Source organism: Schistocerca nitens, chromosome 6 (assembly GCF_023898315.1).
Source record: "Schistocerca nitens isolate TAMUIC-IGC-003100 chromosome 6, iqSchNite1.1, whole genome shotgun sequence".
In the NCBI taxonomy this organism is placed as follows: domain Eukaryota; kingdom Metazoa; phylum Arthropoda; class Insecta; order Orthoptera; family Acrididae; genus Schistocerca; species Schistocerca nitens.
Window position 1 is genome coordinate 684,110,617 of NC_064619.1, and position 288,358 is coordinate 684,398,974.

Below are 288,358 nucleotides of genomic sequence, written 5' to 3' on the forward strand. Positions count from 1 at the left end.
CCACGAGACGGTCACCAATATTACCCAACCACATATAGAGGCTGAATCGGTGCTGATGGTTCGCTTCCACCGTACCGTGGTGATTCTCCGTAGGCCACAGGTGAAGGTTGTGAATTTTGATCGTAAATGTAGCCTCATCTGGGTATATGATGGATTACAGGAATACTAGCACAGCTATGATATGTCCGACAAAAGGGCGACAAAAGAGTCGCCGTGGAGGCAGGTCCGCAGGTAATGGGACCTGCACAAGGGCTTAAGTGGGGCGGATAGTGGCAGTTGTCGCGGAGAATGATCCACACAGTCGTCCTGCTTACTCCGTGCCGACGGACCTGCTTTTCTCTTGTACCGAAGTCACTGTCAGAGATATTTTGTCTCCGTCTTTCTGGGAACGCATTTCAGGCTTTATGTCCATGAGATTTTTTCTGCTCCTTATCCTCTCAGGGTTTGCCTTCTCGTTTCCATAGAGAATTCATCTGAAATTTTATCGGGGTATGTCCTTGTTTTACAGTCCATTGTCTCAATATTTTCCTTTTCTTTACTGTAGCAAAAATTAGGATAAGATCCATGTTCGGAGACATCATCCAAAGACGCGACACGGCATCCAAGTTACATCCCCTGCGTCTGTGTATGTATATACAGGGTGATTCCGTGATTATGTTACAAATTTTCAAGGATGATGGAGAAGGTTGAATAACACTTAGGCGGTTTTTTGTTCTACAGATTTTTATTTGTATGAACTAGTTTTCGGCTTATTAGGCCATCTTCAGATAACTACTGGCTATTGTTTACAAGGAGCTTGTGTTCTTACGGACCAAACATTCTGGACTAAGATACAATGCACTTACATACGATCTTTAGTTGTGGTATTGTCTTTGAAACTTCCAACGGGTCTTTTGACTTTTTGTTCTGTGAAACTGGTCTTTAACATAATGAATCACATTTTATGGTTTGCCAGTACCATGTATGAGAACAATTAGAATTATTTAGAATACACATTAATACAATTTTTTGGTATTTGTTGTAAATAGTTGTGCTGGATATTAATTGTTGGTTGTACAGCAGTGATGTTTTCTTTGGGGGTCACATTTTGTTACTAGAAAATTGTGCATTAATATATATTACATTTTTGCAGTTGAGTTACAGTTAGGAATGTAAACACTAAAGGGATATTACATTATGCTGAGGTGTGAATTTGTTTACTATCGGGATACTTAGTGCTTAGTAGCAGGTTTACTTGATTGTGTAAAGTTTAAGAGTGGTGATGTGTTCAGTTCCAATTGGTCATTTAGGACCAGATGGGGATTTAGGGCTAAGTGTTTGGTAATTTCAAGTGTTTCTAGTAGGCTGAATTTTCTGCCTTATTTGGCTATATGTAGCACTTCTGTGTGTGTTAGATATATGTGTCCTTCTTTGAGCACATGTTCAGCAAAGGTGGAGTCTGATTTGTTTAATCTCCAGCTGCGTTCATGTTCAGTCAGCCTTGTTGATATGGCCCGCCCCGTTTGACTAATGTACAATTTATTGCAGTCAGTGCTGGTTATTCTGTAGACCCCACTGTTGCTTAGTTTGTCTGTTCTGTCCTTGCTGTTGAATAGGAGATTAGCTGTAGTACCTCTTACATAAAATGGTGTTTTATAGTTTTGGGATTTCAGTGTTTTGGCTAGTAAGTCTGATAGCTTACCTCGATATTGAATAGTTATTATTGCAGAGTTATTATCGTTTGTGTTATTTAAAAAGCTTTAAGAGTTTTCACATAAATAGTTCGGAGGCACCTCTTTTCAGAAAGCACTCGTATAACGTAATTTTCAGAAAGAAACGTAGTTTTTCTTATTATTGCAATAAATGTATTATACAAGTCCAGCCGGCCCTTATTGGTGATCTCCTACTTCTCCTTGCTCATTGATTAACCACTTCCTGATTACCAGTAATTTCTGAAACTGAAGACAAATAATCAAGCTTCCCAGGCGTATAGAGTGGGTGATAGATTAATTAAAAATTACTTCAGGTATAGGAAAAAGTCAAACTCTACGTAGATGGTCAAACGTAGTGCTCAAAGGCAACACAAAATGGGGGGAAACAAATTACAGCTGAAATCCGTTACTGGCCTCGTCGAGTGATTACTAGCAGAAGATTCCGTGCTTGCTTCCACGTTCCAGGTCTTGGCCATACTTTCATAACTAATATCAGTGGACCTTATTTAAGTACTGTGTCGTCTTTGGTACACCTCCGTTATGCATATGTAACTTTTTTCCTCGCACGTGATATTTATTGATCTCTACAAAAGAGTCTCCTAGTATTGGGTAAATGCTTGCGTGATGTCTAGATAAAGGTTTTGATATTAGAATGCCCCGATACCTAACCCACTTACAACGCATGCTGACGAAACATAATTCTTGAAAATTAATTCCCCCCGTAGCTTTCAAACTCTCATTTAATCTATGATGTGCACCATCATGACCACCCCCATCGTCTGTCAATAGCCGCCGAAAATGGCTCTGAGCACTATGGGACTCAACTGCTGTGGTCATAAGTCCCCTAGAACTCAGAACTACTTAAACCTAACTACCCTAAGGACAGCACACAACACCCAGCCATCACGAGGCAGAGAAAATCCCTGACCCCGCCGGAAATCGAACCCGGGAACCCGGGCGTGGGAAGCGAGAACGCTACCGAATAGCCGCCGAGTGTTGTATGAAGGAGTGGTCAGTCTTCATTAACGCCGTCCCTCCGGCATGTTTTTTAATCTCATCTACCCATCTTCCATTAGCTCGTATAGTCTGATTTCTTTCAACTCTTGAAATTTTTTTTCAGTTACTGGTCATATCGCTGGTTTGACACAGCTAACCATGAATTGCTCTATGTTAGCAACCTTATCGTCCCACACTAGCAAATTCATGCCTTTACTTGTTGGATGTATTCCAGTTTCTGTCCTCCCTTACAGTTATTACCTTCCACACATTCCTATAGAACCATGTGCCATAGAAGATATCCTCTTATGTCGTAACAAACCTGCATTCACGCTGTTCCTTCTGCTTGTCAGTGTTTTCCATATATTCCTTTCTTCACTGATTCTGCGGATAACCTCCCCAATCCTTACCTTATCAGCCCACCTAATTTTCAACAACTATCTATAGCACCACACCTCAGTCGCTTTGTTTCTCTCGTTTTCCGTTTTTTCCACAGCTCTCGTTTCACTCTCACGCCACGATGTGCTCCAAACGTACATTCTCAGAGCTTCAGAACTTTCTTCCTCCACGTAAGACGGATGAAGGATACTGTTAGACTTACTTAGGCCAGAAAAGTCCTCCTTGCTTCGTCCCTGATGTGTTGCTTTGCTTAGAAGCTTCGAGAATTTCCTCATGGTTTCCAGATTTGATGTTAAGTTTATCGCAAATCGGATATCTGCTACTCCTAATTACTTTCATCTTTCTCCGGCTTACTTCCAGTCTACGCTGTGTGCTCGTTAGGCCGCTTATTAGATCCACCAAGTCCCGCACGTGCACTGAGGATAGGGTTGCATACGTCGCGGGTTTCGCGGACAATCCGCGATTTTATCCTCGAAGACGGGTGTCCTGGATGAAGAGGAAATTGTCCGCGAAAAAAGTGGCTAGTAAGTAAAAAAAAATTTACGCAAGTTTTGCCACTGGTCACCGATCAAGTGTTTCATAACTTCTACAAAATTTACGATGGCCGTTGAAACCTGTGTTGATATTCCGTGTCACTTCAGAATTTGGAGATGATGCATCATAAAAAGTGGGTTACATTTTTTGAGGATTTTGTTTCTAAAGATCAGTATTCAGTACTGCTTGCTACTGTGCCGTACTATTTCTCCATTCCAGGGCATAATGCCAATGTGGAGAGAGTATTTTCCATAGTCAATACACAGTGGACAGAAGAAAGAAACAGGCTTGCTTTAACATCAGTCAATGCAATGCTCCAAATCCAACATAACATGAAAAACACAAATTGCACAGATTTTCATAGACTGATTCAGAATCGGTGCGAGTTTCTTTCTTCTGTCCAGTGCTCAGAGAAATATGAGTGGTTTACAGCATAAAGTAATAGATCCACATCAGTTGTAGCAGCATGATTGTGTACATGTTAATAATTTGTGTTCAGTGCTTTAATTAAAAAGTTATTTAATGTCAATTGCAATTAATTTTCTTCATCATTGACCACTCCTTTATAGACGCCATTAATGCTTGGATTAAATGGTTCAAATGGCTCTGAGCACTATGGGACTTAACATCTTAGGTCATCAGTCCCCTAGAACTTAGAACTACTTAAACCTAACTAACCTAAGATCACACACATCCATGCCCGAGGCAGGATTCGAACCTGCGACCGTAGCAGTCCCGCGGTTCGGGACTGCAGCGCCTAGAACCGCACGACCACCGCGGCCGGCAATGCTTGGATTAATTGTCCTTGTTAATTACTTCTTCGATGACAGAATTACTGTTTGAATTATGGTAATTATGAAGATTTGGCTGACGAGAAAGATGAAAGGACATTGTGTGATTCCAGGTTTCAACCACATCTTCATAATTATCACTGTAAAATAATGATGAAGATTCAACTTGAATGCAAACCAATGGTCACTTGCACAACATATCGGTCCGTATTTCAACCACATCTTTATAATCACCGAATTTTGTCCTTGATTTTCGTCCTGGGAGGACTGAGGACAACAATGTCATCATCGAACGATATTACTGATTTCTTGAAGCATGAATTTTAATCCCAATCCTGATCCTTTCTTTTAGGTATGCCATTGCTTCTTCGATAGATAAATTGGAGTGCATGTACGGAACTGCATCTCTGTACTATGCCCTTTACAATGAGAGCACTTCGTTGTTGGTCTTCCATTCTTGTTGTTCGCTTTTGGTTTTTGTACCTATTGAATATTACTCCTCATAATCTGTAGCTTATGTTCATCAAAAGTAATGAGGATTTCGAACACCTTTCACTATTTTACTTTCACATCATCGTGATTTCCTTTCTAGTTTCTTTTCATTTCCTAAAGCCGTAATAATAATCAGCTAATATATCCTCAACTTTCTTTTCCATCGGTCATACTGAGTATCAAACGAAATTTGTGACAGGACTGTAAGTTTCTTGATACGGAGAACGTGGGATTTTATCTTGGATGGGGAGGTGAACGGAAATTTAGAATGCAATACTATCACCTACGACAGACTGGCGTGATTTTCCTGGAAAGACAATTTTTCCTTGAAGAAGGAGCAGATTCGGAAAGCTTTACCTTTAAAGACAATGATGATGACGATGAGGATGATCGCGGTATGCCCGATTGTCCTGTACGCGTGTACGATTAATCGTGGCGTTACCACCTGCCACTGTACAACTTTCGAGAAAAACATTAGTACCCCGCTGGGGACCAGCGTTGTGCGTATACCTCTAAAGAATTCTCCGCGCGCGCTACGTGTCGGCCGGACGGAGCCTCTCCCGTGTGAGGTGAGTAGTGGGAAGCTCAAGAGGCTGGTGAGGGGGAGGGAAGTAGGTGGGGGGGGGGGCGGAAGTAGCGCGGTTCGCGTGCGGCGCCGGCAGAGCGCCCGCCGTGATTTACGAGTGCCGGGCAGGGCGCGGGCAAGTGCCGCCGCCGCAGCCGCCGCCTCGCACGCTATTCGCACGGGCGGCCGTGAGCAGCGTGCGTGCGTGCCGGCTGCGCTGTGCTGCGTCGCCGCCGATACCCGCAGGCCGAATGAGTGGACCAGAGCCGCTTGCAGCCGAGCCTCACGCTGGACGTGAAACGCCACGTGACCGTGGAGCTGGTCCAATCTTGTGACGTCACGGCGCGGACTCACAGGGGGAAGGCCTCAGACACGGCCCACCGATTCGGCTCAAATTTGGCAGGTCGCTTATGTACAGCCTAAAGATATTTTGGGTCAACACCACCACAATTTTGAGAAAAGCACCCCTAAAAGTTATGAAGAGCAGTCGACTAGAGGAATTGATAGATAATTATAAGTAGAGCATTTTCATCATCAGGTATGGGGTCCGCAAACGCAAACTTTTCCAAAAATCGAGGAAAGAAACTTTTACAACTGACGCTTCTGTACCCACATGGTACAGCGCTTGTCGAAGGGGGTACATCCTCCATTATTCAGATTATGCACCTGAAAGATGTGCCACAACAAACAATAACTAGTTACTACGGCATAAACAGGCGAACTAATTACTACAAACTACATACAGTACTCGCTATATGTTACTTACGGAAAAACACTGTATTCATTCACAAAACGTATTTCATGCGGCGCATTAACGATGGAAAAATCACTACATGTATCAGCGAGGTTCGCGGCAGCCTAATGACGGAAAACAACTCTTTCCGATTGACTTCTTTAAGGCTCGTGCTGAACACCTTCACTATTCCAGGTTCGCAACAATCATATGACGAAGAGGCAACCGGGACAACATAATTCTCCCCGCGTGAATTCTGTCCCGTGCCTCGCTGTAAACAAGCGACGCGCGGTTGGCTATCTGTTCAAATGGTTCAAATGGGTCTGAGCACTATGCGACTTAACTTCTGAGGTCATCAGTCGCCTAGAACTTAGAACTAATTAAACCTAACTAATCTAAGGACATCACACACATCCATGCCCGAGGCAGGATTCGAACCTGCGACCGTAGCGGTCACGCGGTTCCAGACTGAAGCGCCTTTAACCGCACGGCCACACCGGCCGGCTGGCTATCTGTGATCCCTCCTGAGGAATTCGCAGCACTCGGAGTTGTTTTCATGTGACAAGGCTTAAAAGTTTAATACTTTACTAATTCACGGCGTTTGGGAAATTAGTTTGCCTACCTTATTATTATCATTCCTTATTCATTTACTTACCTTATAACCCTCCTATCCCTATCAATTGAGATATGGAAAAACGCAAACGAAACGAACAACTCCCACTATGTTCCTTCGAGTTTCGAACCCAGGTTCTCCCATTCCCAGCCAGTTACCTTGGCCGTTGCGCTATCTCTGCTGTCGGCGAAAAGCTCTTACCATGTGAATACAGAAGCCGCAGTTGTAAAGTTTCTTACCTCGATTTCTGGAAAAGTATGCGTTTTCGGGCCCCATACCTGATGATGAAAAATGCTCTATTTACAATTATCTATCGATCCCGCCAATTTTGAGTCGATTTCTCGTCATAACCTTTAGGGGTGATTTTCTCAAAAACGCCGGGGTGTTGACCCAAAATATCTTAGATTCCTTCGTTTTAGGTTGTACACAAGCGACCTGCCAAATCTGAGCCGAATCGTTGGGCCGTGTCTGAGGCCTTCCCCTTGTCAAATGTTTCAAATGGCTCTGAGCACTATGGGACTCAACTTCTGAGGTCATTAGTCCCCTAGAACGGAGAACTAGTTAAACCTAACTAACCTAAGGACATCGCACACATCCATGCCAGAGGCAGGATTCGAACCTGCGGCCGTAGCGGTCTCGCGGTTCCAGACTGCAGCGCCTAGAACCGCTCGGCCACTCTTCCCCTTGTCATTGGCCTACGTTGTATACAGAGCTGACCGCATGTCTGTGTGACGTCAGCATTGTAGTGATACTACCGGCCGACACAAACACCTGAGGCCTGAAGCCTGTATTGCACTGTGAAAGATCTTTGTCAAAGATTTCGGAGAACTTTTTTGAGCAAAGTACTTCACTGGAGTTACTAGACGATCTTAGAATTTTTTGCTACAGTTGTTTGGAAATGGGAGCCGAACAGTAATTGCCTTTAGAGCAGCTATATGTTTGTGGCGAGCACATTACTTAATAAAAAAAAGAGAAACGGAAACAACTGTGGGTGAAACTGTGCCGTGCATATTGAGAAGAAAAGCTCAAAGTGTTCACCACAATTTGCTTCGTGAAATGTAGCGTGACGACATAAAGAACAACAAAAACTATTTGGGAATTGGCTATCAAACATTTCAATTTGCCTTCACGGAAGTGGTCCCCCATATTCGTATATAGGGTGGTCCATTGATAGTCACCGGGCCAAATATCTCACGAAATAAGCATCAAACGAAAAAACTACAAAGAACGAAACACGTCTAGCTTAAAGGGGGAAATCAGATGGTGCTATGGTTGGCCCGCTAGATGCCGCAGCCATGGGTCAAACGGATATCAACTGCTTTTTTTTAAAATAGGAACCACCATTTTTTATTACATATTCGTGTAGTACGTAAATAAATATGAATGTTTTGGTTGGACCACTTTTTTCGCTTTGTGATAGATGGCGCTGTAATAGTCACAAACATGTGGCTCACAATTTTAGACGAACAGTTGGTAACAGGTAGGTTTTTTTAAATTAAAATACAAAATTTAGGTACGTTTGAACATAGCTCGTCGTTTCTGTTCGGGAATCAAGGCGCGTGGAACAAAATTTGCGCCCATTTTTCTCTTCTTAAAAGCATTCTAAAGAAGGTCTTGAACTCCTTACCTAGAGGTGTTGCCCCATTGCGATTTTTGACGCAGCAACTTTAACACATTACGGCTACGCACCCATTACTTAAGAATTCCCGCTCACAACTCACCAGAAGAACGCACATCTGTTGTTTACAGTTTTTACTTCAAGCTGCCACAGTAGTTACTGAGGCTGACATTGCTTATACGCTAGGAATAAAATTAGTCTCGGATCTTTCTCGACGGACGGCTAGGTTTGATTAGAAATGTTGTTGATATCCCAGTTCTCACAGAGCAGTGTCTCTCTTGACATGGATGTGTGTGATGTCCTTAGGTTAGTTAGGTTTAAGTAGTTCTAAGTTCCAGGGGACTGATGACCACAGCAGTTGAGTCCCATAGTGCTCAGAGCCAACCATCTGTGGATTATTTCATTTGAGGCCTCATTGTCGCTAGAATGAATTCGCTTTCATCCCCACTCCGCTAGTATACATTCCTTACCGCATCAGATGGCCACAACGTGATGACGCGTCATTCAGCCTCATGGTCAAAATGTACTGACAAAGAAGAAACTCCCTTGCTATACAGTTATTATACGTCTAGTGTCTTGGGGATGAAGGAAAATCGATAACAGCAGACTAGGCCATGTCACGTTACCGATGTAGTTAACTTTCATCGCCCACCAATCTGAGTTTCTGTAGAGTGATAAATTTCTTCCTCGTTCACATGATATGCGTCGGAACGTCTCAGGTCCTAGCACGGTATCATAGAGACTGCTATTACACGTCATAATTAATCAAATAAGTATAATAAAACACTCCGAAGTGAACATACCGTATGTCGAGAAAACAATATTTCTTATTGAAAATAAAAGGGCCATAACGCTGAATTTGTGACAGTTACACGTGTCTACAATTCTGTTTAAGAAAACTGATCATTGCTAGTTCGTTCTCCTTGGAAGATTAGAAAAGGCGAAGTCGTAGTGAAAGGCGGTGAAGAGCAATTATAATGGTTCAATTTGCTAAAGATACAATTACAACGTTAGGTAGTCGACAGGTAGAACAGGAAGTCGAAGTTATCCTGATATAGCTGGGCAGCCTACAGCGAAGTTCGCAGTATAATAGTGGTTGCTTATGACCAATAAACTCTTGTATGTCCTCTGAGATGGGCCACGTAATGTTCAATAAACTGCAGGTACTTCAAGGTCCTGAACGGCCTCGCGCAGGTAACTTACGTAACATGGGGGTAGAGGTAGTCGCTCCATGTTCCCGGCAGTAAGACTGTGCTTACAATTGGATATAAAGCAACTAGAGAAATTTTAGTGACTTTAATGCGTCTTTTCCCGTTCAGTACTAACGTAATGTCGGAGGATTTCAATCAGGAGAGAAGCTTAAAGTTGGATAATTGCAGTGCGGAAGACTCTCTCTTCTGTAGTCAGCTATTTCTGAAGACATTACGAACCGCACAGAACATGGAATATTATTGCTGTTGCATAGATTCAGAGTTAGCAACATCCAAGCTATTAGCGCCTTCGTAAAAATCTTTGTGGCCGAGCAAATTAGGATTTGCAATAACTTTGCTTTGAGTGTGCCCCAATGACAGTAACAGTCCTGAGACAAAATTCTCAACAATCGAGACAGTAAAGCAGAAAAGTTCCTGAACTGTTTCTCAGTCAGACGGCTAGCTGGCCATAATATAAATAAATGGGTCCCAGCCAATCTGAAGACACACACACACACACACACATATATATATATATATATATATATATATAACCCTGTATATATATATATATATATATATATATATACAGGGTTATTACAAATGATTGAAGCGATTTCACAGCTCTACAATAACTTTATTATTTGAGATATTTTCACAATGTTTTGCACACACATACAAAAACTCAAAAAGTTTTTTTAGGCATTCACAAATGTTCGATATGTGCCCCTTTAGTGATTCGGCAGACATCAAGCCGATAATCAAGTTCCTCCCACACTCGGCGCAGCATGTCCCCGTCAATGAGTTGGAAAGCATCGTTGATGCGAGCTCGCAGTTCTGGCACGTTTCTTGGTAGAGGAGGTTTAAGCACTGAATCTTTCACATAACCCCACAGAAAGAAATCGCATGGGGTTAAGTCGGGAGAGCGTGGAGGCCATGACATGAATTGCTGATCATGATCTCCACCGCGCCGAAAATTCAAAGCGTTTGACTTTGTCATCGGATAACAGGGCTTGTAGCAATTGTAAACGGTAAGGCTTCTGCTTTAGCCTTTTCCGTAAGATTTTCCAAACCGTCGGCTGTCGTACGTTTAGCTCCCTGCTTGCTTTATTCGTCGACTTCCGCGGGCTACGCGTGAAACTTGCCCGCACGCGTTCAACCGTTTCTTCGCTCACTGCAGGCCGACCCGATGATTTCCCCTTACAGAGGCATCCAGAAGCTTTAAACTGCGCATTCCATCGCCGAATGGAGTTAGCAGTTGGTGGATCTTTGTTGAACTTCGTCCTGAAGTGTCGTTGCACTGTTATGACTGACTGATGTGACTGCATTTCAAGCACGACATACGCTTTCTCGGCTCCTGTTCCCATTTTGTCTCACTGCGCTCTCGAGCGCTCTGGCGGCAGAAACCTGAAGTGCGGCTTCAGCCGAACAAAACTTTATGAGTTTTTCTACGTATCTGTAGTGTGCCGTGACCATATGTCAATGAATGGAGCTACAGTGAATTTATGAAATAGCTTCAATCATTTGTAATAGCCCTATATATATATATATATATATATATATATATATATATATATATATATATATATATATATATATACAGTGATTAATTTTCAAAGAATATTCTTAAGAATTTATTTTATTTACTAGCGATTCATCAAGAACATTAACACATTTAATCACACTATTTAAGCATGAAAGTAGTTGCCAGGGAGTAACTAATGAAATCATAACCAAATTCCTTTTAAGAAATGAGAATTTTATTCACTTTAATAGTGGCTAAAAGTATTTTTTAAAGAAACAGATTTAAAATTATAATCAGAAAGCACCCTCCAAATATCAAGGTTACAATTTATTCAGAGGCAGAAAGAAACAATTTTTGACTGTATGAGCTTTCGGGCAGAGAACCTTGCCGCTCCCTTTTGACACGGCCATAGTTACGACTGCTCACAACAGCCTCTGAAAGACTACACTGGTGCAAATCTGCAACACACCAGATTACTTTAAACTAAGAGTTTTAACAATTTACACAAGCACACAAACTATGCACCCCATCTAGGAGGGATAGAAATAGTGCAAAACACTAGCAATTAAGCCGGCCGAAGTGGCCGTGCGGTTAAAGGCGCTGCAGTCTGAAACCGCGAGACCGCTACGGTCGCAGGTTCGAACCCTGCCTCGGGCATGGATGTTTGTGATGTCCTTAGGTTAGTTAGGTTTAACTAGTTCTAAGTTCTAGGGGACTAATGACATCAGCAGTTGAGTCCCATAGTGCTCAGAGCCATTTGAACCACTAGCAATTAAAATATTAACCTTGCCACCGAAGCTGCAACTTGATTTTAACATCTAAGAAAAGTCTTACGGTGAGAGGGTGGCAACTTTATATACTAAAATAGTCATTTAAATAAAAGCCCATGAAATGCAATCTTATATAAAATTCTACAAGGTTGGCCAAAGAATAGTTAAGATGCTCTACAGTACATAGATACCGCCTCTCAAGATCATAGGCAATAATATCAAAGTTTCCATAGATCAAAACATATTTCTGGTATTAGGTCGTTACACTCCAAGCAATAAATTCGTTAACACACCAAATCCGACAAACATGACAGAGGAAGGTACTAACGTACGGTAGATTGATAGGGAGATTACCGAACAACCCGAACCGCAGGTTGCTCTAACCCGCACCTACTCCACAAGGGAAAAACGGACCACCCAATTTATAAACAACCACCTTTCCGCGAGTGGGCAAACGGAGAAGAATGGTGGGACGACCCCAAAGTAAAACGGCTGGTGACCTCACCAAGAAAAAAGTAGAATTTAATAAGAGTAAATCAAACAACATATCACCAATCACTTAACTTCTAATAAACTGCGATTTCTCGAGAAGACCTGGCGCAGCACCCCCAAATCGCTTTCCCAAACCGTCCGGTGCCAGACGCTTCAATGGACGCAGGAAGGCGCGCCGATCTCCCGTGTCACGGCGTCGCAGCTCGTACTGGCCAGACTGATGTTGTGGGTTGACCCCTGTTGCTCTCGTGTCGACCGCGAAGCCGCTGATCCTCCCTATACGACGCAGCCCACTGGACTCACGTGGCGACCTCACATGCGCCGACGCTCAAGACGGACAAGTCATCTCGTGTCTCAGTGCGCGACCGACCAACCGATCGATCCAATGACCATTGCCTGAGCAAACTCGATCAGACTGGTGGCCTAACGCGCAGACTCAGATGCAGGAACTAAGCCCCGACCGGGCGACCACACGCTGAGTTCTCTTACTGGTGGAGTGGAGATACTCATTTTGCCAGCTCTAAAGGTTGATCCGAGCGACAGACATACTAGCACTGTGGACGACAGACAGACACTAACTGCCTAACAAATGCGGACGAGAGACAGACCAGCAAACTGGGGACGAGAGACTGACCCAGACTGACCCCCTGGCGAGCTCATAGCGCCCCATCAATGCACGTGAACAGGCAGCCTTTCCCCTTTCCCACAGACACCAAAGCTGCGATTGCCACAGCGGCGCCACCGCCAGAAACGGAGGGCGACTGCTTCACACAGCAATTTTTACCACAGCTCAATATATAATTATCTTGAACATCCCAAAAAATCCTAACTGATTAGGAACTCTCCTCTCCAGATCTTGTTAGAAATTGTCAAGAGTATTGGGGCTATAGTTGTAACAGCTTACCATAATGAATGCTCCCTAGGTCAAAAGCTATACTCAACGCTTATTTTAACACGCACATGGAACAGCGGCAATTACATTTTTGTATGTTGTTGAAATGAAAGTCTTATCTTCTTATTTCCGTGGCTTCTTGATTTTTGTCAGAATGTGGCATCCTTCCGTGCAGGATAAGTTATGTTATAAAAGTAATGGGGTTGGGTTGGGTTGTTTGGGGAAGGAGACCAGACAGCGAGGTCATCGGTCTCATCGGATTAGGGAACGACGGGGAAGGAAGTCGGCCGTGCCCTTTGAGAGGAACCATCCCGGCATTTGCCTGGAGTGATTTAGGGAAATCACGGAAAACCTAAATCAGGATGGCCGGACGCGGGATTGAACCGTCGTCCTCCCGAATGCGAGTCCAGTGTCTAACCACTGCGCCACCTCGCTCGGTATATAAAAGTAATGTGACGTCGCTTTTTCAATAGGAATTGTCATGTGGTGGGAACGCCTGTCTGCACAAAAAGTTCTGCACTTTTACTGTTTGATCTTGAAATCATACTCCTTGCCTCTCATACTCAGGTGGGGGATGTGGAACAGTTTGTGTAACTGAGCTATTCCCGCCTCGACGTCTTTCTATTTTCTTTATTTATTCGTCCTGCGTTTGCCCTCACCATCATTCCTTTGTCTCTCTTATGTTACTCCAAAGACACCATTTCTCGTCACCAGTAACGATACAGGTTGGGAATGGTCTGTGATGCTCACGAGCCAACTGCTTAGGAGCAACCTGAGACGCGCACATGGCCACTCGATGATGATTTTTGTGATTCTGGCTTAGAGAATACACCCCATTCTTGATCCTTCCCCATTGGATGCAAATGTCGCAAGGTGGTTGAACGATCACAGTTCGTCACATTTCCGAGTTCGCGAGTACACTGGCGTGTACCGTATTAATAGGTTTAAACGGCCTTCACAGAACCCCAAAGGCCTTCATGAACATGGAGAATCACTAATATTAAAACGAAAAAACCATTTTCTTGCCGTGCTCTGTCCAGTGGCATTACTTTCCTACACAGCGCAAATGTTTCTTGCTGCCTCCGCTGCTGTCATCCCTCTGCTCAAACACCGAACAGTATGTCGGAACCGACCCCACTTCTCCACTTGGCACTCGGTATTGTAGCGACCACAGCTCCACTCTTTATCTGCAAGTGACAAAATGACAATATGAAAACTCAGATAGCAACAAGCAACTACGAATAAACAATTACAATCGATAAATAAACCCATAGCAACCGGAATAACAACATGCAAAACAAAAACGCTACGAAGTTATATACCAAAATAATGCTTGTATACCGTAAGATTAAAGAGAAGAAAGTAATTGTAATAAATTTCTCATTTTTTAATGAAACGATACTTTGAACACTTCCACAGAATCTTAAATTCGGTAACTAACTTGGACTGAGAATTGTTTAATCCGCTTTAGTTCCAAGTCAGACGCCGATATCCGCTTATGGTACAAATTATGAATTACTACCCAAGAAGAAATTATGTAAAATAGCAGCAGAGTGCCTTCAGTGAGTCACTTTGATTTCCGAAATACAATATACACTCCTGGAAATTGAAATAAGAACACCGTGAATCCATTGTCCCAGGAAGGGGAAACTTTATTGACACATTCCTGGGGTCAGATACATCACATGATCACACAGAACCACAGGCACATAGACACAGGCAACAGAGCATGCACAATGTCGGCACTAGTACAGTGTATATCCACCTTTCGCAGCAATGCAGGCTGCTATTCTCCCATGGAGACGATCGTAGAGATGCTGGATGTAGTCCTGTGGAACGGCTTGCCATGCCATTTCCACCTGGCGCCTCAGTTGGACCAGCGTTCGTGCTGGACGTGCAGACCGCGTGAGACGACGCTTCATCCAGTCCCAAACATGCTCAATGGGGGACAGATCCGGAGATCTTGCTGGCCAGGGTAGTTGACTTACACTTTCTAGAGCACGTTGGGTGGCACGGGATACATGCGGACGTGCATTGTCCTGTTGGAACAGCAAGTTCCCTTGCCGGTCTAGGAATGGTAGAACGATGGGTTCGATGACGGTTTGGATGTACCGTGCACTATTCAGTGTCCCCTCGACGATCACCAGTGGTGTACGGCCAGTGTAGGAGATCGCTCCCCACACCATGATGCCGGGTGCTGGCCCTGTGTGCCTCGGTCGTATGCAGTCCTGATTGTGGCGCTCACCTGCACGGCGCCAAACACGCATACGACCATCATTGGCACCAAGGCAGAAGCGACTCTCATCGCTGAAGACGACACGTCTCCATTCGTCCCTCCATTCACGCCTGTCGCGACACCACTGGAGGCGGGCTGCACGATGTTGGGGCGTGAGCGGAAGACGGCCTAACGGTGTGCGGGACCGTAGCCCAGCTTCATGGAGACGGTTGCGAATGGTCCTCGCCGATACCCCAGGAGCAACAGTGTCCCTAATTTGCTGGGAAGTGGCGGTGCGGTCCCCTACGGCACTGCGTAGCATCCTACGGTCTTGGCGTGCATCCGTGCGTCGCTGCGGTCCGGTCCCAGGTCGACGGGCACGTGCACCTTCCGCCGACCACTGGCGACAACATCGATGTACTGTGGAGACCTCACGCCCCACGTGTTGAGCAATTCGGCGGTACGTCCACCCGGCCTCCCGCATGCCCACTATACGCCCTCGCTCAAAGTCCGTCAACTGCACACAGGGTTCACGTCCACGCTGTCGCGGCATGCTACCAGTGTTAAAGACTGCGATGGAGCTCCGTATGCCACGGCAAACTGGCTGACACTGACGGCGGCGGTGCACAAATGCTGCGCAGCTAGCGCCATTCGACGGCCAACACCGCGGTTCCTGGTGTGTCCGCTGTGCCGTGCGTGTGATCATTGCTTGTACAGCCCTCTCGCAGTGTCCGGAGCAAGTATGGTGGGTCTGACACACCGCTGTCAATGTGTTCTTTTATCCATTTCCAGGAGTGTAGATTGGTTTGGAGCCAGAACACGTCACAGCTAAGAAAAGTGTCAGTCAATGAAATAGCGAATGGATGATGTTTCTACAGGTCACAACAATGTGAAAGAAACATCTAGAGGACATCTAATAATGTGAAGAAAACTACGGTAATTTGTTTTCTATCCTATGACGCCTCACGCATAAAAACAGCACAGAATCATCGAAAGCTGTTGCTTTTTCTAGATAAAATAAAAAACACAACGCATTTATTTCAGGTCAAAGGAATCTTCCTTGTGGCCAAAGGGAATGGTGGGGCAAAGTGGGCAGGGGTCGCAGCCCGAGACATGGCCAATATGTCCCGTTCCCTCCCTCAGGAACCAGGGAAAGCATAGGGAACGTGGAACAGACATACAAAGCACATCAATGATTTACTTATTTTTTAAATTTTCTTTATGCCACCATCATAGCAGAAAACGGTCGTCGCGAGGCGGAGGGATCGGCAAATCGCTACACTTGGTTGGACGCATAGTTTTTCAGAGAACAACATTCTAATGAACAAATAATGACGAAAATGTCGATCAACTCCTCAGTGCAGTAACACCCCAAATCCAGGGTGGGTTAAGATAAGCACTACAAACAAAACTGGAGAAAAATTGTCTGTATTTGGAATTACTGATAAGTAAACAATGTCGTTCATTAAGGAAGTTCCAAAAATCGAGGACACTTTTCTCGCCATCGGCAAACAGAAAGTGAATTGCGTATCCACAAATCCACTTTACGGAGTCCGTCTTTGATTGTGAGAAGTATCCTATGTCTGGAAAGAGGAGCAGTTAAGTAGGTATCTGATGAGGAATCATACAGTTATTATGGGCCAGTGTCTGTCGCTTCAAGAACCAGACACCTATCGCCAATCCACACATCAGGCGATGTTCGTCTGTGTCCAGAATATCACAGGTGACACACAGCGGGGTGTCTGCAAGGTGAATCTGGGGAAGTCATGACCGGCGTACTTGCTCCCCATTGACAGTAATGTACCATGCAGACTGGAAATCAGTAGTGGGACAAAGCAAGCGTCAGACCGTTTTGTTGGTGCAGGTTGCCTACATCAGGGGCAGGTATGGACTCAGGACCAAACCTATTGTTCTCCTTTGATTGACAGGTACTTAACCTATTGTTCTGATAAAAGTATCCTTCCTTTTGATTGACAGGCACTTACCCTACTGTTCCCCTAGCTCCTCCCACTCCCCTTCCCTCCTCAGGAAACCTCCAACCCACCCCTCCCCCTCGCTGCAACAGGCACACTTCAGGTCTCAGTTACTGGAATAGCCCCTCCCACTCATATCACTTTGATTGAGTACCTAATTAATTTGATCAGTTAATTAACCTCTCCCCCTCTGGTAAACCACCCTCACCCCTCACCCTCCCTCCTGGAAGTTGGTGGGAAAAAGAGTTGATCGGTCTTTGGGAGGGAAATGGATTTTTGTGTAGGGAATATTGTTTAAACAATCTAGACAATGTTGGAATATTGTTTATTTCAACAATTTAGAGGATTCAAGGCAATGTATGGAATATATGGAAATTAGTGGCTCTTTGGTGGAGAGGAAGGATCTCATAACAGGAAATTCAAGAGTATATTATTTATTTATAAAAAAATTCAGTTTGTGGGGGTTGGATTTCTCTTGCTCACCATTCTCTGCTGTTTGGAAACATGTCGGTCTTGTAAGAAGTAATTACAAGGGGCGAACATTTTTCTTAACCTAATGTTTGGCAGTGTACCCTGGGTGTCTTCACCTGGGTGTCTTAAACTTTCATACCGCCTTTAATACCAAAATAAGTAATTAGTTATGTCCTCCCACCATTTTCTGGTACACTTTTCGAATTTCGCATGATGTGAACGCCATTTCTGGTGCATTCGTTTTTGTCACCCACCCCCTTAAACTATTGCACTGCATTTTACATAAAAATTATGCAAATTACCTATTGTTCAGCACTTAACCTACTGTTCTGCTCCATGTCACCGACTCATGCACACCCTCCCCTTGATTATTGTACCACTAACACCACACTGATATAAAAAATTGTAAGTAGGCTATTTAGGTTTTCTTATTGGTAACGCCACGTAGCACTCTGTATCAAAATCACTGGCTGTGCTGTGTGCAGTCTGTGGCTAGTTTGCATTGTTGTCTGCCATTGTAGTGTTGGGCAGCTGGATGTGAACAGCGCGTAGCGTTGCGCAGTTGGAGGCGAGCCGCCAGCAGTGGTGGATGTGCGGAAGTGAGATCGCGGATTTTTGAGAATGGATAATCTGGAGGTGTGACCAACAGAAACAGTACATTTGTAAGAACGGATGTCATGAACTGCTATAAATATTATGACCATTAAGGTAAATACATTGTTTGTTCTCTATTAAAATCTTTCATTTGCTAACTATGCCTATCAGTAGTTAGTGCCTTCCGTAGTTTTGAATCTTTTATTTAGCTGGCAGTAGTGGCGCTCGCTGTATTGCAGTAGTTCGAGTAACGAAGATTTTTGTGAGGTAAGTGATTTGTGAAACGTATAGGTTAATTTAGTCAGGGCCATTCTCTTGTAGGGATAACTGAAAGTCAGATTGCGTTGCGCTAAAAAATATATTGTGTGTCAGATTAAGCACAGTCATGTATCATTTTTCAGAGGGGACGTTTCAAAATTTATGCAAATTAATTATATCGATATTCTTTAGATATATGGGATAGGTTTTTTTAATTCACAGCATCCTATTTGTCAGGAGTGTAGTTTAAACAAAAGATCGCAAATAGAAAACATATCCCGCCACTCGATGCCCAACGTAAACGCACCCCGCACACATCCCAACGAGTTGGGATGCATTAGTGGTACCCACGAAGTGACGATGCAGTTGTCAGCTGCCAAGCGACGCGTAGGTGTCAGTTCTGGTCCCACAAGGATGAGGTGGCGGCATCTCCTTCATACTTGGCACCTGAAAAATTCCTGTTGAAATGTGTGTTCGCCTAGGCGCTGCTGCTAGCGCGATGACGCACAACTGCGGTGCTGGTTTAGGGCCGAGAGAGATGTTCCATTGCTTCCCAAAATAGCACAGGGTGCGTTGTTCCTAGTGATCCTAACGAGACAGCCTGTCCATCACTGAATTTACCTGTCAAACTGCTGCTGCTGCCAGTGTCCGGGAGCACCATAGACCATTTTTTTCTGCAGACAAGACTTTCAGTGGCAAAACTATTTTGTACAGATCGCTACATCGCACTGACACTTAAACCCCGTAAAAGTTGCCTAGAGATCATCAAATACACTACTATTAAATATTATGATGGCTGCTGCAGTCTGACGCTGATCGATGTACAGGTAATCTCTCCCCTTGATGGCAGTGGTTCTGGAACCAATCTCAGTACCTATAGCGCACATAATTTTCCACACAAAACTCTCTCTCATACTCTCATTGTTATCGATGCGCTAAATCTATATGTCCCTCATGATAGGACACACAGTCATTTTCTCTTGTCATGCCACAACATAAGCCACAGTAAAATTACACTGCAATATATACACATTTTACACGAACAGTGCACTTATCTTTTATATCTGTACAGCACCCGAAAAAATTATGGTATGCCTACATTCACACCTCAGTCCTACGAAATTATCTGACAAAGTCTTCGAATCAGCACTTCTGGAAGGTGCTGCATCCTGCCAAGATTATCTCAAAGAAGTTTTATGAAGGACAAGCGTCCAGTGCTGTGTGATAATGAATACCGCACCCGCAAACATAATGCTCGGTAAGGCACCACCGACGAGGGTTAGTCTACTATAATCAACATCACCATCGATAGAACAACAAGGAAAATCGAGGACAGGCTTAGGGGTGCCGATGAGGGGACGTATTGTTACATCTGATTTGCCCATCGACGGCCGCACCGACCGAGCGGTTCTAGGCGATTCAGTACGGGACCGCGCGACCGCTGCGGTTGCAGGTTCGAATCCTGCCTCGGACACTGATGTGAGTTAGGTTAGTTAGGTTTAAGTAGTTCTAAGTTCTAGGGGACTGATGACCTCAGATGTTAAGTCCCATAGTGCTCAGAGACATTTCAACCATTTATTTGATCGTGATATCTATAGGGCAATCGTAAAATGCGTTTTAGACAGGTACGTGCCGAGTAAAACTGTGAGGGACGGGAAAAACCCACCGTGGTACAACAACAAAGTTAGGAAACTACTGCGAAAGCAAAGAGAGCTTCACTCGAAGTTTAAATGCAGCCAAAACCTCTCAGACAAACAGAAGCTAAGCGATGTCAAAGTTAGCGTAAGGAGGGCTATGCGAGAAGCGTTCAGTGAATTCGAAAGTAAAATTCTATGTACAGACTTGACAGAAAATCCTAGGAAGTTCTGGTCTTACGTTAAATCAGTAAGTGGCTCGAAACAGCATATCCAGACACTCCGGGATGATGATGGCATTGAAACAGAGGATGACACGCGTAAAGCTGAAATACTAAACACCTTTTTCCAAAGCTGTTTCACAGAGGAAGACCGCACTGCAGTTCCTTCTCTAAATACTCGCACAAACGAAAAAATGGCTGACATCGAAATAAGTGTCCAAGGAATAGAAAAGCAACTGGAATCACTCAACAGAGGAAAGTCCACTGGACCTGACGGGATACCAATTCGATTCTACACAGAGTACGCGAAAGAACTTGCCCCCCTTCTAACAGCCGTGTACCGCAAGTCTCTAGAGGAACGGAGGGTTCCAAATGATTGGAAAAGAGCACAGGTAGTCCCAGTCTTCAAGAAGGGTCGTCGAGCAGATGCGCAAAACTATAGACCTATATCTCTGACGTCGATCTGTTGTAGAATTTTAGAACATGTTTTTTGCTCGAGTATCATGTCGTTTTTGGAGACCCAGAATCTACTATGTAGGAATCAACATGGATTCCGGAAACAGCGATCGTGTGAGACCCAACTCGCGTTATTTGTTCATGAGACCCAGAAAATATTAGATACAGGCTCCCAGGTAGATGCTATTTTTCTTGACTTCCGGAAGGCGTTCGATACAGTTCCGCACTGTCGCCTGATAAACAAAGTAAGAGCCTACGGAATATCAGACAAGCTGTGTGGCTGGATTGAAGATTTTTTAGCAAACAGAACACAGCATGTTGTTATCAATGGAGAGACGTCTACAGACGTTAAGGTAACCTCTGGCGTGCCACAGGGGAGTGTTATGGGACCATTGCTTTTCACAATATATATAAATGACCTAGTAGATAGTGTCGGAAGTTCCATGCGGCTTTTCGCGGATGATGCTGTAGTATACAGAGAAGTTGCAGCATTATAAAATTGTAGCGAAATGCAGGAAGATCTGCAGCGGATAGGCACTTGGTGCAGGGAGTGGCAACTGTCCCTTAACATAGACAAATGTAATGTATTGCGAATACATAGAAAGAAGGATCCTTTATTGTATGATTATATGATAGCGGAACAAACACTGGTAGCAGTTACTTCTGTAAAATATCTGGGAGTATGCGTGCGGAACGATTTGAAGTGGAATGATCATATAAAATTAATTGTTGGTAAGGCGGGTACCAGGTTGAGATTCATTGGGAGAGTGCTTAGAAAATGTAGTCCAGCAACAAAGGAGGTGGCTTACAAAACACTCGTTCGACCTATACTTGAGTATTGCTCATCAGTGTGGGATCCGTACCAGATCGGGTTGACGGAGGAGATAGAGAAGATCCAAAGAAGAGCGGCGCGTTTCGTCACAGGGTTATTTGGTAACCGTGATAGCGTTACGGAGATGTTTAATAAACTCAAGTGGCAGACTCTGCAAGAGAGGCGCTCTGCATCGCGGTGTAGCTTGCTCGCCAGGTTTCGAGAGGGTGCGTTTCTGGATGAGGTATCGAGTATATTGCTTCCCCCTACTTATACCTCCCGAGGAGATCACGAATGTAAAATTAGAGAGATTAGAGCGCGCACGGAGGCTTTCAGACAGTCGTTCTTCCCGCGAACCATACGCGACTGGAACAGGAAAGGGAGGTAATGACAGTGGCACGTAAAGTGCCCTTCGCCACACACCGTTGGGTGGCTTGCGGAGTATGAATGTAGATGTAGATGTAGAAACACAGTGCATCCACTGACGTGGTGCCGAAGGCTCTACATAGCCTATGTACGAGGTGCATTCAAGTTCTAAGGCCTCCGATTTTTTTTTCTAATTAACTACTCACCCGAAATCGATGAAACTGGCGTTACTTCTCGACGTCATCGCCCTGCAGACGTACACATTTTTCACAACGCTGACGACATGATTCCATGGCAGCGGCGAAGACTTCTTTAGGAGTCTGTTTTCACCACTGGAAAATCGCTGAGGCAATAGCAGCACGGCTGGTGAATGTGCGGCCACGGAGAGTGTCTTTCATTGTTGGAAAAAGCCAAAAGTCACTAGGAGCCAGGTCAGGTGAGTAGGGAGCATTAGGAATCACTTCAAAGTTGTTATCACGAAGAAACTGTTGCGTAACGTTACCTCGATGTGCGGGTGCGTTTTCTTGGTGAAACAGCACACGAGCAGCCCTTCCCGGACGTTTTTGTTGCAGTGCAGGAAGGAATTTGTTCTTCAAAACATTTTCGTAGGATGAACCTGTTACCGTAGTGACCTTTGGAACGCAATGGGTAAGGATTACGCCCTCGCTGTCCCAGAACATGGACACCATCATTTTCTCAGCACTGGTGGTTACCCGAAATTTTTTTGGTGGCGGTGAATCGGTGTTCTTCCATTGACCTGACTGGCGCTCTTTTTCTGGATTGAAAAATGGCATCCACGTCTCATACATTGTCAGAACCGACGAAAAGAAAGTCCCATTCATGCTGTCGTTGCGCGTCAACATTGCTCGGCAACATGCCACACGGGCAGCCATGTGGTCGTCCGTCAGCATTCGTGGCACCCACCTGGATGACACTTTTCGCATTTTCAGGTCGTCATGCGGGATTGTGTGCACAGAACCCACAGAAATGCCAACTCTGGAGGCGATCTGTTCAACAGTCATTCGGCGATCCCCCAAAACAATTCTCTCCACTTTCTCGATCATGTCGTCAGACCGGCTTGTGCGAGCCCGAGGTTGTTTCAGTTTGTTGTGACACGATGTCACACCCACGAACGCACTTTCGACACATACATAACTCCATCACCACATGTCTCCTTCAACTGTCGATGAATTTCAATTGGTTTCACAGCACGCAAATTCAGAAAACGAATGATTGCACGCTGTTCAAGCAATGAAAACGTCGCCATTTTAAGTATTTAAAACAGTTCTCATTCTTGCCACTGGCGGTAAAATTCCATCTGCCGTACGGTGCTGCCATCTCTGGGACGTATTGACAATGAACGCGGCCTCATTTTAAAACAATGCGCATGTTTCTATCTCTTTCCAGTCCGGAGAAAAAAAATCGGAGGCCTTAGAACTTGAATGCACCTCGTAGGACACTTTTCCTCCCTCGTCTGATTGATGTTTTCGTCGGTGGCCAGGTTCTGTCCACTACCGCAGTTGACGCCACAACAGACAACTCAGTCACCTCTGGTAATCAGAATGAGATTTTCACTCTGTAGCGGAGTGTGCGCTGATATGAAACTTCCTGGCAGATTGAAACTGTGTGCCCGACCGAGGCTCGAACTCGGGACCTTTGCCTTTCGCGGGCAAGTGCTCTACCATCTGAGCTACCGAAGCACGACTCACGCCCGCTCCTCACAGCTTTACTTCTGCCAGTATCTCGTCTCCTACCTTCCAAACTTTACAGAAGCTCTCCTGTGAACCTTGCAGAACTAGCACTCCTGAAGGAAAGGATACTGCGGAGACATGGCTTAGCCACAGCCCGGGGGATGTTTCCAGAGGAGACGAGATACTGGCAGAAGTAAAGCTGTGAGGACCGGGCGTGAGTCGTGCTTCGGTAGCTCAGTTGGTAGAGCACTTGCCCGCGAAAGGCAAAGGTCCCGAGTTCGAGTCTCGGTCGGGCACACAGTTTTAATCTGTCAGGAAGTTTCACCTCTGGTAATGTGCGAACAGAAGGTGGGGAGGAGCATCACGTGTTGGAGGACGGAGGAGGCCAGCAGACAGAACCGGTCCGCTCCCGCAGAGCGTCAGCAGGTGGCGACACCCGAGCCGGGGCAGCCCGCCTTGCGTGACCGGCGGCCGTGCCTCGTCTCCCAGCCAGGTTGCTGTCCGGCCTGTTCCTGAGAAGTCTCCCTGCCCACTCCTGCACCAGGCCGCCTGTCTTGCGGTCGCCTCGCCTCACCTTGCCACACATCACCTCGCCTCGCCTCACCTTGCTACATATCGCCTCACGCCGAGTGACGTGCGGCTGCGCCGCTAATGGCCTGTTCCGGCCCCGTGTCGGCAGAACACTTCCCTCTCCGGCGGCGCAGCTCCGTTCTACGCGCCTTCCGGCAGCGTCCGCGGCGCGATGTGTGGCCACACGTCCCGCCGGAGGAAGAGAGGCCCCACTGCCTCGGTGCAGTTCGACTGCGACTGACCCGGGATACACAGCGCTATCTCCTTCTCTTCCTTCCCTGCATCCTATGGTAGATGCTCGCTCCTACTGTTTTGAATATTTGATATATAACAACAATGTAGTTGGGCTATAGGCTGTGTGATCAAAAGAATCCGAACACCTGGCTGAAAATACCTTTCAAGTTCGCGGCGCCCTCCACCGGTAATACTGGAATTCAATATGGGGTTGGCCCACCCTTAGCTTTGACGACAGCTTCCACTCTCACAGGCATACGTTCAAACAGGTGCTGGAAGGTATTTTGGGGAATGGCAACCCATTCTGCACCGAATGCTGCACTGAGAAGAGGTATCGATGTTGGTCGGTGAGACCTGGCACGAAGTCAGTTTCAAAAACATCCCAAAGGTGTTCTATAGAAGTCAGGACTCTGTGCAGGCCAGGCCATTAGAGGGACGTTATTGTCGTGTAACAACTCCGCCATAGGCCGTACATTATGAACAGGTGCTCGATCGTGTTGATAGATGCAGTCGCCATCCCTGAATTGCTCTTCAACGGTGAGAAGCAAGGACGTGCCTACTGTGGTGTCACCGCCAGACACCACACTTGCTAGGTGGTAGCTTTAAATCGGCCGCGGTCCATTAGTACATGTCGGACCCGCGTGTCGCCACTGTCAGTGATCGCAGACCGAGCGCCACCACACGGCAGGTCTCGAGAGACGGACTAGCACTCGCCCCAGTTGTACGGACGACGTAGCTAGCGAAGCACACTGTCGAAGCCTCGCTCATTTGCAGAGCAGATAGTTAGAATAGCCTTCAGCTAAGTCAATGGCTACGACCTAGCAAGGCGCCATTAGCATTACATAGCTTGTATCTAAAGAGTCTCACTTGTATCATCAAGAGCGATGTACCACAAGGATGGATTAAAGTTAAGTGTTCCAGGAGCTACGTACTTTTCTTTATAGCATTCATTACGTATCCTGTTTCAGACCTATCTACTAGCCTGCGTGAGTTAACGCGTGCCTTTCGGCTACTTCCGAGTGGCGTGGCTGTATTGTTACGCCACAACACCTACAATATCAAAGTAAGTCTGTGCTGTGATAGTGCCACGCAAAACAACAAGGGGTGCAAGCCCACTCCATGAAAAACACGACACGCCATAACACCACCGTGTAACTGTTTGCGCCACACACGCTGGTAGATGGCATTCGCCAGACCCACACCCTGCCATCGGATAGCTGCATTGTGTGCCGTGATTCGTCACTATAGACAACGTTTTTCCACTGTTCAATCGTCCAATTTTTACGCTCCTTACACCAAGCGATGCGTCGTTTGGCATTTGCCAGCATGATGTGTGGCCGCTCGACCATGAAATCCAAGTTTTCTCACCTCCGGCCTAACTGTCATAGTACTTGCAGTGGATCCCGATGCAGACTGGAATTCCTATTTGATGGTCTGGATAGATGTCTGCCTATTACACATTACGACCCTCTTCAACTGTCGGTGGTCTCTGTCAGTCAACAGACGAGGTCGGCCTGTAAGCTTTTGTGCTGTACGTGTCCCTTCACGTTTCCACTTTACTATCACATCGGAAACAGTGGATCTAGGGATGTTTAGGAGTGTGTAAATCCCGCGTATAGACCTATGACACAAGTGACATCCAATCACGTGACCACGTTCAAAGTCCGTAGAGTTCCGCGGAGCGCCCCATTCTGCTCTTTGCACTGCACAGCTTCCTCTAGTACCATGGAAGACAGTCCCAGATGTCTTAACACATGCAGCAGCGCATCTCAAATCCTTCGATTCTCTTCTTTTCCAGGCTTCCTACAGTCCATATCTCACTACCATACAATGCTGTGATCCAAACGTACATTCCTAGAAATTTCTTCCTCAAGTTAAGGCTTATGTTTGATGCTGGTAGATTTCTCTTGGTCCAGGAGTGCTCTTTTTGCAAATGTTAGTCTGCTTTTGCAGCTCTCCTTGCTCCATCCGTCACTGATTATTTTGCTGCCTAGGTAGTAGAATTCCTTAACTTCAGCTACTTCGTGACAATCAATCCTGATGTTAAGTTTCTCGCTGTTCTCATTGTTGCTACTTCTCACTATTTTCGTATTTCTTTGATTTACTCTGAATCCTTAATTAGAATGTTCATTTCACTCAGCAGATCATATAATTCTTCTTCACTTTCACTCAGGATAGCAATGTCATCAGCGAATCGTTTCATTGATATCCTTTCACCTTGAATTTTAATTTCACTCCTGAACCTTTCTTTTATTTCCATCATTGCTTTTTCGATTGAACAGTGTGGGCGAAAGACTACATCCCTGTTTTACACCCTTTCTAATCCCAGCGTTGTGTTCTTGGTCTCCACTCTTATTATTCCCTCTTTATATGTTGTATATTACCCGTATCTCCCAAAAGCTTACCTCTGGGTTTTTCTTTTCAGAATTTCGAACATCATCTACCATTTTACACTGTCGAGCGCTTTTCCCAGGTCGACAAATCCTATGGGCGTGTCTTAATTTTCCTTTACACTTGCTTCCTTTATCAATCGCAACGTCGAAATTGCCTCTCTGGTGCCTTTACCTTTCCGAAAGCCAAACTCATCCAACACATTCACAATTATCTCTTCCATTCTTGTGTATATTATTCCTGTCAGCAACTTTGATACATCAGCTGTTAAGCTGATTATCTGATAATTCTTCAACTTGTCAGCTCCTGCAGTCTTCGGAATTGTGTGGGTGATATTTTTCCGAAAGTCAGATGGTACGTCGCCAGACTCATACACTCTACACACCAATGTGAATAGTCGTTTTGTTACCACTTCCACAAATGGTTTTAGAAATTCTAATGGAATGTTATCTGTCCCTTCTGCCTTATTTAATCTTCAGTGCTGCAATGGTCTTTTAAATTCTGATTCTAAGACTGGATCTGAATTCTCTTCTAAATCGACTCATGTTTCTTCTTCTATCACATCAAACATATCTTCCCCCTAATATAGACCTAAAAATGTACTCTGTCCACTTATCCGCTCTCTCCTCTGCATTTAAGAGTGGAATTCGCGTTGCACTCTTAACATTAACACCCTTATTTTTAATCTCAGCGAAGGTTGTTGCGACTTTCCTACAAGCTGAGTCAATCGTTCCGACAACCATTTCTTTTTCTATTTCTTCACATTTTTCATCCAGCCATTTCGTATTAGTTTCCTATTTATTTCATCCCTCAGCGACTTGAATTTATTTATTCCTGAACTTCCCTGAATATTTTTGTACTTTCTTCATTCATTGATCAACTGAAGTATTTATTCTGTTACCCACGGTTTCTTCGCAGTTACCATCTTTGTATCTATGCTTTGCTTTCCAACTTCTGTGATTTCTCTTTTTAGGGATGTCTATACCTCTTCAACTTTACTGCCCACTGAGCTATTCCCTACTGATGCATCTAAAACCTTAAAGAACTTCAAGCGTATCTCGTCATTCCTTAGTGGTTCCGTATCCCACTTCTTTGCGTATTGATTCTTTCTGACTAATCTCTTAAGCTTCAGACTCGTCTTCATCACTACTAAATTGTGATCTGAGTCTATATCTGCTCCTGGGTACGCCTTATAATCCGGTATCTGATTTCGGAATCTCTGCCTGATCATGATGTAATCTAAATTAAATCTTCCAGTATCACACGGCCTTTTCCAAGTATACCATCTCCTCTTATGATTCATCAAGACTCAGTATTACTAGCTTAAATTTATTACAGAACTTAATTACTCTTTCTCCTCTCTCATTACCAGTCCCAAGCCCATATTCACCTGTAACCTTTTCTTCTGCTCCTTTCTCTATAACTGCATTCCAGTCCCCCATGACTGTTAGATTTTCGTCTCCCTTTACGTACTCTTATTACCCTTTCAATATTCTCATATACTTCCTCTATCTCTCCGTCTTCAACTTGTGATATCGGCATGTGTACGTGGACTACCGTTGTCGGTGTTGGTTAGCTGTCGATTCTGATACGACCAACCCTATCACAGAATTGTTCACAGTAACACATCTCTGCCCCACCTACTTATCCATAACGAGTCCTGCTCCCGTTATACCATTTTCTGCTGCTACTGACATTACCCTACACTCATCTGACCAGAAATCCTTGTCCTCTTTGCCGGCCGAAGTGGCCGTGCGGTTAAAGGCGCTGCAGTCTGGAACCGCAAGACCGCTACGGTCGCAGGTTCGAATCCTGCCTCGGGCATGGATGTTTGTGATGTCCTTAGGTTAGTTAGGTTTAACTAGTTCTAAGTTCTAGGGGACTAATAACCTCAGCAGTTGAGTCCCATAGTGCTCAGAGCCATTTGAACCAACCTTGTCCTCTTTCCATTTCACTTCACTGACCCCTTCTTTATCTAGATTGAGCCTTTGCATTTTCTTTCTAAATTTTCTAGCTTCTCTGCCACGCTCAAGCTTCTGATATTACACGCCCCGACTCATAGAATGATGTCCTTTCGTTAGTTATTCAATCTTTTTTTTTCTCATTGTTACCTCCCTTTGTCAGTCCCCTCCTGGAGATCCGGAATGGGGGACTCTTCCGGAATAAGAGAGTGATCATCATGGCCCTTTTCTAACTACAGGCAACATGTCCTGTGAAAACACGTTGTGAGACTTTAATGCGGTCGTTTCCATTGCCTTGTGCATCCTTATGCTGTTGATTATTGATGATTCTTTCGTCTTCAGAGACAGTTTCCCAGCCTAAGGACAAGAGAGTGCCCTGAACCTCTGTCCGCTCCTCCGCCCTTTTTGACAAGGCCATTGGCAGAATAGGGTGACTTCTTATGCTGGAAGTCTTCGGGCGACAATGCTCATTATTAAATTATTAATCAAACTTTAATCTGTTTTGACCGGGACCGAATATATTTTAATTGCTAATCAAAGACGCTACCCCTGATTTTTCGTTCTATTTGTTCGCGGCGGACGTCTCATGACACAGGCCCACGTTCATCGTAGATCCATTTACTCAGTGTTTTATTACGGTGGGCAGGTAACCTTCTGACTGAACACGCTGCGTCACCGTGTAACTAACCCCTATACCACGGATGGCCCTGTTATTGGTGTGTTACATCGTCAAAATCCCGAGATAGCTATCGGGGCCCAGTTCGAAGTGTGACTCACCACTAAAGACAATTGTACGCCACTCAGTGATTTTCCAGGCGGAAGACGTGCCTGAAGACGTCCTGGACAGTGGTTGGATACCATCCTCACTGTTGCCAACCATACAACATGACAACCAGCACGGAGTGACATTTCGCTTAGTGGCAATACCCCTTTCGTTGTCGTCTGTGGCACCCTTACAACACAGAAGTATTTAGAATATGTTCTCCGCACTGTTTTGCTGCTCTTCATGGCACGACTTCCTGGACTTCACCAAGACAATGCTCGACCGCACTGAACCGTATTTTATTTTTAAAGAATATCCTTAAGAATTTATCTTATTTACTAGCGATTAATCAAGAACATTAACACATTTAATCACACTATGTAAGCATCTACGCAGTTGCCAGAGAGTAATTGATGAAATCACAACAAATCCCTTTTAACAAATGGGATTTGTATTCACTTTAATTGTGGCTAAAAGTATTTATTATAAGAAACAGATTTAAAATTATAATCAGAAAGCACCCTCTAAATATCAAAGATAAAATTTATTCAGAGGCAGAAAGAAACAAGTTTTGACTGTATGAGCTATCGGGCAGAGAACCTTGCCGCTCCCTTTTGACACAGCCGTAGTTACGACCGCTCACAACAGCCTCTGAAAGACAACATTGGTGCAAATCTGCAATACACCAGATTACTTTAAACTAAGGGTTTTAACAATTTGCACAAGCACACACACTACGCACCCCACGTAGGAGGGATGGAAATGGTACAAAACACTAACAATTAAAATATTAACCTTGCCACCGAAGCTGCAACTTGATTTTAACTTCTAAGAAAAGTCTTACGGTGAAAGGGTGGCAACTTTATATACTGAAATGATCATTTAAATAAAAGCCCATGAAATGCAATCTCATATAAAATTCGACAAGGTTGGCCAAACAATAGTTAAGATGCTCTACAGTACATAGATACCACCTCTCAAGATCATAGGCAATAATATCAGAGTTTTCAAAGATCAAAACATATTTCAGGTAGTAGGCCGTTACACTCCAAGCAATAAATTCGTTAACACACCAAATCCGACAAACATGACAGAGGCAGCTACTAACGTACGGTAGATTGATAGGGAGATTACCGAACAACCCGAACCGCAGGTTGCTCTAACCCGCCCCTACTCCACAAGGGTAAAACGAACCACCCAATTTATAAACAACCACCTTGCCGCGGGTGGGCAAACGGAGAAGAATGGTGGGACGACCACAAAGAAAAACGGCTGATGACCTCACCAAGAAAACAAGTAAAATTTAACAAGAGTAAATCAGACAAGATATCACCAATAACTTAACTTCTAATAAACTGTGATTTCTCGAGAAGACCTGGCGCAGCACCCCCAAATCGCTACCCAGAACCGTCCGCTGCCAGCCGCTTCAACGGACGCAGCAAGGCGCGCCGACCTCCCGTCTCACGGCGTCGCAGCTCGCACCGGCCAGACCGATGTTGTGGGTTGACTCATGTTGCTCTCATGTTGCTCTCATGTTGCTCACTACCCCTCGCTATACGCCGCGGCCGACCGGACTCACGTGGCGACCTCACATGCGCCGACGCTCAAGACGGACAAGTCATCTTGTATCCCAGTGCGCGACCGACCAACCGATCGATCCAATGACCATTGCCTGAGCGAACTCGAGCAGACTGGCGGCTTAAAGCGCAGACCCAGATGCAGGAACTAAGCCCCGACCGGGCGACCACACGCTGAGTTCTCTTACTGGTGGAGTGGAAAGACTCTCATTTCGCCGGCTTTAAAGGTTGATCCGAGCGACAGACACACTAGCACTGTGGACGACAGACAGACACTAACTGCCTAACAAATGCGGACGAGAGACAGACCAGCAAGCTGGGAACGAGGGACTGACCCAGACTGACCCCCCTGGCGAGCTCATAGCGCCCCTTAAATGCACGTGAACAGCAACATTTCTGCTTTCCCACAGACACCAAAACTGCGATTGCCACAGCGGCGCCACCGCCAGAAACGGAGGGCGACTGCTTCACACTACGCTTTTCGGTGCGCTCTTCAAAACAGCAATTTTTGCTACGGTTCACGCAAGTGGCAAGAGTATCTACTGCTTGGCTTCTTATTCACCATACCCTGCCTTTGCCAGAAAGGTCAGGTTATGAACAATCGCCGAATCACATTCTGCTGATTTTTTCCGGACCTTTTGGTTACGAAACGTATGACACCAAATATCTTCCAGGATTGTTGACTTTGAGATAAAAACCGTGGTAAATGCAAGTTTCTTAGGAGTCGTTAGATGAATTCAATAACAGTGTTAAATACTAAATGCGCGATGACAGGTGATTAAACATGACGTTACGTATATGACATCGAAACTCAAAGACCGTAAAAGAGTTCGACAAGTGCAGTGGGAATGTGGAACCTTCCGTTTTAACGGCATGGTTCTTGAGACAGTTCCGAACGATCAATAAGGCTTATGACCCACTAATTCAGCGGTGTTCGTGTGGGAAACGTTTCTTGCTTGTTCGTGAACTTATCACCAAAAACAATTATGAAATGATGCGCCCGCCTTCATATTTATCAGAGACTGCTCCACGTGACTTTTCTGTTCCCAGTAAGAGCGAAAACACTGGGCGATATACGTATTATGCGCAACCAGTGGGCTTTGTTGAATACTGACACAATTTATTGCAGCGTTAACACGTTTTCGTGCCACTGCAGCCTGACTTTCAGATGGGGGTGTTATAGGAACATTGCAGCTGGGCGGCAGAATAGTGGTTGGTGGTTGATATAACGGGAATGCAGTTAACGGAAAGTTTATGACACCAAAAGATCGTTATCTTTCAGGATATATACGCTGGATTGTATCCATGACAAATTCCTTGTGATAGAGTACATGTTGCCAGCTTACACACACACACACACACACACACACACACACACACACACACACACAAACAGAGAGAGAGAGAGAGAGATACAGCATTTAGCAGCTCTAAACATAAGGATCTTTTTGTTTCATACACCTTTCGGTAGCCAAATTTCCGTTATTTCTGCCAGTACCACGTCCTTATTGTCTTGTTGCACATATTTCCGATAATGTTCCTGCTGAGGATGAGCCTGCAGTGGCTTGAAAACTAGATATTGGTACAGAAAATAAATCGTATCAAAGTCTTAAAAAATTTGTTGCATATTATAGCTACATAAATCACCAATTTAAATCACACTTACAGTTCACCAACCACCATGGATAAAGAGTAAGGAAATCTAAACACGTTCTGTGCTACACTAAGTGATCGAAAGTATCCGGACAACTGGCTGGAAACGACTTACACGTTCGTGGCACCCTCCATCGGTAATGCTGGATTTCAGTATGGTGTTGGCCTAAGCCGTGATGACGGCTTCCACTCTCGCAGGTATACGTTCAATCAGGTGCTGGAAGGTTTCTTGGGGAATGGCATCCCGTTATTCACGGAGTGCTGCACCGAGGAGAGGTGTCGATGTCCGTCGGTAAGGCCTGGTGCGAAGTCGGCGTTCCAAAACATCTCAAACGTGTTCTGTAGGATTCAGGTCAGGACTCCGCACAGGCCAGTCCATTACGGGGATGTTATTGTGTAATCACTCCACCAGAGGCCATGCATTATGAGCAGGTGCTCGACCGTGTTGAAAGATGCAATCGCCATCCCCGAATTGCAGTTCAACAGTGGGGGTCAGGGATTTTCTCTGCCTCGTGATGACTGGGTGTTGTGTGATGTCCTTAGGTTAGTTAGGTTTAAGTAGTTCTAAGTTCTAGGGGAATGATGACCATTGATGTTAAGTCCCACAGTGCTCAGAGCCATTTGAACCATTTTTTTCAACAGTGGGAAGCAAGAAGGTGTTTAAAACATCAATGTAGGCTTGTGCTGTGATATGACACGCAATACAACAATGGATGCACGACCATACCATAACACCACCGCCTTCAAATTTTACTGTTGGCACTACACATGCTGGCAAATGACGTTCAACCGGCATTCTCCATACCCACAACCTGCCGTCGTATCGCCACATTGTGTACTGTTATTCGTCACTCCACACTACGTTTTTTCCACTGTTCAATCGTCCAATGTTTACGCTCCCTACACCAAACGGGCTGTCGTTTGGCTTTTACCGGCGTGATGTATGGCTTATGAGTAGCCGCTCGACCATCAAATCCAAGTTTTCTCACCTCCCGCCTAACTGTCATAGAACTTGCTGTGGACCCTGATGCATTTTGGAATTCCTGTGTGGTGGTCAGGATAGATGTTTGGCTATTACACATTACGACCCTCTTGAACTGTCGGCGGCCTCTGTCAGTCAACAGACGAGGTCGGCCTGTCCGCTTTGGTGCGGTGTCCCTTCACGTTTTCACTTCATTACCACATCGGAAATAGTGAACCCAGGGATGTTTAGGAGTGTGGAAATCTCGAATACAGACGTATGACACAAGTTAGCACCCACGTTCTAGGTCCGTGAGTACCACTGAGCGCCCCATTCTGCTCTCTCCCGATGTCTAATGGCTACTGAGGTCGCTGATATGGAGTATCTGGCAGTAGGTGGCAGCACAATGCATCTAATATGAAAAACGTAATTTTCTGGGGGCGTCCGGATACTTTTGATCACATAGTGCATGTCCGTACGCTGTACGGGCGTACGTGTATTGGGAGTGTGGACTGCGGCTGTATCCCGTATGGCTGCAACTTTTCCATGCGCGATAATGCACACTAGCTGTCGGAGATGCTATGAAAAACAGGAACACCCTACTGAAATGGTTCAAAACAAGGAAACTGAAACAAAACGAAATAACCTCCACAAAATCGCAGACAACCATCAAAGAGGTTACTGTATGCCCAAATGTAAGTTTCACAACGATAGTAAAGCCAACATCGTCACAGATAGTAACATGAACAAGAGTGATGTCGACCGTGTCACTCAGCTTTACAGCAACTACCTGTTCACGCTCACCGCAGCACTCCACGAACACCACAATGTTGTGCAGTTTTCGAAATGCTCGTGCCAAGCCTCCGAGCTATAACAGTGTGTTGTCGGTCAAACTGAGATAGATAGCACGCCTTCATCGTTCTACACACGGACACCAAGCTCACTGTTACTACACACATAAAGAAAAGTTTTTCATCACCCCGGTTTCCCGAACTCCTGGGGTAGACGTAGACTGTGGATATGTATCACAGACACAGTCCCTTTCAGTGTTCAGAGATGTCCCTAAACCCACCCAAAGGTGTAAACAACCATGCAAGGGCAGAACCTATTGGAGGAGGTCCGACAGCCGATCAGTTCCAGTCGTTCCGCCAGGAAGGAGGTACACGGCCCATGTTGTCTGTAGTTCAGCCACGCCTAGTTGGTCAATACCGCGGTTCGATCGCGTCCGGATTGTTACTTTGTGCCAAGAAGGGCTCTCAACAAGGGAAGCGTACAGGCATCTCGGAGTGAACCAAAGCGATGTTGTTCGGACATGGAGGAGATATAGAGAGTCAGCAACTGTCGACGAATTGCCTCGCTCAGGCCGCCCAACGGCTTTTATGTAGTGGATGACCGCTACCTACGGATTATGGCTCGGAGCAACCCTGACAGCAACGCCAACATGTTGAATAATGCTTTTCGTGCAACCACAGGACGTCGTGTTACGACTCAAACTATGCGCAATACGCAGCATGATGTGCAACTTCACTCCCGACGTCCACGGCGAAGTCCATCTTTGCAACCACGAAACCGTGAAGCACGGTGCAGATGGGCCCAACAACATGCCGAGTGGACCGCTCAGGACTGCCATCGCGTTCTCTTCACCGACGAGTGTCGCAGATGCCTTCAATCAGACAATCGTCGGAGACGTGTTTGGAGGCAGTCCGGTCAGGCTGAACGTCTTAGACACACTTCCCAGCGAGTGTAGCAAGGTGGAGGTTCCCTGCTGATTTGGGGTGGCATTATGTAGGGCAGACGTACGACGCTAGGGGTCATGAGAGGGACTGTAACGGCTTTACGATACGTGAAAGCCATCCTCCGTCCGATAGTGCAACCACATCGGCAGCATAATGGCGAGGCCTTAGAATTCATGGACGACAATTCGCGCACCCATCGAACTCATCTTGTAAGTGACTTCCTTCAGGATAATGACATCGCTCCATTAGAGTGGCCAGTATGTTCTTCAGTCAAGAACCCTATCTAACCTGCCTGGGATAGTTTGAAAAGGACTGTTTATGGACGACGTGAGCCACCAACCACTCCGAGGGATCTACGCCAAATCGCCGTTGAGGAGTGGGACAATCTGGACCAACAGTACCTTGATGAACTTGTGCATAGCATATCACGACGAATACAGGCATGCATCAATGCAGAAGGACGTGCTACTGGTTATTAGAGGTACCGGTGTGTAAAGTAATCTGGACCACCACATCTGAAGGCCTCCCTGTTTGGTGGTATAACATGCAATGAGTGATTTTCATGAGGAATAAAAAGGCCGGAAATGATGTTGATCTCTCTTCCAGTTTTCCGTACAGGTTCTAAAACTCTAGGAACCGAGGTGATGCAATGATGTGTGTACATGCACGTTGCTATCACCTATAGCGTTTTATGCCGACAGTAGGTTGCTGATCCTAATGTACTGGCTAATCATTGTGTATTAGGAAGTATATTTCTCAATCTAGCCAACGGCCTTGCCGCAGTGGCCACACCGGTTGGTATCAGATCGCCAAAGTTAAGGGCTGTCGGGTTTGACCAGCACTTGCATAGGTCACCGTCATGGGTTGCCGAGTGCTGTTGGCAAACGCGGGATGCTCTCAGGCCTTGTGAGGCAAACTGAGGAGCTACTTGACAGTGAAGTTGCAGCACTGGTCACGAAAACTGAAAACGGCCGGCAGAGCGGTGAGCTGACCACACGCCCCTCAGTCTTCGCAACCTGTGACGCCTGACGTCTGACAGTGACGCAGCGGCCGGTCAGTACCCTTGAGCGTTCATAGACTGTTCGGATGGTGTTTGTTTTATTTCATGTTTCTTAACTTATAAAGTATGGCGTTGAGAATGATGCTAGATGTGTCCCTCTAAGTTGCTTGACTAGCGGTTAATTATTCTTCCAATTTGCTAGAAAATCGCCTGCTCCATTATGAAACCGAAGAGGACAGATAGCAGAGTTCAATGTGTAAGAAGAACGTCGTTTTATAAGCATAGGAGGGATTAAGTACGCAATGCTGAGAGAGCTACAAGCTCCGAATATCGAGTTTCAAAAGTGATTCGGGATTGGGAAAAGCACAGCCGTAAGTAGATATCTAATGGGAACTGTTTCGAAAAGGATAATATTTATGTAAACGAGTAAGTAAAATTGTTTTTTTGTGGTGTCACCGCCAGACACCACACTTGCTAGGTGGTAGCCTTTAAATCGGCCGCGGACCGTTAGTATACGTCGGACCCGCGTGTCGCCACTATCAGTGATTGCAGACCGAGCGCCGCCACACGGCAGGTCTAGAGAGACTTCCTAGCACTCGTCCCAGTTGTACAGCCGACTTTGCTAGCGATGGTTCACTGACAAATTACGCTCTCATTTGCCGAGACGATAGTTAGCATAGCCTTCAGCTACGTCATTTGCTACGACCTAGCAAGGCGCCAATACCAGTTACTATTGATGCTGTAACACATGTACCGTCAAGAGCGATGTTCACCAATTATGGATTAAAGTTAAATATTCCAGCAGCTACGTACGTTTTTGGCTATTTTCATTTCCGTGTCCTGTTCCAGACCTCACGCCAGCCTGCGTGAGCTTAAACGCGTGCCTTTCGGCTTCCTCCTAGTGGATTGGCTGTCTTGCCAATCCACAACAGTTTTCAAAAAACAAAAGTTATCGATACGTTTTTAATACATCTCATAAACATGCTCGTGTATCAGATACAAAGAAACTTGTTAAGGCACTGTCGTATGCAACCGTGTTTGGCCGACATTGAAGAAGGAGGAGCACACATACTGTGCAGTTGTCCGTGTCCGGCGCCTTGCGGTGGTACAGTGACCTCCCCTCCCCCCCTCCCCCTCGCTTCACGCCTCGGGCCACGCACAAGACGACAGGAGTGGGGTAGCGGGGGCTGCAAGTTGCGGCGCATCGCTTGCGGCGGCACGCGCGCCCTGACTCACCGCCCCCGCTCCGCCCCCGCAGGCAGCCCCACCGCCACACACGCCGCGGGGCAGCGCCGTCTATTGGCAGCGGCACGGCCTGCAGGCCCAGATAAACGCCGCACCTTCATGTTCCCGACGCAGCGGCGGTACACAAATTCCTTCCCTCAACATCTCTACGAAATAGGTGCGCCGTCCACCGATGCAATACTTCATTACTATTCATGGCTCTGCTCGTGCCGGAAAAGGTGTAACCTCTGTCGCCTTAGCAGACTGGGCTCCGTGACGCCGGACCGGATGAGACAGATTTTTTTCTAGCTAAAGCCCTCGACGGCACCCCTATAGTTCAAAAGAAAGCCTTACTCATGTCTGATAACGGACACTGTTCCTCTCTCCGTCGCCCTCAACAGCACATTAGATATCTACCTTCTTACATCAGAGAGAATCACCTGCTTCACTTAACGCCTTGAAGCGATAAGAATTAATTACTGGTGGAGGTCGGGGGAGGTTAAAGATATTAACTGTTCACCGTATTTTACACATTGATTTTTGGGGACTGTTTGTTTTCCTTTGCCGTATTAAAAAGAATGGCTCTATCGTGTTTTACCACTTGTATAGATTTTTATTTTAATATTCCAATACTGGGGCAAGACGACTACGACTACGTGGTAATACACTGATAAATGCTGTACTGGAACAGTGGCTGCCGCATCGCGGTCGCGAAGTGGGGCCGATGCAGTTCCAGATAAGTTTTATAGTCTGACGCTAATTTATGGATTTGTAGTTTTAGCTTGACGATGACCACTATGGAAGGACGGTAGTTACTGTTATTCTGAAGAAGGTTGGGTTATCCCGACCGAAACCTAGGTAAATTCTAGGCAAACGGCACGACTGAGGCTGTTAATTATTACAATTAAAATTAAGTTCTGAGACTGGTTTTATTCCTGACGTAAAAGTGACCGCATGTCTGTAATTACGGTGGCAGCATGAATTAACAACTGCAGGCAACAGATGATAGTTCATGTAGTCAGTTGTAAGCAGGGAGCGTTAAGTATTGGGTCTGCAATCGCCGTACCGAGTGCTTATAATCAAACTGTTGCTACACACGGAGGTCCACGTAAGTTGTAATTCTCGTATGACAGTGAAACTTCATAAATATGCTAATGCGTTTAATGTGGAACCGATTTACACTGGAAAACAAAATTCAGTTTTGGTCATCGGGTGCAACTCTGGCACTGTACAGTATCTTGTCGATGTCTCTGGTGCATATATTGAACAAACTGTGTAAGCGATAGTTCATAATAAAATAAACATTTTACCTTTGTCATTTATTACCCCTTTCCTGCCCACATACCTTTTCTAATCCATTACATATGGAAACATCCCTGTATATTTTTCTTGCATTCACATCTCCAACCGAGCGAGGTGGCGCAGTGGTTAGACACTGGACTCGCATTCGGGAGGACGACGGTTCAATCCCGCGTCCGGCCATCCTGATTTAGGTTTTCCGTGATTTCCCTAACTCGCTCCAGGCAAATGCCGGGATGGTTCCTTTCAAAGGGCACGGCCGACTTCCTTCCCCGTCCTCCTCCAACCCGATGAGACCGATGACCTCGCTGTCTGGTCTCCTTCCCCAAAACAACCAACCAACCGTCACATCTCCAGATTTGCCCCTGGCGCTCAAAACTGGAACGAACTTTTTTTCCACCGTAAATCGGTTCTCCATTGATACATTAAAGTATGTACCAGGTTTTGCTACCAGACGATAATTACAGCCCGCGCTGGAACACTGTGGATAGCTGCACTTCAGTTACGACCACCCAGTATGTCAACATAATTATGTAACAAATAGCAATGGGACAACGAACGGAACATCCCCAAACGAAGTCCTCAGCCGGCCGGAGTGGTCGGGCGGTTCTAGGCGCTTCAGTCTGGAACCGCACTACCGCTACGGTCGCAGGTTCGAATCCTGCCTCGGGCATGGGTGTGTCTGATGTCCTTAGTTTAGTTAGGTTTAAGTAGTTCTACGTTCTAGGGGACTGATGACCTCAGAAGTTAAGTCCCATAGTGGTCAGAGACATTTGAACCATTTGAAGTCTTCAAGACATTCACCGGAATGTTTTGTAGAAGAGAAAAGTTTATGCAAAGTTGCCCCTCACCCTCGGACTCTCGAACGAAAACAGCGAGTCGTGGACGTGTGCTACGACTTGATTGGAATAACAAACGCGGACGATTCTTTTCTAGCAAAAAACAATCACGTGTGACCAGACTTGGTGTTATCAGTGCGGACCTACCACAAAACGACGAAATGCAGAGTGAGTTTCTGATGGTTCGCCACCACGGAAGTAGGTCGGAATATCATTCCAAATGAGGAGTTTTCTGACAGTTTCACATGGATGTATGAACGTTCTGTGCGCTGTACTCAAGTGTGGGGGGACAAGTAGAGCGCCCGAAGCATTACAACCACCATCTTAACGTTTCTCTACTTCATATTGACTTAATATCCAAACTTTATGAACACTGATATTTACTTATTACTGAACAGTGTTTAATGACGAGTTTATTGTGTTGAATATCAATATAACTCTAGATCAGCGTTTTCCATCGTCAAAAATCAGATACAAATTTCCATCCTTCAAAGTCTGAGCTATTCCGCAATTTATCCAGTCTTCTTGTCGAGGGCCAAAGTAGTTCTGATCAGACGCAGGATATTGCATTAAAATTTGTATGGAAATTTTTCTCTGTTGATTTATATATTATTGTTCGGCCTTGTGTGCCTTCTTATCGAGCAAGTTTCGGATTTTTAGCTGTGAAACACATACTGTCTATTTAGTCATCTTCAACAAAGAATAACCAAATGTCTAACCCGGTGCCGCGTGGGATTAGCCGAGCGCTGCATTCATGGACTGTGTGGTTGGTGTCGGCGGAGGTTCGAGTCCTCCTTCGGGCATGGGTGTGTGTGTTTGTCCTTAGGATAATTTAGGTTAAGTAGTGTGTAAGCTTAGGGACTGATGACCTTAGCAGTTAAGTCCCATAAGATTTCACACACTTTTTTTTTTCTAACCCGGTATTCCACAAGAGCTTCTGTAGAGTACTGTAAGCAAAGTACACGACAGTTAGGCACGCTGAACTGGCGACAATGGTTCCACTAAGCGAGTCTCTAGCGCTTCACTGCGTGTAGCATTACCAGAATCCGTAAGAGGGTGCTACATAGCAGCATGGACATACACTAAGTGACTAGCCAACTTAACTCGCTCGCCAGATTCGTCCGGTTCCCCCTGTCAGAATTGTCATCATAAACCAATGATTGCCTTCAGTCACTTTCTCTGGACGCTTAAACATTTCAACAAGAAAGATGTTACAGGAAAACAAACCCTACATAATTTATACCCTGAAATGTAACAAAATAAAAGTTGCAAAAAAGGAAAAAGTACAAAAGAGCTAGCTGACCGCTGTGGCCGAGCGGTTGTAGGCGCTTCAGTCCGGAACCGCGCTGCTGCTGCGGTCGCAGGTTCGAATCCTGCCTTTGGGCATGGACGTGTGTGATGACCGTAGGTTATTTAGGTTTAAGTAGATCTAAGTCTAGGGGACTGATGACCTCAGATGTTAAGTGCCATTGTGCTTAGAGCCCTTTGAACCAAAAGAGCTAAATATTCACGTTATTTACCTTACACGTAGATAATTTTGTTCCTATCAATACTAAATTGTGTATTTCTATATTGATTACTCCGAACTAAAACCCTAATCGCTTCCGAAAAACATTTATAAAAGTACTGTTGTAATCGTACAATGAAGGCTTTCACGACCGGATGGTACTGTTGTTGAAAATTCTTCTGGGTTATATGGCCGTGGTCCATGGAATACTTCTATTCCTAGCGTTTCGTCCAATGCTACGATGGGCATCCTCAGAGGTATTGCTGGTCCTGTTCAGTCCTGCCGACTGACGAGTCGGTCGTCGGAGAGCGGCCTAAATACTGAGGAAAGTGGACGTGGTCTAGCTTCCACATAGCAGCGGAGAGAAAACTAGTCAGAGATAAAATGTAACTATCGAAATGTAACTATTATCGATAGTTACATTTTATCTCTGACTAGTTTTCTCTCCGCTGCTATGTGGAAGCTAGACAACGTCCACTTTCCTCAGTATTTAGGCCGCTCTCCGACGCCCGACTCGTCACTCGGCAGGACTGAACAGGACCAGCCATACCTCTGAGGATGTCCAACGTAGTATTGGACGAAACGTTAGGAATAGAAGTATTCCATTGACCACGGCCATTTAACCCGGAAGAAATACTTTTTCAAACCTGAAATCAGCTACAAGTACCAAAAATTTATTGTTATCATGAAACACACAACCTCAGCTGAACAGATCATGCCTAATTCGATGCAGGAAACCAGATGGCATTCGAAACAGCTTCCAGTGGTCTCGTAATTGATAAATACAGTCCCTGTGTGGTTTTATACGGAATCTTATACCACTGTTCTTGCAAAACTGTGCCAACTTCAGGTAACAGTGATGGAGCTGGATAGCGATTACGCAAATTTCTCTCCAACGCAGATAACAGAGGCTCAACAATGATCTGGTGACCTTGGTGGCCGCGGAAAATTGCGCAATTCATCGTCGTGCTCACAAAAGCACAATGAATAATGGAACTGGGTGAAAAGGTGCCCTGTCGTCTCGGAACACACACTATCACTATTGCTGAACAAATATTGCACCATGGGATGAACTTGATCATCCAAAATTGCCACCTACTCCGTGGCAGTAATACAACCTTGCAGAGTAATCCTGGGCTTTGTGCAGTACCATAGGAAGGCCGCCCACATCATCATAAACCACCCCCATGTTTCACTGTTAGGACGCAATCTCGGCCAGAAATTGGAAATAGTGTGGGACAAGAGCCATCCATACAAACGATTTTCTCCCTCCGCTTCACAGCCCAGAGTTTTTGCCTCTGGGCCATGTTTTCCTCTTGTGGCCGTTTACAGCACTGATGCGTGATTTCGGAATACTAGCTCGCCCTCCTGTTCCCTACTTACGGAACTCCCTTAGCGTTGTTTTAGAGCTGATAGCATTCGCGAGCAAGGCATTCCGTTCTGCAGTGAGCTTTGCAGCTGTTCTCCTCTTACCTTTCGTCACAATCCGCTTCAAAGACTGTCCGTCACGATGTCAACAGCCGGCCGGAGTGGCCGTGCGATTCTAGGCGCTACAGTCTGGAGTCTGGCGACCGCTACGGTCGCAGGTTCGAATCCTACCTCGGGCATGGATGTGTGTGATGTCCTTAGGTTAGTTAGGTTTAATTAGTTCCAAGTTCTAGGCGACTGATGACCTCAGAAGTTAAGTCGCATAGTGCTCAGAGCCATTTGAGCCATCAATCAACACACAGGGCGAGTCGTCCTTGGACAACTTCATAAGTTGGAAGATTAAAGGGGAAATTGAAATGGGATGATGGGAAAATAGGTTTGATGTGGGGCCGAAACTTTTGGAGTGAATGTCATTCATGGCCGCCATCTTTAAATCCGCCGTTTTGGATTCAAGTCTTTTTTTTTTTAATGGGAAGGGGGTGTATGACACACCAAATAACACTCTCTTGAGCTCAGGAATTTAGTGGTGTACTTTGTTTTTGTCTCTCTTGTACAGTTTAGATGTTATTAATGTTCAAAGTTCTGAAATTACCTTCATACCGACTGCTACAACACATGTTCTACGTGTTGTCCATCCCGTGTAATGCACAACTGTAGTATCCGCAACCACTCTGACTCTACGCGGAGGAAAGTATCTGCTGCAATTTGATCACAGGCGTGTTGTATGCGTTCCTCCAGGGGACATATTAAGCAGATAGCGTATGCTGAGAGCATCCGTGATTTGAGACACCTGGAGGAACGCATACAACACGCCTGTGACCAAATTACAGAAGACACTCTCCTCCGTGAGCAGTCAGAGTGGTGGCGGCGACTGCAGTTGTGCATTACACAGGATGGACAACACGTAGAACATGTGTTGTAGCAGTCGGTATGAAGGTAATTTCCCAACTTTGAACATTAACAACCTCTAAACTGTACAAGATAGACAAAAACAAATTACACCACTAAATTCCAGAGCTCAAGCGAGTGTTATTTGATGTGTCAAACACCCTCCCCCCTCTTCCCATTAAAAAAAAAAAATGACTTGAATCCAAATTGGCAGTTTTCAAGATGGCGGCCATCAATGACATTCACTCCAAAAGTTGCGGCCCCACATCAAACCCTTGTTCCCATCATCACATTTCAATTTTCCCTTTAATCTTTCAACTTATGAAGGTGTCCAAGGACTTTTGACTCACCCTGTATATTTCGTACGCGTTGTGACCTAGCGTATGATGTTTTCCCGCTTTGCCAGTTCGTGGTGTAATCCTTAGACACGGTATCTCTTGAAAAACCAAATGCTTCGGCTCAGTTGGTTACGAGAGCACGCACCGTATGAGCGCCAACAATTTGCTCACACCTTACATTCACTTTGCTCCGTCATAATGCTCTGAAAACTACACAGAACACTGATCTGCCTACTATTGACATTCACGATGCATTGCCGTTCGTAGTCAAATACAACAGCGCAGTCTACTCGCTTGGCACTTGTCGCGGTGTTCCCATATTTTTGTCCGCCCCTGTACAAAGAAAGAAGCCGGTACTATTGTATTACAAAGTCATTTATAATCTTCTGGAATCCCTCATGTCCCATTAGTATTTACTTGTAATAATGCGAAATCATATGAAATGGAATGAATGCGACACTGGATCCGCAGTAAGGAAAGCGAGTATAAAATTTGCATATGTCGCGACGATTATGGGCAGTAAGGAAAGCGAGTATAAGATTTGCATATGTCACGAGGATTATGGGAAGGTGCGGCGCTCCATAGTCTACTGCGACCTATCGTAGAGAACTAAAGCGGCGTTTCGTCGCCTTATCGAGTAGCCATCGCAGCAGACAGCAAACGAATACTGAAACGCTATACCGAGTGCCTACATTCATTTATTTATTGCGAAATTATAGACCTGTTACCTGATGCTTCGAAACAGGTCGTACACCTTACAATTTTCGTTTTTTATCTTTTTGCAGTTTTCTTTCGTTTTATCTATATCATTTACAAAGAATAATACTCTTCAAAATAACAATAATTTAAGGTTGGAATATAAATAACACTTTGTTGTTTTTTAAGAATATTATTTGTTAGTACCATCACCGAATGTGACTGACGGTGAATACCTCGGAATGGTTTCTTCGAGCCGTTTGACCGTCAGTCTCACACACACACACACACACACACACACACACACACACACAAATGGTTATTAGTAGAGGAATAGTATTGCTTATCCTATTTATTACTAATCCTATGTATTAACTTTAGTATTCGTGTACAGCATTTAGTAATTTCTTGGCTAGATCACCAGCACCTCATGATTATTCACTGTCACATCTGGGCTTCCTCCTCCCGTTCCTCCTCATTGTCACTGTTTTCGCTGTCACTGTGGCTATCGCTGTCCACCCTCTGGATACTGTTGTTACGTTGCACATAGGTATTTCTGTTATGTTATGTATGCATGTACTCTTCATGTGTTGTTTTTGAAATACTGTTTGTCAACACGTTTAATTGTGCCCATTGTTCTTCGTCTCTTATTGCTGTGTATATGTCTGTATCTGCGTAGTCTAAGTGTAGTGTATGTCTGTTGTTCTCGTATTGCCCGCAGAAAAAGACAGTGTGTTCTGCCGAACCTCCTTCTCCGCATGTGCATGTAGGGGTCTGCCTCAGACTCACGCGGTTTAAGTACGTAGGATAAGGTCCGTGTCCGGCTAAGCAATGTATCATACCGCGGCTGGGATCAATATGTTTCATTCCCCACTCACCTTGGCATGTACCCAAACGCCATCTTTTAAGGTGACGTATGGTCTCTATGGGCACCCGAGTAATTATGTGTAACTTATCTAGTCTCTCCGCCTTTAACCAGTACCTTGTAGCTCTGTATTTGATGTGATATCTATGGGGCATATTCCGGGCACCACACGCAGTGCATCCGCTGAGGTGGTGCCGAAGGCTCCAGATAGCCTAAGTAGGACACTTCTCTGCCCTCGTCTGACCGATGCTTTGTTGGTGACCACGTACAGTCTATGAACCCACGTGCTAACTGCGAAGCTGAGTGCTGATTCGAAGAGCGCACTGTGCTATGTCCGTATGACTGGTATCGGTAATCTGTACTGTTTTGAATTTAGCCTCACCAGTTTGTGTAGTATTTTTTCTATTTGGTCTGTTGTTAGCCTTATGTGTTTGTGAAAATTCAACTTTTCATCTATGTGTACTCCTAGATAGCGTTTAACGTGCGCTCGTTTGATGTTTGTGTCCGCAATTTGAACCCAAGGATTCCTTTGGAGTGATCCTTTCAGCAATGTGTATGTTGTTTTGTTTTTGGCTATCCTGAGTTTATTGTTGTGACGTCATTGTGTTGGCAGTTTCCCACTGGCTTTCTCTTCTGACTGGGCTGTGTTGTTTGCAGGTCATCTGTGTAGGCGACAATTCCGTCTGACCTGTCATCTGCATCCCAGAAGATGGGGCCGCAGATCGACCCTTGAGGACAGCCCGTGGTGATTCTTTTCATTACTTTCGGGCTAACCATCTGCCATTCGACTACTCGGTCTTTACAGTAGTCTATGAAACTGTTGTACAGTGACTGCGGTACCTCCAGATGTCTTAACCTCTGAAACAGTGCGGGTCACCAGTGATTATCGGATGCTCCGGCAATGTCAATCATTATTGCCATTGCGTATTTCTGTGTTGTAGTATTAACTATGTGTAGCGCCTGATTGATGGCATCATCTATTTATCTGCCAGTTCTGAAGCCGAATTGGTGTGTTTGCAGGCGCTTACGCAGTAGCTTCTCCTGGATCTTTGCTATGGTGTTTATTAGGCATATTGGCTTGTAAATCTTTGGATCTGAAAGATTGCTGTCCGCAAATTTTTTTTAATAATGACTGCCTTGGAGGTTTTACGTACTGTAGGTAGCCTGCCGAGCCGTAAGGCATCGTTCAGTAATGTTGTTAGCAACGGGGTGATCTGCGGTGCTAGTTTTTTCAGTGTTTCCGAGTGGATACATCTGGTCCAGGTGCTTTCTTGTTATTGAGCTCTGAGATTTCTAGCGCAACCTGTTCTTGCACAAAAGAACAGGTGACAGTTGTAGTGTTGTATGGTGTGTGACGTTTTTTCTTGGTTGCTTGCTTGATTTGGGGCGGGGACGAAACAGTGATGTCATCGGTCCCTTCGGATTAGAGAAGAAACCATCCCGGCAATTGCCTGAAGTGATTTTGGGAAACCACGGAAAACCTAAATCAGGATGGCCGGACGCGGGTTCGAACCGTCATCCTCCCGAATGCGAATCCAGTGTGCTGACCACTGCGCAACCTCGCTCGGTCCCAGTCCCTATAGTTGATACAAAAACTGTCAACGACGGTGGCAGCGCTCTGGATAGGCAACGCAGGAGACACAACAAAGGACCTGGGCAGAGAGGGATATTATGGGCAAAGCTTAAATACGCTGTAAATCGTGCTCTGGACAACTGTATTCCTACTCAGTGAGTTAAGAGGTCTGACGCTTCCATGTTGTCACTATTGACCACTCTGACAGCAGAATAAAGCAAAACGAAAGCCGAAGTTTTAAATTTAGCGATTAACCCTCAAACGGAGTAGTGACTTCCTTGTGTACCATAAATGGACTGTGGCGTGTATGAGGTTACAATTTCGTTTTAGTGATGAAAATGAATTTATTTTAGTTTCATCACAAATATGTATTCATTAATTTCGTATTGCCTTTTATTACAACACAAAACATCAGTTTTAACACAAATAATCACAATAGGAAAACAAATTACGTAATTCTGCTTGACAGTCAAGTGAAATGGAACTGAAACATGTTTATTGTCTTAGAATTGTCGACGTCGGTTTACTGGGAGAATTTCAGGGAAGTGTGGTTCAGTAATGGAGACCGAGTACAGGACACTGGTGCGCCCTATTCTTGAGTACTGCTCGAGTGTCTGGAACACGCACCAGGTCGGATAATGGAAGACATCGAAGCAGTTCAGAGGCGGGCTCCTAGTTTTGTTACTGGTAGTTTCGGACAGCACGCAAGTATGGGAACCCCAGGAGGGAAGGCGACACTGTTTCCGAGGAACGCTATTGAGAAAATTTAGAGAACCGGTGTCTGAAGCTGACTACGGAACGATTCTACTGCAGCCAACGTACTTTAAGTGTAAGGACCTCGGAGATAAGATAGGGAAAGAAGGGCTCATGTAGAGCCATAGAGACAGTCAACTTCCCTCGCCATGTTTGCGAGTGGTACAGGGTAGCAAATGACTATTAATGGTACAAGGTATCCTCCACCACGCACTGGACTGGATTATGTATGTAGATATAGATGTAGAATGCGTTATTTAATTCTGTTAGTCCATTGTATACCAGGAGTAGATACAATGTAAAAAGCAAGACAAGAGCGCGTAGCGATGGCACGTCGTCATTTCTGCCGGGCTTCATATGCGAATGCAACAGGAAGCCCTTACGTGACTTACGTCGTACGAAAGGTGTTACAATGAAGTGTGTTAGCCAGCTCTGAGCAGATTATTTTGGACACATAAACATGAAAAGATACCCTGCTGCAGGAAGAAAATGGTTCAAATGGCTCTGAGCACTATGGGACTTAACTTCTCAGGTCATCAGTCCCCTAGAACTTTGAACTACTTAAACCTAACCAACCTAAGGACATCACACACATCCATGCCCGAGGCAGGATTCGAACCTGCAACCGTAACAGCAACGCAGTTCCGGACTGAAGCTTCTATAACCGCTCGGCCACAGCGGCCGACAAGAAACAAAATAAAACGTTATAAACAAAATTGTAGAAAAAAGTGAGATGGATAACAAATAAATAGAAGAACGAAACAAACAGAATTAGAGACGCGTAGTGCCGGTCATCTTTATACTGATACTGCGACGATATGTGTGCATCTGCACTATGCTGCCACCTACAGGCCATTCTGCACGCTGTTTGTAGCACGCTTGCCAACTTACAGGATAACGGCGCGAAATTTCGAATTGTTATTACAAATTTAAGGTTTTTATTTGACTCACCCTCGTATAATTAAATGCAGCCCTTCGTACCAAAACGACTATAATCTCCAACGCTCGTGCGAAATTAAAGGGAGACACCACGTCCTTAGTACTAAAATTTCGGACGCAACGGAAACTTTATGGTGACAGTGGCACAATTTCGCTTCAGTCACGTGAGATTCCGGCAACATCTCTACTGCCTCAAGATGATCTTCTTCATGTGAATATGACAGTTAGGAAGGCGTTAATCACATTTCCTTCAGCTACCACAGGAGATATCATGAAACTACGGAACTATTACAGTACGAGTATGTGATGATCTCTGGAAACGCTTTGCCTACAAACGTTAAAATACTGCTTGCAACAGAAGGCACAAAAATGTATAAGTTCTTATATGATTTTATAACAAAGTGTCAAATAAGAGCATAGGAACAGAGAACTTTTCATATGATAATGTAGTAAATATGTTAATTTCCTTAGATCATTTACTTGAACGTACAGGGTGTTTCAAAAATGACCGGTATATTTGAAACGGCAATAAAAACTAAACGAGCAGCGATAGAAATACACCGTTTGTTGCAATATGCTTGGGACAACAGTACATTTTCAGGCGGACAAACTTTCGAAATTACAGTAGTTACAATTTACAACAACAGATGGCGCTGCAAGTGATGTGAAAGATATAGAAGACAACGCAGTCTGTGGGTGCGCCATTCTGTACGTCGTCTTTCTGCTGTAAGCGTGTGCTGTTCACAACGTGCAAGTGTGCTGTAGACAACATGGTTTATTAGAACAGAGGATTTTTCTGGTGTTGGAATTCCACCGCCTTATTGCAACAAGACGAAGTTTTCAACGGAGGTTTAATGTAACCAAAGGACCGAAAAGCGATACAATAAATGTTTGAAAAATTTCAACGGACTTGGAACGTGACGGATGAACGTGCTGGAAAGGTAGGGCGACTGCGTACGGCAACCACAGAGGGCAACGCGCAGCTAGTGCAGCAGGTGATCCAACAGCGGCCTCGGGTTTCCGTTCGTCGTGTTGCAGCTGCGGTCCAAATGACGCCAACGTCCACGTATCGTCTCATGCGCCAGAGTTTACACCTCTATCCATACAAAATTCAAACGCGGCAACCTCTCAGCGCCGCTACCATTGCTGCACGAGAGACATTCGCTAACGATATAGTGCACAGGATTGATGACGGCGATATGCATGTGGGCAGCATTTGGTTTACTGACGAAGCTTATTTTTACCTGGACGGCTTCGTCAATAAACAGAACTGGCGCATATGGGGAACCGAAAATCCCCATGTTGCAGTCCCATCGTCCCTGCATCCTCAAAAAGTACTGGTCTGGGCCACCATTTCTTCCAAAGGAATCATTGGCCCATTTTTCAGATCCGAAACGATTACTGCATCACGCTATCTGGACATTCTTCGTGAATTTGTGGCGGTACAAACTGCCTTAGACGACACTGCGAACACCTCGTGATTTATGCAAGATGGTGCCCGGCCACATCTCACGGCCGACGTCTTTAATTTCCTGAATGAATATTTCGATGATCGTGTGATTGCTTTGGGCTATCCGAAACATACAGGAGGCGGCGTGAATTGGCCTCCCTATTCGCCAGACATGAACCCCTGTGACTTCTTTCTGTGGGGACACTTGAAAGACCAGGTGTACCGCCAGAATCGAGAAACAATTGAACAGCTGAAGCAGTACATCTCATCTGCATGTGAAGCCATTCCGCCAGACACGTTGTCAAAGGTTTCGGGTAATTTCATTCAGAGACTACGCCATATTATTGCTACGCATGGTGGATATGTGGAAAATATCGTACTATAGAGTTTCCCAGACCGCAGCGCCATCTGTTGTTGAAAATTGTAACTACTGTAATTTCGAAAGTTTGTCTGCCTGAAAATGTGCTGTTGTCCCAAGCATATTACAACAAACGGTGTATTTCTATCGCTGCTCCTTTAGTTTTTATTGCCGTTTCAAATATACCGGTCATTTTTGAAACACCCTGTATGTGGATATAACATCTGTGGTTTTTTATGGTCTGAAGCTGGCTGCATGAGTGACGCCCATAAGCATTAATAATAAAAGGAAACGTATCACATATATACAGCATAAAAGGAATGATACTTGATTCAATCATTGGGTATCCTGTGGGTCATGCTGCGCCACCTCTAGCAGCAACAGTGATTCTACACAAGATGGGCATCGATTCAGACTGAGCTTGGAGGAGATAAAGAGTACGTTGTTCCGTGCTGTGTCCAATCTCTGTTCATCAACTTCAGTGCCTGGTGGGTGATGGCGTGACATTCTCTCAGTAATCCGTGGACAGACCCTTTTACTGCGTGAAAGATGTGGAGAACGTGCCTGCCAGGGGAATACTCGAAAACCCGCTGTATCGAGGTAGGTCAGTACAGCACGGGCAACATGAGGTCTTGCGTTATCTTGTTGTAAAAGGGAGAACCAGAAGACAGCGCACAGCCACCGGCCTTAGCACGTCAGACATGTAACGCCTGCTGTACAAACCACCGGCTCTGCGAACGAGAGATGAAGGGGTCGTGAACCCGATAGCCCCCTCCCTCCCCCACCCGCCACCCACCACCCCTCGCCACCGTCACAGCACGTGATGGGCAGGTATGTCAATGACGAATGCAGTCTGGCAGCTGGGGTGTTCGTTCTCCACACTGACACATCCGTCGTGATGCACAACACAGAACCAGCACACGTCTGAGAAGTTGACGGGGGCCTCAGTCCTGTGTCGATTGTTGTCCTGTGCTGTGTAATTCCGTCACGCGCTGGAAGAACTCTCTCACAGGAAGCATAACATGGTCTTGTCGCAGGCAAACAACATTCAGACCCGATTTCTGAATGGGAAACTGGCTGTACAATCTTCTCTCACACATAAAATGAAGTCTCTCCTATCTACGGGGTGACACAAAAGACCGTTAACATTTGAAAATTGAATACTTCACGGAATAATGTAGGTGGGGAGGTAAAAATTGACACACATGCTTGAAATGACCTCGGATTTTATTGAACCCAAAAACGTAAAGTAACCAACAGAGGGCGCTTCGCATTGCATAAAAGCAATAATTATCATAGAAATTGATTTTTAGCATAGACGATGTTCTTCATAACAAATGCTCAACATGTAGACCGTGCCAGAATAAAAGTTTCACTCTGCAGTGGAGTGTGCGCTGACATGAAACTTTCTGGCACATTAAAACTGTGTGCCAGACCGAGACTCGAACTCGGGATCTTTGCCTTACACGGGCAAGTGCCTACCATGGTATAGCACATGCCCGCGAAACGCAAAGTTCCCGAGTTCGAGTCTCGGTCCGGCACGCAGTTTTACTCTGCCAGGGAGTTTCATGTAGGCCGTGATTCACCAACCCTGTAGCCGAGAGACAGTGTTGCGTACAGCACAGTACAGCACGTCATGAGGTATAGTGAAAAATAGTCGTCGAGTGTTGTCTTTTAGCATCCCTAGTGATGTCGGGTGATCGCTGTAGATTTGTGGCCTCGGATAACCCCACAACCAATGTGGTCTGGGGACCTTTAGGCTAAGCATGACGGAAGAGGCGTCTCAACATGCAACCCTCACGAAACGATGTGTTCCAGATATCTTTCACACGTGCAGCAGTATGGGATGGGGTGCAATCTTGTATTAAAAAAAAAAGTTCAAATACGTGTGAAATCTTATGGGACTTAACTGCTAAGGTCATCAGTCCCTGAGCTTACACATTACTTAACCTAAATTATCCTAAGCACATACACCAAAGCCCGAGGGAGGACTCTAGCCTCCGCCGGGACCAGCCGCACAGTCCATGACTGCAGCGCCCCAGACCGCTCGGCTAATCCCGCGCCGCCATCTTGCATAAAAGTCGTCCCTTCAAGCAAGTGTTTATCAGCCGGGCTAGGGACTATGCGATTCTATATCGGCGTATCTCGCTGAAAATTAGCACACCGCAATACCTTCAGGCAAATGTTTACCACCCAGGGAAGGGACGATGGGATTCTGTAACACATCGGGGTACCTCGCTGAAAAGCAGCACCCCGCATTTTATCGATGAAAAAGGCTGCGATCACGACTGATGTGATGAATCCAAACCACAGCGTACCTTTGTCATTGTGCAGTCAGTGTTTCCACGACAGTTCTAGAATTTTCGGTTTCGCAAATTCTGCAGCTGTCGATGATGACAGACGCTCCTAGTGTGGAATGTGCTTCGTCGGTCCACAACACGTCGAACAATCAATTGTCGTCATCTTCGGCCATTATTCGGAGTGCTCACACCGCAATTGCTCACCGCGTCACAAAATTTGTGGCTAACTATTCGTAATGACGCTGGATTATGTACGGGTAGGATTGGAAGGTATGCTCTTGCGCTCTTCAAACGATGCGTGGAATGTCGATGCGGTGTGCGAGTCCACGTACGCTGACATCGCCATGGGGAGATCAATCAGCTGAACTCTCCATTTCTTCCCGAACCGTAAGAACAGCAGCAGCACGTGTACCTCGTCGCCCACGACGGGTCCGATCGTCTAAACAAGCCGCGGCTTCGAACTTCGTGATCGTTATCTCCACATCAGCCGGCCGCGGTGGCCGAGCGGTTCTAGGCGCTTCAGTCTGGAACCGCGCGACCATTACGGTCGCAGGTTCGAATCCTGCCTCGGGCGTGGATGTGTGTGATGTCCTTCGGTTAGTTAGGTTTAAGTAGTTCTAATTTCTAGAGGACTGATGACCTCAGATGTGGAGTCCGATAGAGCTCAGGGCCATTTGAACCATTTTTTATCTTCACATCGGCACTTGTCACAGGACTTTAACCAGTTCCAATACTCTCCTCATGGCGACAGGATAGTACAGCTACCGTTAGCTTCACTAACAGCGTCTTTCTGGCAAACCAACATGCCGCAACTGCTGGCGCATCTGACTCCCTCTCTCCGTACAGACGAGTCTTATGCAGCGTCACTGACGTGTTGCTGCCCAGTGCCATCTGTTGGCCGATTTTTGCACTCGTTTTCAGTATCAGAGAAACCCCATGTCATTTCAGGCATATATGTCAAGTTTTAACTCTCTCCTTACATTACTCCACGAACAAGTGCATTTTCATATGTTGTCGGACTTCTGTAATAACCTGTACCTTATGCAGTTGTTCTTAAAATACTGCAGCTTGGTTCTGGCTAAGCTGTGAATGAGCATTCGGCCTCTGTATTTTATTCCTATTACCTTCAGAATTCAGAGACTAAACTGCAATCAACAATGTCAAAAGTTTTCTCTAAATCAGTGCTTTCTGTAAGTAAGTACGTGATGAAAAACACACACTATTTAAGAGAAGTAGAAAATTCGCAATTGTGGACCATGCTTTACGTGAAATTAACACATTTACTGTTGAGTCCCTTGGATTACATATACGTATATATGCTTTTTATGGAATTTAAAAATTTTGTTTTCAAAAAATTCTGTATGTACGTCTTTTTTTCAGAACCCGTTTAAGAGATTTCTACAAAATTTTCTCTTTTTAATCTCTTTGCATACAGCTAGCTTGTTTCATGAAGTTTTTTGACTTTATTGAATAGGAGAGTTTTAAAAATTTTTAATCATTTTTCCTTATGTATAGTATAAAATCGATGCAAAATTCCAAGCACTTCGTCCCATATTTCAGCTTATACTCAGAATTTCAAACTTTACTCTTGAGGCCTAATTTATCGGTTTTATAGAAATAAGTGAACAAAAGGTTCATAATTCTAGCGTTCTTATATTCTTAATGAAAGTTATACAAACTTTAAAAAAATTATTTTCAGGAAGTGCAATTTCAAATTCAGCATATGGTTTTCTCTTAAATTTCCTTTTCATCAGCAGAGAGACTTTGTAAAACTATTTTTCTTAAGATGTCTTGAGTGAAATTTCCTTCCTTAAAGACCATTCTCTCTAATAACTTCATCCTCCCTTCGTTCCCATCATTCAAGACAAGAACTGCATCATAAGCTGCAATTCTGACAACTGTAGTACATGAAAATGTGATTTTCACATGGGTGAATTTAGAGACTCTCTTGAATTCTGGGATTTGCAGAGAATACACTTTTTTAGGAGTTCCGAATATGCCACAGACCTGTAAGTGAGCTATCACGTACAAGTTTGCTTGTTCACCGAGCTGGAATTGAAGCGTTGCTTCCAAAAGTGGGCGTGGCAGGAAGGTAGCGTCACAATTTTTATTATACAGTCCGACAAATTTGAAATTTGCGTCTTGCTGCGAGATGAAAGTATGCGTTCTTCACCAAATTACGTACGCTGATTACGAAAATAAAATCAGAAATGTTCCATTACGTACACATTTTTCTGGAAAGGTATGCTATGTATACCAGTTTCTAGAAACTGGGAAATGACTCAGTAAGGATACAAGACGAGCCTGTAATTTCTTAATAAACAGAAACAAAAGCAATTATTTGTGTTACACAAGATAAAATAAAATGAAAATAGTACGAGAAAGCTGAATAAAGCTTGAAATGTACTTACAAGCCAGAAGCCCTACCTGCAAACTTTCTGTAGTGGACTGTTAAGGCAGCCAGTCCACAGTGAAGTAGCCGAAAGGGCACGCGTCAACTCACGCCGTCTGGCGTTAAGTCTGGAACAGGATTCGTAATGAATGTGATAAAGAAAAGAACGTAGCTACTAGAACACTTAACTTTTATATTGTCCTTTGGTATACAGCATTCTGGATGATACAAGTGAGACTCTATCTTGAGGTACATGCAACGTTACAAATGGTTAATGGCGCCTTGCTAGGTCGTAGCCATTAACTTAGCTGAAGGCTATTCTAACTGTCTCTCGGCAAATGAGAGAAAGGCTTCGTCAGTGTAGTCGCTAGCAACGTCGTCGTACAACTGGGGCGAGTGCTAGTACGTCTCTCGAGACCTGCCTTGTGGTGGCGCTCGGTCTGCGATCCTGACAGTGGCGACACGCGGGTCCGACATGTACTAATGGACCGCGGCCGATTTAAGCTACCACCTAGCAAGTGTGGTGTCTGGCGGTGACACCACACTTTCCATATGTGGGTTGGTGGTGAAACTTCATGTAGGATGGGCCAAAAGATTTGGTGACCATCTTCCCTTATATCGTCTTTCCATGGTGGCTCACACTGATCATCAGGCCTATCTGCATGATTAGGCGAGGAAAAATCCCAATGAGGATGAAGGAAATGTAATTTCAGAGACGTGTTAAACATGTGTTTCGCCAGTTCCCTGTAATTCTCAGACATTACGTTTCCCGAGATACTGAATCATACAGCTCTAAAACCAAGACAGACTGACTTCTCAGTATTTGTCAGCAACTGTTCAAAGGTAATATCTTTCATAAAGTCACGGCCTGAGCACGATGAAAATTCCTTCTTTAATTTTTGCAGTACTAATCGCAGGAAATTTCGTTAGTAAAAATTGAAAACACTGGCCATCTTTGTCCATTGCTTTAGCAAAGTTCTTCACAAAACCCAATTTCAAATGGAGTGGTGGAAACAGCACATTGTCTTTCTCACCAAGGAGTTGATGCGACACATTTTTTTCAACAAGATTGAAGGTTTCCCTGAAATGCCACTCTTTGATTACATAATGGTCCTAGCTTCCCTACTATCCCAGTAAAACAAGAAACAGCAAAATTTTGTGTAACCAATCTGAATTCCCAGAAGAAGTCCCAGGACATTGTAATCACCACAGATTTTCCATTTCTGATTCTAATAGCCAGTATACTTCAGGAGTAGCCTCATGTTCTCGTACGTTTCCTTTAACGGAATGGGCCACTGGTGCCGAAGGTTTCTCATTTCCGTTATGTAAGACAACAGCTTTGAGACTACTCTTTCAGGAATCGACGCCATTCTTCCTGATTGCGAATCATCCCAAATTTTTTAAGTAGTCCATTTACGTCATTACAGTATATCAAACTCTTTGTCATTGGGAAAGATGAGGAAAGACCAAACTGTCTATAATGGAATGGAATACTAGTGTCTGGTTGTAACAAGTTACTTTCATAAAGGCAAGATCGAAGTAATTCTGCTCGCCTATTTGAAGGATTTAAATCTCTTACAAGATCGTTCAGTTCTGCCTGAGACAATGGCTGTGGTTGTAGCTATGTTGCAGATGGCGTGAACTCAAGATCTTCATAATAAGTTGGTCTGTCGCTACCATCGCCTGTTTCAACTTCCATTGTCCACTCCGTTTGCTGGTTTTGGAGCTGGGAGAGAATCAGAATGCGGAACTGGGCGAATTACTGGTTCCAAATTTGGATAAGAAACTGTGTGTTACGATTTATTTGAGATTCCCTTTACTTTGATTAAGCAAAAGTAGCAATCTGTAAAGTGGTCCCTAAGTTCCCTCCACAACTGTAGTACATCAGTTGATACCGATGGCTGGGTTCCACGCAACCCGTCTCTTTAATAGCGGAAGCAACATGAGCAACAATTCCGTGGTGTCCAATACTTACCCTCACCTACCTTTGATTCAAAATACAACTCTTATGCCTTTTAGACGATCGGTGAAATGGAATGTCTTCGAGACTTAGTCGTAAACTCGCCACACACATAACAGAACCGATCTGATGAATTAACACACTCCCCAGATATCGTTGAGTACAAGAAACACGCGAATGTGCACAAACAATATTCTTCACGTTAGCGGATGTGCACAAGTCAAGAATCGATACTGCGTGACCTCATAGAGAGATAGCTGATAGTCGACTTGTAATCCCTGACACAGTACTCGTTAAGGCCTGGGCTGTGGTAAGTGAGCGAGGTTCACCTTATGAGAAAGGATTTTCGTATAGTTGGTATATGCTGTGTCTAGACAAGACAGTCTAGACACAAGGGAGGTAGCCGAAAGGGCACGCGTCAACTCAAGCCGTCTTGCGTTAAGTCTGAAACAGGATACGTGATGAAAGCTATAAAGAAAAGAACGGAGCTTCTCGTATACTTAACTTTAATTCTTTGTGGTACATTTCTCTTGATAATACAAGTGAGACTCTCTCCAGATATGGTTAATGGCGCCTTGCTAGGTCGTAGCCATGGACTTAGCTGAAGGCTATTATAACTGTCTCTCGGCAAATGAGAGAAAGGCTTCGTACGTGTAGTCGCTAGCAATGTCGTCCGTACAACTGGGGCGAGTGCTAGTCAGTCTCTCGAGACCTGCTGTGTGGTGGCGCTCGATCTGCGATCCTGACAGTGGCGACACGCGGGTCCGACATGTACTAATGGACCGCGGCCGATTTAAGCTACCACCTAGCAAGTGTGGTGTCTGGCGGTGACACCACATTCCTCCCCCGCAAATCGGCGAACGGTCGTGTGATAAGGCTTCCGCCTGCCGTGGGGAGGACCCCATGTTGACGTATGTGATGAGGTGGGGAGCCTAACAACAGGCGAGGCTGTGCCACCCACACCCTGCCATTCGGTCCGAGGGGAGCTAGGAAACGCCTGAAAACCTAGTCCAGGGTGCACGTCAACATGCGGTGTATGCGCCCGTAGAGATATAGGAGGGGCCGAAGGGTCGACCTCCATGTGGTCGGGGCACCCGACGGGCGAAGACGACATCTGGTCCGGAGCGGGCAAGAGTTCCATGGCGGAGGACAGCTGGTCACTGGAAGCGATCGGCGGCGCGCGACCCAGGGAGGCGCTGGGCAGCTGCAGCGAAGCGTCCACTGCGGGGGGCGCCGGCGGGAGAACAGGCGGCGACGGCAGCGGCGCGTCGCCATGGGGCAAAATGGAAGGCATTGTCGGTAACACCTGGGGATGAGGCGAGCCAGTAGATGGGTCCCCAGGGAGCTGACCGGACGGCACCGTCGCTGCAAGCAGACGGGGAGCGGCAGAACCCAGGCGACGACAGAGGCGCAGCTGATTGAGATGCCAACGCACCTCACCAGAGGCCCCCAAAACCAAATACATCGCGCGGCCGAGGAAGCGAAGAATGCGCCCTGCGAGCCAACGCCGTGAACCTCGATAGTTGCGATAGAAGACAACGTCGCCAGGAGCAAAAGCAGGAGTCTGCCGCTGCACAGGAACCTGAGGTGGCGGATGCAGCAAAGACATCAAGATTCGATGAGGACGACCGTGGAGCAACTCAGCCGGCGAGCGACCAACGCGGGGCTGAGAGCGATACGAGGACAAAAAGAGCAATAACGCGTCCTCCCGAGAATGCGACTCTTTCAACTTCAACATCTATGACTTGAAAGTCCGGACCAATCGTTCAGCGGCACCGTTTGACTGAGGCGAAAACGGCGCTGATGTCAGATGTTGAATACCATGGGCCTTGCAGAATGACTGAAATTCTGCGGACATGAATTGTGGGCCATTGTCGGAAACAATAGTCTGCACACGTTGAATCACACCTCGCGATTCAAAATCGTGTAATGTCCTTGCGACCTCATCACGCAATGCGTGGGGAACATTGCGCGCTCGGAAAAATTTCGGTTGCGCGTTTACTTTGAGAGGTGGCATGAGCCCCCTCTCATATTTCTATCTTACGATTCTCCTCTCTAGTTGCATGCGGTGGAGGTTCCGTTGTTCCTTCACACGCGGACTTCCCATGTAGCGTCTCTCGCCACCCGGGTGGTCCAGTGACAGGCGGGCTCTTCTCACTTTGAAAGGGTAGGCTGACAGGTGTGGGGGCCGAGTGAATACTCTCCGGACGCCGACATTGTCAGGAGACGCGGCCGCGAAAGCCGGAAGTGGCGGCTGGGCTGGTGGTTCCGTTGCTTCGCAGAAGCTTAGCGAAAACACTTTCTGGCGGGCTACCAGCGAGGCGTGGGAATGACTTATGTACCCAGGCAGCTGGGGCGGGAAAATTACCGCGCTTGCTGCAAAATAGGAACTGTGATTGGCTTGCTAAGGGCATAGCTCCGTGACGGGGCAAAATCAGCACAGAAATTGGCGCCAAGAATCTCCATTGGTGGAATGGTAGTGCTCCGGCAATGGAGTGGAATTTCCGCCGGTTTTGGTGTTGCTGATTGGAACGTAACCACGACCACTGTCGTGGGGGCGGGAAGGTTGTGTGTTCGGCCTGTACGGGTGCTCTGGGGTAGTCGGCAGTCGCCTTTCGGTCGAGGACGTCGAAGCAGCCAGCCCTCGCCTGCGGTACGCCAGATCGTGTTCTGGGAGATAAGAAGACTGTTGGTAATGTACGTCCGCAGCACCGGCAGATAGGGATTTTCCTAGGTGATAATCAGAGCTCAGCAGAGCGCGCCTGTTCATCCTTTTCTAACTTTGTTCAGTTTCGAGTAACAGCAATTACCATTGGGTTAGCTGTGTGTCTCTCTTGAGATTTGAGTGGAAAGGAATTGGCTCCACATACCACTTCGTCTTAAACCTCACGATCTAAGTTAGGGACAACTTCACCTTTATAGTGTTTGTATGAATCTCCAATTTTAGCCAATTTGATGTTTTATAAATTTGCTGTGTTTCTTTTACTATTCTGTGTTTAATCTTAATAAATCATATTGTTAATTTGAACAGAACTTTCATTCTGTTAATCAATAGAGCAACCCTATCATTCCTCACTATGCTAATGAAACCTTTGTTTATTTAACTTATGTATCAAATTAAATTACTGCAGGTGCCAAACTCTCTTCTACTCCACTAGCAGGGTTGATTAGAGTCAGTTCGCGTATTTTTTTTTATCCTTGTGCAACAGCAAAAGTCGGAGTTAGAATAGGGGGGGCTTAGAGCATGATTTACACATGTGGATTCTAGTAGAATTTAGTGATAAATACACTACTAGCCCCGGCACCTCGCATAATATGGCGACCCTTGGCCTCGGATCTTTCCTGTGAATCTCTGATAAACAAACAGGATTCTTAGTAGGAACATTCAATTTTTTTTCTCTCTATTTTTTAATGATTAATACCCAAGTTTTTTTTGGTAGTTCCGCGTTTAGTTTTAAGTAGCGGCGCATGACTACAGTTTTTGTTTTCAGTGTATATATTTTTGTTCAGTGTTTTTTTGTGTTTCGTTGATGTGGTGTCCGTACCACATCGCACTTTGTCGGATTTGTGTGCGGTTTCTGTACCACATCAAATTGTGTTTGTGATTACAGCGTTGGAACGGCGTTGTTGAAATTTTATGTCTATGTGAAAAAATATTGGGAGTAGATGATTTTATTGTGAATTTTAGATAAATTTTGTTTCTCATGAATGATCACGAGAAGTAAGGCACGACTATTATCGATCGAAGCTAAAACAAAAGAGGATAGAATAATGGATAAGGGGCAGTTTACTGACGAGGATAGGTTCAGAGATGAGATGGGCACATTTTTAGCAGGACAGGACGCCAGGGGCATTGATGAGGAAGGTGATTTGGACGCGATCTCAGAGCAGCGTTGCGGCCGTGATTATGATAGTGAAGTAGAGGATGAAACAGAGACAGGCAAACAGGTCGAGACGGCAGCAGAAGTTTATAAGCAAACGAACGAGAGCAGACAGGGGCCAGCTCGGTCACGTCAGAGCTCTAGCGCCCAGGTGTCCAGAGTTACATCGCCCATGTGTGACGAGGATCAAAAAGATGACATTAACCCAATACTGAGCTTGCTACGATCAATGAAAGAAGAAGATGAGAAACAGCGTAAGGACACTCAGACTATAATTTCGCATATAGGGGAAATTCGTGGGGAATTAATAACAATAAAGGAAGAATGTAGAGAAGCAAAACAAATGTCAATGGCTGCACAAAAAGTAGCAGGCCTGGCCAAAACGGCAGCAATAGGGGCAATGAAAGTCGCGGAAGCAACTTCTAAACTCGCAGGGCGCTTGCGACGTACAACACAATCCCACTCAAAATCCCTAGCATTCTTAAAAACTCAAGGTAATATCGCGGTTGCAAACACCACGAAACGAATGGAAGAAGTAGAGAGTCGGATAGCAAAACTAGAGCAAAACGGGCACACGACCACTGCGCGTTCGGATACCAATGATGGAATACCCAGAATTGTGTCTCCGAGGAAAAGCCCGCCGTGCTCTAGCCCAGTGACAGAGTGCGGAACTAACAATGCACACGCAGAAACAGCGAGTAATAGCTCCAATAATTATAACTCACCTAGGAGAGTGAATTCTGAGAGCCACTTCCACTGTGATACAGAGGTAGCACTTCACAGTTATCAGCAAGATAGAGCAGGACACTCAGCAGACGTGCAAGTATCGGAAACGAGTGACAACACCAGTACGAGGATCAGACAGGATTTTGATCACAATCACTTCCTGTCGATACTAAAATTCCAGAAGTTCAAAGAAAATGGAGGGTCGATGCATCCGAAGAGCTGGGTGATGCAGTTTACAAATTCATTACCGGCATCATGGCCAACCCAGGCAAAATTAGAATTCATGTGTGGACACATCGAAGGCCAAGCCGCGGAAAAGATGCGGGGTGTGGCAGTGACGTGTCGGACTTATCAGGAATTTGTTGGTGCATTCCTGCGGACCTACTGGTCAAAGGAAACGCAAGACAGGATTAAAGAGGAAATAATATTTTGTCCTGAACTGGAAGTGTCCGGGCATAGGAGCGCAACCAAATTTCTTGATGATTTACTCAAGAAGAATCAATTTTTAGATAGTCCATATAGTAACGGAGAAATCATTAAATTTTGCTTTTCCAAATTGCCAGTTAGGTACCAACAGACACTTGTCGGCAAGTGTGGATCTGACATAGAAGCATTCAAGAGTCTATTGCGCGAACTCGAAGTAGTCTTTGATAAACAAGACGCAAAGGACAGGAAGAAGGGGCAAAGTAACAGATACCACCGGCCAGGAACAGAAGACGACAACAGATCGCATAATCGCACTGGTCAGTTAGGAAACCAGGGTTACGGAAGTCAAGGTTACGCTATTCAAGGTTATGGAAACCAAAGGCACGGAAACCAGAACGTCAGGGAGCAGGGTCAATCTAGACAAGGAATCTGGGATAGGAGGAATAACGAACGGCAAAGCGACCGTAATTGGAGAGAGCGAAACCAAGGACAACAGTGGAACCAGGAGATTGAAACAAGACCCGCAAATCCTAATGCACGTCAGAGGAGGGGGAGCTCAACAAGGGATTGACGCCAGACTAGTGCGAACACAGGCCGCCGGAATTTCGCACGTAATCTCGGACCTGGCCAACTACGGATGATACATTACGAAGATGTATCAGAAATCCTGCTCGAGGAACATAAAGCAACTCCTAGACAAGATCGGCAGCCTCTTATCACAGTAGCAATAGCTGAAAAGAGTATGAATGCGATAATAGATAGTGGAAGCTACATAACAGCAATATCTGAGGCAGCATACAAGAGGTGCTCTCAGGAGATGGACTGGCCTGTTCTATCGGTTAAGAAAACCAAAATAAAAGGGGCACTAGCGGGTAAATGTACGGAGGTCACCCAACAAACAAGACTGGAATTCTCCTGCCAAGGACACAAAATAGAGTCTAACTTCTGGATCGTGCCAAATCTGGCGATCGACATGATAATAGGAACGGACTTCCTAAATGAACATGAAGCGATAGTTGATCTAGGACGAGGTGAAGTGGTTTTGAGGAAAGGGAATCCCGTCCACATTAAGTTCGACGATCAGCTGATCCCAGCTCAACTACCGTCTAACTGTGTTCGGATAAACTATGCGTGTCTGAAAGACAGAAAGGAAGAACAGGTCGACGTTGCGGATAGGGGAGAGGACACGGATGAGAATGAAGTCGGAATAATGGGAGAAATAAAGGAGAAAATAGGAGAAAAAGTGGAAGCAATAAAGGATATAAGGTGCGAACACCGCAAAGAACTTCATAAATTACTAGTAGAGCATGCGGAGGTCTTCCTTCCCAAGACAGGATCAATAAAGAACTTCCAATATGAATTTCGTGTCCGTCCGCACAACCAGTTTCGTGTGACACCATATCCAATCCCCTTGGCATATCGACAGAAAGTAGCAGCTGAAATTACGCGAATGCTGAGTGAAGGAATAATAGAACCTACGGCTTCAGCCTATAATAACCCGTTAAGAGTAGTCGAGAAGGCAGATGGTAGTATTCGTTTAGTCTTGGACTCGCGACAAATTAATACCATAATAGAACCCGAAACAGACAGACCGGAACGATTAGAGGAACTCTTACAAAACTTCCATGGAATATCAATCTTCTCATCAGTTGATCTAAAATCGAGTTTCTGGCAGATCGAGCTCCATCCAAATTGCAGACAGTACACAGCCTTTTTAGCATTTGGAAGATGTTACCGGTTTCGTCGTCTACCATTTGGTTTGAACGTTTCATCTGCCGCATTCATTCGGGGGCTGGACGGCATACTAAGCGATAATTTGAAACGTCATGTCACCAGCTATGTGGACGATTTGCTGATCGCGGAGAAATCGTGGGGAGCGCACAATGCGGTCCTCGGTGAACTCCTAGCGACATTCAAGGAATACGGTGTGACTATCAATATCGAAAAATCGAATTTTGGGACGTCATCTGTGAAATTTCTAGGACATATCATCACGGGTGAGGGCATTGCGCCAAATCCCGAAAAGATCGAAGCGATTGAAAAGTTTCCCATTCCTACGACAAAGAAGCAGTTAAGGGGGTTCTTGGGGATCATAAATTTTTACAACCGCTTTATACATGTCAAAACTCAGAGCAGTCCTCGGTTGCATCAACTTACAGGAAAGAAGATTCCTTGGGAATGGGATGAGGCGGCCGAATCCGAATGGAAAACATTAAAATTCGCACTATTACAAGCACCCATCCTATCACACCCTAATTTAGCAGAAGAGCTTTGCATAGTAACGGACAGTTCATACTCCGGTCTGGGTGTCATGGTGTTCCAAGACTATGTACATGAAGGAAACAGGGTGTGGAAGACAATTGCGTTTGCTAGCAGAGTACTAGCCAAGAGTGAGAGGAATTACTCAGTAACCGAGTTAGAGGCGCTGGCTATTGTATGGGCGTTTGAAAAATTCAGATACCTTCTGTTTGGTCGCAAGACGAAAGTCTACACAGACCACAAGGCACTCGAGTTCTTGATGACTGCAAAGCTTAATCACAGGCGGCTCATTAGGTGGGCATCATATCTACAGCAGTACAACTTTTCGATAGAATATATCCCCGGCAGTCAGAACATTATTGCAGACGCCTTATCACGGTCACCGATCGGATTTGAGCACAACATGGAAGAAGATCTAGAGGAAAATCACTACTGCCTTTACTATATGCAGAAAGTAGCCTTTGAGAATTTTATTACCTGTAGTATGCAGGACATCAAGAAGGAGCAAGACAAGGACCCTGCTCTAGTGTTATTGAAACAGAAATGGATAGACAGAAGACACGCCACCATCAGGCAGTTCTACCTCTTGCGTAAAGGCATAATTTTCCACCGAAATTATGCCAATGACACTGAATGGGGGGTATGCATCCCTGAACACCTAATAAACAAGGTTATATGGCATACTCACCTCAGCTATGGACACTTCGGACCACGCAAGTGCAATCTCAAGCTTAGGACCATGTGTTACTTTCGAAACATGGAGCGTCGAATACGGAGGGTACTGTCGGTGTGTAAAGACTGCCAAAAGGCTAAGCACACCACTGTGAGCATGCAGGCACCATTATACCCAATCTTACCGACCAAATTAAGACAATTAGCGGCAACAGATTTGATGGGACCTTTGCCAAGAACAAGAAGAGGATATACTTACGTATTAGTGTTTGTTGAACTAACGTCCAAATACGTTACCTTTACGCCACTGAAGAGGGCGACAGGACGAACCGTATCACGAGCCCTAATCCGTGATTTCCTACCACAGGTTGGTCATGTGAGTAGAATCATTTCTGATAACGGGCCACAGTTTAAGTCAAAAACATGGAAGGAGACGTTGCGTCGATGTAAAATTGATCCCATTTTTATATCTTCACACCATCCGAGCTCGAATGCTGCAGAACGGGTTATTAAAGAACTCGGAAACTTGTGCCGGTTGTACTGTAACAAACAGCACACGACATGGGACGTTTTCCTTAAAGACTTCCAGGAGGTGATCAATGAGGCACCCCATGGGATAACAAAATTGGCACCCATTACAGTACTGAAAAACCGGATTCCTAAGGACTTGATAACCAAGGTCGTAAACTTCCCACCAAGGGCGCGAACGCAGCACCAAGCCATAGTGGATTTGGCTCTCAAGAGGATACGGGCTGCAGCAGAGGTCAGGAAGAGACGTGCCGACAGGGGAGCTCGTCTACGACACTTCCAAGTTGGACAAAAGGTGCTCGTTAAGTCTTTCCGACTTTCGAACAAACAAAAAATGAAATGCCAAAAATTCTATTCTGTTTACAACGGCCCGTACCGTATAAGGAGAGCAGCTCACCACAATGCTTATGAATTGGAGACGCTGAAAGGAAAGAAGTCCATAGGACTCCACCACATCTCTCACATAAAGGAGTTCGTAGAATAGTAGTAGTGTAAGAAATGTACATAGTAGAATAGGCAAAGATATGAACCTTTTTTCGGGGAACAATAACCGTTGCATTAATAGATTAAGATTGCTAAAGTGTTAACACGCTGCGTTGTCTTGCATAAGAATTTACTGCTGCTATCCTCTTTTTGTTTATGTTTGCGATCTCCAATGTCGATGGAGTAGGAGACACTACCTTTCCATGAGCAATGTTTTAGTCCTTTCCTATCTGGTGTCCATGTTAAGGGATAAGGATGAGTGACGAGACGTCGCACAAACGGGCGCATACAAGAACGTGCTCTTAGAAGCGTTCTGAGAGGTCGTGATACGCTCCATAGCGGCCACAACCAGTTCGTGAGACGTTCATACCAATGCTTGCAGGCACGCGTCAGTGCACTGCACGATTGTGGTATATTGCGCGATTTCGAGGGTGAATATGGGCAGTATAGTTTTTGCAGAGCTGCGCCGGTATCGTTGTCTTGCAAGTCGGGGTGAACCTGTGAGCATTTGACTCTAATGGTGCCCTAGACGAGAGAAATGAGGGCATAAAAGCCTACCATGCTAATGTGCTGGTTGGGGATTTAGCGTGCTGCTCGTTTTTGTCACAGATGAATCACCAAGGAATTGTACTTGGATATTCGTGACATACTGTGTAGCTGGCGTGTGTTGGGTGTCTGAATCCTCAACAGGAACCAGTCCTGGCTTGGTCATATTACATTGCTTCTGGAAAGGTGTACTTTGATCACGAAAACCGCTTCACATAGAGAAGGAAGTTGCAACTATAAATTTATTGTCGTGTATAGCCATGGCTAACCCAGTCTCTGGAGTTTCAGTGAGGCGTAATGAAAACTCGGAGGTCATGTCGTACGGCGCGCACATCACGGTCGTCAATAGCGGCGAGCAGCAAGACATCTCAGCGTAACAGGAACTATGTAAGGGTATTGTATAAGGTAAATAAAATAAATAAATAAATAAATAAATAAATAAATAAATAAAATAAAATAAATAAATAAAAGGGAAAGTACGATACTAGGATAAGTTAAACTGTAGGATTTAACAATAACTAGATTAATATTGTGGGGGTTTTCTACCACAAGTGTGGCGCGCGCCTGTTGAGTTGCTATTTTTCAGGTCACCAAACCACAGACCCGAGATGGAGGGACGACGGGCGAGCGAAAGTAGCGTAGTTGCATGTTCTTTATAGCACAGTAAAACTTAGACCTGCATAACAACATAATTTAATTAAAAGACGTAGAATGTAGATCGTTGGGATATGGTAGTTAATTCTTGAAGCATGTCTACTGTCGATCTATATAATTAATAGTAATATTAGTGCGGGCCCGCACATTTAGTTGTTCATCCATTATAAAGCATCAGTTATCACACACCATGTACATACTGAGATCAGTCTCTACACATATATCAAAATAAATTATTTCCATGTCTAGATTAGATGTTATAATGATTGCCATAGATTAATAACTATAAAAGTAAAATAAGAGTGTCTGAAATGACAGACCATCAATGTATCACTATGTAAATTTATTATAACATAGAAGGTCATGGGAAAAAGTTAGGCTTAAGATTTTTGTCAGAACTGTGCAGATGACGGGTATCGTGGCAATGCAGAGGCCAGCCAGCGCAAAAACAAGAGGTCTTGGGCTACCTGCTAGAGGGCGAGCGTCCCGTCCTACACGCTGACAGTCACCCGGCTGCCTACCTGAGGGATTACACGGGACCCTCGCCCCGCCACAAGCGAAAGTGGGGCTGGCCGTTGACCCTGACACGCGACAGCCTGCTAGCTCTCCGGACGCGGCAGCCGCTTGGAGGGATTCCCTGCGGCAGACCACGTTGTCGTGAGTACACGAAGAAGATCACATATCGTGTCAGAACCTGCGCCTCATGTGCCTCAGGACAGAAAGGGACGCTCTATACTCACCTGTTTGGGTTTTTACAACTCACTAGCATTGGCCGATCTGCATACACAAAGCAGCATCGTGCCACACTAACAAATGTATGGTCTCATGTCTTACTTCTCCTCTCTATTAGAGAGCAGTTTTTAACAATAGTCGCTCCTAGTTCGATCCTGTATGGATGACCTCACACACTTGTGGAGTCACTCCACGTGCCATCATCCCTCGTTGAACTGCAATATTGGGAAACGTAAAGTTCTGTCCAGCGAGAGAAGAGACCTAGACTAGTGATGTATCCCAACAAGGAGATCTCAGAGACAATTAATCGACGTGAGGAGAACCTATCACTGTGTCTTCCTACCGTACTGCCGTGATCATATGCGTGGGTCTGACTACAATCTCAACAGCGTACTGCAGACACTCCAGAACTCCCTATTGCTGTTGCCACAACGTAGCAACTACACCTGACGTTGAGCCTTATGTGATGTCAGTACGGTGGAATTTGTGAAGTGCCACGGATATTTCTAACAATGTGATTTAGTGCCTCATTCTCAGCACAGTCGTGAACTTTGTGCAATGTGCACGCACAATTTGATGCCCCATGAACCTTGTTTTTTTTGTTTTTCTTAAATTTCTTTCTCTTATGTTGTTTCTGTAATGTATGTTATACCTTGTATGCGTTTGTGTTTTACACTGTAATTCTTATTACAGATTATTGTATTGTTCTCCACATCATGTTTTTTATGTATTTTGTGTTTATTGTTGTGTGTATGCTAACAGTGTGCCTGAAGTCCCCATAAACTGAAGCAGATACCACCACTGTCATTGTGAATGAACCATCAGTTCAGGGAACATTTTGTAAAGGTTATTCTTGCTGCAGGGAGACAGAATGAATCGGAGGTTGTAACTAGATTCGGAAAACTCACAAAGCGATTGTTAACTTAAATATTACCATGTGTGAGTGAGGTCAGGTTAGTTTAATGATTAAAATTGTTGTAACATCTTGGGCATTTAATTGCGGAGCACTCCAACTCTGATTGTAAAGAATAAACTGCTCCATATTTGGCTCAGATGCCCAGGCCATGTTTAGAGCGTGAATGTCTGCGTGAATCGGTGTTTGGAAGGGGCTCCCTGGGTATGGATGTGTGATGTGAGTGTTAGTGTTCCATATTAAGAAGGTGAAGTTGGCTACATCATAAATAATCCTCCCTCTATGAGCTGCATTTTTCAGTTGCAGTGATTTTCTTTATAGAGTGCGGCATGTGGAGTCACTTTGTAAGATTGTTCTTGGGCGATTGACTCACTACCTTGCTCCTAAGTGAGCCAACCGCTCACCAATTACAATCTAAAATGGCGTAGGGGCAATGAGAGGTGGCATGAGCCCCCTCTCATATTTCTATCTTACGATTCTCCTCTCTAGTTGCATGCGGTGGAGGTTCCGTTGTTCCTTCACACGCGGACTTCCCATGTAGCGTCTCTCGCCACCCGGGTGGTCCAGTGACAGGCGGGCTCTTCTCACTTTGAAAGGGTAGGCTGACAGAGTGAATACTCTCCGGACGCCGACATTGTCAGGAGACGCGGCCGCGAAAGCCGGAAGTGGCGGCTGGGCTGGTGGTTCCGTTGCTTCGCAGAAGCTTAGCGAAAACACTTTCTGGCGGGCTACCAGCGAGGCGTGGGAATGACTTATGTACCCAGGCAGCTGGGGCGGGAAAATTACCGCGCTTGCTGCAAAATAGGAACTGTGATTGGCTTGCTAAGGGCATAGCTCCGTGACGGGGCAAAATCAGCACAGAAATTGGCGCCAAGAATCTCCATTGGTGGAATGGTAGTGCTCCGGCAATGGAGTGGAATTTCCGCCGGTTTTGGTGTTGCTGATTGGAACGTAACCACGACCACTGTCGTGGGGGCGGGAAGGTTGTGTGTTCGGCCTGTACGGGTGCTCTGGGGTAGTCGGCAGTCGCCTTTCGGTCGAGGACGTCGAAGCAGCCAGCCCTCGCCTGCGGTACGCCAGATCGTGTTCTGGGAGATAAGAAGACTGTTGGTAATGTACGTCCGCAGCACCGGCAGATAGGGATTTTCCTAGGTGATAATCAGAGCTCAGCAGAGCGCGCCTGTTCATCCTTTTCTAACTTTGTTCAGTTTCGAGTAACAGCAATTACCATTGGGTTAGCTGTGTGTCTCTCTTGAGATTTGAGTGGAAAGGAATTGGCTCCACATACCACTTCGTCTTAAACCTCACGATCTAAGTTAGGGACAACTTCACCTTTATAGTGTTTGTATGAATCTCCAATTTTAGCCAATTTGATGTTTTATAAATTTGCTGTGTTTCTTTTACTATTCTGTGTTTAATCTTAATAAATCATATTGTTAATTTGAACAGAACTTTCATTCTGTTAATCAATAGAGCAACCCTATCATTCCTCACTATGCTAATGAAACCTTTGTTTATTTAACTTATGTATCAAATTAAATTACTGCAGGTGCCAAACTCTCTTCTACTCCACTAGCAGGGTTGATTAGAGTCAGTTCGCGTATTTTTTTTTATCCTTGTGCAACAGCAAAAGTCGGAGTTAGAATAGGGGGGGCTTAGAGCATGATTTACACATGTGGATTCTAGTAGAATTTAGTGATAAATACACTACTAGCCCCGGCACCTCGCAACTTTCAGTTCCAAATGTGCTTCATAGTTCTTAGCGCAACCAAGGCCCGGTGCAAAAATGTCTGCAAATTCTTCACATAGACGAGAAACACTGGCAGAAGGCACAGTCTGGTTCACTGATAGGACCTGATTTACTACAGACAAGTTAAACAACTGAAATAAATCTAAACCAAACAAGTTCACTGCCGAAGAAGAACGAAGAACGTAAAACGACACAAGTTTTGTTTGTCCCTTGTATGTTGCATGAAGGCTGCACTGTCCTAACACAGGGATATTCTGTCCTGAATAACTCGTGAGCTGAACATTTGCGGCACGCAACGGAGGTGCGCCCAGTTGTTTGTACGTGGCGTAATGGAGCAATGAAACTGCAGCTCCGGTATCGAGCTGGAACGGTATCACTTGTCCGGAAAAGTCCAAATCTACAAAAAGTTTATTGTCCTCCTGACGACAAGAGCGACTGTTATGTGCAACATGAACAGACACTGGTACAGAATCATATGCGACGTGACGGGATTTGCGTCGATGTCGACGCACACTTTTTGTGGGACGAACACAGTCACTGTTAGTGAGAGGAACACTGGGCGGAGTGGCAGTAACTACATGAATGTCCATGGGCGAAGGAGCCGGCCAAAGTGGCCGTGCGGTTAAAGGCGCTGCAGTCTGGAACCGCAAGACCGCTACGGTCGCAGGTTCGAATCCTGCCTCGGGCATGGATGTTTGTGATGTCCTTAGGTTAGTTAGGTTTAACTAGTTCTAAGTTCTAGGGGACTAATGACCTCAGCAGTTGAGTCCCATAGTGCTCAGAGCCATTTGAACCACCATGGGCGAAGGTCCCGAGCCTGAGTGTCCTTGGTTCGATTCCGGCGCGAAGCAAAGGGCCTGGAATGGTTGCGATTGTCTGATCTGAGCTTTTTCTGGCAAACACTTTGAACATGTCCTTTCTTATGACAGTAAAAGCAAATAGCTTGGCGTGACGGGCAATTGTCACGCGAATGTCTAGTTGCACAGCGCGGGCATGATTTCACTGCATTTGGTTGCTTGCGCGGGACACATGGCTGCGCAGACGTGCGCGAGGGCAGGTCAGCGTTCCGTGCAGCGGGCCCGGCGGGCCGGTTAATATGACACACGGCTGGCGAAGTTGCAAATGATTCCTGAGCAAAGTCGTGTGTCTTGTCTATCCAATATGTCTATCACTTGTTGAAGGGAGGGATTGACGAGTTTCAAAATCTGTTCCCTTATGCGAACATCAGAAACATTCTGTGCAATTGCATCACACACCATAGTATCTGAATACGGGAGTCCACATTCACATTCAAACGCACAATCCCTAGTAAGTCCTTGCAATGTTGCAACCCACTCCCGATTAGTTTGACCGGCCGTACGTTTTGTACGAAAGAACGTATACCTTTTTGCAACGACATTGACTGTTTCTTTGAAATAGGCATCTAAAGCAGACAAAATTTCTTCGTAGGACAGAGTTGCTACGTCGCGTCGGGGAAACAATTTCACTATCACACGGTAGGTGGACACACCTACACACGAAAGCAAAAACGGCTGCCGCTCATTACCTTGAATTCTGTAGGCGGCGAGATGAAATCCAAATTGTCGGGACCATTCCGTCCAACGTTCGTCGTCCGCGTGAAACGGACGAAAAGGTGGCGCAACTGCGTGTTGTGGCTGCGGTAGCGATGAAGCGGCGGCGGCCGCATCGGTTTGCAGCGCACGTTGACCCTGGACGAGCTGTCCAAGGGCATCCAGCAAGGCCTGCGTCTGCTGATTCTGCAAGCGATAAAATTCGGACAGTACATCTGGAGAATGTGGCGAAGCCATGACACAAGCAAATTAATACAATACGAACGCTAAAGTCCCTTTTGAGACTCGTCGCCAATTATGCTGTGTCTAGACAAGACAGTCTAGACACAAGGGAGGTAGCCGAAAGAGCACGCGTCAACTCAAGCCGTCTTGCGTTAAGTCTGAAACAGGATACGTGATGAAAGCTATAAAGAAAAGAACGGAGCTTCTTGTATACTTAACTTTAATTCTTTGTGGTACATTTCTCTTGATAATACAAGTGAGACTCTCTCCAGATATGGTTAATGGCGCCTTGCTAGGTCGTAGCCATGGACTTAGCTGAAGGCTATTCTAACTGTCTCTCGGCAAATGAGAGAAAGGCTTCGTACGTGTAGTCGCTAGCAATGTCGTCCGTACAACTGGGGCGAGTGCTAGTCAGTCTCTCGAGACCTGCCGTGTGGTGGCGCTCGATCTGCGATCCTGACAGTGGCGACACGCGGGTCCGACATGTACTAATGGACCGCGGCCGATTTAAGCTACCACCTAGCAAGTGTGGTGTCTGGCGGTGACACCACAGTATATATTCATGCAAAACAACAAGTTGTAACACTGCATAATATAGTCGAATTTTAGAACCAGAAAATCTATTGAACTGATAGTTTCACGTTCTGTACTGATATGGATACCCATGAATACATAACACTACACTATAATGTATACTACAAAATTTTATACTGCCTATTGATCTGATTAAAATCGGGCATAGGTTACCCTAGAAATTGCACTTTCGTGCTACACACAAAATGTCAATTTTGATAAACATAAGACACTGATAAATTTTGACTTTTATATTGACTTTAACTTTTGCTGGTCAAACCAATTTAGAACACTTCAGAATTCAAATAAATGAGGGGGGACCCTGAAACTGTTATGATCGCTGTATTTAAAAAAAAATGATTACTGAATTTATTATGCGTTCAAGATTTCCAGTCTATAAATAACTTTCATCTTATTTACTGTTCATTTAAATGCCTTTAAATCTGTCTCGAAATAATAAACTTCATTACTATATCAATACTCAAGTTATCTTTCAACTTCGTTAGACCTTCATTATTCATTTACTGTATCATTAACAAAACATTTCTTTAAACACAATTCTAATATAGCTAGTTCTGCAAATAATTATTATTAACAGAAATTTTAATTTTCATTTCGGGACACTCGGATTGCACAACATTTTGAAAGGACCCTGTCTAGGTTAGTTGTGAGGATAATTAAATGATGGAAAAGTTCTGGTAAAATTTAGGTTATTATTGCACCAAACAAACACAGGTCACTCTCTGATCCACACGAATACAATACTAAAAGTTTCAACCTGCTGTTATCGATGCGGCGGTTGGCGGGCGGCGAGATGGCGAGGCACAGAGCACACATACAACCACAGCTATGGCTCTTGATGCATCAGCACTTTAATTCTTCTTAGCGTCGCAATACTTTTCCATTTAGTGCCTTTGGAATTTTGCCATGCTGTGTGGGCGTTGGAACGGCATACCCGAGGCTCAGTGAAGTTATGTCTTCCAGGAGAGCCTCCTCGCTCCAGAAGGTGTTGCTCAAACCAAAGACAAACTCCAACAACTACTGTGCCCGTTTTGCCGTGCAGTGGCCGCGCGCATTTTCCCGTGCTCGCCTGCCATCCACCTTTTACCGCTCCCTGACAGACCGGGTATTCACCCGAGGTTTTGCATTCTACATATCCTAACACATTGCCTACGTATGGACCAGACGCACAGTTCCAATTTTAAACATCTTACAATAGTTTCAACATTTGTTACATTTCAATTCTATTACAATATTACTTGACATTTGATATAAACATTAATATTCACAATGAAACTTGTTTACAGTTTTCTTAACACAATGGCATGAAACAAAAAGAAATTATATCAGAACATCAATTACACAAGTTTATCGAAAAATCAGAAGAAAAGAACTACTGATATGTACAATAGTATAGAGTCGTTGTTGTTACAGACTGACTTATGCAAATACAATTTCCGTTTACCTACTCCAAGTGGCTGTCTCCCCCTCACGTTCCCACTCCCACAACTAGGCAATAATATTCCTAAGATAACAAAATTAATAAGCGCCGCGACAACGCTAAAACGCACCCTAGCTCGGATAAAAGTACGTTTCCATTATTGTCATCATGGGGCTGAACTACATAACACCCAATTATTTTTGTTCTGCGGCAAATTTCACTGCCGCACTGCGTTATTTTTCAGGCACTTCGGACGCGATTTCATCATTGAAATTTTGTGAACGTATTGTCTATGAGCTCCACCAATAAATAAAAAATAAATTGAAAAATCGACATTTTCGGCCAATTTCATGAACATCCCTTCTAAGATAGGTAGAAGGACAGTATTTCTAACATATCTCTGGAACACAAAATTGTTAAGGCTTTCGTGGCCACTTGTTGACAAACTGCCAATTGGCTTCTGTCTCGTGTTCTTCGGCCGACGTTCATCTAATGATTTTTCTGACGTTTCGCCAGCACGAGTGGCTGGCATTGTCAAAGCTTCACCCTCCATTGCCGGTGGTGAACTGGAGCCGAGCTCGCGGGCGCAGACTATATGTACCTGGAAGTCCTATACTTATCAGTGAATGCAAATCTTTGTGTTTCCTTTCAAATTTTTGTTACACCACCATTAAATAAATATTATATGGCGTTCGACACAGGATATATGGTTCAAATGGCTCTGGGCACTATGGGACTTAACATCTGTGGTCATCAGTCCCCTAGAACTTAGAACTACTTAAACCTAACTAACCTAAGGACATCACACACATCCATGCCCGAGGCAGGATTCGAACGTGCGACCGTAGCTGTCACGAGGTTCCAGACAGAAGCGCCAAAACCGCACGGCCACAGCGGCCGGTGACACAGGGTACAGCTATTGATTACGTGTCTGCAGTGGTCTTTCTTATGTGAAAATGGTTAATGTAATTCTTTTAAAAGTTTACTCTTTGTTTTACGACATTTCTTTCTACTGCTGCAACTAGTCCACCTGAACTCGGCGTGTCTGTTTCAGGAGGTGATCCACGTCTGAGCCGCGCCATGGCTCACGTGTGGACGTGCGTCCTGACGCTCTGCAGCGTAAACTTAGTTGGTGAGTACACAGACTACTGGCCGCAATGCATTCTGCGCTCACGCCACAGCAGATATCCAGGCATTTTGTTTTATTCATGCGCACCACACAAAATTCTGTAAATTACCTTTACAACGACGTAAGATTTTACCTGTTGTTCCGTACGGAAAAATAAAGGATCTACGTTCTCCATTCCAGGCAGTACAAGCAATGAAAGTGTGGTTTATTAAAATAGCATTTATAGGTGACATTTTCAGTTAATCTTTTCCCGGGAAAAGGCTACAGTAGCGCTATCTTCGCACACTTACTTACTGACGTGTTCCATACACAGTGGCGTTACAGAAGATAGTGTTGGTCAAAATCAGAAGAAAACTTGTTGTGATAATATGTCCGGAAATCAATACCAGCACTTAGGAGAAGACACTTTTGGCAGAGCTGCATGTGATTACCATATATCTTGAGACATCCTACAGCCCTTCTTCGCAATGGAGCACACACTCTTTCAAATACACCTGGCTCATTTCGGACTGATTCAAAAGCATTGGTCACACGCTCGTGTCAAGTCTGCACATTGTCGGTGCGTTGTGCATACACCAATTGCCTTTAAATGGCAGCATTGAATGAGAGGGTAATTCACGCGATCCCGTTGACCAATCCATCGCCCCTCCAATTGTGGTACGATCTGTAGAATATAGGTAGCACACACAACCTCAACTGACTGGCGTAGCAGATGGCTGCACTGTTGTGACTGAAATCAGCGCCGCCATCTGTGCCATAAATATCTAATAGCTCCATGTAAACAAATGCATACATCCACTTTATTCCTAAATGGATGTAAACAAACCTACTGAGGATTGCACATAAAAAGTTCTAAAACATGTCTGGGTGAAAACAAAACCACTAAGATGTCTTGCACAGAGTGGAATCCCTCTCCAATACCTCCAGTACTTTACAAAATTTAGTCATTGCAGTTACAGGATAAGTAGAGAGGCAGTTGCCTTTTTGTCAGAGTACAAGAGCACTCCAGAATGAGATTTTCACTCTGCAGCGGAGTGTGCGCTGATATGAAACTTCCTGGCAGATTAAAACTGTGTGCCCGACCGAGACTCGAACTCGGGAACTTTGGCTTTCGCGGGCAAGTGCTCTACCATCTTTTTTTTTTTTAGGGATGACTTGAACCAAGGACCTCTTTTTTTATTTTTATTTTTTTTATTTTTTCTTTTTTCTATTTTTTTTAGGAGGTGGGGGAGGGCGGGGAAGGCAGAGCGATCAGGGGTCGTAACCCGAGGCCTGGTCGCAGTGTCCCCCTCGTCCGTCAAGGAATCAGGGATGGGAAGGGGAAATCTTTTGTGGGAATTATTATTTATTTATTTATTTTTATTTACTGTTTTAATACATTCTTAATGTGGTTTTACTTTATACCACAACAAAAAGAAATGTATCTAGCACCGCATCGTGCTCTGAGAAAAAGAAAACAATATCTCGGCACGTTCCTACACCGAGATAATGTATATGGGGAAAACGAAAAAAAAGTGCTTCATACAGGATGCAGAAGGGTGTGTCGCTACTCTCCTTACGCTTCATCATCCAGGTATGTCTTCACGTATATCATGTTGTTCCACCGAGAATCGAACTTAGTCATGTCAGCTCACTCAATGGGTATCTTCTCCTACCTGTTGATGATCCAGCTGCGTGGAGGGTCGCGTAGGGCACTCCCTAAGTAATTAGAAAAATACTGTCTGTATTTTGGGTTCCGTACGATCTTGCAATGATGTTCTTGTAGGTTGTTCCAAAAGTCTAATACATCTTTAGGTCCATCGTGAAATAAGTAGTGTACCGCATGCGCACGGATCCACGTGACAGCGTTGGTCTTGGCGCGCGGTAAATACTGTTGATCCGGAAATAGTAGAAACCGAGGTGTAATGTGTTCCGGAGTCACTCGTACAAAATACGACAAAATTTGTCGCTCCAAGCGCCATACGTCTTCTGCCGCGCCACATGAGAGACGGTGTTCGTCCGTGTCTGGTATCCCGCACTCTACGCAGAGAGGCGATTCCGCCATGTTTATCTCGTGGAGGCGTGATCCGGTGATCTGTTTACCATTGACTGTGATGTACTATGTGGATCGGACGGCTGTGTCCAGTGGAATCGCGTGAATCGTCTTCCACACCACCTTCCAATTAACCTGAGGGCTTTTGGTCTCCACGATGTTTGGCGGGCACCTCTGCTGTAGGACATGATATATATCCCGCGCCGACGCCTGTTTCGTCGGTGGTACTGCGATACGGACATAACTGTGTTCAATGTAAAAGTTCCCGAAGTAGTAGAAGGGTGGGGGTATGTCTTGCGTCGTCAGTGGGGGCATAATGGAGGGCGGAGCTAAGGACTCCAACAGCAAACCCGTCAAACTTTCCGGGTGGTGGCGCCACAGCTTGATGTGTGAGCTGACATACAGGGCAACAGCTCTGTCGTGGACATGGACTAGACCAAGACCTCCCCTTTCTGGGGGAAGGGTCAGTGACTCATAACTGACTTTGAAGAGCATGCCTGTACTGACGTAGGCTCCGAATGCCGCTAATAGACGTCGAGCCATCAGTAACGGTATTGGGAGAACACGCGCTATGTGTGGAAGGCGCGATGCGAGGTAAACATTGACGAAGTGTGTCCTTTGGAGAATGTCGAGGGTCCGCAGACGAAGGTTGAAGATCTGGACCCGAATTTGTTGTAATAAGCGGCGGTAGTTAAGAGCCGCGGTGCGCCGTATGTCGTCGTGAAACTCTATTCCGAGACATTTGATAGTGCCACGAAGCTGTAGGGGTTCGACACACGCTGGGGTCAACCCGTCTCCCATGGTCATGACGACCGATTTGGCGACGTTGAGACAGCTGCCGGAAGCCACACCGTACGTGGTAATCCATTCTAGTGCTCTGTTGACATCGTCGCGATGGCGGAACACGAGAACCAGGTCGTCTGCATATGCTGTACAGCGAAATGTGACGTCACGTAGGGTAAGACCGGTGAGGCGTTGACGGAGGCCACAGAGGAGCGGTTCCAGTGCCAGAGCATATAGTAACGTCGACAAGGGGCAGCCTTGACGGACGGTGCGGAAAATCGGGAGGGACTGCGAGAGACGCCCGTTAACGAGCACTTTGGAAGTCGCCCCTCGGAGTAGGCGCATCACGACGTCTGTGAATTGCAGTGGGTACTGCATGTGCTGGAGAACGGACGTTAGGTACGCGTGATCCACTCGATCAAAAGCTTGGCTAAAATCTAGTGATGCCAGCGCTCCCGGGATGCGGCGTGCCCTGGCTAGGGCTATTAAGTCACGGTATCGACACAGTGCTGTGTGGATGTTGTTGATACCTCCTAGGGAAGTCTGATCTGGCGAGATGACGTAAGGTAGGGTCGGTCGTAGACGGTTTGCTAATAGTCTGGTGAATATCTTCATGTCGCAGTTGACGAGTGTTAGCGGGCGGTAATCTTGTATTCGAGCCCCACCTTTAGGCTTGTGAACCGGTATAATTATTCCTTCTACGAAGGTCGCAGGGAGCGGCACCGCGGGGGACATAAGCTCCCGACAGATATCTGTTAACTTGGGAGCCAGTAAATACTGGAAAGTTCTATAAGACTCCACAGGGAGCCCGTCGGGGCCAGGAGACTTATTCGCCGCTCCTTTACCGATGGCGTCGATAACTTCGTCTTCCGTAATGTCGTTCAATAATTCAGTTTGTAAATCCTGTGGGACAATGCCGTAAACCAGTTGTGAGACTGCTGTCACCGTCGTCGGGTCGGAACATTGAGCAGAATAAAGTCATGCGTAATGGTCGAAGAAGGCTGCAGCAATATCGCGTTGTGTGGTGTGATGACGGCCGTCCTCAGTGGTGATGGCATGTATCAGCGCCCGTCTTCGCAGTGTACGTTCTCGGATGACGTGGTACATGGTGGGTCGTTCCGTTGCGAGTCTGTCTTGTGCCCGCGCTCGGACGATCGTCCCTTCGAGGTGTCGGCGCATATGGGCTACGATCTGTGCTTTCGCACGCTGAACTGTCAGCTGTCGTTCCGGTGTGGGTGGCAAGGAGGCGCATTCGCGAAGGACGGTGAAATAAAAATCAAGGGTCTGCCGCCTCCAAGCAGCAGTCTCACGACCATACGTAATAAAGGTTCGCCGTAGGGCCGGCTTGGCGCAGGTTAACCACCAACTAATCGACGTAGGATACGTTGGGAGGCGGCGGACGCACAAACTCCACGTGTCTTCGATGGCGCGTCGACAATCCGGAGAAGCGAGATGAGCAAGGTTTAATTTCCAGGGATGTCGGCTGCGCCACACCCGTTGGCGACGAAGGGTGACGGCACATATATAGGCCTCGTGATCAGAAAAGGCTACTGGCCACACCTCCGCGTCACTCACCGTTGCCGCGAGAGAACGGGAGACGTAAATCCTATCGATGCGACTAGACGAGTGACTCGTGAAATGGGTGTATCCCGGTCTATTTCCTCGGACATGTTCCCATGTATCTACCAGCTGGAGATCACCGATGAGTGTCCGAAGTTCGGGGCACGGTGAATGGCGTGGCAGCTGATCTTTAGGTGCTTGGGTGCAATTGAAATCGCCCCCTAATATCAAGTCATCGTGCCTGCCCTGAAAAAGCGGTGCTATTCCTTCTGCGAAGAAGAGCGATCGGTCACGACGGCGATTCGTTCCGGAAGGGGCGTACACAGTGATAAACCGGACTCCTTGCACCGTTACGGCCATTCCTCTAGCGTCAGGGAGATATCGGACGTCGTCCGCCTCGAGGCCCTCTCTGAGGAGAATGGCGACTCCACTGTTAGTTGGCGAGGCGTGGGACACATGAGCCGTATAACCATACATACCCGGGAAATCGGCGACGAAGACTTCTTGGAGAAAGACAATGTCAACGTCTGCTGCATTGAGCATGTCTTGGAGCAGCGACAACTTCGTACGTGTCCGAATGGTGTTAATGTTGATGGTCGTCAAGCGATAGGTTTGTAGATCGTCTCCTACGGTGGGGGCTGCCGTCAGTGTCGCCGTAAAAGGTGGGGCCCGTGATCTGCTGGCCGCGTCCGCGCCGTCATCTGTTGCTACTCGGGAGGGGCCGAGGTGTGGGAGGAGAGACCCCTCTCCTCATCCACCACAGCGGCCGTAGAATCGTCTTCAATGTCATCCGCCCATGGTTCGTAAGTTAACGGTGGCTGCGGTAGAACACTTGTGGGCTGAGTGACTAAGGGTGAATCCGCAATTGTTTCCGGTTGTGTACCAACGGCGGGCGCTGTGCTGGCCATCTCTTTGTCCGAGAGAGCGGAATCGGGTTTGTCAAAATCAGACAAAGTGACAGGTGAGGGCGATCTCGTGTCATCCATTTTCCTCGTCGTTTCGTCGGCCGTCCGGTCGTCAACTGGAGAAGACGTCCGCTGGAGGCAATCGTCTGAGGGTGTGCGACGACGCTTTTTATGTTTTCTCGGTGACCTTTGTTTGCGGACGTGGGTTTCTGTGTCCGAAAGAGTTTGTGGTTCCCGTATAGCATCCCCCTCAGGGAGAAAGGCAGAGGTCGGTACAACCCTAGCGTCGAGTTCCATTCTCTCGTCCGAATCTGCATGTGGAGTCGATGGGCGGCGTTCTTCAAACCCTGCAGACAACGTAATGGTGTTGGTCAATCCAGGACCGGCGACAGGTGTGCATTCTAACGCTTCCTGTCTGCCGGGGGGTTGTCGTCTGTCATGACGGTCGATCGTGTCACCTCTGCGTAATGAAGGGGGAGGGCCGTGAGCGTAGGAGGTGGTGTCGTGTCATGCAATGGAAGTTGTGTAACCCGACGTTGAATACATGCCGAGCGCACATGACCCTCCTGGCCGCAACCAGAACAAGTACGAGGTTGGCCGTCGTACATTATTATTGCTCGACAGCCACCTATGACTAAGTAGGACGGCACATGTTTCTTTAATTCAATTTTCACTTGTCGGACGCCGCTGAGGACTTGGTACGTCTCGAAGGTGTTCCATTTTTCGGCCACGTTGCTAATTACCGTCCCATAAGGGCGGAAAGCTGAGGTAACGACGTCCGGTGGTACTTCGAAAGGGAGTTCGAAGACTCTTAGTGTGCGTAATCCTAGTCCAGCATGGCCAACAGTAACCTCTCCGATGTGACCATCGGAGTGTTTGAACTTGAGAGTGTTCGCGCATCTGTTCACAACTGCGTGACATAACTCGTCATCGATCATCTTGACGTAAACGACGCTACTTGTGATGGATAGGTGGATACCGATGATGTGCTGTGTTGGTATTTGAACTTCGTCACGGATGAATCGTTCTACTTCAAAGGCTCGTGGTCGTGCGTAGTCGGGCTGGAAGCTGATCTTGATGGTAGCTTTCCTGTACGAATGAGCCATGGCGACTCAGTGTTAACGGACGCGAGTATTAACTGCGGCGAGGAAGTAAACAAACTACGCGCGCTCGCGACTCTGCGGACGGGACCGCGACTCTGCGGACGGGACGTAAACAAGACGTCCTCGCCGCTCACCGGCCGAAAGCAGACTGCCCATATGAGCTGCCGAAGCACGACTCACGCCCCTCCTCACAGCTTTAATTCCGCCAGTACCTCGTCTCGTACCTTCCAAACTTTACAGAAGCTCTCCTGCGAACCTGGAGAGCTTCTGTAAAGTTTGGAAGGTAGGAGACGAGATACTGGCAGATTTAAAGCTGTGAGACCGGGCGTGAGTCGTGCTTCGGTAGCTCAGATGGTAGAGCACTTGCCCGTGAAAGACAAAGGTCCCGCGTTCGAGTCTCGGTCGGGCACACAGTTTTAATCTGCCAGGAAGTTTCACACAAGAGCACTAGTGCATTGGTCTTGTCTGAAGATGTGGCAATTAGATTCTCTGTATTGAGAAGTAGGGCGCAGTTGGGCTGTATTGGAGGTCAACGTGACAGGCGTCGCTGTAAAGTTGGGCCTCTGCAAATGGGTAGAGCAGAAGTGAGCGCCGAGCGTTTCCCGTGGTGATTCCGCGCCCTGGCGGCGGGGGGCGGCAGGCCGGCCTGCGCCTGATAGCCAGCGGGGGCGGACGGCTGCGGCGGGGGCGGCGCGCCCGGCGGCTGACAGGTGTCCCCAACGGCTGCGTTGCGGCGCGTTCAACGCCACAACCACCCACCCCCCAACCCCCCTGTGCCGCCTTCGGCAGCCGCTGCTGCAGCAAGGACCAGCAGTTGATTGTCGTAGGAACGCCCGCGCCGACAATCGAGTTATTTGCTTACCGGTCACGTTATATGCAACTGTACTACGATTCGACAGCCTGGTTTTCGAAAACAATACGTGCTCCGATGTGACACGGTGATGGGAGAGCGATACACACGTATAGAGATGGCGGTAGTATCGCCTACTTCTTCTTCTTGGCTGGCTCTACAGTCCTTGAAGAACCTTGGCTCCTGTATCACCTGCCACGATTCTTCTCTGTCCATCGCCTTCCTCTGCAATTTCTTATTCCCATCGCCTTTAGACCTTCTTCCATATCGTCCAGCGACCTTTTCCTGCACTCCGTATTCAGGCCACAAATGGCCTACCGGAACCATCCGACCGCCGTGTCATCCTCAGTGGAGGATGAGGATAGGAGGGGCGTGGGGTCAGCACACCGCGCTCCCGCTCATTATGATGGCATTCTTGACCGAAGCCGCTACTATTCGGTCGAGTAGCTCCTCAATTGGCATCACGAGGCTGAGTGCACCACCTGCTCCTGGGTCTAACGCTTCTCCTTCTCCCGTCAGGTTTTCCCATAAAAACTCTCTTGATACTCCGAGATTCTGGCATTCTCTGTACATGTCCTGCCGATCTTATTCTTCCCTGCTCAATTTTAACAACAATATCCATCTGTCCAAAAAGTCTTTGTAGTTCTACATTTGTTCTTACTCTCCAGCCATCTTCCTCTCTCACTGCTGCAAAAATCCATCTCAGTATCTTTCTTTCCCATCTCAATAACTTATTCTCCTCCTTTAATATCAATACCCGGCCTTCTGATTCATATATTATAATAGGTCTTAATATTGTCGTGTATATTTTGATTTTTGTATTCCTACTAACATTCCTGGAATTAAATACGTTCTGCAAGGCAAATAGCAACGATTCCCATTCTCTATCCTTTCTTAAATTTCTACTGCTACTTTATTGTCCTCCATTATTACAGAGCCTAAATATTTAAATGTTTTCACTCTTTCATATTCTTTCCCATTCATTACTATTGAATTCTTTTGTCCTTTTCTATTGGGATCCCCATCACCATATACTTTGTTTTGTTTATGTTTACTTATAAACCTACTTCTCTTGCTGCTTCCTCTAACGTATCGTAGTTCCCCTTTACTGCCCTTACATTCCTTGCCATTAATGCTGCTTCATCCACATGTGCTACCACTTGAACTTGCCGTTTAAGTATTGTTCCTCCTGGGTTTATCGGCATTTGCCGCATCACCTTTTCTAAAATTAAATTACATGACATTGTAGAGATCACATCTCCCTGTCGTAGCCCCCTCTGTACTTGGAATTCACCAGATAGTTCTTGCTCTGCTCTTACTTTACACACTGTTGCTTTCATTGTCATTTCCGTTAAATTGACTACTTTTAGTGCGATTCTAAATTCTTTCACGATCTGTATAATTTTCTTACTATGTAGGTTGTCGTACGTTTGCCTAAAATCAGTGTACAACTGATGCAGTTGCTTGTCATACTTATAAAACGTCTCTAGCACTTGTCTTAATAAAAATATATGATCCATCGTGGGTCCGTTCCTCCTAAATCCAGCCTGATAGTCCCCCAATAACCCTTCTATCATGCCTTCCTCTGGAGGCTAAAATTTTACTAAGTATCTTATATGTTACGTCCAAGAGAGTGATTCCACGATAATTACTACATTCTGATTTGTCGCCTTTTTTATGTAACGGGCAGAAAATTCCCATGTTCCAGTCCTTAGGCATTATCTCCTTTACCCATATTTCCTTTATCAATTCATGGACTGCCTTCTCCATTTTCTTTCCCCCATATTTTAATAATTCGGACTCTATGCCGTCTTCTCCTGGTGCTTTATTATTTTTTAGGCTCTTGATAGCATTCTTCACCTCCTCTAGTTCTGGTACTACTTCCTCTTCCAGCTCCTCTATATCTAACTCTGATTCCAACTCTGAATCCTGTTCCCTTTCATTCTCAATCTCGATTCCTTCTTCTTTATCCCCTTCCTTCCCGTCAAGCAGTTCGGTAAATTACTTTTGCCACATTTCTAGGACTTTTATCTCCAATTACATTTCCGTCCTTATCCTTATAAAAATAACTGCTCGAGGTTGGAAACCTTTCTTCAGATCTCTTGTTCTTCAATAGAACCATCTGATCTCTTTATTGTCTCCCATTTCTTCCAGCTGCTGTATCCTTCTCCTCTCATGCTGCCGTTTCTTTACCCTACCTAGCTTATCCGCTCTTTTCCTCTTTTCTTCTGCCGCTAACCTCGTATTCCTTTGCAATATTCTCCGTCTCGCTTAACTTGTCTCGTGTATTACCGTTAAGCATTCCTAATGGAACCACTTACGACCCTTTTGTGTTGTTCTCTCCCCAGTGTCTCTTCTGCAGCTGCGCTAATGGTAGTTTCCAACGACTCCCATTTAGTTTCCACATTATCTTCATCCCCTGTGTTTCCAACATCTCTTCTAGTTTCTTCCTATATTCTTCCTGTGTTTCCTTCATTTGGAGTCTTCGTATGTTGTGTTTCATTCTTATCTTATTCCTTTGGTTTCTTACCAAATCTATCTTCTGCCTATATCTAATTCGTACTAAGTATTGGTCTGTGTCTCCATCTGCTCTCTGCAGCTGCTAACTTCCATATTAACTGATGCATGCCTTTTGTCTATGAGTACGTGATCTATTTGGTTTCTTGTATATTCTTCTGGTGATACCGATGTACATTTTTTAATAACTTTCCTTGGGTGATAGGTGCTTTTTTTTATCATGCTCTTCCCACTGGCGAAGTCTATCAGTCTGAGCCCATTATCATTACTGCCATTGTGTAGGCTTTCCTTTCCTATTATACTACTACATACCTCTTCTTTCCCTATTTTTGCATTTAGAGTCAAATGGTTCAAATGGCTCTGAGCACTATGGGACTCAACTTCTGAGGTCATTAGTCCCCTAGAACTTAGAACTAGTTAAACCTAACTAACCTAAGGACATAACACACATCTATGCCCGAGGCAGGATCCGAACCTGCGACCGTAACGGTCTCGCGGTTCCAGACTGCAGCGCCTAGAACCGCACGGCCACTTAAGCCGGCCTTCCAAGCATTATTTTCACATCGTACCTTTGAATTTTACCAATTTCTTCTTCCAATTTGGCATAGAATAAATCCTTTGCATCTTCCCCTGCCTCAGACATTCACTATTGTAACGTTAAAAAATTTTGCCCTTATCCTTAGAGAACACATACTGTCACTTACTGCCGTAAAACCAATTACATTAGCCTTCATAGAGCTATGTAGAAGGAAACCAGTGACATAAAGGCCTGTATCACCACCACTAATCATCATTAAATGTTCCCCCGACGCTATCATTCCTTGCCCTTTCCATCTAGTTTCTTGTATTGCTGCTATTTTCACTTGATATTATCTAGTTCATTCCCAATTTATTGTAGCTTGCCAGGCCTCTTGAGTGTCTTCAAATTACATGTGGCTATCCGAATATCCGTGTTCCTTCCCTTTTACCGTTTTTCTCGCTGGGTCGTCATCAGGCAGTCCTTTCCGTTCCGAGGCATGTGTATAGTATCCACAACAAGTTTTCTCTGGGGTGGGGTTGCTAGCCTCACGACCAACCCCCTACATGGAGGACCTGGATTTTTTTAGAGTTTACTGCCCTAGGAGGGTTGGCTTCCCTACGCCTATAGAGCCCCCCCCCCCTCCCCCTGCCCTACGTTATGGGACATAACTTGTCTGACTCCTCCATCGAGACCAATCCGGCTTATGTGACACTGCCAGTAGCTGCGCTACCGCCAGCACAGCTGCAGACTTCGTAAGAGCGCGCAAACCCTCCCGCCTACTGCGAGGGCAGTTCAATAAGTAATGCAACACATTTTTTTTCTGAAACAGGGGTTGTTTTATTCAGCATTGAAATACACCAGGTTATTCCCCAATCTTTTAGCTACACAACACTATTTTTCAACGTAATCTCCATTCAATGCTACGGCCTTACGCCACCTTGAAATGAGGGCCTGTATGCCTGCACGGTACCATTCCACTGGTCGATGTCGGAGCCAACGTCGTACTGCATCAATAACTTCTTCATCATCCGCGTAGTGCCTCCCACGGATTGCGTCCTTCATTGGGCCAAACATATGGAAATCCGACGGTGCGAGATCGGGGCTGTAGGGTGCATGAGGAAGAACAGTCCACTGAAGGTTTGTGAGCTCCTCTCGGGTGCGAAGACTTGTGTGAGGTCTTGCGTTGTCATGAAGAAGGAGAAGTTCGTTCAGATTTTTGTGCCTACGAACACGCTGAAGTCGTTTCTTCAATTTCTGAAGAGTAGCTCAATACACTTCAGAGTTGATCGTTTGACCATGGGGAAGGACATCGAACAGAATAACCCCTTCAGCGTCCCACAAGACTGTAACCATGACTTTACCAGCTGAGGGTATGGCTTTAAACTTTTTCTTGGTAGGGGAGTGGTTGTGGCGCCACTCCATTGATTGCCGTTTTGTTTCAGGTTCGAAGTGATGAACCCATGTTTCATCGCCTGTAACAATCTTTGACAAGAAATTGTCACAGCCACATGACGAGCAAGCAATTCCGCACAGATGGTTCTCTTTTGCTCTTTATGGTGTTCGGTTAGACAACGAGGGACCCAGAGGGAACAAACCTTTGAATATCCCAACTGGTGAACAATTGTGACAGCACTACCAACAGAGATGTCAAGTTGAGCACTGAGTTGTTTGATGGTGATCCGTCGATCATCTCGAACGAGTGTGTTCGCACGCTCCGCCGTTGCAGGAGTCACAGCTGTGCACGGCCGGCCCGCACGCGGGAGATCAGACAGTCTTGCTTGACCTTGCGGCGATGATGACACACGCTTTGCCCAACGACTCACCGTGCTTTTGTCCACTGCCAGATCACCGTAGACATTCTGCAAGCGCCTATGAATATCTGAGATGCCCTGGTTTTCCGCCAAAAGAAACTCGATCACTGCCCGTTGTTTGCAACGCACATCCGTTACAGACGCCATTTTAACAGCTCCGTACAGCGCTGCCACCTGTCGGAAGTCAATGAAACTATACGAGACGAAGCGGGAATGTTTGAAAATATTCCACAAGAAATTTCCGGTTTTTTCAACCAAAATTGGCCGAGAAAAAAAATGTGTTGCATTACTTATTGAACTGCCCTCGTATAAGGCGGTGTCCCCTGGGAGGTGCAAAAGGACAGTGCATCGGCGGAGATGTACCGAGCGAGAGCAGCGGCGTTTGCGTAGAGATGTCAGTGCCAACAGACAAACAACGCCTGAAATAACCGCAGAAATCAATGTGGGACATACGACGAACTTTTCCATTAGGACAGTGCGATGAAATGTGGAGTCAATGGGCTACGGCAGCCGACGTTCGACGCGAGTGCTTGTGCTAAAAGCACTTTATCTCCTGCAGCGCCTCGCATTGACCCCTGACCACATCGGTTAGACCCTAGATGACCGCTACGGTCGGAGGTTCGAATCCTGCCTCGGGTATGGATGTGTGTGATGTCCTTAGGTTAGTTAGGTTTAATTAGTTCTAAGTTCTAGGCGACTGATGACCTCAGAAGTTAAGTCGCATAATGCTCAGAGCCATTTGCACCAACCCTAGATGACCGGAAAACTGTGATCGAAAACTGTAATCTGGTCTCACGAGTCCCGATTCCTGCTGATAAGAGCTGACGGTAGGGTTCAAATGTGTCGCAGATTCCGCGAAGCTATGGACCCAGGCTACCAACAAGGCACTGTACAAGCCGGTGTTGTTTCATTAATGGTGTGGTCTCTCTGCACATGGAGTGGCCTGGCTCCTCCGGTCCAATTGAACCGATCGTTGACTGGAAACCGCTGAGTTCGGCTACTTGGGGACCATTTGCAGCCATTTCTGGTCTTCATGTGGATCGAATTTTTATGGATGACAAAGCGCCATGTCGTCAGTACTCAGCTGTTCGTGATTGGTTTGAAGAACATTCTGGGCAATTCGAGCTAATCATTTGGACAGAAGATCGCCCGACATAAACCCAATCCATCATTTTCGGACACAAGCGAGAAGTCAGTTCGTGTACAAAATCCTGCTTCGGAAACATTTCCGCGATTATGGACGGTTATAGAGGCAGCATGCCTCATTATGTCCGCAAGGGTCTTTCAAAGTCTTTTTGACTCCAAGCCACGTCGAGCTGCTGCTGTACTCTCGGCAAAAGGAGCTCCGACACGATGTTACGAGGTATTGCACGTCTCTTGTCACCTCAGTATACATCTCGACTGTGGTGGATATGAAGCTGGGGACGGGCTCTCAGCGCAGCGGCAGGGGTGTAGGCAGGCGTAAGCACACCCGGCAGACGCGTACTGAGGCGCCATGCTGTCTTTAAAAGGATGTCTCCGAGCATCACGAGCCTGAGACGTCCGTCTCACAACCCGTAGGGAACGGCTACATGAAAACAAAACACGGAAAATAAGTAAGTTGACTACTTACTATTTAAAAAGTAATCGCCTTAACTGTTGATACATTACTGTGAGAGAAGATGGTCAATGCCTGCATGGAATTCATACGGAACCACCATTGTACCCAGGCGTGCGCCTCATCGTCCGAGGCAAGCTGACGGCCACTAATGTCTTCCTTCAGGGCTCCAAAAATATGGAAATCGCCTGGGGAGAGACTTGGAATGTGTGGAGGATATGTGAGTGCTTTCCAGCAAAGCTTCTGCAGCGTATTCGAAACAAGCTTTCAATGCGCTGGCGAGTACTACCCTGCAACAGAATCATGCAGCATGTAGTCCGTCAACATTCCTGGGCGTCTGAACTACGCTGCAGAAGTCTTTACGCATCCTCTGTGCAATCCTAATCTCTCCTCATGCGATTTTCATTTTTTGGAAGCATCAACAAAGACTATTTATGGCCGTCGATTTGCTTCGGGCGGAAAGGTGACCGCCTGGGATGGGTACAAACATGAGTCGGCAGAAAATTGCAAGCATTTTTCCATGAAGGCACTGACAGTGTTCTCTCACAGTGGGATAAATGTATTACTATTCAGATCATAAACAGTTTACCTACTTCTTTTTACGTCTGCCTTGTTTCCATTGACCACTCCTTACACCACCGTCGTATTCACGTAGGTAAAGTACAGGGGTTTTCAATTAGTACGAGCCATGTTAAAAATAAAGGGCACTAGATATTTATTTCTTTTTTAGAAAAAAATGTATTTATAAGAATTACAATATACTGTTGATACCCTTATTGGCTATTTTTCCACATAATCGCCATCCCGTTCAATGCGTGTGGTGAGAAGTGGCACGAGCTTCTTTGTGCCGTCCTCGAAAAACTGTCCCGTCTACTTCTTCACCCATTTCAGAACCTCTTCTTGCATCTGCTAGTTTGTTGAAATTTTAATGATGATTTATGGCGGAGGGCGCTAAACAGCTAAGTCATCAACGTGAATTTTTTTTTTAAATTCCACTCATTTCTGCCCTCAGGGAGATGAAAAGATAAAAAGCTGATGACATTACGTGAGGGATATATGGGGAGCGTTTCAAAACATCCCAGCCAATTTATGTCCATGAAGGCCTTGGTGGATAAGGCTGTGTGATGTGCGAGGACGGGCGTTGTCGTGCAACAAACACACCCCTCTCGTGAGCATTCCCCTCCTTTTGTTTTAAATACTCTTTTAGAGATTTTTAAGGTGTCACATATCGTTGTGGATTTTTTCTCTCTCCCTGAGGCACCAAAACGTGCCTTTTCAGTTCCATGACTTTCTTTTCTTTTGCCCGAAATCGTGGTTTTTAATTTAGTGGCAGAAGCGGAATTGGTGTGGCACCTCAGGCCACTGACTTTTCGTCTGGGGCGTGTAATGAGACGCCCGTCAGAAAAATCCTCACATTTCAATTCAAGACGCTAAAGAACCTCGCTGGCGCTACTGATCCAGTTTTTCTTGTGGTACTCTGTCAGCTGTTTTGGTACCCATGTTGAGCACAATTACAGGCATCCCCGTGCTCTTGTGAGTGTCTCGCACAGAGAGTTCCGGACTGTTGCGGAAAGATTACAGGTACTTCATCGAATGTCGATCAGCAGTGTTCACGAAAAGTTTCCTCATCTTTTTGCACTAACTCGGCAGCCAAAACGAAAGGTGTTCCACTTTTCTGTTCGTCATGAACACTGGTTCTGCCTCCACTAAACTCTCAACACCGCATAGAAATACTCGTTCTGTTCATAACACATTCGCCTTAAATCGTTTCGGTTTGTGAAAAAATTTCGGTAGGTGTTATTCTTTCTGCGAATCACATCACATGGCTAGCGCTTGGCGACATGTCATACTCACAGCTTTCACACAGCTGGACACTACAACGTGAGTGATGTTTGCTCTGGACAGATGATTCATTCTCTACCAATCAGTTGCCAACACTCAAAAAACAGAAAATCACAGTCCATTAGGCTCACAGCATAATTTCTGAACACGTATCACAATTTTCGACTCGTAATATGCTGGTCACAGCACACCTTCTGAACACGCCTCCCAACATTTAGATTCTTAATATGCACCTTTCCGTAGTTATACTAGAGGACGCTCGTGTCAGCACGTGTAGACGAATCACCCGCTCCGTATTCTCGCAGCGAGTAACTTCACGCCTTCAGATAGGCAACTTCCTGGGTGGGTTGCTGTCATTGCGCCTTCACGGGCGCTTGGTAACCTAAGAGCTGGCACATGCTTAACTGTTTCTGAAGAGCAGAACCGATCACGTACAGCCAAAAATAATCGCATGCATCGCAGCATCATCCTGTACTCGTCGCAACATTTATTTCTCCGTAGCCGGCGTGCCAGTTTAGGTATGTCGAGTGCTCTTGACCCTGTTGCGTATAATTCCGTGCCTAAAAGTAGCTGGAGCAACAATTGTTTGGGACAGAATGCAGCATAGAGTGTGTCTTTCGGCGTACGTGACACATGCCCGTCCATTAACGGGATTTCGTAAATCATAGCAGAAAACGTCAGTTATTCGCCGCGTCGAATGTTAGAACATCGTGCCACTATTTCCGTTGTTCTCACTCCACGGAATCATTGTTGTTCTTCTCACATCAGCACAACCTCAAAACTGTATATCGGAATGGCTGTCGCAGAAGACAGTTTTACGTACGGTGCCTGACAAATGGCAAAACAGTCGGAGGGCTAAGTATGCGAACCAATGGCCTGACCAGGTGACACCAGCATCGTGTTCACGCCACAGAAACAGGAATGAGGGGTGCGGCGAGGTTTCCCCACAGGAGGAGTGTTCCCACACGTTAAAAGCTTATTCCCCAATGTCACGATCAGTACATCAATGAAACGCTTACTAGCACTTTTATTTGAGAAATTTCTTCACATGCTAATTGACAATAATAAAGGGTGGTTCAGGTGCCCCTACCGAAGCCGTTTTTTGCAACCCGCATTACGGTATCCAGACGGGCGATAGCCACATAGTCGATGTAAGTTCCCTGTCAGAGCTCTGTGCGACTGTTAGCAAACGGAATCACACAGTAACATACACTCCTGGAAATAGAAAAAAGAACACATTGACACCGGTGTGTCAGACCCACCATACTTGCTCCGGACACTGCGAGAGGGCTGTACAAGCAATGATCACACGCACGGCACAGCGGACACACCAGGAACCGCGGTGTTGGCCGTCGAATGGCGCTAGCTGCGCAGCATTTGTGCACCGCCGCCGTCAGTGTCAGCCAGTTTGCCGTGGCATACGGAGCTCCATCGCAGTCTTTAACACTGGTAGCATGCCGCGACAGCTTGGACGTGAACCGTATGTGCAGTTGACGGACTTTGAGCTAGGGCGTATAGTGGGCATGCGGGAGGCCGGGTGGACGTACCGCCGAATTGCTCAACACGTGGGGCGTGAGGTCTCCACAGTACATCGATGTTGTCGCCAGTGGTCGCGGAAGGTGCACGTGCCCGTCGACCTGGGACCGGACCGCAGCGACGCACGGATGCACGCCAAGACCGTAGGATCCTACGCAGTGCCGTAGGGGACCGCACCGCCACTTGCCAGCAAATTAGGGACACTGTTGCTCCTGGGGTATCGGCGAGGACCATTCGCAACCGTCTCCATGAAGCTGGGCTACGGTCCCGCACACCGTTAGGCCGTCTTCCGCTCACGCCCCAACATCGTGCAGCCCGCCTCCAGTGGTGTCGCGACAGGCGTGAATGGAGGGACGAATGGAGACGTGTCGTCTTCAGCGATGAGAGTCGCTTCTGCCTTGGTGCCAATGATGGTCGTATGCGTGTTTGGCGCCGTGCAGGTGAGCGCCACAATCAGGACTGCATACGTCCGAGGCACACAGGGCCAACACCCGGCATCATGGTGTGGGGAGCGATCTCCTACACTGGCCGTACACCACTGGTGATCGTCGAGGGGACACTGAATAGTGCACGGTACATCCAAACCGTCATCGAACCCATCGTTCTACCATTCCTAGACCGGCAAGGGAACTTGCTGTTCCAACAGGACAATGCACGTCCGCATGTATCCCGTGCCACCCAACGTGCTCTAGAAGGTGTAAGTCAACTACCCTGGCCAGCAAGATCTCCGGATCTGTCCCCCATTGAGCATGTTTGGGACTGGATGAAGCGTCGTCTCACGCGGTCTGCACGTCCAGCACGAACGCTGGTCCAACTGAGGCGCCAGGTGGAAATGGCTTGGCAAGCCGTTCCACAGGACTACATCCAGCATCTCTACGATCGTCTCCATGGGAGAATAGCAGCCTGCATTGCTGCGAAATGTGGATATACACTGTACTAGTGCCGACATTGTGCATGCTCTGTTGCCTGTGTCTATGTGCCTGTGGTTCTGTCAGTGTGATCATGTGATGTATCTGACCCCAGGAATGTGTCAATAAAGTTTCCCCTTCCTGGGACAATGAATTCACGGTGTTCTTATTTCAATTTCCAGGAGTGTATTTTCAAGCAGTAAGTAGTATCCATTTTAATAAAACGTATCTTATTTGACTAATTTTCCACATATTATGATCTGTAAGCTTAATCGGCTTTTTTTGTGATTTCAAATGGTTAAACGTTCGGAAATATTGAGCACAGGACGTGGTAATGGATATTACGAACAAATAATAATTCCAGTACACTGAGAGAGGAAGTCTTCATATTTTTTCTGTTAAATAATTTTTTGAAGGTCTTGAGCTTAATTTAAATTTCGGTGGTCAAATGGGTCAAAGACGTTAAATATTAGGCAATGCATTTTAATTTATTTTTGGAACGGTTTTTAAAGGTATGTCTATGAGATGTTAATTTAAAGTATGTTTACCAGTTACCTTGGTAGAGAGGGGTGCTACTGTTCTTGTGGTGTCACCGCCAGACACCACACTTGCTAGGTGGTAGCTTAAATCGGCCGCGGTCCATTAGTGCATGTCGGACCCGCGTGTCGCCACTGTCAGGATCGCAGACCGAGCGCCACCACAAGGCAGGTCTCGAGAGACGGACTAGCACTCGCCCCAGTTGTACGGACGACATTGCTAGCGACTACACGTACGAAGCCTTTCTCTCATTTGCCGAGAGACAGTTAGAATAGCCTTCAGCTAAGTCCATGGCTACGACCTAGCAAGGCGCCATTAACCATTTGTAACGTTGCATGTACCTCAAGATAGAGTCTCACTTGTATCATCCAGAATGCTGTATACCAAAGGACAATATAAAAGTTAAGTGTTCTAGTAGCTACGTTCTTTTCTTTATCACATTCATTACGAATCCTGTTCCAGACTTAACGCCAGACGGCGTGAGTTGACGCGTGCCCTTTCGGCTACTTCACTGTGGACTGGCTGCCTTAACAGTCCACTACAGTTCTGCTAAGGTTATTTTTATGTATTGGGCTGCTGAGTGTCCCTAAAGTGCTAAAGTTTCTTTTGACTTTAAGTATACCAGTAGTTCCCTCCACGGTGTCAAATGGCTCTGAGCACTATGGGACTTAACTGCTGAGTTCATCAGTCCCCTAGAACTTAGAACTACTTAAACCTAACTAACCTAAGGACATCACACACATCCATGCCCGAGGCAGGATTCGAACCTGCGACCGTAGCGGTCGCGCGGCTCCAGACTGTAGCGCCTAGAACCGCTCGGCCGCTCCACGGTGTCTCTACCCTGTTGACTTCGGAGGGCAGAAGAAGAGGTACTGGCGGAAGCGAAGTTTTGTGGGCGGATCGTGATTCGTGGTCGCACAGATCGGTGGATACAGCGCTTGTCTGCAAGAGGCCATGGTCCGTGGTTCGAGTCTCGGATCGGCACATAGTTTTCATGTTCCAGGATGCGTCAGTAGAAAGACTGCCGGACGTAATACTGCACCTTCCCGGACCCCAGTTACTACCTGATTGCATCGATAAATTATTAACAAGTTGAAGCAAATCCATTGTAAATAAGTTCTGTTACTAAGGTTGGCAAATAAATTGTCTAAACCGGGCCCGGCCACCTCGTGCTAGACTTCACGCGTGCAGCGTGTACGGTCCAAATCCCGGCCTCTCACTCGGCTTTGATCGGTCCTTCTCGGAGGTACCAGGATCAGCGCGACATTTAGCACTGCGGTGCGGCATTTCGCGGTCTGCACAATTCTCTGAGTTCGGCAGAATCGTGGTATGAACTCTGTTTATTCTTCGCTATTTGTTCGCGGAATGAATGATGTTCACACGTGGCTGTTTGCGCAAAAAGAGGCGCTGTAGGGATACATCGTAGCAATCCTTCAAAATGAATGGGAATGACAGAAGAGAGGGATAAGAATTCTTAATTCGCATAAGCGACGGGCGCAGCTCATTTGTTACAAAACGACATCATAGCAGCATACAGAAAGAATTTAAACTTTTGGATGACAATGAAATTACAACGATCGAGAGACAGGATTCATTGTTGTACACTATGTGATCAAACATATATGTTTTTCAAATTAGGTGGATTGTGCTGCCACCTACTGCCAGATACTCCATATCATTAGACATCGTGAGAGAGCAGAATGGGGCGCTCTACGGAAATCAAGGACTTCGAACGTGGTCAGGTGATTGGGTGTCACTTGTGTCATACGTCTGTACGAGAGACTTCCGCACTCCTAAACGTCCCTAGGTCCACTATTTCCGATGTGATAGTGAAGTGGAAACGTGAAGGGACACGTACAGCACAAAATCGTACAGGCCGACCTCGTCTGTTGACTGACAGAGACCGCCGACAGTTGAAGAGCGTCGTATTGTGTATTAGGCAGACATCTATCCAGACCGTCACACAGGAATTCCAAACTGCATCAGGATCCACTGCAAGTAGTACGACAGTTAGGCGGGAGGTGAGAAAACTTGGATTTCGTAAGGCACACATCACGCCTGTAAATACCAAACGACGCTTCGCTTGGTGTAAGGAGCGTAAACATTGGACGATTGAACAGTGGAGAAACGTTGCGTGGGGTGACAAATTACGGTACGCAATGCGGCGGTCCGAGTGCAGGGTGTGGGTATGGCTAATGCCCGGTGCACGTCATCTGCCAGTATGTGGAGTGCCAACAGTAAAATTCGGAGGCGGTGGTGTTAATGTGTGGTCTTGTTTTTCATGGAGGGGGATTACATCCCTTGTTGTTTATCGTCGCACTATCGCAGCACAGGCCTACATTGATGTTTTAAGCAGCATGTTGCTTCCCACTGTCCACTGTTTAAGGGCAATTCGAGGATGGCGATTGCATCTTTCAACACGATCGAGCACCTGTTCATAATGCACGGTCTGTCGCGGAGTGGTTACACGACAATAACGCCCCTATAATGGCCTGGACTGCAGAGAGTCCTCACCTGAATCCTATAGAACACCTTTGGGATGTTTTGGAACGCCGACTTCGTGCCAGGCCTCACCGACCGACATCGATACCTCTCCTCAGTGCAGAATTCCGTGAATAGTGGGCTGCTATTCCCCAAGAAACTTTCCAGCACCTGATGGAACATATGCCTGCGAGAGTGGAAGCTGTGATCAAGGCCAAGGGTGGGCCAACACCATATTGAATTCCAGTATTAGCGATGGAGGGCGCCACGAACTTGTAAGTCATTTTCAGACAGGTGTCCGGATACCTTTGATCACATAGCGTATATTTCATGAAGCACTTTGTACTAAATTTTCAGGCGGGGGGGCCTTGAATAAATTGGTGTCACGAATAGTAAAATTTCTTAAGTCGCGACCATTATCCTAATTTCATTTGCAACAGTTTTGAATGGAACCGAACGCAGAGTATGGAGACTTCATATACTACCGCAAAGTGAGTTGGTTAAGTCAAAGATCATGCGTGGAACGATTTTAAATCTTACTGTTGTTTAATTTATGAAGAAAAAAGGAGTGCAGGATCGAAAATTAGAACATCCGCAATGGATTGAAGATTTCGCATTTTAAGTAGACTTGACTGCACACTGCCCACAGTAAGACATTGGAAGGTAACATCCATCTGATTTGATTGGAATGCATTTAAAAAGGAAATCGCTTGTTAGAAGGGGTACATTCTGACGAAGACAATCCAGTTTCCTAAACTCGCTGCCGCTAAAGAAAGAGCATGGTTTGAAAAATTCATTGTGGCGTTGCAAGAATTACATCGATAGTTTTATAAAGGTTTTGAGGACACTGTCAGTCTTATATGTAATTTAGATCTGTTTCCTAGACAGTTTGCCATTCAGCTGAAAGCGCCCCTGTGCATGTGCAGATGTAACTGATTGACTTGCTAGGTTCTCCCAGTTTCAGTTTTAAATACAATTCTTTTTACGTTAAAACTTCCAGGGTGTCTACATTGCTTTTCTCAGGTAGATTTTCCATGTCTCCATGATGAGGTTGCAAAGGTGCTACAATACTTCGATCGACATATTTGTGTGACTGACCGTTTTTCGATTATAAAACTAAATAAGTCATAACGACGTGGCAACTTGAGTGTGGAACTCTGTGAAATTGTGTGCGTCTGTCCGTATGCCGACAATTTGTACCAGATAAAAATTGTGTCTTCAGCGTGCCAAAATAATTAATTAATACTGAAAACTTATTTTCTTTGTGATCTGTGCTGTCGAGGAATTTGAAACATGAAACCACGTCGTGTGCAGCGCGTTCGTTGTTTTCCCCGTCCCTCCTCGCTCTGAGACAGCGTGAGCACTGCAGCGCCACAGCGCCACGAATTCGAAGCGGCTAGCAGCCGACACAGGCACGGTATTCTTCACAGAACAGTAAAAGTGTGGTTAGTGTACGTAGTACTGTTCAAATTTCGTTAACCACCGGCTTCCATGAATGTATGATAACGATAGAATATTGCCTGTGTTCTGGAAACTGTCGTAAACGTGTCATTATGTCATTTTATTCTGATTCACTTCGACGTCTTGTTTTGGATTTTACGCTTCGGAATATGAGTTCGGAATGTAGTACCACATTGTACAAATTCATGTATATAAACACACAAAAAATTGGTCATTTTTTCTGTTTTCCGTGGTTCCTTAGTTGCTTCAAAATTCATGGAGGTACGTTCCATCTATGTAACTAATTGAAGGCAGTTTGTTTACTGCCATATGCGTTTCGCTTCTTTGATTCGTGATGATGCTTCACAAATAAAAGAAGCGAAACGCATATGGCAATAAGCAAACTGCCTTCAATTTGTTGCATAGACGTAACACATCTCCACGAACCCGAAATATTGGTTAAGAGAGTGCCAAAGAATAAGAACATGCATAGAATGTGGTTGTAACTCGCTGCTTGAAATCCATATGATGAAGTAGCCTACTTCACTATATGATAGATCAAAGGTTTTGGTTCATAAAAACAAAATTTAAAAAAACCTTTTGAGAGTGTATGTCGACTGCAGCTATAGAAGTTCGTTGTAGTTTATAATACGCCTCCGATTAATCAAATTTTTCATATATGGTGGTGTAGTCTAAAAATATTGTGGCGGGAATGGTTCGTCTCTGTCTGCTGTTGTTAATGATTCGAACGCAGATTAATAATTTTGACAAGCTAAAATATTAAGACGTTTGCAACTAGTTTCATTCGCAGTAATTCAAGTTCTGCTCTTAGCTTCCTGTCTGGCCACACACTCGGAAATCGCTATGTATTCAGAAAAAAATGGTGAACTATTTGTGACAAGAAAAAGTATTAATGTCACTGTCAGTTGTTTCACGCACAGCAATTTCATCTTTCATTTCTTAAACATGTGGAACGTAGCCACGAAATGTAAGATACTCACTACTGAGAAAGCGCTCTCTTATGTGTCAATAACAATGAATATATCAGAAAAATGCCTAACTCTGACGTTTAACGAAGTCTCAGAATGTGTTACACACACGAAGAGGAATATATATATATATATATATATATATATATATATATATATATATGTGTGTGTGTGTGTGTGTGTGTGTGTGTGTGTACGCAGCAGTATGCGAACATACAGATTTAAGCTAACACTCATGAGATTTACGTAAGCAGAGCTGACCTTTTAAAATTAATGGTTTCTTAAACTCTTAATTACGTAATAATAACAGGTACTTTGTGAGAATATTGACTGAAACTTTTTTTTAATGTTATGGCCATTCACAGTAACAACAATACAAATCATATTTGTAACAAAGGAAAATAGTCTTTTAGGAACTCACTTTCCACCCAGACGCATCCTGGTGATTCTTCAGTATTACAGTCATTAAATCCAAAGCTAAAATCGCTATATACAGTTAAAATAGGAAATTCTAGGTGTAAATAAATCACGCCGAACCGAACAAAAGGGCCATACCGAAATCCAAACCTCTCGTTGCAGTTGTCGAAAAATCGGCAGGAGGACCGGTCGGTAACAGGTCTCAGAAGCTTGCAGAATATTAACTTCGGACAAAGAACAGAAAATGACGTCGCTACCGAGGCTAACCTATTGCATCTATCAGTATGGACATCTGCATCTACATCTACAAGATCGCTCTGCAATTCACATTTAAGTGCTTGGCAGAGGGTTCATCGAACCACAATCATACTATCTCTCTACCATTCCACACCCGAACAGCGAAAGGGAAAAACGAACACCTAAACCTTTGTGTTCGAGCTCTGATTTCTCTTATCTTATTTTGATGATCATTCCTACCTATGTAGGTTGGCTCAACAAAATATTTTCGCATTCGGAAGAGAAAGTTGGTGGCTGAAATTTCGTACATAGATCTCGCCGCGACGAAAAACGTCTTTGCTTTAATGACTTCCATCCCAACTCGCGTATCATATCTTCCACACTCTCTCCCCTATTACGTGATAATACAAAACGAGCTGCCCTTTTTTGCAACCTTTCGATGTCCTCCGTCAATCCCACCTGGTAAGGATCCCACACCGCGCAGTAATATTCTAACAGAGGACGAACGAGTGTAGTGTAAGCTGTGTCTTTAGTGGGCTTGTTACATCTTCTAAGTGTCCTGCCAATAAAACGCAACCTTTGGCTCGCCTTCCCCACAATATTATATATGTGATCTTTCCAACTGAAGTTGTTCGTAATTTTAACACCCAGGTACTTAGTTAAGTTGACAGCATTGAGAATTGTACTATTTATCGAGTAATCGAATTCCAACGGATTTCTTTTGGAACTCATGTGGATCACCTCACACTTTTCGTTATTTAGCGTCAACTGCCACCTGCCACACCATACAGCAATCTTTTCTAAGTCGCTTTGCAACTGACACTGGTCTTCGGATGACTTTACAAGACGGTAAATTACAGCATCATCAACGATACAGAATAGGCCCACAGGCATGGCCCAGGAGACGAAACCTTGGAAAAACCTGGTCTAAACGAACGGCATGTACGGCTTTGCTACAGATGACGATTGGAGTGTTGGGCTGACGATAAGGGTAAGAGTGAAATGTAAACAGACAAGATCCTAGCTAAGTGACTCTCACCTTAAAGAGTTTTTACGCTTTTCATTTAGGAGAGTGTGCTTTCGCGAGTTGTCGAGTTGCGACTCAATAGGCAGCGTGCAGCCTGCAGCTTCCACGCTCGACCCGCCGTTGGCTGTTACTTCCCCTGCCTTCCCCTGACGGGCGGGCGTCTGGCAAGCAGGCGGCGCAGCCATTAAGGGCGGCTCGAGCCAGGCTGGGGTGGCGGCGGCGGCGGCGGCGGCAACGACCGCACCGCAGCGCACCTCGCCGCGCGGGCTACAATACCGGTTAATTAACTGCAGCTTAGGCGCCCAGTGTCTCATTGTCGGGCGGGAGGCGCAGAAGGAAGGCGTGATGCATCGCGCCGCTATCTCTCGAGGCGCCGCGCCGTCTCATTACTGTAATTACATTCCGGCACCCCGCCGAGGCGCTGGTAATGAAAACACCTGCCGTGGGCCGCGTGACACACGGCTCGCGACCTTTCCCAGATGCGCGCGCTGCAAATGCCGCTGGCGCCGGAAGCAGCCCTAGATTAACATCTGTCCGTCACGTCTGGAGTATCTTACAAAAAAAAAAAAAAAAGTACAGCACAAGAATTGAAGATAGACATCAAGTGCTTACAAGAACCTGAGCAACTGATATGTCAACCAGAACATGCTAACACGATAACAGGCAGCAGTGACTGTAAGGCTCCAACACTAATTTTAAATAGAACATAATTAAGGTAACACAGTTTTCCGATCACCATTTAGTTAGCATTAAGGTAACTAATGGTAAGAGGTGGCATGAGCCCCCTCTCATATTTCTATCTTACTCTGAGTAATTTGATTTTCTTATCTACATGCATGAGGTGAAAAGTCGCTACTCCTTCACACACGGACTTGCCACGCAGCGTCTCTCGTCACCCGGGTGGTCCGGTGACAGGCGGGTTCTGCTGAGCGTGAAAGGGTTAAGCCGACGGTTGTGAGGGAGTCGAGTGGATGCTTTCCAGACGCCGACATTGTCATAAGAGCGGGAGCGACACGCCCACATGGGCCATGGGGCGGCTGGGCTAGAGATTCCGTTACTTCACAGAAACTTAGTGAAAACACTTTCTGGCGGGCTACCAGCGAGGCGTTGGAATGACTTGTGTTCCCAGGCAGTCTTGGAGGGCAAATTCCCGCGTTTTCTGCAAAATCGTAACTGTGATTGGCTTGCTCAGAGCATAGCTCCGTGACGTAGCAAAATCGACGCAGCAATTGGCGACAAGAATCTCCATTGGTGGAATAGTAGTGCTTCGGCAATAGAGTGTAATTTTTCGTCGGTTTTCGGGTTGCTGATTGGAACATTTAACCACGATCACTGTCGTGGGGGCGGGAATGTTCTGTGTTCGGCTTGTACGGGTGCTCTTGAGAGAGTCGGCTCTCGGATTTCGGTCGGAGTAGGTTACAAGACTGAGTTCTCGCTGCTCTGGACAGCCTGCCTTCCGTTGGCTGTCTAATATACTTTCATTTAATTGTAACTGTTTGACGAAGTAGCTGAAGTTTCAACTTCAACGTAACTTTCCGAGTACAGTTGGCAATTGAGCGTTCTGCGTACAAGCGGCCTATGTTGTCCGTCTTGAGCAGTTTTGGCTAAAGTTGACTGTACCGGAGTTACTGTGTGACTTCTCTTGTTAAAATCACTCACTGTACTGTCAGTGATTGTGTAGCGAGCCTTCTTCATCTCCCTCAGAGGCTTATTTGTATTGCTAGGAAGTCTTTAGTCTGGAACAACCAGACCAGGAGAATTTGTTTCGGGCTATACTCAAGACATTATCATCACCACGACAGAACGTCGAAGCAACCAACCATCGCCTCCGATATGCCAGATCGTGTCGTTGCAGTTAAGAAGACACATTGGTAATGTACTTCTGCAGCACCGACAAATCAGGGAATTTTGCTAGGTGATAATTAGAGCTCAGCAGAGCGCGAATATTCGTCTTTTCTAACTTTGTTCAGTTTTGGGTGTTCATTGTCTGAGTTATCACTACTGTAGCAGCAATTAATGTTGGATTGGCTGGGTGTTTCTCTTAAGATTTGAGTTGCCAGGAATTGGCTCCACATACCACTAGGTCATAAATGTCACAATGTAGTTTATGGACAACTTCACCTTCACAGCATTTATTTAAGTATCCAATTTGATGTAATGTAAATGTTTCATGTGTTTTGTTTATTATTTTGAGTTTAGTCATAATAAATCAAATTTTTATTTTGGATAGAACTTTCATTCTGTTAATCGGTAGTGCAACCCTTTCATTTCTCACAACGTTAATGAAACTCTCCTTTATCTAATTAATTTCTGTCCAATTAAATTATTGCAGGTGCCAAACTCTTTTCTACTCCACTTGCAGGGTCGATTACAGTCCGTTCGCGTTTCTTCTTAATCCATATACAACAGCAAAAGTTGGAGTTAGAAAAGGGGGTACTTAGAGCTTCATTTCCTTATGAAGATTCGAGAAGAATTTAGTGCTAAATATACTGCTAGCCCCGGCACCTCGCAATGGGAATGTTACATGGCAGGTTGCATCCATGTATGCCCCATGCAGCCATCAAATACACACGTCAAAAAATGTGTTACATCAGCCCGATTCCCAGAACTCCTGAAGACAGACACTGACTGTGGGCATTGTATCACAGACACAGTCCCTTTGCTGTTCAGAGATGTCACTAAACACGCCCAAAGATGTAAACAATCATGCATGAGCAGCGCCTATTACACGGAAGGGGTCCGACAGCCGATCAGTTCCAGTCATTCCACCAGGAAGGAGGTACATGCCTAGACGGTCAATATCGCGTTCGATCGCGTCCGCGTTGTCACTTTGTGCCAGGAAGTGCTCTCAACAAGGGAAGTGGCCAGGCTTCTCTGAGTGAACCAAAGTGATGTTGTTCGGACTTGGAGGAGATAGAGAGAGACATCGCGGTTCGATCGCGTCCGCATTGTCACTTTGTGCCAGGAAGTGCTCTCAACAAGGGAAGTGTCCAGGCTTCTCTGAGTGAACCAAAGCGATGTTGTTCGGACTTGGAGGAGATACAGAGAGACATCGCGGTTCGATCGCGTCCGCATTGTCACTTTGTGCCAGGAAGTGCTCTCAACAAGGGAAGTGTCCAGGCTTCTCTGAGTGAACCAAAGCGATATTGTTCGGACTTGGAGGAGATACAGAGAGACAGGAACTATCGATGTCATGCCTCGCTCAGGCCGCCCAAGGGCCACTACAGCAGTGGATGACCGCTACCTACGGATTATGGCTCAGAGGAACTCTGACAGCAACGCCACAATGTTGAATAATGCTTTTCGAGCAGCCACAGGACGTCGTGTTACGACTCAAACTGTGCGTAACAGGCTGCATGATGCGCAACTTCACTCCTTACATCCATGGCGAGGTCCATCTTTGCGACCACGACTACAAACAGTGCGGTTCAGATGGGCTCAACAACAATCTGAATGGACTGCTCAGGATTGCCATCACGTTCTCCTCATCGATGAGTGTCGCATATGCCTTCAACCAGACAATCGTCGGAGACGTCTTTGGGGGCAGCCCGGTCAGGCTGAACGCCTTAGACACACTGTCCAGCGAGTGCAGCAAGGTGGACGTTCCCTGCTATTTTGCGATGGCATTCTGTGGGGCCGACGTAGGCCGCTAGTGGTCATGTAAGGCGCCGTAACGGCTGTACGATACGTGAATGCCATCCTCCGACCGATAGTGCAACCATATCGCCAGCATATTGACGAGGCATTCGTCTTCATGGACGACAGTTCATGCCCCCATCTTGCACATCTTGTGAACGACTTCCTTCAGTGTCGCTCGACTAGAGTGGCCAGCATGTTCTCCAGACATGAACCCTATCGTACATACCTGGGATAGACTGAAAAGGGCTGTTTATGGACGACGTGACCCAGCAACCACTCTGAGGGATCTACGCCGAATAGCCGTTGAGGAGTGGGACAATCTGGACCAACGGTGCCCTGATGAACTTGTGGATGGTATGCACAACGAATACAGACATGCATCAATGCAAGAGGTCGTGCTGCTGGGTAGTAGACGCATCGGTTTTTACAGCAGTCTGTACCGCCACTTCTGAAGGTCTCGCTATATGGTGGTGCAACATGCAATGTGTGGTTTTCATGAGCAATAAAAAGGGCGGAAATGGTGTTTATGTTGATATCTATTCCAATCTCCTGTACAGGTTCCGGGACTCTCTGAACCGAGGTGATGCAAAACTTTTTTTGATGTGTGTCGAACCGTACGCAGACTACTTCAGAGACGTAGCATTGTACGGGAGAGGTAAAAAATTAATGGCAAGTGCTGACATTAATTCAAGATCACCCTCTGGAACTCAGATAGAACAGATGGTGGAGGACGCATAATCACCGACCTAGCACAAGAAACACAGTTAGATGTAATGAACACAAACGGACCTATACCACTATCAGCGTTCGATGGTACGAGTAGTAATATCGACTGTACGCTAGCAAATAATGCAACAAAGGCATACGTAGTACACTGGACCATACATGACAATGCAACCAGTAGTGATCATAGTGTCATTACGTACACACTAACTCACACACCAGACACTTATTGTCCCGCAGAGTACACTGAAACAAATTAACGAAAAAATCCAACAACATGATTTAGAAAACATGAAGAAAAATCTAGAAAACATCGATTACAGAGCACAAAAGCCAACAGAGCTAATAAAACATGCACAGAAAACATCAGTACCGACAGCTAAGAACACAAAACGCGCACCAATACCATAAGCCAACGAACTCACGGGACTCAAAAAGATGCCAGACGCAAACTAAAATCATATTAATGGGCAATATTAGATAGAGAAAGACGCATAATACTAGAAGCATATAGGCATGCACAAGACTTATACAGACAGACCCTATACAACACGGGGTAACAACACTGGGAACGATCTTTGACAACACAAACAGTGCAAGATATATGTGGGAGGGGGTTGAAGGAATGGTACAAAATACTAAAAGAGAAGATAAAAACACCAACAGTTCTGTGAACGCTAAGGCAGGATGACGGCACGATGACGAGGGGGTGGAGGAATACAGCAGAGTTTCTGCTGTATAAACTGCTCCTAGACGATCTGTCATCGATTCAGAAACACAATATCGCTAAGGGAGAACCTAAACACACAATACAACACTGCAACTGTCGCGTGTCCTTTTGCGCAAGAACAGGTTGCGTTAGCATTCTCAGAGCTCATGAATAAGATAGCACCTGGATGGGATGGTACCCTGTCGGAAACACTGGAAAAACTAGCACCGCAGATCACCCCGTTCCTAATAACGTTACTGAAGGATTCCTCATGGCTCGGCAGGGTACCTACGGGGTATGGAAAATCTCCAAAGCAGCCACTATAAAGAAATCAGCAGACAGTGATCCTTCAGATCCAAAGACTTACAGACCAATAAGCATAACAAACACCCCTTCAAAGATTCAGGAGCAGCTACTGTGTAAGCGCTTGCAAACATGCAGAGCTCTCAAGAGTATGAGCCAACAACAATTCAGCTCCAGATATGGCAAACCAATAGATGATCCCATCAACCAGGCCCTACACGTAGTTAACATTACAACACAGCAATACGCAGTGGCAATAACAACTGACATTTCCAAGGCATTCGATAACCTCTGGTGGCCCGCATTGTTTTGAAGGTTAAGACATCTGGATGTATAGCAGTCACTGTACAACAGTTTCCTAGGCTACTGCAAAACCCGAGTAGCCGAATGTCACACGGACAGCCGGAAAGTAATTAAATAATTATGAAAGGCTGTCCTGAAGGGTCGATATGCGGTTCCATCTTCTGGGACATAACAACCGAAGCCCTCCTACAACTTTTAGTTGGAGATGACAGGTTCGACAGAATTGAATTTTCGCCGATAGAGATGAACTACTATCTGTAGTCACTGCAAACAACAGAGCCTAACTAGTTGGGAAAGCCAGTGGAATACTACAAACAGCTACACAATGGTGTCACAACAACACACTCAGGATGGCCGAAAACAAAACAACAAATACATTACTGAATGTATCACTCCAAAGGAATCCTTCAGTTAAAACTAGGGATATAAACATCTAACGAGCAAATGCTAGGCGCTATCTTGCGGTACACATAGATGAGAAATTGAATTTCCAAAAACACATGAAGCTAACAAAAGACAAAGCAGAAAAAATTTGGCACAAACTGGTGAGGCTAAATTCAAAACAGAACAGATTACTTCTACCAGCCACACGGGCATATGAGTGTGAGCTCTTCGAATCAGTTCCCAGTTTTGCAGCTAGCACGTGGGCGCACAGACTGAATCTGGTCACCGACGAAAACATCAATCAGACGAGGGCGGAGAAGTGTCCTACATAGGCTATCTGGAGCCTTCGGCACCACGTCAGTGGATGCACTGTGTGTAAAGTCCGGAATATGCCCCATAGATATCACGATCAAATAAATGGTTCAAATGGCTCTGAGCACTATGGGACTTAACACCTGAGGACATCAGTCCCCTAGAACTTAGAACTACTTAAACCTAACTAACCTAAGGACATCACACACATCCACGCCCGAGGCAGGATTCGAACCTGCGAACGTAGCAGTCGCGCGGTTCCGGACTGAAGCGCCTAAAACCGCTCGGCCACAGCGGCCGGGTCACTATCAAATACAGAGCTGCTAGGTAGTGGTTAAAAATGGGGAGACTAGATAAGGTACATATAATAACTTATGTACCGATACAGACGACACGTCACCTTAGCTCTTGGCGTTATGATACATACATGGTAAGGTGATTGCGATGTAACTGATAAAGGACGTAGACTGCACGACTTCCTCCTTGACATAAGGGAGCGGTTGAGAATGAAAGACATCGATCACAGCTGCGGCATGGTACACAGGACACGCACCTTGTCCCACACACATAGAAAGGTAGACTCTGAGACAGACAGGTACATACGGGGAAGAAGTTTCCCCAGAACACACTGTCTTCTTCTACGGACAATACGCAAACAATAGACGTACAGTACACTCAGACTACACAGAATAAGACATAGATACATACATAGCAATGAGAGATGAAGAATAACGGACGCAGCTAAACGTATTGACAAACAGTATTTCAAAAGCAACACATGAAGATTGCCTGCGGACACGATGAAACAGACCTGTCTATATGCAACGTAACAGCAATGTCCGGAGGGTGGATAGCGACACGCACAGTGACACTGAAGAGGTAGAGGAGGAGGAAGACAAGATGTGATAGTAAATAAGCATAAGGTGCTGTCGATCTAGGCGAGAAAGCACCAAATGCTTTCTACATCGATGAGCTCCTAATGTTAATGCGTAAGATTGGCAATACACAGGATCAGCAATACTATTTATCTACCACCAACCTAACTTCTATTGTTGTGACTGGCGGCAACAGCTGGAAGAAACCATTCCGAGGTATTTACCGCCAGTTACAATCGGTGATGGCACTAACAAATCCCTCCCTATCCTTTCATCTTGTTACATTCTTCTTAAAAAGCAATAAATTTTATTTGTATTTCAACATTAAAGTATTGTTATTTTAAGAACTGTTGTTCTTTTAAAATAATATAGATTAAAAACAAAAGAAAACTACAGAAAAAATGAAAAATGAAAACTGAAAGATGTACGACCTCTTTTGGAAACACCAGGTAACAGGTTTATAATTTTGCAATAAATAAGTAAATAAATAAATATCTTCTCGGGCTGCATATGCGAGAAGGTAATAGTGGCCTTCTTTTTTTCAACCTGACTGTTTTGACGGGTACAGCTACTGAAACACATCAGTTCTCAGGGACGAGTACTGCTTAATTAAGTCAGGCAACGGAATTCAACAAAACGCGATCAGTTATGAGGCCCTGAGCATTTTACCGTGAGTGTCTCTCAACTAAAGCCGTCGACACACGGATCGTGCTTCTGGATGTCAGCGTTGAGCGTGCCTAGTTCAGCGTGCTGCTGAACGTTCAGAAACGAAGCGACTTGTGCATGCATGCGGTACTTGGGACCCAACGTGGCATACGCGATTGCAATGCGTTCTGTTGGCAGTTGTCGGCTGTATCTGGCTCGTAAATCACACTGCTTACGATATGGACGGGATTGAAATTCCAATATTTGCTCTACTAAAACGCACATTTCCTCCCTTGTCCATACACTAGCCGGACTGTTCTCTCTTTAGTACACATAAACAAAAACAAAAACATGGAGAACATCAATCCCCTAGAACTTAGAACTACTTAAACCTAACTAACATAAGGACATCACACACATCCATGCCCGAGGCAGGATTCGAACCTGCGACCGTAGCAGCAGCGCGGTTCCGGAGTGAAGAACCTAGGACCGCTCGGCCGCAGCGGCCGGCCAAAAACTTCAATGTCCCTGATCGTATCATAAGGCAAGAAGGAAAGTACAATGTCCAGTCAATAACGACATCGCCTTATGGAAGGTGCATTAATAATAGCGCGGCACAAATTAACAATAGCTCTCCACATGAGGTAAAAATTATTTCATCGTTCTCGCTTTTAGTAAAACTCTACGGTCATTCGTACTTTGTTTCTGTGCAGTAGCAGTAGCAGCATATGAAGTACAAAACTTAAAAGGAGAAGAGGAAAAGTATCTTACTGTAAATAGTGCAAGCTGCCCTGAAGATTAAGCCAATCGAGCAAACTTACTCCTAAAAAAAGCGGACTTACGTTTAAACAATATTTAATATTACAGTATATACTTATATTAAACTAATAAGAGCCGGCCGCGGTGGCCGTGCGGTTCTGGCGCTGCAGTCCGGAACCGCGGGGCTGCTACTGTCGCAGGTTAGAATCCTGTCTCGGGCATGGGTGTGTGTGATGTCTTTATTAGTCGATAAACGACAGCGTCATTTGCAAACAACGGAAGACGGCTGCTCAGATTGTCTCCCAAATCGTTTATATAGGTAAGGAACAGCTGGCTCAAAATGGCTCTGAGCACTATGGGACTTAACATCTTAGGTCATCAGTCCTCTAGAAGTTAGAACTACTTAAACCTAAGGACATCACAAACATCCATGCCCCAGGCAGGATTCGAACCTGCGACCGTAGCAGTCCCGCGGTTCCGGACTGCAGCGCCTAGAACCGCACGGCCACCGCGGCCGGCATAAGGAACAGCAAAGGGCCTATAACACTACCTTGGGGAACGCCAGAAATCACTTCCGTTTTGCTCCATGACTTGCCGTCAATTACAACGAACTGTGTCCTCTCTGACAGGCAAATCACAGATCCAGTTACATAACTGAGACGCATTCGGGAGGACGACGGTTCAATCCCGCGTTCGGCCATCCTGATTTAGGTTTCCCGTGATTTCCCTAAATCGCTCCAGGAAAAAGTTGGGATGGTTCCTTTGAAAGGGCAAGGCCGACTTCCTTCCCCGTCCTTCCCTAATCCGATGAGACCGATGACCTCGCTGTCTGGTGTCCTTCCCCAAAGAACCCAACCCCCAACGCAACATAGCTGAGACGATACTCCATAAGCACACAAGTTTACTACGAGCCGCTTGTGTGGTACAGTGTGAAAAGCCTTCCAGTCTTCCAACTAAAAGCCAAGCGCTTTTAAAGGCAAAAAGGTGGGGGATGATAGAGATTCGTGTAAATCAAATGAATGTGCAAGTTACGTGCAACCGCTACTATGTGGTGAAGTGATTGTCACAGGCGAGGAAATCGTGGAGGGACAAAACAGGCCATGACTCATGACCCCAAAGATAGAGATGACACTGGTCCAGCTAGGGAGCTATTTAGATTCAACAGCCGGCTGATAGCAACAGTTTGTATCAGGTGGACGCAGTACGTAGCTTCAGTTCGAAATGTCGCTGAATGCAGCGCCTGACGACTTTCTCCACGTAAAGGGAGCGGGAGTGACGGCTGCAGAGCTTCGGAAGAAGCGGAGAGTCGGCTGCTGCGAGACAAATTGAATTTCTGGCTGTGCCGCGCCGCACCTCGGCGCTGGTGGTCCTGCCTGATGTCTGCGGGAGCTGAGAGCAGAGATTCCAGCCCGCCCGCCGAGGCGTCAGCAGTTAAGTATGCTAAACACTGGCGGGGGCGGCGCGCGGCGTGCGGCGCAGGAATTTAATTATTGTTTCCCAAGGAGAAATTCATAGTGTTCCCCCGGAGCCGGCGGGCATCGCACCTCACCTCGTGTTTCGCGCCCGGGGGTCAGGCTGCGCAAAATTTGATTAGCGCCGCCGCCGCCGCGGCGTCCACGCGCACCGCAGAGGCAGAAAGCGAGCCGGCCCGGCAGGGATAATGGCGCGGAATGCGGCCTAGCGCAGACACCGCTTGTAAGCAGCCTAGAGTGTGCCAGGCATCCCGCTATGCTGCGCCATCCCCGCGGAAAACACTAACTGCACAGGCTTCAAGTCTCGCTTATTGAATGAAACCTTGTGCCGACGCAGGGGAGGGCGTGAATATCTGTATACAAGCCCGTATCCAGCTCATGTAACTCACTGAGGTACTTCGTTCGCTCCCACATGCAGTGCCTCCATTGAATGCTGCATTTATCATGTCTTTGTATCTTAAAGCCGTCGGCACACGGACCGTCCATCCGAAAGTTGAGCGTTGAGCGTGCCGAGTTTGTGACGTCATAGCGTGGAATAGCACGTTCGGGAGTCTTTCCGAATGTGCAGAGCAATATCTGGCATGTCATATATTCTGAGCGTGTGTCTGAGCGTTGACCAATGAGATGGCACAACGCCACCTACGTCACACGCACGCCGTCTCCCTTCAGTACAGAGTTAGCATTCATTTCAAACCTGTATGTATATATGCAGTCTCTGAGCACCAGCAAATTGACAATCACTGGAAAACCCATTGTTAGTTGTGTGATTCGTTCCAATAAAATAATGAGAAACATCATTCGTGGCAAAAGAATTATTGTAACCTACTTATTATGAAAGTATGCTATTTGAAGGCAGCGACACACTGAAGAGCCACCCAAAACGCATTGTTCTTGGTACAATTTGTTATAATTAAATTTCAATTAGTAACATAATTATCTACGATTAACGTTTTTAGCAAGGCTAACAAAATATGATTTACGACAGCAATGTTGTTGTTGGTTTAGCGTAATGAGTAGCGTCTCTGGCCGCGAATGAGTTTCTGTTGGGGCGGTAGTTCGCGTCTTAACACTTCTAAATTTTTTTCCTAATATTCGCGTTTTTATTAGGTTCTGATACTTTATTATTATTTTAATATAAGTATATGCTATAATATTTGATGTTATATAAATATAACTTCACCTATTTTTGAGAAGTGACTTTCTTCGATTGGCTTAATCTACAGGACAGTTTGCGCTACTTGTATAAAGATATTTTGCTTCATTTTCTTTTACGCTTCGTAATTCATATGTTGCCAAGATTCTGCTGCTGGGTACGAACAGTGATCAAGTAAGACTGACCTTGCGGTTTTACTAAAATGTGGGAATGATGAAATAATGTTTATCTTAAGCGGAGAAGTATTCCAAATTTGTACCACACTGTTTGTAATGGAACTTTTATAAACCTGTGTCCTTATTGATTGGACATGGTACTTTCCTTTTCGTGGACCATGGAGGAAATGTGCGTTTTAGTAGAGGTAACGTGGGAATTTTACGCGCGCCCGTTGAGTAAACAGTGTGATTTACGAACTGGAAACATCCCTCAACTGCCGCTGGAGTGCGTCGAGATAGCGTGTACCACGTTGCGGCCCACGTACCGTAAGCACGAGTCGCTTCGTTCCTGAGCGTTCAGCAGCACGTTGAACTTGGCACGCTCAACGTTAATATTCGACAGCACGACCCGTGTGCCGACGGCTTAACAGCAAAATGGCGTGAGAGAAGGGGAGAGAGAGGTCTGAATTGAGCGAGAGAAATGGTTATGACCGAACGAAACTACACTACTGGCCATTAAAATTGCTACACCACGAACATGACGTGCTACAGAAGCGAAATTAAACTGACAGGAAGAAGACGCTGTGATATGCAAATGATTAGCTATTCAGAGCATTCACACAAGGTTGGCGCCGGTGGCGACACCCACAACGTGCTGACATGAGGAAAGTTTCCAACCGATTTCTCGTACCCAAACAGCAGTTGACCGGCGTTGCCTGGTGAAACGTTGTTGTGATGCCTCGTGTAAGGAGGAGAAATGCGTACCATCGCGTTTCCGACTTTGATAAAGATCGGATTGTAGCCCGTCGCGATTGCAGTTTATCGTATCGCGACATTGCTGCTCGCGTTGGTCGAGATCCAGTGAATGTTAGCATAATATGGAATCGGTGGGTTCAGGAGGGATCCCAACGGCCTCGTATCACTATCAGTCGAGATGACAGGCATCTTACCCGCGTGGCTGTAGCGGATCGTGCAGCCACGTACCGATCCCTGAGTCAACAGATGGGGACGTTTGCAAGACAACAAACATCTGCACGAACAGTTCGACGACGGTTGCAGCGGCATGGACTATCAACTCGGAGACCAAGGCTGCGGTTACCCTTGACGCTGCATCACAGACAGGAGCGCCTGCGATGGTGTACTCAACGACGAACCTGGGTGCACGAATGGCAAAACGTCATTTTTTCGGATGAATCCAGGTTCTGTTTACAGCATCACGATGGTCGCATCCGTGTTTGGCGACATCGCGGTGAACGCACATTGGAAGCGTGTATTCGTCATCGCCTTACTGGCGTACCACCAGGCGTGATGGTATGCGGTGCCACTGGTTACACGTCTCGGTCACCTCTTGTTCGCATTGACGGCACTTTGAACAGTGGACGTTACATTTCAGGTCCTGTACGGGCCTTTCTGGATACAGAAAAAGGTCGACAACTGCCCTGGCCAGCGCATTCTCCAGATCTCTCACCAATTGAAAACGTCTGGTCAATGGTGGCCGAGCAACTATCTCGTCACAATACGCCAGTCACTACTCTTGATGAACTGTGGTATCGCGTTGAAGTTGCATGGGCAGCTGTACCTGTACGCGCCATCCGAGCTCTGTTTGAGTCAATGCCCAGGCGTATCAAGACCGTTAGTACTGCCAGCGGAAGTTGTTCTGGGTACTGATTTCTCAGGATCTATGGACCCGAACTGCATGAAAATGTATTCACATTTCAGTTCTGGTATAATATATTTGTCCAAACATTACCCGTTAATCATCTCCATTTCTTCTTGGTGTAATAATTTTAATGGCCACTAGTGCACAATCGTCTGGCCATAATTGTGGATTCTTTGATTACTCTACAAGATGTTTTATCTGAAGTGCAATACAGTGTCCAACAAAAATGTACTGCACAAATCGCACGATACATTCCTCACTCGTAGACGAAGAAATTGTGTGTATACACACGGTTCTGAAAATGCTTCGTTTCCATGCTACTAGTAGTTTTCTCTAACTCATCAATCATGGGAAATACAGAAGAACAGAACTTTCCAATCATGGGGAACATGGATTCTTGGTGACATCTTGCTTCGTTGTGCACAGCCTGTGTTTTATTTTACATGTTCCTGTTCCGTGTGACGTACGTCGTTGCTTGTTTACATGTAACATCAACAGAACGTATCGGCGTACCAGCGTACCATATGCAACTCTTTCTCTCAGGAGATGTTCAATATGCTCATAGTGAGCATTGATACAAGCATCAACCCGCCTTCGTATTGAATCTCGAATGCGTTGATGTATCCCTGGAGTATTGCGTATAGTTTCGCAGTCTTCCATAATACGGGCACGGAGGCTCTGAAAATCTTACACCGGAGTTACATACACAAGAACTTTCAGATGATCCCGGAAATAAAGGCCCGGAGGGCGTGGAGGCCAGCCAAATGGATTATCTCTACCTATCCACCTGTCACCGAATTCGTTATTTACAAGCCGAGGGACATTAACACTAACATGAGGAGGTGTTCTCCGTCGTGCATGAGGTACATGTTTCGTCTCACAGCTAAAGACGCATCTGCCAACAGATCAGGTAGAACATTCTCTACGAAATTATGTTATCTTCGTCCGTTGAGCCTGGATGGAAGAAAGTGAGGCCCTAACAAACAGTCACCAGCAACTCCGGCCCAAATTTTAGTAGAAAATCTTTATTCACTACTCGTTTCAACAGCTCCCTGAGTCCTGACGTCTGGCCATACATGCCGACTGTGAAAATTTAGAACCTGAACTCGCTGAAACGACGCCTCTTCTGTGAACAGCACCGTTGCATTACAATTAGAGTTAACAGTTTGTTGAATAAACCATTCACAGAAGAGTACCCGTGCAGGAAGATCAGTTTCTGATAGTGCCTGCACACGCTGTAAACGGTATGGATCCAGCTGGTCCTCGTGTAACACCCGTAAGACAGTCATGTGGTCAACATTCAGTGCTGCAGCTACATGTCTGGTACTGACATAAACGTCATCGTCAACTGCATCAAGAATTGCAGCCCTCCCTTTGCAGTGTCCTCGTCTTTCTAGGCCTTTCCCGGTCCCGAGTATCAGACTTATATGCCCCACGTTCCCTAAGACGACGATCGATGGCTTCAAACGCTCTCCTCTCGGGGCACCTTCTTCCTGGAAATCTCTCCCGGTACAAAAGTTGAGCGCCGGCGCCATTACCGTCAGCTAATCCGTACACCAACTGGGCAACTGACATTTCTGAATTTGTATACACTGTCACAGCACGAGCCAAGTCTGTGATTAGCCCTAGTATTGGCTCGTGTGCTTGCAGTGGTCGCACTGATCGGTGGAACCTTCGTGCTCCCTAAAAACCAGGAGTAACGTACGTCGCACGGCAACTGCGACATGAAAAACAAAACACTGCGGGTGCACACCGAAACCGGACGTAACCAAGCGTGCATGTTCCGTCCTTGTGTGTTTCCCTTGATTAATGAGCTGGAGAAAATGAGTTGTACCATGGAAACAAAACGTTTCCAGACCCTTGTGCATGTAACATAATTTCGTCGCCTGCGTGTGAGAGATGTGTCCTGCAATTTGTCCACTGCATGCATATGAACTGTTAATTCACTTTATTACATGAATGATAAAAATATTTATTTAACTTTATGCAATCCTTTGTCGCAGGAGTGCTTTACAGCTGACCTTGACTTTTAAAGCATCAGTTGATGCACTAGTTAAGAGACTTATCTATTGAAGTACGAGTTTCATCATTTACAAAAGTCAATTTTCATCGGAGAACTGGATAACTCTGCAGTCCTACTCGATGATGAAGAGTGCAACAGCTGAGGTCACGAACTCGGCCTATATTGACCTCTGTGCGAGGGTGCTGCTCTGTTGAGAGAGAGAGAGAGAGAGAGAGAGAGAGAGGTGGGGTGGGGTGGGGGGGGGGGGGGAGCGTTTTCTTGAGCCTCTCACATTCGCTATTGCGGATTGCATCGAGATATCGCTAATGTCTGTGGTACTGATGTGCGTTACTAACTTTCGTGTCGCACCGCAGTCTTTGTACGATACCACAGAGGCAGTAGTCAAGCTTGGGTCGAATTTAGAGTGCAGCAGATGCAGAAAAGTAACCGTCGTAAAGGCAGGTGTCAGACTCAGACTCATAGAAACGATGTGTCCGCCTCCGTAGCCGTTTGATCAGTGCGTCTGTCATGTGGGCGGCCAGGGTTCGATTCTCGGTCGTACTGCAGATTTTATCTGCTCTGGCACATGAAGTTGTGATGCCCACATCACCATTTCATCGTCATCAACGAGCAAGACGCTGACGTAGTGTCCAATAAACTAGCTACACTAGGCGACTGAAATACCCCAAATGTGGTCTCCCTGCCAATAATGTCATACGGCCATTACTGGAAGAATCACCAAGAAGTTAAGTACACCCTCGAGGGGTGTACGAGGTAGCTTCAGTAAGTAAGTTACACATTATCATGGCAGGCTAAGTAATTGTTACTGAATGATGCATACTACACTTAGAAGTGACATAGATAAATAGTAGCCGTTCAGTTCCTCTACGACAGAAACCTGCTCCCTGGTCACGGAAACATTTTAGAACCACTGTGAGAGAGAGAGAGAGGGGGGGAGGTGTGGAGTGGGGGGGGGGGGAGCGTTTTCTTGAGCCTCTCACATTCGCTATTGCGGATTGCATCGAGACATCGCTAATGTCTGTGGTACTGATGTGCGTTACTAACTTTCGTGTCGCACCGCAGTCTTTGTACGATACCACAGAGGCAGTAGTCAGGCTTGGGTCGAATTTGCAACAGATGCAGAAAAGTAACCGTCGTAAAGGCAGGTGTCAGACTCAGACTCATAGAAACGATGTGTCCGCCTCCGTAGCCGTTTGATCAGTGCGTCTGTCATGTGGGCGGCCAGGGTTCGATTCTCGGTCGTACTGCAGATTTTATCTGCTCTGGCACATGAAGTTGTGATGCCCACATCAACATTTCATCGTCATCAACGAGCAAGACGCTGACGTAGTGTCCAATAAACTAGCTACACTAGGCGGCTGAAATACCCCAAATGTGGTCTCCCTGCCAATAATGTCATACGGCCATTACTGGAAGAATCACCAAGAAGTTAAGTACACCCTCGAGGGGTGTACGAGGTAGCTTCAGTAAGTAAGTTACACATTATCATGGCAGGCTAAGTAATTGTTACTGAATGATGCATACTACACTTAGAAGTGACATAGATAAATAGTAGCCGTTCAGTTCCTCTACGACAGAAACCTGCTCCCTGGTCACGGAAACATTTTAGAACCACTGTGAGAGAGAGAGAGAGGGGGCGGGGAGGTGTGGAGTGGGGGGGGGGGCGTTTTCTTGAGCCTCTCACATTCGCTATTGCGGATTGCATCGAGACATCGCTAATGTCTGTGGTACTGATGTGCGTTACTAACTTTCGTGTCGCACCGCAGTCTTTGTACGATACCACAGAGGCAGTAGTCAGGCTTGGGTCGAATTTGCAACAGATGCAGAAAAGTAACCGTCGTAAAGGCAGGTGTCAGACTCAGACTCATAGAAACGATGTGTCCGCCTCCGTAGCCGTTTGATCAGTGCGTCTGTCATGTGGGCGGCCAGGGTTCGATTCTCGGTCGTACTGCAGATTTTATCTGCTCTGGCACATGAAGTTGTGATGCCCACATCAACATTTCATCGTCATCAACGAGCAAGACGCTGACGTAGTGTCCAATAAACTAGCTACACTAGGCGGCTGAAATACCCCAAATGTGGTCTCCCTGCCAATAATGTCATACGGCCATTACTGGAAGAATCACCAAGAAGTTAAGTACACCCTCGAGGGGTGTACGAGGTAGCTTCAGTAAGTAAGTTACACATTATCATGGCAGGCTAAGTAATTGTTACTGAATGATGCATACTACACTTAGAAGTGACATAGATAAATAGTAGCCGTTCAGTTCCTCTACGACAGAAACCTGCTCCCTGGTCACGGAAACATTTTAGAACCACTGTGAGAGAGAGAGAGAGGGGGCGGGGAGGTGTGGAGTGGGGGGGGGGGGGCGTTTTCTTGAGCCTCTCACATTCGCTATTGCGGATTGCATCGAGACATCGCTAATGTCTGTGGTACTGATGTGCGTTACTAACTTTCGTGTCGCACCGCAGTCTTTGTACGATACCACAGAGGCAGTAGTCAGGCTTGGGTCGAATTTGCAACAGATGCAGAAAAGTAACCGTCGTAAAGGCAGGTGTCAGACTCAGACTCATAGAAACGATGTGTCCGCCTCCGTAGCCGTTTGATCAGTGCGTCTGTCATGTGGGCGGCCAGGGTTCGATTCTCGGTCGTACTGCAGATTTTATCTGCTCTGGCACATGAAGTTGTGATGCCCACATCAACATTTCATCGTCATCAACGAGCAAGACGCTGACGTAGTGTCCAATAAACTAGCTACACTAGGCGGCTGAAATACCCCAAATGTGGTCTCCCTGCCAATAATGTCATACGGCCATTACTGGAAGAATCACCAAGAAGTTAAGTACACCCTCGAGGGGTGTACGAGGTAGCTTCAGTAAGTAAGTTACACATTATCATGGCAGGCTAAGTAATTGTTACTGAATGATGCATACTACACTTAGAAGTGACATAGATAAATAGTAGCCGTTCAGTTCCTCTACGACAGAAACCTGCTCCCTGGTCACGGAAACATTTTAGAACCACTGTGAGAGAGAGAGAGAGGGGGCGGGGAGGTGTGGAGTGGGGGGGGGGGCGTTTTCTTGAGCCTCTCACATTCGCTATTGCGGATTGCATCGAGACATCGCTAATGTCTGTGGTACTGATGTGCGTTACTAACTTTCGTGTCGCACCGCAGTCTTTGTACGATACCACAGAGGCAGTAGTCAGGCTTGGGTCGAATTTGCAACAGATGCAGAAAAGTAACCGTCGTAAAGGCAGGTGTCAGACTCAGACTCATAGAAACGATGTGTCCGCCTCCGTAGCCGTTTGATCAGTGCGTCTGTCATGTGGGCGGCCAGGGTTCGATTCTCGGTCGTACTGCAGATTTTATCTGCTCTGGCACATGAAGTTGTGATGCCCACATCAACATTTCATCGTCATCAACGAGCAAGACGCTGACGTAGTGTCCAATAAACTAGCTACACTAGGCGGCTGAAATACCCCAAATGTGGTCTCCCTGCCAATAATGTCATACGGCCATTACTGGAAGAATCACCAAGAAGTTAAGTACACCCTCGAGGGGTGTACGAGGTAGCTTCAGTAAGTAAGTTACACATTATCATGGCAGGCTAAGTAATTGTTACTGAATGATGCATACTACACTTAGAAGTGACATAGATAAATAGTAGCCGTTCAGTTCCTCTACGACAGAAACCTGCTCCCTGGTCACGGAAACATTTTAGAACCACTGTGAGAGAGAGAGAGAGGGGGCGGGGAGGTGTGGAGTGGGGGGGGGGGGCGTTTTCTTGAGCCTCTCACATTCGCTATTGCGGATTGCATCGAGACATCGCTAATGTCTGTGGTACTGATGTGCGTTACTAACTTTCGTGTCGCACCGCAGTCTTTGTACGATACCACAGAGGCAGTAGTCAGGCTTGGGTCGAATTTAGAGTGCAACAGATGCAGAAAAGTAACCGTCGTAAAGGCAGGTGTCAGACTCAGACTCATAGAAAGGATGTGTCCGCCTCCGTAGCCGTTTGATCAGTGCGTCTGTTATGTGGGCGGCCAGGGTTCGATTCTCGGTCGTACTGCAGATTTTATCTGCTCTGGCACATGATGTTGTGATGCCCACATCACCATTTCATCGTCATCAACGAGCAAGACGCTGACGTAGTGTCCAATAAACTAGCTACACTAGGCGGCTGAAATACCCCAAATGTGGTCTCCCTGCCAATAATGTCATACGGCCATTACTGGAAGAATCACCAAGAAGTTAAGTACACCCTCGAGGGGTGTACGAGGTAGCTTCAGGTAAGTAAGTTACACATTATCATGGCAGGCTAAGTAATTGTTACTGAATGATGCATACTACACTTAGAAGTGACATAGATAAATAGTAGCCGTTCAGTTCCTTTACGACAGAAACCTGCTCCCTGGTCACGGAAACATTTTAGAACCACTGTGCGAACTTCACCATCGTTCGAAAACCTCTTTCCTCCCAGCCCTTTCAGCTAAGCGAAAGCAAAATCTGAGCGTCTCTCTTCAGCATGATCCACGTGCAGCGTCGGCGTCATCCCACTACGTCTGGAGAGGCGATCGCAGTTGATGCGTATATTTGTACAGCCGCTATGAATCCGTGCGCAACAATCGGAGTGTCCTACGCACTTCGAACCTGGAGTACCATTCCGGCCGCCGCGTCATTTCACCCGTACGCTGTGACTCGCCTGTTACTCGCACCGCAGCAAAACTGTGTCTGCGGGGCACCCAGTCGACTCTCTGCTCACAGTGCGCCACTCTCGTTGCGCAGTGGTCTAAAAGTGGGGCGCATGTACAGACTCTCTTCTGAAAACTCGCTCCACCAATTGTATTCCTCCGTCTGTGGTCCTTACCAGACCAGGACGGCACGCGAAATTGACAAGAACCAGACATGTGCAGCGTATTTCGCCACTGGTTCGTATACGAATGTATCAAGGAGATATGTGAGTCTCTAGGCTTTCGTGGCCGTTGTCACTGAAGTTAAAATCTTCTGGGTTATTACGACGCGTCCTGTTTCTTCTAAAATGATCAACGTTTCGACCCATCTGCTGGTATCTTCCTCAGGATCTTCTAGTGTCAACTACTGCTAGTGTTCTAGCAGTAGTGGACACCAGAAGATCCTGAGGAAGATCCCAGCATAGGGGTCGACACGTCGATAATTTTAGAAGAAACATGACGCGGCCTAATAACCCAGAAGATTTTGACTTCAGCATCACGGAGATGCTCATCCGACTCAAGTGACACACGGTGTATCAGAGGTGTTGCGTGTCAAGGCGCCGTTTTTCCCGCCAGCCCCAAGAAGGTATACTGGCGAGCCAAGATCGCCAGCTTAATAGCGTGCTGGTCCACCTACGGAACGTAATACAGCATCAGTTACGAGAGCAATGGATTCGATGGCCGTCGAGGAAGGAAGGAAGCCTAAGAGTTTAACGTCCCGTCGGCAACGCGATCATTAGAGCCGACGCACAGACTCAGACAAAGAAAGGATGTGGATGGAAATGAGCCGTATCCTTTCTCAAAGGAACCATTCTGGCATTTGTCTGGAGCGATTTAGGAAAATCACGCATAACCAAAATCTGGATGGCCGGACGCCGATTTGAACCGTCGTCGTCCTCCGGATGCGCGTCCCGTGCGCTAACCACTGCACCACCTCGCTCGGTCGACGCCCTTGACAGGTTCCCGGCGCTGTGTGGCACCACATTCCTACGCACAGTTCACGAAATCCTCGTAAATTGCGTTCCGTTGGTGAATTACCGCGGAGCTGGCGTGCGCTGTTGTCAGGTTCACAAGGTTCCCAGGAGTTCTAGGCATGATACCTCCTGTTTAACGCATCAAGAGTGCAGTCTTCGTAAAAAAGTTTTGTGTGGTAGCAAGCTAGCCCAGTGTTTGTCTTATTGTCTATTTTGGCTGCTTAATCGCAAGTAGGTTACGGTTTATTGCTGGATAGGGCATTTGTAATATCTACCTTCAGAGGTGCTCGGCTCTGTCAACGACTCCTTAAGACGTTATATCGTCTAACAGTTCCATGTTTATTTCCGACAAGAAATCTGCTAACGGTGGATTACAACGCAGTAATTAATTGGCGGTTTACACTGTAGGTACTGTTAACAGAGTTAACCTGCTTCCCTCACTTTTGCCTAGTCACCAACTTAACTTTTTTTCAGCTAAAATTAAATTACTGGAGGAGATGACATAAACTGCTTGGCGACTGCTAAGGAGCATCTGACACTTGCTAAGGTGCAACTGCCAGTTGCTACGGCACCACCGGTAACTCTTACACATCACCCAGCCGGATAGTAAAAGGAAATACACTCCTGGAAATTGAAATAAGAACACCGTGAATTCATTGTCCCAGGAAGGGGAAACTTTATTGACACATTCCTGGGGTCAGATACATCACATGATCACACTGAATGAACCACAGACACATAGACACAGGCAACAGAGCACGCACAATGTCGGCACTAGTACAGTGTATATCCACCTTTCGCAGCAATGCAGGCTGCTATTCTCCCATGGAGACGATCGTAGAGATGCTGGATGTAGTCCTGTGGAACAGCTTGCCATGCCATTTCCACCTGGCGCCTCAGTTGGACCAGCGTTCGTGCTGGACGTGCAGACCGCGTGAGACGACGCTTCATCCAGTCCCAAACATGCTCGATGGGGGACATATCCGGAGATCTTGCTGGCCAGGGTAGTTGACTTACACCTTCTAGAGCACGTTGGGTGGCACGGGATACATGCGGACGTGCATTGTCCTGTTGGAACAGCAAGTTCCCTTGCCGGTCTAGGAATGGTAGAACGATGGGTTCGATGACGGTTTGGATGTACCGTGCACTATTCAGTGTCCCCTCGACGATCACCAGTGGTGTACGGCCAGTGTAGGAGATCGCTCCCCACACCATGATGCCGGGTGTTGGCCCTGTGTGCCTCGGTCGTATGCAGTCCTGATTGTGGCGCTCACCTGCACGGCGCCAAACACGCATACGACCATCATTGGCACCAAGGCAGAAGCGACTCTCATCGCTGAAGACGACACGTCTCCATTCGTCCCTCCATTCACGCCTGTCGCGACACCACTGGAGGCGGGCTGCACGATGTTGGGGCGTGAGCGGAAGACGGCCTAACGGTGTGCGGGACCGTAGCCCAGCTTCATGGAGACGGTTGCGAATGGTCCTCGCCGATACCCCAGGAGCAACAGTGTCCCTAATTTGCTGGGAAGTGGCGGTGCGGTCCCCTACGGCACTGCGTAGGATCCTACGGTCTTGGCATGCATCCGTGCGTCGCTGCAGTCCGGTCCCAGGTCGACGGGCACGTGCACCTTCCGCCGACCACTGGCGACAACATCGATGTACTGTGGAGACCTCACGTCCCACGTGTTGAGCAATTCGGCGGTACGTCCACCCGGCCTCCCGCATGCCCACTATACGCCCTCGCTCAAAGTCCGTCAACTGCACATACGGTTCACGTCCACGCTGTCGCGGCATGCTACCAGTGTTAAAGACTGCGATGGAGCTCCGTATGCCACGGCAAACTGGCTGACACTGACGGCGGCGGTGCACAAATGCTGCGCAGCTAGCGCCATTCGACGGCCAACACCGCGGTTCCTGGTGTGTCCGCTGTGCCGTGCGTGTGATCATTGCTTGTACAGCCCTCTCGCAGTGTCCGGAGCAAGTATGGTGGGTCTGACACACCGGTGTCAATGTGTTCTTTTTTCCATTTCCAGGAGTGTATAAAGGGCGGGACGTGTTAGCTGCGGCGAAAACTGTGCGCAAACGGACTGTATGCGTTCGATTGTTCATGCAGTACGGCGGTTGACGAATGTTGTTGTGGAACCGATTAGTGTGGCTTCTCATGTGTTGCGGCAGCAAACCTGCAAGCCATCATTAGAGTTCTTACGACCGTGGAAGACAGGTCTCGAAGCTGAGCAAAGTGTCACCACTGTGGGCATAACAATAAATATGTCCAAAAGGGACTAAAGGTGGAAATGCTGTTCGAAGAATGCAGTTGGTCGTAGGCCGAATCACCACACGGCAAGCGGGTCGATACGGCGGAAAGGAACGCCCATCTTACTCGTAGGCAGAGCACGGTACCGGTACGTGGGTCTCTGTTTCGCGGCGGTTAAATAACGCTAGTTTGTGAGCTCGGATTCCTGTTAAATGCATCCCACTTCAACCACATCATCGTTGAATGGTTCAAATGCCTCTGAGCACTATGGGACTTAACATCTGAGGTCATCATTCCCCTAGGACAGAACTACTTAAACCTAACTAACCTAATGACATCACACACATCCATGCGCAGCGCAGGATTCGAACCTGCGACCGTAGCAGTCGCGCGGTTCCAGACTGAAGCGCCTAGAACCACTCGGCCACAGCGGCCGGCCCATCATCGTCGATAAAGAGTTCTTTGGTGTAGGGAGCATGATGGTTGGGATCAGAAACAGTGGTCCAGACAGATGTTCTCCCCACGGTTCCCGCTCCACCGTGGCAAGTGATTCTTGGCACCAGTTAGTGTGGAGACAATGGGATGGCGTTACACACCACAGAATGTTCATGAACGTCAGCGGTATGGCCTAGCCGTTGGGTTGTGGGCAGGCTTTATGTACAGTGACCGAATACTGCTGGACATCTTTGAGAGAGGTTCCGCTACAGTAGAGCGGTATTGCAGGGAGATTATTCTGCGTCATATCCGTCTGTTTAGGGGTGCGTAGGTTTATTTATTTACAACAATGGCGTCGCCACAGGACTGATGAGGTGTCGAACACACCGGAGAATGGAATACTGAGTGTATGAAATGACCTGCTAACCCCACGGACGTAAACCCTACATAACACACATCGGATGTTCTTATCAAACCTGAGCCGGGCGGGATAGCCGCGCGGTCTTAGGCACCCTGCCACAGTTAGCGCGGTTCTGGTCGTCGGAGGTTCGAGTCCGCCATCTAGCATTAGCGTAAGTTAGTTTAAGTCAGATTAATTAGTGTGTAAGCCTTGGGACCGTGGCCTCAGCAGTTTGGTCCCATAGGAACTTACCACAAATTTCCAATTCAGCAGGTCCATTTCCTAGCGAACACCCACTCCACGAATCGTGTCATAACCGGAAACCACCTTGAGAGAGGAATCGGGCAATGAACTGCACAAACGTTTGGTAGCCAGCAGGCATAACAGGCGCAAAATGTGTATTAGTGCCCGAGGAGGGCATACTCCTTACTGACAGACCGATATCGATCCTTATTTTGGGAGTCTGAACTGTGTCAGCTATAAATGTTGTTGATGGCTGTAATCCTGATTTCCCGACTGGTGAAATCTGTAACATTTTTTGTAATAAATGTACCATTTCATCTCTATTATAAACGTACTGTGTTTCACCGGCCGGGGTGGCCGAGCGCTTCTAGGCGCTACAGTCTGGAACCGCGCAACCGCAACGGTCGGAGGTTCGAATCCAGCCTCGGGCATGGATGTGTGTGATGTCCTTAGGTTAGTTAGGTTTACGTAGTTCTAAGTTCTAGGGGACTGATGACCTTAGTAGTTAAGTCCCCTAGTGCTCAGAGCCATTTCCGTACTGTGTTTCATGTCGTCCGTAAGTCTCTGTGGTTATTCCTATCCAACAATGTCTCTTTTTATTAGTAATTGTCAGGCAGTCTATAAACTGGAAAGTATTCCACCTATGCGACATTGTCACACAGATTTTAAAAAAAATGGTTCAAATGGCTCTGAGCACTATGGGACTCAACTGCTGAGGTCATTAGTCCCCTAGAACTTAGAACTAGTTAAACCTAACTAACCTAAGGACATCACACACATCCATGCCCGAGGCAGGATTCGAACCTGCGACCGTAGCGGTCTCGCGGTTCCAGATTGCAGCGCCAGAACCGCGCGGCCACTTCGGCCGGCCACACAGATTTTGATTTTTTAAAATTGGTCGTGTTATCTCCGAATCATCTATGTTCATCAATGTACGATATAGTGCTACACAGTACACTGCAATCATTTTTAATGAATGGTTCACCTTCTATCTCGATTAGGCGTCATGTTTATGTGAATATTTGAAAAATCTAAATGTTTTAAATGGTTCAAATGCCTCTGAGCACTATGGGACTTAACTTTTGAGGTCATTAGTCCCCTAGAACTTAGAACTACACTCCTGGAAATTGAAATAAGAACACCGTGAATTCATTGTCCCAGGAAGGGGAAACTTTATTGACACATTCCTGGGGTCAGATACATCACATGATCACACTGTCAGAACCACAGGCACATAGACACAGGCAACAGAGCATGCACAATGTCGGCACTAGTACAGTGTATATCCACCTTTCGCAGCAATGCAGGCTGCTATTCTCCCATGGAGACGATCGTAGAGATGCTGGATGTAGTCCTGTGGAACGGCTTGCCATGCCATTTCCACCTGGCGCCTCAGTTGGACCAGCGTTCGTGCTGGACGTACAGACCGCGTGAGACGACGCTTCATCCAGTCCCAAACATGCTCAATGTGGGACAGATCCGGAGATCTTGCTGGCCAGGGTAGTTGACTTACACCTTCTAGAGCACGTTGGGCGGCACGGGGTACATGCGGACGTACATTGTCCTGTTGGAACAGCAAGTTCCCTTGCCGGTCTAGGAATGGTAGAACGATGGGTTCGATGACGGTTTGGATGTACCGTGCACTATTCAGTGTCCCCTCGACGATCACCAGTGGTGTACGGCCAGTGTAGGAGATCGCTCCCCACACCATGATGCCGAGTGTTGGCCCTGTGTGCCTCGGTCGTATGCAATCCTGATTGTGGCGCTCACCTGCACGGCGCCAAACACGCATACGACCATCATTGGCACCAAGGCAGAAGCGACTCTCATCGCTGAAGACGACACGTCTCCATTCGTCCCTCCATTCACGCCTGTCGCGACACCACTGGAGGCAGGCTGCACGATGTTGGGGCGTGAGCGGAAGACGGCCTAACGGTGTGCGGGACCGTAGCCCAGCTTCATGGAGACGGTTGCGAATGGTCCTCGCCGATACCCCAGGAGCAACAGTGTCCCTAATTTGCTGGGAAGTGGCGGTGCGGTCCCCCACGGCACTGCGTAGGATCCTACGGTCTTGGCGTGCATCCGTGCGTCGCTGCGGTCCGGTCCCAGGTCGACGGGCACGTGCACCTTCCGCCGACCACTGGCGACAACATCGATGTACTGTGGAGACCTCACGCCCCACGTGTTGAGCAATTCGGCGGTACGTCCACCCGGCCTCCCGCATGCCCACTATACGCCCTCGCTCAAAGTCCGTCAACTGCACATACGGTTCACGTCCACGCTGTCGCGGCATGCTACCAGTGTTAAAGACTGCGATGGAGCTCCGTATGCCACGGCAAACTGGCTGACACTGACGGCGGCGGTGCACAAATGCTGCGCAGCTAGCGCCATTCGACGGCCAACACCGCGGTTCCTGGTGTGTCCGCTGTGCCGTGCGTGTGATCATTGCTTGTACAGCCCTCTCGCAGTGTCCGGAGCAAGTATGGTGGGTCTGACACACCGGTGTCAATGTGTTCTTTTTTCCATTTCCAGGAGTGTAGTTAAACCTAACTAACCTATGGACATCACACACATCCATGCCCGAGGCTGGATTCGAACCTGCGACCGTAGCGGTCGCGCGGTTCCAGACTGTAGCGCCTAGAACCGCTCGGCCACTCCGGCCGGCCGAAATGTTTTAGTTTGTTTGATTCACTCAGTCTGTATGCGCAATAATAACCACGAAATACTGTGGCTTTATTCTGTATGTAAACATTGAGAAATATCCATATTGGCCTGCATATCTAATAGTACCACAAGAAAGATAATGAACAAAAGTCGAGCACAGACTGTATTTCGTTTCAAACAGAGCCGGATTTACTTCTCATTCGTTATAAATGTCTAGCAGATACACAGTGCCGCACGCATGAGACGATGCGACTTGGATTGCTCGCTCGTACTTCGCAAATGAAAGCAGACGCGGACATACGGTACCTCCGCTTTGCTGGACAGAGCAACACAACAGACTGAATCGCTGCGTAACGGTTCCAGCGAATCGACAGCACTTGGCGCGGCGAAATAAATGGGACCCGTCAGCAGAGTGGCTGGGTATGCGCACCGCCGTTCGGAGGAAAGTGCGGACTGCCGTCGGAGAACAGTTCGCTCCAAATTAGTGCACGTACTCTCAAGTCGCGGCGGAATGGATCGGGACATTCGTTTTAAAAAAGAGTTGGAGGAACATCGTGCGTGTGGCAGTGTGTCTGCTCGGGTATGAAAACAGTGGATAGCAAGAGATGTTACACGTGCGTTTCTGTCTGTGTATCTTTCTCTCATTTTGCTTTGTGTGTGTGTGTGTGTGTGTGTGTGTGTGTGTGTGTGTGTGTGTGTGTGTGTGGGTGGTTGTGTGTGTGTGTGTGTCGGAACAAGAAAACGTACCAGTGCAACTCACTAAAATTACATTCGTCACTTCCTAAGCTTTTCGGAGGCTTTTCAGTGCCTTCAGAAGAGAATTGCTCTTCAGGACATCTCCGCAGTTTCAATATACGAAATGCATAATGTATTTTGCAATTTGCCCTATTTGAAGAAAACTGAAGTATCACCCTAGGCTATTTTTAGTAAATAACGCTTTATTGAGCACTAGCTTCGCTAGGAAGTGCGTCTTAAGTCGACGTAAATATACGTTATAATAGAAACATTTTGACATGGTAGGTTAACACTTAAATTTAACTGTTCTCTTACAGCAAAGACTTCTGGAGTACTGCCATATGCTTTCAGCGTCTCATAGTAGCACAGGTCCGGCGCAGTTGTGCGAAGTACATCAGCAAGTTTAACATTTGCAGCATTGTAATTTCTTTAAATGTATTACAGCTGTGGAACACATTTTACGCCGGCCGCGGTGGTCTAGCGGTTCTAGGCGCTCAGTCCGGAACCGCCTGACCGCTACGGTCGCAGGTTCGAATCGTGCCTCGGGCATGGATGTGTGTGATGTCCTTAGGTTAGTTAGGTTTAAGTAGTTCTAAGTTTTAGGGGACTGATGACCACAGATGTTAAGTCCCATAGTGCTCAGAGCCATTTGAACCATTTGAACACATTTTACAAAACAGAACAAAAAGAAAAAACAAAAACAAAATATTTGGTGCTATTTTATCCAGATGAAGGTTCTATAACAACGAGACATTTTTTGTTTCGAATGACCTTTCGTCTATGTGTTTTTCTGACGAAGTAGTACGTCACCAAGAGAAAATTAATTCTTGTCAAAGTCCTCAGTGACCAGTCGGGACAAATCCTTCCAAATACCTATTACTCTATCGAATGAGGCACTAAAATGTCAGTTGCCTCTCAGAGTATTTAGATACGTATTTCATTCCCCTGCTTATTCATCTAGTGCCTAACCACCTCGTACTCACGGGTTATTTTAATTTTATCAAACAATTTTTCCACAGACCATACTTGATCTCCAGTGTATTTCGCTTTAGGCACTTTCTCATTTAGAAACGTCTCCTCAACTTCGCGTTAACACAAGTTCACCTACCTTAGTCTGCATGCTATTCATCGGCTACCTGCTAAATATTCAGTGTAACGTTTGTACGAATCACAGATAAAGGTAAACTGGATGCTTTTTAGATGGGAAACAACCAAGTGGAAGCAATTGTTTTGCTTCTGATGATTCGTCTACAATCGATAGTGGAGCACGTCGGTATTAAGGGTAACGAATTTGCAGGTCAACTGACGAATATGTTGCAGTATCTAGTTACCGTCCACATATGCCTACCTTATATTGTTTTGCACAGAGCACTTGCCATCCGAACAAAAACGGAGTGGTCTGTGTTAGTGTACATAGGCTGCAACATCAGAGCCAAATGATACTGGACGATTCAGCAACAAAAACATGGTTCAAATGGCTCTGAGCACTATGGGACTTAACATCTGCGGTCATCAGTCCCCTAGGACTTAGAACTACTTAAACCTAACTAACCTAAGGACATCACACACATCCATGCCCGAGACAGGATTCGAACCTGCGACCGTAGCAGTAGCGCGGTTCCGGACTGCGCGCCTAGAACCGCTAGACCACCGCGGCCGGCGATTCAGCAACAATTCCACACTACCCTTGGTTAGTCAGTTCTACCCTTACGAGAATAGAATTTTCTTATTAACAGACGAAGAGTATATTGATGTGTCGGCAGAAGTGCCAACACCGTGTTGTTTGAGGAAGCCGAAATGCACGCTATAAGCTCACGCAGGATGGCGTGAGGTCTGAAACAGGATACTTAATGAATGCTATAAAGAAAAGTACGTAGCTGCTGGAATACTTAACTTTAATCCATCATTGGTTTACATCGCTCTTGGCGATACAAGTTAGACTCTTTAGATACATGCAATATACTGTTAATGGCGCCTTGCTAGGTCGTAGCAATTGACTTAGCTGAAGGCTATGCTAACTATCGTCTCCGCAAATGAGAGCGTAATTCTCAGTGAACCTTTCCTAGCAACGTCGGCTGTACAACTGGAGCGAGTGCTAGTAAGTTTCTCTAGACCTGCCGTGTGGCGGCGCTCGGTCTGCAATTACTGACAGTGGCGACACGCGGGTCCGTCGTATACTACCGGACCGCGGCCGATTTAAAGCTACCACCTAGCAAGTGTGGTGTCTGGCGGTGACACCACATATATAACATGAATACAACTTAAAGGAATCGTTTGTTAAAATTAATATCGTCTCCAAGCAGCAATTCATGCCTCATTGAATACATTGTACATATGTTAACTGAATCTGATACATACAATCATCCAAGAGAAGTTACACTGTACTCTGTACATTATTTTTCTCACAGAGTAGCTCATAGCTCCCGGAATAGGTCCGTTGCCAAATGTAATTGCTATTTGATTTCTCCTTACGTTTCTTATTCTCGATTTGGTTCTCCTACGGACCACCTAAGTAACTTCCGGTTTAACATTCACTTTCTATACACTTTTTTATTCTATCAGAGTTCTGCCGTCTACTACCGTCCTCTGCTCGCAGTATGACCTGTCTGCTCTCCATACTTTCGCCTTACTGTAGGTAGAATCTTCGTGATCATTCTTTAACAAGGTCACTTATATCTTGAAGGTGTTGTAAGAAAAAGACCGATAGTAAGGCAATAAATGTATAATAACACCACTACGGTGATTTTCATTCATAATTGCAAAAAAAAAAAAAAAAAAAAAATGGTTCAAATGGCTCTGAGCACTATGGGACTTAACTTCTGAGGTCATCAGTCCCTTATAACTTAGAACTACGTAAACCTAACTAACCTAAGCACATCACACACATACATGCCCGAGGCAGGATTCGAGCCTGCGACCGTAGCGGTCGCGCGGTTCCAGACTGTAGTGCCTAGAACCGCTCGGCCACCCCGGCCGTCTCACATCTTCAAGAAGATATTAAGATAATACTAGTAATAGTACAGAACCAAGTAAAGAACGACTTAAACCTTGAGACTGGCGACAAAATTCAAGTCTTTATAGCCACTGATGAAGTTTCCAACTCTAGAAGTGGAAACGTAAGGAACAGAGAATACCTGAAACCATACCCTACAGTCCATTTAACGAAAAAGATTGCTTTTGTGTTAGCAGAAGAGCCAACACCGTGTTACGAGTGGAGGCCGAAATGCACGCGTTTTAGCTCACGCAGGCTGGCGTGAGAAGGGAAACACTATACTGACGTGAGGTCTGGAACATGACAAGGAATGAGCATTCAGAAAGCGGACGTAATTAGTTTGATACTTAACTTTAATCTATCAATGATGAACATCGCTCTTGACGGTACACGATTCACAATATTATCTGTTCAGAATACATTCTTGAAGATAGTTCTTATAGTAACTGAATATGGCGCCTTGCTAGGTCGTAGCAAATGACTTAACTGAAGGCTATGTTAAACTGTCGTCTCTGCAAATGAGAGCGTATGTAGACAGTGAATCAACGCTAGCAAAGTCGGCTGTACAACTGGGGCGAGTGCTAGGGAGGCTCTCTAGACTAGACCTGCCGTGTGGCGGCGCTCGGTCTGCAATCACTGATAGTGGCGACACGCGGGTCCGACGCATACTAACGGACCGCGGCCGATTTAAAGGCTACCACCTAGCAAGTGTGGTGTCTGGCGGTGACACCACAGATGCAATCAGAGCAAAAACAACAGCGACTTTTATAAAGTAGTGTGGTTTCCATCAGAGTTATTTCGTAGAACTGGCGCGACGTTTCAACGAGTGTCACCCCCATCGTTATCTGGTAAAGTGTCGTCAAGTCACCAGATCACCATGATTTGACACTTACCGAAACGCCGTGCAATTTCGACGAATTCATACACAGAGTCAAGGTATCGAGGAACCCATGCGAATCTGGAAAGAAGCCTGATACGATTTTACGTTGCAGGAATATCGTGGTAGTTACTAAGTTCCGTGGTGTTTCATTAACTGAACATCAATCCACCCCGAAATTACTTCGGAGTACGTAGAACCCCCTTTCGGCTGTCAATTCGAGAGCCAGACACGGATAGAGACCGGGGGCGTGGCACGCTTGTTGCTATTTGTCGCGTGCGCTGTGCTAGTGGCCGTGGAGAGAATTGCGGGGGAGGGAAGCTGCGCGACTCTTTGGCCTTTCATTGCGATGCTTCCCGCCTCATTTCGCAAAACGGCGATCTCGGCTCACAAAAAGATCGCCTCCTCGCCTCTGCCACGCTGGCTTGGCAGCCCGTGGAATGTTCACGAGCAGAAATTTAATAAAACTTGGGAAACTCAATTAAAGGCGGCGGTGGCCGGGAGAGAGAACAGACGGGACGGGTGGAGGAGGGAGGAAGGGGGGAGGGTAGGGGATAGGAGCAGGGAGGTTTATTCTATTTTTGCGAGTGAGGAGGCCGGTGTTCCCGACGTCTGCTACCTGCTGCTGCTCCGCCGCTGGCGATGCCCCGGGGCGCAGCCAGTAGTCTGCGGCAAACCGCCGTGGCTGGGGCAGCCGCAGAGGCAATTTAAGACTTCCCCGTGCGGCCGAGCGATTCGCCACCAAAAACTGCTGCCTTGCTGGTTAATAGACAACAGGCAGCCACTTTGAAGTGACACGATCGTTCAGTGGGTCATATGCATAAAAGATGAGAAGAAAGGCAACAGGTATCAGAGAAGCAATTATGACGTTGCGTTCAGTAATGAAACAAAGATCGAAGGTAAATCGAGATCCTTAGTAGGATTTGTGGAGACAGAGAATGCCTTCTACTGTGTAAGCTGAATTATTCACAATGCTCAGAAGACTGGAGCTAGAATAGAAAGACAGTCCAATAAATGAAAAAAAAAACCAGAAAAACAAGCAAAAGTTTCCTTTAATTTACGCCTATGGTCACAAACTTTTTACTAACAGATTACCGATTTCGGTCTATAATGACCATCATCAGATCTTTTTTATAAAAACAAAGTCCCAATGTACTGCAGCCATAGTGGCATCGTCAAATGTTAAATGCAAAATCAGCACCAGCATCGTCAAATACACAGGGTGAACAGTATTTAAGCCGACAAACTCTGGGAGGTTGTAGGGGACATCAAAACAAATATTTTTCCCTAATGTCATTTTTTCCTATGAGGAGTATTTAAACCGGTAGAGGAAGATTTCTCTGGCGGCAAATTAACTAAAACCAACAAATATTTTTCCATTTTTTATGACTAAAAGACAACACATTAACACAACCCAATTTCAATTACAGTAGATTTTCAAAAATGCCTCCATTGATACGTAAAGGTTACACCGTCGGATCATGTTGCCCGACACGGGCAAAAACCCCAGGAGTATCCTGAATTATTCCTGCTGCTGCTACTATCCGGGCAACCAGATCCTCTTCTGATGCAACAGGAGTTGCGTAAACAAGGTTGCACATCTCTCCCGCACAAAAAAGTCCAGAGGGGACGTGTCTGGGGATCGAGCAGGCCATGGGACAGGACCACCTCTGCCAACCCACGTTTCTGGGAACCGTCGGTCCAGGAATTGACGCACACGACGACTGAAATGTGCCGGCGCCCCGTCATGGTGGAACCACATGCGTTGTCTTGAAGGGAGCGAGACCTCTTCCATCAATTCTGGCAATGCTCTGGCGAGAAAACTGTAATAGTACCCTGTTATGGTAGTCCTTGCTACAAAGTAACATTTTCTATTGCTACTCACGAATTTCCTTAATTTATTTTCTGCGCGACGGGCTTCAGGAAGTGATTCCCATTAACACTTGTGTTTTTAATCTATTGTGGCATATTTATGCGTGATGTTTTGCTGTGCATCTTTCGCGTTATGATGGTGTCTTTAAAATTTCTTCTTGCCCTCTTATACAGAAATTCATATATATTACACATCACTTTACAACCAAGATGCAACCTAAAGAGAGGCAAAAATTCTGTCTGGAAACACATTTTGTAATTATTGATTTTACGAAAGCTTTCGATACAGTTAGTAGAAGAAAACATAGGAAAATCCTGTAGAAAGTAATATCCCATCACATACCATAAAAGAAATGCAGAACATATTTACCAAGAAGCGACTGCAGACAGAAATGGACAGCCGTTGTCGAAATAGAAACACATTGAGCAGGAAGTTAGACAGGGTTGTTGCCTCTACCGCTTCTTTTCAGCATACACGTAAAAATATTCATCAGTGAACGGATACAAAATATCCATTACAAAAATTAAGTGAACAGACATACCGACTTATGCACATTACTGTCTGCAGATGAGCAGGTCCAAGGATGATATACAGAGATCACTAATAACTTGCACACAACACCAAAAATGTAGAACATGAAGATCTAAAGTTATAGACGATATCTGGGAAAACCACAAAAGAACCAAAATTTCAGTAGACAACACAGCCTTCGAGCAAGTATCAGCATTTACATACATAGGGTAGAACCTCAGCTGCATTAAAGAAAACGACTTGCTACAAAAAATCATTAAGTTGACAGAACTAATAAATAGCATCTTCCGATCACCTCGTGTTCAGAGGTACAGCGTACTCAAACTATACAACACCCTGGTCAAAACTACCTTGCCGGCTACTGTGGCTGAGCGGTTCTAGGCGCTACAAAATGGTTCTGGGGTCATCAGTCCCCTAGAACTTAGAACTACTTAAACCTAACTAACCTAAGGGCATCACACACATCCATGCCCGAGGCAAGATTCAAACCTGCGACCGTAGCGGTCTGGTGGTTCCAGACTGTAGCGCTTAGAACCGCTCGGTCACCCCGGCTGGCAAGGCGCAACCGCTACGGTCGCAGGTTCGAATCCTGCCTCGGGCATTAATGTGTGTGATGTCCTTAGGTTAGTTCGGTTTAAGTAGTTCTAAGTTCTGGGGGACTGATGACCTCAGATGTTAAGTCCCATAGTGCTCAGAGCCATTTGAACCAAAACTACCTTCTAGAATGACAGCGAAGCTTGCACGCTCCATACAGATGAAGAAAGGAGGCTATTTAGCGCCTAGAAGCGAGGTTCAAGAGAAGAACAACTGGCAACACTCTATAGAACAGGAAAAAATATGTCATCCATACGGATCTCAACGTGAAACGAATTCTCAGCTCAGTACAGCACCACAGAAAATCTTGAAAATAACATGTACTACGTATAAATACCAAGATCCCCCCCCCCCCTCATACACACAAAAAATCCTCTAACACTAACCCAGAGGTAGAAGAGACGTAGGAAAAACAGCTGGAAGATGGAGTGAGACCGTAACAGGCCCTTGGCCTAACACTGGATAGAAAGAAGAAGACTTACTTAGCTAATAGTGCACAGTTAGGAACAGAAGCAAGCATCAGGCCTTAAAATGCTACAAAATACAAAAAACGCACTCTATAGTGGGAATTGTTCCCAGACACGCGTCATCCAGAAAATAAATGAAGAAGGATAGTGACTGGCAGCAGCAAAACTTATTTATACAGGGTGCTTCTTAAATGAATGTAAAAAAATAAGACGGCTGGTAGAGTGCGTAGTAAGAAACAACTTTCACAAAGCGACTCCATTCCGCATACCTCAGCGTTCGGCGCTAGGTGTCATTTAAGAGCATCACGCGCCGCCGGGAAGGTATGCATACAACCTGCCATCCAGCCGAAATGGTAGCAGATATTCCGGGCTGGACAACACCACAGAGTTCCTTCCGGCTTTTGCTGGGACGCGAACTCGTTGCGTTCGGCAGTGCAAATGCCTGTTTGAAACGTTGTCGCACAGAGGGCGGCACCTGTGCGCAATGCAGAGTCTGGTTCGGCCTGCGTATGTCAACAATCGGGGACACTTCTGTCTTTGATACGGTGCGGAGCAGACGGGCAATGGAGCGCTTTTGATGGCGGATGCAGAACTCGCTGTACAATGGTTGTACATTCAGCAGTTTCCGAATCGTCGAGGGACAGATCCGCGTACGTTCACCGCCCTAAAAGGGGCAGGTGCCCTTGAGATGAGTTATCCAATGACAACCTTTCGTACTGGCGCACGCGGATTTAAGGCCTACATCGAGATCCGATGCTTTTATTTTGTGATACACGCGTGGAGGCCGTACAGACACGGTACGTACACCAGAGTTCGAAGATAAGGCGTTATCACTGCTGCAAAACACGCTCTCACGCTCGTGGCGTGTTGCTCCACAAATGGGTGTAAGCTGTTCCACAGCCTGGCGTGTGTTGAATGAAGATGCTATACACCCTTACCGCATACAGAAGGTCCAAGCCTGTAACCCAACAGATTTTCCACCACACATTGATTTCTGCTAGTGGTTCTTGCAGAAGTGTGCCATTCTACTTCAATTACCACATTTTGTACTTTTTATGGATGAGGCATTCTTTACAATGGAAGGTGTGTTCAACAGCCACAATCAACACGGGTGGGAATGGGAAATCCGCACACTGCCCTTGTCTTTAAAATCTCTTCGCCGTCAGTGTTTGGACTGTTTTGGCAGGCGATGATCTGTTTGGTATACTCACGACACCCAAATGACTGAACACAGACACTCAACCTTATTAAGCGTAATACTACCAGAGTATTTGTACATTTCCACTAACGTGCGACATCACATGTGATACCAGCGTAATGGTGTATCTGCGTATTTTGCGTATGTCGCTCACGTGGCTAAATCATTTGCATGAGATTTTCCATGCGTACTGGATAGGGCTCAATGGGCCGGTGGAATGACCTGCACGTTCCCCGAGTTGACGTCCCATGATTTTTCCTCCTAGGGACATCGGAACTCCGTTATTTACGAAACACCTGTCCAGACTGATGAAGAACTAATGACAGTCTCTGATGATCTCCCCACTTTGCCTGGAATGTTTTCAAGGGTGAGACAATCTCCCAGGTGTCGTTGCACGGCTTGCATTCAAGAAGGAGGGCGTAATTTCGAGCAGATTTGGAACTGTTACAAAATGAAGGTCGTGAAACGTTAAACCTATCTCTCGCTTACCTTCTTGTCACAATGAAATAGAAAATTTCGCCTTTCAGACCTGCTGCCTTGTGGACTCGGCCTACAGTCCTGACGGCGTGTGACGCTGTAAAACGAAGCCTAGCGCAGAACCCTAAGGACTGAGGACATGGGTTGCTGTGTGAAAATTACTTGTTATTCATTTTAGAAACAGCCTGTACATAGGCAAAACCATTGTTTTGACAGTCACTGGCTTTCGTCAACCATTTCTGACGGATAAAATATAAAAAACGATGCTCGGCTTGTTTATCGGAGAACCGATGAAAAAGTGAAAGAGAATTTATGAAAATGAGTAAAGGAGCAACCGCCCTTATTCGCGTTTAGTCTTACATACCCCACATAGAGCGTAGAAGTACCCATGCCCTGTATGACATCATGCACACACCGTTTACAGATTCGGGTTGCAGCCCGTGCAAGCTTTACACGAAAATAAATTATCAGTTTCCGGGACCATGTATTTCCGTAATTCCCTTCATTTGTCCATTGTCACAAACTTAATGAGTGATAAATACATTCGTTTCAGTCGATCGTACCCTTCTTTTGTTGCAGTGATCCGAAACCGCAGTGTGGCCGAACTGTTGTTCCGTATTTTCGGCTTTAAGTCTTCGTTTCGCGTCAGGCTTTTTCGTAAAGTTTCTTGAGATTTTCCGTATTTACTTTATACTGAACAGGGTGAATCAAAAAGAATCATCCGATTTGGCACCTCTGTATTTCTGAAACTAATAAACATATACAATGAATTTCGTTTTTTGATGACCGGGAAACACTAAGTTTTGTTCATATCTTTTGACAGGTGTTCAGTATGCCCCCCTTGAGGCGGACGGCATACGTCAATGCCTATGTAAATTGTTCCCACACTGCAGCTAGCAAGTCTTGAATTACAGCTTCCACAGCTGCTGTTATGCGATGTCTCAGTTCATTCATTATTGTTGGTAACTGAGGCACATAAATAGACTCTTTTACAAGCCCCCACACAGAAATAATCATATACAGTCAGGACCGGTGGCTTAGGAGGGCAGTAACGTAAGGCTGAATCATTTGGTCCAATTCGACTGATCTATCGTTCAGTAATCCTTTGATTTAAAAATTCCCGCACTTCCAGATGCCATTATGAGGGTAAATGAAGTCGTTTAGAATCTGTCTCCAACTGTGGAAAAGGAATTTCTCAAGCATATCGAGATATGTGCTTCCTTTATCGGTGTTCTCGGCAAAGAAGAACGGATCATATAGGTTTTCCCGTCAAACTTCACAAAACACATTAAATGTGAAAGAGTCCCTCTCATGTTGTACAACTTCATGTGGTTGTTCCGTACCCCATACTCTCACATTATGAAGCTTTACCTTTCCATTTAAATGGAATGTTGCCTCATTAATAAACATTAAGCGTGAAAAAAACCTGTCATCTTCCATCTTGCCAAGGACGAAAGTACAGAACTCCACGCGTTGTTTGTCATCTTCACGGTGAGCTTGCAGTAGCTGAATGTTGTATGGTTTCATGTTTCAACGTCGACGAGACGCACGCCAGACGGGCATAGGACGTATGTTCAGTTGTTGTGCTGTACGGCGAACGGATTTCTGCGGACTCCTTGTGAAACTACGTAGGATGGGCTCGACATCTGTGTCAGACGCTCTGGGACCGCCCGGCTATTTGCCTTTACACAAACAACCTGTTTCTCAGAATTGTTCATGCCACCGTCTGATGCTCTGTGCTGTAAGAGGATTCCCACAACGAAAATCACGCTGACCAGTTATTACTGACCCGCACTGCGCAAAACGTAGAACACAAAACGCTTTCCTTTGTCTCGACGCCGTCTTTACTAGAACTTACGCACACTGCTGCTACCTGGCTGGAGCCATGTAAAACTCTTTCCAACAGTACGTTGTTGACTCACTTACCTCAAATAACATAATAGTTACTACTTTTTAAATGATGATTCTTTTTTATACGCCCCGTATTTTGCTGGCATAAACGATACCTAACTGCAAGAGCAATTTCTCAAACTACTTTCTTTTACATATTCATTATGCGATCGTACGGGGCATCAAACCAAAGTTGTGAGTGATTTTCTGTTAGAGAGGATACGGGCGTCTTGGACATAGTCATAGATATAACTAAATTCAGGCATGCCTATGGAAGTGTGTTGCGATCTTTATTGTTCGTGATGTACAATTATTAATGATATGACAGAAAATATAAACAGTAACTTCAGACTTTTGGAGGGACATACTGTAAGACCAAATTGCAACTTCCATTTTAACACCAATGTAGATCAATCCACCTGTCCGTACAAAGATTACATCCTGAAAAAAAAAAAAAAAAAAAAAAAAAAAAAAAAAAAAAAAAAAAAAACAAGGAATTCGAAGCCAAGAATGATACATACTTGAGCGATGCTGTTTGTAGTTTACATCATTTAATCAGCACATGTTGGCTGCTGGCGGATTACTTATCTCAGTCAGTGTTTACAATTTGTAGTACTTCATTCTGTGACCAAAATGTAATACCAATGGAACCAGCCAAGGCCATATTTACACACTGATTGCGCCCATATTGTTGCAGTAAGTAAAGAAATTTCTTTCTCTTCAAAACTTGCTGTTAATTAGCGCGCAGCGCGTTACATTAAACTGATTCTTGTTTCCTTGTCACTGAGATTTGTTTTCCAGGACGTCTCGTATTTCCAGCACAGTTTTAAATGTCCCACGGGGACTGCAACGTCTCCTTGGAAAAATTATAAATGACTGTGCTGATAAACCTCTTACGTTATTTGATTTTCTAAAAGGTGAGCAAAACTGAACGTACTCCCTTCAAAAGAATGGCCGGCCCTGACTAACAATAACTTCTACCTTTCATAAATCACTTACCTCACAAAAATCTTCGTTACTCGAACTACTGCAATACAGCGAGTGCCAATACTGCCAGCTACATGAAAGATTCTAACTACTGGAGGCACTAACTACTGATAGGCATAGTTAGCAAATGAACGATTTTGATAAAGAACAAAAAATATATTTACCTTAATAGTGTTCAAAAGTCATAATATATATATATATATATAAATCAGCTCATGACATCCAGTCTTAGAACTTTCCTTTTTCTGACGGACACACGTCCTAATCGTCCGCTCTCAAACTTCTTCCGTCTCTCTCCCCACATCCGCCACTGCTGGCGACTCACCTCCAACTGCGCATCGCTACGCGCTGTTAACAGCCAACTGCCCAACACTACAATAGCAAATATCCCAACAATGCAAACCAGCCACAGACTGGACACAGCACAGTCAGTGATTTTCATACAGAGCGCTACCTGGAGTTACGAACATAAAAACCTAAACAGCCTACTCACAGGACAGGCTCTGTCCCGTATTTCAACCTTGTTCGATTACTATTGCGAAGTCCTTAGCGCTTCAGCTGGCAAGTAGCTACTATCTAAGCACCTACCGCATGATGATAGGACTAGCTCGGGTGTAAGTCTACGATAGCGCCTGGCGGGGCCGATATTCACAGATTCCCACGTTCTCGCTTGGCACTACGCGTCTCAGTTTTATTCTGTGTGTTTGTTTCGTTCTTGTATTAGTTTATTATCCATCTCACTTATTTCTGCAATTCTGTGTATAACGTTTTCTTTTGTTTCTTGCCGGCAGCTGTGGCCAAGTGGTCCTAGGCGCTTCAATCCGGAACCGCGCTGCTGCTACGGTCGCAGATTAGAATCCTGCCTCGGTCATGGATATATGTGATGTGCTTAAGTTAGTTAGGTTTAAGTAGTTCATGACCTCAGATGATAAGTCCCATAGTTCTTAGAGCCTTTTTTTTGTTTGCAAACATCGTTTAAATGCTATGTCAACGTGTGTTAACAATGCTGGAAGGTTTTTTTAATTCCATTCTTGACTGTCATTCTAGTTTAAAACTTCGTTCATTGTTTTGCAAGAAATGCTGAGCATTGAAAGTGTTACGCTTGTAAAATATCTCGAAAACTATATACGAAATGAGTTCGTCTAGATGTGATGAAACTCTTTCTAAGAAAGCCAAAAGGCTTCCTAAGTAAATTCTGAAACGGGAAATATAGTTATTCCTGGATAAGACAAGTGAAAGAAAACTCGTACAAGGCGTACTGTCGCCTGTGCTATAAAGATTTCTCGTGTGCTTGTGGAGGCGTTGCTGATTTAAAACAACGTGCATCGTAAAACAACGTGCATCTACTAAATCTCTCGTGACTGTTGTCAGCAATAGAATATCAAGTACTTTTCCAAATATTTCTCGAAACCTGAACCATTTGCCTCGGAGACGGACAAGGTTACTGTTGGAGAACTCGCATCTGTTTGTCACACGGTGAAGCATTGACTCAGTTACAATAGTATGGATTATTCACACAAATTACTGCCATATATCTGCAGTGATTCAAAAATCGCTTAAAGTTTTAGCTGGAGAAGAACAAAAGTGGAATCTAATGTATATGAAGTGTTCGCCAAAGAATCTGTTAAAAATATTTTAGAGACCATCCAAGGAAAAAATCTATAGTTATCTATAGCGACAGATGAAGTAACAAAAGAAATACAAAAATGTTTCTAATTTGCTTACGATTTTCTTATGAACTGGGGTTGTAAACCATCTACTGGAATTCATAGAACGTAACGATGAATGTGCATATGAAGTTTCAAAGTTATTAACAGACTCATTGGAGAAGAATGGATTGTGTTTATGGAAAGTTTCGGCATTCGCCGCTGACAACACTAATTTAAACTTCGGCAGAAACCTTTACATTTACACACTTCTTTTGGATGAAAATGATACCATTGTCAAATATGGTTGTCCAGTCCATATTCCCAAAACGCTGCAAAATACAGTAATGATAAACGGGAAGTAGATGTACACAGTTGGATACTCAAGATATGCCATCACTTCAGTAGATCTGCAGAACGGAGAGCAGACTTGCAACTTCAGTTCAAGGCGAATGAGATGCAGTTGGAACAAAAAAAACGTGTTGCCACGAGATTTTTCTCTCTTGGTGCTGCTGTCGAAAGATTATCAAAACTATGACCTCCACTAAAATCTCATTTCCTGGAATCCCGCAATGAACATCCTCGTCTGTCAGCAAAGATAATCACATGTGAAGAAGAAGAAGAAAACTTTGGCGTATTTGTTGTTTCTGCATTACTTAATGTTTTCGGTAGAAACAACAAAGAAGAAGACTGAATCAGATTCTCTGTCAGTTGTTGAGTCGCACACTAGAATGCGCTGGATTCTCGAAAATATTCAGCAAAGAATAAGAGACCACTTTTTTGGAAGTAAGGCAAGATAAACAATGGGTGAAACAAGCACTAACGCAAAAGAATCTATTCGGAACGATTTTCTGAAGTGCTACACCAATTTTGAAGGATATTTGTTACCACGATATGTTTTCTAAGAAAACAACATCCTTTCCAAGATGTTGTTTCTAAACTTAAAATCGCCAATAAATTACGACAATTTTCAAAAATCTGCGGAACTTTTAACGATCGACCAGCTGAACATGGACTCATTGTATGAAGAAATTCAAATAATTAAAAAGGAGCCTGAACATGGCACAGTCTGTCGACAACAAAAACAAGAGTGCTATCGAGAAATGAAAGAAAATCATGGAAGGGTTTTCCAAGATTGAAATCCCTAACATTTTTCACGTCTGATCGTGTCCCTAGTTCAGACTGCTTCATAGAAAGGTTTTTTTTAACAGACAGCATTAAAATGGACTGATGTACGAAATAAATATTCCCCAAATTCGATAAACTGAATTAATGACCATTTTCAACTATATGATTGCATTTATTTTTTTAAATTTATAAAATCAAACTTAAACATGTTAAAACTCAAACATTCTTCATTAAAATATAATACAGATAAATAAATCACAAAAAATTTTTTCTATTGAAAAAATGAAATCCCGTTTTCTTTTTCTTTTTGCCCAATTGAACATTTGTCCTTCACAATGAAAAAAAAAATTTGCAACAGTTCTGAGAAGTAACCTCCAGTACCAAGCCAGCGCCACACTACAAACATAAGATCGTGACTTCTGCACGCTTCATCTGAAGATGTGCCAGAAAACGTTCCAAAAGTAATTATTGGAAGCAAAAAAATATATCATAATGAGTGGCCGCAATTAACTGTCTTTATATTACAGTTAACATGCAGCAACGGTGTTCTACAACCGATTACCTTCGTCCACTAACAAAGTTTCGAGAGCTAGAATTAAGCAAGAAATCGAGGAATAAACTAAAATTGTCGCACTTTTGTAACCGTGAAAAGATCTTGACGCAGTTAACAGCTACAAGCTAATATCTCTATGACACAATCGATTCAAATTATAAAAGAGACTAACACTAGAAAATCTGCAGCCACTCACACAACCAAAGCGTATACCGCAACAACCAGGTCTCAGACGTGGAAAGAGTGACGCAAGACAAGTTCTAAAGTACATATAAAATTTTGAGGGTCGGTGCCGAAATAAATTAATCACAGGAATCGGTCTGATAGTTTTGTCGGTTGCTTACGTCACGATAAATCTCAGAATCCTGGTGTACAAGCTCTTCAGCAATATCAAAGACTACCATTTGCTTTGAGATATTCAGTCAGTTCTTGAGAATAAAGATTCTATGTCTGTTTCGATGAATTCAATGTAATAATCTGCTGGCCCGAATATTACTTCATTTGTACACAAATAACCAACCAATTCTGAGTAAAATAATTTCCTCTGCGCCGATAGGTTTGCTACACGGGATAAAAGTTTTTGAAGAGCAATTAACAGGGATTCTGCTCGTTGCATCCACGTTCCTTTTCTTAAAACAAAGGTTGAAACCACATGTATGTGTACTTCACCTAAAAATAATAAATGTCGTGTGACTCGGGCCTCCCGTCGGGTAGACCGTTCGCCGGGTGCAAGTCTTTCGATTTGACGCCACTTCGGTGACTTGCGCGTCAATGGGGATGAAATGATGATGATGAGGACAACACAACACCCAGTCTCTGAGTGGAGAAAATCTCCAACCCAGCCGGGAATCGAACCCGGGCCCTACTTCACCTAAGATAAGGGTGGAAAGAGGTATTTGGAATGGCCAGCAGCTGGAACACAGAGAAACTGCCAAATATCAAGGGGCATGCTTTGACATGTCACTGACCTACGTAGGTCACTACATCCCAAATTCTGTTGTCCTCGCCTCAGAATAGCTAGCAAGGTCCTGTGCTTTTCACTCCAGAGTACACCTGCCCAGTATGAGCTAGATCTGCCCATAGAGGAGAATTGGACGTCATCCTGAATAAATAGTGTCGTTTAAGAACTGGCTCTATAAAGACTACACACCTGTATAAAATGTAGAGATCCATATATTCGACGATCAGCAGCAGAATACACGAAAAAGTTCAAACATATCTGCGACGTTAAACTTGTAATGTACCACACATAAGCGCAAATTTCCAGTGCTATTAAAACCTTACTAATTGTAACCACAACCAAAAATTGAGCTAACAAGTACTCAACTGGGAAACTGCTGACCCTGAGCATAGAACGAACAGGTGACGCACCTGTTACACACAAACCTATTAACGAAGATGTTACAAGGTGACAGCGATATTATCTTTGTGGAAAAAAGTTTTAACTGACTAGTAAATGGTTGTAAACGTGAACTTGTCGATCAACTCACGTAGTCTCCCAAAGAACCAGTCAACTAGTTCCTTCCTGAAACCTGCTGCTCGCTGAAAACTCATGGATTCAGCTGTATCCAGCGTTAAGTCTTCATGTGTTTCGTAAAATTGTATTAAAAGTCTTTACTCATTTTCATTTTTGGCTTGCTGAACCGATGCTTTATTTTCAGTTGCTCTGCATATTTGTACACTAGACACAAGAAATCATCCGTATTCGAAGACAAAAGCTGGCTGTCTAAATTTTCATCATCATCGTCGTTCAGTACTGTTTCGTATTCCTCACTGAATATTCTCGCAAAAAAAAATTATTATTTTTTAAAACCGTTATCGTGGCTATCTCTTTGTTTTTTTTTCGAAAAACTGTAACTCTATTTCGTATTGTACTTCTTCGAACACAATATTTCTCATTCGCTTCCCCGATTGTCATTTATGGAACTCTTTAATTTTTCTACACCTTCCTTGTGTTAGTTTCATCCCTTTTATGTCCTTATTTCTTTCCCGGGTTCGATTCCCGGCGGGGTCAGGGATTTTCTGTGCCTCGTGATGGCTGGGTGTTGTGTGATGTCCTTAGATTAGTTAGGTTTAAGTAGTTCAAAGTTCTAGGGGACTGATGACCATAGCTGTTAAGTCCCATAGTGCTCAGAGCCATTTCAACCATTTTTGAACCTTATTTCTTCGTCTTTGCCTGTGAAACAAAAATCTGTAAAGATTTAAGATTGTACGCTATCTGTTTTGTCCAGTACAGCACAAACTTGCTTTGTTCGGTACAACTCGAACGTGACGCTGCGGTAGTTTATCATTCGGATTGTTATACTTGGGCTAGGTGTTGTCACAACCAATAATACAGTGAAGATTAGCAGTTGTATCTGAGGATACAATAAAAAAGTAATAACGCTTACTTGCAAACATAAAACAACACACGAAATTTAAGTAAAAGTTCAACAGGACCCGACAAGATGTTGCCACTCGGAAACGCACTGCTTTCTTGGTTCAAACTAGCGCGGGTTGTCCCACTCTTTCAAATGTCACATTTCACTGCTCTCTAGAAAGTGCCGCCGCGAGCGCTAGAAATTATAAATAGCTCTTGACAGCTGCTGCTATCCACACCACCCGACTTAATCTCCGTCAGCGTCTGCGATGCACTTCACAGCGGTTAGCAGCACGTTGATGCAGGATTTAGTAGTTGAGGATATAGTGCTATGAAATGGCATGAATTGCACTTGTGAGGGATGAAGACGAAAATCTACGAATCCAGGGAGAACTCTGATTGAGCGTAATATATTTTTTCGTTTTGAAATGCCCGACTGTAAGTTTATCACATTCTGGGGAAAAAATTGCTACAGTCAAACTTCTCGAATGAGTCTCGTTTTGTTTTGACAGTTGGCAGGTTCGCCTCCCTGTCGGTTGTGTCTGTTTTGCCTTTCCCCTGAAACGACGCTTCTTATGTTCGTGCTGATAATAAAAGAGAATAGAACGAATGAAATCACCGGACTTAAAATGAGAGCCAAATTTATTCCGAATCAGAGGAGCAAAAGAAGCGACAGGAACGGGCAATAACGTCTGTATCATGCTGGGACGCATTAACAACCTTGCTTTCTTCTTCCCGCCGAATCCTATTTTTGTTCTTTTTCGCAGAGAAAAAAATGAGGAATTCGCTCCACCTCGCTGACGATCATCGCATATTTCACAGAACGCTCCCGCCGCCCGATTCGACAAGAGTATCGTGAATCACGCTCGGAATTGGATATTACGCCCGGCCGTAGAGATAAAACCCGTTTATTGAGGCTGTATTTTTCTGTGCGCGCGCGCGCGAGCGCGGGTCATGAATAAAAAATGCGCGGCCATAAAGGGCTAAATCTTTAAGAGGAGTAACAACAGTTGTTTCCAATAAAGTGATCGGAAGTAGACGGGCGGCGGCGCGGTACCGCGGTGTGGGTGATTGATGCGCCGCTGCCTACGCCACGCCGGCGCAGCCACCCACGGCCGCACCTGCCGCTGGACCGCTGGAACGCTGGACCACTGGAAGCCGGCCGCTGGCTTTGTCGGCGATCGCCGGACACCGGCCGTCCCGTCCCCCACACCGCGCGGCGCCGCGCATCAAATATGGACGAGCGGCGACTAGGCGCAGTAAATATCAATCCGCCGCCGGCTGCAGTATTCATGCGCGCGGGACGGCCCGGCCGCCGCAGATGGCATGCATGGCCGCTGACATCCGCGCCGCCATGTAGCCCCGGACGAGGGATCAATGGCGCTCCGATTCTCACAAAGATCGCCGTACTGTTCATGCAGGTGCGGGATACTCTGGAAGACCTCAAAAAGTTTCCCGCGGGAAAGTGCGGACTCTTTCGTATTTCGTGGAGCATGACGTGCAGCACACCAGAAGGAATGACCCAGTTTCCTAACTATCTCTCTAATGGAAAAAAGTCTCCTACTTACACTGAGACGACAAAACTCATGGGATAATTGTATGCACATGTACAGATGAATGGCGCGTACACAAGATATACACTATTGCCACATTAAAATTGCTACACCAAGAACAAATGCAGATGATAAACGGGTATTCATTGGACAAATATATTATACTAGAACTGACATTTGATTACATTTTCACTCAATTTGGGTGCACAGATCCTGGGAAATCAGTACCAACAACAAACACCTCTGGCCGTAATAATGGCCTTGATACGACTGGGCATTGAGTCAAACAGAGCATGGATGGCGTGTGCACGTACAGCTGGCCGTTCAGTTTCAACACGATACCACAGTTCATCAAGAGTAGTGACTGGCGTATTGTGACGAGCCAGTTTCTCGGCCATTATTCACCAGGCGTTTTCAATTGGTGAGACATCTGAAGAATGTGCTGGGCAGGGCAGCAGTCGAACAATTTCTGTATCCAGAAAGGCCCGTACAGGACCTGCAACATGCGGTCGTGCATTACCCTGCTGAAATGTAGGGTTTCGCAGGGATTGAATGAAGGGCAGAGCCACGGGTCGTAAGACATCTCAAATGTAACGTCCACTGTTCAAAGTGCCGTCAGTGCGAACAAGGGGTGACCGGGACGTGTAACCAATGGCACCCCATACCTTCACGCCGGGTGATACGCCAGAATGGCGATGGCGAATACACGCTTCCATTGTGCGTTCACCGCGATGTTGCCAAACACGGATGTGACCATCATGATGCTGTAAACAGAACCTGGATTCATTCGAAAAAATGACTTTTGTCATTCGTGCAGCCAGGTTCGTCCTTGAGTACACCATCGCAGGCGTTCCTGTCTGTGATGCAGCGTCAAGGGTAACCGCAGCCACGGTCTCCGAGCTGATAGTCCATGCTGCTGCAAACGTCGTCGATCTGTTCGTGCAGATGGTTGTTGTCTTGCAAAAGTCCCCATCTGTTGACTCAGGGATCGAGACGTGGCTGCTCGATCCGTTACAGCCAAGCGGATAAGATGGCTATAATCTCTACTGCTAGTGTTACGAGGCCGTTGGGATCCAGCACGGCGTTCCGTATTACCCTCCTGAACCAACAGATTCCATATTCTCCTGTCATTGGATCTCGACCAACGCGAGCAGCAATGTCGCGACACGGTAAACCGCAATTGCGATAGGCTACAATCCGACCTTTATCAAAGTCGGAAACGTGATGTATTTGCTACCTGTTTTTTAATTAGTGATATTGTACTATCTTTATTAAACAATTGTGCTCAGGGAGTGCATCTGTGTGGTTGAGGATTACATCATGCAAACATCACACTGTCAGCATGTGTTCAGTCCTGTTGTGCAGTGCGTGTGTTGAAGATATTGAGGGTTGTGCAGATTTGAATTCGGCGGTACTCGACATTCATTTGTTGGCCGAGGTAATCCCCGCAACAGCCGATAGGTAGCGTTCAGTGTAAACAAGAAAAATGGCGATGGTCGAAAGTCACACACATGTGCAGTGCAGCTTCAAGGAGATAGAACCTTTTCATCGTGACGTAGCAAATAAGAGGTGAGTATTCATTTCACACAAAACAATTAATGATGTTTGTTGGATGTGATTGACATGCAAATACAAGAAAGTTCTGCATAATATGTAGTATTTGTGCAATTTTGTTGTAGGAAAACATGAGTTCTTCACGCCGTCTTTGCGTGAACCATCCAGATGAGTTCTGCTACATTTGTGGTGAATACGTTCTTCAAAAGAACAGGAAGAATATCACTCCTTTTGTGAAGGAAGCGTATCTGGCATATTTCGGAATTAAACTTGGAGATCAAGACAAGGCGTGGGCACCCCATAAAGTTTGTAAATGCTGTGTGGAGTGCTTACGGCAGTGGACAAAACGAAAAAGGTAAAGCTTAAACTTCGGAGTGCCTATGGTATGGCGAGAGCAGAAGAACCATACAGATGATTGCTATTTTTGCATTGTTAATGTGAAAGGTTTTAATAGGTTCAAAAAACGAAAGTGGGAATATCCCGATTTGGAGTCAGCAAGAAGACCGGTGGTGCACAGCAACGATGTTCCTGTACCAACCTTCACAAAATTACCCACGCAAACATCATCAGATGACGATGTGCACGGCGAGGAATGTACAAGTAGTGGTTCGGAATACGAAGGACGTGAGACACAACCCCAGCAGTTCGACCAGAAGGAGCTCAGTGACTTGATACGAGAACTCAATCTTTCAAAGCAAGCATCAGAACTCTTAGCATCCAGGCTTAAGGGAAAGAACTGTCTTCATCTAAGTGTTAAAATAACAGCTTACCGGACGAGAGAAGAAAACCTTCTTCCATACTTCAACCAAGAAGAGGTTATAGTGTATTGCAGCAATATACCTGGACTTTTACTTAAATTGGGGCTGCCGGAATATAAACCAGAGGACTGGCGTCTCTTCATAGACAGTTCCACTAGAAGTTTAAAATGTGTTCTCCTACACAATGGCAATCGTTACGCATCTATTCCAATTGCCCACTCAACAAAACTTTGTGAAGCATATGCTAACATCAAGATGGTTCTGCAGAAAATTCAGTATATGCAGCACCAGTGGTTGATTTGTGTTGATTTGAAAATGGTGAACTTCTTGCTTGGACAACAAAGTGGATACACAAAGCACTCATGTTTTAACTGCATGTGGGATAGTAGGGCAAAGCACGAACATTGGAAGCACAAAACATGGCCTCCAAGGGAACATATGGCTGTTGGTGAAGCAAACATCATTAATGAACCTCTGGTTAGTAGGGACAAGATTGTTCTTCCACCATTACATATTAAGTTAGGACTAATGAAGCAATTCACCAAAGCTTTAGACAGAAATGGTAATTGCTTCACATACATCTGCAATACGTTCCCTGGACTCAGTAGTGAAAAACTTAAGGCAGGAATATTTGATGGTCCTCAAATTCGCAGGCTCATCAACGATACCAATTTTACAAGTGTCATGACTGTCACTGAAGCATCGGCCTGGAACAGTTTTGTCGCTGTTGTAAAATGTTTTTTGGGCAATCATAAAGCTCCCAATTACGAGGAACTGGTCAAAAACATGCTCACTAACTTTCAAAACTTAGGAGCTAACATGAGCATAAAATTGCACTTCCTTCACAGCCACTTGGATCGATTTCCTCGTAATCTAGGTGATTTCAGTGAGGAACAAGGAGAGCGGTTCCATCAAGATATGAAAGGAATAGAGGAAAGATATAAAGGAAGATGGGACAGGCATATGATGGCAGATTATTGCTGGAATCTGCAACGTGACTGTTCTGAAGAGACCTATAAAAGGAAAGCGTGCAGGAAGCGGTTCGTCATGGTTCAAATGGCTCTGAGCACTATGGGACTCAACTTCTGAGGTCATTAGTCCCCTAGAACTTAGAACTAGTTAAACCTAACTAACCTAAGGACATCACATACATCCATGCCCGAGGTAGGATTCGAACCTGCGACCGTAGCAGTCGCGCGGTTCCGGACTGAGCGCCTAGAACCGCTAGACCACCGCGGCCGGCGGTTCGTCATGGACGGAAAATGATATACTTATAGAGAAACTTTTCAATTATGTTTTATACGTGGCCAAATGCCTATCAGGTTTTCATAGAAGCTATTTATAAAGATTATTTTCTTTTTTCATTGTAGTTTGTAGCGCTCGAGTTCAGTATTAGCAATTTTTTCTAATTTTTTGAATAAATCATGCATTATCTCAAAAACTAGAGCCAAACTGCATAAATGGTTGCTATATTCGTCCTCAGCACCACTAACCCATCCTAAAGCCACTCAAATATCCTTGGCAAGAAAGTGAGTGTTGACCAGTGTTATAATTGCACAAGGGAAATGAATTTCAAATTAACGGAAGGGAAACTAAATGTGAATGAGATATATGATACGCTGATCAGCCAGAACATTATTACCACCGCCCAAATAGCCGGTATGTCCATGTGTGGCACGTATAACAGCGGCGACGGGCAGTGGCATGGAATTAATGAGGCATTGGTAGGTCACAGGAGGGAGTTGGTACAACATCCGAACACACAAGTCACCTAATTCCCGTAAATTCCGGCAAGGAGGACGGCGAGCTCTGACGCCTCGTTCAATCACATCGCAGATGAGTGCGATCGAGTTCAGACCTGGCGTTTTGGGGAGACAGCACATCGATTGGAACTAGCCACTGTATTCCACGAACCACTCCATCACACTCATGGCCTTGTGACGTGGCGCATTATCTTGCTGAAAAATTCCCTTGCCGCCGAGAATCATGATCGTCGTGAAGGGATGTACGCGGTCTGCTGCAGAGTGCGATATTCTTTGTTCGTCATGGTGCCTTGCACGAGCTCCACTGCACCCGTGGATGCCCACCTGAATATTCACCAAACCATAATGGAGCAACCGCCAGCCAGATTCGCGTCCTTCCTTCGGCGTGATCGGGATTCATCAGACCATGCAACTGTCTAACACTACGCCAGCGTCCAGCGCCGATGTTCACGTGGCCCATTCAGTCGTGGTTGCCGATGTCGTGGTGCTAACGTTGGCACATCCTTGGCTCGTCAACTGCGGAGGCCCATCGTTAGGAGTGTTCGGTGCAATGTGTGGTCAAACACACTTGTACTCTGTCCAGCATTAAAGTCTGATATTTCCACCACAGTTCGCCGCCTGTCCTGTTTTACCAGTCTGCCCAGCCTACGACGTCGAACGCGTGTAATGAAGGGTGACCGCCCAACCGACGACATCGGGACATGGTTCCAACTTGGTTACAGCAACTCTTAAAGAGACTTACCACAGCACTCTTCGAACACCCAACAAGTCGCGCAGTTCCCGAAATGGCGTCCGGGCTATCATATAACCACCTCGCTCAAACTGAGACAGATGGCGCGCCTTCCCCATTCTAGACATGAGCAGCACTCTCACTGAAACTATTTGCACCCTGTGTGTGTCTAACTAACACTAATTCCTCGCCAGGCGACGCTCCTGTCGGCTGCAAGGGTTTCATCGATATTGGGTCGGTGGTCTTAATGTTTTGGCTGATTAGCGTATACTAAAGGTAGAATTTCACTGAATATTGCAAAGCCTAGATGGAATCATGACCCCTGGAGTAGATGCCAGTTCGTCAGCAATGCTGATAGAGCTGGCCATGATAAAGCTGCACTGAGGTGACAAATGTTAAGGGACAGTGATATGCAGATATACAGATAACGGTAGTATCACGTACACAAAGTATAGAAGAACAGAGCGGAGCTCTCATGTGTACTCAGGTGGTTCATGTGCTTTCCGATGTAAATGTGGCCGCCTGCAAGATGGGGAATTAGTAGACTTTGAACGCGGAATAGTAGTTGGACGAGACGCATGTGATGTCCTATTTCGAATAGGAATTGAACATTCCGGTAGCAACAGTGCCAAAACTGCGCCGAGAATAACTCATTCCAGGCATTAAGTCTCACTACGGGCAACGCAGTGGCCGTTGGCCTTCACGTAACGACCGAGAGCTGCGGTATTTGCGTAGAGTTTTCGGAGACTGTTGATAAGCAACACTGTGTGAAATACCAGCAGAAATGAATGTGGGACATACGACGAACGTATCCGTTAGGACAGTGCCGCGAAATTTGACGTTAATTGGCTACAGCGCAGACGACAGTCACGAGTGCCTCTGCTAACAGCACGACACCACCTGCATGGCCTTTGCTAACAGCACGACACCACCTGCAGCGCCTGTCCTGGGTTCGTGACCGTATCGGCTGAGCCCCTAGACAGCTGGAAAACGTTGACTTGGTCACATGTGTCCCGATATCAGTTGCTAAGAACTGATGATAGAGTTCGAGTGTTGCGCAGAGCCCACAATTTCATGGACCCAAGTTGTCAACAAAGGCACTGTCCAAGCCGTCGGTGGCTCCACAATGGTGAGGGCTGTGTTTACGTGGAATGAACTGGGTACAATCGTGTTGGGTCTCGCCCACTCGTCTCGTATAGAGTGCCTAAACGATGCTGCGTTATAGCAATGCTATACAACAATTCAAGCATATAACACTATTCGTTTTATTTCAGTAAAGCAGATTGACAATACTTAACTTGGATATTTACATGAAGTAATCGCAAACAGCAATATTCTTCGCTATACACAAGGCTCATCAAGTCTGTCCACTAATGTCTGTATACTGAGCGGCGCTTATATTCTCTTCTTGGGGGTGTCGCTCCTGTCGTGGCGCGGTCCTCGTCAGCGAGCCATTGGCTGACGTCGCCGCACCGCCTTCTCTGTTATGGAGTTCTTCTTCTTCGTTCCGGTACCTGTGGTTACGCCAGAACAAACTGAAAAGATGATGTTCGGGTACTTGAAGACCATGTTGTTGTTGTTGTGGTCTTCAGTCCTGAGACTGGTTTCATGCAGTTCTCCATGCTACTCTATCCTGTGCAAGCTTCTTCGTCTCCCGGTACTTACTGCAGCCTACATCCTTCTGAATCTGTTTAGTGTATTCATCTCTTGGTCTCCCTCTACGATTTTTACCCTCCACGCTGCCCTCCAGTACTAAATTGGTGATCCCTTGATGCCTCAGAACATGTCCAACCAACCGATCCCTTCTTCTTATCAAGTTGTGCCACAAACTCCTGTTCTCCCTAATTCTATTCAAAACCTCCTCATTAGTTATGTGATCTACCCATCTAATCTTCAGCATTCTTCTGTAGCACCACATTTCGAAAGCGTCTATTCTCTTCTTGTCCAAACTATTTATCGTCCATGTTTCACTTCCATACATGGCTACACTCCATACAAATACTTTCAGAAATGACTTCCTGACACTTCAATCTATACTCGATGTTAACAAAATTCTCTTCTTCAGAAACGCTTTCCTTGCCATTGCCAGTGTACATTTTATACCCTCTCTACTTCGACCATCATCAGTTATTTTGCTCCCCAAATAGCAAAACTCCTTTACTACTTCATGTGTCTCATTTCCTAATCTAATTCCCTCAGCATCACCCGACTTAATTCGACTACATTCCATTATCCTCGTTTTGCTTTTGTTGATTTTCATTTTGTATCCTCCTTTCAAGACACTGTCCATTCCGTTCAACTGCTCTTCCAAGTCCTTTGCTGTCTCTGACAGAATTACAATGTCATCGGCGAAATTCAAAGTTTTTATTTCTTCTCCGTGGCTTTTAATACCTACTCCGAATTTTTCTTTTGTTTCCTTTACTGCTTGCTCAATATACAGATTGAATAGCATCGGGGAGAGGCTACAACCCTGTCTCACTCCCTTCCCAACCGCTGCTTCCATTTCATGCAGCCTTTAATGAACATTTTTCCCAGACAACGATCAAAGTTTTATGGACGACAATGCGCCACGTCCACGTTCGAACAACATTGTAGACTATTTGAGAGAATGATGTAGCCACAAGTATCGCCCGCCACGTATCCCATTTATGGGACATACTCGAGAGGTCAGTTCGTGCACAAACTCCTGCACCGGGAACTCTTTCCCAGTTATGGACGGCTGTGCAGGCAACATGGCTCAATATGTCTGCAGCGGACTTCCAGCGACTTATTGAGCAGATGCCACGTCATGTTGCTGCACTACACCAGACAAAAGGAGGTCCGACACGATATTAGGACCTGTCCCATCACTTTTGTCACTTTGGCGAACATCTGGCCGTCTTGCAGCTGATGCTGACGCTTCTTCAGCGACGGCGCCGTGGTCATCAGCTCAGCGATGGTAATTTAAACGTGCAGCACTATGCAGCAGGTCAGGAACGAAGCTTAGGAGTGGTCGATTTACAGTTTAATTAAGATGGCACTGTTAGCTGGTAGACACCTGTATGTACGAGGCTCACCAGCGCTTGTTAGCGTAGAACCTTGGACTTTGTCCTCCCCTGGGATCGAGTAATCACTGATGTTTCGTAATCAATCGAGGGCTAACTTTTGACTTACTGTTGTACGCTATATGACAAAATTCTTTTCCAAATTCCTTTCCGGGCCAGTATCTCAACTGAATATACACTCCTGGAAATGGAAAAAAGAACACATTGACACCGGTGTGTCAGACCCACCATACTTGCTCCGGACACTGCGAGAGGGCTCTACAAGCAATGATCACACGCACGGCACAGCGGTCACACCAGGAACCGCGGTGTTGGCCGTCGAATGGCGCTAGCTGCGCAGCATTTGTGCACCGCCGCCGTCAGTGTCAGCCAGTTTGCCGTGGCATACGGAGCTCCATCGCAGTCTTTAACACTGGTAGCATGCCGCGACAGCGTGGACGTGAACCGTATGTGCAGTTGACGGACTTTGAGCGAGGGCGTATAGTGGGCATGCGGGAGGCCGGGTGGACGTACCGCCGAATTGCTCAACACGTGGGGCGTGAGGTCTCCACAGTACATCGATGTTGTCGCCAGTGGTCGGCGGAAGGTGCACGTGCCCGTCGACCTGGGACCGGACCGCAGCGACGCACGGATGCACGCCAACACCGTAGGATCCTACGCAGTGCCGTAGGGGACCGCACCGCCACTTTCCAGCAAATTAGGGACACTGTTGCTCCTGGGGTATCGGCGAGGACCATTCGCAACCGTCTCCATGAAGCTGGGCTACGGTCCCGCACACCGTTAGGCCGTCTTCCGCTCACGCCCCAACATCGTGCAGCCCGCCTCCAGTGGTGTCGCGACAGGCGTGAATGGAGGGACGAATGGAGACGTGTCGTCTTCAGCGATGAGAGTCGCTTCTGCCTTGGTGCCAATGATGGTCGTATGCGTGTTTGGCGCCGTGCAGGTGAGCGCCACAATCACGACTGCATACGACCGAGGCACACAGGGCCAACACCCGGCATCATGGTGTGGGGAGCGATCTCCTACACTGGCCGTACACCACTGGTGATCGTCGAGGGGACACTGAATAGTGCACGGTACATCCAAACCGTCATCGAACCCATCGTTCTACCGTTCCTAGACCGGCAAGGGAACTTGCTGTTCCAACACGACAATGCACGTCCGCATGTATCCCGTGCCACCCAACGTGCTCTAGAAGGTGTAAGTCAACTACCCTGGCCAGCAAGATCTCCGGATCTGTCCCCCATTGAGCATGTTTGGGACTGGATGAAGCGTCGTCTCACGCGGTCTGCACGTCCAGCACGAACGCTGGTCCAACTGAGGCGCCAGGTGGAAATGGCATGGCAAGCCGTTCCACAGGACTACATCCAGTATCTCTACGATCGTCTCCATGGGAGAATAGCAGCCTGCATTGCTGCGAAAGGTGGATATACACTGTACTAGTGCCGACATTGTGCATGCTCTGTTGCCTGTGTCTATGTGCCTGTGGTTCTGTCAGTGTGATCATGTGATGTATCTGACCCCAGGAATGTTTCAATAAAGTTTCCCCTTGCTGTGACAATGAATTCACGGTGTTCTTATTTCAATTTCCAGGAGTGTATATATATATATATATAATTTTTGCCTCTAACGATGTTTTCTTGTGTATGGTTTATTTTTTTCATACATTGTATTTGATTCAACTTTTGTAAGGTTGAACAGAGCTTTTTTAAAAATTGTAACTGTAATATTCTGGATACTTAATTTAATTTCGTAAGCCCGTTTATTGCATATAGGGACTCTGCCAACATAACTCTGTTACTTGTACCTATGTTTCCATTACATTAATTTCTTAACAGTCAGGGTATTTGCTAGCGTTGCGTCGCGTGACAATTTTATTGTACCTGGGCTCACGGGAGGAGTCTGTTTCACGAGGGTCGAGATGAGGCAGGCGTTTTAATTAAACTTCTCTCCGAAGCTCAGACGACGTTTCGCAAATGTTGCTGGAATACACTACGAAGTTGTGACTGTAGCAAGGACAGAACACAGGGAGTGAAAGGTTAGTTAGGCATGTACACAAACCAGGCTACAGTTTAAGGTTGAAGGGAGTGAAAGGCAAGGAGTAGTTGAGGAGCATATGACGCAGTGTTGCCACACATATGTACACACGTATGTACACAGAGCAAGCTGTAAAGAATCTCAACGAGAAATTTGGAAAGGGACTTAAAGTTCAAAGAAAAGAAATTAAAACTTTGATGTTTTCCGATGACATTGTAACTCTCTCAGAGACGGCGAACGACTTGGAAGTGCAGCTCAACATCTTGAAAAGATGTTCTGAGATGGACATCAACAATAGTAAAACGAGGGTAATGGAATGTAGTTGAATTAAATCAGGGGATGCACACGGATTCAGAATGTGAAGTGATGCACTAAAAGCAGCAGATCGTTTTGCTCTTCGGGCAACAAAATAACTGACGATGGCAGAAGTGGAGAGGATGTGGAATGCAGGTTGGCTACAGGAAGAAAAGTATTTGCGAAAAAGAGAAATTTCTCAAACTAAAATATAAATTGAAGTTCTAAGAATTATTTTTTGGCGGTATTTGTTGTATGCAAGTAAAAATTTGACAATAAACAATTCAGATGAGAACAAATTAAAGATTTTGAAATATGGCCCTATAGAAGTCTACTGTGGATTACGCCAAAACAGATAGTAACCAGAGATGGGGTACTGAATCGAATCTGCGAAAGAAATGAAAGTCATGATAGGACTTGACTAAAAGAGGGGATCTGTTTACATCACCCTTCCTGGGTCTTCAAGAGACTGTCAGTTTGGTAATGCAAGGAAGTGAGTGAGGCGAAAGTTCTAGAGGGGAACCAAGACTGTAATACAAGCAAATTCAAAAGGGTGTAAGTTGCTGTAGCTATGCAGCGATGAAGAGCCTTGCACAGCATGGACTAGGGTGGAGAGCCAGACTCCATACTGAAGATCACAACAACAACGAGCTACAAGATAGGCTTGGAAGAGCCAAATTCCCTGGCAATCACCGTAAGGGAAAAGGAAATCTGTTTACTTCTCCTAAACACGAAAGAACGGCTTTGATGCGAAGACAGAGCCTAACATGTCAGCCATTGAATCAGTCAACCCATTCTCACAGAACAAGAGCTCGATGATGTATAATTCGTAAGATGTACTACTTGCTGTCAAAACCATAGCAGAAGGGAGGAAAAGCTATGTTTGTCTTATAAACATGATGCAGAAAGTAGTTAACCTACAGGGATTTTTACGTCGGCAGTAGGAATTCGATAGCATTGAGACTGGCAATATTACAATGTGCATCGCGCTACCCCCATAAAAACCGTCAGTCCACTCTGATTACGGACTAACATTCGAAACAGGTCATTCAAATAGACAGTGTCTGTCTTTCTGCACTGTGGTTCAAAGTAATATAATGATCCAAGTTCACTATTTCAGTGCTATTTCGTCAGGTTGTCGTATCATTGCGAAACTGTTGTTGTTGCTGTAGAATGCTTACAGTGTACAGTAACTACCGGTTTTGGTTTATTTTATTGAATAAGCACATTCCTCGCTTTATAATTTATACATTCGTCGTGTGATTATTTAAAAGCTTTTTTATCAAGACACACGGCACGTTGATTTACAGATGAGATGCAATGGCATAACCATACGGAAAATATGTTGTCACCGTCCTACTTCAATGAGACAGCAACTTTATGAGACATTAACAGCCACTCTTCACGTACGAGACTGGATAGGAAATGGAGTTAATTTAGTTGTTTCACCGAATGTAGCTTCGAAGAAAGAAAAATCATTTATGAGTCCGTCCTGTGAACGTCAGCTGCTCTGTATATCGGGACGTCAGCACAGTCGTCCACCAACATCCGCTGCCTGGCTACGTGTACGTTTGAAAAATCGATATATCTCATTTCTGACATCGAAAAGAGAGAAAAAGTGAATGTGAATGTGTGTGTCAGAGAACTCATTAACTTCACATTTATTAGTTTTGCTGTAATTCATATGAGTATATGCAAATATTAAATATTGGAGAATAAATAAGAATATTAACTTTTTACGATGTTTCATGTCGCTCTGTGTTCGTGAAAATATAGCTAAAGCCGTCACCAATGGTAGATTACATTATAATAACCTTTAAAACCTAATACAGGTTACAGGGCCACTATTCTTACACAGTGTACTGGGTCTCACCATCAAGAATAGAAGGTTCAAAATCGGCATGAGTCAGTTCATTTAAGTGAACGTCCACCACATGTATCACCAGGATTCATTCCGCAGTTGAAAGTGAATTGTGGAAGTCTTATTTCTGCATGGAAAAAATTTTTAAAATGTTCTGAAACACATTTTTTTAATTACCAGACATTTTAATGCCAAATGGATTTCACACGAGGTATACTAGATACTTTGATAATGAAATACTACATTATACAATAAATGTTATGTAAGATTTTGAAATATACTACAATTTTATCACATTTTCGTGTCAGACTAATGTCGTATTAAGTTCTTTCATAACAGTGTAAGCAGCAGTGTTCAGGGACAACATCAGTGTTAAAGGGGACACAGTAGATCACAACTAAGGTGCGACCCATCCCCCTACCTTATGTTAGGTCTAGCTCACAGCTCGATCAGTCATTCCTTACAGTATACTGACCTGTGTCGCCGCAGTGCAATGATAGGGCCACAGCGGAATTTGACCACTAATGACTTCTCCTATCAGACTGCATTGAGAATCAGTAGGCGGGGCAAACGCCTGCACTTCAGTAGGCAATCGTTCAAGGAACGTGAAAATTCGTTTCTGAAGGGTGGCTCCAAGAATACGGCTCGCGAGAAGCATCCAGCCCGGCGTGCCACAGCGCTCAGTCACGCTGCACATTCCACCCACCAAGACGCCACACTCTCTGAGCTGGAAGATGGAGAAGGTGCGTAAACGGCGAATGCGCGGTATTTAAATGGCAATACAGTCTTACTCCACATGACATGGTTCCATATTTCATATTTCTCAACAGCACAGATCACAAACAAAACTAATTTTCAGCATTACTTAATTATTTTTGGCGCACTGAAGACAGAGTACAACTGTTATGTGGTACAAACTGACGACGTACAGAGAGTCGGAGACAAATTCACAGATGTTCACACTCAGGTTGCCATGTAATCATGACTGATGTCCATTGTAATTATCCGGGCTGTTATGCCGTGGTTGGGAATCGACACAGAATTCATCAACCGACCACGGCATAACAGCCCGGATAATTATAATGGACATGATATTTCCGGCCGTGAAAGTCTACATTTTAGAATCACGACTGAGTTAATTTCATAACCGGAAAAGGGCCTTTCACACACAAATGCTGATTGTAATACTTTATCACTTTTGCAAACTCATTATCGAGGTGCGGAAACTCTCCCCTATGAAAACAATATAGACATCCTGGATGGTTTTAACATAAAAGGATTTGTTTTTAAAAGGAGAATTATACTGCTGATCAATCTGTTAATCTCCACATGCACAGGGGCGCTATCAAGTGAAACGGCAAACTGTCTCGAAAACTGTAGTGTCGGCAGACTTGCCAACACTACGCACACTCATTGAAAGAGGCGGCCAAGATGCACGCGCTAACTCACGAAGGATGGAGTGAGGTCTGAAACAGGAGACTTAATGAATGCTATAAAGAAAAGTACATAGCTTCTGGACTACTTGACTTTTAATCCGTCCTTGTATACATCGTTCTTGATGAGACACCTGGAGATTGTGGCGATACAAGTGAGGCTCTTTAAATACAAGCTATCTAAGGCTAATGGCGCCTTCCTAGGTCGTAGCCATGGACTTAGCTGAAGGCTATTCTAACTGTCTCTCGGCAAATGAGAGCAAAGGCTTCGTCAGTATAGTCGCTAGCAACGTCGTCGTACAACTGGGACGAATTCTCGTACGTCTCTCGAGACCTGCCGTGTGTTGGCGCTCGGTCTGCGATTACACAGTGGCGACGCGCGGGTCCGACATGTACTAATGGACCGCGGCCGATTTAAGCTACCACCTAGCAAGTGTGGTGTCTGGCAGTGACACCACAAAAACAATTCTAAAACGGGTGTAAGATTGGTAGCGCATCAGAAACGTTTATAAATCTATCCTTATAATTATTGCAAGGCCAGAGTGAATTCTTCAAACCTCGTGATTTCTTCAACGCCTGCGAGCTCTTGGAACTGGACCGTGCTTTTTGTCAGAGTTTGTCCCTTCTACAATGCGATTTTCTTTTTAAATGCATCCGCATCTAATCAGATATAAGACATTTCTCACCTTGCAGTGTCTTACTCGTACCATGGGCAGTGTGCAGTGAAGTCCACTTGAAATGCGAGGTCTGCAACCCATTCTAGACGTTTCATTCCTTCACGACTTTCTCCTTCATAGATTCAACAATAGCGGGTCTCTTTGCAGACATGCCCCTTGACGTTCTTTGCAGTAGTATATGAAGTCTCCAAACTCTTCGTTTAACTCCATCGAAAAATGTTGCAACAGACAGTGGAATAATGCGTGTGACTTGAAAAGTTCAATTCAATTGCTTCACGTGCTCCAAGACTGCAAATTTAGCAGGAAGTTCTTCTTGATGTACAGAACAGTGTACAGCGACTGTTGATCGATGTAATATTGCGCTCTTTCATTGTCATATATGTCTTTTAACACTTTATGCGTTCTATGTCGTTTCGCAGAAAATTAGTAGTAGACGTTGATTATGAAACTGCCTAATAGTGCTGATAATTCTCATTCCTCTCTTCTGTAACTCATATTCATTTTTAAAGGCTTGTGACGGTAGATTGCTAGACTGCCTGTTTTTGTGCAAACAGCCACTGGACCTGTGAACGTCTGTCATACCACGAACAAATATCGAAGGGTAAACAGCGCTGATACGACGATTCTGAAGAAGACAGATTCGATAACCGAAAAATACTGCTCCGTAATACTAGATGAAATTTTATGAATGCGTGGAGTTTGTTCTTTCGCACATGTCTGAAAGAGCAGACACCACGCAGAATCAGCAGCTGTGACACATATCATGTAAACTGAAGCTGGACGGGGGAGAAAGGAAAGGAAAGAAAAGAAAAGGAACTATTGATGCCATCTGCATCGGGAGTTTATGCGGAATCAGCGGCGACGAGTGAAAATGTGTGCCGGACCAGGACTCGAACTCAGGATATCCTGCTTGCTTCTTTTTACAAAGCATTTTTCAGGCATAAAATAACAAATTATATCTTCTGCAACAACTGAAAAATATACCTCATCTGCTGTAATTTTCTCTTCCTTAGCTTTATCAAAAAAGACAGAAAGCCGACAGTGCAGTAGCTGCACCAAATTGAGGGCTGAGTGTATGGAGGGGACCGATAGAACATGATACGCAAATAAAAAAAAAGTTTTTCATCACCCCGATCCCCAGAACTCCTAAAGTAAGACGTTGACTGTGGATATTGTGCCGGCCGAAGTGGCCGTGCGGTTAAAGGCGCTGCAGTCTGGAACCGCAAGACCGCTACGGTCGCAGGTTCGAATCCTGCCTCGGGCATGGCTGTTTGTGATGTCCTTAGGTTAGTTAGGTTTAACTAGTTCTAAGTTCTGCCCGCATCTCGTGGTCGTGCGGTAGCGTTCTCGCTTCCCACGCCCGGGTTCCCGGGTTCGATTCCCGGCGGGGTCAGGGATTTTCTCTGCCTCGTGATGGCTGGGTGTTCTGTGATGTCCTTAGGTTAGTTAGGTTTAAGTAGTTCTAAGTTCTAGGGGACTGATGACCATAGATGTTAAGTCCCATAGCGCTCAGAGCCATTTGAACCATTTTAGTTCTAAGTTCTAGGGGACTAATGACCTCAGCAGTTGAGTCCCATAGTGCTCAGAGCCATTTGAACCATTTGTGGATATTGTATTACAGATACAGTCCCTTTGACTGTTCAGAGATGTCACTAAATTCGTCCAAAGATGTAAACTGTTGTGTCGATTCCCTAAGGTCTCGACACAATGAGTGGCTAGGTGCACGCGAAACTAACGCAGACGGGCGTAAATTCTGAAACAGGAGACTGGATGAAAAACTATAAAGAAAAGAAGAGAGATTGTCATCTACTTAACTTTTAATGATGTTCTTCTTGTTGAAATACATCTCTTGCATAGTAGTAAGCAATTAGCAATGATACACATGGCGCCTTGCTAGGTAGTAGCGATGGACTAGCTGAAGGCTATTTAATCTGTCTCTCGGCAAATGAGAGGAATACTTGGTAGGTCTAGTCGCAAGCTATGTCGTCCGTACAACTGGGGCGAGGTCATGTCCGTGTCTTGTGACCTGCCCTGTGGTGGCGCTACGTTTGCGAATACACAGTGGCGACACGCGGGTCCGACATGTACTACAGGACCGCGGCCGATTTAAGTTACCACCTAGCAAGTGTGGTGTCTAGCGGTGACACCACATTCCTCCCCCGCAAATCGGCGAACGGTCGTGAGATAAGGCTTCCGCCCGCCGTGGGGAGGACCCCATGTTGACGTATGCGATGAGGTGGGGAGCCTAACAACAGGCGAGGCTGTGCCACCCGCACCCGGCCATTCGGTCCGAGGGGAGCTAGGAAACGCCTGCAAACCTAGTCCAGGGTGCACGTCAACATGAGGTGGTTGCGCACGTAATGATATAAGAGGAGCCGCGGGGTCGACCTCCATGTGGTCGGAGCACCCGACGGGCGAAGACGACATCTGGTCCGGAGCGGGCAAGAGGTCCATGGCGGAGGACGGCTGGTCACGGGAAGCAAGCGGCGGCGCGTGACCCAGGGAGGCGCGAGGCGGCTGCAGCGAAGCGTCCGCTGCTGGCGGCGCCGGCGGCGGCTGCGGCGGCGCGACGCCATGAGGCAAAATGGAAGGCATCGTCGGTAACACCTGGGGATGAGGCGAGCCAGTAGATGGGTCCCCAAGGCGCTGACCGGACGGCTCCGTCGCTGAAAGCAGACGGGGAGCGGCAGAACCCAGGCGACGACAGAGGCGCAGCTGATTGAGATGCCGACGCACCTCACCAGAGGCCCCCAAAACCAAATACATCGCGCGGCCGAGGCAGCGAAGAATGCGCCCTGCGAGCCAACGCTGTGAACCGCGATAGTTGCGATAATAGACAACGTCGCCAGGAGCAAAAGCAGGAGACTGCCGCTGCACAGGAACCTGATGTGGCGGATGCAGCAAAGACATCAGAGTTCGATGAGGACGACCATGGAGCAACTCAGCCGGCGAGCGACCATCGCGGGGCTGAGAGCGATATGAGGACAAAAAGAGCAACAAAGCGTCCTCCCGAGAATGCGACTCTTTCAACTTCAACATCTGCGACTTGAAAGTCCGGACCAATCGTTCAGCGGCACCGTTTGACTGAGGCGAAAACGGCGCGGATGTCAGATGTTGAATACCATTGGCCTTGCAGAACGACTGAAATTCTGCGGACATGAATTGTGGGCCATTGTCGGAAACAATAGTCTGCGGAAGACCTTCAAGGCAAAAGATAGCAGACAAGGCTTGGATTGTGGCAGAAGACGTCGTGGAAGACATCCGGACAACAAAAGGAAAATTACTGAAAGCATCGACCACAACCAACCATCGAGCATTCCAGAATGGACCAGCAAAATCGATGTGCAAGCGTTGCCAAGGGGAAGTGGCTTTCGGCCATGCAAAGAATTTCCGCGGCGGTGCGGATTGTTGTTCGGCACACGCCACGCAAGAGGAGCACATATTCGCAATCGCAGCATCGATTCCGAACCAAGTACAGTGCTGTCGAGCAAGTTGTTTCGTTCGCACTATACCCCAATGTCCTTGGTGAAGAAGCCGTAAGACAGAGGACTGTAACGAACGTGGGACTACGACTCGGGATTGATCATTATCGGAACGCAACAACAAAACACCACGTCGTACAAAAAGTCTCTCCTTGTGAGCAAAAAAACGGCGAACCAAAGGATCCTCGATCCGTGACTTTGACAAGGGCCATTGCGTAGCAACAAAACGCAAAACAGAAGCAAGGACAGGGTCAGCAGCTGTGGCTGTAGCTACACGACGAAAATCAATCGGAAACGATGTGACCACGTCATCGGCTTCCGAATCAATGAACATGCAAGCAAGTTCGGAAGAATCGAATGCTTTATCCTCAGCAACAGGCAAACGGGACAACGCATCAGCGTTTCCGTGCTTAGCAGTGGACCGATACAAGATATCGTAGCGGTACTGCGAGAGAAAAAGAGACCAGCGAATGAATTTCTGCGCTGTACGTGGAGGTACAGGCTTGTTTGGATGAAAAAGCGATGTCAAAGGCTTGTGGTCCGTGATGATTGTAAAGTGACGACCATACAAGAAGTCATGGAACTTGGTAACACCAAACACGAGAGCTAAAGCTTCTTTCTCTATTTGTGAATAATTTCTTTGCGCAGATGAGAGCAATTTTGACGCAAAGGCAATAGGGCGATCATGCGAGCCATCCTTGTGCGCAAGCACAGCACCGATCCCGAAATCCGATGCATCTACCATCAACAAAAGGGGTTTTCGGGGATCGAATGGCGTAAGGCAAGTATTTGAAAGTAACGCCGATTTCAACTGGCGAAAGGCGCGTTCGCATTCCGTCGTCCAGACGAACGGAACACCTTTACGGCGTAAGCGATGAAGCGGAGCTGAAATGGAAGAAGCATTGCGCACAAATCGATGATAATAATTTACCTTACCCAGCACACTCTGTAGCTGTTTTAAGTTCTGCGGTGACGGCAAGTCCTGAATGGCACGAAGGTGCTCTGGACTCGGATGTATACCTTGGGCATTAAGGACATGGCCCAGGTACGGTAAGTCACGAGCAAAAAACACACATTTGTCCTTCCTCAAGCGAAGACCATTCTGACGCAAGACCTGAAATAAGGTCCGGAGATTCTGCAAATGTTCGGCTTCTGTCTTTCCTGAGATCACAATATCGTCCAGATAGTTCGCAGCAGTAGGGACCGACGCACAAACAGTTTGTAAATATTGCTGAAACAAAGCAGGGGCGGATGCACACCCGAATGGCAGTCTTTTGAAGCGATACAAGCCAAGATGCGTGTTAACCACTAAGACGCGCTGGGATTCTTCGTCCACAGGTATTTGCAAGTACGCATCTGCTAGGTCCAATTTCGAAAAATATTTTCCCGGGCACAGTGTGTCAAAAAGATCTTCCGGGCGGGGCAAAGGAAAAGTAGCAGTCACCAGTTGTGGATTCACAGTTGCCTTGAAGTCCACGCAAAGTCTCAATTTTCCGGAAGGTTTTGGCAAAATTACTAAGGGTGAGGCCCAAAGAGAAGCCTGCACACGTTCAATGACACCTTGAGATTCTAAATCGTGCAATGGTCTTGCGACCTCATCACGCAATGCGTGGGGAACATTGCGCGCTCTGAAAAATTTCGGTTGCGCGTTGTCTTTCAGTTCCAAATGCGCTTCATAGTTCTTAGCGCAACCAAGGCCCGGTGCAAAAATGTCTGCAAATTCTTCACAAAGACTAGAAACACTGGCGGAAGGCACAGTCTGATTCACTGATAGGACCTGATTTACAATAGACATATTAAACAATTGAAACAAATCTAAACCAAACAAGTTCACTGCACTAGAGGAACGAAGAACATAAAATGACACAAGTTTTGTCTGTCCCTTGTATGTTGCAAGAAGGCTGCACTGTCCGAACACAGGTATATGCTGTCCTGAGTAACTAGTTAACGTAACATTTGCGGCACGCAATGGCGGGGCGCCCAGTTGTTTGTACGTGTCGTGATTGAGCAATGAAACTGCAGCTCCGGTATCGAGCTGGAATGGGATCACTTTGCCTTCAAAGTCTAAGTCCACAAAAAGTTTATTGTCTTGTTGACGACAAGAGCGACTGTCTCGTGCAAATTGAACCGAGACAGGTACAGAAGCACTTGCGACTTTACGGGATTTCCGGCGACGTCGACGCACACTTTGGGTGGGACGAACACAGTCACTGTTAGCTAAAGTGTCACTGGACGGGTGGGAATGAACGACATGAATGTCCATGGGCGAAGGTCCACGAGCCTGATTGTCCCGGGTTCGATTCCGGCGCGAAGCAAAGGGCCTGGAATTTGTGTGATTGTCCGATCTGAACTTTTTCTGGCAAACACTTTGTACATGTCCTTTCTTTTGACAGTAAAAGCAAATAGCTTGGCGTGACGGGCAATTTTCACGCGAATGTCTAGTTGCACACCGCGGGCAAGATTTCACTGCATTCGCTTGCTTACGCGGCGCACTTGGTTGCAAGCTAGGCGGCCGCAGCGAAGTCGGGCGCGAGGGCCGCTTAGCGTCCCGTGCAGCAGGCCGGGCGGGCCGATTAACGTGACACACTGCTGGCGAAGTTTCAAATGATGCCTGAGCAAAGTCAAGTGTGTCTTGCCTGTCCAATATGTCTATCACTTGTTGCAGGGAGGGATTAACGAGTTTCAAAATCTGTTCCCTTATGCGAACATCAGAAACGTTCTGTGCAATTGCATCACGCACCATAGTATCTGAATATGGGAGGCCACATTCACAGGCAAACGCGCAGTCTCTAGTAAGGCCTTGCAAAGTTGCTACCCACTCCCTGTTAGTCTGACCGGCGGTACGTTTTGTACGAAAAAACGTATACCGTTTGGCAACTACATTAACTGTTTCTTTGAAATAGGCATCTAAAGCCGACAAAATTTCCTCGTAGGTCAGAGTTGCTACGTCGCGTCGGGGAAACAATTTCACTATCACACGGTAGGTAGACACACCGACACAAGAAAGCAAAAACGGCTGCCGCTCTTTACCTTGAATTCCATAAGCAGTGAGGTGGAAGTTGAACTGATCGGCCCACTCAGTCCAGCTCTCGTTATGGGCCTCAAAGGGCCGAAATGGCGGTGCGACAGCGTTGTGTGGCTGCGGTAGCGATGAAGCGGCTGCCGCCGCATCGGTTTGCAGCGCACGTTGACCCTGGACGAGCCGTCCAAGGGCTTCCAATAACGCCTGCGTCTGCTGATTCTGCAAGCGAAAAAATTCGGACAGTACATCTGGAGAATGCGGCGAAGCCATGACACAAGCAAATTAGAGCAAATAGAACACAAAGACTGCAACGTGGGCGCGGCACCACTCCTCGGCGCCAAAATATTGTTGTGTCGATTCCCTAAGGTCTCGACACAATGAGTGGCTAGGTGCACGCGAAACTAACGCAGACGGGCGTAAATTCTGAAACAGGAGACTGGATGAAAAACTATAAAGAAAAGAAGAGAGATTGTCATCTACTTAACTTTTAATGATGTTCTTCTTGTTGAAATACATCTCTTGCATAGTAGTAAGCAATTAGCAATGATACACATGGCGCCTTGCTAGGTAGTAGCGATGGACTAGCTGAAGGCTATTTAATCTGTCTCTCGGCAAATGAGAGGAATACTTGGTAGGTCTAGTCGCAAGCTATGTCGTCCGTACAACTGGGGCGAGGTCATGTCCGTGTCTTGTGACCTGCCCTGTGGTGGCGCTACGTTTGCGAATACACAGTGGCGACACGCGGGTCCGACATGTACTACAGGACCGCGGCCGATTTAAGTTACCACCTAGCAAGTGTGGTGTCTAGCGGTGACACCACATAAACAACCATGCATGAGTAGTGCCTATTAGGCGGATGGGGTGCGACAGCCTATCAGTTCCAGTTATTCCACCAGAAAGGAGGTACACGGCTCGTGTTGTCGGTAGTTCAGCCATGCCTATACGCTCAATACCGCCGTTCGATCGCGTCCGCATTGTTACTTTGTGTTATATCCTAGCCAGTAATGCCAACCGAGCCCGCTGCCAAAAAGGTTGGCAGCATCAAAGTCCGGACGCCGTCCGCATAAGCAGCGCCAGCGATACAGGAAATCGCCGCAAGTCTGCGCGCGCCACCGCTGGCTTCTGGCTTCTTAAGCGCTGGAGTCGCGAGCGCTAGGACAGTTCTGGATTCGCCGCTCAGTTGTATACTCGCCACCGAATTGTGTACCTGCTAGTCAGTTGTGTGTTCATCGCAGCAGAGTTGTTGTTTGTCGTCAGCCGACGCTGACCAAGCCGCACCGGCTCGAACTAGACAGATTTCTGTAGACCATGTTCACCACTGTGTTCTGTATCGTCGTTAATAAAGATAAGTACCGACTTTCAATTTAATCCGAGTGTTTGGGTTTTCATCTTTCTGTTCACTGTTCCAGCGGACCGGTCGGCCCGCTATTAAAAGTGTGGCGGTGACTTCGTAGGCCGTTTCTACAGCGAAGTGTTGTCGCTACGAAGGCCGTCAGAAAACTTTGTGCCAGGAAGGGTTCTCAACAAGGGAAGTGTCCAGGCGTCTCAGAGTGAACCAAAGCCATCTTGTTCGGACATGGAGGATATACAGAGAGACAGGAAGTGTCGACGACGTCCCTCTCTCAGGCTGCCCAGGGGCTACTACTGGCAGTGGATGACCGCTACCTATGGATAATGGCTCGGAGGAACCCTGACAGCAACGCCAACATGTTGAATAATGTTTTTCATGTAACCACAGAACGTCGTGTAACGACTCAAGCTGTCCGTAATAGGGTGGATATTGCGCAACTTCATTCAAGAGTAGCATAGAAATATGGCCTGTAATCGTTCTCGCCCAACACCACCTCCACGCTCACATCAGACCAGTCAGGATTTACAGTATGCCGGTCATGGCATTCTATCTAACCACTGTATAAAAATTTGGGACTACATACATTTTTTTCCTATTCGATCTTTTTTAGTCTTTGTTGACGGCCCAACAGCCGGACGGATCGCGACTGTACAGGGGGTAGATCGCGGTCGTGGTTCGCGCGAACGGTCGTATGTCGATCTCACTTTCGTACTGTTCAGTTTGTGCCCTTTGTGCGTTTGTGTGCTTATAGATTCAATATTAAAATGTCAACGACCAGCGGTTTTGACGTTGTTTGTACATCATAAAGATCACCAAACTAGACGGTGAAGTTATCTCGCGCTGTTCAAAACAATATACCAACGTGTTGCCAATAAATCCTTCAGGCGATTTGTTTAAACGAGCATCAATGTGGAGCTCCGTATACGCTTGTCTAGAAGTGCGCAAGTCTTTGAACTTTCACGATAAAAAATTCTGTCTTGTTAGGTAAGTGATTTAATGTGCCTACTACCTCTTTTTAAAGCATATTTTACTAAATATATACTTCTATAATGCTTATACGAATCGTCCATTTGGAAATACTGGCATTGGGATGCGGTATTATGATTAAAGAAAATTGTCTACGGAAAAGTTTAACACAGGAACTGAATTATCTCCAAAACCTAAGTTCTATTCGAAGAAAAGTGACTGACTGCCTCTTTGAGTTAGTTTGTGAACGATATGCTTCCTTGTAGCCTTTTAAGATTTGGAACTCCGCTTCTCTCAGAAGCAAAGCAGACCCTATAATAGCGCTGTGTGTAACAATACAACAGCCATTATTGTTTGAGCATTATATGCTGTCGAGAAAAAAAGAACTGAAGCATCACAATTTTGGTGCTACAGAAGAATGCTGAAAATTGTATTGTTTGATAATATTCGAACAAATAATGTTCTCTACAGCATCAGCGAAGAAAGGAATTTGTGGTAAACGCAGACTAAAAGAAGGGATAGGTCGATAAGATGTCGGATAAGACCTCTGCGGTACCCGAGGGAGCAGTAGATGAAAAAAAAAGGCTGTAGGGGAATGTGGAGACTAGAATATACCCAACTAACAACTGAGGAGATGTTACGTGTAATTGCCATTCTGCCCTCTTAAAAGAAAATGTCAAGTAGCTACTCGCTTGGTGCAAGCATCTCCAATTGACCCACTTAGGAGGCCTGGGTTCCATTTCGCTCATTCGTTTATCAAGCGGCTTCTGATTTGACTTCGCGAAGCTGCGAGGTTCCGTTTCGGAGCTTTCCACCAGAATTTAATCAGAAATGCTCGCCTGGAATCGATGCAGGTGCCTTCGCTTCACTGGCCAGCGACGCTGACCAGTAGACCGCGGAGTCGGCCTTCTGCGACAAGAACAGTTTGTCACATGATGGAAATTTATGACGGGCCGCATCTAACCTTACGTTGTTCTTTACTGAGCAGAGACCTGTATCATTGTATTGTATACTGCATCGCCTCCCCCCTAAATGGTCTGTTGACGCATTCATGGACAGTTCCGTTAACAATAAAGACCAATTAGTCCTCGCAGTGAGAACGATCTCCTGAACTTCCATATTACCAACAGAGTTCTCTACTCCTGTAAGCCAAGGGGACCCGGCAAGCTCAGGCAGTTCCAGCCAGCCATATGTTCCGTCCCGTCTTAACAAGGGACTGTCCTGCCACCTTCAACTGCCTTCATATGGGCATCAGTTTGCTAAAGCAGTACAACGCACGTCTCAAAACACTCGGAAAAAACAGCTCTGATAATTTCGGGCTGTTGCCCACATAAAATATGAAACATTTCGAGATCTAGTTAACATAACTGCTCCACGATGAATGTGGAGAATGCTAGTCTTCATTTGTCAGATCATATACTCGATTCTCGCTATGAGCATATTATTTCCTATTTTAAATGGTTTCTTTAGTCATTCCGAAATTAAAATTTTAATAACAGATGTTGACGTAATTTTTTAATGGAAAGAAGATTTCTTATTTTCAATTACGGTTTTCTGTAGGCTTTAGTTCGAAGACCCTTTTGATGCAGCTTTCCACGCTGCTCTACTCCGTACAAGCGTCTTCGTTTCTGGATAAATACTGCTATCTACATGCTTTTGAACCTGATTACCGTATTCATACTTTGGTCTTCCTTTACTCCTCACATTTCCTTCCAGTAATAAACTGACGTCTCAGAATGTGTCGTATAAACCGATCCCATCCTTTAGTTAAGTTATGCCTCATATTTCTTTTCTCCCCAGTTCTGTTCAGTACCTCCTCATTACGTACGTGATCTACCCATCTAATTTTCAGCAATTTTCTGCGCCAGAAACGGTATCAAAAGGCCCTATTCTCTTCTTCTCTTAACTGATTATCATCCACTTTTCAGTTCCGTTCAAGGCTACACTCCAGACAAATGCCTTCAGAAAAGACTTCCTAAGACCTAAATTTATGTTCTATGTTAACAGATTTCCCTTTTTCAGAAACTATTTTCCTTCCATTACTAGTCTTCAGTTTCTTTCGTCCATATTTTGACCATAATCAGTTACTTTACAGGCAAAAGTACAACTTTTAGTGTCTCATTTCCTAATCTAATTCCCAGCGAATCACCTGATTATACTCGAATACATTCCTATCCGTTTCGTTCAGTTTCAGTGACAGGTACTTTGTTGTCTCTAACGCAATTACAGTGTCATCATTAAACCTAAAAGCTTGATATTTCTTCTCCATAAACTTTAATCCCTTCTCCAAATGCTTCTTTGGTTTCCTTTACAGCTTTTTCAATGTACATAATGAATAATATTAGGGGTAGGCTACAACGCAGTCTCACGCCATTCTCAACCACTGCTTCTCTATCTTGCACTTTGACTCTTTATTACTGCCGTATGATTTCTGTACAAGTTCGAGATAACTTTTTTCTCTCTCTCTCTCTCTCTCTTTATGTTGTTCCGGCTACCTTCGGAAATTCAAAGAGTGTATTCCAGTCAACATTTTCAAAATCTTTATCTATGTCCACAAAAGCTATAAACTTTTGTTTGCCATTTCTTATCCTATCTTATAAGAGAAGTCGTAGGGTCAGTATTGCCGCTCATGTACCTACGTTTCCCCGAACTCAAATCGATTTTCCCCAAGGCCAGCTTTACCACTTTTTAAATTCTTTTGCAAATTCATGTCAATATCTTGCAACAATCACTTATGAAACTGATGATTCGGTAATATTCACACCTCTCAGCACCTGCTTTCTTTTGAATTAGAATTATTATTTTTTTCTTGATGTCTAAGTGTATTTTCCCTGTTTCATATATCTTGCACCCCAGGTCGAATGGTTTAATCATGACTGACTCTCACAAGGATATATGCAGTTTTGCGGGAATGTCGTCTACTCTAGGCGTCTTGTTTCGGCCAGGGTCTTTCAGTGCTCTGTCAAGTTCTTCTCGCAGTATCATAACTGCCGTCTCTTCTCCATCTACTTCCTCTTCCTTTTCAATATTTCAAGTTTACTTCTTGTGCTTAGCCCCTCTGTACATCCACCTTTCAGTTTTCAAGTCTTTGCTTTGCATTGGTTTTCCATCTGAGCTCTTGATATTCATGTAGCTGCTTGTCTTTTCTCTAAAGGCCTCTTTAATTTTCCCCTAGTTATACGTGCTTCTGTTAACTTACATTTTTCGTCTAGCTATCCCCGCCTAGCAATTTTACATTATCTGTCAGTCTCTAGTTTTATAAGTTTGTATTCCATTTTACCTGTTTCATTTGATGCATTTTATATTTCCTTCTTCCATCAGTTAAATTCAGTATACCCTCTAATATACAAAGATATCTACTAATCCTTTTCTTTTTACCAATTTGATCCTCTACTGCCTTCACTATTTCATCTGTCAAAGATATCGTTACATCTCCTACTGTATTCCATTCCCCAGTTTCAGTCAATAGTTACCTAAAACTCCCCTCGAAACTCTCAGCAACTTCTCGTTCATTCAACTTGTCCGTGTCCCATCTCTTTAATTTCTTACTTTGTACAAATTCTACAATTTTGATCTAGTTCATAATCAATTAATTATGGTCAGACTCAACATCTGCTGAAGGGAACTCTTACTGATTAAAACCTGGTTACGAAATCTCTGTCTTACCATTATATAACCAATATGAAACCCTTCGGTGTCTCCAGGTGCCCGCATCTCGTGGTCGTGCGGTAGCGTTCTCGCTTCCCCGCCAGGGTTCCCGGGTTCGATTCCCGACGGGGTCAGGGATTTTCTCTGCCTCGTGATGCCTGGGTGTTGTGTGCTGTCCTTAGGTTAGTTAGGTTTAAGTAGTTCTAAGTTCTAGGGGACTTATGACCACAGCAGTTGAGTCCCGTAGTGCTCAGAGCCATTTGAACCATTTTTTTGTCTCCAGGTCTCTTCCATATATACTATATTCTTTCATGAGTCGTAAACCAAGTGTCAACAATGACTGAATTATGCTCCATTCAAAATTCTACCACATGACTGAGTCTTTCGAAGTGGGTCTGAGCACTATGGGACTTAACATCTGAGGTCATCAGTCCCCTAGAACTTAGAACTACTTAAACCTAACTAACCTAAGGACATCACCCACATCCATGCCCGAGGCAAGATTCGAACCAGCGGTCGCGCGGCTCCAGATTGTAGCGCCTACTACCGCTCGACCACTCCGGCCGCACTGAGTCTTTCATTCCCCCCACTCCCCGAAACTGATATTCACCCAATATCTTTTCTTCTCCTTCGCATCCTACTAACAAATTTGCCTCTCCCTCAGTTACTCAATATGTGAAACTGAGAGTATTTATGATAAACTGAAATTTTCTACAAAATTGTGAAACATGGAAAAGGAAATAAATTCCTTTTTAATTCCTGAAAATTACGAATAAACACGACGACAAGATTAGAATCGTTGCTATAAATGATTTATTCATTTATCAGTATGGTATTTCTCGTTTTTATCCATCTTTAATCTTGGACACTTTCATGTAGGTATGATTCACTACATATTACTAACAGTCTAAATTAATAACAATTACAGAATTCATGTACGAATACAAAAACGGTCCTAGTGAGAATCAAACATGGGGGCCCCACTATTTGAACTTTTTTTTACTTTATTTATTTAATAATTTTAGTTATTGATGCAAACGAACGTACAATGTTAGAAAAGACAGCTTTATTTGTACATTAAGCATGCGGTTGATATAGAGAAACTGAAATTAATCATTAGAGTTACATCTACCATGGTAATTTGTACTAAATAATAACATGCTCTACCACAATGAAACTCAAGATTGTTCTATGATCAGTCATTACTTTTGTACCAGTAACAGCTGCTATCTCTACTGTCGGTATACAGATTTGTGGCTGACTGGTTTTATTTTGCCGCAGATATTACAAAACTGGACAAGAGAGATTATTTTCAAGTTTAGTAAGCATGAGAGTAAAAATTTTTACATCGCATACGCCTTCACACTTTGCGTTTACAAAGTGTGGGGGTATACACCATCTAACTTTGTTTACTAAGTGTGATAGTGTACATGATGTAATACGACATGAAATGAGCCTGTGGTCACTAGGGGCAATGCCACAGAACACCAAAGCCTCGTAACACAATATGTACAGTAATTAAAACTTCCGGGCTAAGAGGCCGTGGTCCAATAGTAGAAATACTTCTCCCTGACGTTTCGTTGCCAGCTGCGGGCAACATCATCTGAGGTGAGCCTACGACTGGCTGCTAGGCCGTGGAGGTCCTGTTTATATAGAGCGCGTAGAGGGCGCCACCACTCGTCACGTGTTGTCAACAGTAAAACTATCTCTGGCTAGCGTCATTACTCTCGATCGAAGGTAATCGATTGTCACATCTTTGGTACAGAGTCGATCCCCATATCTTATCTAGCTTCAAGCCTTCTTCTTTCCTGTTAAAATTATTGTGGTGTTTAATGTACATGCCATTTTAATCCACATGAAACTTCTTGATATTGGAGACTTAAACGCGCCATGGAAATAAATATATTGGTAACCGATAATTTTATTCACTTTCTTGTTGGAGACAATACAATGAACTTTGCAGTCTTTGCATATATTGTTTTCAGTGCTACGCTTCTGTAATCACAAATGTAGTATCACGCTTATGAAATTCGTAGTTTCCCGTTTCCCCATTTCTAAATGCGCATGTACAACAAAGTCGAGTGCGGGCCAAGTTTCGAGCTGAAGCGGAAATACCATTATTACACCGCTCAGACAAAATGAGTTGGCACTGCAGCGCTTCCAGTATGAGAAAGAGGAAGCAAGGTTAGGAATGAGAGCGAAGCGTTCACAGACAAGGGCAGAAATACGGCTAGGCTACAGGAAACATTCTCCACCTCGGCAGATACAATAGCAATGGCTCGGCCATACCTCGACAACTATCTGTAGCAACCTCCTCCATCAGGAATGTTACCTGACCGTACTGCGTCATTATTGCCGTCTAATGAAGCCACATTGAAGGAATGTCGACGGCAACAATGTTGCGACCGCACAGTGCCGTAAAATATGGCCCTCGAAAGGACGTTAGATGAATGCGACAGTCTCCGCTAAACTGTTTCTGGCCAGGGTTGCCAACTATCATCCATCGAAAACAGCAAAACTGTGTCGCAAAAAAGACCATAAATGATTAAATTACAATTTGTATGTTACATATATAAAAGCACTCACGTAGCAAAAATAAATATCATCCTCCCGTAGTTTATTTCAGATTTCCCCGGTCTTCCTTGTGCATGCGGCCTTTGTAATATGAAGTTTCAGTGCTTCTTCTGGGACTTCTTATGAAAAACAATACCTATGATGGCGTATCAGTCCGTGCCTTACAAGCGGAGCAGCAAAGAGTGTACTTGTTTTAAGTCTGTTTCTGAGTTTGTTTTTCGCCAAGTTTACCTGGCTAAGAATTCTCTCGACTTCCGCACTGAAATGTGGTAGATTTATACTGAAGATACAAGTGAGACTAACTCCATAAAAGGATTTTCGCCTCCGGCATCACTGTACTGGTTAATTCCTTGCCAGAAATGAAAAGAGGATGTTTGATTTACCAATTTTCTTGCAAGCAATGTTTCTCCATTGCTTTTATGTTTGTCGACATTTTGCTGAAGACACATAACTAATACCATACCAGTAATAGATCGTTTCACTGTCGACAACGTTTCTTTGAAACTTAAAAACAATATTTCGTGTTAGTACTTCGCAATCCTGTTTTGAAGTTCCTGGACCAGCATTTTTGTGGAATTCACGCGTCTCTCTCGTAAAATTTTCTTCACATCATCCTATAACTCGGACAGGTTTAGTTCGTTTTCGACTGTTTAGCCGAGGTATGGAGATGCATCAACATGATTATCAATGCTGCGCTCTGTGGGATCAATTTCAGCCGTGGAGTGTATTATTCCCTCGCTTATCGACCGAACTAGTCAAACTATCTAAAAATTTGTTGGGATCAGCAGTCCCGGATTCAAAAAGGTTATTGGTTTTTCGTAGTTCAATCAAAATATTCTGAATATAGTATAGCACACCATAGTGGTTGAATATTTGTACATATTGTATAACGGTTCTGCAGTAAAGCAATGTGCCTTGTGGTGGGTTAATTCAAAATTTTATATTAATTCTGTGTACTGTTCGTAATTTCTACTAATAGAGGGTTCAGTGGAAGTCAGGCTAGTATTTCAAATATCTGTAATGTTTCTCGGATCACGTTCACCTTCCTCAAATTTAATTGTGTTGCATATGTGGCTGTATTCTAAGGCTCTAAGCTCCGCTGAGACGAACGTGAAAACTATTTATGGATTTGACGAATTAGTAATTCGATGTTTCTAGACAGAGTTTCCTCTGTAGGTTGAGAAGTGCGAACTTAATGCAACGCATAACAACAGTAAAATTGTTGTCTAATCCTTTTTTTCGTCGGAACATATACGCCGTTCACATCTTTGAGGTGTCGTGTATTCCGCAGTTTATCAGCGTCGTTCTTGCAAGATACGAGGGCAGTTCAATAAGTAATGCAACACTCTTTTTTTCTGAAACAGGGGTTGTTTTATTCAGCATTGAAATACACCAGGTTATTCCCCAATATTTTAGCTACACAACACTATTTTTCAACGTAATCTCCATTCAATGCTACGGCCTTACGCCACCTTGAAATGAGGGCCTGTATGCCTGCACGGTACCATTCCACTGGTCGATGTCGGAGCCAACGTCGTACTGCATCAATAACTTCTTCATCATCCGCGTAGTGCCTCCCACGGATTGCGTCCTTCATTGGGCCAAACATATGGAAATCCGACGGTGCGAGATCGGGGCTGTAGGGTGCATGAGGAAGAACAGACCACTGAAGTTTTGTGAGCTCCTCTCGGGTGCGATGACTTGTGTGAGGCCTTGCGTTGTCATGAAGAAGGAGAAGTTCGTTCAGATTTTTGTGCCTACGAACACGCTGAAGTCGTTTCTTCAATTTCTGAAGAGTAGCACTTTGGTAGGGGAGTGGGTGTGGCGCCACTCCATTGATTGCCGTTTTGTTTCAGGTTCGAAGTGATGAACCCATGTTTCATCGCCTGTAACAATCTTTGACAAGAAATTGTCACCCTCAGCCACATGACGAGCAAGCAATTCCGCACAGATGGTTCTCCTTTGCTCTTTATGGTGTTCGGTTAGACAACGAGGGACCCAGCGGGAACAAACCTTTGAATATCCCAACTGGTGAACAATTGTGACAGCTCTACCAACAGAGATGTCAAGTTGAGCACTGAGTTGTTTGATGGTGATCCGTCGATCATCTCGAACGAGTGTGTTCGCACGCTCCGCCATTGCAGGAGTCACAGCTGTGCACGGCCGGCCCGCACGTGGGAGATCAGACAGTCTTGCTTGACCTTGCGGCGATGATGACACACGCTTTGCCCAACGACTCACCGTGCTTTTGTCCACTGCCAGATCACCGTAGACATTCTGCAAGCGCCTATGAATATCTGAGATGCCCTGGTTTTCCGCCAAAAGAAACTCGATCACTGCCCGTTTTTTGCAACGCACATCCGTTACAGACGCCATTTTAATAGCTCCGTACAGCGCTGCCACCTGTCGGAAGTAAAAAAAAAACTATACGAGACGAAGTGGGAATGTTTGAAAATATTCCACAAGAAATTTCCGGTTTTTTCAACCAAAATTGGCTGAGAAAAAAAATGTGTTGCATTACTTATTGAACTGCCCTCGTATTCGATAACGTAATTTGTTACTTCCATCAGTTGCTACTTGATGAAGGTATCGAGCTACGATATGGAGATGTCGTGCAAAACGACGCTAATCTCCGACAGATAAACGACACCCAAAGATGTCAACAGATAGCCGGGAAAGCCTGAAAAATTACGTATACTCCCTTTTAAACATCGCACGTCATGCTGGCATTGTCTGTTCCGATCCCCTGCACTTTTTTTTGTATCAAGTTTCATATTCAGCAAAAGCTGTTATATTCCTAAAACTCACTGTCCCCAAAAAAGTGGCCACTATCTCTTACACTTTTGTGCTGTAATATAGCACCGTACTTGCTAATGATTTTGATACTGAAATTTCAGTCGATTCACCTGTAATAAAGCCAAATTTCTGTTCGCCAACATCTCACAATAATAGATTAGTGAATCGTGGGGCTAGGGTATTCACAATTATTCCCCAACTTTTTGTCCTATGCAGACGAATAGTGTTGTTACATGATTGTAACAGATGATCAAAACTCCTTATTGCGGAATGTGTTGCAGCGTACAGTGCTAATCTAGCTTAAGTCTTTTTGGTACCAGTGACCTCACAAACACTTTTAAATGTGATTTTAGTTTAACGTTTGCTACTAAGTATAACAGATGACAAAATGCACTTCTTAGAATTTAAATTATGTTTTAACTGATATAATTTTGCCCTTGTCTCCGCTTTGAAAAAGCTACAAAATGCATTAGCTGTGTGTGCTACAACTGGTTATATCCACTCCTTAAAGTCCAACACAGTTGTGTTATACCACTCCTCTGTGTAGACCGAACAAGGTGGTGCAGTGGTTAACGCACTGGACTCGCATTCAGATTCAGAAGGAAGACGATTCAAATCCGTGTACGGCCATCCACATTTGGGTTTTCAGTGGTTTCCTAATTCGCATAAGGCAAATGCCAGGATGGTTCCTTCGAAAGGGCACGGTCGGTTTCCTTTCCTAATCCGAGTTTGTATTTCGTGTCTAATTACCTCGTTGCATATGGGACATTAAACATGTATCTCATCCTCCTCCTTTCTGTAAGGTACTGTGTGGTGTGGTTTCGGCATGATGTGATAATTAACTATCGCAGCTATATTTTTCCAACACTCATTGCTACCACACATTATAAACGAGGAATTTCACACACTGTTGTATTTCCAAAGAAGTGCATTACTGGAAGCTCTTAGCAGTTTAACTGAGGGCACTGGCGCCCAGTTTTCTATATGCAGGGGAATCACCACGTAAGATGATTTACGATACGAGAGGTAAGGCGGTGTCTGTTTTGTCACTGCATGGTTATGAGCGTGCAGGGATGTATAATATTAACGCACGTGTGTGGTATCTATTGTACCACGGAGGAAAAGAAACGCCAAAAAATGCAAATCGACTCACAATGAAATGAAAAATTACATTATTTTTGCGTTTAAATTGTGAAAATTATCGAATACTAGGGGAGAGCTGGGGAATTTGGCACATCGGTAAAAATGAAGCACTTCAATATGTCTTTTACTGTGAAAGCTAGTCCTATCTCATTGCTGCTGACATCTGGTGCTCAGTTGCACAAATAAGCATACAACACGCGGGAACCGTTACAGGCACAAGAACCATGTTATGTTAAAATAAAAGTTATTGTTGTTGTACCTACCTGTGCAGATTAACACTAACGATTGTATAAGTGTTATTTCTTTTAAACGAAGCACGTTTAAGAGAAATATAGTTTTATATGAGCCATGCTTGTCGGGGTAATTCGACGCACAGAGGCCGAGTTGCGTCATTTTACACCACTTCAGTTTCAGACTAATCAAAGTGGGTAGCTTAATGCGATACATTAATGTATATTTAATGAAAGCAAAAATAACACAATGCATTATTCTTATATGAATGGGTTAGTCTGTTCAGATGCCGAGGACGTACAGCCGTTAAACAGAGAGAGCTTCCTGGACGGAGGGTGAGTTAAGAACTGCCGTCCGTGCTGCCCATAACGGGAGTTGTATTAGACAGAGCGCCATTCAGTACAACATACGACAGGCAAAGAACAGCACCTTTTCTGTGGTGAATTCGGCAAAGATGCGAGGAACGGTAACGGTGTATTTCTCGTGCTTTTTCGCGTCATTCTGAATGCGGTGGGATGGACAGTCCTAAAAAGTACCGGGTGATCAAAAAGTCAGTATAAATTTGAAAACTTAATAAACCACGGAATAATGTAGATAGAGAGGTAAAAATTGTCACAAATGCTTGGAATGGCGTGGGATTTTATTAGAACCAAAATAAAAATTGCTAGACGCGTGAAAGATATCTTGCGCGCATCGTTTGGTGATGATCGTGCGCTCATCCGCCACTTTCGTCATGCTTGGCCTCCCAGGTCCCCAGACCTCAGTCCGTGCGATTATTGGCTTTGGGGTTACCTGAAGACGCAAGTGTATCGTGATCGACCCGCATCTCTAGAGATGCTGAAAGACAACATCCGACGCCAATGCCTCACCATAACTCCGGACATGCTTTACAGTGCTGTTCACAACATTATTCCTCGACTACAGCTATTCTTGAGGAATGATGGTGGACATATTGAGCGTTTCCTGTAAAGAACATCATCTTCGCTTTGTCTTGCTTTGTTATGCTAATTATTGCTATTCTGATCAGATGAAGCGCCATCTGTCGGATATCTTGTGAACTTTTGCACTTTTTTTGGTTCTAATAAGACCCCATGCCATTCCAAGCATGTGTGTCAATTTGTACATCTCTATCTACATTATTCCGTGATTTATTCAGTTTTCAAATTTATACTGACTTTTTGATCACCCGGTATAACTGTGACTCCTGTCTGAAGAAGTATTAGTTACTTTACACATATGGAAGAGACCAGATACTAAATACGCTTGCACTCCAGTCTTCGTCTTATTTTTATCTTTATTTTATAAAGAAACTACTATTATTGTTTTGTATATGTTCCGTAGTTAATTAACCTGGTATTTCCACTGTTGTCGATGTCTAAACTTTATTGCTCAGTGTTTTGTTTAATAAACGTAACATTCAACACATATATTCTGTATTATACGATGTGTATATTTAAATACGTCATACAATCCACTGCACCAGTTTACCCCACTTACTGCGTCATTTTACCAGTTACGTGCGATAAAATGGTGCAATGCAATGCTGTCATAATTATCAGTTTTTTCCTAACCCGTGAGCTATATACACTCCTGGAAATGGAAAAAAGAACACATTGACACCGGTGTGTCAGACTCACCATACTTGCTCCGGACACTGCGAGAGGGCTGTACAAGCAATGATCACACGCACGGCACAGCGGACACACCACGAACCGCGGTGTTGGCCGTCGAATGGCGCTAGCTGCGCGGCATTTGTGCACCGCCGCCGTCAGTGTCAGCCAGTTTGCCGTGGCATACGGAGCTCCATCGCAGTCTTTAACACTGGTAGCATGCCGCGACAGCGTGGACGTGAACCGTATGTGCAGTTGACGGACTTTGAGCGAGGGCGTATAGTGGGCATGCGGGAGGCCGGGTGGACGTACCGCCGAATTGCTCAACACGTGGGGCGTGAGGTCTCCACAGTACATCGATGTTGTCGCCAGTGGTCGGCGGAAGGTGCACGTGCCCGTCGACCTGGGACCGGACCGCAGCGACGCACGGATGCACGCCAAGACCGTAGGATCCTACGCAGTGCCGTAGGGGACCGCACCGCCACTTCCCAGCAAATTAGGGACACTGTTGCTCCTGGGGTATCGGCGAGGACCATTCGCAACCGTCTCCATGAAGCTGGGCTACGGTCCCGCACACCGTTAGGCCGTCTTCCGCTCACGCCCCAACATCGTGCAGCCCGCCTCCAGTAGTGTCGCGACAGGCGTGAATGGAGGGACGAATGGAGACGTGTCGTCTTCAGCGATGAGAGTCGCTTCTGCCTTGGTGCCAATGATGGTCGTATGCGTGTTTGGCGCCGTGCAGGTGAGCGCCATAATCAGGACTGCATACGACCGAGGCACACAGGGCCAACACCCGGCATCATGGTGTGGGGAGCGATCTCCTACACTGGCCGTACACCACTGGTGATCGTCGAGGGGACACTGAATAGTGCACGGTACATCCAAACCGTCATCGAACCCATCGTTCTACCATTCCTAGACCGGCAAGGGAACTTGCTGTTCCAACAGGACAATGCACGTCCGCATGTATCCCGTGCCACCCAACGTGCTCTAGAAGGTGTAAGTCAACTACCCTGGCCAGCAAGATCTCCGGATCTGTCCCCCATTGAGCATGTTTGGGACTGGATGAAGCGTCGTCTCACGCGGTCTGCACGTCCAGCACGAACGCTGGTCCAACTGAGGCGCCAGGTGGAAATGGCATGGCAAGCCGTTCCACAGGACTACATCCAGCATCTCTACGATCGTCTCCATGGGAGAATAGCAGCCTGCATTGCTACGAAAGGTGGATATACACTGTACTAGTGCCGACATTGTGCATGCTCTGTTGCCTGTGTCTATGTGCCTGTGGTTCTGTCAGTGTGATCATGTGATGTATCTGACCCCAGGAATGTGTCAATAAAGTTTCCCCTTCCTGGGACAATGAATTCACGGTGTTCTTATTTCAATTTCCAGGAGTGTATTTATGGTTTTAAGATACGTTACAGTAAACACATGCGACAAATGCTGTACGAAAACTGGAACCTCCAGGTACCATACAGGGTGGTCCATTGATACTGACCGGGCCAAATAGCTCACGAAATAAGCAACAAACGAAAAAACTAAAAAGAACGAAACTCATCTAGCCTGAAGGGGGAAACAAGATGGCGCTATGGTTGGCCCGGTAGATGGCGCTGCCATAGGTTAAACGGAAATCAACTGCGTTTTTTAAAGTAGGAAACCCCATTTTTATTACATATTGTGTAGTACGTAAAGAAATATGAATGTTTAGTTAGATCACTTTTTTCGCTTTGTGATAGATGGCGCTGTAATAATCACAAACGTATGAATACGTGGTATCACGTAACATTCCGCTATTTCTGACAGTATTTGCTTCGTGATACATTACCCGTGTTAAAATGGACCGTTTACCAATTGCGGAAAAGGTCGATATCGTGTTGATGTATGGCTATTGTGATCAAAATGCCCAACGGGCGTGTGCTATGTATGCTGCTCGGTATCCTGGACGACATCGTCCAAGTGTTCGGACCGTTCGCCGCATAGTTACGTTGTTTAAGGAAACAGGAAGTGTTCAGCCACATCTGAAACGTCAAATGGCTCTGAGCAATATGGGACTTAACATCTATGGTCATCAGTCCCCTAGAACTTAGAACTACTTAAACCTAACTAACCTAAGGACAGCACACAACACCCAGCCATCACGAGGCAGAGAAAATCCCTGACCCCGCCGGGAATCGAACCCGGGAACCCGGGCGTGGGAAGCGAGAACGCTACCGCACGGAAACGTCAACCAAGACTTGCAACAAATGATGACGCCCAAGTAGGTGTTTTAGCTGCTGTCGCGGCTAACCCGCACATCAGTAGCAGACAAATTGCGCGAGAATCGGGAATCTCAAAAACGTCGTTGTTCAGAATGCTACATCAACATCGATTGCACCATGAATTTCTATGCACCAGGAATTGCATGGCGACGACTTTGAACGTCGTGTACAGTTGTGCCACCGGGCACAAGAGGAATTACGGGCCGCCGACAGATGTTTTGCACGCGGTCTATTTAGCGTTGAAGCGTCATCCACCAACAACGGTAACGTAAACCGGCATAATATGCAGTATTGGGCAACGAAAAATCCACAATGGCTGCGACAAGTGGAACATCAGCGACCTTGGTGGGTTAATGTATGGTGCGGCATTATGGGAGGAAGGATAATTGCCCTCCATTTTATCGATGGCAATCTAAATGGTGCAATGTATGCTGATTTCCTACGTAATGTTCTACCGATGTTACTACAAGATGTTTCACTGCATGGCAGAAGGGCGATGTACTTCCAACATGACGGATGTCCGGCACATAACTCGCATGCGGTTGAAGCGGTATTGAATAGCATATTTCATGAGTGGATTGGTCGTCGAAGCAGCATACCATGGCCTGCACGTTGACCGGATCTGACGTCCCCGGATTTCTTTCTGTGGGGAAAGTTGAAGGATATTTGCTATCGTGATCCACCGACAACGCCTGGAAACATGCGTCAGCGCATTGTCAATGCAAGTGCGAACATTACGGAAGGCGAACTACTCGCTGTCGAGAGGAATGTCGTTACACGTATTTCCAAATGCATTGACGCTGACGCACATCATTTTGAGTATTTATTGTATTAATGTGGTATTTACAGGTAATCACGCTGTAAAACATGCGTCCTCAGAAATGATAAGTTCACAAAGGTGCATGTATCACATTGGACAACCGAAATAAAATGTTCAAACGTACCTACGTTCTTTATTTTAATTTAATAAACCTACCTGTTACCAAGTGTTCGTCTAAAATTGTGAGCCATATGTTTCTGACTATTACAGCGCCATCTATCACAAAGCGAAAAAAGTGGTCCAACTAAAACATTCATATTTCTTTACGTACTACACGAATATGTAGTAAAAAATGGGGGTTCCTTTTTGAAACAAACGCAGTTGATATCCGTTTGACATATGGCAGCGCCATCTAGCGGGCCAACCATAGCGCCATCTGGTTTCCTCCTTCAAGCTATACAAGTTTCGTTCTTTGTAATTTTTTCGTTTGACACTTATTTCGTGAGATATTTGGCCCAGTCAAATCAATGGACCACCCTGTATAATAATGGTTATAGTGAAAATGCCTTAAGTGCGCCAAATTCCCCCTCTTTCCCCTAGAAATAGCTAGAAGTGGCTAAATCATATCAGATTAGGGATGCCAGCTGTAGCTTTTTCTTTCTTGAAAAACTGGCTAAATGATCAAAATGGCTAAATTAGCAACACTGGTTGTGGCTTTGGTCGGTATCTGTCTCGGTGACAGTGCTCAGCTGTCACGAACGGTGCGCGTGCAAGACGAGCGGAGTAGCTGGGCCGGCTACGTGACGTCAGAGGCCGCGGCTGCCCCTGGCGGCTGGGGGCGGCCGCTCAGAAGCAGGCGAGGGGGCGGCGTCGGCCGCCTGTTTGTTGTGCAAGCCGGGGGCAGCCACGGGCGGCCAGGTCGCGGGGAGGCGAGGGCGGCACAGCACGCGACCCCGCACCAGGGCCGGGCCGGGCCGAGCAGGCAATAACAGCGGCACGACAACCGCAGCCCTCCGCTAATTTACATATCCTTAATAAATTCGCTCAGCCGGCACGTCGCCGGCAGCCATTGAGAGCACTCCGGCCGCTGTACAGCTGCAGGGCCAGGGCTGGGGTCTGCACCTAAGTGCACGGGCAGGCGTAGAAGAAGGTGCGGTGTTTTACACTGGCTATTTCAGGAGTAATAGTAAATATTTTAGGATGTTAAGGAAGGTAGGACGTCAAATGGACCGACTTGGAGCAGGAGACGCACCACAGAATATTTTAGTTTCCACTGTTTACAAATACATTCATAAAACTTTGTCAGCATCTTCAGGAAGGATTCAGGATTCACACTCATTGCAGTGGAAGTTCGAAAACATAACAAAATAATTTTTTTACGTACTAAATTTCATCATTTTTTTCACTTATTAATGGCTGCATTTGTTCCTATAGGTACACTTTTCTTATAAGTAAGAGAGATTCTTCGATCAATTTTGCACAGCATACAAATCATACTTAGAGGTATATGAAACTCTAGAATTTTCCAAATTTATTAAAACCTGTGGTAAAAATTGAGGTAATTAACTACAAAATTTGTGTTTTTTCTATACATGAAGTTTAAAATATAACAATTCATTCGTTTTTTCATAAATTAAATAAATTCTAGAGTTTCATACACCTGTGAGTATGGTATGTATGCTGTGCAAAATTCATCGAAGAATCTCTCAAACTCATGAAGAAAAGTGTACCTATAGCAACAAATGCGTCGATTAGGAAGTGAATAAAATGATGGAATTTCGGACGTAAAAAAATTTATTTTATTATGTTTTCGAACTTCCACTGCAATGAGCGTGAACCCTGAATCCTTCCTGGTGATGCTGACAAAGTTTTATGAATTTATTTGGAAAAGTATAGACACTGGAAATTAAAATGTCCTGTGATGCCTCTCCTGCTCCAAGTCGACCCGTCTGACGTCCTACCCCCCTTGAAATACACTCTAATTCGAAGTAAACGTTCCATGTAACTCTAAAATGCAGCAGGCAAAAATTGAGTGCCTTTTTCATTAATTTTGTTGTTGATTTAATACAACGGTTGGGTAAGAATCAGTGCCAACGCTGTTACAATTCATACCAGACTTTACTGACAGATGCTCGCCGTATTACATTCCCTGTGTGTAATCGTCCCGCACCTCGATCATCTTCTCCCACACACGTGGAAGGCATCGTAAACCGTGAGTGTGTCCATCTCAGTTGATGTCTGGCAGGGACCACCCTATGGCACGGATGATGTCTTCTCTTGAGCTGTAGTGCGTACCCGAAGGGGTTCCTTCATTTTGGTGAATAGGGCGTAATCACACGGGCTGACATCTGGCGAATATGGTTCATGTTCCAGTATTTCGCTACCTCAAGTATATCATACATGAGACCGCCCTGCTAAACCCGCTGGTCAGAACAGGTAGTTTAAGTTGTGGAAAGGGGTCAAAATAAGCGACTGTCAGTTACACCCGAAAATACAAAATTTTATTTGATCAAACATTACAAGAACCAAGAAAAAATTCAAAAAAAGCACAGCTTTACTTTTGGAACTTAATTAGCGTCTGAATGCGCCGTACAGTCTCATGCCTTAAGGGCAAGACCACTTTTATTTAAAAACGGCTGAAAGCCAATAATTTAAAGCTCAACCAAAATCAGAAATTTAAAAGGCAAAGCCTTATCTTAAAACAGTTCCTTAATTAGCCTGAAGGCCCAAAGATTCTGACACTTTACGAGCAAACAACTTAAATTCCAAATCGGCTGAAGGCCCAACACTGAAGACTCAACAACATTAATTTAAAAATGCCAAAGCCTTTACGTAAAACGGTTCTTAAATTAGGCTGAAGGCCCAAACCATCTGACGTCTTAAGGGCAAAACAACCTTAATCTAAAAATCGGCTAGAAGTCATACAAGTACAAACAAAAAGAACAAACAAGAAAAGGCAGTACACCAAAGGGCGCTCAGAAGTTCCAAGGATCAGCCTGTAATTCAGACACCAACACTCGCTTAGATGAGACAGGCAGTCGGCCCAACCATTGTCGATCGGACGACAACCCAACCGACAGACAGTCAACAGACCCACCAACAAGCTAACCTCCGCTTCACCTGACCAGCACACAACAGGGAGTTCAACAGAGCAACGTAGAAGGTACTGGTGCTCACAACCAATTATACATTGAGCTGTCACACTACACACCGTGCTGGACAGCGACATCACGATGAGGAAAATACACTGCCTGAATTTACGTCACTGGCCAGGGCATGTAACCGGAACATTAACGGCCACAAGGCAGAAGATTCCGCTGGTGCACTTCAATTCAAATAATGAAGTACAGTTAACTCCACCAGAGGGTGTCTAAGATTTGCCAACTTAAAAACACTTGTTGTTGCTCGCGGGAATATCCCAACAGCCACAACGATCTCCAAACGGCATAATGTGAACAGTCGTTACTTGCTGGTAGATTAAGTCAAAACTCAACTTTAATGTCCACGATCGGTGGGCCATGAACCTAGTAGCAATGGGAACAGCACCACACACTCTGACACCATAAGGAGGCCGCCAGCGGGCCCGGCCAAACTACATACTGTGGAGATTTCCTCGCTGCTCCACGCCAACCGACAAACTCCCAGGCCCGGAAATGGTGAAAGAACAAATATACGTCGGCCGATGAAACGACCAACTGAACGACTAACCAATGGTCGTCCCGCTATAATGTTCCTCCGTCGGTCAGTTCATGTGTGTCGCCAGCGGTCGGCGAGCACTGGCTGTCAGCGCCTCACTGGCGCTCCATCCTTGACTTCAGCTGCGTCCCGACTGCAATGCTCGTCCATGCCGAACTGACTGCCAGACACACGACGACCCGGAAACACTATCGGACGCTCCAGAGATGGTACGACAGTGCACTTACCAATACGCGCTGCAGCTGCCGCTCACAGGCAACAAAGGCAGGCAGTTAGTGGCGCCAGTAAATGGAACAAGAAAACGAGGCGGCAGTACCGTAATAGAAAATGACAAACAAAAATGGGATGAACGCAGAGCCGTGCACGGCTCAATACATTTCCACGAAGGATGTGACACGCAGTCCATGAGGTATCCATATAGAGCAGGGAGGCAACCAACCCAACTGACATGTTGTCCAAGAGCAGACGTCCCGAAAGAGGCAGTTCTTGAATGACATCCCGACCAGACAGAAACAGTTTCAACCATATTCGCACCGTACACTGTGGCAGTGCTGCAGGACCACTTCACACACTCCCTGAAAACATTGTTTTGCGCTCCAACCACGTGCCACTTCATCCATGCATGTTGTTTGTGTTTCCTAAATATACTGTCAGGGGCATTGAGCTAATGTACCACACTTTCAGAGAGTACACACTGCAACTGACTCAAACACAGCCGTCGCCACTCATTGCACTACTCAAGACACACTGGTATCAGCTACCGACAGCGAGCATGCCATTGGAAGCTTTCCTGACAGGTTTGCCAGCAGAAGACGTTGTGCATATTCCACAATATTTCATCGGAGCAACTGTCCGACATCTTTGGGTGGTAGAACCTAGCTGGGGGCTAGGTACGACTGACGGTATCCGCAAGTCAACGCCCCTGTACAGGGTGGGAAAAAATTGTTTCACGAAATTTTAACCCTGGATAGCTTATGTTGTGTAGGTCGACAACGTTCCATTTAAATTACGGAAATTTGGCGCCACATGTTTCTATTGGCCGTGGGACTGCCCTGTTGCCGTTCGTCGGTTGACGGGCAGCGCTGTGGTTGTCGGTTCACACACACAAACGTCCCTCGCCCCGTCACTGCCCCAACGTGATACGCACACGCGGGCAAAACATTCGTGGGCATGCGTTGTTCAGAGCATCCGGCAACTGGGCAATCCCGCGGCCAATCGGAGCGCGTGGCGCCAAGTTTCCGCAGTTCGAAAATTGTCCGTTGTCGGACCTACACAACGTTAGTAATTTTGGTTCCCACTGTCATCAGCTATCCAGGATTAAAATTTCGTGACACAGTTTTTCTCCACCCTGTACACAGAACAGGCACGCGAAGAATGCGCAGGCGCATCTTTCATGTTATGTCAGTGTTGCCATTACTTTTGATGCAACCCTAGTGATTTAGACAATGAGAACGCACAAATTTATTAGGGGATCGCACTAAGAATATTTATTAAAAAGGTCTTGGACCACAGCGAGCGATAGTACAGAGGTCTACGTGCTTTCCCTTCCGTAACATGGAGAAGGACTCTGTTTTTTTTCAATGCTTTGCATGTGTGTGAGGACACAGTGCTGGAGCTGGAATGGGTCGAGCAGAAATGTTAGAAGCGGGCAACCAGAAGGGAACTGGACTGCGAGGGCGTCCCTGTGGGCCACTGGCTCGCTGTACGGTCTACAGTGCCAGGCCGCCTAGTCAAGGGGGCGGAGCGGCGCCCAGGGCTGTGGCCGAGCGCGGTTTCCTCAGACTTTGCGGACTGGCTTCGTTGATAGCCGGCAGCCAGTTTAGAAAACACGAGGTAGGCACTATAATGGGCTAGCATCGCCAGCAGTATTTCCTAACTTCTGTGGCCCTGTGAAGTGCGGATTCAAAACTGACAGCTAAATTGTCTTGAGATGTTCTTTCGACATATTCCCGTCACGCTTGCATCTACGAACACATTTGGAGGGCACAAATTTTCTATTTCGCTTGATACACGGGATCCAAACTCCCCAATTGTTTCTTGGAAACAAATATAGAGTTTGCCTGCGAGTCGTAACTCCATTCATATAGCAACATCGATGACGTAGCGATGTGTTGCACTGTTAACCGATTCCAATGTCGAGACAGTGTTTCTCTCCCTTTCATGGCTAGCGTTCTTTAGGGAGAAAGCTCGTAGTTGAACTGACTCTTAATACGGTTTCATACACAACCAATAAGTCCATCTTTTGGGTTTGCAGCTCTTGTACCATTTTTCCGTGTTTGCAGTTAAAATTATCGGATACAGTTTCATACTTTCGTGCAAAACACGAATCTAAAGAGAAAAAATAAATACAACAGATAAACAGATCGTTATGAAAAGTACTGCACTCAAAGAAACACGGCGCCAGAAGAGCTATAGGCGATATTTTCAAGTTAATTTCAGAGTCCATTGAAGTCCAGACGTAATTTTGAACTCAGGTATCGCTCAAACAGAATATTTTTATTCCCTCTCATACAAATCTGCGGCGTGCAGCGACCACGAGACCGTTCTAGCAACGTTTACGTACACACATCCAAAAAGGTTTTGCATCACGTCGGTTCTGAGGGTCCCTGAACCTGTACAGAAAATTGGAATGGAGATCAACATCATTTCCACCCTTTTCACTGCTCATCAAAACCACACATTGCATGTTGTACCACCAAACACCGAGGCCCTCAGAAGTGGTGGTCCAGACTGCTGTACACACCGGTACCTCTAATATCCAGTAGCATGTCCTCTTGCATTGATGCATGCCCATACTCGTCGTGGCATACTATCCGCAAGTTGATCAAGGCACTGTTGGTCGAGATTGTCCCACTCCTCAACGGCGATTAGGCGCAGATCCCCCCGAGTGGTTGGTGGCTCACGTCGTCAAAATAGGCGTTTTCAGTCTGTGCCAGTCATTTCGGTAGGGTTCATGTCTGGAGAACATGCTGGCCACTCTAGTCGAGAGATGTCGTTATCCTGAAGGAAGTTATTCACAAGATATGCACGATGGGGGATCGAATGAAGACGAATGTCTCACCAATATGCTGCCGATATGGTTGCACTATCGATCGGAGGATGGTATTCACATATCGTACAGCCGTTACGGCGACTTCCATGACCACCAGCGGCGTACTTCGGCCTAACATAATACCACCCCAAAACAGCAGGGACCCTCCACCTTGCTGTCTCTAAGGCGTTCAGCCTGACGGGGTTGCCTCCAAACACGTCACTCATCGTTGAAGAGAACGTGATGTCAGCCCTGAGCGGACCATTCGGCATGTTGCTGGGCCCATTTGAACCGCGCTGCACGGTGTCGTTGTTGCAAAGATGGACCTCGCTATGGATGTCGGGAGTGAAATTGCGCATCATGCAGCCTATTGCGCACAGTTTGAGTCGTAACACGACGTCGTGTGGCTGCACGAAAAGCATTATTTAACATGGTGGCGTTGCTTTGAGTGTTCGTCAGAGCCATAATCCGTAGGTAGCGGTCATCCACTGCAGTAGTAGTCCTTAAGGGACCTGAGCGAGGCATGTCATCGACAGTTCCTTTCTCTCTGTATTTCCTCCATGTCCGAACAACATCGCTTTTCTTCGCTCAGAAACACTTCCCTTGTTGAGAGTTCTTTCAGGCACGAAGTAACAGTGCGGACGAAATCTAACCGCAGTATTGACCATCTAGGCATGGTTGAAGTATAGACAACACGAACAGTGTACCTCCTTCCTGCTGGAGTGACTGGAATTGATCGGCTGTCGGAACCCTCCCTTTAATAGGCGCTGCTCATGCATGGTTGTTTACATCTTTGGGCGGGTATAGTGTTTTCTCTCTCTCTCTCTCTCTCTCTCTCTCTCTCTCTCTCTCTCTGTGTGTGTGTGTGTGTGTGTGTGTGGCTGTGAAATCTTATAGGACTTAACTGCTAAGGTCATCAGTCCCTAAGCTTACACACTACTTAGCCTAAATTACCCTAAGGACAAACACACGCACCCATGCCCGAGGGAGGACTCGAACCTCCGCCGGGACCAGCCGCACAGTCCATGACCAGCGCCTTAGATCACTGGGCTAATCCCGCGCGGCTTTAGTGACATCTCTGAACAGTAAAAGGGACTGCGTCTGTGATACAATATCGACAGTCGACGTCTGTCTTCAGGAGTTCTGGGAACCGGGGTGATGAAAAACTTTCTTGATGTGTGTAATTTCGAACACCTGTTTTTGACTAGATCTAATTATTGAGGCCATAGAGTTTTGATTGTCACTCAAAACGTCATGGCCATGACAGTTACATATCCTGTTTCGAATGTAGCCGGTATCATAAGAGTTAGTCACTTCAACGGTCTGTGTTTAACCTGCATCCTTGAGCCCCGTCGCCATTTCCTTCCAGTCTTCGACCTCCTGATTGGTCCTTTACTATGCCCCCTCGTGTGGCAGACTCTTCATCCCTGTCTAGCACTCACACCTAACGTTTACGGCTACATCTTGTGCCCTGGATTGTAATCCTTGCTCTCTTAGCACGTGTTCCATCATCCTGTCCCTCGGCTACTGGGTACTCGAATCAATTCTTGCTGTTCGTTGGACACAAAACACATGTTTATTTTAATGAAATGGTATAAGATAATTTACTGAAAGAAGTATCCTTCGACAGCTGCAACCTTTGTGGATAACAAATGGATTCCACGATATAAAAATTAACTATATGTAGTGAAGCGGCGAGTGAAAATTTGTACTAAGGTCGAGAATCGAATGCGGGTCTCCTGTTTATTTGGCAGTTGCGTTAGCCATTAAACCGCTTTGGCATAGTGGTTCCGACAAATGTATACGTTACCCTAGCACGCCTTTCTCCTCGACTAAATTCTCGCTGTTTGCTTTAATTTACACACGGACATAATTGCCGAGCCTTCCCGTGTTCTGGAGTAGCAACTCAGCATCGACCGTAAATGTTGCATCCAGCCAGAAACCCAGGTCAGGTACTTACACAAATGAAATGACACAATATCAGTCTACATGCATAAAATCTTATCTGTATGGGACCAGTAAAGTCCTTGAAATTGTTTCATTTCATTTGTATAACTACCTGCACCTGGGTTTTAGGCCGGATCCCCTGTTTACGTTGACGGAGGTGGGCCACAGTAATCCGTGCAGTTCTGTGAACAGCTGTGCCAAGGTGGTTAGGTGGATAACTCATCTGTCTAGTAATCAGGACACCCGGTTTCGATTCCTGGCTTTGGTACAAATTTTCACTAGCCGCATCATTCTATATACAAAAAATCATATTTGTAAGAAACCAGTAAGGTTCCTGAAATTGTGTCATTTCTTTGGGAAAAAACTGATGTTACTTTGAGGTGATACATGCACGGGGCTAGTTCTTCGAGATCATTGAAAGATGCGAAGTGTTGTTCAGTAAGTCCCTGCTGCACGGATCGAAACAAACATTAGCTGAAACGGCTGATATCGAGTGAACGTAGCGGGTGGGATAAGATATCCCATCGAAGGCCCTTCAAGGTGTCGTTCACTCGGTTTGTTGCAACATGTGGTTTGACATTATCGAGAAATACAATGTTTAGTCATGTCTCTGAGCATATTGTGAGCGTTTAAGGGCACGATTCAAACAGCGTAACTGTGGTTCGTAACGTTCAGCATTCACCGTATGCCCCGGTTGCAGCAGCGCACGCTTCACCGCATTTTCGTGCTCGCCTCAAAATCATTGTCTCTGAATCGTTGAAACCAGTACCTGCACGTTTTTCCTGTCAGAGCATATTCGCCATACGCTTCCTCTAGCAAATAATGACTTTCCGTATCGGAATTCCTGGTACACTACCCGCAAACGTTGTTTCGTAGGTACAAAATCTGACATGTTGAAGGCACTAGTAGGTATGTTCTTTTCACTCCACTCGAATGTCACACACAGGTCAAAAATCCTAATGCCTCTACTGTTACACAAGCCTCGTGTCGCTGTCCACTATGCTGCACTAATGCAACTACTGCCCGCTCTTCCTTTACAGGGATTATTAATTAAAACTCCCAACATTTAGTGTGTTAGATGTCTTCTTTTCCTCTTGAATTCCACAGAGAATCACATTTTTCCCAGCACACTTAATATTCAGTATCCTCGTGTCGCTGTCCACTATGCTGCACTAATGCAACTACTGCCCACTCTTCCTTTACAGGGTTTATTAATTAAAACTCCCAACATTTAGTATGTTAGATGTCTTCTTTTCCTCTTGAATTCCACAGAGAATCACATTTTTCCCAGCACACTTAATATTCAGTATCCTTCCGTAGCACCACATAACAAAACTTCGACTCTGTAGTTTGCTGGTTTACCTGCTCTCTATAATTCATTCTTTTATAATGTATGATCCAAACATACGTTATCAGAAATTTCTTTTTCCAGTTAAAGCCAATGTTTTAAACAAGTGATCTTATTTTCTTAGTTCGAGATGAGTTGCTTTGTTTCGAAGGTACACTGAAGTGCTAAAGAAACTGGCATAGGCATGCGTATTCAAATACAGAGGTATTTAAACAGGTAGAATACGGTGCTGCGGTCGGCAACGCCTCCATAGGACAACAAGTGTCTGGTGCAGTTGTTACTGCGGCTACTATGAAAGGTTATCAAGATTTATGTGAGTTTGAATGTCGTGTTATAGTTGGCGCACGAGCGACGGGACACAGCATCGCCGAGGTAGCGATTAAGTGGGGATTTTCCCGTTAGACCATTTCACGAGTGTACCGTGAATACCAGGAATCTGGTAAAACATCAAATCTCCGATATCGCTGCCGGAAAAAGATCTTGCAAGAAGGGGACCAGCGACGCCTGAAGAGAATCGTTCAACGTGACGGAAGTGCTACCAAGCAGCAAATTGCTGTAGATTTCAGTGCTGGGCCATCAACGAGTGTCAGCGTGCGAACCAGTCAGCGAAACGTCGTCGATCTAGGCTTTCAGAGCCGAAGGCCTACTCGGGTAGCCTTGACGACTGCACGACACAAAGCTTTACGCCTCTGCTGGGCCCGTCAACACTGACATTGGATTGCTGATGACTTGAAACATGTTGTCTGGTCCGACGAGTCTGGTTTAAAATTGTCTAGAGAAAATGGACGTGCACAGGTATGGAGACATCCTCACAAATCCGTGGAACCTGTATGTCAGTGTGTTCAAGCTGGTGGAGCCTCTGTAATGGTGCTGGACGTGTGCGGTTGCAGTGATATTGGACCCCTGGTACGTATAGACACAACTCTGACAGGTGACATCCTGTCTGAACACCTGCATCCATTCATCTCCAGTGCGCATTTCGACGGACTTGGGCAATTCCAGCAGGACCATGAGGCACCCCACACGTCCTGAATTTCCACAGAGTGGCTCCAGGAACACTATTCTGGGTTTATACACTTCCGCAGGCCACCAAACTCCCCAGACATGAACATTATTGAGCATATCTGGAATGCCTTTCAGTGTGCTGTTCAGAAGAGATCTCCACCCCCTCGCACTCTTACGGATTTATGGACAGCCCTGTAGGATTCATGGCGCCAGTTCCTTCCAGCACTATTTCATAAATTATTCGAGTCCATGCCACGTCGTATTTCGTCACTTCTGCGTCTTCACGGTTCAGAAAATGGCTCTGAGCACTATGGGAATTAACTGCTGAGGTCATCAGTACCCTAGAACTTAGAACTACTTAAACCTAACTAACCTAAGGACATCACACACATCCATGCCCGAGGCAGGATTCGAACCTGCGACCGTAGCGGTCGTGCGGTTCCAGGTTGTAGCGCCTAGAACCGCTCGGCCATTTCGGCCGGCGTCTTCGCGGGACCCCTACATGATATTATGCAGCTGTACCAGTTTCCTTGGCTCTTCAGTGTAGTAGAATTTCTCCTCCTCTACTACTCCTAGGTTTCCAAAACTGAATGTTTACTTTGCCGCTAAATTCATGTCCACTGCGCCTGAATATTTTTTTTAATTACTGTTATCGCAAATCCATGTTCAATGACCACTATTTTACTACTCATTTTTTCCAGCAGGGCCTATAAATCTTCCTTGCTTTCAGTGAAAATAAGAAAGTGTTCAACAAATTGCATCTCAGACACTCCTTCAACCTGCATTTTAATCGCGCACCGTAACGTTTCTTTTGTTTCTTGCTTGTTCCTTTTGTGTAGATGTTGAACAGTAGGAGAAAAAAGCTGCATCGCTGCTTTTAATGTGTTTTTAATTAGAGGATTTCTTCCCTGGCTTCCAGTTTTGTTGCTCGATGCTAGTTCTCACACAAACTGTGTATTACTATGTTATCGTTGCAGAGTAATTGCCAGCTGCAACGTTAGCATTGTGAATTGCACTGCTGGTAGGACTTCGCTGTCCCACACATGTTTCCAGCTAGATTCCCACTCTGTAGTTTTCATATATTTTGTACAGGTGGTGCCCCAGAGGTCGTAAATACTTCAAGAATGACACTTTATGTAATACCAAATAAAAATTACTTTCCGTTGTTTTACCTAGTGATATCCACGTTTATTCTTGGAGGCTGGTTTTGGTCAAGTCTACTTCTCGTAACAAGTTCGGCAATAATATTGATAAATATATCATCACTGTTAGCACTGTATACGTCACACGTCGTTACACAACCTGTGCGTGTGCTGAATCGTGGAAAGAAACTTGTACTTTAAATGATACAGTCATGACAGCACTAATGAGGAGCTTCTGAGTTCACACGGTTTCGCGGAGATACGAAATTTTTATTTGGAGATAGCAACAGTTTATTAATAAAAAAAGTCAGAATAATAAATTCTTTATCTCAACAGTCCGCAGAAATGATTTCTTTCCGCCATCCAGCATAGCACCGGCGAGTGCAGCGACACTGCCTCTCATGGGCACGCTTGGCAACAGATGGCAGAACTTCAGTAGCAAGAAATAAACCTTCTCAAAATATGGCTGTCTTCATTTAAAAATCGTCTTACGTCGATGCCAAGGTATGTACCTGCTCCCCCCTCCTCACACACACATACACTCTCTCACTCTCTCTCTCTCTCTCTCTCTCTCTCTCACACACACACACACACACACACACACAAACACCTCACGCAAAAGGGTCAGAGAGGTTTTGTAAAAGAACATCACCTGTTCGGTAGTTTATTTAAACTGAAGGGAATGTTTGTAGACGCAGTTTCCACTGCCTATAAAATATGTGTCCGAGAATTTATTATTTTACTGTTTTTTCTTTCTTTCAAATACTTGCTGTGTATTTATGGTATGTAGAAACTTCGTGTATTTATTACAATTACCGCAGTACGAAGTGTTCTTTATTATTGTTTATTTTCGTTAGATGTCAGTTTCCTCTTCACATCTGTGATCACGCAGGAGAACAGCAGAGGGGAAAAGCACACATTCGAAGCTGCCTCTCGGGTACGATTCTACTCTTTGTGAAACTCGTGAGACGAAATGGCCGAGGCAAATTCGCAGAGAAATCCTTTGCTTCGAATTCTGTCAGCAGAGAATGTTTCTCTGAACAAAACGATGGCGTTAGAGTATTTATATATGATTCTTAAATTCGTCAACGAGAAATTTCCGAGTCCATCATTCTGTGACACGGTGCAATCTATCACATACCGAATTCGTATTCGGAAAGTGCTGAAATTTGTGGTTTAAGATTCATATTCTATTGTCCCTCTTCCAGAATGAGCCAATCCACATATACAAATACATAGGACAACTATGGCGGTAATATTGCATACACAAGGTATAAAAGGACAGTGCATTTGTAGTCAGACGATTCAAGTGGAAAACAAAATGGCTCTGAGCACTATGTGACTTAACTTCTGAGGTCATCAGTCTCCTAGAACTTAGAACTACTTAAACCTAACTAACCTAAGGACATCACACACATCCATACCCGAGGCAGGCTTCGAACCTGCGACCGTAGCGTCCCGCGGTTCCACACTGTAGCGCCTAGAACCGCTCCGCCACCCCGACCGGCTTCAAGTGAAAAGGTTTCCGACACGAATATGGCCACGGGATGAGAATTAGCAGACTTTGAACGTGAAATGGTGGTTGGAGCTAGGAGCATGGGACATTCCATTTCGGAAATCGCTTGGGAATTCAGTGTTCAGCGACCCACAGTTTCACGAGTGTGGCGAGCATACCAAATTTCAAGCAGTACCGCTCACCACGGACAACTCTGTGTCCGCCGGTCTTCACTTAACGACTAAGATCAGCAGTGTTTGCGTAGAGTTGTCATTGTTAATAGCCAGACAACAAAGCATCAAATAACCGCAGAAATCTTTGTGGGACGTATGACGAAAGTATCCGTTAGTACAGTGGGTCGAAATCTGGCATTAATCGGCTATGGCAGCAGACGACCGTAGCGAGTTTCTTTGCTAACAGCGCGACATCGCCTGCAACGCGTCTCCTGGTTTCGTGACCATATCGATTGGACGCTAGACGACTGGTTAGATAAGTCCCGATTTCAATTGGTATGCTTCGAATGTGGCGCAGCCCCCACGAATCCATAGACTCAGTTTGTCAACATGGTTCTGTGAAAACTGGGGTGGCTCAAAAATGGTGTGAGCTGTGTTTAAATGGTATGCCAGCCGCTATGCACGAGTGGTTCTAGGCGCTTCAGTCCGGAACCGCGGTGCTGCTACGGTCGCAGGTTCGAATCCTGCATCGGGCATGGATGTGTGTGATGTCATTAGGTTAGTTAGGTTTCAGTAGGGGACTGATGACTTCAGATGTTAAGTTCTATCCTGCTCAAAGCCATTTGAACCATTTTTTAAATGGTATGGACTGGGTCCTCCGGATGTTCGACTACTTGCAGACCATTTGCAGCCATTTACGAACTTCATGTTTCCAAACTACGAGAACGCCCGACATGAATCCCATCGAACATTTATGGGACACAATTGAGATGTCAGTTGGTACACAAAATCTTGCACCGGCAACACTTTCGCCATGATGGATGGCTGTAGAGGCATCAAGGTTCAGTATTTCTGAAAGGAGCCTCCAAAGAATTCTTGAATCCATGCCACGTCGAGTTGCTGCACTTCGCCAGGCAAAAGAAGATCCAACACGATACTGTGAGATGTCCCGTGACTTTTGTCAGCTGAGTGTATATTGTATAGTGGGTTTCTTCGTAACAGTAATGATTACCGTATCCGTTCAAATGAAGTGACTGTCGGTATCCCTCCCTACGTTTCCTGATCCCTTATATCTTGCGAGATATGCCATCGTGGTAGCAGAATTGACACGTGCTCTTGATATCGCCAAAGCATTTGACCTCCTCCTTGATAGCCACTTGATCCAGCGTTATAAAGGAATACAGCAGCGCGATTCTGCTTGGCATCCATTCGACAAGTGCTTGATACGATTCCGGAGGTATGTGGCACCCCTTGTCAATGCACAGGTCACGCAGTTCCCGTAAAGTGATTTACGAGGTGCATTCAAGTTCTAAGGCCTCCGATTTTTTTTCTCCGGACTGGAAAGAGATAGAAACATGCACATTGTTTTAAAATGAGGCCGCGTTAATTGTCAATACGTCCCAGAGATGGCAGCACCGTACGGCAGATGGTATTTTACCGCCAGCGGCGAGAATGAGAACTGTTTTAAATACTTAAAACGGCGACGTTTTCCTTACTTGAACAGCGTGCAATCATTCGTTTCCTGAATTTGCGTGGTGTGAAACCAATTGAAATTCATCGACAGTTGAAGGAGACATGTGATGGAGTTATGGATGTGTCGAAAGTGCGTTCGTGGGTGTGACAGTTTAATGAAGGCAGAACATCGTGTGAAAACAAACTGAAACAACCTCGGGCTCGCCCAAGCCGGTCTGACGACATGATCGAGAAAGTGGAGAGAGATGTTTTGGCGGATCGCCGAATGACTGTTGAACAGATCGCCTCCAGAGTTGGCATTTCTGTGGGTTCTGTGCAAACAATCCTGCATGACGACCTGAAAATGCGAAAAGTGTCATCCAGGTTGGTGCCACGAATGCTGACGGACGACCACATGACTGCCCATGTGGCATGTTGCCAAGCAATGTTGACGCGCAACGACAGCATGAATGGGACTTTCTTTTCGTCGGTTGTGACAATGGATGAGACGTGGATGCCATTTTTCAATCCAGAAACAAAGCGCCAGTCAGCTCAATGGAAGCACACAGATTCACCGCCACCAAAAATTTTCGGGTAACCGCCAGTGCTAAGAAAATGATGGTGTCCATGTTCTGGGACAGCGAGGGCGTAATCCTTACCCATTGCGTTCCAAAGGGCACTACGGTAACAGGTTCATCCTACGAAAATGTTTTGAAGAACAAATTCCTTCCTGCACTGCAACAAAAACGTCCAGGAAGGGCTGCGCGTGTGCTGTTTCACCAAGACAACGCACCCGCAGATCGAGCTAACGTTACGCAACAGTTTCTTCGTGATAACAACTTTGAAGTGATTCCTCATGCTCCCTACTCACCTGACCTGGCTCCTAGTGACTTTTGGCTTTTTCCAACAATGAAAGACACTCTCCGTGGCCGCACATTCACCAGCCGTGCTGCTATTGCCTCAGCGATTTTCCAGTGGTCAAAACAGACTCCTAAAGAAGCCTTCGCCGCTGCCATGGAATCATGTCGTCAGCGTTGTGAGAAATGTGTACGTCTGCAGGGCGATTACGTCGAGAAGTAACGCCAGTTTCATCGATTTCGGGAGTGTAGTTAATTAGAAAAAAAGTCGGAGGCCTTAGAACTTGAATGCACCTCGTACAGGCGCGGAACTGAAGCCTACCGAGCGAGGTGGCGCAGTGGTTAGCACACTGGACTCGCATTTCGGAGGACGACGGTTCAATCCGGCGTCCGGTCATCCTGATTTAGGTTTTCCGTGATTTACCTAAATCGCTCCAGGCAAATGCCGGGATGGTTCCTTTGAAAGGGTACGGCCGACTCCCTTCCCCGTCCTTCCCTAATCCGATGAGACCGATGACCTCGCTGTTTGGTCTCTTGCCCCAAAAACAATCCAACTGAAGCCCAACAGCGTCCCAGATGTGTTGCAGCGGCTTCACATTGGAAGAATTTGGTGCCAAACATCAATGCGAGATCACTATCGTGCTCCTTCTCGAAACTGGCCCCCTAATACCGATATTTATCCTGTTCGACGATGACATAGTCGTCTCGGAAGATATCAAGCACGAAGGAATGCAGGTGAACCGCAATAACGATAACGTAGCCCACTGCTGTGATGATTTCTTCGATTACTACCACAGATTCCGTTGAAGGGCAGATAAAAGAACCCAGCATCATAGTACTGTCCCCAACGGCTTGCGTATGTACGAAAGCAACATACATTTTTCTGCCGATTTCAGTTGAAAAAAATGTGGAATTTGTTGTTGGACATCATGGAATATTCCCGCTTCAGCCCTTTCAGCTTCATTAAGTTCCGGTGTGTGGAGGCACTATACGTAGCCTTCAAAATGGCGTCCGTAACGGAACTGGGTTACAAGCAGAGAGCTGTCGTTGAGTGGTCCTTGGTGGAAAACCAGAGCTTGTCAGATATCTGAAGGCGTTTGCAGAATGTATACGGAGACCAGGCAATGAACAAAAGCGCGATGAGTCTTTGGCCGAGGCGTCTGTCACCAACCCAAGAAGATCGCGCAAGCCCGTTGGATCTCCCGCGTGTCAGCTGGCCTTCACAGCTGTGATTCCAGTATGCTGGAATGTGCGGACGCTCTCATTCGACGTGATCGACAGATCATAATCAGGCACCTGACTGCTCTGTTGGACGTCTCCGTTGGTAGAGCAAACACACTCGACGACCGGTAGGGGTACTCGAAGGTGAGTGCTCGCCGTGTTATTCGCCGTGTAACAGAAAACCGTAAGAGACAACAAAGGACCATCTGTGCGGAGTTGCTTGCGCATTACGAGCATGATCTGACAGTTTTTTGTCGAACATCGTCACAGGCAAAGAAACACGTGTTCATCATTTCGAACCGGAAACAAAACGGCAACCCTTTGAGTGGCACCTCACCATCGCTCCTCCGAGGAAAAAGGTCAAAGCCAGAAATTATAGTGACGGTCTTCTGGGACTCTGAAAGCGTTATTGTGTTCGATGTGCTCCCTCATCGCGCACTTCTTGCCAGATGGCTGCAGTGTTTCCACTGCAGAGCTGGTGGCCATATCTCATGCTCTTGAACACATCCACTCATGTCCTGGCGAGTCGTTTCTCCTCTGTCCTTGAGCAGTCTTCAAGCTATCAACCAGTTCTACCCTCATCATCCTTTGGTAGCAACCATCCTGGTGTCCATCTATGCCCTGGAGCAGTTGAGTCATTCGGTGGTGTTTGTCTGGACCGCAGGACATGTTGGCATCCCAGGCAATGAACTTACTGACAGGCTGACCAAACAGGCTACACAGAAACCGCTTCTGTAGATCAGCATTGCCATAACTGACCTGCATTCGTTATTACACCGCAAGGTTTTTCAGTTTTGGGAGATGGAATGGCATAATCGCACTACTCAGAACTCAACTATGAAGTGTACTGTGCTGTCCTCAGGAAACGGAAGAAACGACTTCAGCATTTTCGTCGCCACAAAAATGCAAACAAACTTCTCCTTCTCCATGAGAACTCAGTGCCTCACGCGAGTTTACAGGCCCGACAGGAGCGCACAAAACTTCATTCGACTGTTCCTCATCCTCCCTGCAGCCCGAATCTCTCACCTTCCGACTTCCATGCGCTTGAACCAACGAAGGATGCACTCCACAGGAAGCAGCACGTGCATGATGGGGAATTTATTGATCGACAAGAAGAGTGGTACTGTGCGTGGGGAAAGACCGTCGCACTGGTGGGAGTTTCGTAAAAAGAGTGGGAAACAACATTGTACGCTGGTATCCGTAATAAAACAAAGCCTGCTTTCAGAAAAGTATGTGTTGCTCACTTATTGAACGTCTCTCGTACTTAAACGATGCGACGGGCTCTGCAGGAATTTATCCTGAAATGTTGCATCTTTCTTTTGGGCACTACCTTGTGCTTCTGCATTTTTAAAGAAAGCTCCAATACATTATGTCATTTGCAAATGCCTTCCCGTATACAAGTGAACGCCTTAGAAGGATAGTCGAGTCTTAGCAGTGCTTCCACAGGGCAAGGAAAGGTCTTTTAACAGATTATTTCTTTAAATTTTATATTAGCTCTGGACTATATATTCATAAGTGAAATATTAATATAATCGCCTACTTCATATTTTACTTGAAATATCGGAATATCATTTTATTTATCTTTACTTCAAGTTATTACTGCGCCGAGAAAACAGAAATAAACGGTAAAATAATCTAAAAGGAATACGACAGAGAATTATCCTCTGAAGTGCCTTTTATCTTGCAGATAAGCATTTACATGTTAATTAACTGAAGTGCACGTCTCCTTTTAACGTTGTGGAACCCTATTTTACGTTTGAAGTCGACGTTGATAGCCATCGTATAAAACGTATGTATTTATGAAGCAGGTGATAGAGGTGGGTCTGTAGTCAATAGGAGTAAAGGTCTGAGATACTTAGTGTTTTGCAGTTGCACAAGCCGGCCGCTGTAACCGAGCGGTTCTAGGCGCTTCAGTCCGAAACCGCGCTGCTGCTACGGTCGCAGGTTAGACTCCTGCCTCGGGCATGGATGTGTGTGATGTCCTGAGGTTTGTTAGGTTTAAGAAGTTCTAAGTCTAGGGGACTGATGACCTCAGATATTAAGTCCCATAGTGCTCAGAGCCATTTTGAGCAGTTGCACATTTCTCTTAATTGATCATTTTCGCCTGACTGTTGGTTGGGCTCGCCAATCCTACATTATTAGCATCTGCGGACATACTATATCAATATATTGCATTGTACGAAGTTTTCGTGTTCCACTGGGAGCGTTATGTCGCAACGTAACTTTCGATTCAGTCTTTTTCCGTGCCAGGGCTACTTATCTCAAAAAGATACTTTTGCGGTTGTCGATCATCACTAGCAATTACAAATACTTGTTAGAGAAACAGTAAATCGGAAAACATCAAATTTATATTTATTTGAGAAATAACAAGTAATTTATAAGCCAAAAATGTGGACTGCATGATGTGGCAACAACGGACGTGAGACCAGAGCTTGTAGAGGTGGGTATAGAGTAGCGTGAACAAGTGACGAAATGCAAGTAGTGAAGAGAAATGATATGACATGACTGAGAAAGGAAAACAGAAAGAAGATAACTATGAGCTATCGTGACCCTTATCTTCAGTTCGACAGAGAGAAAGGGCCGTACGCGTCAGTGTAAGTTCACGAAGGAGAAATTTTATGTCTTCACGAGAGAAAACGTTGCAGTCTTTGGTTAAATGAAACATGATACTGATATCGCCATAATGTTCACGGCAGCTCGTTCCACGTTGCGATTATGATTACGTGGAAGTTTCTTCATAGGTGAGGCTAGGTACCTCGAGTGGAGGGTGGTGGGAGGGGGGGGGGAGGGGAAGGAGTACAGACTGAGTGGGCGATGAAGCAGGCATGGGCTTCGTGTACGGTAGACAGCTGTCTCCTCTGGTTGCAAGCGTTCTAATAGGATGTGAAAGGCACTGACATGGTGGAAAAGACGGATGTCGAAGACTTTACGCAGGCAATTCAAAGTCATTTGTGACAGTCCAGCGTTTTAAGTATTCTTGCCGTGTTCAATCACTTCGCACTATCAATAGTGGTTCAGGAGAAAGAGTAATGGCATAAGTTACGGTTTCACATCCAATGGAAACAAATTTCGGAATTTTTCGGCAACGTAACGACTTTATGCCTCCAGGTGGCGACAATATATTTTACCCAGTTGAACCGCTCATCGGGAGCGATATTTTCTTACGCGATACTGAATTAACGTCACGACTATTTGAGAGCTAGTGTCAGCGGAATTCAGTACTAAGTAACTTTTGATTACGTATGAAAATTACTTGGCACTCCGTCAAACCAGGTGTTGTACCCATCTGAACAACGAAGACAAGTCACAGAACTTGTAAAATGTAGATGCTTGCAGTTTAAATGAAGCTGGAGGTCACTGGTGTAGAAATGGTGTTAACTGGAGGCAAATCCAACGAGGTTTCGTTGACGTACAAAGAGAACAACGGTGGACCAAAGACTGATCCCCGAGGTATCCCTGAGAGATTTTACTTTCCAGGCGACTCATCATTTTCACAAGTAACTGGCTGCAGTCTGTGTCTATGTGTCCTCCAAACCGTATCAGAACGTCTTTCCAGGCGACTCATCATGTTCACAAGTAACTGGCTGCAGTCTGTGTCTATGTGTCCTCCAAACCGTATCAGAACGTAAAATGTAAATTTCAGTTTCTGTGAGCCGCATGTTGGCATCGTCTGTCTACATAGATGAGCGATGAGCATATCGTACTGCCGTTGAGAGGACCAGGGTTCAATTCTAGGTACTGTCACAGATCTTTCCCTTGATGGGAAGACTGAAACGAGGTGTACTCCGGTTCGTTACTATAACTGAGGTGCTCTTGAATTATACGTAGTGGCAGAAAGATCTGAAAAGCTGACAACGAGAGGGAGAGTCGTTTGAACAGCCAAAGGACGCCATACGGCAGAGAATGCTGCTGCGGACTCTGGCCAACTCGTCGTCCTCTATACCTGACCGCAGAGTTGCCCACATGAACAGCTAAGTCTGGTCGCAGTGCCTGTAGACTATTTAGGTGAAGATGGAGTTGGTCGGCACAGAAATTGTGTTTTTCTTTGACGTACAGTAGAGGTACTAGGGGTGACCCCTGCAGTACACCTGAGAGATTTTGCTTGCTTGACGACAGAGTGCAGTGTATTTTCATGTGGCTTGCAAGCCATGCCAGAACATTAAATGAAGAGTTTAGTCGCCGTACGTTGGCAATGCCTCCCTCCGTAGCTGTGCAATCACTGTGTCGTAATGCCACTCACAAAACATGAAGGCTCCTTCGTTTGACTTCATGTAGCGATATTCGTAACATGAAGGTTGTCGCTTAGTCCAGACAAGTTGTGAATAAGCAAATAAACATTACGGCACCTTTTGTCGCTCTTGTGGTGCCGTTCCTTAAGTATCCAAAGGAGCCAATATGACAGAGGATACCAAGGCGGCAAGACAGTGTCGTGTGTTCCTCTTGCCCTTATCTACATCTACATTTATACTCCGCAAACCACCCAACGGTGTGTGGCGGAGGGCACTTTACGGGGAGTTACCTTTTTTTAATACTTTTTACTATGTCTACATCGGTAGGACTTTAACAGAGACTTTGAAGAAACATGTTCTTGCTGCGGTCTTCAGTGCAAAGACTGGTTTGATGCAACTCACCATGCTGTTCTGTCCTGTGCAAGCCTCTTCATCTCCGAGTAACTACTGTAACCTACATCCCTCTGAATCTGCCTACTGTATTCATCTATTGGTCTCCCTGTACGACTTTTAGCTCCCACGCTTCCCCCCAGTACTAAATTGGTGATCCCTTGATGCCAACCGAACCGTTCTATTAGACGGCTTGTACCACAAATTTCTCTTCTCGCCAATTCTATTCAATACTTATAGTTGTGTCACCTACACAACTAATCTTCAGCATTCTTCTGTAGGACTACGATTCAAAAGCTTCTATTCTCTCATTGTCTATACTGTTTATCGTCCACGTTTCACTTCCATACATGACTATACTCCATACAAATACTTTCACAAAGGACTTCCTGACACTTACATCTATACTCGACGTTAACAAATTTCTCTTCTTCAGAAATTGTTTTCTTGCCATTGCCAGTCTACATTTTGTATCCTCCCTATTTCGACCATCATCAGTTGTTTTGCTTCCCAAATTGCAAAATTCATTTATTACTTTAAGTGTCTCATTCCCTAATCTAATTCGCTCAGCATCACCTGATTTCATTCGACTAGTTTCTATTATCCTCGTTTTGCTTTAATTGATGTTCATCTTGTATCCTCCTTTCAAGACACTACCCATTCCGTTCAACTACTCTACCGAGTCCTTCGCTGTCTCTGACAGAATTACAGTGTCACCGGAAAACTTCAAAGTTTTTATTTCTTCTCTCTTGACTTTAATTCCTATTTCAGATATTTCTTTTGTTTCCTTTGCTGCTTGCTTAGTATACAGATTGAATAATGTAAAAGATGGGTTACGACCCTGTCTCATTCCATTCTCAACCACTGCTTCCCTTTCGTGTCCTTCAACTCTTATAACTGCCTTTCGCTCCCTGTATTTTACCCCTGTCACCTTTAGAAAAGTGAAGAAACATGTCCATACTGTGGCCTGACGATTGTGTAGAGCTTATTTGGGGGTCATTATTTAGTCATTCAACTACTGTCTCAGTGCCTCTGAGCATGGTTTTAATCCACGTGCTTCAGGCATTACTTCGTTTGAAGCACCCCCGTCTGCTGCCATTGGGAAGCGGCTCGCCTCTGGAATACGACAGACCGCACAGTGGCTTGTGCGACGGAGGTGCAGACGCACTCGCGGCCGTCGCACTGGCTGGTGAGGGTGGACGGTGAGGGTGGAGGTGGGAGGGACGTCTCAAAGAGCGGCCCGCTCTGATCCCGAGCTCAGCCACTCAGTCGACGAGTGGGCACTCCTCGCTCTTTCCTCGGCCTGCTCTTTCACTTTTTTCCCGAGGAATGCCTTCCACTCCCCCTTTTTGTGGCTTCCCCGTCATAAATTATGAAGCAAAGGACGCAGTATGGACTCAAGATTCTCACACGTATGCACGCCCATACTGGTACTCGCCGATACAAACTTTGTTTCGCTGCGAAAATCACTGTGCCAGAGCATTTGAAGAGAGTGCTATAGCTCTGGAAAGAACTGAAAATCTATGGAACGAGTAACTTAATACCAGATTTCCAGAAAAGTCTTATCGTCACATAAGCAAAACGGCGCGTACGGAGATAAAGGTTGATTAACAAAATTGTCACTTTGGTACCCCTCCTGCGATTCATTAATTACTCAAGGGTTGGAAAAACTGTACTCAAAGGAAGACATTCGTAAAAGATTTCTACACAGAAAGAAGAATAGGGCAGCAAACTACCACTGCCACAAATGACGAAAAATGCTTCACTGCTCCAGTTACACATCGAAGTTGACATAAAAGACACTTTTCATAAACAATGGATCATTATGCAGCACTCACACTGGGAACTGAGAGAAATCATTGTAATCACACATCTACCACAAAAACTACCATCAAAAGTTATGACAAGGGTAGAATGGCGGCAGCTGCATGTGTGAATACGGACTAAGCAGCTTAGAACTAGTCATACCTCCCCTGCTACCTCATCCCCCCCGCCCTCTCCTCAACGCAGCTTGCAGCAGGTAGGGATACCGAGTCTTCAGGTCTAACCTGTCGTTGATGGTACACGTAGGTGCATCTGCTTGAAGTGGTTTACTGTTTCCGGTTTGCAGAAATCAATCACAGACGTACAAAACACTCAAGAACAGGACGCTTTCTGCAAGCTGTTAAACGTATTTTTCAGGAAGACTAACCCCCCAGGGACAATGGTGAAATACCTGACAACCTGTGATGCATGAAGAACTGAATGGTTGCAGTGATATGCCGTCAAACGTTCCGGATGTTCTGGCACTGTCTGAAAGTCCTCCTCGGCTAAGTAAAATCACTCTCACATAGGCAAAGCATTGAAATAATACGTTCAGCGTAAATGAGATGCACATGGGTGTTTATACTAGTCGTCTCACTGTGCACTGGTCCACCCACTCTGCCCCTGACAGGTGTAGAGCAGTGTCTGCATGCGCTAATCTCTGCTGCTGCATATGGTTATATACCGTCACTGCCCGTGTTTATTCTGCTTCTTAAGGTAAACTGTCGGAAGGCTCTATGGCAGAGGTTTCAGATGCTCCACGGTATCGAATGTGTGTCTCGTATACTGTGAAACAATGAGATTCCTGCTGTATGGACAGCGGAGGAACAATCGGTGGAGAAATTTTACACGGTTCATTTGCTCCTCAGGTAGTAACACACTGCATGTCAACTGCTGTAATGCCAGCTCATTTGTTTCAAAAAGCGACTAAATAAACACAAACATTCAATTGCAGCGCGAGGTATTACCATTGAATATTATACAAAAGTGAGTCTCATGATTACTACAATGAATATTGTAACGACAGACCTCGCCTTATGTCGTGTAAAGAGTGTAGTCTTACGCTTTTAAAACGAATACTGTGGCAGCAGCAGAGAAATTAGCGAATGTAGTACTAAAATTAAATCTCCATCTAAATAAGTGCAAACTCTCTCTCGTGATATGAACTTATGCTTGCTACAAGGAATGCTGAACCGAGAATATTGATCTTGTGCTGGATATACTAAAAAATAAGCACAACAGGGCAACACTCCAACAGTCCTTAGACATACAACCAGCTAGCAAGTTCCACACACTACTAAAAGAGAACTTCGCCAATAACGTAATGCTAGGGGGACCAAACAACATGATAACCAATACTGAGCAAATATTCCAGGATGGTTAGGTATGTTTTTCTTGGGAGCGGTACCAGTGTGTCTCAGGAGAAGAGAGACGAAATGCTCTTATAAATGAGCAGCTATTAAAAAGAAAATAAAACCAACAGCAATGACTATGTTACGCTATGAGTGGAATCAAGCCTAGGTTCTAAAGGAAGGGGAAACTCTTTAATAATATCACACACTATAAAGAAAAACCTCCCACCAGAATCAGTCTTATCTCCCTCCCACCTCCTCTTTTCCCTTCAGCCTCTCCCTCTGAAGGTAGGGGTGCCGGTTTTCCAGCCCTGTACTAAACTCTCGCTGATGTTACAGAAGAGATATATCTGCTGGTGATGGTCTGCTTCGGTTGATGTTGTGCTGACAATGGTATACTGTTTCAGCTCTGCATAAATGAAATATATTTCTAGGAAGTGCTGACCCCTGGATCAACATTGAAATACATGACTATTCACCATGGATGGGGCAAAGGCAACTCTTCAGAAGAAGAATAACCAACAACATGCTACTGCTCTCTGCTATGTCTCACAATAGGAAGACGCATCATAAGGCGCTCCACTTGTCACAGAGGTGGGCACTGTGACCAGCGACCATTGAGGTCATCCTAAATGTGGGTGTGCTTACTATAGTGACGACTTCAGTATATTTCTTGGAAGGATCTGGCAGTTAACTGTCACTCAGAACTACTGGAAATGCTTGCCTCATTGAGAGTTCTGACCCCAAACTCTTTGGATACATTACTACAAAACTCTCCATCTTTGAGGGTGCATTCATTTTTATGGCTAACAATGCGTAACCACATGTTAGGGGAGCTCTTGTTACCACAACAATCAAAGTCAATATTAGGTAGTATTGTTGATGTGTAGGGGCATATGGCACTTCCATCTTGACACCACGCCTCTATAATGCACCCACCTTCCACTATTAAGACATATATATGTATCACCAGTCCGCTCTCCACCAATAACAAGCAGTTCTATTGATTTCGGCCAGTACTGTAACACGTGCCCAGTTTCGATTACTGTTTACTGTAAATGCTAATATTCCCCCCCCCCCAATTGTAACCAATTTCCTCATACACAATGTTTACAGCCAAATGTAATCCCTGCTCGCACATCTGAAATTGCATCCTCTTTCTCTAGTTACATTTGTCCTCGCCATATGCCCCAGTCCCCGTTTCATGACTTCAGTGTCATGTAGCTCCAGTTCTCTTTCTCATACATGCAGCACGTTAAATGTACTTGAAGGAATAACTTCCTTAATAGGAAACAGTTTGTTTCATAGATTTGTTCCTCTCCTTAATACTTGTGGGATACTGATTGTTTGAGAGAACTAGCTCTAATTTTGTAATATCTGTATTCGATGGTATAGCGGAGAACACTATCCTGGGTTGGGGGAAATATGTTTCGCCTACTTTAATAAAGAACTTCTGTGTAATACTTGTATGTCCTCGTTGGAGTCAGAGTTACGAATCCTCTCTTAGTTTACAGGTGGATATTTAAAACTGAATGCAGACAGAGCTTAATTTATAAGCTTTTCTTGGCCTTGAGTGTCTGGGAGTTTGATATTGTATCAAAACGGTCCCAAATCAAATCAAAATGTCTACTAAATACAAACAAACTCCAATAAACCGTTTATGAAACTACAACATCCATCATTGCGATTCTCAGATTCTTCACCACTACAAGAAGCCCCGTACTGACTTGGCTTTTGCACAGGTCTTCAATACATCTATGGAAACGACTTCCATCACAGGCCCATACATGCAGTACGATAGGTAAAACCCAAAGCAGATATTTTGCGAACTGATACATTTCCACTACACTCTAAGTATAAATACAGATATCCAGTATGAATATATCCTAATATAATTTTACAGATTTTGTTACGTTTTTCATACTTTAGATATTTATCTATATGTATATGCACTTTTTTTTGCAGATGTGGTGGCTTGCTTGTTGCTTACAGGACGTGGCTTGCGATTTCTGTTTGTTCCATCCATCTACAAATTGTAATCCCCCAACCCTGGCGTGGGCAGAAACACACACGCATGTAAATGGATTACTGTACTGAGGTAGGGTGTAGATGTTATTCTTTTGTAAACAGCTATGCAATTTAATGTGTTTGTATCCCCAAGCTGGGACCTCACATACTCTCTCTCCCTCATTCCACTGAAACCTAAGATGTCGTCTATGACAAATAGTTAAGTATTTCGCTATTGTTCCAGGGTGTCAGCATTTCGTAGATATACGTTTCATTTCTGCAGACCTGAAACAGTATATCATTGTCCACCCAACACTGATCAAAGCAGAGCATCACCATCTGCGAGAGGTTAGAATTGGCCTCGAAAACCAGTATCGCTACCTACAGAGTGAGGAGAGGGAGGGAGGAAGGAAGGGGGGGGGTAAGACTGGTTGTAAGCTGCTTAGTCTCCATCCGCACATCGAGTGCAACACATGCAACTGCCACCAGTCCCTTCTGGTGAGATCTTTCGAGGTCTGTTATTATAGTAGTTGCGTTATTACAATGATTTTTCTCAGTTCCCAGTGCATGTATTGCAGTGTGATTTGTCGTTTATGAGTGTTGTGTTTTGCATGACAATTTCGATGTGTAATTAGAGCAGTGACGCATTTTCCATTAGTTGCAGCAGATCCATTGGCCTTAATACACTCCAGTGATGGTTTGCTGTCCTATCCCTTCTTACCATCTATCCGTGCACAAGTTCCTCAGCAGCCACACACTTGTAGGTCGATATGTGGCGGCTCTTACTACACTTCGCTGATAGTTTTCTGTCATAACCCTTGTTACCATGTATCTGTATATAAGTTCCTCTGCAGCTATTTAACTTGTAGATCGGTAGGAAGTAATTCTTCCGGCAGCGGCTGTACGAAGGTTTTCTACAAATTTCGAGTGGTATTGTGAACTAGGGCACAAATCAGTGTGAACATATACCCACATGGTATCAGCAGAAGTGGGGGCAGGGGACGGTGAGAAGTGGGGGGTGAGTGGGGGTGGGCCTAGGAGGGTTTCAAGCACCCTCTGGTGGCGGTATTGTGGACTAGAGCAGGCGGTCTTTAAACTTGGATGTGCACATACATATGTGTGATCAGAAAAAGTGGTGGCGTGGGTGGCGGAGTGTGGAGGCAGCTATAGCACAATCCAGTACTATGAAAATAGTCTCAAACATAAATAATGTAAATAAATGAAGACATCCCCATCTCCAGCATATCATTACAGACTGCGTCTTTCTCTCGCCATTTTCGAAGTGGGAGAAGGGTGGGGGAAATAAGGGAGGATGGAGGAGTGGGGGAGGGCGGAGGGGAGGGGATGCGGAGGAGTGGGGGTGGTGACATCAACAATTCGACGTTCCCACACCTCCCTCCCACCAAGAGCAGGTGTGGTGACCATCTTAAACAAATTAAAAATAGTGCAGAACGAAATTTGTTCCACCACTCGTACTTATTGTAGTAAATCCATGGTGACCCGCTACAAGTGTTAATCCTCACCCCTCGCCCCACCCTCTGCGTTCACCACCACACATACTCCCCATCATTGCCGACTTGATAATTCCTTGGTGCCTCAAGATGACTCCTATCAATAAAACCTTAGTTTTCTTACCTTGGGCAAAAATTCCTTTCCTCCGCAAACCAATACAGTACCTCCTGATCATTTCATCCACGCACCTGATCTTCAGCATCCCTCAATAATGTCACATTTCAGATGTTTCTGTCCTTCTCCTGCCCCACTGCAGACTCCTAACTAAGGTACAAGCAAATGGGATTGGTTCCCAAGTATGTGAGTGGCTCGAAAACTTCTTAAGTAATAGAACCCAGTACGTTATCCTCGATGGTGAGTGTTCATCGGAGGTGAGGGTATCATCTGGAGTGCCCCAGGGAAGTGTGGTAGGTCCGCTGTTGTTTTCTATCTACATAAATGATCTTATGGATAGGGTGGACAGCAATGTACGGCTGTTTGCTGATGATGCTGTGGTGTACGGGAAGGTGTCGTCGTTGAGTGACTGCAGGAGGATACAAGATGACTTGGACAGGATTTGTGATTGGTGCAAAGAATGGCAGTTGACTCTAAATATAGATAAACGTAAATTAATGCAGATGAATAGGAAAAAGAATCTTGTAATGTTTGAATACTCCATTAGTAGTGTAGCGCCTGACACAGTCACGTCCATTATATATTTGGGCGTAACACTGCAGAGCGATATGAAGTGGGCAAGCATGTAATGGCAGTTGTGGGGAAGGCGGATAGTCGTCTTCGGTTCATCGGTAGAATTTTGGGGAGATGTGGTTCATCTGTAAAGGAGACCGCTTATAAAACACTAATACGACCTATTCTTGAGTACTCCTCGAGCGTTTGGGATCCCTATCAGGTCGGATTGAGGGAGGACATAGAAGCAATTCAGAGGCGGGCTGCTAGATTTGTTACTGGTAGGTTTGATCATCACGCGAGTGTTACGGAAATGCTTCAGGAACTCTGGTGGGAGTCTCTGGAGGAAAGGAGGCGTTCTCTTCGTGAATCGCTACTGAGGAAATTTAGAGAACCAGCATTTGAGGCTGACTGCAGTACAATTTTACTGCCGCCAACTTATGTTTCGCGGAAAGACCGCAAAGATAAGATAAGAGAGATTAGGGTTCGTACAGAGGCATATCGGCAGTCATTTTTCCCTCGTTCTGTTTGGAACAGGGAGAGAAGATGCTAGTTGTGGTACAAGGTACCCTCCACCACGCACTTCCATTTAAGGTTTCATTCCAGGAAACTAGTTCCAGAAAAGATTTCGTAGCACTTAAATTTATATTGTTTATTAACAAATTACTCTTTACCAGAACACTTTTCTTGCTACTGTCAGGTTGCCATTTATAACCTACTTTCTTCTGCCGTCATCAGTCATTTTGCCACCACAAAACACTTTTAATGTCAAGTTCACTAATATGATACCATCAGCATTGCCTGATTACATTTGGCTACACTCCCCACTATAAAACCCTTATTTTATTATTGTTGACTCTCATCTAAAAAGACACTGTTCATTTCTTTCAGCTGATCTTTCAAGCCCAGAATTCCAGTGTCATCAACAGATCTGAGGTTTTTACTTCTTCTCCCTGAACGTTAACTGCTTCTTCAAATTTGCCCGTGGTTTTCTTTGTTACTTTCAAGGGACTGAATAACATAGGGATAGGCTGAAACCCTGTGTCAGTCCCTACCCAGTAAATGTTATCCTTTCATGTCTTTCGATTACTATAGGCAAGGTGATACCAGTAGCTAAAAGCAACTAGAAACCGCACGCAACAGCAGGTGCATCAGAAGCGACACACACAACTACGAACTGCTGTGCCGCATCACACCCGCGAACAATCGGAAATCAATTAGCATGTTTAAATTACTTGCTCTGTGACATCCAGTATGTCACAAATACAGGGCAATCCCCGCTTTTCTACTCAGGGCCAGATGCGAGTTGGTTCAGAGCCTGCGATGTTAAAAGGGGAATCATTGATCTATGTAACTTCTGTCTCATGTGTTGTACGTCAGTCTGTAGAAAATATTCTTCAGGTAAGTAATGTATGCTGTTTAAATTTTATAAAATCAACACGTTGCATACTGTAGTTCTGGAGCCCTGTCTGCTGTTTTGTGTGTCCTTCCTATGCTATGTGATCAAGTTATCGGCACTAATTCGTGTTTTAAATTGCGGCAGCGCGCTGCTGTCACCATAATAATAGAAATCGTGAGGTAGTAGAACACCTTTCTGATTCTATTAGAATAAATCACTTGCGGGAAGGCTCGTTTTCAGTACAACAGTCACACTATTAAGAATGCCTACTTAAGATTCTGAATGACTGACATAGAAAAAAATATCTACAACAATTTACTTCAGCATCACATAACTGCTCGATGACACAAGAAATTCAGATAGGGGAATTTTATGTTATAATTTGGGGCGTGAAGTTCTCATCTCATAAAAATCACTGGTATACACTGAAATAATGTGTTTAAAAAATTACAATACGCGATCAGACATAACATGATTTCAAAGGTCGGCTCTACATCTGTGAGAAAGAATGTGACTCCACAATGACAGAAAATACATCAGTGGCTAAGTAAAGTAATCGAAAAGTTTCAACGGGGAATCTAAAGAATCTAAATCTTGTTAAGCTTTAGGTATTAATCTGAAGAACTGAAAATCATAGAAAGTATTAATGCCTGTAATTTAAGTTTTTGCTGTGTGGAAAGCAATGTAGTTGACACTGGTATAACCACTGTCCTACATACCAGGTGAGCTGAAATTGTATGTCGTACTAAGTATCGCGCTAATATAAACAAACTGCGGTTCAGCATGCTCATTGATTGGTCGTCGGGCGGAGTCACGCTTCACCGGATGCTGTAACACCAGTGTAAGTTGATGCTGATGATGCATCCGTTATATCGTTGTTATTCTTGCGCGATTGACACAATGAGCATTCTAATTCTTTCTAGAATGAAATTTTCACTCTACAGCGGAGTGTGCGCTGATATGAAACTTCCTGGCACTTGCTCGCGAAAGGCAAAGGTCCCGAGTTCGAGTCTCGGTCCGGCACACAGTTTTAATCTGCCAGGAAGTTTCATATCAGCGCACACTCCGCTGTAGAGTGAAAATTTCATACTAGAAACATCCCCCCAGGCTGTGGCTAAGACATGTCTCCGCAATATCCTTTCTTCCAGGAGTGCTAGTTCTGCAAGGTTCGCAGGAGAACTTCTGTGAAGTTTGGAAGGTAGGAGACGAGGTACTAGCGGAATTGAAGCTGTGAGGACGGGGCGTGAGTCGTGGTTGGGTAAAACAGTCGGTAGAGCACTTGCCCGCGAAAGGCAAAGGTCCCGAGTTCGAGTCTCGGTCCGGCACACAGTTTTAGTCTGCCAGAAAGTTTCATTCTAATTCTTCACTGTTTCTTCCAGTCATTGTGTTAAACGTTAAACTCGTTCAGTTCTTGTTTTATATCTCACTGGATAATCACTTTCTTATCTCCCAGTAATGTTCACGCGTGGTCTTGTCGTTCGTACGTTCTTCGAAAATGTGTGAACTCGAACCGAGTCTGCTGCGAAACGTAAGAACGGAAAACTGTTAAAAATCAGCAAGCAGCAGATAGTGCGTAGAGACTCCGAGACGATTCCAGAAAAAATCGTTCTCTATCAGCTTGGCAAATTTCAGAAAAAAATATCTGTGTTTACCGGAGTTTTTGCTTGGCGTGTACTAAGTACGGGTTAATAAAAACTGTCTACAGCTGACAAGACGAGAAGAATACTGTCCTGTGTGTTAGAAAAATGTTCTTAAGCACAAGTATGATCGTTATTAATTCTGGTTTAAAACCCGTGTCACTGATATGATCAAATGCAAACAGTTGTCATCTCCAAACACTCGCAATATTATTTTCTTATACGGATGCGTGGTGTCTGTTCTTTCGGACATATCTGAAAGAACACGTAGAATGCCACTGGACTCGCATTCGGGAGGACGACGGTTCAATCCCGCGTCCGGATATCCTGATTTAGGTTTTCCGTGATTTCCCCAAATGGCTCATAGCAAATGCCAGGATGGTTCCTTTGAAAGGACACGGCCGACTTCCTTCCCAGTCCTTCCCTAATCCGATGAGACGGATGACCTCGCTGTCTGGTCTCCTTCCCCAAACAACCCAACCCAACGTAGAATCCGCAGCTGATATGTAAATTGAAGGTGGAGAGGGGAATAAAGAAAAGGAAAGGGAAGAGACCACTGTTGTCAGCTGCATCAGGACATCACGCAGAATCAGTGGTGACGAGTGAAAATGTGTGCCAGACTTGGATTTGAACCCGTGATCTCCGGCTTACTAGGCAGGTGTGTCAACCACAGATAATTTGATAGATCTAGCTGGGCAATGGATCCACCTTCTTCAATGCAAATCCACAAATACGTCCGACCTCCTGCGGGAAATGGACAGGGATTGCGGACAGGTAGCGCTCTATGAGAATGTGGATCGTCCGTAGGCGTACTAAGGCATCCCGCTCAGTTGCGATAACACTGTGTCGCAGATGACGCAGCTGTTGACACACCTTCCTAGTGAGCAGAGGATCCCAGGTTCCAGTCCAGTGCACATTTCACTCGTCGCCGCTGATTCCGCGTAATGTCCTGATGCAGCTGACAGCTTCAGTTTCCTTTCTTCCCGTCTCCACCTGCAATTTACATAATATTTTCTTACTTTGCATATAGGAACCAAAGCAATAATATCGTGAGGCAGTGTGTTTATAATTATGTGTTAACCACCTACGGGAGATTTCTTGGTAGAAAACAAATAAACAAACTTTTATATAGTGTAAGGTGTAAACTGAGATTTGACGTAGCGAGGTGCATCAAAGCATGTAATTCGTGAATGTATATTGTAAATTGATATCTCGTGTCATGTTCCTACAGTGACCAATGGATTTAGAAACTGGAGATATGGTTGGTTCAAATGGCTCTGAGCACTATGGGACTTAACTTCTGAGGTCATCAATCCCCTAGAACTTAGAACTACTTAAATCTAACTAATCTAAGGACATCACACACATCCATGCCCGAGGCAGGATTCGTACCTGCGACCATAGCGGTCGCGCGGTTCCACACTGTAGCTCCTAGAACCGCTAAGCCACCCTGGCCGGCAGGAGATATGCCTTCAGTTATACACCCGCTGTTGGATCAGGTGACAAAAAAGTTGGCCGTCCGTTGTCAGAGCGTCGACAGCAGACAGGATGTCTCGAGGTATGTCCTAGAGAGCCACAAAAAAGAACTTGCACAGATACACAGAGGTGAGATAAGTCATGGGATACCTCCTAAAATCGTGTCGGACCGCCTTTTTCCTGGCGTAGGTAAACAACATGGCATGCACTTAACAAGACGTCGGAAGTCCCCTGCAGAAATATTGACCCATGCAGGCTGTATGGCCGTCCATAAATGCGAAAGTGTTGCAGGTGCAGGAATTTGTGCACGAACTGACCTGTCGATTACGTCCCGTAGAGTTTCGATCGAATTCTTACAGGGCACTCTAGGTGGCCAGATCGTTTGCTCGAATTGTCCAGAATGGTCTTCAAACCAGTCGTGAACAACTGTAGCCCGGTAACATGGCCCATTGTCATCCATAAAAATTCCATCCATGAATGGCTGCAAATGGTCTCCAAGTAGCCGAACACCACCATTTCCAGTCTATGTTCAGTTGGACCAGAGAACCCGGTCCATTCCACGTAAACAGAGCCCACACCATTAAGGCGCCACCGCCAACTCGCACAGTGCCTTCTTGACGACCTAGGCCCATAGCTTCATGCGGTCGGAGCCACACTCGAACCCTACCATCAGCTCTTACCAGCTTCAGTCGGGACTCGTCTGACGAGGCCAAGGTTTTCCAGTCGTCTAGTGTCCAAGTGATACGGTCAAGAGACCAGGAGAGGCGCTGCAAGCGATGTCGTGCTGTCAGCAAAGGCAGACGCGTCTGTCATCTGCTGCCATAGCCCATTCGTGCCAGATTTCGCTGCACTCTACTAATGTATACGTTCGCCATACGTCCCACTTTGATTTCTGTTGTTCTCCTCACAGTGTTGCTTGTGTATCAACGCTGCTGACAAGTCAATGCAAACGGTCGTCAATTAAAGGCCGTAGGGCGAGGGGCAATGTCTTAACTGTGGTATTGTCGGTAAACTATTTTAACCTGTGGATCTCGAAATATTGAATTTCCTAACGATTTTCGAAATGGAATACACTATGCATGTAGCTCCAACTACCATTCCGCGTTTAAATTCTATTAATTCCCGTAGTGCGGTCATAATCACGTTGGAACCCCGTTTACATGTATCACGTGACTACAAATGACAGCTCCGCCACTGCACTGCCTTTTTACTCCCTGTGTACGCGATACAGCCGCCATCTGTACATGTCCGTATCGCTATTTTGGTCGTATGTAAAATCTATGAACGCTACAAATAATTCAGTACCTTCTCTTGTTGACAGTACGGGTAATATAACTGATGACGATAAACAGAAGGCCGAAATTCTAAACCTAGCTTTCAAAAACTCGTTTACGGTAGAGGGCTGCAGCACCATTCCTCTTTTCAACTATCGAACAAACGCAAGGATGGCTAACATAGTGGTTAGTGTATCTGGTACTGTAAAGCAGTTAAGATCCGTAGACGCCAGGAAGGCATCTGGCCCAGACGGTATCCCTGTAAGATTTTATGTTGACTATGCTACAAATATAGCACCATTCTTATCCATCATCTATCAGAGATCATTGGAAAGTTCCACGGGACTGGAAGGAGGTCCAGGTCATAGCAATCTACAAAAAGGGTAGAAAATCGGATGCACATAATTACCGGCCCATTTAACTGATATCGATTTGTTGTAGAATGATGGAATATATTTTGTGTTAAGACATAATGACCTTTCTAGACTTTGAGAAGCTCATCTGCAGAAACCAGTACGGTTTTAGGAAACAGCGGTCATGCGAGACACAGCTGGCCCTCTTTGTGCTTGATATACAACAGGCTCTAGATACCGGCTCCCAGGTTGATGCCATATTTCTCGACTTTAGAAAGGCGTTCGACTCAGTTCCGCACTGTCGCTTGCTCCAAAAAGTGCGCGCTTACGGTCTATCCGGTGACATATGCGGATGGCTAGAAAGTTTTCTATCAGACAAGGAGCAGTATGTCGTCCCGAACGGGGTGACTTCAACAGAAACAAGCATAACTTCAGGTGTGCTCCAGGGCAGCGTAATAGGTCCGCTGCTTTTTACGATTTACATAAACGATCCGGTTGATGGTATTGACAGCGGCATTAGACTGTTTGCCGATGATGCTGCTGTCTACAGGAAAGTGGAATCAATGAGGATTTGCAGAAAATAAATGCGTGGTGTAATGACTGGCAGTTATCTCTCAATATTAGTAAGTGTAACCAACTGCTTATAACAAGGCGAAAATCGTCATTAATGTACGAGTGCAAAATAAATGCCCAGTGTTTGGAAGCGGTAACACCCGTCAAGTATCTGGGTGTGACTTTTCGAAATGATCTCAAATGGATAACGGGTAAGGCGAACCCTAGATTGCGGTTTATTGGTAGAATCCTGAAGCGATGCAGTCCTTCAACAAACAAAACAACGTAAAATACGTTAGTTCGTACAGTCTTAGAGTTTTGCTCGTCTGTATGGGACCCTTACCAGCTGGATTCGATTCAAGAGATTGAGAAGGTCCAAAGAAGAGCGGCAAGATTCGTGACTGGTACATTTAGCCATCGCGAGAGCGTTACAAATCTCATACAAAGTTTGAAGTGGGACACACTTGCAAATAGACGGCGCGCTAAACGGAAGAGGCTGCTCGGTAAATATCGAAATCCTATGTTCACCGAGGATTTAGAGCATAGAACACTAGCTTTTAAATCGCGTAATGATCACCACTCGAAGATAAGGGAAATTAGAGCTCGTACTGAGGCGTTCAGACTGTCGTTTTTCCCTCGCGCGACCCGCGCGCGGAACAGTCGGCGGGGGGAGGGAGGGGGCGGGGAGTATGACTTTGGTGCGAATTGTGCCCTCCGCCACACACCGCCTTTGGGTAGCGGAGTATATATGTAGATGTAGACTGTAGTCTCCTCTGTGTGCGTCTGACGTGCGCTGAAGTTAGACATATTACGCGAGGTGTAGCTAGATTGACTAATGTATTAATTGGATGAGTTATCTGCGGTTCTATTAAGAACATAAGTGGGGTTCTTGGTTCGATCTCGAACTTGCTGAGTGAGTGGAGTGCCAGGATATGAACATTTCTGACATCTGAAGAATTTCGTGAGAGGGTTGTACGCGCTTCCAGAGCGAAGAGGAGCTTCGTAGTGCAGGAAATGTGGAAACTGTAGCCGCGAACTTTGCCAGTGATGACGCAGACAAATGGTTCTAATGGCTCTGAGCACAATGGGACTTAACATCTATGGTCATCAGTCCCCTAGAACTTAGAACTACTTAAACCTAACTAACCTAAGGACATCACACAATACCCAGTCATCACGAGGCAGAGAAAATCCCTGACTCCGCCGGGAATCGAACCCGGGAACCCGGGCGTGGGAAGCGAGAACGCTACCGCACGACCACGAGCTGCGGACGACGACGCAGACGTGGAGGACCCTAACAAGTCGTGGTCGCGGACTCCCCGCACATCCCAGACGGTGGAGGCACGGTAGACCGGCAGAGACGCTCCGAAAGGGGCCATGCAAATTAAATGGATTAATGCGCTCGCCAAGAATACAGTAATGAATGGCGGACACGCAGCTCTGTGCCGGCGGCGCATCTGTTACGGCGGCGGCGCTCTGAGGCCTGCCATAACCGTTGCTCACCCCTGGCACCGTCAGCGGCAAGGGCTCGCTATCTTTCAATTACATTTTTAGGTCACGAAACCGATATTTCACCGCGTGACCTCTACCCTGAGCCACCGGCTCGGAACGGTAAAGTTTTGCGATGTACGCCACTTGATTCACTTTCCCTCTGAAGCCGTTAGGTAAATACAAGTATTAATCTGTAACGTTATTACGCCAGACACAGCTGAACATTATAAAGTATTTCTTAAAATTCTTTTCATAAACAATTCCATCGCCATCCTCGTTCTGCAATGCACGAAAGTATGACGAGAAATTTTGAGATGTTCAAAATAAGATTAATCGAACATGTTTGGCAAGGTTTCTTCAAACTGAAAACCACTGCTTATAACAAAATCATAACTTTTATGTCTGGCAGTAATTTATTTTCTTGCTTCGTGAACTCAAATAGGAAGCGCTGGAGGGAAGGCGGCGTTGTTCTCGCTGGACACACTGGGAAAATTTAGGGAACTGGGATCTGAGGCTGACTGCAGAACGATTCTAATGCTGCGAACGTTATCTTGGCGTAAGCAACCCAGAGATAAGAGGAATTAGGGCTCGTATGAAACCCATACAGGCAGTCATTTTTCCATTTCTCTCTTTGAGAGTGGAACAGGAAAGAAAACGACTAAATTGGCCAGTGGTGGTACAGGTAGCCGCCGCCCCGTGCCATATGATATCCTGCTGATTACGTGTATAGATGTGTATGTAAATATAGATATAAATGAAGTGGACAATGTGGCATCAAGCTAGGTGCTGGGAACTGCTGTTTTATCGGTTTGGTGAAGAAAAAAATGAGCGAGCTTTGGGAAGACATGGAGGTTCACGATATCAGATACTCAAGTTTTGAAAGGCGAAAATATCCCACCGATATGGAGCGTTGCATTTCAGAAACATCGAAGTACTGGTGCGCACAGCGGTAGAGCAGCCAAAGTCAGTGAGGCCATCGCTTTAGGCTGTAATCACCGAGGCTGCGTACGCGGTAACACCCACACCGGTCTCCAGACGCCGTCGTCAGAGATCGCCCGATGTAACATCGGCCAATAGCTGAGTCACGATGCCGGCCGGAGTGGCCGAGCAGTTGTAGGCGCTACAGTCTGGAGCTGCGCGACCACTACGGTAGCAGGTTCGAATCATGCCTCGGGCATGGATGTGTGTGATGTCCTTACGTTAGTTAGGTTTACGTAGTTCTAAGTTCTAGCGGACTGATGACCTCAGATGTTAAGTCCCATAGTGCTCAGAGCCATTTGAACCATTTTGAGTCACGATGCTTCCCATCTGCTGCATCAGTTTTTGCGGGATGAAGGACGTTAAGCTAGGTTAAGATCTATTCTATGTATGAAGTAGGTTATATTTTAACCAGTAAGGGTTGGATCGATGCCATGATAGCTCTGTGCTTGGAGACGAACGCTGCATTGGAGCGTTTGCTGTTAAAATTATGCCGAGTGCACGTGAATGAGCTATGTCTGTTTCGAAAAGAACGTGGCGAGTACTGCATAATCTGCCTTCAGTTACTGCAATTATCAGACATTTACGAATGTATGATAAGGTGGGGGAAGAACGCCATCGTCCCACAAAAATTAAAATCTGTTTAACTTTGTGACACCAGGTCCCTTCTAGCAACAGCAATTGTCGTCGGAAGGAGCCGCCGCCTTTGATGCTAACATGCCGCAACTGATGTTTTCCATATATTTCATACTTGCGTATTACGGAAATACGCTGATCAGCCAGAACTTTATGACCACCGACCTACTATCGATATATACCCATCGAGCCGATAGCAGCGTTACCTGGCGAGGAATGACTGCCAGTCAGACACACGCATGGTACGTGCTGTCCGTGTTTAGAATGGGGAAGGCGCGCGATCTACTGAGTTTGAGCGAGGGCAGATTGTGATGGCCCGGAGGCTCGGCATGGGAATTTCGGAAACTGCACTACCTGTCGGGTTTTCGAGGAGTGCTGTAACACGTGTCTTCAACAGATGGTGAAATCAAGGTGAAACCACGTCCGGATGTAGTGGGATGTGCGGCCACCCGTAGTTACCGATGTCGGACTTCGTAGTCTGTGCAGATTGCTATAACAGGACAAGCGGTGAACTGTGGCGCAAGTAACATCAGACTTCAGTGCCGGGCAGAGTACAAGTGTGTTTGAACGCACAGCGCACCGGACATTCATAACGATGGGCCTCCGCAGCCGACAACCCATGCATGTCCTAATGTTAATCTCTCGACATGGGCAACTACGACTGAAATGGGCACGTGACCATCGTTACTGGACGTGACAGTGTTGCATGGTCTGATGAATCCCGATACCTTCTTCATCATGCCGATGGGAGGGCGTGAATCCATCGTCGTTCAAGGGATACTTGTACTGCGGGACAGAGACAAGCTGGCGGAGGCTCCAATATGCTCTGGGGAACATTCACGTGGGGTTTCATGGGTCCAGTGGAGCTCGTACAAAGTACCATAACGGCCAAGGAGTATCGTAAATTGGTTGTAGGCCACGATTCCCAACGGCAGTAGCATTATTCGGCAAGATAAAACGCCGTGTCACTAGGACAGGAGGGTGTTGTTGTGGTTCAATGAACACAGTGGCGATTTCCAATTGGTGTGCCGGTGTATCATCTCGGTAGACCTGAATGCCATCGAACATATCTGTGATGCGATTGAACATGGCGTCAGAGCTCATCGCCCTGTCCCCGGAATTAGGTGTGTGCAGATGTAGTGCTAACCCCTCCAGCCACCTACCCACGCCACACCGCTTCCATACCACGACTCGTCGTCTCTGTTATCCGTGCCAAAGACATACCGGATAATATACTTATGTGGATATGGTGTCTGTTCTTCCGGACATGTCCGAAAGAACAGACACCACATCCATATAAGTATATAGTTCTGGCAATACCGACCATGAGCTGCTTCTTCTGTGCGGATGCACACATATTACCCGAACTCTTAAGGGACTTGGTAAGAATTTCCACGAGTAATGAGTGTGTTGGGTAGGGACACTACGAATGTAGTGTGTGGCCATATAAGATGAGAATGTGGGACTCGCGGGAGGGGTGCGCGAGATAGTCCCTGCAGTCAGACTTTCCTGTGTGCCCTCGGTGGCTCAGATGGATAGAGCGTCTACTATCCAAGCAGGAGATCCCAGTTTCGAGTCCCGGTCGGGGCAAAAATTTCCACCTGTCTCCGTTGATATATATCAACGCCCGTCAGCAGCTGAAGGTATTAATATACCGGGTGATCAAAAAGTCAGAATAAATTTGAAAACTGAATAAATCACGGAATAATGTAGATAGAGAAGTACAAATTGACACACATGCTTGGAATAACATTGGGTTTTATTAGAACCAAAAGAATACAAAAGTTCAAAAAATGTCCGACAGATGGCGCTTCATCTGATCAGAATAGCAATAATTAGCATAAGAAAGTAAGACAAAGCAAAGATGATGTTCTTTACACGAAATGCTCAATATGTCCACCATCATTCCTCAACAATAGCTGTAGTCGAGGAATAATGTTGTGAACAGCACTGTAAAGCATGTTCGGAGTTATGGTGAGGCATTGGTGTCGGATGTTGTCTTCCAGCATACCTAGAGATGTCGGTCGATCACGATACATTTGCGACTTCAGGTAGCCCCAAAGTCAATAATCGCACGGACTGAGGTCTGGGGACCTGGGAGGCCAAGCATGACGAAAGTGGCGGCTGAGCACACGATCATCACCAAACGACGCGCGCAAGAGATCTTTCACGCGTGTAGCAATATTTGTTTTTTTTTTTTTCCTAATACAACCCCATGTCATTCCAAGCATGTGTGTCAATTTTTACGTCTCTATCTACATTACTTCGTGGTTTATTAAGTTTTCAAATTTATACTGACTTTTTGATCACCCGGTATAATTATAATACTGTATAACAGGTACATAGTCATAATGTTCTGGCTGATTATTGTATATCCCGAAAAAAAGAAATGGCTCTGAACACTATGTGACGTAACATCTGAGGTCATCAGTCCTCTATAACTTAGAACTACTTAAACCTAACTAACCTAAGGACATTACACACATCCATGCCGGAGGCAGGATTCGAACCTGCGACCGTAGCAGTCGCGCGGTTCCAGACTGAAGCGCCTAGTAGCGCTTGGCATTTTTATCCTCAGCATGACGCAGACTCTTTCTTCTACTAAATGTGTAAGTTTTTCTCAGTGCAAGTTTGGTATCGTGTCGGTCGATATGGAAGAAGAAAACCAACCGATCTGAATTTCACCGGTTGTCGCCCGAAATCTGTAAGTTCGGTGGATGAGATCGGTTACACTGTGATGCGCACGTAGTGACGCACCGACCTGGAAAGGTCGGCAGTCTTCGGCCAATGTCGGTCGTCGACGGAATCACCGACAATGGTGTCACTGTGACCGCACCAGAATTCTGTGCCATTCGCTTTTCGAGCGGTCCAGCCAGAGGCGCGCTACCTGTCCAGGCCAACGCCATCGGCACACGGACCGTGCATCTCAACTTTGAGCGTGGACCGTTTCCGCCGTCACAGCCTGGAGTAGCATGTTGGGGAGTGTTTCTGAACGTGCAGGGTGGTATCTAGTATGTCAGATATTTTGATCACGTGTTTCAAAGTCGACCAATGAGACTGCAGAACGCCAGCTACGTCACATGCACGCCATCTCACTTCAGTCTAGAGTTCAGAGGCTCGTTATTGACTTTTAGCTGAAGCCCATATGTATATAAGCCGTTGCTGAGCAGATTGAGGATCCCTCGAAAACACGTCCTTAATTCTATGACACGTTAGAATACAAACTGAAAAGTCATATTCATAGTAAAGGAACTATTGTAACTCCGATATTACGAGAGTCGGCCATTTGGAGGCAACGGCATATTGAGGACCAATCATAAATGCATTGTTTTTGGTACAATTTGGTACGAGGGTAATCCCAAAAGTAAGGTCTCCTATTTTTTTGTAAGTACAGAACTTTGTTTCTGTGGCAGTTGGTCACACTGTTATGAAGAGTGCTTCATGCGCTGTGTGTAAACATGCGCACGCTGCGCTCAGGCGCTCAGTCTTGGCTTGGCAGCCGTTGAGATTGGAGCTCCCGTTGGATGTTACCGCCAAGTGCGAATTGCCCGCAGTTGTTCGGTTTTTGAACGCGAAGGGCACTGCGCCGATTGAAATCCATCGCCAATTAACGGAAGTGTATGGTAAATCGTACATGGATGTCAAAAATGTTCGTAAGTGGTGTAGAGAGTTTGCAGCTGGTCCGACCGAAATTCACGACGAACAAAGGAGCGGGAGACCGTCAGTTTCTCAGGAGACAGTGTTGAGGGTTGAACAAAGCATGCGTGAAGATCGGCGGATCACCCTGGATGATCTCTGCACGTTGGTTCCTGAGGTTTCCCGAAGCACCACTCACAGAATTTTAGCGGAAACACTGAACTACCGGAAGGTGTGCGCAAGATGGGTGCCACGCGTGCTGACTGAGGACCACATGCGGCAACGAGTTGATGCTTCCCGCGCATTTCTTCATCGCCTTGCAGCCGAACAGGACAACTTTCTGGACTCAATTGTCACGGGTGACGAAACCTGGGCATACCATTTTACACCTGAGACCGAGCAACAATCACGCCAGTGGCGGCATCCTTCTTCGCCAAAGCTGCGGAAATTCAAACAAACACAGTCTGCCGGTAAAGTCATGACGACCGTTTTTTGGGATCGGAAAGGGACATTGTTGGTCGACTTTATGCCCACTGGGACCACAATTAACGCTGACAGGTACTGTGAGACAGAAAAAATTCAAATTGGCAATTCAGAACCGTAGAAGAAGAATGTTGAGCAAGGGCGTACACATTCGCCATGAAAACGCTCGCCCACCCATCGCTCGGAAAACCGTTGTTCTCCTGCAACAGTTTCAGTGTACCATAATCACCCACCCATCCTTACAGTGCTGACTTGGCACCCAGTGACTATCACCTGTTCCATAAGTTGAAAGAAGATTTGGCCGGAAAGCGATGTAGCTCCGACTACGAGGTGAAAGATGAGGTTCATAACTTTCTGAACAGCATGGCGAGGAGCTGGTATGACATGGGCATACAAAAACGGCCACAGCGTCCACAAAAAATGCATCGACAGAAATGGTGATTATGTCGAAAAATAGCTAAATGTTCAAGCTGTAAACTGATGTAAACCATTGTAGAAATAAACAGGTCTATGTACTTATAAAAAAAAGTGAGACCTTACTTTTGGTATTACCCTCGTATAATTAAATTTCAGTCAGTAACATAGCTATGATGAAAGTTTTCAGGAAGTGTTAAGATGCTAAATATGGCCGCTCAGGATTTGTTATGACCGCTCAGGATTTGTGGTTGGATGTGCGTGAAGAGTGGCGCCATGGACTGCTAAGAAATGTCAGATGTCGTGGTGATTCGCGGCTCATTACATTCAAATATTTTTTTTCTAACCCTCGTGCCGGCCGTTGTGGCCGAGCGGTTTTAGGCGCTTCAGTCCGGAACCGCACGACCGCTACGGTCGCAGGTTCGAATCCTGTCTCGGGCATGGATGTGTGTGATGTCCTTAGGTTAGTTAGGTTTAAGTAGTTCTAGGGGACTGGTGACCTCAGCAGTTAAGTCCCATAGTGCTCAGAACCATAACCCTTGTGTTTTCAGTAGATTGTAATTTTGTCTTATTAGTTTAATATAAGTATGTACAATAGTATTCGACGTTATGTAAATATAAATGCTCTCTTTTTGAGGAGTGAGTTTGTTCGGTTAGCTTAATCTACAGGATAGCTTGCACCACTTGCAGTCAGATATTTTGGCCTTTTTCTTTTAAGTTTTGTGATTCACTTGTCGTAACCATTCTGCTACTGAATAGGAAAAGTGGTCAAGTAAGAATGACCTTAAAGTTTTAGTAAAAACTACGTTTTTATCTTATGTGGAGAACTGGCTCTGAGCACTATGGGACTTAACATCTGAGGCCATCAGTCCCCTAGCACTTAGAACTACTTAAAACTAACTAACCTAAGGACATCACAGACATCCAAACCCAAGGCAGGATTCGAACCTGCGACCGTAACGGTCGCACGGTTCCAGACTGAAGCGCCTAAAATCGCTCGGCCACATCGGCCGGCTATGTGGAGAACTATAATAAATTTGTATCATACTATTTGTCTTGGAACTTTCACAAGCCCATGTCCTTATTGAGTGGAAACGGTACTTTCCGCGTTTGCTTTGTGACCATGAATACTGAAGCTTTTATTTATGTGTACTACAGCAGAACAACCTGACTAGTATGCGGACAATGGAGGCAATGTGCGTTTTAAAAGAGCTAACACAGGAATTTCACGCGCGCCCATTTCGTAAACAGTGTGATTTGCGAGCAAGATACAGTTACAGCCGACAGCACGTAGCGTATGCATAAGTATCATCGTTTGTGAACGTTCAGTAGCACGCTGAACTTGGCACGCTCAACGTTGACGTTCAGAATCACGGTCCGTGTGCCGGCGGCTTAGGCAGAGGATCGCGTTAACCAGCCGGAAGGCCAGGGGCGGCCAGGCGCGGGCGAGGGTGCGCGATCCGGATATCAATTTAATTGTGGCGCGGCTGAGGGGTGGGGGTGGAGGGGATTACCGCCGCCGCGCGATTTACGCCCTCTGTAAATCTGCCGCCGCACGCTGCGTCAAATTTTAAACTCCGCCAGCGCCGCTGACAGTCCAGTCCCGATCTGAGTTGTTCTCTACGCCGAACCTGCCGTTCCCGTCCAGAAAACTAGCATTGACGCTCTCTAGCATTTTAATTCGGAGTTTTTCAACAGTTTCTAGCATCGTAGTCGACACTGGGATTACAAATTACGTAACAGTAATAACAACATTCACACGGTGGGATTAGTGCAGTACGAATTGAATCAGACCATACTGAAATGTACTCTTGTCCATCTGACTGACGTTCAAGTAAAATGGAAAGATAAAAAAGTACACTGATAATCCAAAACATAAGCTTTACTGCTGGCTGGAGGCGTCCCGGGCGAGTGAAGTGGTAACAAAAGTATGTAAGCGGAGAAGACACCGACGGGGGATCAGCATAGCGAAGATAAGGGCTGCAGATGGGTAAATCCGTTGAGATAAACGAATTTGACAAAGGGCAGATCTGTAGCACAAAGAGCTTGTGAACAGGTGTCTAGAAAACGCCGAAACTGATCGAATTTTCACGAGCTACTATCGTGGGCATCTACTGAAAGATGTAGGACAGTGAAACTACCACTAGGCTCTAAATAACTGGACGTCCACGAGTCTTCGCAGAACGTGGGAGTCGAGGCTTGTCTGATGTACAGAGTAGCATAGATGGTCATCTGTGGCGTCTCTGCCGAAAGAGCACAGTGCTGATACACGCACAAGTGTTTCGGACCACATCGTACATTGTTGAACGTAGAGCTCCAAAGCAGACAACCCACACGCGATCAACGGGAACGTATCGATTCCTTGGGAGAAATATGTTTGCTACACTAGCTCGATGGTCGTCTCCACGAACGCGGCTCTAAGCGTGCAGTGCGCCATGGACGCAGGCTGGTAGGAGCATTGTCATGCTATGGAAGACATTCTCCTGTGCTTGCATGATTTCTGTGGTAGTAGTCGAAGACAAGCTGACAGCCGCGAACCAGCTGCATCCGTTCTTGCTTGGTGTCTTCCCCGACGGCGGTGTCATCTTTCAGCAGTATAATTGTCAATGTCACCGAGCCAGAACCGTGCTATAGCGGGATTTGAAGGGCATTACAGTCAACTCACATCGATGTATCGGCGACCAAATGTAAATCCTATGGAATCCATCTGTGTCGGCACCGGATGCTGTCACGGCATAGGCAAATCAGCGACTCGTTATTTACTCGAATTAAATAACCTGTGCGTAAACATCTAATCCTACATACCTCCAAAAACCTAGCAACAAGCTGCCAGATCCCTGATATGCAGAGTCAGTGACGTATTTCGTTCCAAAGACGGACAAACATGCTGTTAAGCAGATGGACGTACTCGTATTTTGCCTCATCCGTTTTTTTTTTCTTTATTGTAATTTTAAGCACCTCATACAGGCGGGCTGTCAGCAGCATATTACGCCGCTCTTCAGCCTTAAGTGGTACAATCATATGACAAATAGGTGACACAGACAATACAATGAAAATGGCGGGCAAAAAAGGTAGAGACAAAAAACAATAAACATGAAGCCGTTCACGCTGGACGATAAAAGCACTAACATTTGTTGACACGGCACACAGAACACGGAGGACGGCGACGGCACATGTGAACAGTGGAGATGTAACTGCGAAAGAACGCTAAACACAAAACGAAGGCACACACACGAGACACTGATGGCGATGACCTCCGGCGCGCGAATGTTCACTGTGCGTGTGCGAGTCCGGGGACCTGCCAAGAGAGGAGGAGGAGGAAGGGGAGTGGGAGAGGGGAGAGCAGAGATGCCACGGGCAGGGGAGATAGAGGGGAGGGAGGAAGGAGGAGTGGAAGCCCAGGGGAAGAGGGATGGAGGGAGGGGACGTGGGAAAAGGAAAGAGAAGGGAAGGGAAGAGAAGGGAGGGAGGGTGCCTAAAGGAAAGGACACCGGAAGTGGGGGCTGGGGCAGGGTCAAAGTTGATAGGAGGGGTAGATGGAGGGGAGGAGGACATCATCAGGGAGGGGAAGCTGACGGAAGCCACCTTGGGAGAGGGTAAGGAGGGTGGAGAGATGGAGACCGGGTGGGATGTGGGAATACAGGCGCGGCAGCGGGCGGGGGCGGGAGAGGATCGGGGAGACTAGTGGGTGAAGAGGATCGAGTTTACGGGAGATGTACAGGATCCGTATCCTTCCAAGGAAAAGGAGGAGGTGGGGGAAGGGGATGAGATCGTACAGGATCCGCATGGGGGAGGGGAGACGGATGCGATAGGCGAGGCAGAGAACATGCTGTTCAAGGATTTGGAGGGATTTGTAAAAAGTAGGGAGGGCGGAGATCTAAGCCGGATGGGGGTAACAAAGGATAGGGCGGATGAGGGACTTATAGGTGTGGAGGATGGTGGAGGGGTCCAGACCCGACGTACGGCCAGAGAGGAGCTTGAGGATACTGAGTCGGGAGCGTGCCTTGGATTGTCTGGAGGTGGGGAGTCCAGGAGAGACGACGGTCGAGGGTGACGCCAAGGTACTTAATGGTGGGAGTGAGGGCGATAGGACGGCCATAGATGGTGAGATAGAAATCAAGGAGGCGGAAGGAAGAGGTGGTTTTGCCTACAATGATCGCCTGGGTTTTGGTGCCTCATCCATGTACTGTACAGTTTTATCCACTTAGAAAACTCCGAATTTGGAAAAACTCTCCAGTAGTACAACGACCTGTATTATTACAAATAAAATGGAAGAGAACAAATGACGATTTACAGGGCGACCTAAAAATTCATACACATTTGAAAATTCAATGCTTAACAGAATAACGTAGGTAGAGACGTAAAAATTGACACACATGCTTGAAATGACATGGGGTTTTACTGAACCCAAGAAAGTTAGTAAAATGACCAACAGATGGCGCTTCATGAGGTAGAAAAGCAATAATTAACATAACAATTGCGCAACATGTCGGCCGTGATTCATCAACAGTACCTGTAGTCGAGGCAGAATGTTGTGAACAGTGCTGTACAGCATTTTAGTAGGTATGCTGAGAAATTCCCGTCGGATGTTGTCTTTTACCACCGCAAATCAGGTCGGACGATCGTGGTAGACTTGCGACTTCAGGTAACCCACAACCATTAACCACACGGATTGATGTCTGGCGCCGGCCGCTGTGGCCGAGCGGTTCTAGGCGCTTCAGTCTGGAACTGCGCTGCTGCTACGGTCGCAGGTTCGAATCCTGCCTCGGGCATGGCTGTGTGTGATGTCCTTAGGTGACTCAGGTTTAGGTAGTTCTAAGTCTAGGGGACTGATGACCTCAGATGTTAAGTCCCACCGTGCTCAGAGCCATTTGAACCATTTTTTTATGTCTGGCAACCTAGGGGGCCTAGCATGACGGAGCGCCATCCTGCTTAAAAATCGAACCTTCCAGGCTAAATATGACGTGATGTGAGTCCGCCTGTCAGTTCAATTCATTTTTACAGATTCTCTTGCGGTGTTACTGACGTGTTGATGTCCAACGCCGTCTGTTCGCCAGTTTGTGCACTCGTTTTGGGTTTCAATAAAATCCCATCTCATCTCAGTCTTGTGACTTAATTTTTACCTCTCTACCTGCATTATTTCGTTAGTTAGACAATTCTGAATTGTTAATGTACTTTTGGACCACCTTGTATTTTTATTTTGCTGTAGGTAACTGGTTTCGGTTATAACAGTCACCATCAGACCAAGATTCTGAAATGTAGCAATGCGAAAGATGGGTCATAGCTCATCTGTAGATCACCTAGCCAGTCTGATTGGTACTTAATAATAGTTCAAATGGCTCTGAGCACTATGGGACTTAACATCTGAGGTCATCAGTCGCCTAGAACTTAGAACTATGGACGTCACATACATTCATGCCCGAGGCAGGATTCGAACCTGCGACCGTAGCAGTCGCGCGGTTCCAGACTGAAGCGCCCAGAACCGCTCGGCCACCGCGGCTGGTGGTATTTAATATTTTAATTCATTTGTACCAGTGATTTTTCATTACAATATTCTTCCATAATGTTCAATTTCAGTTAATTGAGGCGTACGTGGTGCGTAGGATCGCCACTTCAGCCGATGTTGTTTGTTCCTGTGCAACGTGATCTGTTGACAACAGGCCCAATACGCACCCGTTCTCGGTAACCAATACGATCCCGTTGGAGAGAAGTAACGTATTAACTCCTGGCCACCGCCTGGAGCGTCGGTTGCTGGCTGCACGGCTTTCAACTACTTTGTTGTGATACGGAAATTAACGTCTTATGATGACCGCCTTCACTTGCTAGGACTTTACAAATCAACCTGGCCGAGCCCATATGAATTCCGAAGTAAGAATAAGCTTTTTTTGCTCATGATAACCAACCTCTTATAATTCAAGAACACCTAAAGCGTGCTCATAACATGGTTATTCTGACCACGTCCGATCTTCACTTTCACATACCTGATGACAAGCCAATGGCAAAAGTGAATTTTAAGCGTAGATAAGCCTCAATTAAAAAAAAGATAAAATAAATTTAAAAAATAACATAAAATATCTTTATCACGCCGACACGATGAGGTTTTGCTTGGAGCAGTCGCGTACTCTTGCTGCCTCGTATATCTCGCGAAATGACCGTAAAATAAAAATAAAAGTTGATCCAAAATGTCAGACAAGTCGGAGCTCTGACGGAAGATTGTCGTCAGCCGTGCTCCCCCTGCAACACCTGCCAGTGGTTCAGGAAAAGGGCGAAATCATGGTGCCAGAAAACCTGCCCTCCGCTGTCGTGCGGACTGTAGAAGTTGATGCACTTGCTGTAAATGTAGATACCACCGCCACCAACTGCTGGCTAGCCAGTAGCGCTAGGAGTTACACAAGCCGTTCGGAAAGCCGCTGGGAAGTTACAATTTATGTTACAAATGACCCCCATGGACGGCTGTACACATCTCAACCCGTTTAATTTTATTGCAGAACACTCTCTGCATAGCTAATCGTGATATGATTCTCACATACGAAGTTATTTCAAATTCACAATGTATGCGTGGACCATTGGAATAGATCACAGATTTTGCTGCTAGCCCAAAGAAGAAACTATGATGGAGTAAGTTCCGCCGAGTGAGCGGACCATAGGTTGTAAGAGAAGAGACGTTCGCCAAAAAAAGTCTGCCAGTACACGCGTCTAGTGTTGTTAGCTGCGTACACAGTAGTGTTGAGTGGTACTTAAGTAAATAAATTAGTGAAATCAAAGTGAACTAGAAATTAGAATATAAATGAAAAACTTGGTTTAGTTTAGAGAGTTACATACTCGCAAACAGCGGGCCGAACAGCAGAACAGAAGAGACAATGACCGTGAAGTCAGCAAGTTCCACATAAGCGGGCGCTGTCGATCCAGCCGTCAGGGCATCGCCCGACCGGCTCACGTGTTTCTCAGTTGTCGTATGTGAGCAAAGGCCCTCGCCTACATCCCAAGAGCCAATGACCGACGTAAAGAAGATTCTTCGAGAAGATATTCAACGTGACAGAAGAGGCAATACCCGGCTCACGTGTTTCTCAGTCGTCACAGGGGATCAAAAGCCCTCGCCTACATTCCAAGAGCCAATGACCGACGTTAAGAAGATTCTTCGAGGAGCTTCTCAGCGTGACAGAAGAGGCAATGACCGTGAAGTCGTTCACCTCCAGTAAACTGAAGTGAATAAATACGCGAGACGCAGTGGGCCAGACAGATGAAGACGGAGACAGGGACAGAGACGGAGACGGAGACGGAGACGGGGACGGAGACGAAGACGAGAGACGAAGGAAGAAAAGAAGAGTAGCAGTAGTTTTCAGTCAGTTTCTGTGCTGAAGACCGTCATGCAAGAAGAGTCTGCATCATGCACAGACGAACCAAGTCCGCCGCTGTAATGGAATAGCAAGCAGCAGCCGCGGCGCCAGAAGACAGAAGTTAAAAGTCTGGTTTTTACATACCCGGGTGACTCGTGAGGACGGGAAGGAGACGGCCTCACATCAGTAGTCACCTGTGAGCTGGGATGAAGACCTGACAGCCGAAGACTGGCAAGCGGGAGTCCGTGGTTCGAGTCCGACACACTGGCCTTCCCCCCGCCGCGCCGCTCCGCTGGCCGACGCACAACACACGCGGCCGCTTAGAGAAGAGAAACACTGGGACGCGACACCCAAGGTATCCGATGCACGATTTCGCTCGCAATAATTAAACGGGCCACCTCGCGCTGTGCGTCTCCAGTCAACTGGGCGAGACGGCGACACGAGATACACACCGCTACGCGTAATCAGACGCCGCCGCCGCCGCCGCCGCAGCAGCAGAAGACTTCACAAACGACACAGCTGCCGCTCTCCGAACCAGAACATTCCGTAAGATACAGATGTACAAATCTTCAATAAAAGTTATCTTATGTAAAAATAATGTTTCATTCGACCTCATACCCGAACCAAGGAAGAACCCACCCTGCCCACATGTTGTTAAGAGACAAAAGTTAATTTATTTAATATTTTCACCTTGACAGAATGCTTTAGAATGCTCATCCTGACAATTGACTTGCATCAAAAGAGAAAACCCAGTTACATTTAGTGACAGAAGTGTCACATTTAGTAACACAACTGTTACAGTAGCGTTATCTTGTAGAAATCTTGAGTAATTGAATTCATCTTCCTTTAGCTGGCCAACGAAATCGTGGATCGTTTAATAACGTCACAATTTATTAGTAACGTTCAATGTTCAGTTTCTTCAAAAAATAAACATCCAATAACGCGCCGTTTGGATGTTTGGACATTGCTGCGCCTCCCCTCCCCCCCCCTCTCTACCCCCCCCCCCCCCGCACACACACACACGTCAGCGCCTCTTCCATTTTCTGACCAAGCAAGGGCGTTTCAAGCACAGCGCGAGGACTCAACGTTGACTGTGACCGTTAGTCCTCTCGCTGCAGTCTGGAACCGCAAGACCGCTACGGTCGCAGGTTCGAATCCTGCCTCGGGCATGGATGTTTGTGATGTCCTTAGGTTAGTTAGGTTTAACTAGTTCTAAGTTCTAGGGGACTAATGACCTCAGCAGTTGAGTCCCATAGTGCTCAGAGCCATTTTTTTTCGTTAGTCCTCTGCGTTGACGTGACAGGAGAGGTGGAATGTGGCCTCGTCTGTATGGAAGGCGATATCGAAAATATCGATGGTATTTATGTCAATAAAACATGTAAACCGTTTGCAGTAACGGATCCTCTGTTCATGACCCGCATCGTTCCACTCTTGCACTGCTGCCACTTTATATGGAAACAATTTCAGTGTTTGCCCAACCACTTGATTTGCAGTTGCAAGGCCGATAAGCTTTGCTTGTGCGAACTTGAAATATGATTATGCTGGGCTCTTCTGCACAGGAGTCAGAAATGTTCAACAACTTCAATTCATTTAGTGTAGGTGGTCTTCAAGTTCGTTCAACGTGTGCGCCGAAACTGTCTCTCGAAATTTCTCAGTAAGTTCACGAACAAAATTACCGTGAGGAACTGCTGTTTCCAGGAATTTTTCAGCAAATACTTCCTGCACTAAATCCATGTGTTTTACGGCCGGTCGAAACAAAAACAGGAGGAATACGTTCGTCAGTTGAACGCACTGCAATTTTAAACAAATTGAACATCTAAACACCACACATCGCCTTCAGTAGCTTATATTACGGAACCGGGCAATTAAATCCTATGCAGCGGTAGAACGACTATTTTTAAAGTCACATACATATGAAAAAATAGTTCTGCCCACTTGTGCTCTGCCAACTTTGTTTCAAACTTCCAACTTAATGTACATCCGTAGTACAGTTCACGGCGACTTCCCGAACGCATTACATAAACGATTTAAACTTACAAATAACTCGTCGAGTACGTACAAAACATCCTACTGTTGGTGAAAAACGCAACAGCCTAGTTCCATTTTTCATCAACAATCATTGACGGCCGCATGTTTCTTCAATATCCAGTACGGATATAAAAATATCGTATTTTGTCTCTGTTTTAGAAAAACTACGAAAGCTATCACTCCGTTCCGGTTGCAGGTTGCCTGTGTAACGACTTTCAGGGGAAATATTGACCGGACTAAAAAATTTGAAATGCTGTCATAATCTACTAATTAAGAGGTATAACCTTACGTTAAAAGTTGTACACAATAACTCACGTATAAAGCTAAAACATTCGTTGATGACGTTGCCACCCTCTGTGAAACTGAAGAAGAATTACAAGATCTGTTGAATGCAATGAACGGTCTAATGAGTACAAAATATGGATTGAGAGTAAATCGAAGAAAGACGAAAGTAATGAGAAGTAGCAGAAAAAAGAAGAACGAATGACTTTACATTAGTATTGGGGACCATGATGTAGACGAAGTTAAGGAATTCTGCTACATAGGCAGAAAATAACCCATGATCAACGGAGTAAGGATGACATGAAAAGCAGGTTAGCTCTGGCGAAAACGGCATTCCTGACCAAGAAGTCTGCCAGTGTCAAACGTAGCCCTTAATTAGAGGAATAAATGTCTGTAAATGTACGTTTGGAGCACGGCATTGTACGGTAGTGAAACGTGGACTGTGAGGAAACCAGAATAGCAGACAATCGAAGTATTTCAGATGTAGTACTACATAACAGTGCTGAAAGTTAGGTGGAATGATGAAGAAAGGTGTGGTGTCACCGCCAGACACCACACTTGCTAGGTGGTAGCTTAAATCGGCCGCGGTCCATTAGTACATGTCGGACCCGCGTGTCGCCACTGTCAGGATCGCAGACCGAGCGCCACTACAAGGCAGGTCTCGAGAGACGTACTAGCACTCGCCCCAGTTGTACGACGACATTGCTAACGACTACACTGATCGAAGCCTTTCTCTCATTTGCCGAGAGACAGAATAGCCTTCAGCTAAGTTAATGGCTACGACCTAGCAAGGCGCCATTTGTACTATTGCATGTATCTCAAGATAGTCTCACTTGTATCATCAAGAATGCTGTATACCAAAGGACGATATAAAAGTTAAGTGTTCTAGTAGCTACGTTCTTTTCTTTATCACATTCATTACGAATCCTGTTCCAGACTTCGCGCCAGTCGGCGTGTGTGTACGTGTGCCCTTTCGGCTACCCGTCACTGTGGACTGGCTGCCTTGTCAGTCCACTACAAAAGGGATGAGGAGGTTCTCCGCAGAATTGGTGAAGATACGAATATATGGAAAACACTGACAAGAAGAAAGAAAAGGATGGCTGGCTCTGAGCACTATGGGACCTAACTTCTGATTTCATCGCCGGCCGGAGTGGCCGTGCGGTTCTAGGCGCTACAGTCTGGAGCCGAGCGACCACTACGGTCGCAGGTTCGAATACTGCCTCGGGCATGGATGTGTGTGATGTCCTTAGGCTAGTTAGGTTTAATTAGTTCTAAGTTCTAGGCGACTGATGACCTCAGAAGTTAAGTCGCATAGTGCTCAGAGCCATTCTGATTTCATCAGTCCCCTATAACTTAGAACTACTTAAACCTAACTAACCTAATGACATCACACACGTCCATGCCCGAGGTAGGATTCGAACCTGCGACCGTAGCGGTCGCGCGGTTGAGACTGTAGCGCCTAGAACCGCTCGGCCACCACGGCCGGCAAAGGAAAGGATGACAGGACCTCTTTTAAGACATCAGGGAAGAAATTCCTTGGTACTGCAGGAAGCTGCAGAATGTAAAAATTGTAGAGTAAGACAGGGATTGGAATACATCCAACAAATAGTGGACTCTGAAATGAAAAGCTGGACGTAAGAGAGGAATTCGCGGCGGGCCACATTAAACTAGTCAGAAGACTCAGAAAAAGTTGTTTAACTGCAATTTAATGACTTTGCCTAACTTTTTCCGTGATCAGTCCTAAATAAACGATTTCAGATTTCGCACTATTTGCCAAAAATGTGTTACATAAACACGTAAAGGGCTTTTCACTGCTTTGGTTTACCTGTTCCGCTTCTGACGCTTTCATTAGAATTTGGGTGAAAAAATTGGTTTTGCGGCCTCAACTACAAAGACATTACGTGTTCTTGACGTAAATTTTTAACACGTTAACTCATTTGTAAAGTAGTCAGACGTCTGAAGCTGTTTTGTGCATGGAAGTTCGATTCCTTGAAGACTCGTATTGGGCGAGGCGGGTCGGCGTTCAGCGATTGGAGACCTAATAGGGTGCTGCTTAAAGAGCTAGTTTTGTGTCTACGTTTGTGGCCGTTAAAACTAGTCGAAAGCAACAGCCGGAACGCTGAGAGAAAGCCGCTTATCGCTTGCGTCAGCACGCTAATGGTTAGTGTTCACTGTCAGACTGACGTTCGCAGAAGAATGCTTCTTTCCGCTTGGGCAAAGTGTAGGCGAAGCGTGGTGCCAGCGATCGCCATGGAGACGCTATGAGCTCGTACTGTTGGTTCTGTGTGCTACTAGCATCGTCACTGGAGAGCAGGGTTGCCTTGTTAACACATTCTTCTTCACCTACAGTTTCTTCCTCAGTTAATTTTTTACCCGGAGTATTTAAGTCTATCACGAATTATATTTTATGAATTAAATATAATCCTTAAACTTATCGGCTTGAAAAATTATTGTGTTATAGTTTCCTTGGTTACGTTGAATTTCGCTGAATGTGGCAAAACATGAGCTTCCATACCGGCGCCACAACCAACGACACTAATTTACACAGCATTTTCCAGAGTCTCCAGTCTGACTCATGTGTTGTTCGAGGTGTGTAACCTTCACTAGAATATTAGTTTAAAGTTACAAATGTTTGAGAGTGAAGAAGACCCATCAAAGAAAGTTTAAATCTCAAAACAACCCTAGCTACATATATCTCAAGAAATGGAAGACATATTTCTGTGGGCTAAGCCAGGACTAGACGAGAACCGACTGTTTTGCACTTCGTACGGAAAGCACTTTAGTATTCCGCATGGTGGACAAACTGAGCTAAGGCAACACGCACAGTATAAGGAACAACAAATTAAGGAAAAGGGTAATTCTAAAAGATAGAATACACTGTGGCGACAAAGGTCATGGGAGAGTGATACGCACGTATAGAGATGGCGATAGTAACGGGTACAGAAGTAATAAAAGGGCAGTGTCATTTGTACTTAGGTAACTGATGAGAAAAAAATGTCATGTGACTAGGGCCTCCCGTAGGGTAGACCGTTCGCCGGGTGTAAGTCTTTCGATCTGACGCCACTTCGGCGACTCTCGCGTCGATAAGGATGAAATGATGATGATTAGAACAACACAACACCCAGTGCCTGAGCGAAGAAAATCTCCGACCCAGCCGGGAATCGAATCCCGGCGCTTTGGATTGATATTCTGTCGCGCTGACCACTCAGCTACCGGGGCGGACAATTGATGAGAAAAGGGTTCCACCGTGATTATGACCGTTTTAAACGCAGGGTGGTAGATCGAGCTAGACGCATGGGACATTCCATTTCCCAAATCGTTTGGGAATTCAATATTCCGACATCCACAATGTCAGCAGTGTGCCGAGAATACCAAATTTCAAGCATTAGCTCTCACCACGTAGGCCTACAACGCAGTGCCTGACGGCCTTGACTTAACGACGGAGATCAGCGGCTATTACGTAGAGTTGTCAGTGCTAACAGACAAGCAAAACTACGTTAAATAACCACAGAAATCAATGTGTAACGCTCTACGAAAGTATCTGTTAGGACAGTGTGGTGAAATCTGGCGATTATGGGCTATGGCAGCAGACAACCAGCGCGAGTCCCTTTGCAAACATCACAACACCTGCAGCGCTTCTCTTGGGTTCGTGACTGAGTCAGTTGGACCACAGACTACAGGAAAAGCGTGGTCTGGTCAGATGAGTCCCGATTTGAGTTGGTGAGAGTTGATGGTAGGGTTCCAGTGTGCCGCAGGCTCGACGAAGCCACGGGCTCAGGTCGTCAACAAGGCACTGTGAAATCTGGTGGTAGCTCCATAATGGTGTGGGCTGCGTTTACGTGAAATCGGTTTGGTCCTCTGATCCAATGGGACCGACCACTGGCTGAAAATAGTTAGGTTCGGTAGCTTGGAGACAATTTTCAGCCATTCATGGATGGAACTTTTATTGATGACAATGTGCTATGTCACATGGCCACCATTGTTCGTCATTGGTTTGAAGAGCATTCTGGACAATTCGAGCCATTGATTTGACCACCCAGATCCAGCAACATGAATCCCATCGAATATTTTTGGAATAAAATAGGGAGATGAGTTCCTGCACAAATTCGTGCACCGGTAACACTTCAGCAATTATGGACGGCTACAGAGGCAACATGGCTCAGTATTTCGGCAAGGGACTTCCAACGACTTGTTGAGTCCATGACACATCGAGGTGCTGCACTACACCGGCTAAAACGAAGTCGGACACGATATTAGGAGGTATCCCTCGACTTCTGTCACCTCAGTAGAAACCAGCAAGCTATTTTGTAAACTTAATCAATAACGAAGAGCACGGTAAAAGCAGCGGGTGTGGACATAGTTCAATGTATCATGCAGTGAAACATATCCTAAGTTACTCATGACTGGATTGACGAAACAAACTTGTGGCCCACGTTTTCAGTGATCTGCAATTGTCTCTAAATTTTCATGTGGACACACTAAAGCTGGAATAATTTGGATGTACGTTCTTGGTCCTAAAAGTGTTAATGATTCTGTGGCTTTTTTTGAAGTATCCAGGTAAGACTGTAACATTTTTTCATCGGCAACCTGTGCTTCGAACGAATGTAATCAAAAAATGTTCCTAGCTTGTATCCGGTACTTCGACTATTTAAAGAGCGTGCCAGACAAACTTATAGATTTTGTTGAATGTGCTGAGGAAACATCTGTGGCAGTTGCTGGTATGGTTCTGCTGTGCTTGGGAGAACACATTTTCATGTGAATTACGTGTCGTCTTGCTGTGCAGGCAATGGCAATATCAACTTTGGAGAAACACATTCCGTGTACCAGTTGTGAGAAATAGAAACCTTAACTTACTGAAAGCTAGTTGTGCTAATCATGTCACGCATAACACAATTAAGTCTGCAACTGACAAGATTAGATACAGATGTTGAAAATGTAGTTTCAAAGATATAATTACTTCTGTCTCGGTAAAAAACTTAAAATCGTTCTTTGAACTTGGGAATTTGGAGTATACTGAAATTCTGATGTATGTTCCAACTAGGTGGCTCTCCTTAATAGCAGCCACTTCCAGACAGCTTCAGAACTAGGAAGCAATTAAAAGTTACTTCTGTAGTATTCCTGACTGTCTCAAATTACTAACATTTTCATGAAACGTGACCCACAGCAAGCAGTGTTATATGAAATTCACTTTAATTTCTTAAATAACACTGGGTATCAGCTGTAAATGGTAGCTAAAGCACCAGAAAGGTCTGACTCCAGGGCACTAGAAACATACAACCAAATGAGAACGCTCAAAGCTAAAATCTGGCAGAGAAGGAGGGTCAGCATTTTGGTAGAAAAGCAAAAACCTTCTAAATGCGTTGTCTATGCCATTACAGAAAAAGACCTTAACAGATTTCCTAGCAGTATGCATCTTCCGCATCTACAAAAAAGGTCAAACATAATCAGAGACAGTCCATACGTATCGCCTAGAGTATTTTTTCCACAAGCAGGGATTTTGAAAAGACTGTGGAGCTGTTTCGCTTAAGTGAAAATATTTGCGTAGATGACATACACGAGGAGTTGAGTAGCCATCGAGATTATGAGAACTTGCTGTCAGTGAGAACAAAGATGGTGATTTGCGAGAAAGGGCTTAAATTCTTTTCTTCAGTACCTTGTAAATTATTTATGGGGGTATGTCAGTATAATTCCGAAAAGATGCAAATCGTTGCCCTCAAATACTAAACGGTGGGTTCCTGAATATAGCACTTCCCAGGAAAAAGATGTGCCATGATTAAGAAACACGGTGGATTTCAGTAAACAATATCCGCACTCACTGTTCCTAGAACAGCTGGAGGCTATTTTCCTACCTCTCGTCTTGTACAGATTTAGCTGTGGCCTCAGTTGGTTTTTCCTCCTCTGGCAGCAGGCCCTGCAGTAAACAGTGCATAAGGAAGTGGCAATGGGAAAGAATTAATTGCTATTAAAATTGAAATTACGGAGTACTGGGGCGCCACTGGATTTTTTTCTGTTTATAGAAACAAAGAATAGAGAAAAAGATTCTTCGAGCCAGTCTACCGTTGTTCAAGGCAGAGTTTCCGGGCGATAATCATTCCTAGATAACCGCAAAAGACACAGTAAAAATCTCGACTATTCTATCGCTTGAGCCTTATCCCGCAGGGTCAGCCATCGGTAATCGGGTTTGGTATGTTAATGTTTATGGGGTGGCCGGATGCCCTTCCTGCCGCCACCCCGTACCCCCCCCCCCCCCCCCCAGGATGGAATTAGTGTACTCCAACTGCCTGCGTCGAGTGTCATCCATAGAATAGTGCGAATCTGTTCAGATGTCTGCGAGCCGTGTAACTGAGGCGGAACATGGGGACCAGCCCGGTATTCACCTAGCAGGATGTGGAAAACCGCCTAAAAACCACATCCAGGCTGGCGGCACATCGGCCCTCTTCGTTAATCCGCCGGGCGGATTCGATCGGGGGCCAGCGCGCCTACCCGAGTCCAGGGAGCAGCGCGTTACCGCTCTCGGCTATCCTGGCGGGTCACAGTAACAATCTCGACACGGTATTCGAATTCACACAAGGTGCCAGAAGAGCAACATCCGACGCAACTCTAAGAAATGATGTACTGCGTCCTCGGAGAACACTTGTGGGCAACTAGTGTGCTCTCTTAACAGTTTTGAGTCTGCTTTCGCAGGGCACATCTATGACTGGCCCATTATTTCCGTAAATAAGCACCGTCAGTAACCAAAACGTGTAATTATCATTTCCTGATGAATTGAGTGATACTGAAATTTAGTTAACAAGTTCTCAGTTCGAGTAACGTCATGAGCACAGCTGCAACTGTATATTAATATTTAGCTGTATATTAATATTTAGTCTGTAAACGTAAACAATAAAAGATTCACTTCTTGGCGCCTAGCGTGATATGTGAATCCCCACTGTCTCTCTCTAGGCGCTGTAGTCTGGAACCGCGAGACCGCTACGGTCGCAGGTTCGAATCCTGCCTCGTGCATGGATGTGTGTGATGTCCTTAGGTTAGTTAGGTTTAACTAGTTCTAAGTTGTAGGGGACTAATGACCTCAGAAGTTGAGTCCCATAGTGCTCAGAGCCATTTGAACTGTCTCTCTCTACTCCAGTAGGATACGGCGCTTGCCCTCCAGAAACTTCTCACGGTGTGTGACCATGACTCTGCCTTGCGCTCCCATCTACCCGCTAGTCTTCTGTAGCAAACTCTTCCTACACTGTGCAATAAAACATAGCGACAAAGTGCAATAAACGTGGGCAGGGATGTGGCATAAACACCACATACCCCCAACATTGTGCAAGGCAAAGTTTCCGGGCGATAATCATTTCTTAAGAGGAAAATGTGGTGTCACCGCTAGACACCACACTTGCTAGGAGGTAACTTAAATCGGCCGCGGTCCTGTAGTACATGTCGGACCCGCGTGTCGCCACTGTGTAATCGCAATCCTAGCGCCACCACATGGCAGGTCACAAGACACGGACATGACCTCGTCCCAGTTGTACGGACGACATAGCTTGCGACCAGACGTACGAAGCTTTCCTCTCATTTGCCGAGAGACAGATTGAATAGCCTTCAGCTTAGTCCATAGCTACTACCTAGCAAGGCGCCATTTGTATCAGTGCTTATAGCTAACGAATATTCAAGAGAGATGTATTCCAAGGATTCATTAAAGTTAAGTATAAAAGAAGCTCCCTTCTTTTCTTTATAGTTTTCATCCAGTATCCTGTTTCAGACTTCACGCCCGTCTGCGTTAGTTTAGCGTGCACCTAGCTACCTCATTGTGTCTATGCTGTAGGAGCTAGACACAACAGAAAACAAGGAAGAACTCCAACCCACCTGAAACTCACTATTTTGTCTTCTCAATATTTCAAAGTTCTTTCACTTCTTAGTATGGTAGTCCCTACTGTCGGTATTCAATAACATCTGTACAGTTATTCACGTAGAAAATCTGGCTCCTTCTAATTTCTAATATTTTCAAAACTGTTCCAATATATACATCCTTCTAATAACACATTTTTGTAACAAATGTATTGATCTTGTCACCATTAGCCCATTTCCTTCTTTTCTGTGGCTAATTACAGAATTCTGTGCTGATCTGCCTGTTGCTGGTGTTGTTGGCACCTTCTCTCTACTCCCCTCGTACATTCTGACCCATGCAACATACATTAAATTCTTCGACCATTCAATAGTACAATCTTCCTGAACAAACAAAATTACAAAATTACGAATTACGTGAATGGATAATAGGGTAAACACAATAACTTTAGTATTAATTATGACATAATCATCTTCATCTCATAATAAACTAGATCCCAAACTTGTTTCTAAATACTAAACGCATCGAACAGCATGCCTCATTCCCCTGCTGCACTGTCAAGCGCTGCGGCAAAGATCTTGCCGCAACAGGTGGAGGTCGGTAATTCGTCATCCCGCCCAACATTAGCCATGTCTTCAGAACTGCTGCTGTGAGCTCAGCTGAATTAACAGTCCACACTCCGTGCACTCACTCTATGAATCCTCTCTCTTGCTTTAAACGCGGAATACATAGACAATCCGTGGTCGACGGCACACCAATTAGCAAAACATGAAAATGATCCCACAATAAACACTAAATTAATGGGTACGGTTCAAACAATCTAAAAAAGTACATATTTTATCGTCCAGATCTTCTCGCACTACTATAACGTGATAGGAAGCCGTCCTTTCGGGGACTATACTCATACACCTCAAACCAGTAAGCATAGTCTTCTCCAATCACACAAATTACAGAAAACATTTTCTGATGCTTTCGCAATTATTTTAGCAAATGGTTTATTTTCATCATAACATATTACTTGAGCTAAAATTATTATTTGACCAAATAAAGTTATAATTGATATTGCACATTTTATAGTCATTGTTCTGATGTACGTCATCACAGATAGTATTATCTTTGTCACATTCGATTTATGTATACACTCCTCATCCATGTTACCTGCATTTGTTATTATTCAGCTAATACCTGCCGGCCGCTGTGACCGAGGGCTTCTAGACGCTTCTGTCTCGAACGGCGCGACCGACTTCTCTCTCCCGGAGAAAAAAAGAAAAGAGTCGTATGGTATTGTTGATGAGGATACCCTTAGGGGTATATTCAACCTGCTTATCGATTAACGCTGTCCTACGCCACGCAGAATCGCCCCTTTCCTCACAGAGGGTGAGAATTGTGACTAAAGTGTACCTGTTGAGTGCTACGGTGACAAGTCTGATTCATGTGGTGATGTGAGAAACGTGAGCGTGAAACCTGGTGCCAGCACATAGCTTACTCTGCTCGAATGCCACCAACGGGCCTCATAGTTATAACAATAACAGTAATAATAATAATAATAATATTAATAATAATAAATAGATAACACACACATTAAAATAGACAATCCACCAAACATAACAGACATGGAACACTTCTGGAGCAACATATGGTCAAACCCGGTACAACATAACAGGCATGCACGGTGGATACAAGCAGAAACAGATACGTACAAGAGGATACCACAAATGCCTGAAGTAATAATTTTGCAACATGAAGTCACCCAAGCAATTAATTCTACTCACAATTGGAAAGCCCTGGAAAAGATAAAATAGCAAATTTCTGGCTAAAGAAATTCACCTCAACACATTCACATCTAACTAAATTATTTAACAGTTACATTGCAGGCCCATACACATTCCCTGATACACTTACACATGGAATAACTTATCTGAAACCTAAAGATCAAGCAGACACAGCAAACCCAGCTAAATATCGCCCCATAACATGCCTACCAACAATATACAAAATATTAACTTCAGTCATTACACAGAAATTAATGACACATACAACACAGAACAAAATTATAAATGAAGAACAAAAAGGCTGTTGCAAAGGAGCACGAGGATGTAAAGAGCAACTGATAATAGATGCAGAGGTGACATATCAAGCTAAAACTAAACAAAGGTCGCTACACTATGCATACATTGATTACCAAAAAGTTTTTGATAGTGTACCCCACTCATGGTTACTACAAATATTGGAAATATACAAAGTAGATCCTAAATTGATACAGTTCCTAAACATAGTAATGAAAAATTGGAAAACCACACTTAATATCCAAACAAATTCAAATAATATCACATCACAGCCAATACAGATTAAGCGTGGAATATACCAAGGAGACTCATTAAGTCCTTTCTGGTTCTGCCTTGCTCTGAACCCACTATCCAACATGCTAAATAATACAAATTATGGATACAATATTACTGGAACATACCCACACAAAATCACACATCTGCTACACATGGATAATCTAAAACTACTGGCAGCAACAAATCAACACCTCAACCAATTACTAAAGATAACAGAAGTATTCAGCAATGATATAAATATGGCTTTTGGAACAGACAAATGTAAGAAAAATAGCATAGTCAAGGGAAAACACACTAAACAAGAAGATTACATGTTGGATAACCACAGCGACTGCATAGAAGCGATGGAAAAAACAGGTGCCTATAAATATCTATGATACAGACAAAAAATAGGAATAGGTAATACAAATATTAAATAAGAACTAAAAGAAAAATATAGACAAAGACTAACAAAAATACTGAAAACAGAATTGACAGCAAGAAACAAGACAAAAAATATAAATACTTATGCTATACCAATATTGACCTACTCATTTGGAGTAGTGAAATGGAGTAACACAGACCTAGAAGCACTCAATACACTTACACGATCACAATGCCACAAATATAGAATACATCACATACATTCAACAACTGAAATATTCACATTAAGCAGAAAGGAAGGAGGAAGGGGATTTATCGACATAAAAAACCTACATTATGGTCAGGTAGACAATTTAAGAAAATTCTTTATAGAACGAGCAGAAACTAGCAAAATACACAAAGTAATCACTCATATAAATACATCGGCTACACCACTGCAATTTCATAACCACTTCTACAACCCTTTAGATCACATAACATCAACAGATACGAAGAAAGTAAATTGGAAAAAGAAAACACTACATGGCAAGCACCCGTATCATCTAACACAGCCACACATCGATCAAGACGCATCCAACACATGGCTAAGAAAAGGCAATATATACAGTGAGACGGAAGGATTCATGATTGTAATACAGGACCAAACAATAAACACGAGATATTACAGCAAGCATATTATTAAAGATCCCAATACCACAACAGATAAATGCAGACTTTGCAAACAACAAATAGAAACAGTAATTCACATCACAAGTGGATGTACAATACTAGCAAATACAGAATACCCCAGAAGACATGACAATAATACATCAACAGCTTGCCTTACAACATAAACTTATAAAACAACACGTTCCCACATACAAGTATACACCACAAAATGTACTGGAGAACGATGAATACAAATTATACTGGAGCAGAACCATTATAACAGATAAAATAACACCACATAACAAACCTGACATCATACTCACCAATAAAAAGAAGAAATTAACAAAAAATGGTTCAAATGGCTCTGAGCACTATGGGACTCAACTGCTGAGGTCATTAGTCCCCTAGAACTTAGAACTAGTTAAACCTAACTAACCTAATGACATCACACACATCCATGCCCGAGGCAGGATTCGAACCTGCGACCGTAGCGGTCTTGCGGTTCAAGACTGCAGCGCCTTTAACCGCACGGCCACTTCGGCCGGCCAAGAAATTAACACAACTAATCGAAATATCCATACCCAATATAACAAATATACAAAAGAAAACAGGAGAAAAAATTGAAAAATACATCCAACTGGCTGAGGAAGTCAAGGACGTGTGGCATCAGGATAAAGTTGACATTATACCAATTATACCGTCAACTACAGGAGTCATACCACACAATATCCACCAGTACATCAATGCAATACAGCTACATCCAAACTTATATATACAACTACAGAAATACGTAATTATTGACACTTGTTCAATTACCCGAAAGTTCCTAAATGCAATGTAACATATACCGTACAGTTAAAAGGAAGTCACGCTTGATGAAGGTCCGCGTCACCTTCCATTTTTAACCAGACATAACGTCTGAGACAAGAAAGAAATAAAAATAATAATATGCTACCTCAAAATCTACAAGAAGAAGAACGAAGGCCGAGCGGTTCTAGGCGCGTCAGTCCCCGAACCGCGCTCCTGCTACGGTCGCAGGTTCGAATCCTGCCTCGGGCATGGATGTGTGTGATGTCCTTAGGTTAGTTAGGTTTAAGTAGTTCTACGTTCTATGGGACTGATGACCTCCGATGTTAAGTCCCATAGTGCCCAGAGCCAAGTTACTACTTCCCTTTGTACAACAATGAAATTCACATTACTTCATCATTAATTAATTCAACTGTTTACCTATTTCAGCACATTTTCCCACGTATTTAAAGCCTGTTTCTCTGTCACACAACCCCTCATGTCTTCATTTACAACTCCTGTGTCTGCCTCTAATTCATAACCCTTGTCCTCAGTCTTTCCCATTGCCTCGTCATATTCTTGTAGTTTAACTTTCATCACAAACGCGGGCTCCTAAACTTTATTGCTCGGTATTTAATTCGCCGTTTCCAGCATACAAGTTAGTAGACATTAACGTTTCTTTTATGTTCCAATCCACCAATTCAGAGTTCATTTGGGCAATGTCAGCTTTAATTTTCTTTCTCAATTAATCACTAGTGTTGGTCATCTGATCAATTCGCTCATTAATTGAATTGATAGAACTTCCCTAGTTTGTTTTAGCTTATCGTTACTTCTTTTACCTATTAGCTTCAGATCCCTCGAAATCTTTTTGACAAATCATTTTTTTATCTTGTGAAAATTCCTTGACATCTATTTCACGTAACATTAATTTGTATTTAGCTTGTGTCAATCCACAATTCTTTATACTGTCTACTGCCATTATGTCACTTAAGTCGTTATTTACATTTTGTTTGTCAGTCACCTTAACTTCGCCGGCCGGCGTGGCCGAGCGGTTCTATGCACGACAGTCTGGAACCGCGCGACCGATACGGTCGTAGGTTCGAATCCTGCCTCGGGCGTGGATGTGTGTGATATCCTCAGGAAAAAATAATATTATCATATTTATTATTATCTAACATATTAATATTAATTTCAACATTAGGAACATTACTCTGAATGAGCGTTTCATTACCCCTATTGTTCTTATCATCCGAGGAAACTCTAACAATTTATTCCGTGTTAATGCGAGATCATTTCTAACACGTAGATTCTCGTATTGTCTCCCTCTAAAACGCTCACAGACTATCAGTGAGTGACTGCCTTCTTAGAGCGCATTTGTGGTTGGTCCATCCTTTACTGTACTGACAGGAACTAAAATTTGTAGTTATCATCCCCTGATGAACCGAGTGATATTGAAACTGTTATCAACAAGTTCTCAGTGTAAGTAAAAATCAACACAGTTGGTGCTGTATATTAATATCTGAACAGCAAATATAAATAATAAAAGATTCGCTTCTTGGCGCCCAGCGTAATAGGACAATCGCCATTGTCTCTTACGTGCTCCAGCACGATAGGGCTCTTGTTCACCCGGCCGTTCTCACACTACGGGCGCATCTGTCGCGTCGTTTGATGAGTCTGCCTTCTGATCCTACCTTCTCGCCAGCCTCCCGTACCAAAATCTTCCTGTGCTGTGCATTATAAAACAGCAACAAAATGTAATAAACTTGGGCAGGGATGTTGCATAGCACCCACAATGTCAGCAAGGTGAACGAAATATTTCCAGAGTGGTAGGATTTTTTAAAATTTGCAGTGAGGGATATTCATTTATTAAAACGTGACAACGAAATATTGTTACTGTCAATCTGAATCTGACTGACTAGTCACAGAAAATGATAAATATGTACTTTTGTGTACTTTAGAAGTGTAGTTCCGCATTATTTTTGTGCATTGTATTTAATATCATTTGTAGACTTCGAAAGCTTTGAAATCCTGAAGGTAGCAGGGGTAAAATGCAGGGATCGAAAGGCTGTTTAGGACTTGTTCAGAAACTAGATGACAGTTACAAGAATCAACGGGCATGAAAGGGAAGCGGTGTTTGAGAAGGGAGTGTGACAGCCTTACAGCCTATCGCCGACGTTATTCAGTCTGAGCATCAAGCAAGCAGTAAAGGAAATCCAAGAAGAATTTGGAGCAGGAATTATAGCTCAGAGAGAAGAAATAAAAACTTTTAGGTTTGCCGATGATATTGATATTCTATCAGAGACAGCAAAGGACATAAGAAGAGCAGTTGAACGGTATGTATGTATGGCCTGAAAGGAAGATATAAAATAAACATCAAGAAAGCCGGCCGCGGTGGTCTAGCGGTTCTAGGCGCGCAGTCCGGAACCGCGCGACTGCTACGGTCGCAGGTTCGAATCCTGCCTCGGGCATGGATATGTGTGATGTCCTTAGGTTAGTTAGGTTTAAGTAGTTCTAAGTTCTAGGGGACTGATGACCACAGATGTTAAGTCCCATAGTGCTCAGAACCATTTGAACCATTTTGAAACATCAAGAAAATCGAAACAAAGATAACGGACTGCAGTAGAATTAAACCAGGTGATACCGAGGGAATCAAATTAGTAAACAAGACATACAAAGTAGTAGATGTTTTTTCTGATTTGCGGACCAAAACAACTGATGATGGGATGAAGTAGACAGGACATAAAATGTAAACTGGCAATGGCAAGAAAAACTTTTCTTAGTCCTGTTGCCTTACATTTTATAACAGGTCGTTCATTTCACAGCGTCTCATGTAGATAACACATATTCCATATTACGAGGGCTATTCCGAAAGTAAGGTCCGACAGGTCGCGAAATGGAAACCACGGTAAAAATCAAAAATGTTTTATTTGCAACAGTTAGATACACCTTGCAGCTACTTATCTCCATAGTCGCCGACCCGACTTAGACGTGTATCGTAGCGTTGTACCAACTTTCCCATACCCTCGCTATAGAAGGCAGCCGCCAGTGCTCTCCGCCAATTCTCTACGCTGGCCTACGGCTCGTTGTCTTGTGCCGAAATGTTGTCTTCATAACCAGCGGTTCATGTGACCTGAGCTGAAACTCAGAGGGAGACAATTACGGGCTGTATTGTGGGTAATCTCACATTTCCATTTGAAAACGATGCAGGAGCATCTTCATTGCCCCTGCAGAATGCGGCTGAGAATTGTCTTGAAGACGAAACAGCACGACAGTTATGTAATGTTAGCTGCATAGCTTCAGGGGAAATTTCTCACCAGGCCCCCGTACTTGGCGGCAGACACTATTTTCTAGACATCTTTACGCACTCACTGCGAGCTCAGAAATGAGAAGAGCGACGTGATGCTAACTGGGGTTATACTAGAGACACTACCCAACACATCTGTGCAAAGCTTTATCGGATTTTCATAGTCGTTTCCATTTCGTGACCGATCGGACCTTACTTTCGGAATAGCCCTCGTACAAGCAGCAATTATTGTTTACAGTGACCACAGTGGAAGTAATGATAAATTATAAATACATTAGAAATTGAAAGAAAGAAGACCACAAGAAATTATCGTATTTTAAGAAGATATGATGATAGACGATAGGAAAGACCTGGATGGAAAGAGAAAGAGAAATGTTACCCTGTCCGAACTAGCCTGGTTTGAGAGCCTCAATACTACTGCGAGTCTTGTAGCAACAGTTCGCTACAATTTAATTTACGGATTAATATTTCTAAACACTATTTACAAACACATTGTAAGTATTATGTACATTGTGGAAATCGCACTGGTGTGTGAGTGTAAAGAACTGTATGTTATTTCTTTGGATTATTAATTAATCTGCGGTTCCTACATTACTCGTCCTGAATATTACGTGTTATGTTGCTTATATACTAAGTGTTCAGTTACAATAGTTACATCACTACAGCGGTATAACGGCCGCAGGATGGATATGCCTGCTGTTTATACTCAAACTAGAGCAGGATTACAGGGTTGGTTGAATTTCACTGTTTATTCCAATACAGTTTAATCATTCTAGATATTGTGTAAGATTGTCTACAGTACGTGTTGGTGAAACTGTTTGTTGTTTGAGTGAGTGTGTTTCGGTACTGCTGTCTGTGTTGGTGTACGAATTGGAATTGCTGTCTTACGTGCTTAGGTTCTGTTATACGGCCTTGTATGTCTGTATTCGTCATGTAATGTGCTTGAAACATCATCAGTGATTTTATTTATTATCTCCCACTCGTATTCGCCTCTTATTGCCCGAGTCATGTCACTCTCGTAATGCGTTGGTTTCTGGTGTGCTGCTGTGTATCGATAAAAGTGAAGAAGTATGTGTTCTGGGAATTCATGTTTCCCCACATGTACAAATAGCACTCTGGCTGCGGTGTAAGTGCGCAGGGTAAGGACCGCGACCTGTCAGAACGTGAACCATACACCGTCTGGGATTGATATGGCTCAGTTTCACACGTTCCCTGTTGTCTCTGAAGAAATGATATAACCTGCGGCCCTTTTCACTTAACTCCCATTCCCCCTGCCAGATATTCACCTGCTATGTAACGAGTTGGCGCTCCTCGGTGAGAGTCGCTTCGTCACTCACAAGGGAACCTCCCCATCGCACCCCCCTCAGATTTAGTTATAAGTTGGCACAGTGGATAGGCCTTGAAAAACTGAATCCAGATCAATCGAGAAAACAGGAAGAAGTTGTGTGGAACTATGAAAAAATAAGCAAAATATACAAACTGAGTACTCAATGCGCAACATAGGCAACATCAAGGACAATGTAAGCTCAAGAGCGCCGTGGTCACGTAGTTAGCGTGAGCGGCTGCGGACCGAGAGGTTCTTATGTTCAAGGCGTCCATCGACTGAAAAGTTTAATTTTCTATTTTCAGACAATTATTATCTGTCCGTCCGTCCGATGCGAGGTAACTGCGCCGTAGTATGGGGACGCCACACCTAAACAAACATCGAAACACACGTCAGTCGACTACAGCGCACGGAAGAGAGAGTATTCCTGCAAACGAGGCTCCCTGGCTGGCAGTTGACTGTTCACTACTTTGGACGAGTGTGCATTAAATACGTGAGATGTATTCCGTGGGCAATATGAATCCAGCAAATATAGCTCACGACTTCAATAACAATCGCACGATTTTGCGGTGCGGTCGCAAAACACAGGCGCTAAACTTATTAGAGTGAACAGAGACGTCAGTGAACGAACGGACAGATCATAACTTTGCGAAAAAAAAGAAAGTAAAATTTTCTATCGAGGGTAGACTTGAACCAAGGACCTCTAGGTCCACAGCGGCTCACGCTGACCACGGGACCACGTTACTTCTGAACTGTCTTTGTCCTTTATATTGCATATCTTGCACATGAACTACGCAGTTTGTATATTTTGCTTACTTTTTTCATAATTCCACACAACTTCTTCTTGTTTTCTCGATTGATCTGTGTTCAGTTTTTCAAGGCCTATCCACTGTGCCAACTTATAACTAAATCTGAGGGGGGTGCGATGGGGAGGTTCCCTTGTCAGTTATATGGTATAATTCTATACTAGCACTAGTGCGGCCCCGTTAGCTGAATGGTCAGCGTGACGGATTGTCAATCCCGGGTTCGATTCCTGGTTGGATTGGGGAATTATCTCCGCCCAGGGACTGGGTGTTGTGCTGTCCTCATCATCGTCCTATCATCCTCATCGACTGCAGGTCGCCGAAGTGGCGTCAAATTGAAAGACCGGCACCCGGCGAACGGCCTGCCCGACGGGGGGCCCTAGCCATACGATTAAATAAAATACACTGGCACTTTAAAAATTAACGGATAGTTTCTGGATATTCAGTTCTCTCCCGGCCACCTAATATTCTAAAGATGAGGAAGTAGACAAGTGTTAATATTTCATGAACAACTCACGTGACTGCTTTTCTGGAACAGTCCCAAGCGCTGTGATGTTCAAACAGTTCCCACTGCAGAACTGTTTCAGCAGTTCGCACACCAGTTAAACACCTGCCCTCTCAGCACTGTTTCCCTTGCATTACTAGAAGTTTTCTGGCATTAATTATAAAATTTTCTGTAGCTGGAAACTGGATGTTAAATTTTGCAATGTGAATACGTTTTTATGTAACGATTAAAATTATTGCGTACGATTATTTACTCGTATGTTACCACTTAACATACCGGAGGCGCTGGATGATTGGATGGTTATTTGGATTCTCGTACGTATGGTCATTGGTTCAAATCTGCGTGCTAACATTTCTTTTATTCACGGACAAATATTCACGTGCGAATTGCTACCGTTGATGAAAGGACATAAATGATTCCACTAGATTTAATGTGAATTCAGGAGAATAAAGAAACGTGTCGATAGTAACGAAGTGGGATATAAATTCCTTTATTGTGTCGCTACCGGCTCGGCCTGAGTCGGGCACGGACTGGTATGCGAGAAGGATAACACGCTTGTAATGAAATGTTTTAGGGGATCATCAAAGTTCGTGGAATGTTCGTTATCCAGTAACGAATACAGAATGATTTTCAGGAAGTATAGCAGTAGTGAGCCAATGTACATTCATTCTAGGTAGGTCAAATCCTCGTTGCCATCTAGGTTTAGCTTTGCCGTGGCTACCATACTCTTCATTCATGTTTACTATTGACAATTCAAGAGTCGTTTAGCGCTGCGATTTTCTTTCGAAAGTGTTCGAAGCTATGGGGCTTTGGTTCAAAATGGCTCTGAGCACTATGGGACTCAACATCTATGGTCATCAGTCCCCTAGAACTTAGAACTACTTAAACCTAACTAACCTAAGGACAGCACACAACACCCAGCCATCACGAGGCAGAGAAAATCCCTGACCCCGCCGGGAATCGAACCCGGGAACCCGGGCGTGGGAAGCGAGAACGCTACCGCACGACCACGAGATGCGGGCTATGGGGCTTTGTACAGAAGCAAATACACTGCTGGAAAGAAAGAATTTGTACACACTTTTACAAGTGCCCATTTGACTCAAGATTTATTGTTGCAACAGTGCTTGTGTGCAGGAAATGATTACATTTATAGATCAATAGCACAAGCAGTTGTAAGATACCAAGTATCGACCCTTGCAAAAACACACTTGTTAATATGCGGGGTAGCCTCCACGGATGGCAATGCAGGCGTTGACTCCGGAGTCCGGTCGATCCTACAGATGGCTAATATATCCTGGGATACTTTATGACACGCCTCCTGCTCGACCTGTGTCATAGTTGTTGGTAGTTGAGTCGCACGAGTCATTTCTCGTCCTATCACATCCCACACGTGCTCGATTGGAGACAAGTCCAGAGATAGAGCTGGCCAGAGAAGTTGCTGCGCATCTTGTAGAGCACGTTGAGTTTCGTGGGCAGTGTGTGGGCGAGCATTGTCCTGTTGGAACAACACACCAGCCTTCTATTGCCAAAACGGCGAATGAACGAGTCTAACAACATTCTGATCGTACCGCGCGCTGGTCTCCACCCCTCCAGAAACACCAAAGGTAAATGAGTGTTGTAGCTTAAAGCGGCTCAGACAATGAGACCTGGGGTGGGGCCAAAATGTCTTGCTGGAATTCACTCTACGAGACAGCGCTCAACAGATCCACGTTTTACGCACAAACGATCATAACTTGCGTGTAGGCAGAATCTGCTTTCATCGCTGAAGACCACAGCGTGCCATTCCATGTTCCAAGTGGGAGCCGTACACAGCTATGCTGCAGCGTGAGTGACAGGTTAAAGGTGTACGTGCCCATAGTGCAGTTCGTGTTGACACCTCTGGGCACACATGTCCTCTGGTCTGTGCTGTGGTAACTGTACGATGTACCACTTCTTCCCCTAGAATAGGAAGTCATGACAAGCGTCTGTGGTGCATGGACATCCAGAACATCACCCACAAGTGTGTGAATGTTCACGTGGCCACTGATGCCAGCATCGCTGCACAACAGACGCAGCACATCCAGCTTGTGTGGCAATTATCCGAAAGGACCATCCCACTCACCACTCTGAAGGTCACAAACTGATCCATTTGAAACTCGCTCAGATCGCTGTAGCAAGCACGAGTGCGTGTCTGTGGCATGGTTTCCTGCTTGCTTCACACGTCTGCACCACACTGAGCCTTCTGCCTGCTCCCCTTGCCCCCCCCCCCCCCCACCCCCCACCCCCCGCCCTCCTCGGAGGTTCGAGTCCTCCCTCAGGGATGGATGTGTGTGTTGTCCACAGCGTAAGTTAGTTTAGATCAAGTAGTGTGTAAGCTTAGGGACCGAAGACCTCAGCAGTTTCGTCCTATAAGATCTTACCACAAATTTACCAATTTTATTCCTGGCTGTGATCATCGCCCGCTAAAGGGTAGTCAAAGACGGCGCTCTGGGATCTATGCCACTACACTACCTGTTGGCAGACGACGTTGAAACCATTATCTGTACATCTACTACTCCTTGATGGCATAACCCGTCATCGGATCAAAGTCGACGTCATGCTTCCAGGTGTACTAATTTTTTTCCGGCGGATTTTTTTTTCTGTAGACCACCACAAAGCTGCTAACATTTTATCAAGCTGCAACCAGTTTCAACAGTGATAGGATTTTCAATCTAAAGCAGGGCCGAATTTACAGATGGCTTCCACCGACCTCTGCCGATCCAGGACTTCGGAACCCTGGTCCAGAACATTCCGAACAAGTAATAAGCCAGCGGTATGCAAAGATTCGTCTGTCGCCTTTTCCGTAAAGTCTGCCGGAGCCGGAAAAGGATGTTTACGATATCCTTCCTTCCGTGAACGGTATTTTCCTTGTAACTTACATTTAACGCTACGTTTCAAATATTGGAAATTTCCGGAATCATCTCCTTATGCATCGATGAGCGACAACAAATCTATAAAAGTCCAGTACCTAATGAGGACCAACTATAGAACGTCAGCGCCCCATAAACAGAGAGCCTCTCGGCGGCTCTTCCGACAGGTATGGCCGAGTCGTGGATGGATGTGGGCGATACGTTATTCAGAGAGCGAACGGGGAAAAAAGAAGAGGAAAAGAAGAAGAAAAGATAGCTCGCCTACGCCGGAGCGGCGCTTTCGCTCGGAGCCTCCGGTTCATTTTCTGAGAAACGGTCTGCGGCTGTCTTGGCGACAGGTATTCAACGCGAGTGCCGCGGGCCGGAGAATACAAGGCGCGCTCTTTGTGCGGCGTTTCTCAGGATTACAGGAGGCGCCACGCCACGCCGGGCTAAGCGGAGAGCCAGCCGCGGCAACAATGGCCGCGCCAGGTGCCGGCGAGCTTACCGGGGCGGCCGGCAGGCGGCAGCAGCGGCGGCGGCGTCAGTCGGCGGCCATTGTGCCCTCCGGATCGGACAGATGGTCGGCAAATCCGGGGCCGCAGATCGCATCGGAGATGAAAAGCGCGCCCGTCTTCCGTCCCCGGCGGCGCCGAACCGCTTTGACAGCCGACTGGGCTGGCGCTGTGCTGGTCGCAACCTCTGTCGCGGCCAAACAGAGTTCGAGTGACGACACCAGTACCTGCAAAAAACTGAAATACTGGGAGCACGTGACGCGTGAAGGGACAGACGGTTCGCAGCACAGTAGTAGCCTAGAGGAAAAGCACTGTAGAATATTTACCTACGTAAGTTCTGCGACAGCAAAGATACTACATTTACCGACATGTGACACAAAAAACGGAGAGCATTTCTGGCATTATGTGCACGTTTCATCTGGTCTCCTACACGCCTAATGTTGTGTTTTTCACCAAACAGAAACACGGATTGGCAGTAGGAGCAAGATACAATGACTCATCCTCCAGGGACCCATTCCACCAAACATGATATATGTGTTAAATTACGCAAGTAGACAAACTGCGCTGTATTTCATTGCGCGTCTATACGCTATTGGATACAGCCTAAACAAGAATCGTATCAGCTATTTGTCGTTTCTGAACTATCAGTACCTGTCAGGAGCAACTCGAAATTAATTCACTGAGTTCGCATTCCTTGACACCAGCTGTATTAGGTACGGATTTACCACCCAGTAGCGATCGGACCGAGACTCGAATACGGATATCCGTTGCGATCGATCGCCTTAATCACTTGATCGGTCCCTGCATGCTCATGTGTCACTACGGGGTAGCACATCAATATCAAATGCAGCTGATGTCAAGGAATTCGCATTCAGCGAATTAGCTTCGAAGTATTTCGCGCTGCTGCAGATCTTCATCAGTGTCTGTTTCTTCAGATATGTGGAGGAAAGTACCCAAACGTGGACCCCCATTTTGTTTCTATTTTTTAAATATATAATATCTGCAATTTACGCTTTATGAGCATTAAATGTATACATCATTTACTTGTCAAAATGTTTAAGTGAAATTTTATACAGTTTGAAACAATTTTCTTACTCTAAAAAGAATTACAAAGAAAGCTTACGTTTTTTTCTTTTTGGAAAATTGGTGCCTAATTCGGACCCCATTCTAAAATATTTTAAATAGTAATGAAAATGAGTCACAGAGATGTCACCGTGAAATAAAACAAAATTAAGGTTAGAAGTACTGCTTTAATGAAACCAAGGACGTATTTTGAAGTAGAAAAAATTACAAAATTAAACAAAATTCGAACAATTTGCGAATACATTGCCTTTAGCGGCAGAAGTGACAGATGTAATTGTCTTTTTCCGCCCCTGCACACTCTGTATGTGCCCACAAGCTACACATCAGGCACATGGCACACAACTCTCCTTTTGCGTCCTCTGAAAATTTCCCGGAACAGAAGATGCACTCACCGTCTTCACCATCTTGGGAAGGCGTAACTCCTGGAATGACTTCTAATTCAGACGTTCCACTAGAGATGCTGGCATGTTCATCTTCATTGCTTTATTTATCGTCTTCTTTCTTGAAATGAAGTCGCGTTCTTACTGGTGCTTTTCTTTCTCCTGAAGACCTGATTCATAAGGAACTGTGACCGCGACCACGTCTGCTCTTTTGTCCATGTCTGTTGCTTCGTAGCTTCTTTTTCTTCTTTAGGTTTCTGAGTTTCAACCAGTTATATTTCGTAGGGCGAGGAAGTGATCACAGCAGAACTACATACAACCTTTTCGTCCCCTAGTAGAGGCCCACTTTTTGATATGCGGCACCGAAAATGTGTCGAATGGACTTTATTTGGTAGACTAACTGAATTCTGGTGATGCACCACATGGTGGTGGAGTCAACCCCTGATCTGCCAAAGATGTTGATGGCTTGTTTGGATTGAATGGCTCTGGCTGAGATGCTGAAGATGTCGACGACCTGTTTGGATTGAATGGCTTTGCCTGGTTTGCCAAGCAAGTTGATGGATTCTGTGATATCAACGGTTGTCTCTTAGCGTTTTCATAAACAGAGGTGGTTTTTTTTATTGTTTCATCAATGTATGTTGCATCTAAGAAAATCCTCTTGTTCAAGGGGTAAATCACTGTAACTTTAAAACCATTGGTAGCAATTTGAGATGTTTGACATTTGACATAAGCTCTGCCAAATAGCTCCATGACGTCATAAGCACAGAGAGCCCGTTGATTTGGTCTCAGGCACTGCCTGACTTCTTCACCGTAGTAAACTTTCAAAGGACTTATAAACGCCCTTCCAACGGCTGCAATTTATGCGAGCTATGAGGAGGCAATGACATTACGGTAACATGGTTTGCTCTCTCCAGATCAGTTAAGTAAATATTCTGTGTATGGCTAAAGTGTCCATCCGAGGTTAGTAGCACAGGCTTTTCCTTTGTAGGATTGGTGTTTTCAACGAGCGAATAGATTGGTTTTGATTCAACCAGAAGGATGCACTGCAAATATTGTTCCTGGCAGTGCCCCTTTCTTCATTTGGTCACTCATATTTTTGCGCCGAAAAATTACCAAAGGAGGTACAAATGAACCAGCAGCATTCATGCAGCAGACTATAGTTATAAGAGCTCCTCTTTCTGCTGATGTTAAAGCAGCTATTTGTTTTTTCCACTTCAGGCCGATTACTTTCGCAACTTTGGATTGTACGACAGTGATTCCGCTTTCGTCCACGTTATAGATTTTGTCTGGAATGAACTTTCCTTTATCGTAAACTTCCTCTAGAAGTTTTTAGAACTTCTGTGTATTTTCTTTGGTGAAACTAAAGGCCCTGCTGTAAGATGTATCAGTAGTTTTCCTTTCTGATAATTTAGCATGATGAGGTTTTAAGAAAAGTCTAACCCACTTTCATCCAGCGATGTCATTATTGAAAGGATGTTCAAGGCCATTGTTTTCTGACAACTGAACAGCCATTCTCCTCAGGTCACTGCGAGTAAGCCCGAAACACGAGGCCTCCATTGCAAGACAATAATTGACAAGCTCATCTTCAAGGGTACTGCCTAAAACTGTACTTCCGCCCCTTTTAACATCCACTGCTTCCTCTGGAGTGGCGTATTTCATGTTAGATAATCTCAGTAGCGTAGTTTTCGGGACAGTATACTGCTTACTTGCTTTTTTCCAGCCCATCTCTTTACTTCTAATAGCATCTATAGCCTCTTTCATTTTGGTTGAACTCTACCCCTTCTGCTTCGCTTTCGCCATTTTATTCCCTTGGATGCTGGAACAGAAACCCAAGAGAATACATTAAAAAATAAGGGGTCCGATTTGGGAACCAGAAGGGGGTCCGATTTGAGGCACCTATACTATGAGATTTATGGTTAAAATAACTTTTTAGATAAACGTCAAAATAACATAATTTAGATATAAACATGACCCCAATACTTCCCATTAAAGGATGTGCACAGATATTATTACTCACCTTCCAGTACCCTAAGGAAAAGTTACAATAAGTAACACTGTCTCAAAACTTTGATTTCACGATAAACATGTCATCTGAGCAAACGGCAGCTTGAGCGGATGACGCGAGCGCTCCACTACATAATGCCACAAGCCTAAACTACAGTTTAGAGAGATCTCCATCAGAGTTCAGCACAATGCAGAGTCTGGAGCCCTAAGGGTCCGCTTTGGGGCCGGGGGCCGGGTTTAGATTAGTGATGGGGAGCTCGTGAATGAGTCGTTCAAATGAACGCTTCACTCCAGTGAAGTGGAAACTAACCACTCAATTTCAATGAACTGGTACTTCAAACTCTTCACAGATAGCACACTCCAGACTTTTTTCTAGTTCACTCACTCCCTTTCCCTCTCCCTCATCCCATTACATCGGTGCTACGTCACTCATTCTCCCTTCACTTCAGTCCCCCCCTCTACTGCCTGTCGACGAATCGCGCGGAGTTTGTGGGAAACGGTAGGTTTGCGATGGGTTGTGAAGGAGAGGGGCGACGGGAAGGCAGCGTCAGCTGCTTCCTGCAGTGCTGACATCTTACCCGTGACTATTTGTGAAGTTCAGTTATACTTCGCGTCTACCGGTAGCCTACCGTTGGCAGCGCTTGCGGACAAATGAATTACAGATACAAACGAAGAGGCTGGCTGTTTGAGCACGCACAGCCAACATGAAAATAAAAGGTTTGTTAATACACTGAAAGTGGGATTTTACCTGAAATCGTACCAATGACTACAGGTGACAGTTTACGTTTTGAATCAAATGGTTCAAATGGCTCTGAGCACTACGGGGCTTAACATCTGTGTTCATCAGTCCCCTAGAACTTAGAACTACTTAAACCTAACTAACCTAAGGACATCACACACATCCATGCCCGAGGCAGGATTCGAACCTGCGAGCGTAGCAGTCACGCGGTTCCGGACTGAGCGCCTAGAACCGCGAGACCACCGCGGCCGACACGTTTTGAATCTGGAGGGTTATTATTCTCAACAAGAGTAAAATCCACAGGAAAACTTCTGAATAATTATTAAAGTAGATATATAGATTTTGTGACAGTGGTAAACATACTCATTCTATTTTGAATCAAATTTTAAAAGGAACATAAAATTGGACTGCATTTCGTTGGTAGCCCTAGTTTTCAGTCCATGAATATAACAAATAATGTTTCACTTGGCAGATAAAGACTTTTTTGGGCGCTTCATGACAAAATATCGAGCAAGATTAAATTTAATACCTTCTTTATCTTTCCTTTGTCCCCTTCGACCATGCCCTATTTAAGTTAGCTCATTGTCAGACGCTGTAAGAACGTAAAACGTTGCGTGCACGTTACTGCATAGCTCGGCCATCTGTTGGTAAAATTATGAAGTATTACGAAGCTTTATTGTACGAGCGAAGCGAAGCGAAGCGAAGCGAGCGTAGCCGCGGCTGAGCGGCGCACTGGGCAACTTCGCCAGGCTTCCGTACTTCATGAATGAACTACTTCATTTGAACGCTTCACGGCAAAGAGTGGAATGAATGAAGTAGTTCACGGGAATGAACGAGTTCGACCCATCTCTAGTTTAGATACTGTCCTGGGAGCCTAGGGGGGCATACGGCGTAACAATACTGGTCGTCGAATCCTCATTGTCGGTTGTCCCTGTTGTTGGACCCCAAACAATACTGCGAGCATCAGCTGGTGACTTCAGTGGACTGCGGTATAAGAATGCAAACTGGGTGACGAAGTGAAGTTCGGGTCGGCCCGGGTAGCGTGCGGAGATAGCAGAAGATTAAAGGCGACCGCTCGCGATAAGCGAGAAATCCGAGTTCGAGTCCCAGTCAGGGACAAATTTTCGTATGTCACTGTTGGACAGGAATCTGCATCTAATAAAGCTCATGTCAAGGAGTTCACATACAGCTAATTAGTTTCGTAGATAGTGAACAGTGTCTGTTTCATATCTGCAATGAATAACAATCGATTTCTGGCAGTTCTGCACAGATTTGTTGATAAGATACTAGTATTGCTGACTTGGTTATATTTGCTTCTCAACACTGGTAATATGTTGTTGACAGTTCCTTAATTTCAGTTCCACTAAAAAAAGAGAATTAATTTTACTTTTTCAAACTTATGCTTTTTTAGAGTTATCGTATTTGATTCCTTACGTCTCTGCGACTACTCTTCGTAAACGGATGAGTATGTGACAATTGATGCAGTTATAATTAGTACACTCGCAGCTGCAACGATAGTTTGTTTTATTCTGGGAAAAGAAACGCCATCGCACTAACAGCATGAGCTGACACGAAGTAAGGTGAGGGAACAAAAGAGGAGAATAAGGGAAACAATACGTATATCAGTTGAATCACTAGACGATGGCCATCTTATAACGTGAATACAAGTTTATGTTACTCTATTGAACTTTAAAGTTGTATTTTCACCCGTTGTTGTTGTTGTGGTCTTCAGTCCTGAGACTGGTTTGATGCAGCTCTCCATGCTACTCTATTCTGTGCAAGCTTCTTCATCTCCCAGTACCTACTGCAACCTACATCCTTCTGAATCTGCTTGGTGTATTGATCTCTTGGTCTCCCTCTATGATTTTTACCCTCCACGCTGCCCTCCAATGCTAAATTTGTGATCCCTTGATGCCTCAAAACATGTCCTACCAACCGATCCCTTCTTCTAGTCAAGTTGTGCCACAAACTTCTCTTCTCCCCAATCTTATTCAATACCTCCTCATTAGTTACGTGATCTACCCACCTTATCTACAGCATTCTTCTGAAGCACCACATTTCGAAAGCTTCTCTTCTCTTCTTGTCCAAACTGGTTATCGTCCATGTTTCACTTCCATACATGGCTACACTCCATACAAATACTTTCAGAAACGACTTCCTGACACTTAAATCTATACTCGATGTTAACAAATTTCTCTTCTTCAGAAACGATTTCCTTGCCATTGCGTCTACATTTTATATCCTCTCTACTTTGACCATCATCAGTTATTTTACTCCCTAAATAGCAAAACTCCTTTACTACTTTAAGTGTCTCATTTCCTAATATAATCCCCTCAGCATCACCCGATTTAATCTGACTACATTCTATTATCCTCGTTTTGCTTTTGTTGATGTTCATCTTATATCCTCCTTTCAAGACACTGTCCATTCCGTTCAACTGCTCTTCCAAGTCTTTTGCTGTCTCTGACAGAATTACAATGTCATCGGCGAACCTCAAAGTTTTTACTTCTTCTCCATGAATTTTAATACCTACTCCGAATTTTTCTTTTGTTTCCTTTACTGCTTGCTCAATATACAGATTGAATAACATCGGGGAGAGGCACCAACCCTCTCTCACTCCCTTCCCAAGCACTGCTTCCCTTTCATGCCCCTCGACTCTTATAACTGCCATCTGCTTTCTGTACAAATTGTAAATAGCCTTTCGCTCCTTGTATTTTACCCCTGCCACCTTCAGAATTTGAAAGAGAGTATTCCAGTTAACGTTGTCAAAAGCTTTCTCTAAGTCTACAAATGCTAGAAACGTAGGTTTGCCTTTTCTTAATCTTTCTTCTAAGATAAGTCGTAAGGTTAGTATTGCCCCACGTATTCCAACATTTCTACGGAATCCAAACTGATCTTCCCCGAGGTCCGCTTCTACCAGTTTTTCCATTCGTCTGTAAAGAATTCGCGTTAGTATTTTGCAGCTGTGACTTATCAAACTGATAGTTCGGTAATTTTCACATCTGTCAACACCTGCTTTCTTTGGGATTGGAATTATTATATTCTTCTTGAAGTCTGTGGGTATTTCGCCTGTCTCTTACATCTTGCTCACCAGATGGTAGAATTTTGTCATGACTGGCTCTCCCAAGGCCATCAGTAGTTCTAATGGAATGTTGTCTACTCCCGGGGCCTTGTTTCGACTCAGGTCTTTCAGTGCTCTGTGAAACTCTTCACGCAGTATCTTATCTCCCATTTCATCTTCATCTACATCCTTTTCCATTTCCATAATATTGTCCTCAAGTAAATCGCCCTTGTATAAACCCTCTATATACTCCTTCCATCTTTCTGCCTTCCCTTCTTTGCTTAGAAGTGGGTTGCCATCTGAGCTATTGATATTCATACAAGTGGTTTTCTTCTCTCCAAAGGTCTCTTTAATTTTCCTGTAGGCAGTATCTATCTTACCCCTAGTGAGACAAGCCTCTACATCCTTACATTTGTCCTCTAGCCATCCCTGCTTAGCCATTTTGCACTTCCTGTCGATCTCATTTTTGAGACGTTTGTATTCCTTTTTGCCTGCTTCATTTACTGCATTTTTATATTTTCTCCTTTCATCAATTAAATTCAATATTTCTTCTGTTACCCAAGGATTTCTATTAGCCCTCGTCTTTTTACCTACTTGATCGTCTACTGCCTTCACTACTTCATCCCTCAGAGCTACCCATTCTTTTTCTACTGTATTTCTTTCCCCCATTCCTGTCAATTGTTCCCTTATGCTCTCCCTGAAACTCTCTACAACCTTTGGTTCTTTCAGTTTATCCAGGTTCCATCTCCTTAAATTCCAACCTTTTTGCAGTTTCTTCAGTTTCAATCTGCAGTTCATAAGCAATAGATTGTGGTCCGAATCCACATCTGCCCCTGGAAATGTCTTACAATTTAAAACCTGGTTCCTAAATCTCTGTCTTACCATTATATAATCTATCTGATACCTTTTAGTATCTCCAGGATTCTTCCAGGTATACAACCTTCTTTTATGATTCTTGAACCAAGTGTTAGCTATGATTAAGTTATGCTCTGTGCAAAATTCTACAAGGCGGCTTCCTCTTTCATTTCTTCCCCCCAATCCATAATCACCTACTATGTTTCCTTCTCTCCCTTTTTCTACTGACGAATTCCAGTCACCCATTACTATTAAATTTTCGTCTCCCTTCACTACCTGAATAACTTCTTTTATCTCGTCATACATTTCATCAATTTCTTCATCATCTGCAGAGCTAGTTGGCATATAAACTTGTACTACTGTAGTAGGCATGGGCCACAATAATTCGTTCACTATGCTGTTTGTAGTAGCTAACCCGCACTCCTATTTTTATTCATTATTAAACCTACTCCTGCATTACCCCTATTTGATTTTGTATTTATAACCCTGTAATCACCTGACCAAAAGTCGTGTTCCTCCTGCCACCGAACTTCACTAATTCCCACTATATCTAACTTTAACCTATCCATTTCCCTTTTTAAATTTTCTAACCTACCTGCCCGATTAAGGGATCTGACATTCCACGCTCCGATCCGTAGAATGCCAGTTTTCTTTCTCCTGATAACGACGTCCTCTTGAGTAGTCCCCGCCCGGAGATCCGAATGGGGGACTATTTTACCTCCGGAATATTTTACCCAAGAGGACGCCATCATCATTTAACCATACAGTAAAGTTACATGCCCTCGGGAAAAATTACGGCTGTAGTTTCCCATTGCTTTCAGCCGTTCGCAGTACCAGCACAGCAAGGCCGTTTTGGTTAATGTTACAAGGCCAGATCAGTCAATCATCCAGACTGTTGCCCTTGCAACTACTGAAAAGGCTGCTGCCCTCTTCAGGAACCACATGTTTGCCTGGCCTCTCAACAGATACCCCTCCGTTGTGGTTGCACCTACGGTACGGCCATTTGTATCGCTGAGGCACGTAAGCCTCCCCACCAACGGCAAGGTCCATGGTTCACCCATCTGTCTTTTTATCTTTTCAGTAGCCCGATATCAGGCATTTTAAAGGCGATAGTCTTTTATAATATGTAAGCAATGCGAAAATATTATTGAGTGATATATTATCAACAGTGCAGACAGTCAACACATTAAGGCGTATCCAGCAGATCGGTCCAATGGGAAGCTGATGAACCAAGCTGCGAGCAACGTGAAGCGGCAGTCCACACAACCCGATGAATTGTGGTGTCACTAACCAACGATCTGACGGCCACAAGGTTGCTCCTTTCCACAGCCGGAGGCCCGCACTAGCTGACGCTTGCGACGAAGGCAGACCCCACCAACCGACTGACAAGCCTCACACACTACTCGTCCAACAGCCAATTTCCTGTGTCGGACAGATGCGGCTTTCGCAAACCAACTTGGCTCAAACAGCGCAACTCAGCTCTCACATATGAACCCGAGCCGGCAGCGGTGGCCGTGCGGTTCTAGGCACTTCAGTCCGGAACCGCGTGACTGCTACGGTCGCAGGTTCGAATCCTGCCTCGGACATGGATGTGTGCGATGTCCTTAGTTAGGTTTAAGTAGTTCTAAGTTCTAGGGCACTGATGACCTCATATGTTGAGTCCCATAGTGCTCAGAGCCATTTGAACCATTTATGAACCCGATGTCACAAACAACTCTGCCCCCACCGTGCAAATCCTCTGTCTCAGACGAACTGTCATTCCACCCGATACTCCACACAGCCAGCACTTCCTCCTCCTAGGCCGACTTCGACGAAAGACGCTTACTGAACAAATAGTAAATCGATAGTAAACACGAACCAGTGGCGCCAGACGAGACCCAAGTGAAGTGAAATATGGCTCCACACCACGACTCAGCTGGGTTACAGGCAGTCTTGAATATTCCGTAGTCGGACTGGGATTCGATTGCACGACCTTATCGGTTTTCAGCCAAGCTCTGTACCACTAGACAACGAGACCCGAAGACTGCGAACTTAAAGGCCCCATCTGAGGAACCGATCGAGCGGAAATGAACTCCGCAATTCGTGGAAGTTTGGCAGGGGGTCAACCAATACCCGTACCATAATTCTGCAATGCCTCACTGAGATAGAAGGCTTCGTAAATTTATCTGGTTCGAGGCACCCTTAGTGCTCTATAAATGAGTACGTAACCCGCAGCGGATATAGACTAAGATCACAATTTAGTGATCATGATAAGCAGAGAGAAGTTCAAGAGGATTGTTTGAACGAATCAACATGGAAGGAAGGGGGATAGTGAAGTGCTGAGGAATGATGAGATTCGTTTCAAATTCTATAAGGCAGTACAGACTGAGATAATGACTACCACACTATGCAGTTCAGTTGAGGAGGGCCGGCTGGTGTGGCTGTGCGGTTCTAGGCGCTTCAGTCTCGAACCGCGTGACCGCTAGGGTCGCAGGTTCGAATCCCGCTCCGGGCATGGATGTGTGTGATGTCCTTAGGTTAGGTTTAAGTAGTTCTAAGTTCTAGGGGACTGATGACCTCAGAAGTTAAGTCCCATAGTGCTCAGAGCCATTTGAACCATTTGAACTGTTCAGTCTGTATATCGAAAAAGCAAAGACGGAAGGAAAGGAGCGTTCGAAAGTGGTATTAAAATCTAGAGTGAGGCGATACCAGTGATAAGGTTCCCTGATGCCATTGTTGTCCTCAGTGAAAGAGGGGATCTAATGAACGAAAACGCACCAAACTGGGCGAAATTGTGCAATGGCAAAATGTCGATTGCACTTATTGAAACGTGTTTCATACGAAGCTCAAACTTTATCGCTACACAAAAAGAATCCTCTGAATAAAATTCTGGAGGTGAAAATTTCTTACGTCTGCAGCATTCACAAAATGTTACCTTCTGTAGAACGCTACCGGAAACACGTGCATTAGCGACCTCGCTTAAGGGGTGGTTTCTGCACGCAAGAAGACGGGAATACTCTGGTACGAATGTGTACCATGTGGTGAACTAAATACGGCTGTACTTTACGTCGCAAACACATTCACATTCACCAGCCAAAATTTTAAGATTATTTCCAGCTTAGAGTAGTTTTTAGTCTTCTTTAATTCTAATAATCGATCTGCTGCACTGTGGAACAATGAATCACAATAATTATCTAATGTTTATATCTGCGATGCTGCCATCCGTTATTAAGCTATCGAGGTGCAGTATTTTAGTGAAAATTGTGCTCTGAATGCATGCCGTATATTTTGAGGCACTTGACGGAATACACTCATCTGGCAAAACAGTTATAGTGTGGTTGCCACAAAGCTTTCTTCTCCGTGGAGAGTGATGTAAACATCGTCTAACGCTTGTCTCAGTGGCGTTTGTATCCCTGGAGAATAGTGCGAACTGAAGCTTAAACAAAGAATTATTTCTCTTCCTCTGTGCAGAAAAACTAAATGTGCTTGATTTGACACGGAGTGTAACTGACATACGATCTATGCATAATGTGTCCGCAGCTCGTGGTCTTGCGGTAGCGTCCTTCCTTCCCGCGCACGGGGTCCCGGGTTCGATTCCCGGCGGGATCAGGAATTTTCTCTGCCTTGTGATGACTGGGTGTTGTGTGTTCATCATTATCATTTCATCATCATTGACTCGCAAGGCGCCGAAGTAGCGTCAACTAAAAACGACTTGCAATACGGAATTTTCTCTGCCTTGTGATGACTGGGTGTTGTGTGTTCATCATTATCATTTCATCATCATTGACTCGCAAGTCGCCGAAGTGGCGTCAACTAAAAACGACTTGCAATACGGCGGCCGAACTTCCCCTAATGGGGCCTCCCGGACAACAATGCCATACGATCATTTCATTTTTTTATGCATAATGTTTATTGTTAGTACGCCTATCATTTATGCAAATCTATTAATTATCTTGCTATACAGCGTGTACGTAACAAACATTTCCGTCTCTCTTTCGCAATTTAATTATTTTAACGGACCTAACGTATTGCTGTACGATGTTTAACGTTAACCCTTAGCTCTAACTCGTTGTATCCTTGCATATCGTTAATCGAAAGATGTTGTATCCAGCCCACATAATATAAGATAAACCTGGTCCAGAAAATATTTCATGCCCCTTAAGAAAGGCAACCCAAGTTACAGCGTGAGCCCCAGGAGCGGATGGCGTAAGTAGGGTTGCTTATCTTACGGAGCATGAAAAATTTTTTGGGCCAGTTTTATCTTTTCCAACCTGTAGATGGCTGTATGGGTAACAGATCTGAAGATCAATGAAGAACTAATTAAATTAGTTAAATTAGCAATGCGTTGAACAGGTGGAAATATTTTCGCGTTCAGAAAGAATATATACGTAATGATCACGTACTGACGATCAGTCCTTTTGCTAAGCTTCTGTATCTTAGTCAGTGGATCATTGAATTGACTGCATAAAGAACCCCAGCAGCAAGAGCTAGGGAAATGTAAATCAGTATCCAGATCACCCTGGATATACATAATTACAAACAATTGTCTGTAATATTTCTTGTGTATGCTGTTCTGCAGTCTCAACGATTCGTATGGGGCCCTTATTGGTGGATTATTATTCACCAATATGCATTTCGCACCTGTTCTATAAATCAAAAGTACACTATTATAATATTATCATTAAGCTGCTTCTTCTGTTCACATCTCAGAGCCTTTACTTACCCAATAAACGTTGACATGATGACTTAGGATAGGAGGAGAGGAAGATCTGACAGCTCACATGATCTGCGCTACGAAATCGGAATCAAAACGGAATAAAAAGTTTGCAACAGAAATTATCAAAGATACAATGTCTAATCAGAAACCTCAACTAGGATTGTATCACACGAATGGACAATGACCGATGTACTAAAAACATTGTGACATACCCTGACGGAAAACAACTGCAATGCCCTGAAAGAATGGATGCAAAACAATGAAGTTTCTGGAGTACGTTTGTCTAGGTAACATATTCAAGTACTTAACGTTACAAGACCACAGATTAATATAATCCTAAGATAAGCCACTGCAAGTGTGAAATGCTGGTACATCAATAATCGTTGTAACCGCCAGAATGTTGAATACAAGAATGCAAACGTACATGCATTCTACTGCACAGGTTTCGGAAGTAATTTTTGTGGCATCGAGTTTCACGCCTGTTGTTCTTGGTCGGTCAATACTGGGAGGGTTAATGCTGTTTGTGGATAACGTTGGAGCTGTCTTCCAATGAAGTCCTGTATACAGGGTGTGGTAGATAAGTAATGAGACTCAGTCTAGAAAAACAAATTTATTGATCCAATTTGTACAAAACGTTAATATTCTTCAAAGTACTCGCCTTGGGCGTCGACACAACGTTGCCAGCGCGTTTTCCAAGCTTCATGGGCCCCACTGTAGTCCGTTTGAGTTATCCCAGTTAGTGCCTTCGTGACTGCACGTTGGATGTTCGGAATATCGTCGAAACGATGACCCTTCAGGCATCTTTTGACCTTCGGAAATAGGAAGAAATCAGGAGGACTCAAGTCAGGGCTGTATGGTGGCTGTGGCAAAACTTCAACTCCAATTCGGGTCAATTAGGAGGTCACGAGGAACGCTGTGTTCGCCGGAGCGTTGTCGTGGTGGAGACGCCAGCGTTGAGCAAGGTCCTGTCGCTTCCTTTAGACGGCTCTGTGCAATCGCTGAAGGACTTCTTTGTAGAATTCGGCATTGACAGTCTTCCCCTGAGGGACAAACTCTTTGTGAATTAACCCCCGCTTGTCGAAAAACACAATCAGCATTGTCTTGATGCGGGACTTTGACATTCTTGCTTTCTTCGGCCGCGGGGATGCCGGTGTGTGCCACTCCGAGCTCTGGGCTTTCGTCTCCGGGTCGTACTGGAATGTCCACGATTCGTCGCCTGTTACTACGTTGTCTAAAAAGTGTGGATTATTTTCCAAATCATTCAACATCTCACGGCAAACGTCCACTCGTTGTTGCTTTTGTTCGGCGGTGAGCACTCGGGGAACCAATTTTGCGCAAACTTTCCTCATCATCAAATCTTGCGTAACAATTTGGTGAACCGTAAATTTATTCATGGAGACCTCATCGGCGATCATTTTGAGACTTAAACGACGGTCGGAGTCCAGGATTCTTTCACTTTGGCCACCGTTGCATCCACACGACTCGTTGAGGGGCGTCCAGATTGTTCCATGTCTTCAACGGATTCCCTCCCGTTTTTAAATTCATTAAACCACCGGAACACTTGAGCTCTAGATAGGGAGTCTTCTCTGTAGGCCTCCGTAATGATAGCAAAAGTTTCCGAAGCAGTTTTGCCCAAGCGAAAGCAAAATTTGATTGCATACCGCTGTTCTATCGAGCGATCCATCTTCAGCGTTTTCACAAGTGTCACGGGAACACAAAAAACGTAATACGCAAAGCTCGACCCTCACTGCACCAGAGCTCCGACGCGACTGCGAACCGGTTCTATTGTTAGCTCAGATCCCGCACCACGTGACGTACAGGTGGAGACCGCCCTGCGAGCGACTGGGGCGCCGCGCGGCGGACAGTCTCATTACTTATCTACCACACCCTGTATGCTCGACGGAAACAGATCTGATGACCGAGCAGGCCAAGGAAAGGTGTCGACACACTGTACATCATGTTGGGTTACAACAGCGGTGTATATGCAACGTTGTCCTGCTGGAAAATAACCCCTGGAATCGTGAGCGGCAGCACAACAGGTAGAACCACCGGACTGACGTACAATGCTGCAGTCAGGGGGCGTGGGATACGCACGAGAGCACTCCTGCTGTCTTACTGAATCGCACTCCAGACCATTACTCCAGCTGTAGGTCCAGTGTGTCTAGCACGCAGGTGCTCAACTGGCCTCTTTGTAACTGACACACGGCCATCTTTGACACCGAGGCAGAAGTAGTGTTCATCTGGAAACACAACAGACCTGCACTCTGCGCTCCAAAGAGCTGTCGCTTCACACCACTATAACTCGTCTGCCTCGTATCTTTCCTTGAAGTAATCGATTTGCAGCAGTTCTTTGGGTCACCGTGATGCCGTCTGGACTGTGCGGCTGGTCCCGGCGGAGGTTCGAGTCCTCCCTCGGGCATGGGTGTGTGTGTTTGTCCTTAGAATAATTTAGGTAATGTAGTGTGTAAGCTTAGGAAATGAAGACCTCAGCAGTTAAGTCCAATAAGACTTCACACACACATTTCATGCCGTCTGCTGTTCAAATTCCTGCTACAGATGCAGTACGATGCGACAGAGCCATACGCCGAACACGAACACTATGGTCTTCTCTCTCGGTACTGCCAAAGGCCATTTTGAATCCGGTCTTCTTGTCACCGTACATTCTCATGACCGCCTCTTCCAGGCATCATGCACAGTGGCTACATTCCTGTCAAGTCTTTCTCCAATATCGCAGAAGGAACACCCAACTTTTCGTAGTCATATTGCACGACCAAATTCAAACGCAGTCAGGTACTGATAATGGACTCTTTGTCGCCTTAAAGCCATTACTGACCAACATCAACGTACCACGTCCAATCTCACACGTAACTAACGCTTACTATTTAAAGCAAACCTGATTTATCCTCATACTGGAGCTATTAGAGCGGCCCTTACGCGACTGGCGCAAAATTTGAATAAACATCATCATTCAGATGCCCTACCAATTTTCGTTAACGTCGCACAGTTCCCTCTTTGGGTACCGATTTTCTTCTACAAGTGTATTTGATGGGAACCAATTAAAGCTATTCCCTCACATATGAACGTCAACAGTGCTTCTCAAGAAAACAGTGTACACTGTTTTAACAGGATGTTTATATGACTGCCATTTCTGCAGCACAGTCATACCTCCTTCCGGTACATTTCCAGATGATAAACGGCCAAGTCGTACAAAATGGTCAAATAGACGTCGACATAGCGGATTTATGAAAGAGAATTGTGTCAAAAAGAAAACTGACAACATACAAAAAGCAGCGCAGAACTTTTTGAGCGAATAATGACACTACAAGATCAATCTTTTCTTATTCTCAAAAAAAAAAATTGCAATAGCATCCTAAGATAAACAGTACTGACATCAAGATATGTGTTTGGGTCCGAAGACGTTCTTGTAGCGCTTTTAATTCACCAATCCTAATAATAGAGTGGGCTATTTTGTATTTGGCCCATTATGGATTCAAGGTTCTTTTCAGCTGCTTACCACGCAAAATGGTAAAGGGCAGGAGTTTTCCAGCTGAGATTTAATTGGAGGGTTTAATCACTTGCGGTATTTACCTGACAACCAAGGAAAACCTCCCAAAAATCTTTGTCGGAACAAGGGGATTCAAACTATTTTAATTTGTCACCGCGACATACAGGTAATCCCAGTCCAAAATGGAAGTGCTTCAAATGGCTCTAAGCACTATGGGACTTAACATCTGAGGTCATCAGTCCGCTAGACTTAAACTACTTAAAGGTAACTAACCTAAGGAAATCACACACATCCATGCCCGAGGCAGGATTCGAACCTGCGACCATAGCAGCAGCGCAGTTCCGGACTGAAGCGCGAAGCGCCTAGAACCGCTTGGTCACAGCGGACGGCCAAAAATCAAAATCAAAATTTTCGGTGTGTTTGTGTATGTATGTACTCATATGTATCTATGTATGTGTACCTATGCTTGTAAGTGAAGATTTAATGAAGATATGTGTAGAAATTTTAAGTAAAAGATTTCCCAAAGCCACCCGTAACCTTACACTACAGCTTACACACACACACACACACACACACACAAACGCGCTTGCGTGCCTGAACGCACACGCACGCACGCACACTTACCGTACATATAATTTTCATTATTTAATACTTGACTCATAATTTACTCAGCGTATTTCTAATATTTTATTTTCAGGCCACAGATAACTGTGAAGTGATGGAGTATCCTGGTATTCCTGTGCCAAGGTTTTTAGCACGCACACACGTGTTTGGTTATGCTAAACGTTGTCTGCGCCGTATCAACAATATGGTAGCGCACGATATATTATTTAATACAGTGCATTAATAATATTTATCTGCACGCCACCAGCCACTCACATGAACTCCTCCGCAAAATAACATTAAGAAAATGAAAAGAGGAAAAGCTGTTTGTGACATAATGAGAGGTTAACTGAATACTCACCGAAATGCCAGTTTAGAACGTTCGCATACTTATAATGTAATCCGTTGATCATCCGAATTTTATAGAACAAAGCACAAAATTGAATGCGTTGTCCATTAGAGTTATTAGGGCCATTTTAAAGACATTTACACCTTTCTTGTTTGAAAATGTTCGGTCCAGGAGAACAATACACTAAACAGTCTTCCACAGTCACAGACAAAACGTTTGCCTCGTCTCCATAGTAAATAAGATCTCCGCATGGAAGTATTAAATACAATTTGGCTATGCTGTCAGCCTGTGTTTCATTAGGTCACCAAAATACAGTCTGACGCTGCATTTTATCTGCACTAAGAGACACTAGTGTTACTGTAACAGCAACTTTTTCGTTCTTCCTATTTCCATATTCTCACATGAACAGCCGAAAACTCCTACAGTTCACTGGTAAATCTGAGTCTGTAAATATAGCTCTGGATAAAGCTTTAACACACTGAATCTTCATATTGTTGTTATTATCATTATTATTATTATTATTATTATTATAAAACAATTACCAACAAAATGAATTCTTTGCTGCTTAGTTAACAACATTTTACTAAATTTGTCCCTTTTTATAATCCCTCAAATAAATAATTTTCAGAGATTGTACATTTCTTCCCTCACTTTCAGCCGTCCTGGTGGCCTTCTTGAGGCTGGCTATATGTTTCTTGATGATACAACAGCTGTATAGCGCATGCTAGATGCTGGCAAAGTTTCGCTATCACAGTGTAAATGCATACAAATTGTGTAAAAGTGTGTGATGTACCAACTGGCCATCAAAATGGAAGCAGACAAATGACACTAACAAAAAAAAAAAAAAATTCGCCCATACTGTCGGAGTCCAGCACCCAGAATTATGCTAGAAACTGATATGCAGCTTCCTAGCCATCTGGAGATGAACCGGTTCAAGGAATAATAAATAGAATGATAAATTACTACTCAAAAAGTTTCAGTTTCATGTATTTGCATTCAATCAGCAATCACGGGTTCTTAAATATCCGTAATGAATAAGCTTAATCGGATATATAAGTGATCTATTGATACTTGTTTTGGATTTGCTAGAGATATTTCTACTCTTCAAGAATATCTCACAGGTCATAATACGTTTTATTTGTAACCTGAACCTAGTTTAATTTCATCTTCTATATTGATTACTGTTTTGAATAACGTTGCCAGATACTAAAATTCGTTTACTTGTTCAAACGTTTCAGTTTGAACTTCCAGGTTATCATTACTGTACCTTTGGGACCATGGCTGAGCATAAAGTACTTCCTTTTATTGATATTTATTCGCCGACCAGTTGCTCTATAGACATCGATTAACTGTCGTATGAAAACTAGAATATTTCTGTCATTGGCTCCTAAATGAGCTGCATCTTCTGTGAGAGCCAATATTTATTTTTTTACATTTTATCCCATCATTTACATGTCTGATGTGTCGGATAACTTTTCCTGTTGCTGGGATGAAGGAAACAGCTAATAAAAAGTCTCAAAGTTTGACATCAGAGTGGGTGATAAAGCCACCTATATTGATATTTTTAGTTTTTATCGTGAACGGTACGTTTTCTGCGGATATTTGATCTGATCTTTTTTGTGTGTTCGTGTAGTCTTTCATGGTCTGCTGCAAACAGTTTTGCTAACTCTTTCTAAGGGTTATTAGAAGTCAACAAACAATACGTGTTTGTCTAGAATAAGAAGTAGTTGACACAGAATGAATACGTGAAAAATTAAACAGCAATGTTCAAAGAGTAGGAGAAATAACTGTGGAACATATTTCGGACTGACGCCCCCAACTGCGCTCACCATAATTTTTGAGAAATATTTGAGAATATTCGAATTTTTACCTGGGGAAAAGATGATCAAATCAAGTGTGTTAACAAGGAAGAAAAAAAAGCAGCGGCTTTTGCAACAGTTGTAATGAATTCCCATACAAACTTGATGTTGCTAATGGACAAGTCTTTAAAAAGTCTCAAAATTAATTTCACAATACCACAAACGCATATGATCTATGTCGACACTGATTGCTTTACGCTTTATTTGTTTCCCCCAATAGGAATGTGTAACTGATGTGCAGTCTCTTATCTCAGAACTTAATTTTTTCGCTGAAGCACGTATAAATTTCCGATGAGGTGTGACATTCAGCCCATCGCAACGGAAATTCCCAATTTTAAAACTATTTTAAATTCATAGCCTTTCGTCATATCCACGATGTTTCAGGTCAATAGTAAATTACGGTTAGCAAATCTTATCAAGTTTTACTTTTGGGAAATTTACGAGGTGTGTGAGAACAGTAATAAGACTGATTTTTTATCTACCGTAGTTTTTATTTGATCCAAGCAACAGTATTGTCTTCTTCAGATAACTTCCTTTCGGCAGCTACGAACTGGCGGAGTCGTCGTTTCCATTCTCGGTAGCAGCGCTGAAAGGCGTCAACTGGCAGGGCCTTTAACACGTCGATCGCATTCTTTTGAATGATCTCCAGAGTCCCAAAATGGAGTCTTTTTAAGAATTTTTCGATTTCGAACAAAGAAAAGAGTCGCAGGAACTCAGATGAGGTGAATAGGTAGGCTGTGGAACAAAAGGACTTTCATGTGAGGTCAAAAATTTCGTGACGGGTTTGGCCTTGCGGCATGGGGCGTTCTCATGATGCAGAATCTATTTGTATGCAACATCCAGTCTCACGCAATTTACCTTTTTCCTCAGCCTTTCAAGGGCATCTCTGTAAATTCTCTATGCAAGACTCCTACTATCAAAAAAGCAACTCAGTATTCTTTTGATCTTTGATTTGCTTACTCGAGCTTTCTTCGATCGAGGAGATACCTCAGAGCGCGCTTCCTCACTTTACCGCTTCATCTCAGGATCGCACTCAAAAATCCAGGATTCACCACCTGTGATTACACGTGTAATTCGTGATCATTGGCAGTTCTCTCAAGATGATCAACGCACGCAGTGTCCTTTCGCTTACTTGTTAGATTTTTCAGTACCATCTTGACACAAACTTTTTGCATGTGCAAATCTTCGGTCGAATTTTGATGTACGGTGAAAGTGTTTAACAGCTCACACATCATCCTTATTGTTAAACTTCGGTCTGATGTCACAAGAACATGTACATGTTCGACTTTTCGGTCAATTTTTTGTAGTTGAATGTTTCCCTGAGCGAGGCTAATCTTCAACGTGTTCTCGGTCTTCCGAAACTGATTAGCGCCAGTGAAAAACTTGTGCCCTTGATAAAGAATGTTCAAAGAACACACTCGTGGATTCCCCAACTTTAATACAAAATTTTGTTGAATAACATTGATCGAAATTCCGCTGTTCCATTTTCGTAGCACACAACAAAAACACAGCTTCACTGTTGACGCCATCAAAATCTTGGACTGAGCATGAGGGAGGAATGAAAGCACCGACAAAAACAAGCGTAACAACACAGCGTTGCCAGATCGCTCTCAGGGTTATCAGTCTTATTACTTTTCTCACACTTCTCGTATATGAATCAAGAAATGGAAGTCTTGTTCGTTTAATGCACGTAAATTAACAGCAACGACCGTAGGAATATGAAATGAAATGTTTATACAAATGTGAGCGCGTATCTCTAGTTCTGGGACTGTTCAAAGTAATTACGTTCATTTTGACCTATTCTAAACTTTATTGCAGTTATGGTAATTTACCGGTGTAACAGCTCCTAATTGTAGCATAGGTAATGGTAGTATTTTATCGCTGACTATATGCTGTTCATCATAAATGTGTGTACATACTGTGCTAATTTACGACGTGTGGAATAGAGCTGCAAGCGACGCACTGTGTAGGAATGCATGCATTAGTATTAATAAGTTCCGTCAATAATTAATGTTAATGGCTTCATATCTCTGCAGTTAGGCAACTATATCAGGGCTCGATAAACAGACGTATATTTTAGAATTCCATGTTTTGAGCTTTAATGTAATCTCTCTTCTTGACGGGTAAGGTGTATAATTTCGTTCCAGAAGGTAAGGGACCAAAATTCAGTGCACAATTCGAGTTCTTGTCAGCATGCCACAATACGCATGCACGTTAGACAGAATGAGTAACACATCACTGTACACATACTGCTAGCCGGTGCAGTAATCCAATCAAAAGTGAGAACCAATTAAGCTCTGTAATGTCAAAATGCGCTTTGTGTTACACCCTAACAATTCGACAGCTACCGCGTCATAGCTAACCTGATCTACTCATGTTAAATCACAGTGGCGCGGTTACAAACACAGTGAATTACTTAGTCACCTGACCCGATCACTGTGCTGTTTTCGCCCTCAGCAGAACTAATTCTGAGTGACGACTGCCCTCCATGTCAGACAAAACTGAGCCACAACGGATGCCACAGAACTTACAAAAATACCTCACGTACCGGGGAATCAGGCTTTGCTACGGTATCTTAAATTGAACACTAGTACTCATTAATTGTAAGGTAGCTTTGTACAATGACAGGGGACGGGTTTAGGAAAGTGGAACGTACTGGAGGTTTCTGAATGTCAAGAAAAACTTTTAAAAACAATTATTTGACATCAGCAGCCCAGATAAGAATAAAACATTGGCACACAACCATGCTGTACTCTACTGCATTACGCAGTCCTTAGCAAAAACATTAATTTTCGAAATATTGTCTACACAGTAAACGCTCTTTCCAGTTTTATGTAGAACACGAGATAATACAAATTACAACTTCACAAAATAAAAACTTCGTGTATTGTTAAGTGTCTTACTGGGTTTTACACACCACACTGAGCTTGAACAACTACACTCTCAGTGCACTAGTTTTAGACTAGAGCAACAAATTTATAAAGCTTTTCTTGTCCTTAAGAATCGAACATGCAGGGTGCAGAAAAATTGTCGCACTCGGACTTCGCAGCGCTATTCCCCACATACTCGCTATACAAAAATGTCTGTCACAGAATTTCGTCCGGCGCATATTTCCAGCAGTAAATGGACGTTAAAGATTGGCAGTCTGGCAACAATGTACTCACGTGTACAGTAACTACCTCTGTCAGCACATAACAGTACTGTGTGCAGTAGGTGCAGTGTGTAGCGTTTTTGGATAGTATTCAGAATGTCGGGGGTTCGAATCGGAGTCGAGCCCTTTTTGTTTCTATGTATTAATAATAGTCTGCATGGTACGGTATCTGGCGTCTTAATCGTCATTCAGAGGTCACAGTGGGTTTTCTACAAAATATTTGCAGTTATGTACTACGATCACAGAAATGGAAATACAATCGTTTTCAATGGTCAGCTTTTAAAAAACCTTTTGCATGTCGTGGGCGTGAATTCTTTCGCACCAGCGCATCTATTAGATCCCAAGGTTTAGGCCCATTACATTTCGTTTGGGCTTTACGTCACCAGTAGGGCTGGCAACTTGCTTTGCAAATAATTTCAATGGGACCATTGGGAACAGAAAACACGTCTGGAATCTAGCAAATACAATGGCGCGAAGCAGTTCGCGGCTGCGATGCGCTAAAGACTGCCTTAAAAGGTGACCAATGAAAACGATTGTACTTCCATTCTTGTGCTCGTAGTACGTTACTGTAATCCCTGTGTGGCGACTAGGGCGCCACACACCGTATCACGCAGGTCACATTTAACACATAAAAAAGAGTGACTCGCTCCAGACTCGAACCTTCGTTTTCTTGTATGCTAACCCAATACGCTATCCACTGCATCTACACATCGCTGCTGTAAATGGTGGCAGAGGTAGTTACCGTAGACGTGAGTACATCGTTGTCAGACTGCCAATCCTTAACGTCCATTTGCTGCCCGGAATATGCGCAAGACGAAATGTTGTGACAGACGTTTTTGTACTGCCAGTATGTGAGAAATAGCATTGCGAAGTCCGACTGGGCGAATTTTTGTTAACCCTGTTCACCCATTTAAAACCCACATGAAATGTACGCCGGCCGTGGTGGTCTAGCGGTTCTAGGCGCTCAGTCCGGAACCGCGCGACTGCTACGGTCGCAGGTTCGAATCCTGCCTCGGGCATGGATGTGTGTGATGTCCTTAGGTTAGTTAGGTTTAAGTAGTTCTAAGTTCTACGGGACTGATGACCACAGATGTTAAGTCGCATAGTGCTCAGAGTCATTTGAACCATGGAATGTACATTCAGCATGTAATTTAAAAGTGATAATTAAAAGAAAATTAATTCCTAAACACTACCCACCCCCTTGGCTGGTCTGTTTCTCATCACTTCAGACAACGTTATACTTTCTCGCTGCTGGTCCCGGTGGAGGTTCGAGTCCTCCCTCGGGCATGGGTGTGTGTGTGTTTGTCCTTAGGATAATTTAGGTTAAGTAGTGTGTGAGCTAAGCGACTGATGACCTTAGCAATTAAGTCTCATAAGATTTCACACACATTTGAACCTTTGGAGATTCGAACACGGAACTGCCACGTTGCAGTGCAAGGCCGTGACCGCAAGACCTCGAGACCGTGTTACAATTCGGTCGACGTAGAGCATCTTGAGCTTGGACCGTTCACTGTTTCCATTTTTTTTTCTTTTTTCGCAGTTCAGTACGTTCCCCGGATTTCATGTTTGATCTGTGTTCAGTTTGTAACGGGCTATCCGTTGGGCCATTTTACCTCTGAATCTGAGAGGGGGGGGGGGGGATGCGATGGAGAGTTTTCCTTGTCAGATACCGACTTTATAAACCAGTTGCTTTGCTTGTGTCTCTGAAAAACACCCGAAAGGCTATGGATCGACCCCGATCCAACAGTCAATACTTCGACACGGGGCAGACTCGTTGAAAACCAATAAAGTCAAGCATACAGCATATTTACGTATGTTTTATTCGGCCAAAATGAATTTAATATACGCAAAAATTCAAGTAACGACTTATACTTGTTTTGAAATCATTTCGAATTCTAGTGAAAAATATTATACCTCATTAGTACAGGTCCAGCAACGAGATGAATTGCAGGGAAAAATGCAGTCAGGATATGAAAACCGCCTTGAGAAAATTATTTAGTTCAGTGCCGGCCTTTAAAAGCGCAGCAGCTCCAGCAGAGCATGCAACAAACGTCAAATTCGCACGAACTATACTACATGGTTCATACGGAAGTTATTAACACTGTAGTGAACAGGCAGTATGCAGATATGGTAACGCCAGTTCTGTATCAGTGTGATGAAATTACGGAGCGATGTTTCTGATTCAGAAATCTCATTTGAATGGTTCCCGCTTGTCAGCAGATCGTGTTATGCCTCGTGCAAGTAACGTCGACTATTACGTGTCCGAGGGTGTTGTCAGCCCTGTAGCGGCTTTCTCTCACGCGGCAGCATAGACAGAGCGCTGTGCCAAACGGCGGCACAGACGGGTTACTTTACAATGGACTTATCCCGCGCTGAGGTTCCGGGCAGAACGAACGTTGTTAGACTTCATTCGTTATTACCATATGAGCCAAGCACCTGGAGTGAAGATATGAGATACTGCGTGTCATGCGCTTTCTCACCGCGAACTCTTCGTCTCGTGATGTCAGCCTGATGTTTCCGATCACCGCTATATAAGCCGTGGGTTCTACCACCATCAAAGGAAGCTGCGGCAGTGGGTGGGTTCCAGGTCGCGAGAAAACCATGGTGTAAAACTGGTTGGTGGTTAGCCATGCTTAGGACTGACAACGCACGTAATGCATAAACATGTCTAATTTTTTTAGATTAAATTTTACCCTGATTGAAGAAAATATTAAATTGCTGCGAGTAAAATGAGCAGCAATGACGTTTGTATTCTGGTTGTTCATGTTCGTATAAGTCGCGATTTCAGAGGGTGTGGTTGGACAGCAAACTGTAAGGCACCAGGCAACCTGTCTGCGGAAACAGAAAAAAAGAAAAGAAACAACGACGATTCGTGTCACCCCGCGCACTAGGCAGTTAGTGTTTCCTGGCGGCGAACATTAGAACACGTCGGACCACACAAAACAGCAGCCAACTGTTTCCGCGCAGCGAACAGTCACTCCTTGCCTGCATCCTGAGAACAAAACTCCCGATAACTGTACACGGGTTTTAGGATGTGGGTGAGTTTCCAGTTCTGGGCGGAAGTACAAGTGTATCTTCAGATTTATAGCCGTCGCTTTCTCGCACATAATTATGGAAAACACAGCATGTTTCCGCTACGGCAATTGTAAATTCTTCTCCAACAACCACTGGGCCATAAAATATTCTCTATTTATTTGCCAAAATGCCAAACGTGCATTCTATATACCAACTCTCCCAATACAATCGGCAGTTAAAAAGAGTCTATGTTGTTTGTTAAACTCGTTCCTCCTCTACCAAACTTTCACATATGCCAAGTGCCTCGTTTAAGACAGTGACGTACGGCATCGGTACTCCCCTGTTTGATACGGCACTTTCCTCCGGCACTCGTAAATTTATTCATGAGATTTTCGTGGAAAATTGATTGCTTAAAGACAGAAGAATCACTACATTTTCCGTACGCTCCAATATCTATGTATGTGAAGTTACATTGTGCCTGGCATAAAGCAAGTGGAACATTGGGAAAATAATTTCTATAATTACACTAAAGTGAGCCTGAATAACATGGTACGGCAAGTTGTAAAAGAGAGGGAGAGAGAGAGAGAGAGGGAGATATATACGAGAGTATTGTTAAACCCCTTCCCTCCAACATTTCTCTGCTTCATACTTCCTCTGTGCTACCACAGATGACGAGTCACTGATCTCATTTGTACTAAGATTGCAGTACACGCAAGATGCCTATTTGCTTCCACCGCCCTGAGTGCAATGTATAACTTCTAATAAATGTTCATCAACCTTTAGCCTTGTATAGTTGTTATCCCCTGCACAGAAAACAGCACGTAGGTCGTGAATCAGGAATCTTGAGGATATAAGAAACTCTTAGCGACGAACTAATACTATATGAATAATTAAATTTTAATTATATTGTTTGTACGGGATGTTACTCGCTTTTTATTAGCAGAACACGAGAAACTGCACAATTACATTCCACTTTAGACTCACAAATAATTTCCATTCATCAACGAAATAGTGAACTGTGTATCCCCGCAATTACTATCACACTGTTCTCAACTACATGTCCAAATAAGAGACAACATGTCTCTCCTCCGAGACAGCCGAACCACTTCGCCCGCCATCCAAATAAGGCGCGATTCGAAGATCTCCGAAGTGCTTCGTCTGCCTTTTCATTTAGCAGTTGTTTATTATTCTGCTGGATATTGACGCTTGTGAAATCATGGAATGATAGCAAGCTATTAAGAGATGCTTTAATTTAAAATGCAAGTAAATACGCTGTTAAGTTTGCCTAATATTAATAAAACAAGATTATCACTGTGGCGCGCAACTTCCGAATGCAGCATCCAGTCGCCGACAAGGGCCACAGTTAAGGCGGTCTTTCTCACGATACCCTTAGCGAACAAACCATCTGCCATGGGTACCTCACACCACATTACGTTATCTTCCCACTGCTGCCTTCTCAACTGCTATAAGAAGAGCTTCCTGTACCTGAATATGATGGCTGCAAATCTACAGGGTGTTTCAAAAATGACCGGTATATTTGAAACGGCAATAAAAACTAAACGAGCAGCGATAGAAATACACCGTTTGTTGCAATATGCTTGGGACAACAGTACATTTTCAGGCAGACAAACTTTCGAAATTACAGTAGTTACAATTTTCAACAACAGATGCTGGGAAACTATATAGTACGATATTTTCCACATATCCACCATGCGTAGCAATAATATGGCGTAGTCTCTGAATGAAATTACCCGAAACCTTTGACAACGTGTCTGGCGGAATGGCTTCACATGCAGATGAGATGTACGGCTTCAGCTGTTCAATTGTTTCTGGATTCTGGCGGTACACCTGGTCTTTCAAGTGTCCCCACACAAAGAAGTCACAGGGGTTCATGTCTGGCGAATAGGGAGGCCAATCCACGCCGCCTCCTGTATGTTTCGGATAGCCCAAAGCAATCACACGATCATCGAAATATTCATTCAGGAAATTAAAGACGTCGGCAGTGCGATGTGGCCGGGCTTCTTCTTGCATAAACCACGAGGTGTTCGCAGTGTCGTCTAAGGCAGTTTGTACCGCCACAAATTCACGAAGAATGTCCAGATAGCGTGATGCAGTAATCATTTCGGATCTGAAAAATGGGCCAATGATTCCTTTGGAAGAAATGGCGGCCCAGACCAGTACTTTTTGAGGACGCAGGGACGATTGGACTGCAACATGGGGCTTTTCGGTTCCCCAGATGCGCCAGTTCTGTTTATTGACGAAGCCGTCCAGGTAAAAATAAGCTTCGTCAGTAAACCAAATGCTGCCCACATGCATATCGCCGTCATCAATCCTGTGCACTATATCGTTAGCGAATGTCTCTCGTGCAGCAATGGTAGCGGCGCTGAGGGGTTGCCGCGTTTAAATTTTGTATTGATAGAGGTGTACGCATGAGACGATACGTGGACGTTGGCGTCATTTGGACCGCAGCTGCAACACGGCGAACGGAAACCCGAGGCCGCTGTTGGATCACCTGCTGCACTAGCTGCGCGTTGCCCTCTGTGGTTGCCGTA